The sequence below is a fragment of the Bombus terrestris genome, chromosome 13 (assembly GCF_910591885.1).
Source record: "Bombus terrestris chromosome 13, iyBomTerr1.2, whole genome shotgun sequence".
Taxonomy (NCBI): Eukaryota; Metazoa; Arthropoda; class Insecta; order Hymenoptera; family Apidae; genus Bombus; species Bombus terrestris.
This window is the reverse complement of record NC_063281.1, coordinates 6,711,402-6,955,194: the sequence shown is the minus strand read 5'-3', so window position 1 is coordinate 6,955,194 and position 243,793 is coordinate 6,711,402. Positions and strand designations below refer to the sequence as shown.

Below are 243,793 nucleotides of genomic sequence, written 5' to 3'. Positions count from 1 at the left end.
GTTTTTACACGTTATATTTTTTTACACGGAAACAGAGGTACTCATCAAGATTTTCTTTTATGATCTTTATACCAAGATTTTATTTTCTAAGTAAATTTTATTACCACGTTTAGTCGACTTTACGTTTTATCCATATATAGTAAAATATTCCTGGCAGTACATGATCTAGTCTGCGCTTGACGAGAATTAAGGGTACATATTTGAGGTGTTATTTGGTGTAGTGCGTTAAATAATCATTCGGTGTTTAGGTCAACAATATATTTATTAACAAGTGTCTTCTTTTGATCGCGTCGCGTATCGCTTTTGGTTTCGCTAGTCGATCTCGCTGCCCGATTACAACTCGATTTTATCGCTTCCTGGTTCGAACCTAACTGTCGATCGAATTCGATTCTTTTCTTTTTGACGCCCCTCAATATCTCCACTATCCACGCGTTTGTTATGCGTCTGCGATCATTACCACGCACGCCTTCTTTTCGAACATTCAACGGAAGGACCGTTGGGATATTGATGGCTCATTAGACACTTCGCTTCGGCGATATACATTGTTGCCGAGTGTCGCCACATATTAATTGGCATAAGAAAAGATAAGGGAGAATTTGTTTCCAAAAATTAAACATATCTGTAGAGTAAGTGATAAGCGTAAAGAATGAAGTGTAAGATATGAGCAGATATGAGCAAACTAAAAGAAATGTGTCAGATGCTTAGACTATGATATTCATTGAGAATTGGTATGCGTAGATCCATGTAGAGACTTAGTTGTACGTGGTAAAAACGTATTGCATATATGATTGAGGAGCTAGAGCCGCTCGTGAGTTGCCAGAGTTCCTATCGTAGGATCGTTCAGGGATCGTGCTACAGTTGCTATCAAAGAGTCATGTGAGAGTTAGGCCACAAATGTGTATGAATCATGGAAGAGTTGGAAGAGTTGAGAGTATAAAAGCAGTCAAAAAGGCGTAAAATTGTCAAACTTATCGCGAAACGTTGTAATTTTAATAATTCATGCAAGATTACAACTCATTAATTTTAACAATGGCTTGTGGAAGTACTCGAACACCTACCATAAAGTATATTATATGTGTTACACGAAACCTCCTAAAATTTCACCAGCACTCTAATGAGACAGGACTATCGTGATTGGTTTCAAATTTTACTAATGAAATTATGGTAGTCGTGTCTTGTTACAATGCTAATATTCAAAATTTCGTACGGCGTATACGATACATTGATAAAAAGTTTCTACAAGCTTTGAAATACTTCCGTCGGCCATTGTGTATAACTTACGTTCAACACGATTAGTTGTTTCACGTACGCAAACGTGATATCTCACGATATTTACGAATTTATAGAGGAAATTGCATCTAGAAGTGTCTTGTTCACGGATACGAAGGAGTTAAAAGCAGTAGCGTGAAAATTTCACGGGTCCCGAAATAGGAACAATGGCCACGTGCACGTACACTACACCATCGACACGGTTGATCCCGTATTTTTCCGGCGACAGCGTCGAAGCCGCTTCATCCTTATCAGACCTGACGCGAGAGAAGTTTACTTCGCCCCGTAATTCCCTCCACTCTGACTCTTTCTTTCGTTTCTCTCTCCACGATCTTCCCCTTCGCCCTGTGCACGTACATGGTCGGTCCATAAGGCAAAGCCGGAGTTTCCCCATCGTCCACACGGTTCCCATGTATGTCGGTCAGGTAAGGCTAGGGTAGCCCATTGCCACGATGAATAAATAAAAATCGGTCGGGGAATCTGCCGGTGTAATTTATCGACACGCTATCGGCTTTCCGATCTGAGGAATGCACTCGAGAAAATCGAGGACAGTTCGCTCGTATATCAAGAATGCACGCGTCGGAGTTGGAAAAGTGGCAGAGACGAGAGATATTTCGAGCCAATACCGCTCTGCTGTCTCTTGAATTCATCCTTTACCCTTTTTCACGCTCTTCCCTCTCTCTCTCTCTCTTTCTCTCTCTCTTTCTCTCTCTCTCTCTATCTGTCTATCTCTGTCTTACTCCAGGATTATTACTGCCTCGTCTACCACGCTCGAGAGTCGGGAAAATTATATCGTTTTCTCGTTACCAGTCGTGGTCCTATCGTTTGCAGATTTGAAGAGCGTGAATCAAGCCATTTATAAAGATTTGACGGAGCATTACGTCCACTTAGACGCGTTTCGAAATGCGGGCAGTTCGAAAGAGAAATTTGCCTCTGTAACCACGCGCCTTCTATTGATATATCGTCTAGTAACGTGCGGTCATAGGACTGCGAGGGCTTAATGTGATTTACAGGAGGGACAGAAGTTGCTCGCGATGGACCGTATGTTTCGAAAGCCCTGGAGAATTATTGGATACGTGACGTCGCGAGCTACCCTTAAGCACGCTGTACCCAGAAACTGGGTAAGAATCGATAAGGCGTTGTTCGTCGCAAGACGATGCATGCCTCACTTGTCAGCTGATGTCGTATAATCATATTTTTCGTCGACGATTGTCTATATATATATACATATTCGTGTACTCGTACGACCAACGGTTTTGAACTATGCTGCGTTCCTGCCTTATTCTGTGAAGCGTCGGTTGACATTTTTCAGTAACGCGTTTGTAAGATGAAAAACTTGTTACGTCACGAAAACAAGTGGAAAGTGTGATTTTATATTCGATGAAAAATTACGAATTTTTGTGGTTTGTAAATATCTTACGACATTAACGACACAAAACTGATTAATTTTTAGTACCACGTTCACTTTTTGAAGCGGCATAAATAATTGAGAAATCGGTAACAGATTAATACGATGAGAATGGCTGACAAATGACTGGCCCATCCTACTTACATAGAACAACATCGAGTGTGCTGGATATTTGGATGTTAATTACAGCTGTAATTGTACCCTGATTGTGTAATCATGAATAGCTAACTAAATGACGTTTCTACGAGGAGTAATAATATAGAACGTGTATAGTACTTTTCATAGTGGAATAATGTTTAATTACGATGTCATATTAAAAAAGTTACGAAACACGGAGGAACGGCTAAATAGATCGGTGTCTTGTCGTCCGTAGCAAAGTAGTTTCGGTTTCGAGTAAGTCACGCTTTAACGAACAAACTTTACAGAAGCTTAATCTTATGGAACTTTAATAAACAAGCTTATTAGAAAATGATGCTTTAATAAACTAACTTTTTAGCCCGTTCCTTCATGAGAATATTATCCAAACCTGAAAGTATGAAATATACCGCATTCGAGAGACGATACCTGTTTTATTATATGAAAAAGTTTCACAAATTTTCGATACGTCTTAACAAGCATCTTATAAGGAATCAGGATCTTCGCGAGTTTCTATTTGAAGCTCGATAATCGTTCACATTGTTATCAAAATGTTTCCAACCGCTAGCCCCATGACTAACGAATATTTTATGCAAACAAGTATCGTTATTCGCCCGTGGCAGAGACGAAGGCAGAGAAGACGAATCTCATTCACCATGAAACGTTCGAACGATTAAAATTTATAATTTATGAATTTCACCGATGGTTTATGCAAAAAGAAATTTCATCGCTCAGCGTAATGTTTCACGATTTGCAGAGTTTGAAATTCTCAAGCGGCCTGTATTTGCCCTCTCTCGTCATATTTTCCCAGGAAAAATTAACGTCACCGCAAACACGTGACATCGTTTAAGCCAGGGAAGATTCTAACAAACGCGAACGAACTGCTCGTGTCGGCCATTCTACATTTTTAATTTGTTGCATTTCTTCCGACTGAATCTACCCAATTGAATTAGATATCTCTTGAAAAATTCATTTCCCGATATTCGTCGTATACAAACAGAGAATCGTTTTTAAACGCGTTTAATTTTATTCAATTTCAGATACCGGTTTTACCTGGCAACCAAGTAATAATAAAGAGAATTCATTCGGACGTAAAACGCATCGACGAGGAGGCAATCGCTACAAGAGAAAGATTCTTTCAACCGTTCAGCAACGAAATGCCAGATGCCAGATGTCTCACAGCTGTTATTTCCGCGTCTCCTGTCCACGTGTCGCCTTGAATATTCTTTTAATAACACCCCCTCGCTGGTATCGAACCATCGAGAGATTCTACTCTGGAAACATTTCAACACGACATAGTATAACGGTGTAGAATATGTAGATGGACTAAAGAGCGTACGCACGTAATTAAGAGCGAAATCAACGTGGAAAAATTCGGTCAATTTAACGGGCTTCGGCCTTCAGAGAGGCAAAAAAAAAGAAATGTACAAAAAATTAAAAAGAAAAAAAGGCGATCAAAGCTCTTGCAGCGTCCAACAGGCAGAAAACTCCGTCGGGTTTCATCTCGTTCATTGTTTAATCCGCGAATTGATGAAGTTCTGAACGTAGCGGAATTGTTCGCCTAGTCGGTCGAAATTTTACGCGACTTTTTCACCCGGTGCGACGGGAACACGTCGCTGAACACGGAACACGATGTGCACCACTTCGGCCGGAAAAGCATTACGATATGCATGGTTCGGTTTCGATTCGACCGTCGTTGATCGAAATAGAGCCGCTATCCTAAATCGTCGACTCTTTACGAGCCACCATTTTTGTTGTACCAGCTGTCTGCCCTTTATTTCTATTTGCTCGTTTTAACGCGCACGCCATTTTTAACAGGGTTCAAGAGATCGCTCGTGCCTGATTCGAATATCGTCGCCAACGGCTGGTTATATTGAATAAAAATAAACGGGGCAATGCACGTTGTTCCCGCACCTCGATTTCGGCAACATTTCCCGCATCGATCTCGATCTTCCCCACTCCTCCATCCTATTGCCGCCCTCTGTCTATGTGTACGCTTGTAACACATTTTTTTTCGTTCGTGTAAAATCAAATCGATTACGAGATGCTTCTTCGTCGATGGGCGAGTTCGATTCTCATTTCAACGATGCAATAAAAACCCCATAAACAGCGTATCGCGATTTCTGATCCCGTGGACGCGAAAATAGATTCCCTGCATGCGGACGATATTCGATCGATAGCTCGATCTTGTAAACCATGGAATAAACGTTCGATATAACGTGGGTGATGCGGTGGTATTCATCGGCTCACGCGAGACCAGATTGTAATTGAACAATAAAAAGCTCACTCTGTTTTTCGCCTTTGCTCTCTTTCTTTGGTCTTGCATCTGGCGCGTATAACTTAATTACCAGGTCGGACAATTAATGATAAAGCCCGTACTTTAGCAGAATTGGCGCGGCAATTAAATCCAATTACAGTCTGCTGATTCGACGCGGACGAATTTGCTTCGACAAATATTTCCTTCGTGTCGAAAACATCGCGTTGTTCCCATCATGCTGTTCATGACACCGACAGTCTGTTTTTCTTAATAATCAATACGAGTCACGCATCGATTGCAAACAAATCTTTTGAAATCTCGTTTTGTTGGCCACCTTCCGGAATCTCCTGTATTCTAACGCACGACTTATTCAGGATAGCAACGAGTTTGGTTCTCAACAAACGCAACGATTTCTATGTTTGATCAGATATCGCGTAACGGATTAATACCCTCGAAATAAAAATAATTGTTTCTAAACTTATTTGTGGATTGGTAAACGCGTTACGATTTTAACACTTTCGTATATTTTATCTATTTTAATCGTATCTAAGGGGAATGATTAACAAAAAATAAATAACTTGGCTAATAATTTGATCGTAGATATCGAAATTTAGAATAAAATTGTATGTTACAGCGAGAATCGGAAGTGATCGTACGCCTTACAAAAATGACTTATCTACAAGTTTAGTTATATCTTTTGCTACTAGTTGGTATTCCATAGCGCATCATACTTTATACCTTTCCAATCAATCTTCAATCGATGCAACATACTTTTAGGAATTTTCGAATATATTTCATGCCTTCAAAGTAACTCCGTTTGACTCTCGCTGTATATGTACGTTTCAACATAAAGTGAAATTCAACTAGAGAACAGAACGTTGAGAACAGAGGTAGCCGACTTATCTCTGTATCTATTCGCGAGTTTCGCAGTTTCCATTTCCATCAAAGAAGCTTCAGGTCTAAAAGCAACTCAAGCCCAGGACGATCTAATTAAAAAACGAAAAATAACGAGGAGTAAATTCATCGAGAAGATGAGTTGCTTTGATTCGATTGCAAAAGGATGGTCGCGTGTGTCGCGATACCCGATACGTCGATAATGATTCCAATAGTGGGTTGAAGAAGAGGAAAAGAGAAGCGCATGAAAAAGAAAGAGGAAGAAATGTAGAACGTAGAATGGAGTAGAGGGCATCGGCTCGTAAATAAAAATGAATCGACGTCGCGGGTGGGAGGGCGATAGATCAAAAGGTAGCTGCGGGCCAAGCAACGGTGGGCGAGCAAGAAAATAAAAGAGAATTATTGAGGAGAGAAATAAATCAGGCCCTGGTGTGTGTTCGCGATGCTGCTGCTGTTTCTGCGACGAGTACAGGCCGTGATGGTATCAGAGGGGTCGCACTCCACGCTTCGAAATGAACGCGATAAGAGAAACACGTGTTGAGCACGCTTTCTCACCCTCTTTTCTTATGCCCTCATCTTCCGCTGTCTCGATATACAAACCCCTTTTCTCTTCGTCATCGCTTCCTCCACCACGCTTGTGTTTTTTTGATTTGTTCTTAGATCGAATATCTACTGCTCGACGAAGGCACGCCCCTGCCAACAGCAGAAGATGAAAGTATATGAAATATCTTGGTCGTTGTTTCATTGATATCGCGGATAATAATGGTTGGTATGAGTTTCGCCCGTGGATGATGGGTTTCTCGATAAAGGAAAGCCACAAAATATCGTATTATGATTTTCTGTGTCGTTACGATGACTCGGTTTAAATATTGTCTCTTCTTGGAATAGAAATTGCTGGAATTATTAACAAACACGCTTCTACGTTGAAGATCCTACAATTTAATTCTTCTCGGTTGAATGTCCTCCTTTCCTTGCCTTTCAATTGTTTGTTCTAATATTTACAATTTTGTTATTCATTATGCGATATTCCGTCGTTTCTCAACGATGGCCATTGTGAAGCACAAGATTGCTCCATTATTCCATAATACCAAAACAATCCTGCCTCTTTAGTGTACACGGTAAAATATAATGTAATACCTTCTAAGAAAATACATCACACAGATTCTCCGATATACCAACACATGCTCTTTCGTTTCGTATTTTACATAATTACGATAAAAGGGAGAACGAATGAAAACGTGACACGGTATAACATCGACACATCTTTTTATATTTAATGTCAAAAACCTGCGACGAAATATAGCTGGATAATTCGGAACGTTTACAAGAGCGAAAGAGAAGAAAAATAGAATTCCCCCGAAAGAACACGTAGGATACAGCAAGTTCGTATTAACGAGTAACATTCGGATGAAACTCGCGAGGAGTATCCCGAGCCTTTCGTTCTTATTACGTTCCTCGTCAAAAGAACGGCGAGAACTCTGTGTTTTAAAATGAACGTGATAAGAGTAACACGTGTTGAACATGATTTCTCGCCATCTCCTTTCTCCAGTCATCTTTCTACTTTCTTTGTCTTCATTTTTCTCTATGTCTCATCCCCTTTTTACTTCGTGCTCTCAATATATAAATCCTCACGCTTCTGCCTCTCCTTTGCACCCTTTCCCACTCTACCTTCTCTATTCTTTCGATATCTCAACGGTCTGTTCTGTTCTCTTTCACGAACCTTCCCCGTCAAAACGGAAAAAAAAAATACATTACTTTATTTATGTCCCCAACAACTGGGTCAAGGAGTAGGTTTTATCGAGCATTCTGATCAGAGAAATAAATCTCGTGCATGTTGAACCGTAATAATGACAATTATTCCGCAAAACGATAAGCGATACGCAACAATGGTGGTCAAATTTAACAAATGATGACAAGCGATAGCGTGGTTTCTACGTTTCGCCAATATATTATTCGACGTACGTAGTAAATTTCCATAATATATTATTGAAAGATATTTGTCATAAATTTTCAGCAAGATAGTTTTCATAAATTTTTTCAGGACGTCGAGATTTTAGATTGTTCTGGTAATTATCGTAGCGCGAAGTCGGTTCGATAAAATCTAATTCTCTTTTTCCAACATAACTCTCGAATATAGTTGAAACAGAAGCCAGTTCTGATTTCTGAATGCCGAGGATGAGCTAGATTATGATTAAAGAATTGCGTAACACGAATTGCTTAATATATGACAGAAATGCATTCACGAATCGTAGAGATTTACAAATGAACACCGAAACGGCGGAAATCGGAAAATAGCGAGATATTTGAAACGGAGGTCACGGACCTTCGGATCGTTCGCAAACTTTACCCGCGCTCGTCAAATACGTTCCGAGTCTGCGGCGTCTAACTTGACTAATTGGCTCTCCACTGGAACTGAATAATAATTGAATAATGGAATATTGAGAGAGCGCGAAGAGGCAACAGCACGAGTTTCGAAATTTTCGCATGCTCGCGTTGAATCGTCAAATGTTTCACACGACTCAGATTCGCCAGCCGCGTTATTTATCTTCCGATTTTCCAAGGTCGATTCGTTTCTTTTTCTTTGTCTCTATGAAAATACCCGCATAAAAATAGCAATCAAAGCGATTTTATACGATCTTGGTATTTGCAAGAAACGGGTCTGCGCCCATCATCGGAGATTCAAACGAGAATAATAGTCACGAACGTAACGAGAATCTAATTTTCTGCAACGAAAGAAAAATCGATGCCAGTTTTTTGCGGTTACGCGCGAATGAATCGCGTAATGTTCGATTCGATGAGCCGACATTAACACCGTGTAATCCTGAATCGGCAATCAGGGATTGAAAACCTTGAGTCGGGCAATGATTCGGCGTTTGACGGGTTAGGAAAGTTTTTGCCGTGGAAAAAGGGTGAAAGGAAAAAAGCGAACGTACGCTCCAGGGAATCGGGGTATCGGTAGAAAAATGTTCTCCCTAACATGTAAGTTTCAAAAACTTTCCCTAACTGAATTTTAACTCGGGTACGAGTCGTTCTATTAATATTTCCCTCGCGAAATGCACTTTGAAAGTCAAATGGCTGGTGTGCATCTCTTCTCTGTTTACAGTGGTACATCCTGCGAGGAAACTGACTTCCTATTAAGTCTTTCACGTCGCGTATATTTTTCGCGTAAAGCTATAGCGAGGAAAGTTTACGCTATTTATTCTTTAGAAAGTGCGGGTCTTTATGTACGAAAAAAGAACGATGCTTCGATCAATGATTATTCGGATAGTTTACCTAACGACTTTATTGAACACACCGCTCCATTATTCGAGTTCCTACAAAAACTGATGTTCCCATAACTTAAACTCAGCTCATAAACTCCAAACCGACATAAAAGAATCCAAATCGAATCATAACGTATCGCAGTTAAAGCTGAAGTTCCCGAGACACTTTTAAAATTACGCAAACATGAAATCGAAGGGAGTACTTCTTTATATCTTAAAAACACGGCTATGCAATTACTTTTCTTGGAACGCCAGAGACACATACCATTTGCGTATCCGACCACCAGACGATAATATCGGCACGTGACTGCGAATAATTTTCCTCTGTCACCTGCAAAAACGTCGTGCAACGCCGCGTCACGTTCCATCGCGTGAGATATTGCCGATCATCCTACGAGAGACCGGGCATCGTTTCAATTTCCCGTGCGTCGGCCTCTTGTTCTCCGCCGGTGAACTTGGTCGTATCATGACGAACGACCGAGGCAACGGCAGCACCATTTTTCTTCGACGTGAAATTACTACCGAGCTCTTTAACAAACGTCGAGTCATTGTTATCGCGCCGGGGAACGACGTGGTCCGTCGCTTTTTCGCGATAACCAAGAGGGCGAAGCAGAGGCGGAACCTCGCTGGATGCCACATCTATCGTCGAGTCTCGAACGTCGATCGTTCCCGTTAACACACGGGTGAACAAAATAAATAAGACGTTGGATCGAATTTATGGGAGACGAAACTGGGTGAAGTACGCCCGGTCTGACTGCAATGTCCTATTCTACTTGACACGATCTACTTGATAGTATCGTTCGAGCGAGGTCCAGACGAATTATTTTTTAACGCCACTATCCAATTAAACTAACTAAACGAACTTCTAATGACATCCGGTACACATACCTTATCGAAACACATCGATTCATTTCTTTTTTTAATACGAAATCGAATTTTCAAATTACATTTGAAGCTTAATTGACGTACAGAGAGTTAATTGACGCACAAATGACTGATTGTGATTGTATTCAATCGAGATAAATTCAGACGAGAATAATATAGCAGTAGCGTTGAAAAATTAAAGAAACTAAACGAAATATCAACCTAACAACAACCTTCGTTAATCACCGATTGCTATTGCTAACAACGTGCGCTTGATTTTAAATTTTTCCGTTGCTAATTACAATCATAAATACAGAATTCACACATACCTATCTCTGTTTAGGAGCAGCCTGGATATCCTCCAGCTCCAAAAACCCGTCGTGTGTCCCGGCCAAATCGTTTCTGCTTTTCGTTATCGATGCGAAACCAAATTGCAGGTGCTCGTCTTCGTTCGTAGAAATTTCCCTGTTTCCCGTGAAATTTTCTCTTCGAGTCTGACAGAACCAAAAATTAAGCACAAAAACACAGCACAATCGTTCTTGAGAGATAGCTGAGACCGCCTCGTGTTACCGACGATCACTGATCGACCGTCTCATACGATACGTCTCCGAAGGCGTCGCGGCGCTCACTGCGGAGACTTCGCTGCGTACCCGCCCTTATAGCATCGTGTTGCGCTCACACCGTGCCCCCTCCCCTCGCTCGGTCCCCTCCTCCAGCGTTTCTCTCGCTCTTCACCCTTCGTTTCAACCCTCTGCACCGTACCGCGAACCTCGTGCACCCCTCGCGCCATCCTGACCACCCACGCCGCCACCCTGACCACCCATACCGTCACCCTTCCATCCCCGTACTCTGCACCGTCACCATTGCCACCACCCACCTTAGAGGATAACGCAAGCGTTCTGGAATAAGCGTTCAAAAGACCAGCCGAAGCATTCTTCGTGTATGCTTCGGTACCTTGTGCGCGAAAAATCGAACGGCTTGAGAAATGAACGTGTTCGAGATGCAGTTTCGCTGATTTCAACGATCGAACGATTGGTATCAGCATATCTATTTTTGTCCTTTTTCTTTTTTTTTTTTTTTTTCTTGGTTTCGTTCGAGAATTGCCGATAGATATTTCAGATGGAACTTGGAATATCATTACGTTGATTGACATCGAGGATTATGCTTTTTGTAAACGGATGGATTGTTAGCGAAAAAAGGTTGGGTGGCACAAGGTCTAGACAGATTCTAATTTACTCGAACTCACTGGCACTCGCGTTATCCCGCTGTAAATCACTTGGACTCGCTCCAGTGCTCGTCATACCGCGCGTGAACGTCACGCTAACCTTCTTCGATTCGTTCCAACTCACGAGGACCGGTTTCAATTTGAGCGAACTTCTAGAATCCACTGGAAATCCTGCGGAATCGTTTCAATTCGTGCTAACTTTTCCCACAAGCACACCGACCTGCACGAACCTATTTGGATGTGTACTGAGAAACTCGTAGATATCTCGACTTCTGTTAACTGTTTCGCAATTCTGCTACTCGCTCTAAATCATATTAAATTTCTTAAATTCGATCTGCTTCGAATAGATCGCAGCTTCTCTGGCGCACGACCCGCATCTAATCACCGTTAGCGTAGCCAACTCGAGTTATTCACATTAACACAGGACCCAATAGCAAATTTCCCTATCAACTGTTTTGCAATTCCGCCACACGCTTTAACTCATGTTAAATTTCTCAAACAAATCGGAGCATCTCTCACGTAAAATCTAATCTTCCATGCTGTATACAATTTGAATTAGTCTTATTAATCCCGGGAGGGATCCACATAAAATTTTCTAATTTCACTTCGTGACAAATTCTCTGTCCCCTCGAATCTGTCTCAAATCACGTAGTGTTCATTTCTAATTCACATTAATCCGCTACTAACCTCCTCAAGTCCAGAACTCGCATCAACCCCCTTTCCAAAGTTCTCTAACTCGCGCAGCGCTCTCGTGTCAATAGATCTAGCGATAGCCGCGCGTATCCGCTCGAATGCGCGTCAATCCGCTTCAACTCGTTTGGATCCGCCTGCTCGTAAGTCTCTACGCTTGTCACGTACCTGCATGGTATATAACATCGCGTCTCTCTGACGCAGACGTATGTCCAACTGTCGGTGGTGAACGTCCCGCATCATTAATTTATCCATCGCCGAGACTGCTCCGGGGCAAACGGGTCGTGACATCCAAGCTCATCAGACAACCAGGAAAGCCCAGGGGATGATGGCTCGAAAAAACATCCTTTTTCCAGCATCTTTGGCCTGGAGATGATTCCATCGTCTTTTGTTCTTTGCTTTGAACGTATCTAGGAGAAGGTGATTGTTTCATACCTCTGCCAGGTGTTGCAGCTGTCGTTCCTTTCTTATTTTCTCGCGTTTCAAGAGCCGAAGAAAATTGAAGACGAAACAGAGCGTTTCGTTTAAAAACATGACGCGAGTATTGAGAGACATCGAGTAACGCGAGATCTTCCTGAGTTGTTTCTCACTATAAGGTGATTAGTGAAAAAGGTAATTTGACAAATTGTAGGCTTTTGCATATATTCTGAAAGTTGTATACGCGTCTTGGATTCGTTTTAAGGAGATCAGATTCAATTCATTTGATACGGTTTGCCTGAAGAGATTTTTTAAATGTTGGATCCCCGAGATGTTATAACTAATTAAACTGCGGAGTTTTATACATTTATGGAAAATTTGAAGTAGCAAAGATACATGTAATATAATATACAAAATATCCAAACTAAGGTATTTATTATAATATTTAGTATATGAAGCAAATTTCTATTCTAATTCCATTTCTTTAGTTATATTCATAAAAATAAAAGAAAGTGCATAAAAACCCACAATCTAATTATAACTCACGGATCTACTTGTATTACAATTTTAAGTATCAAATGCTATATTTTGTATTAAAACTATATCGTTACATTCAGATTTGCTTTCTATCCCAGTGTCGACGGCATTTCCATCAAATCGTCTCGGAAGGGATGGAAGTAAATTTAACGAGGCTGGTAACAAAGATCTCGTTTATTCGACAACCAGTAGCGCTCGTACGGCACGCGAGCGGGAGCGCAGGACGAAATCTACAAAATCGTATGTTCGTATACAACTGGCACCAAGTTGCCTCGTTAAATCCTCGGCAGCTGCTCCTTCGTGATACGCAACGGTTGGCCTGAAATATTTACCGAATACGCAACAGCAAACTGCACCCGGGATAAATTTATTACGGCTAATATTCCCTCGATGCACTCTTACCTCCCTTCCAAGTAATAAAACATCGTCAGATAGAAAAAATATGCTGAATTATTGTCTTAATGCACGCATAATATCACCGTTCGTGCGAGTTTCGCCGTTCGTGAAGTAAAGGATGCTCGAGGATTTATGAGGCACGGGGGCGATCAAATATAAAATTGTTTCAAAAGATAAAATATACATTTTGCACGGCACACGCTATCGATTAAAATGCCAGTCGCGTAGATACACAACAAACAGTATTTGGTCTTTTCAATCTTATAAATTCATCGCTTCATAATATCATAATCTTTATGAAAAGACAATTGATCGAGCATCAACGAAGACGAGATGCGCATGAGATGTAGTAATCTATAAAAAGCTTGTAACAAAGTGAACAACAGTCTTACAGCAACAATTCCACGAACATTACCATCACCACGCGTGAATGAGAAAAGAAATAGAATATGATACCTCATACAACGTTTTATCCCATCTTATAATAAGAATTATATAATAACTGCATCATATCGCGTGTTCATGTAAAATTCTCGCTTTTAACTTGAATCGGGCTACTTTCTCATGATGCAGAGTTAAACATCGATGTATTAAAGTATCAATCCACGAGGAATTGTAATATATTGATACTGTTCCACTCGATTCACCTTAAAAAGATAACTGCAATGCTAGGAAAACATCGAGATATAATTCCTGTTGGATACCGACTTACACTCACAAATGTTAACAACGATATAAACTAGGCGCATGAATTTCCAAACTCCTTGAATCGAAGCGTAATACTTAAGGCATTTGCTTGTGATTTAAAATTTCGTTTACGAAGCGTCACCGTTCCTTTTTCACGATCAAGATAATAAAAAACTTAGACTCCCGTTAATGTCGAGGAATCGTTTGAAAAATAGCTTATACACGGATCGAAGGTAAAGTCTGCGAGGTGTGAAAAACAAGAGGAAAAGTACGATTGATGGAACAGTGGCGAGTTTGCCTCATTCACCGACTGAAATTCTTCTTGCCGACCTCTCTGTGATCTTCGCTTCACGTTCGATTCCTTGTTTCCTATACCGTGGAGTAATCCTCGATCAGGTTCTCGCCGAAGTGAGTTATCACGTAATCGTGGTAATACATCATTATGCAAAGTGGTTGTCCGATAATGAGACTCGCCCACACTGTGATATTGCCCCATCTGGCGCCGCAATGCTTCTGCACCTTCTTACTTATCAGTGATAATGGTATCTGGAAAATCAATTAAAAAAGTTTCTTCATCGAGGGTGGCAGACTGCAAATTAATATTAATCCTTCGACAGTTGGATCGCTTCCGAGAAGATGATTCTTCCGCGGGAAACTTTCGAGCGACTGAGATAGCTGATATCGTGTCGGAGGATTTCTTTGGTTCTTTGTGTGACTGGATGTTTGACGAAGGAATTGGTTGATTAAAATTTCTTTCAACTCTTTCGGTACAGTACAGCTCGGATCAGGAGAGTGCCTATTGGCTGAACGTAGAAGAACGTTTCAAAGTTTTAAGCCTGCGAAGATCGCGATCCTAGAAATTCCCGCTGCGGTGTATCTGACAAATGCAGTGAGTTTAATACTATGCACTTCAGTGACAATGTTTAATGCAGTGTTGTAATGTTTCCTCTTTTATATAAAAAGAATGTGAAAAATGAACTAATAAAGTAATTAAGTTTGTAATAATCATTTAAATACAGTGACCAGAATCCTCCATTGATGCGCGTATATGTGTATAACGATCGTTATAAATAATACTAGTATCTTTGGGATATATTTTGTCATGATCTCAGAAATATGGAAATGTCGATGTCATTCTATGAAATTCGCAATATCAAAGAACAGTCTTGAGCGACAGACACGTAGAAATGTTATATGTAATATAAAAGCACTTCGTTGTTAATAAATTTGACAATGTGTCTATAGAAAAATATTTGTAGAAAGGTTTCTTATGTAAGTGACAGATTTCACGCGACTTCTGTAGAGTTAATAATAAATTCTCAAAGCTACTCGGCAGCTATTCTTCATTTTCTTAGTTAAATATATGAGGACAAAATTCTCGAAGCTAGCGAGTGCGCCAGCGATAGGTGATTATAGTCTCCCACCGTGCCGAAAAGATTGAACATCAGCTCCATAGACATAATTTAGATCGTGAGTCGAATATTATACGAGTAAATTTTACCTGTCCCATCATTCCCAGGAACGCCCACGTTTTGAACGTCTTCAGCGGCACGCTGACGAGATACTCGTGGAAGAAGGCGCTAATGAAGAACACGATGACGGACGCGGTCGTTTTCCCATAGCCGATCTCGATGATGGGAATGTACAAGTGCCTGGAACCAAAATAATCGCGCAAAAACGTTTCAAGCTTGGCCACGATTAAACGGAGGAAAATTACGCGGCCGTTTAATAGAAAGGATCGAGGCGTTCTCTGGCTCGTTTCCCTCGACGATTCTCTGTGCAGCGAAAATACCCGAGAGAGCGTCTCCTCGGCGTGTAGTCGCTCCTATTACAATGTTGTACCACAAAATAGCGCGCGCAAGCGTTAAAAAAAAGGGCGAGAGAGGCGAAAGAGAACGAGGATGTAGATAAGGAGCGTAGCGTTTAAGGATCAGCGTGGGCGGAATCGTCTCGAAAAATTAAAGCAATGGCTGTGCAAGTTTGTCGGAATAGCGACACTGTGGTGTGTGTCGGTTCACAGAATGGGGGAGGGGAACGACACGAGTCACCGAGAGACAGGAAGAGATCGTTAGCCGGCTTGGTTATCAGTAGCAGTGCATTGGAATGAAGAAAGCTGCAAGACGACGAGGGAAGAGGAAAAAAATGGCGCAAAGAAAAGAGCCGACGTACAAGAGCGAGAGAAACGGAAGGAAGGAAGGAAATTCAAAGGTGGGAAGCTGTCGTCGTGGACGGTTTCGTCGCCGCGATGAAGAGATGCCTTTCCTTAAAGGTCCACTCTCCTTGTTGCTCCACGAAATAGCGGCCCCTTTTCTTCTTTCTGTTTCGTTTTTACCATTCCTCCTTCAATCTCGGTCTTTCTCCTTCTCTCCACTTCCCTTGCTCGTGGTTCTCATCGTTCATGGAAAAGACGCTTCGAAATATCTTCCAGTTATAGAGGCATTATAAGTGCCGCGGGGAATAAACAGCCTTAAGTGCGCGCACCACGATGCGTATCGGCTTTTCCCATTACAAACCTGAAAAGACGTCGTCTTCGTCGACAGTCGTCCTTCCCCCTTTCCGCCGTCTGCGACCGTCTACGTCCTCTCCCTGTACCCATCCTCCTCCGTGCAGCTTTTCCATTTTCACCTCTCGCGCCCATTCCCCTCCCCGCCCTTCGCTCGCTTTTCTACCACTCGTTGCCGCCGCGGTCGCATGGCTGCGTGCCAGTTGCAGCTCGCAATTGCAGCTGCATATCTCGGCCCAGACAGAGAATAAAAAAAAAGAGGGAAGAAGGAAGAGAAGAACGCGGAGAAGAGTTGGGAGCACAGGTGCAGTTCGAAGAACGTCGAGGGACGGGGATGAAATTCGAGTCTTGGGAACGTCGCCGATTCCGACGTTTCTGAATAGCGAAACAGATCTTTGTGTTTGCCCGGTTAATTATATAGAATTCAGTTAATTGCAACTTGATAAGATTCTTTCTCGATTAATCTACCTCGGGCCGAGGCGTATACAAGCCTGGAACATTAACTGCGTTGCGTATCTGTCAAAACTCGGCCGTTTCATTCGATCTTCATGCACAGGCGTGTACCTCCTCTCCTCTGAGAGTTATATCTTTAGACAGTAAAGAATTATTGTTTTCTCGTGTATCGTTTCTCACGAGATCCCTTCGATCCTCGGATTTCCAACCCTTCCACGTACACGACACCGTTCGTCTCCCGCGGCCCCGCAATAACAACTTTTCCACGGCTACCTTTTTCGAGGATTTAAACTTTCCGCGGAGCTACTTTCGAAGTAAAAGCGGCCTTCGTCACCGCGGTGGCGCGAGTTGTTAGCGGCACGTGCACCGGCAAAACCGGTGGAAAAGTGGAAGGCCCTATATGGAAAGTTTCTCGCAACTTTGCTGATTGTATTGAGCGAGCGATGCATAATCCAATGAAACGATGACGGGTAAGACGTATGGGAATAAAAAGTGCCAAGCAGGGCGTAAGCTCGCGCTTATCTGACAGTGTACCCTGAACAAGATTTATCCAGAAGTTCCTGGAAAATCGCAAATACTAAGTTTGAACTTGACGATAGGCGACTGGAAAAAAAAAGATATTTAATCTTCGAACAATCGTCAGAGTACTAAAACGTGATTCCATATCGAAAACGTATGAAATCACGTACTGCAAAATTCTATATACTGGGATTTGAATATCACGCCTAATTGTTTTCGATTGAAATTAGTTTTCGACGTGTACAGATGTGAATATTTCATTTGTTACACAACGATTCAACCACCCTGCCATATTGTTACGAGTACAAGAATAGCATTGTAACACTCGTGCATGATTCGGGCCAAATGGAAATGACAAAGGTTTAAAATAGAAACTAATTAAAAGTGACATCGATGGTCGGTGTTACGCGCGTAAACGCGGCTACGAATTAATTTTCCGAAATGAACGTTAAAACAGAAGATTTCGACGTGCACGGATCTGCAGGTAGTTTCATTTTGCGGCAGAATAGTTTTCAAACAGCAGCCGCCGTCCGACACCCTTTCCAGTTACACAGACATTAAAAGTACTACTTAGAGTGGCAGCGGTTATATATATAGAAGGGCGTAGAGAAAAGGTGGGAGTGTACGGTAGAAGCTAAAACAATTAGCCGCAGAGCAGTTTCCACAGGGGTTGAAAGAGGCGGCGGTCCGAGGGATGGTGTACAGGTTACGGGGGAAAGTCTCTGATTCGCGGAAATTTCTCTTCCTATTCGGAGACCAGACAGGTCCCGGGTTCTCGCGAAAAATGTAATTAAATCTCCTTAAAGCAGGACACACTCGTTAACGAAGTTTAGCCGCTTAGGCGAAAAGAAGCTCGATCAAAAGTACGACTCGCGGCTGGATAGTGTTTTCTTTCTTTTACCTCTTCTCGCCGATATACCTTTATGTATCACGCCTCGCTCTTATCATTTACACCGTCTACTACAGAACTATTCGCCAGGAAAGCTATGTTTCATAATTTCTGCGCGCTCAAGCTCGAAATGACAATTTGCAAAGCTATTTGAAGTACTGTAACGCGTTCGATTAAACGTGACATCTTCTTCTGAATCTTAATACAAGTTTGATCATACCATCGATTTTACTAGAAATAACTCGAAGTAGCTACCTTTTAACTCGAAGCTAAATTATGTCTCTATACCATATCGTTAATCGTAAAAATCTGCAAATTACTATAGCCCGTATTTGCAACGTTACACGAACTTCAAGTTTTACCAAATCTATACTTTTCAGCGAAATAACACGATTAACTGTCACGAAACAATACAAGATTCAACATCTTAAAACCTCAAAATTGTAGGTATGCTAGCTGCCTGCTGCGAGATAGAATCAAAATGGTGTAATCTAGCCTAGGCTATCGCTTAAACGTAAACGGTGGCTCCATTTCGAATCGTAGCAATCTACGATCTAACCTTTTATACCGGTATTTTTCGATCGAACCAAATAGGGTGTGCGCAGGATCGTTTACTAGACCAAACGGTGGCTGGTCGTCGCACGATCGAAATCCAACGTATTGTGAAGCCCGGAACATCGTATCAGCGATACTTACCGCACGGCCCACCGATGTACAGGCATATTCCATGTCCTCCAGAAGGTGTCGATGTTATCCGCGTTCCACCAGTCGCAGTAGAAATTTCGATCAGCAAAATGTAACAGTTCACCCATCAGATTGAGGAGCGAATGGAACATCAAGTAGAAGAAGCACAGCCAGACCAGATGGTTCGGTATCTACAAAAACGCACGAAAACAAATATACGTTCATACGCGTAGTTAAAAAAGAGCATTTGGGATTATAACGAGAGTCGTATGTCAGAAGGGTGAACATTTATTCGGAGAACGGGTGCAAATGGAAGTCACTTTCATCTTCTCTATTACCGGGGGTGAAATGTTTTTCACACGATGTATCGTTTCGCGCGCGTTGATCTTTGTTAGATCGCAAATGTACAACATGCGAGGGCCAGATAGCCGACAGCGACGCCAGCCAATATTTTATTTCCCTTTGTTTCGTATCTTCGTCCGGGGGCGGCTCGTTAATCCAATGCAAATTCGCGTCTCTCGATATTCCATTCCCGTAGCCTTAGGCGACCGTGCAATTTCGTGTAATTCTTAACCAGTATTAGCGCACACTCGCCGAGTACAGAAACTGGCTTGGAAGAGGAACGACGCGATGGGAGGAAGAAAATATGATAGCCGCCGAGGCGTAACTACTAAAGGAACATCGATAGCTGTTTCGCGTTTCAGAATATTTAAAATAACCTGCTAATGACAAGACAAAGAATTAACTGGGGGCGGTACGAAAAAAGGAGAAGGATCGGCCGCGTTATTCACATTGGACTCGAGGGCGAGAGGTAATTCCACGCTCGAGTCAGCGCGTCTTGTTAAGTCTTCTTGTTGCCGAGTCTTTGGCAGCGAATTTCCGAAAAATTGCGACGAAATAATATCACCGGGAGAGTGCAATCGCTGCACAGAATCGCAGAGAAGAACACAGAGGAAGATAAAAGGCAATCGTGTCTGCAGCGAGATCAGACGGATTCTTCCGGCGTAACCATCTTCCTTTCCGGCTTGCCCCACTCGGTCCAACGAAGAATTTTGAAGTTATTTCGTTTCGAATGTCTTCTCTAATTCCCCCTGAAGCACCCTCGCTGCTTCCGTTGGCCCTTTACGCGCTCCAAAGGACTTAATAATGTTGCCAGGCACAAAGGTCAAGTCTCTTCTGCCGGCAGGCATTCGTGGCACTTTTATGAAAAGAGAGGGAGAGCACATCTTTCTTCGCAGAAGATAGGATCTCCTCTGTCTTTCCTCATTTCATCACTCCTTTTTACCACCATCACCATCACTACACCGCTATTGCGCCTCTCTTCCCTCATGGGCAGTTCACGTACTTCGCAAAAACTTACCTCCTCTTTTAATTTCGTTTACCTCGGGTATGACGTCGGTTAAAAGAGTAGAAAGGGGTAGAGCACGAAATCACCCACAAGAGTGGGCGGGATAAAACCTTGTTGAACCGTTTGAGACACGCCAATGATACCACAAAGGAAAAAGTGGTCGGGAGAACTTTGAGTCTCGGCTTCCTGGCCAGCGGCTATTTCAAGAACGATACGGCTTCTACCGTGGCCCCAAGTTTCCATCAAGGAGGAAAAATCTTGGCGGGTGATATGTGACGCGGCAGAGCGAGAGACCCGCGGGAATTTGAATTTTCTCGGTTCGTTTGGTCGGCTCGTGGCAACTAAGTTTTCCTATTAAGCCCGCTCTTTTCAACGAACTGCTCCCAGTTACGTTACATTGTTATACTTCACTCTTCTTCTTTTTTGTTCTCGAGAACCCACGAAAAATTATTTCCTGCTTCGGCGAAGTTGTTTTAATCTATTTAAAGATTTAAACCTTTCTTTCCTCTTGATAAACGTTGTTTTAATACATCAGGGACAAGACGACGACCATGCTGTTACAAGAGTCTAAATTTCACAGCTCGTGCCAACTTATATCGAAGATATAACAAGTGTTTAATAAAAGATCGAATCACTATTACGCGAAGCTTGCTGTGCTCAAATAGATCCAGTCCTTTAACCAAACAGAACGAACGTGCTTACGTTTCGTATCAAATGTTAGTCTACCGAAGATTGTATCGTTATTAAAGCAATATTTTTTCAAGAGATCGTCCTTGTGGCTCAAAGAGCGGAATGGAAGATCGATTCCTGATGGGAAATCGTATCGTGTTCGTCGGAGAAGAAATAATGACAAGGTTAAAAAGGATCGGGCAATTTCTCCGTCATCTCGACGAGACGTCTATAAAGTTTGCTCAATTTTTCTTCCGTTCCTGATTGTTATTCTTATATCCCGTTCTTCATACGATAACAGCTACTCCCGTTATAGTACATAACAGCGTAGACCTTGCCACTGCAGTAAATAGTACGTGACATGCTCCCACGAGGGCAATGATGAGCAGACAGAAAACGAAAAGCGAAAAGAAGAACTAAAAAAAAAAAAAAAAAAAAAAAAATGAAAGTACGAAGCTGAAACGTGACGAAGATCCCGAGGAAAATGGAAAGAGTATCGATTAACAATTCAAGAATTTTTAAAATGTACACGTTAGTAGAGTTACAAAATGTAAGACTAAGATACAACAAAAATAGTCAAAAATATTGCGAATGGTATAATGAACGACGACGATAAATCTTTCCAAAGAATTAGCAATCAGCGCAAGTCGGATACATAAACTGTTACGGCGATCGTTGATCGCACTCATCCGCCACTTTTACCCGATCAGCTAACGATACCAGCCATCACGATCGTGTGTATATTACGTTCAACCATGAGTAAGTACATATCGGAAATTCAATGGACCCTTCTCTGGTCGTAGTTCTGAATCCAATATGCCTACATTATTGATAGAAATCGATCGATCGTTCGTTCCGTATATATACATAAAGTACACATTAGAGTTTAACGCAGGAGAAACTGCAATGAGGACGGGACACGATCTGCACATGATCGACACCGAATAAAAGAGCAAAAGGAGAGTGTCTGTGTATCCTATGGTCTTCCCTTCCTCTCCTTTCACCTGGTACTTCGTCTTTTTCGTCAGAGGGGCTGTCGCGCGTCAAAGAGATTCCAAAACGAGCGACGAGTGGACGGGGCGAAGGATCGCGCTCGTATAAAGTAGATCGATCTAAGGAAACGACCTCGTTGGCAACGGACTGCAGGAAAATTGCGTTTCCCCATTACGACGAGATTAAAGTCTCGTCCTACATTGCAGTACCGAAACCACCTCCTCTTCGCGACCATCTCTATACACACCGATCCATTCCCTTGGTCGAACATTGCCACCCTCTGTTTTCCAAGTTCACCCGAGGTTCGTATATAAGAACCGCAATTAACCGACGACGATCATGGTCAGTGGTCTGTGCGAACAGCCTCGCAGTTATTTGCGGTGTAAACGAAAATAAGGATTCCCTCGATCCTGTATCAGGTTCGTGTATCCCGGAGGTGGTCTGCTCTTTCTCTCGAGGGCTTCTTTTCTTCTGCAGACCCTCCGTTGTCGCAGATTTCGCTCCTTCGATCGGCAAACAATTATTTTTCCCGCTTCAAACTTCTTCCACTCTCTCTCTCTCTCTCTCTCTCTCTCTCTCTCTTGCTTCGCTCTCAGCGTGATACGGCGAAGGTAGAAAACAAAAGGGGACAAAAGAGGCGCTTCAAGAATGAGCAATCCTTCTCGTGGCGTGACTTATGAGATTGGAAGAGGAGTTTTCGTTGCGTTCGCCCCGAGGAACCTTCGACCGAACCACTTATATCTTCCAGTTAAAGCTTGCGTCGATATCGCTCTCGGAGAAGGTTATTACTAGTCGACTCGATCCTCTGCTCTTCGATTTTTCCCAGTAATCCCCTTTTTCAAAATTATTTGATCGCGTGATCGAGCTTTTTTCCTGTAGAGAAATCGAATAATCCTCGACGGTGAAGAGAAAGAGGGGGAGAGAGAGAGAGAGAGAGAAAGGTAGAGAGAGAGGGAGATGTGGTTGATTTTTCCACAAAACGTCAGACCAGCTAGACTGTTGTTTACACGTCGAGCCGCAGACGTCGATAATTAATGACGCGATGGGTCCAATTAACTGGCACCCGGCAAAAATTTGTTAGCAAAGCTCAGCCATGCGTGACTTTTTGGCTGGCATGTTTTAATCGCAAACAACCAACAACACGACTATTATACACGCTCCAGGAGGACATTCGCGGTAGTCGCTTTGGGACCAAGTCATATAATTGAATTCGGTTCACCGAGTCCGGTTCACTGATCGAAACACTACGGCTGGCTAGTTTCGATCTGGAGCATTCGGACTAACGAGAGAATAACGAGCACGGGTAACGACGATCGAATGGAATCGGGCTGACGATCTCGATGGACGCCATGGCAGATTGCCTCCAACACAACAGCGAAGACGCGAGTAAAATATACAGGGTGATTCTTGGCAAACAGCCGATTGTCTTCGATGAGCGAAGCTATGCCATTTTGGCGAACGCTGTGTGGTAAACAATGCAGAATATTTGTTAAATGTCTGTGATAAACTGCATCGGTAGCCTTTTACAGAGACAAGCGAACTTTTATCCAGTTGAACAAACTTCTTTCTATTCGTCGACCAGGCTGGGTAGATTTAAGAAAGACCGAAGTAGTGGAAACGACGAATTTAAAAGTTCTATCGGAACCCCAAATTTTTATATCTCTTTAAATCGATGAAATTGAATGTTAAGGACACATTTTCTACAGTTTTAAAAAGCATCGATCGATATGGAAAGATTTTCATTGCGATCTGTATAATTTGAAATCCTGAAGTACGCAGTGAAAAGAAAGATTCCATCAGGAATCTCCGAGATTCGAAGGGAACAACATCAATCATTCCGTAAGAGTCATGCCGTACACATTGTACGATTTCATTCGCGAGTGCTTGTTCAAATTTCCTCGCTCTCAAACGAGAGAACATACATATTTTTCTTCGCGTGCCAATCGATCCTTTGTTTGGCGAGCGTTGGCTCGTCGTTCGATTAATATATCAACTACAAACGAATATCGCATAAAAAGGCGAATATTTCGAAATGCGCGGCTCTTTCCAACACGTTGTCCGATATTAAACATTTCAATTGTCAGGCATATTAGTTATACGTGACGAGGCTGTCACAGAAACACCGGTACGGACCATAAATTTACATTTACGGTTTTCCCGCGCTCGCGGGGCTAAAAATCCTTCGTCCATTATCGACGACAGGGGTTGCTTATTTGCACGACACTTGTTTCTAGCCGAACATGGCTTTCACGTTAATACAGGAAAATGTTGTGGACGGGGTCAACTCGAAAATCCATTTTTCTGATTACCCTTCCATTAATGTGACCCCCAATCCCCCATTTTCACCCGACATCGCCGTCGGCTTTTCGTACGCGAATAACAGCGTTCCGCGATATCACATTATACAGAATTAATCTAATGGTTTTTATCGTTGATGATGGACGCGTTGTTCCTTTGATACGCCAGTCCCGACGCGTATTTTACGCATCGTGTGACCCCTTTCAACATGCTACACGAGACTGTGTACTGTTATCGCTGTAAACCCGAAGTGAAAATTTTAATTAACGCATTGAAAGCGCGGTCCAAGGGAGGTGGGTGGGGTGGGAGGTAGAGTATCGGATCGTGGCTTTAATGGTATCCGCAAATGTTACGTGTCAAATTATGAAGCTGTGTTTTCCGAGTTTACGTCGCCGGTTATGGGATAACGCGGCTATTTCCCCTCGCCATTCGAAACTCGATAAAATCCATACACGTAGAACTACGCGGGTTAAAGCTCCCAAGCCCTTTGCAAATGAACGACGCCCAGGAGATATCACAAACTATCCGTATTTCGCGATCGCCGTTTCTGGTGTCACGCAGCAACACCGCCTCCAACGTGAAACAACCGAGTGGGGAGGAATACTCAAGTAAAATGAAGATGCGAGAGAAGCTTCATGAAATTACCTTGGTACGCGTTTTAAAGGCAACGAAAGTACTCCGAATACGAGATGGCGGACGTGGCCTCCCGCTGTTATATGTTTTCGTCGGCGACGCGCTCCGAGCTTCTCCACTGCTTTCGGAACACCGGCCAGGAAATACGAAGTTCGTAAGAGAATTATACGTATACGTGCCGCATCGGAGTTACATTGCCTTCCACTTCCGGAATCGACGAAGCAACTTCCCCCGCGGAGGAAAGCGTCGCCTCCGGCACGACAGAGGAAAGAATATCTTATTAAGAGGGGGAATAGCTCTCCCTTCGAGCGGTTGCCTCGAGTTGCTGGCTCGATTATCGATGGCAAAGGCAGCACGAGTTACAGGAAAACTCCGTTACCCGGCAGTCTCTACGACTTCTGCGAGCGTATAATTCACGCGGAGACGACGACGCGAAGGTGCACGGCCGGCTGTACATAGGACGAAAGTTGAATCATGAATTCGTACTTTCCGCCGAAAGTTTCACAAGCGAGTGCATTGAAACGGTTGTAGCCATGTTTCGCCAAATCGAAACTGAAACGTTCTCGCCGTGTCTATCCGCGCCAGAGGTTTGCAACAACGCACTGTATTAAGTGGTATACTTATCGACGACACGGTTCCCGGTCCTCGACGTTAAGAGATCGCACATCGCTTTCACTGTTCCAGCGAGGACCGACGAGTTCGCGAACAGGAAAGGAGATTGAATTCGCAAATATTGCTCCGAGGCTTTCCGCCTAAGAGCGGATGGCGACGGGATGGCAAACGATTCTAGGAGGATCTCGCGGAGAACACAGGTGCGATAATGTTTCTCACAGGCGTCGGTATAAGTTCGTACGTTGCTGAGAGAAAATACGCGTCACGAATCTGGTTAGAAACAGGAAACGTTCATTTGAGGCAGGTTTAGTAATTCCAACGAGAGAACGTGGTTTCCACGTTTACTATTTTTCGAGGAATTCTTATCGCGAACCGATGAAATACAGTCGGAGGCAAAAATAAACGGACAGTAGCGAAAATAGGTATCGATGAAGTTTCGTCAAAAACGATTTGTTTGCACAACATTAATTTCAATTATTTACTAGATAATTTATGCCTACAACTATATATAATAAATAAAACTTAAACATACAACATTAGTAATAGTTGGATTAAACTTCATTGATACATACGTATGCTTACAGTACCTGTCCACTTTTGTCTTCGATTGCATTTTAAAAAACAAATGACTTATGCTCGTTGTTGGTATTTCGTTAAAAAAAAATTTAGATTTCTCATATTAAAAGATACGAATTCTCGCTTCGAAATTTAATCACGCTTCGATGATGCAAGCGCTTAAGTGTTTCTGGTCCACAGCACGCGCCTACTTTGTTTTCAACTGAATTGGATTATACTCACGGCCAGTTTCAGCAAACGTTCGGAAGCCTTCGCCACGTCCATATTCTGGAAAATAAACGAAGTTCGATCATTAATACAAAGGAAGTCACGTGAGCGCTAAATAAGGGAAAATAAATAAACTAAAAGGCCGAAATTGGGAGCTGCAGGGATGGGGACGGGGGTGGGTGAAAGAATGGTACGGAACGAAAGTTCCTAATTGGATTCAAACCTGCGGAATATGTAGCGGAATTCGCCCAGTACGCGCAGAAATTTTTGCACAATGATCGCGATGAACAGTAGTGGCTCGTAATTAAAATTAGCTCGAAATAATTAGCTGGCGTGGAATTCTTGCAAATTCAGTGATGTAAGCACAATTGCATGGAATTTGAAAATATTTTGAGATGTTTAAAGATTCTTCGGCCATGTCGATATTTGGCCGGTAGAAAAGTATTTGCTATAGCTACAAGAAAAATTAAGTTATATCACAATATACCATATATAATGGTATTTTTTTGTTTGAAAGAATGATATTTTTTGAAAATAAATTCCGAGTATATCTTCGGCAAGTGTGCGAAATACATAGGTGCAAATACGTAGATGCAGCTATGTAACTATTAATATTTATATTTATTCATTGCGGTAGAAACAATGCAAATATATCCTCGAAATTTATCATACTTCGCGTTATATTCGTTGTATATTTTTCAATGAAAATATAATGCTACCAATGTTTCCTCCCTGCGATCCGCGTCATGTAGCAAGGTATCGTAATTATACGTGATAAAGAAAAACGTTCATGTAAAAAGCTCTGAAATACCATTCCACTTTTAAAGAATCCACTTTATATACTATACTCTACAACCCCTGAATCTCTTTTATTTAACGCGAATCGCTAACCATTTTTCTTTTTTAAAAGACAGTGGTAGTTCTTAACATCATATCGAAGTGAAAGCTAAAAATGTTGAAAATGGAGGTTCAGATACCATGTCAGAATTTACAAACTACCATTTAAAGGAATGGAGGCAACAATACTCGGTTTATAAAGGGTATGCAAATGTACGTCAATTGAAATGGCGACTGATAAACCAAATGGAGAGCACGAAGTTCCATAGATTAACAGCGTTCGGTAACTGGGCGCAATGAGTACTTGTGGTCGCTGGAAAGTATCCTCTTATTCCCCCACACTCGAAAACGTCGAAGGAGCTTTCCAGCAATGGAATTGATATTTCGTGCGGTGTACTAATTGAATACAGGGGAAGGAAACTACCCTTCCGGCGTTCTGCTTAAGTGGCGGTTTGTCGAGGTCTCTCCGAATGGCACAACACGAGAACTCACGGTGCTTATATACCCAGGCTTACAAATAAATACCTAAAGAGCCTCCTGTCGATTTCAACACGCCATTTGTATGCACATATACACTCACGCTTACGTAAATAGAGAAATACAGCGGATGTATTCGTGACTATATAATCTTTAGACTTTTACGGAGGATAAAAATCGCCGAGAAAGAAAAGGAATGGAAAATGTGGGAGTGGGAAAAAACAGAACAACGATTCGTGGAATAAAATTTCGTTCGAATAAAGAATGTGTAAAGTTTCGGGGAAATATGAAATTATGCGTGTGCAATTTGAATGTAATTCGATTCCGTTTCGGAGACGGCAATTTCGCCAACGTTTCGCAGATTAAAACGAAACTATGTATAATTATATGCATCGTGGGATTCGTAATTACAGTGCTTGATGCATGTTCGTTATAAACCCGGAATATAATATTCTAATTTGAGGGGACCCGCGCGGTCTGGCAACGCTCGAACTGGCTAACGAGATGTTCCATGAATTCGGGCTTAAATAATCGTTTTGATCGGACCGATAAAAATTTCGCAAAGAAGATAATTGACGTTTCGTGAGCGGATATTAAGATTCGTGGATGAACATAATTAACGGAAAAAGTGTGAAAGCTCTTTCGATTGTTCTATTCTACGAATATGACGAACGATAAGGAAGCGTTGAATTAAGCATCGCGTTGGAATCGTTTGATCATAAACCTGCCAAATTTTCACGGAGTTTAAATACTGTCACAAATACAGAATGAACCGACTTTTGCTCGTTAATGGAGGATTAGATTAAAAGATAATATATTTATACCAAAATGATGTAAAATATATGCCACCCTTTTATAAAATTAAAAATACTAAATAAAGAAAAGTTCAACAAACAATTGATCTATTTATGTTGGTCTTTTATAATGAGAACCGTCGTCAATGAAACACCCAATGAACATTCAATTTTATCGAAAAGAAACAAAATATTATAAATATAAATTTGTTGAAGTTTCTGAGTAGTATTCCGACAGAAGTAATTAAGTTTACAGGCGGCTAATTAGCCATATGTAGCGCGAGTAAAGTCAATGGCTAAACAAAATCTTGTTTAACAAAGTTCTTGTAACTTTGATAAGACAGCGCTGATTAAAAGTATAACAATTTTCCTCGAGATTTTGCTTTTTCATTAGTACTACATTCTAGGAAAAGTAATACCTTTGGCATTCACTTTTTAACTCACTCTGAGACTGTAACAGGGCATCGCGTTTCTCGAGAAAATTAAGTACGCGTTATAAAGCTTCATGCTAATGTCACTTTAGTTAGAAACCTTTTAACCCTAAAAGCGATCAAAGGTCCGAAAGGAACTTCCCTCTGTGTTTGTAAAAAATTGTCTCACTGTTCGATGACGCGTGGCCCGTCCAAGAAACGAAAAAGGACTTGTTGAACTTCGCCGAAAAACCGACGGTATCTTGAACGATCGCGTTTCTATTTCCAGTTGAAAGGATGCTTGGTTGGCTCGAGAGGTTTCCCGAATGAATGGTACAGCTTGAGTCGCGTTCACCGCGTGCATAGAAGGGGAAAGTGGAGAGGCGTTCGAAGAGAAAATAAAAAGAGAATGTATCGTATCTTTTCGTATCCTCCTATTTCTTCTCTTTCTTTGTCGCGTGAGATGGTGTGCCATGTGGATCGATCGTCTCTGACCGAGTCAAAGGCCAGAAACCTTGGGGTGGAAAGGGTTATAATAAGCCGTCTCGGACGGAAACGCCAACGGTCTCGAGGTACTAAAGTAGTCGTAACTCGAGACCACGAACGGTGTTGTCTACGCCACTGAAACTGAATACTAGCTTTCACTAGAATGGAACGCGACGAATACTTTTCGTCTCGCGAGGGTACCTATAAGCGCCTTCTCAGACTCGGTAGAGAAGAGACAGAGAGAAAGAGAGAGAGAGAGAAGAAGGGAGAGAAACAGAAACGAAAGAAGGGATGAGTAGCAAAAAGAAAGAATGAGAAACGGTCGGAAGAAGCCATTCCTTCCTACTCGCACTAGGACAGCTCCGCCGTGGAAGCTTGCGCGATATCGTTTCCTTCTTTCGACATCGTTTCAATTAGCGATCAGAGATTTACGACTTTGCATCCACGAACACCTTCTTGTCGCGCTACCGCGATTATTCTCGAGATACTGACAATTCACTAGCCTCGAATTGAATTCCGAGCGAATCAACAATGGCGGAGCAATCGAGGGAATCGTTGCTATACACAGGGTGTTTATGTGTGCGTTTTATCTTCCCTTCATCTCGTTCCGTCACTCGCAGCAGAAAAATTAGGAGTAATTTCGAGAGAAGGGTCGCGGCACATCCGATGTTAGCCCGAGCAAACGACGTGGAAGAACACACACACAATCTCTCTCTTTCTCTCTCTCTCTCTCTCTCTCTCTCTCTCCTTTCCATCTCTTGTTATTTTTCGTCGAATCAATTCTCCTAGCTCTTGTCATTTATTAAATGTCATAACGGACGCAACGGTACCATTCAGCGATGACGTTAGTTCTCTACAAAGCGGAGGGAAGATCGACGGTGGAGATACGTTTTTGAGCAACCGTGAAACTACGTTCCGTAATTGAATTCCCATCACAGTGTAAACGAAAGTAATAGTTCTTCCCGTTTCCCGTCTGTCAGCTGTACGCCACTGTTATCACGAACAAGCCGAAAGAATTAAGGTCTTCTCGATACGTTTCCCGTCTCGGTTGCTCTCGAGTTGACGTTTGGTTACGGTTCGATACGTATAACCTTCGATACTCGATGTCCAATGCCGAAAGGAATATTCATGGAAGTTCGTTAACGATCGAGTGAACAGAACCTCAATTTCCGGTTGAAGATATCAGGAAACAGCGTCAAGTCGACAAAATAGAATAGTCTAGTTTCTTGCCCCTGTCATGGGCGAAATTATTAAAGATACCGTTTCGTTTGCAATAATCATGGTTATCAACCGAACATGGACGATCGGCTTTTCAGCTACCACGAGCTGAGATATTTTTACCTGCCGTATTTTATCTTCCGTCATTTCCAGTCACTGTTGGTCGTTTTACCTCTTAGATGAAACCGGACAAATATCTGACAGACTGAAAATTCCTTTCAAACGACAATGTTCAGCAGGATACTCAAGCTCAAAGCCGACACGAGCAGAAAAAAGAAGAAGAGTGAGTGAATGGGTGAAAATAAAAATATTGGAAGTCATCGATGTACAGAAAAGTCGGACACGATTTTTTTTCCTTCCTCAACTGCTCGTTGACGTGCGTGCAGTCACGGCCTCCGAAGAAGATTGCATACCACGGCGAGTAAAAAAGAAGGCGAGAGAGAGAAAGAGAGAAAGGAGGCAGTTTACGAGCATTCATGATGGGAAATCGATACGATATTTCATCCGTTTTGTCGTCAACGGCCTCGAAAGTGCGAACAACCAAGCTGCAGAGCCTGTACCCACTGACTCACCATCCTTTGTGCACTCTCCAGCACCCTCGAAAATCCTTTAAACGTTCATCCCTTTAAGCAGTAGCACGTCGTCGAGCCGATAAGGTGACGTTCGATGCGACCACGCCGTCACCGTTGCTCTAGAGTGTGAAGTCATTCGTGTGCAGGGATGTGCGCCGTGAAAGATAGGCGAAACGTACAACCGGCTATTTACACGTCACAGCAGACAGAAAATATTCAATGACCTATAAGATGAATGGCCTCTTGCTGGTAGCGCTATTAACCATCAATGTTATGTATGCGCGTCAGACTGAAAAATCTTATCACCCTGCAGAATATCGTTTCACATAGTGAAACTCCTATTTACCTTTCTCCACTTTTCCGTCAGACAAACGACCTACAGTATAAATTATATGACATCGATGACTCGCGTGACCCGCAGATGATTTTAATCGCCAATGACATGAATCACCTCTATGGCGCAACACGAACCCTAATGACGTTTGAGATTGATAAGTTGGTAGCCCGGTGGCGCGAAGTTACTGAGTGAAATCCGTTAGAAAAAATTATCCTTGTCAACCTGTAAATGTTCAAATAATTAATTATCCGGCTATGTTAACCACATAGAGAACGAAACAGTGGCTATGTCTGATTAAGATTAAGTTACGACGCATGTACGTGCGATCTTTCGTCTATAACAAGCACGTGATTCCATCCAGGTGTAATTAATAATATTATTCTCAGCAGATACGGATAAATAGCCATTAATACCTGAATGAACGAGAAGTTTGTTAACAGAAGTTCGTTTGGCAGTTGTGCTCGTGTTAATTAGTAATACCAAGTTCGATGATGTTCCTGATAGTTGAGGTAGGGTGACTTTAACTTCGGTTTCGATACTGTTTTGCAATCTACGTTCAGTGGCTCGTCAACGAAGCTACTAAAGGAGAAGTAAATTAATGTACACTGTTAATTAAAAAGAACACGCTTTAATGATATTTCTTGTAATTAAAAATTGGGAAATGTAAATGCATCAATAGCGAGGTTGCATGCAAATTGTATACGTAATCATATGCAATTAACAATTGCAATTTTAATAGCAGATCATTCTATTGGAGTTTGAAACCAAAAGAGAAAACGGGCAATTTTTTATTGTAACTTATAGTTGAAGCATACATATAGATCTGGGGGAGAGTCAGAACAAAAAGATCCCAAGATGAATGGGATCAATGTAAGAAAAGTAGAAGCGTACAGACTATTTCTTAGAAAGTGTGACTCGACAGAACTGCTCGAGAAATTTCAGTTGCTACGAAAACGTGGTATATATATATATATACATATATAGTATTGAGAATATGGTACAATAAAATGTACTGGAGTGATATACATAGTAATCTTAAAAAGAAAACTCCAATTTCCTTTGAGATAAAAATATTCTCAAATATAACGACGATATGAGATCTATGTTTATAAACAATGATAAATTCGACAATATTCTCGATATAATTTCGAGTAAACTTTGAGAATATTCCAACTCTAGCGACGCATAATGTTTTCGTTTTCCTCGAATACTGAGCAAGCCTTAAACGGTAGCATGCCCTTAAACAACTAGAACCGGACACTTGGAACACAGAACTTGGTAACAACAGGAGTCGCCCTTAGGCCAAGACAGCCAGTCAAAACTTGGGTACCGCTGATTAGATAGTTCCCGCTAGTTCCTTGTCCCGCCGGTGCTTTTCGAGCGGTTCTCTTCCTGCTCAACCTATTCTCCGACGGATTATTAAACGTTTCCATAGCATCGAATCCTGTAGATCGACGTAAGCACCGACGTTCAAGAAGAGATTCCGCGTCGATCTCGAACAAACCGAGCTCCATCGGTACACGATTTTCAATCGAGGACAAATTGCTTCTGGTAAATTGTTCGAGATTCCCTGTAACTGTAAGATTTCAGATCCTACGGTAAAGAAGATGGTGCCGAAGAAATAGAAATAGAAATAGAAACGGTTAAATCTTGACGTAACAATAGAACTAACCAGAGATATTGTTCTCGGTCTCGTTTTTCCCCTAGCCTATAAAGGAATCTTGAAAATGACGACATCGATCGAACTCAAGTAATTACCGTGCAAGGTGCACGAGAGTTAATTCCGGGGTGGCAAGCTCTTTCTCTATCCATTTCCACGTCGTCCGCCTCGTCATTTTCTCTATCTTCGATCACAGCGCCGGTCCCCACCCTTTTTCAACATTTTCTCTCCCTTTCTCGTTCAGTATGGCCACCTCGACTGCCTTTCTAGCCGACAAATTGGATTCGATAATTGCGAATCACGATGGCAGAGACGACAGTCACGTCGTTGATCGTTGCCGGCCAGCTGGCAGGGGGAAATGTCTCCGTCTTTCGACCTACTTCGCGATGGTCTATCACTGTCGCGTGAAGCTTGACACCGAGGGGCATCGAGAAGAAATCGATTTCGTGGATATTGCTTTCCTCTGCGAGCGGGCGCCAATGAATCGCGGCTATCCACGGGAATTGATAACTGCGCCCGCTGCTCATCACATTGTAATTACGCCCCGTCTCTCTTCGCCTTCCGTTTTTACTTCGCGACGACACGCCCCGCGCACCCTCCAAAGCTGCCGCGAGACTGCACTGGCTACTCATTATCTGGATATTATCTTTTGTTGCGCAGACAAAGCGAATAAAAGAGTATATTAACCGGAAGTTTCAGTTTTTTACTCTCAAGAAGTGGCATATTAGATTTGCCGGAGAGTGTTTCCCTAAGTACCTTCCACTATGATAATATTTCAATTTTGGAACTCATAAAAAATGTACGACATCGTGAATACGCTTCTCTTAGCCAGTACCATTAATTATGAAAGAAAATACGAGTAGCTGGAAACTTCTTGAATAGTTTTATAACACTCTACAGAGAAGAAGGTAATAAAAGTGGAGTGTGGTGGTTGTCAATGAAGTGTTCAGTGAAAAGCGCCATTAAGCGGTACGGAGAAACATTAAGAACAACTCTGGAATAACTGTGTTCGTGACATTCTAAATTTTAACATGTCTGACCATACACGAACGTATCTACTAATTCCTGTTGTCGATTCCATTTGCGTAAAACTCTTGATCTTTCCCGCGGGAAAGAAAAATGTACATACACGTGACGAACCATTCGAAACAAAGAAATCACCAAAATTTCCAACGTTTTAGGATGGTTGCGCATGGGTAACAGCCGACTACATTATACGGTCATCTATGGATATAGCTGGTAAACCGCGGATGTCCGGCGCGGATCAGCCGTGGTTAAAACTGTCCGCGTAAAAGGATCCATTTAAATCCACGAACTGGGCGAACACGCGCGGGAAATTTCTGCCACCGATGCACACTGGCAGCGGAGCTATTCATCTCCTCGTTAACGAACAATCAAAACCGCAGCCTGGTTGAATTTTTTCAATTAATGTCACAGAATTAAACGAATAAACGTCAAATTGTTGATTACCCTCGGTACTTCACTGACCGTGAAACGAACTGGAACGTCTGCGATTTAACCGTTAACCAAAGGTAAAGAGTTACGTGGTGAAAAAGGGTAGAAAGGAATAAAAGATGAAAAGAAGGGACGAACAAATTAAAATGAAGCAAAAACGTAAAGGAGGAAAAAAATTAGTGAAAAATGGTGGCAACGTCAGTATGTTGTTTGCCGGTTCTTCGTATTGTTTCCACCGCAATTGCTACTCGCGCAACGCTAATTTCACGTGCTGGCAAAATTGCTGTCGACTCATTACGCGCACGAGATCGCCGTTGTCTTTATCGCGGTGGCTGTTTCGTGTCGGACCAATGCTAGGTGAAAAATAATTTCGCGACATTACAGCCTCTCACCCCTTTTCGAGTTAACACGCCCGCGGTTTACCGTGTTATATGAAAGCGACGTAACTCTTCCCTTTCGACTTTTTGACAACGCAACGTTGCGATTCGGCGGCTGTAAATAACAGATACGCCGAGATAGGCCGCGATTCGATAACGAATAACGAGGCAACGAGTAAATCGACCAATCGACGAGAATGAACGAGTTTAATTGCTAGCTCACGATCTCAAGTTCCGTTCTTGTTCCTGCCATCGACGAAATTTACACCGAAAATACACCACACCATTACACAGATCGACTGAATTATCAAACAGAATTGCCCATCAATGTCGTTGTTCATTTAACTTTATCATTCTCCCTGGACGGGCGTTATTTTCCTGTGCCATTGTATCGCCAATAATAAAAGATACAATCGTATTCTCCAAGTTGCATTCCGTCCAAATTGTCCAACTAGCTTATCCGCCATATTTACAGCTTCAGCCTGATTACAGTCGACCGTGGCGCGATACATTGGCGAAACACGTACAATTCTTGGTAGATTTTCGCGAGAGCCGAGCCTCACGACCATGTTTCCTAACAAATGATCCAGCCCGTCAAATATAACTGGAAAAAGAGGAGCGAAGAGGCCGCTTAACAGCCTGACGAGATAAAAACTGATGGGTCGTCAGGGCCATTATTGTGCGGTGTGCGTAGAAACATGTCATTACCAAGGGGTGCATGGGGATTTTCTGTGAGGAACGGGCGTGCGAGAAGCTGGATGGAATAGGTTGGGGTCGGTCGACCATATATTTGTGCGTATCGTAGCTAGCAGTCTGGGAATTACAAGAAAGATTGATCGTACCTATTTGCTGAAACCAAATTACACTTCTGTTCATCCACTCTCACTATCTTAGGAGCCATTTTACCTCCAATGGCTAGTGTCCTAGATCTTATTTACGACCGTTCGTATAAATAATTAGCCACCTTAATAACGTTCGCGATACACGTCGATATATCGAATCGATAGATTATTATTTATTTCGAGTAGAGAATAAAAGGGATAAACGCATGATGCATAGCGCCGCGATACTAGTCCCGCGGTATTGGTTCAACGAGCACGAAAGTAAAAGGATAAGGAAAATGGAAAATTGTTTTCTATGATGTACGAGGTTCGAGAGGGCCGTTTCTTCAGGCGTAATGAGATTTTTCCATCGCGCCGTTGTACAGAGGATTTAACGGGCTATATGAAAGACTAAATGAAACACTTACGCTGAATGGGACTAGCGAATTCTTCACACACGGGATCATCCATTGTTGGAACAGCGACATGACTACTTGCAAGCCGACCACCACCTCCAAGATTCGTTTAATTAGAAATCTGCACAGATAAGTAAAATGTGAATTACGTAATTACAGACTCGTTCAACGCGGACATAGTAAAACAAAAATATTGTCCTTTGTTTAAATATACTATTTCGCTTCGTAGAAAATGTACCGAGAGTTTCTAGTCCTGTAAAAGCATGACCCATTTCCACCGTACTTAGTCAAACAGAGTCAGCCACGTCTTTTTAGTCTACGTCACGACTTTTCTGCAAATAATACATTAGCCACGTTGGTTACATTTCTCTTATCATGCACACTCCGTGTACGTCGAAAATTCGCCACGCTCGCCGAGAAAATCCAAAAATATGACTCGACAAGAGGGAATCACGCGATATGACGTTTCTTTTCCCCGTCGCAATTCGTCCCTGGGATTTTCGTGGGCCAACAACTGCCGGTGGCAAGAAACGTCGGCTAGCCACAGACTTCTCTTTCGCCGATGCACTCCATCCGACCGAATCGGCAGCGGCGACGGCGTCGGCGGCTGTATGCATCGTCGAAATACGTCCGTACAGACGGAGGAAAGTGTTCCACGAAAATCTCCGGGATTCCGGATACAATCGGAAGTACGAACCCGGAAGCACGAAAAGGAATACATCACCTTGCCTCCGGGCGAGTCCATCCAAACGTACCCTCTCTCTATTTTCCCAACAATAGCCCACTTAAATCTAATTTCGCGAACATTTCCGCTCGCCAACTTTGCCTTCTTCCCTTTCGTTTCTCTGTTCCAAAAGGAAGTGTGCACCACCGAAATCGAGGAAGAAGGGAAACTTTTTCGGCAAGTGCCGTGCAAACCTGGCCAAGATCTACCACTCTTACGTAGAAAAATGTGTACGCTGCGGGGATTAGAACGGAAAGCAACTTCAGCTGCGCAATTTTCTCGTAAACTGCAGTTAAAAAATTTAGTGATTTTAACAACTTAACCGAACATACCTTTTTCAGAGCGATCGAAGTCGATTAGCTAAGATGGCTAAGTAAAAAGTAGTTTCTCAAAAGCGGGATACTGGAACAGGTTTTACTTATTTTAAAACTAAATCTATATTTTCAAAAATAGAATATACGAAGAGAGAAAAAAAGGCAATATTGGGCTGTTCCATGATGGATGTTTTATAGAACGTATATTCCAGGCGTAGAATATCCAATGATACCGGAGGTTCTAAAATATACGTCGAGTTTCTCTTCTCTTTATTTTAAAAATCTCTCCGACAATTTTACCGTGCGCGAACAACTAAAACGTTCGAATATTTCCTAAAATGTATTGATCAAACGGTGTATAAAAAAAAAATTCAACCTCTCACTATTTACCTTTTCCGAATCCTTTGTGTTCTGGGGAAATTCAGTTCGTAGCAGAGGGTAGGCGCCAGGATGTAGTAGTAAAGATCACGGAGATTCAAGTTGTCCGGATATTGCACCAAGACCATGCCGTCTACTTTGTGCTTCGAGTTGTGGACCAGGTCGCCGTTTTTCTTCGCGATGGAAGCTACAACAACGAATCGTATCCGCGTTAGACTAAAGGGAGAAAAAACAGATTACAGCGATGAATCACACGCCACGGCTGGCAAGCAACAGGAATTTCGCGAACCCTTGGACAGCCTCTCGTGCTTGCAACCGGGCCAAAACCGGAGAAAAGCAAAAATCGACGAAATAAAAGCAAGGAAAGAAGAGAGGAAGAGAGAAAGAAAAGGAAAAGAGAAGAAAGTGAAAGCTTCAACGGGGAATTTGATGAAAAGGTACCCGGGAAGTTAGTTGCTCCGCCGTGCAGTGCTCGAGAATCATTCCGTGCATCCCCAAGGACCGGGAAGAGCCGGTGTAGTTTAATCTTTCCAAGAAAAACCAGCGAGTATTTAAACTTCGATCCCTCGTGCGACGTAAGTTCAAATTGCTCCGCGACTGTTACGGTAGTCATCGTTATTACACGATTTCAATATGAAGGCGGTGGAACACGTTAAAGCGTGGTAGTGTATGCCACGACAAAATTTCGCTAGGATCGACGGGAAGTTTTTCCTCGTTGGTTGACTCGAAACGCGACCGATTCTCATCTATGCGCCTAATCCCCTGCCAGCACGAATAGCTAACTGATAGAATCCCCTCATTTATCCAAATCCAACGGATAATCCAATCTGGAATTCAAATAAGCTCAGTTACGCGCCGGCTGTTACCCGGAAAGGGCCGTGAAACCGGGCGATCGGTCCGATTCGAGTCGTAGCGACACGCTCAACGTCCAAAACGCTGTTTGCAACCGGGAGGAAATCGACGTAACTGCCGCGAGTACCATCGTGCCGACGAGAGACGTTCGGAACGACGCCTAGCGACGTTCCATGGGCCTCGGCCCTTGCCTCGGGTAATAAGTGCCCAAGAATTCGTCCAAATTAAATTCCTCCTGCCTCTTTTCCGTTCGTCTCACTTCTGTTTTTCTGCTCCGTTCTTGTCCCCTCTTTCTCGCTCTTATTCCACTGATCTCATAGCTGCTTCATTTATTCTTCGTCATGTTTTTTTCCCAGCACGGTGGCTGGCTGCTTGGTACTCAATACCGAACAGCACGGAATTCCCTGTTTCGTCTGGTCGTTGTTCGAGTTAATACGATGCCGCGCGATGATCAAACGATGTGCGCGATAAACCGTGAGATATCGCGAGGATTCCATGCGAGCAATGCCATTGCAGAGATACGATTGGAATTTTTAATACACGATCCTCGTGGCCGGTGCGATTGCTCCATCGTCGAAATTTGTTGATTGATTTGCAATAGGTGTTCCAATGAGTGAGAAATATATTAATCGAATTGGATTGCTATAACCGACCTCTTTGTCAAAATATCGAAGGACTGTTCGATCGCTTTGCTGACCAATATCGAATGTAATAACCAGAAGGAGTCGAAAAGTGTCGTTAAAGTCTCGGGAACTTTCGGAATTTATTACGGTCGATAACCGGTTTCTATACGATACTTTGTTCCTCTAATTACCATACGAATCAGCGTGCAATAATTCGCGGGAACAACCACGTCGAAAAGTGGCTGGCAACTGTGACCCGGGTATTTTCGAAAGAAAATGTTCTGCAAACGACGTCCATGGATTGGAAACCGTCCGTTGGCTAATGAATCACGAACGTTTCGAGGATCCGCCTGAAAACACCTTCAGTTTATCGGGCAAATAAATTTCTAGAATTAGATCTCCATGTCGTCGGGAAATTGTGGCCAACTGGTATCGAGACAGCCGGGGTCTGTTAGGCTCGGTTCGCACTGTTCCAGGAAATTTACGGGTTCGCCGGATTGCCTTGTCGAAGATTGCAGCCAATCCTATCGGTCGGAAGCTTCGTCTCTTGTACCGCTCAAGCTTAATTTGTGAGATTTCTCGTTCGCTGTGCGATCCTTCCGTTCTATCGTTCGCCTTCCTTTTCCCTTTGTCACTTTCTTCGACAACTTGCTGCTGGTTCTTGCACAGTTTCAACCGGTTCTATTTTATCACGTCATGAGTTACAATGTATCATAGATCGGCAGTACTCAAACAATGATATTATTGAGATATGTATAATTTTGAGTGCTAGATTAGATTGGCCGCGTAATAGTGACACACGTACGTGAATATGAGTATGTAGAAGTATGTGTGTGCGCGACGTTTCAAAAAACAGATGAATGTAACTCTTCCGTTGGCAGTGTGATATAGAAAATGCTGAGATAAAGAGAGTGCTGAGACGCGTGCAAATGTATGTAGTAACCTGATGGGTCTCAGAGTAAGGACAAGTAATGATGTTTTATTCGGAGTTAAGTTTTAGTTTAACAAGCAATACTCAATACAACGAACTGATTACAATATCGTCGTACATCTTATTATCATACTCGGCTCTCAACTTCCCGATTCATACTCTCCGACTCCTCTACTCACACTCTCTGCGGCTTCTGCACTCACTCTCTCTGACTTCTCAACTAAAACTTTGTACGACTTCTCAACTAACACCCTATCTGTTCTCCCATCCCTTTGTCTTTTTTTCTCGCCCCATCACGCATGTGTTCCGCAAACATTCGTGGCCAGGGTCACGTAGACCTTTTCTACGAAACTATTCCATTGAAGGACCGACGACACATTGATGGACCCGACGACGCCTCGGCTCCCGCGACATTGTTTATGGTTCGACCGATATCTTAGACCTTTCTGTCCATGATACTACATGTATATCGACGAAGATACTGGAAATCGTTTATTAACTCCTTAACCTACAACTACGGGCATAGCCCGTAGTACGATGATCAGGCCAAACGTAAATATTACGGGCATAGTACGGGTCATCGTCCTACACAAATCGTGCGAATGGCTCGAAGGCTGCGCGAGCTTGTTTACGTTTTCGGCCCAAAATTGTCGAACGTAAATTATGGGTTAAGGGGTTAAATAAATCTGAAACTATTTTAATATGAATTCTAAGTGTAACCTCAGTGTCCCTTTACTTTTATTTCGGCAATTAGGATCCATAATTCTCAATAGATATGCGTAAGCAATCGACAAGTGATTAATTCTATAAAAATTGTATCATTCAAAGAAACATTTTCAATGTAATTGTGTGTAATTGTTGTAACTCTGAATAAATATGCTAAGTAACTGACCTCTACTGAAATCTTTTAATTTTGGATGTAATCATCGAAAGCTCCGGATATAGATTTGGACATTAGAATTCTTGTTGCTTTAGGAACTTGTATCGATATACTATGCACGATACAAGTTCCTAAAATAACACAAATTCTAATCTTCCGAAGAAATTGGAAAAAAATAGAAATTGCTTCCCTGAATGAAAGCCTAGACGATCTCGTAACATCCAGCTTGCTACCCCACGATGATAAGAACAGAGGGGTGCGAACTTGTTGGGTTCGTAGTTCTTGCGAGTGCTGCGAAGCTCGTGATACCGGCACGTAAGAAGATTTTAGACGCGTAGATGCTTCCGTGAGCTCGCGGTATGAAAGGTTGGACGTCAACAGAGTAATAAATTAGAGGAAATTCGTCCGACAGTAGCATTAAACGACTCTCTTCTCCCGACACATGATATATGACGGCATATTTAACGTTGCATAAGTATTTAAAACCATAAACGATAGAAATTTTGAAAACAGTGGCCTTGAAGAGCCAGAAAACAAAAACTGTTGCAAAAATAGAGTCAATTGTACGATATTTAAAAAAAAATTACATTTTTCATATTCTGAAAATTTTTTACAAAAAAAAAATTTACATTTATTACAGAAGGATTTTAAGATACTATTGAGCGTCATTATTGGGTTATGCGTGAGAATGATATCGAGTATCAGAAAGATATCAGTATAACCACAATGGGTTTGAAATTTCATGCTACTACCATTAATACCAATAGCCGCGGTTTTAGTATGTTTTAATGAACGAATTGATCAGAATGTGAAACTATGTATAACATTGATATTATAGAACAAAATGTTCGCTACAGACGAATAATTATTTCCACATTTTCGTATTGCTCATTACGTGAAAGTAAAGGATTACCACTAACTAGCCGATTTTTGCGTCCATGAAAGACCTGAATCCACGAAAAATTTTCTATCTCTGCGAAACTTCCAAACGAGTTTTATTTTACTACATAAAATCGTTAGTGTAGATAATATAATTAAATAAATCCCCGTATTGAAAATTGAAAAATAAAATTTCATCCAACTATAGTCCATTATCATACTCCTAAATAGCACGATACTTTAAATATTTTATCACGAATTCACTTACACGAGGTTGTCCAAAAATGACTACGACGATGAACAGGATATTAATTCTAAAAACTGCCAACATTTCAAAAAGGAACGTCACGCCATAATGTTAAAACCCCTCGAAAATGAATACCTTCTGCAAATTCCCTCGCCATTCATACATTATTAATCCAGCATGCTGCAAAAATTTCCAAATTTTTCTGCAAACAACTATCACACGACAGCGCGGTCTTCCCTCGACAAAGCGATGAAAAAAAGGGGCTTCCTAAGAAAACTCCACGACGCTCACCAGGAACTCGTTGGTCGAAATGGCGACGTGGCACGCGAAAGGATAGCCACGAACCACGTTTGGCTCAAGACTGGACCGTTTCCGCTTTATTTTTACTCGACCGATCGGCAAGGTCCGTTTGTTCGTGTCTACGTTCCGAAAGGACTTTCTCGCTTTGCGCTGGCTAAGAGAGACATTAGAGAAGATTGCTTATTGAAAGTAACGCTCGGCGAGAAAGGCCATCGAACTCGTTTTAACCAATCGATTGGTACGAACATCACAGTGCGGCATGTAGTGAACTAATAATCACTGTCCGATTTTGATCTCATTATTTGACGATATCATCAGTTTGTAGGTAAGTAACGTAAGTGTAGACAATAATTCCTCGCAAAATCGATAGAGGATTAGTAGAGCTCGTTTGCACATCAAAATCTCATCACAAAAAATTAGCTTACTCATTCGTTACACATTCCTGTTTGTTAATTCTTGTTACATAGGATTTGGTACGCCTCAGATATGGAAAATTTGAGCAAAGGTACATACAGTTTTAATTTTCCAATTAAAAAATTTCTTCCTTTCTTTAAGGAGCAATCTAAAAAGTGGTTCAAAGCATCCTGTAATATTTGCAATTGATATTGTTCTGTGTCAAGAAGGTAATGTATTGCATTGCTATGTAATCCTTTTCTGCTACAAACTGCTACACTCAATGTTATTTTTTAAGTAAAATCCTATTCGCAATCGCAACTTGGTTGAACAGTAAATATTCATCACACTTATTCCAAGAAAATTTTTAAAGTTACACAGAAACTCTGTTTTTTACTAAATGTCGGTACATTATACGATGAAACGGAAGAGAGAATAAATGACTTCTGCATGCCACTTACATAAAAATGGAATGATCGTTCCCGACATGGGCACAATTTTCTATATTAAAATACGCCAACGTGTGTAGTTGTACAAAGAGATCAAGATATTTAATCTGAACCAGAGAGTAGGGAAAATCCCACAGACACTTTTACTCATATTGGATCGCTAATATCGAATATCAGGGAAATTGCACGTTATGTGCATTTTTTTTATCTTTGTCCTAAATCCTCATTTAAATGTCACAGATAAAAAGCTTCCGCGAAAGTCGCGTACGCGCGGCAACGTAACGCGCGCAAAAGTCAACACCGTCATTATGCGACGCAATAATACGGCTTGCCTTGGCGCTCGCCTGATAGAGAGCAGAAAGGGTGCAGAGGACGAAAATTACACGGCACGAGGTACAGAGGGAGGATTATACACGCGCTCGTGGCTCCGCCGTAGCTAGGGTGCATTCGTCGATCGCGCCACTTCGAATCGATCAAGAGAATCGATCGTAGAGGCCGTGATGCGTGCTCTGCTCGCCGCAACCCAGGCGTCCCATCGAATTTCGATAATTATATCAGCCCGCGGCGCTTTTCATACTTCGCTTGGTAACGTTATGTGTGATCGAACAGCGGAGCCGATCTAGCGAAGAATTAACAGTCGTCTAATTTTTCTTAGTCTAAAATCTTCATTCTTGGCCCGATGAATAATCATGGCAATTGCGCATCTATGTCTGAAAGGAAACGGCGGTCGACTATGGTCAAGCGTTTTAACAACTACATTATCCTACCGCGCGATACTTAACGTTCGACCATTTCTCAACATCTGTACCACGTGTTTCCGGGAAAGGTATCAGTACCGCGACTCACCATTCACATGCATCCACCATTATGTCTTCCTCTCACATTATCTTGGCGTTGATTAACGAGCCTAGGCCGCGAACAGGAACTCAGGAAACGAGGAGAGAACCGGCTACCAAATGGACTCGAATCGAATTTGCAAACAGCAACGTCAGAGGTATGTCTCTTTATGTAAGCGTAACGGTACATCGTACTCATAGAACTAGGCATACAGACATTATTGTGATATTCTCTTTTCCATGTTCTACTTGATTATTTGACTAACAATAAGTGGAGCAAATAATACCAACGATAAACGGTAAGAATGCAACGGTAAACATTGCCTCTATAGAAGAGGAAAGAAAAGATTTCTCTTCTTTCCGAATCTCAACTTCCAAAAGTTTTAGTAATCGCTTATTTACCGAATAAAGGTCGTTATTTGCAGAATCACGAATAAAAGGAGCACAATCTCGACAACGATAATACCAGCATAAAAGAAATACAACGCGATTATACGGGCGAGTGTAGGTGAACGCGGCTTCATGGCACATAGAGCGAGTAATTTTTTCAGATTGATTTTTTCTAAGTGACTTCTACAGCCCTCGAAGTCTCCTTAAAGCGTCTCTATGGAACCGGAAGAGTTGTGTAACAGATTTCCACTGCACGAAAGAGGGTCATAACGCGTCACAATGATACACGAGGTCTTTGCAGTACTACCAATCTCCCGTACAGGGAGAAACAGAGGGAAGGTGAAACGAAAGGAGACTGTGGCGTAGGAGGTTGGAGAAGGGTTAATATTCCATGCGGTGAGTTTATTGGGGAAAGGTCGCTCGTATAATTTGACTTTGCCGGGCTGAATAATCGATATACCACCACCTAACCGGCCAATACCCGGAAACAGAGGCGAGGCTGATCGAGAGTTTAAATTGGGTGGAAATTATTCGCCTCTTCCACTACGGCTCTCTGTGTGCGTACCAAGCTGGGATGTGCACACGCGTCGTGACCAAGCAGGACATTCTGTATGCAACTTCAGGAGCGAACAAATACCAACAACGTGGAGGACTGTATTGCGACGCTCAAAAGACGCGCGTGTAGGCTGTAATGTATGCATGTCAGAGTCTATTACGCGTCACGAATATTTGCAGTTTACATCGGCTGGCTTTCAGGATAAATTCATCGCGCACTTTGAACTCACGAATGCATCGTAAAGTAGAAAAAGAAACAGAGTCAGTCGGATATCGATCTCAAGAGAAACATATATGAACCTGATATCCAGTAATAAATCAGAATAGAGGCAACAAATTCTGCACGCTGTTCTGCTTTTTTACTCGTCGCGTTCCTTTAATTAATTTCGCTTAGAATAGAAACCAAGTCCGGCTGGTCGCGAAACGTGTATAACCGTTGCACACGGGATTTAACCAGTCGTCCAAAAACTTGTAACAAGCATTTTCGTGTGAGCCCCGTCACAGAGGCGGCCGACCAAAAATCCACGCGCACACGGTGTACACGCCCGATGGTCGACGTTTTTCGGGCGGTATTCGCGTAAAATTAGAGGGTGTTACGCGAAAGCACGAAACAATGTAAAGGGAATGCGTAATAGTTGTTATCGAAAATGCCAGGATGCGCGTACCATGCATTCCGAAATAACGTTTGCCGTTTCGTTCGACGCGATAAATTGATATCGTTGATAGAAATAAACGTCGGGCCGTCGAGTTATTATGCAACCGCAAATTGATACAAAAGTCTGGTGAATATAAAACGTCAGGAATAGGAAGGAAGTGGAAAATACGGTGTCAAACCGAAATTACGCGAGCATTGTCTACTTACACTGTAGATTATCGCACGACAAAGATTTCCGTCGCATTCTGCCCTGGCTCTTTGCCTTTCTTCGGGCGCCTAAACGACACCACATGTTCACTTGCACGTACGACCATAGCTTCAGGAACAGGATGGCGTACAGCATACATACGTACATGGCACCGACTGAAACAACCGACAAAATTAATTGTATGAATAATATCGCAAATTATCGTAGCAGCTTATCATCGATCGCAACTTTGTTTCGTATATCACGGTCTGGAAAATTCAAAAGATAATATTCGCGGCAATCTTGGTGAAATCGTTACCTCTCGACGTGGTTTCTCGTCTACATTTTGAATCAAAGAAAGAAGTTACAAGTACGTCGATCGTCTACGCTGTTAAAGTCAAATATACGAGGAGATATTAATACAATTTTTCGTTTCCTTTTAGTACACTTACTGTCGAGTAAAAGTTAATTAATTCGCCCTCTTGTCATCTGTAAAAATTGATTACTCGGAGAGCGGTTGTCGATATGTACATTCGATTCTCAAACAAAGTAAAAATGGAACAATAGCCTCGAGCTTACCGATCTTTAATCAAGAAGAACGAATAAGGAGAGACGAAGCAAAATTTACTTTTCGAAAATTTCATTAAACAAATTCTGAAAAATCCACGGCATTCGTTATCCCCGGCGCGTACTACGTTCCTTCCAAATTAGAAAAAAAAAAGAACAAGTTAGAAAGACAAAGAGACGCACCGTTACGAAAAAAAGATGAATATTGAGATGAAAAAAAAGACGAAAGAAAGAGAGAAGGGAAAACGGTGTGGTGACATGTGCAAGCTGGTGCACGACGTGCAAGTACATTTTAATCATCGCAATTTTACGCGCCTCCGGGAACGTGACAGCGGATACGTCTGCGTGAATAAAGCATACGCTGTTACACCGGATGTACGTGTCCGAATGTGGCAATTAAAGGGTTTATAAAGCACGGTATTACGCATTCACGGTCGGCAATTTCATCCAGGCTGAATTTATCCTTGTTTTTTCTGCCTACTCTTTCTTTTTTATACTTCCTCTTTTACACTGAACGTCCCAACAAAGCCTGTGGCTGAACGAACGTGTAATGATTAAAGGCTCAGAAGCATTTCTCGTGATTTTTCCTTCCGTTGACCGGAACATCGGGACGCGAACACATTTTCTTTTCCAACGCCTCGGCCGTGACTCCGTCCGACATAGTCCGCGTTTAATTATAGCCAACGGTATTTGCATCGCGATTTTAAGAATGTCAGTTATTATTATGCGGTGCCAGTAAGGGCTGCTACAGCTAATGGCGCGGAATTATAGACGATGACGAAGCCCGAAGCTCATATTTTCCGATATTTCCATCGATCCTGGCCACCTCCTTCGTCCCGGATTGTTCGTATCTTAATTAAATCGCGTTTGCTACCTGGTTATCCAGGTGTGCTGAGATTCCGTACATTAATGGGACGTGCTCTTCAAGGGGCACGAGTAAAATGTTCGTTTCTTTATTTTTTACGTTTTTCTTTTTTTTCGTTTTTAATAGTTTGCTGTTCCTATGTTTATCGTGAAACTTTTTCCCAGGCCAGATCTGACCCGTGTCCATCATCAAAAGCAAAACAGTTTTAATAAATATTTATTCGGATTAAGGTTTTATTTGCATGTAAATAACGTTGGAAAACGCATTGCGTTCACGCGGATGAAATAAGGCTGGCAGCAAAACTTCGACCTCGAATAAACGTTTAATTGCTGGATTCATAACTTTAGCCGCGGCTAGGCGGTCACTTGCTCCTTTAACTCTTCAGTACCACATCGCATCGTGACGAACGTTATTCTGTTCAACGAAGAGCACTGTACATGTAATAGAGTCAACTTTTCTCGATTACTCAACGAATTAAACGAGCGAGTCGTTGAACAGGATATCGAACTTTCGTATCGAAGATGAGAAGCAGCTGGAATAAAGTAGCCATGAAAATTTGTTAAGGCAAAACGATGAGATTTTTTTTCTCCCCCGAATCACGTCGCTAAATTTTATTAAAATTTGCAACTGGTCAGTCCAAGAACGATAATGGCGAACGAAGACACACTATGGAGTAAACGTAATATCAATCAGAATAAATGCTTCTTGTATTTCGTGTTGATCTTACTTAGCCTACGGTTTTAAAGGAAGTGGAGGTACAACAACTTGCGTGTTCCTTCGGATCATCTGTCGCTACTCGAGCGAAACTTAAAAACGTATCATCGGTATCCGGCTTGTCCCTAACGTTTACAATTTCTACTAACTCTTCCTCCTACAAAAAAATTTCTGTTTCAACAACTTTTTCATCAACCTGCTGCTTGTCTCTCGTTTCGACATAAATTTTTGTTCCAATCTGTATGACGATAAACACAGAGTATTCCCGCAGCGCATTAAACGACCCGTTGTTTAAATTATTCGAAAGAATGATAATTAATGCATCGAAATCGCCTGACTCGCGTGAGTCAGACAGCGAGATGAAGCTACGATAATGAGAAAGCGAGAAAGCTTGTAACAGGCATAATCGGCCGATACTATCGTTCGTTAATGGCCATGATATACATCGATGCCACGAAGGGTTAGACTACGTTATTTCCAGGAAATATGCACAAATGCATGGATTTGCCGCTATATTCCTTTAGAGCTGTACGCGAGCTTCCGGAATAACCACGGGAATGTCCTTTACCCGGTTAAAGCGTATACTAATATATTCAACCGTGATGTTCCCTTTGGCTCCGTGTTTTTCTCGTTCTTCGCGCGAGAAATATTTTCTTTGCCACTGTGACACCTGAAAACCCAGCTACAGTGCTAATTAGGAGGATTCTCAGATTCCTATGTGGACGCGTTTAAGTGCTCACCGTTATACCGTCGACGATGCTACGAGGCGACTTCTTTGACGAGAAAGCGGTTCTTGTCAGGCCTTGTTAATAACATCGAAGGAGTTTTACCTCGAAAGCATTAAGGGGTAAGATAGGAAGCCCTTGATTCATCTCTTCCCTCGAGCGTAATTTGCCCGATAACTGTCGTAAATGGACGAAACTTTTCAACAGATTCCGTGTTTACCCGCTTTGGGATTCAACCGTTAGTTTCTTCGTTTGACTTCGTTAAAAAGCTATCAAAACGATATAAATATTAATTTCCCGGCTCGAGTTACCATTGTCACGCCCCTGACAAATCAATCTTCGCTACGGGATAGTATGGGAAAAGGGGATCTGTCCCTACCGTATATCAAACGAAGGTTTAAAACTCACGACCCCGAGTAACTTTGAAGGATCGATCGAGCGTGAAGTGGAATCAACGAGGAAATTCCAAAAGAAACTGGAAAAGAGCACGCGTTACAGGATTGCGTGGCAGTTATCGCAAAACGAAGGAAGTACATCTGCGTCCCTGTTTGTCGCTTATACTCGCTCCGAGATTATCGCTCGCACGAAACTTCGCGCGACTAACGCCGGAATATAATACATGTACGCTGTATACCTGTACGAGGCAAGATAATTGCCAAATGCCGTGACGCGGGTACACGCTTAGTATAGTTTGACACCGAGTACGTTGAAACGAATCTATCTTGCTGAGGGGCGCGCTGCGTCACTTCCAATACATTATGCGTGTGCACGCCTCTTATGCAATTTTGACACGATCGAGTGAATTGCCTTGGATCGACGTCATGGTAAATACGAGACGACGGAATATCTTTAAAATTCCTCGGATCAAGGAAGAAACTTTGTCATTCGAATCTAACTGTCTATGTATTTTCATTTTATTTTACCTTAAACTTCTATTGTTAATACTAAAACTACCAAACCTAGGAAACTGATATATCTCTGATGTTTCAAAACTTATAATTATTACAAAAAATGATTTTGACCATATAGTTCATTTCTCTTGAAATGGAAATATTCTTTTCGTTATAGTCGTCTATATGTAGATCGGTAGGCCCAGTATTAATCCCCTTTCTTTTCGTTTCTTACATATATCTTTGAACCTTCCTCCCTCGAAAATTATTACGTGTCCAGCAATTTTTCAGCGGTCAAGCAACTTAATGCCTTAATTGTTCTATAACCATAGAAAACATATCTGGCGAGATTTAAGATATATAGTACACTCGTGTTACGTCGATTGAAATCACCGTTCTTGCACGAGACATTGCGCCGGAGACACACACCGGTACGTTTTTCGTGTCCGGTCGCAATATACGAGCACGCCGCAATTGAGTCGCGACAATTTGTCCCTATGTTGGACCGTAAGGCGCACTGTCACGGAAGATTTATACGAAACGATACGCTGTCCGGTAGACTTTTCATCGATGGTATTACGTGACGGTAAATTTTCGAGCGACGATATTACAACATTACAAAACACTGTTGGATAATCTAAATCGCCCAACAACGGAAACGGGATTCTTCCTATTACACAATATTTTTTCCAATTCGCCGATACCGAACTATCGACAGTCGTACACAATGGACAGTTATAAAGCGCCGCAACGCCAAAGACAGCGAATGAGTAAGACTATTTATATGCAAACACGTTCTTTCACGTACTCGAATACGTATCGATGATTTTATTACTCCGCTCTCGATTCAGCTGTCCGCGGGAGAGATAAACCCCCGAAGATATATCGTTCGGTGGCAAACAATTTTCCAAAATTTTTCAAGACACCGTCATATTTCATCTCCGACAATAGCGTCGACGTGTAGAAAAGAGGAACTATAAAAAAGAGATCGCAAAAAAAGAAAGGACGAAAAAAAAGAAATGAAACAAAAATCACGCCCTCGGTTAACGTATAGAATTATTCTAGTGATTTGGCTGCAACGAACACGCCGTTCAACGATGAAGAGACCAAGGGGATTGTTGCATTGTGCAGCCAGCGTGCAACAATAGCGAAAGTTCCACCACTGAAAATAGTTTCTCCATTTTCTTCGGCCGCTCGTCGAGCTGAGGAATTGCCAGTTTTCACCTCGGACCCCATTGTCGCTCGGTATACTTCAAGATCCGCAACTCCCGATCTTCGCCATCCCATTTCGACCCTCTACTTCTCCTCTCGATTTCAACCAGCCTCCCCTTCCACCTTCTCACCTTATCCCAGGCTCGTAGTACGACGATTCCTCCTTCCTCTTCTGTCAACTGACACAGTCGTTCTCGTCTATCTTTACGCCACCGTTTTCTCCCTCTTTTTTTCGATCGTACTGATGCCAGAAAAAGCAGACTGATGCATTTTGATCAGGATCCATTTCCGCGTGCCGACTCGAACGGAAGAGACTCTAGGGCTCTTTCACCCTCGCCTAGGAAACGTGTCATCGAGAACGTCCTCTCTTTGAAACACGCTCATACCATGGGTCGACTTAGTTTCTTCATCTTTTATAGGTTCGATCCCCTTTCATCATCCCCGCATCCGCAGCGATTCTGCTCTACGGAATAAACGCCACGATTGCTTCCAGCCGCTTTACAACGAAGCTCTGTGATGTATTGTGAGTCAACAGGTTTTTCTGATTATGCAAAGATTGTTTGCAGTTATTAATTGGAAAGTAAAAATGTAATAATAAAGGTAGAAACGTGATCCGATATTTCATTGGATATTTAATTTTCTCCTGAATTTCATATCAATATATTTAATTTCATTTTTCATCTCTGTTCAGATAATTCGTTAGAAAAGCGGTGCTTTGAAAGATGTAAATATAAATTCATTACGGCACCTAATGGAACCAAGAATCGTGGCGAACGCATGAGAAATTATGACAGACGTAGGATACAGTGACATTTCTCGGCTCGCTGGCAGTAGTATTGTCCTGCCATTAGACAGACAAGGGAACAACGTTTCAATATTTTCATAGATACAACGTTACCTATATATATCCGGATAAAAATCGAACGAAATTACTTCGATATTTTTATAATTGACCCTGTCTGTAATTTAGACGAAAGGAATTTACGAGGATTGTTTTTCCTTCGTTTTTTATTCCATGAAATTCGAGGACTCATGCATATGGAATTGATACGTAGTAACGAACAGTTGGCGAATAATTAATTAAAATACAAATTTCAGGCTCAATCCTAAATATTTGATCGCATAAAATGTATGCTCGAGTTGACGTTCGTTTCTCTTTGCCGTTCGACAAATTGCCATACGCACGATGCGTGAACTTGAAAAAAAAAAAAAAAAAGAAAAATATTAATGAACGCGAAATATCGGTACAATGAATCGAAAATGCTTAATTGAGCGCGATGTAGTACCTGGTCTCCCTGTCGACGATTAATCGTTTCATCGAAGCTATTACAAGGTAACTGCGAGTTCGCGGAACAATGTCGCACCTACGTCGAACGTGGTCTGCAATTTTGTTCCGCCTAGCGTGCACGTTGCATTTAGCGTGACAACGCGGATGCGTGTAGGCGACACACCTGAGCTACTCTAACATATAAATCGAGAATACTGAATCAAATAATCAAAGAAAAAAGAAGGAAGGGGAAAAGAAGAATGGAAGACCCAGAAAAGAAACATCAAAAGGGAAAAGAAAGAGAATAAAAAGCAAAAACAGAAAGCGGAATCGGAAAAGAGCAGCGGAAGGTCGACGATACAAGCCAGGACGATGGTATATTCTCGATTCGCGATCGTAATCAGAAACGGCGACTGCGCTTCCAATTCCACGTATTCGCCTACCTACTATCCCGCCAGAATTCGTGAGTAAGACGACGCTCATCGTTATCGTCGTTAAAATTTCTGCAATACGTATCCGCTGAATTTCGATGAACCACGACCGATCGAGTTTACTCCAACGACTATATTTCCCTGGATTCGTAATTGTGCAACATTATTTTAAAAGAAAAATAAAATATATATACATAATGAATGGATAATGAATGGTGTATACATAAAATAACTCAATTTAGGAAAAGTGTGGTTGATAAAAAAAAAAAACGTAAAAAAAGCGTAGCTGGAAATAGATATTTCGATTGTATTTTTATTCCCACCACTTTCTTACTCCAACCGTCGAGTCTGGAATTTATTCTTTCAACGTGTTTTACGCAGAAACTTTTATTCAAGCGTGCATACGCGACTGAATCGAATAAACCTTCGAAATTACGATTTCATAAAAATCCGTAATGTTCGGAATAAAAATGTCAAAGGTGTTTCACGGATGAAAGACGCGCGACACAGCGCCATCGTGAATATGCACGTCAGGGAGAATTGTTTCCTTTTATTTTTGCCGCGGAACAAAGAACGACAACCGAAACGTTATTTTTTAAATGGTTGCATGTCACGGTCATTCTTTCTATTAGAGCATGAAATGTGATTCGCTGTTACGATTGTCTTCACGACCGACTGGTTCGATGCCCGGTTAAACTATATTATTAAACGATCTAATAGTTCCAACTATCCCAGATGTTCCACTAATTAACACGAAAATTCAACGTTATTAATTAACAAGATCCGAGTCCCAGTTCGATTCTATGTGAATTCAGTAAAATAGGAGATACATGGGAATTATAAGCAAATTTCGGCAAACCGAGGGAATTACCAAACGATAGTTAGGAATTTAGACGAGTTCCCAAAATTCTGCTGGCTGAAACAAAACGTCCAAAGTTTTCATTAATTAGCTCGAAGAATAATTATCTGCTGGAACGATACTATATTTCGTGCAATTGTGAGGCGATGTGAGTGCTTCGTGTCAATATCACCGCTCCAATGCGCCCAGATGGAATATATGTATGTACTACGAGTAGTGTGACAATAACACGATCAGTTATACCGATTCCGCAATATCGGCGCCCTCGATCGCTGGTATCGAGTTTCCTCCAACGAAACCGCTGTCCGTATCGTAATTAGGGAACTTGTGAAATGCCCTTCCTATTTATCTTAAGAGATTATTATTTGATGCATCGATGCACACAGACAATTAAGAGATCGCGTTGTCAGCTTCGCTAATATTTCTGTCAACGAAAATATCCAAAAAGTCATGAGACATTTTCTCCAGTAATAAAATTCCTTAAATGTGCTTTTCAATTTTTAAATCGTTTTAAATATTTTTATTACCGACCTACGTTTATTCGATAAGACCTAATTAATTCTTTAGGAGACAGGATTTCGACATTTTTAATCTTTATCAATTTTTGATACAGCAGAACAGGAATTCATGAGCAGAATTCTAAACGGGGCAGGAGAACACGATTTTAACTAAAACCAATACTTTAAAACAAGCCTCGGAAAGTCTTCAGAAGTTACATCAAAGATCGAATATCCATCGAATTAATACAACATCCTTTCAAACCCGATCTTCGTCTGGTTGATACAAAGTGAACACCAATCAATCTGACGTTGATCAAACGGAATAAACCAAGAATCTCTCTGCGACCTTCCGGTATTCGCTAACAACAAAATCAATAAGAATCTTCTTCGGGCCAGGATACCTGCGAAGCAAAAACCAAGCTGTCTTTATTTTTCGACGATGTTCGTCGATAAATTCACCCGGAGACTTCGCTTCCGGAAGTCGTGTCTTTTGCACGGGTTTGCTTGGTGATCGATCGCCCGGCCATAATTCATCTGGCACGCGTAATTCCATACTTATGTCCTGACGATTCCTCTGCTCGTATCTTCGATTTCCACAGTCTGTTCCCGCCCCACTCCAGAGGAACATCTATGATCCTGGCACGATATCCAGTTGGCTCAAGCTTGTAATCACCTCGCGAAGTTACCGTGCGTGAAGCCGAAACTTGGCAAGCTGCGTGCATTCGTTTCACGCATGACTATGCTGATCGCGTGGCTCTGTGTGTACGTTTGTTTTCACGCGTTTATGGGGTGGATAGGATGATACAGTTGGAAGGACGTCGTTTCTGCTTTTTTCAATTGAATCAATAGGCGAGCAAAACGCATATCCGAAGGATTTTCCTTTCACGAAAAATAGCGTTTTCTCTTCCATTGGTGCGTTCGTAAACTGGTACAACATTTCCATATCGGTTTTTTTCTTTCACTCTTTGTCTCCTTCTCTCTCTCTCTCTCTCTCTCTCTCTGTCTCTCTCTGTCTGTCTCTCTCTCAACTACAGTGGTGGCGTGTGCAAAATCCAACACGTTTGTTTCCACGCTACAAAGATACTCCCTTTCAATAGGTGTTCTTCTAAAATAGGCAATCATTTCTCTCCCTCTCCAACTTAAAAAGGTTCCAAACTTTTCTTTCCAATTTTTGTTTCCGATAGTTGTTTTCCCTATACATCTCCCTAAGGTTCTGCTTCTTCTTACTCGTTTAAGGAACGCGTCAGCGATCGGCGCGGTATTCTCTGAAACGAAATTCGCCCGAATAGACTCGAATTAAATTTCAAGTATCTTTCCCCGCGACTTGACTAGCGCTCCTGCGCTTTCTCTTTCGCGCAATCTCCTAACGCAAAGTTCAATCGTCGTATCGCTCTCGAGAGAATCGATTTCGTCTTACATTCCACGCCGTGACTTCGCAGAGAGCTAAACATCTTAACGTGTTGTTGCAACGAAGCTGATTCCCCGAGCACCAAAGAGGCACAAAGCGACCGCTTCCTCTCAAGTTTGTTTCCAGACGCGGAACACAGCGCGCGAACTTCGTATTTCGATGAATCTTTCAGGCGTATCCTCGACCGAGGTCAGACACAGGTTAAAAATGCACCGGATTAAATCGGCGTGGAGAACGACGATCAAAGCGAGACGTGCATTCACAACGGTCTTAAACGTGACCGCATTAACGTGTGGCTCTTGCTTTGTACATCCTTCCTATGAGTTTAACCTCGATCCAGCCACTCCCTACGGAGTCGAGAAACAGCTAGAACGCGACGTTCCTGGCTAGCCGAATCCCTTTGGAAATTCAGGATATCCTCTTGCGAGACACTTGCGCTGCCATCTCTATGCGACTACCTTGAACGTTTGCGGGAAGAAAGCCTCCTGCCAGAGAATCCAACTGTATGTTTGATATTCCAAGTGTCCAACTTGCTTTGTACTATTCTTGGTTACGAATTAGTATGAGAAAGCCTTCTGGTATTATGTTGATAGACATACAAGAATGCTTTTGGCCAAAAATATTTTCTACTGCGATATACTAAAGTATTATTTTCTGAAAATCATATCAAGTAATTCAACGTTTTAAACGGTGTTGGATGGTGTCTAAAACAAGTTTAGGAGTTACTCCATGGGAAAATGCGTCGAGAACGGTAAACCAAAGCCGGCGTTGAACGCGAATCGTCACCAGACAAAGGGTGTCGCGACGACGTTAATATTTCAGTAGCTCAGACTCGTAACGTTGCAAAGTGACTCTCCGCGTATCGTTATTATATCTTTATAAGTATATTGCCGTCAGTTAGAAGCAGTCTGACCGGACCTGCCAGCTAGTTGAACCGGCCCCTCTATCTGGCATCCACAAAGGCTGGCACCCGGGTATCGAGCCAGGCGCTTGCGACGTGTAACTCGCGACATCCCCCAGCGATGCTGCTCAGAACCGTGACTTCGTTCGCATTATTCGTGCGGTAACCAATTTACCATCCTAATTTCGCGTGGATTATCCGGTGTAAACGGCACACCGACGGTTGCCTTTGTGCATTCGACTGCCACGAGCTAGTTAGCCTAACACCGGCTGGCTAGACTCCAGACGTTTCTATCTCAAACCCCTGCGCGCCTGTATCGCTGCTTGCTGGCGAGGATATGTATGGAATTCTTGCACCCTTGGATCGCCATTACGCGCGGCGTGAAAGCGAATCGAGCACGCACACGAGGATGCGTCTCGTTCTCTGCTCGAATGCTCGACCATCCGCGTCTTCTTTAGCCTGGCTCGGCCGTGTTTCACGCTACGTCGAACGCCGTGCTCGTTTGAAGTCAACGAAATTGGCTGCTTATAAGGGCTGACGGTTTCGGAGTGTGAGTGCTGAATTCATCGCTTCTTCGTCGTTCCGCTTCTCTTTTTTCTTCTTTTTCTTCGTTTTCTTCCTTCGTTTCTACTTTCCTCTTCTTTTTCTTTCCACCTGCTCTCTGACTATTTAAGTCAGTTCATCCTCGTTCCATCTTAGATCGTTTTCTCTTCCTTTTCTCCGTTCCTCGTCCAATCCTATCGACCATTTCGTACTGGCCGTGTTCTTTGGAATTACAAATTATGCAGCGAACGGTTCGACTACCGCGGCATGAGTTCCTCAGGAATTACAAATCACACGTCCAGACATCGTCCTCTCAGTCTACAAGAGAGATTCGCTTCGGAGAGCGAGAAGCGAGCTACTGTTGGTTTAGGCAGGAACGAATAGGGTAGAGGTTGGAACAAAGGAAACGCTGGATCAGATTTAGGATCTCGGCGAGTCTCGCGCCAGAACGGTCGAGGCTGCAGACGTGGTACATCGTGGAACGTAAGAGGCAATCAGTGTGTTTGTACGTTCACATGGAGAGGAAGAGAAGATGGAGATTCGTCTGTAAATAACGGCCGAAGAAACGGAACTTGGCATAATTTTCCTAACATAGCCCTGGACTCTTCTCGTTAACGAACTGTTAAATCACGCGATTCCTTAATTAACGAGTTCCAAGTTTCAATATTTATCATCAACATCTTTGGTTACTGACCGTCGTTGGCCTTCGAGATTATCCAGTTTCCAGCAATTCATATTTACCTAACAAGGCATTTACGCGCTTTGAATCATAAATGTTTCTCCATCGAGGCCAGGTTCTGCACTAAAACGTTTACAGGCTTACACCGGAGGTAGAGAAGCTTTGGGCGAAACGGAAATTACGTTCGAACGCAGCCGGATATGTGGCCAGATGGGCGCCTTTCCGCGAATTTTGAATAACAAATCGTGGACCGCCGACTAATTCGTGCAGCCGTTCAACCACTCCGTCTCTTTCGCTGTGACGAAAGGGAGAGAACCAGCTGGAATAACTACTTCGTTATCATGCTGTAATCCACTAGGATCTAGTTGAGCAAACGAGAACATCTATCGTGAATGGGGAAGCGTTTAGGTCGCGCCATTTTCCCGGAATCTGTGTCACCAGTTACCGACGCTCACGTCATAAGGTAAAACGACTCACCTCAGGACCTCGTAGAACCTAAAGATTATAAGATTCATTTAAACTTTATCGCTTCGACCAACTTGAACTTTGCCGTGTCAAGCGATTTTAATTTTCATTCGTTTTTACGGTGGCTAAACTTCGCTGATATCTGCCAGTAGGTTAAGATGTAGGTTTAAGGACGTGAGTGAAATTTGTGAGAGGTAATTTAGTTCGGACCAAAGTAGTTTGGACCAAAATGTGATTTTAATTTTGAAGCTACGTACTTAATTTTAAGGAAACTATTTCAAGTCGGCAATAACTTTATACTGGGTGAACCTTCTTTAGGATTTTCGTAAATATTAATTAGAAAATTATTTTAACGAAAGACTTATGCGATAAAAAATTCGAAACCTGTATTAGAATTTCTTCGATGTCTTTCCAAGAGAATCATTTACGTTTCCCACGCATAGAATTTTCTCTGCGCAAATATTATCTCCTGCGAAAGTTTCAAACTTACTTCGCATCAAACTATCTTTCCTATTTTTACACATCAACAAACTTTCGTTATCGTCCGTTTAATCAAATCTTCGAGTCATCGTCCACTAGTCTTCTCTTGAAATGATTTCATAAAAGTTTCCTCTAGTTCCAAAAGCACGCCTACGTTATTCGCATCCAATATCCATCCTGTTGCAGCTGCATTTTTCACCTAGAGAACGTAGATACTGATACTATAACGGCGTTGTACAGCGACAGAGAGATGAACAAAAGAGTGGCTAAGCTAAACGGGAAAAGAGAACGCCTTATTCTCGGCACGATCTTGAAATATGTCGCCTGGCGGTTTGCTTTCTCCGCCCCGTCTTTAACGCTAACGTGTCACGCACGTACACGACGTTAGATGATGACAACGACGACGACGTTAGATGACGACGACGAGGACGACGACGACGATTGAATTTTCCAGGCAGGCACAACGATATCGTCAGCTCGATTCGTAAAGGCTCGCCTCTTTGTTTCGTCCGACGCGTTATTACGTTCCCATCTGACGTTATGCGTTCGGATTTTACGGTCGGAGGGGTAGTCGCATGCTCGTTACGACTTTATGCCGGGTGTATGGCATATCGAGACGTAGGGTGCGTGCAAAGTGCATGCTTCGGTTCGGATTTATAGGTCGACGGCGAAATCAAAAGACGCCGAGAATTATTAGAACGCGGATGCAGGCACAGTATGCGCGAGTCACACGAGCTCGAGATTTCCACGCGTTCGTTCGCTGCCAGTGACAGGGTAAGAATTCGCGAATTATGAAATTCTAAGTGACGTCCGGAGTGACAGGATTCGTTATTATGCCGAGATATCGACTATTGTACGCTGCACGTATAGCACGTTGTAAAATGCATCTATAGTTGCAAGATATCAGACAGGAAATAAATAAATACGTTGTTTCGCGTAATATCATCGTTTCCACGGAAGCGAGTTTTCCACGAATTTACCACGGCAGCTGTTGTTTTTTGCCAAAGTGAAAAACTTGACGATATTTAATCGTGTAATTGATTGAATGCAAACAAACTGATGAGGAAAGAAGGCTTTTAAATGAGTATTTATATATCGGCAAACTCAAACATTTGTTGTATCCTCCAATAATTCTCCGCAATTAAATCGGACTTGCATTAAAAACGCAGCGTCCGATATTCGTTCCCGCGATAATACGATCATAAAACCAGCAAGAGCGTTTTTACAGTGACAGTGAAATATTCGACGTTACTCGCGTGTCTCGTTCGACGGACGCGTTTCTCTCGCTGCCCTAATTAATCCCGATGAAATCGCGATTAATTACGAAACATGGATGCGCATTTGTTACCTTTTCCTATTCAATCCAGCACTGTTCTTTCATTCGATACGTTTCTCCTCGCAGTCTGTCTGTTTCCCTTTTTCCTTTTATGTCAGCCATCGAACAAGAAGTCACAAAAATTCCAGCGGCCCGTCGAGTATCGTACGTCACGGGCTACGCGCGCGTCCGCGAAGACGAGAATACTTGTCCTGCCACAATATGATACCGAGTGCCACTTAACAGTGCGAGTAAACCCTCGACGCCTTTTATTGCATTTGCGGGCGGCAGCTATGCGAATGGCAGGGAGACGCCGAGAGCAACAAAGACGAGAGGTGAACATGGTGCCGCGAGAGATACCGAAAAAGGGAATAAATGGGAGGCCAAAAGCGAGGAGAGAGAAAGAAAGGAGGAAAGACAAGAGAGAAGGCAGCGAGAGAAAGAGAGGCGAAGGGCGAAGGGCGCAGGCGGAGGTCGATAGCTCCATGTTTCTACTGGGTGTCGCGTTTCGTAATGACAAAAAGGAAAGCATTATATAGGGGAATATCGAAGCTGAATGGAATTCCACGATATTTCCCTGGCCTCGTAATTACGACGGATCTCTTTCGTTTCGACTCTTCGCCAAAATCCAACGATTTTCACAGTGTTGTCTCGCGCACCTTTTACGTCTCCGTTTTATCATGTCCACACGAGGCGCGCGATTCGACAAGTACGCGAGCGCAAAAATTAAATCGTCGATCCGGACTGCCATTTCCCAACGGCTGCCGGGGCTTTCTAGCGTTCTCTGATCGCTGAAAGGAATCGCCTGTAGCAAGGGATGCGGCGTAAAAGCGGTAATTATCGAAGGAGACAAACGATTGGACAATTCGTTCATTGAAAAACTCGATACGAACGGGACCAGCGTTCAATATGCGACGCGATCGAATCTCCCTCCCCTCGACCAGTCGCACACCCTCTGTTTCTGACTTTAATGGTACGCTGCATCTCCAAAGAGCGGTACGAGAATCACGTGCCACCAGACAATTCTCTCTGGCGCATAATATCAACGTGTCCTCGAGATCCTTGGGCTTTATCGTTTATTCAATTGCTCGCTATTTGGAGGCAAATTATATTCCCAGCGTGATCGCACGCGTTAAATTCTGTTTATGATCGTACATAATGGAAGTTCAGTTAATTTCGAATAACGATGACGAAACAGAGAGTTAAGAATATTTCTATTTACTATGTTCGTACGGACGGGCGATATACGTGAAATACGATTTTCATAAAAAATAAAGTTCCATCTGTCTCGCAAGGATAGTTAACGAGATCGATTCGAACTTTCTTTTAGTCTACGATAGCGAATTGTCGCGAGTTATTCTGTCGGTGTCAGAAGAAAAATCACTTGAACCTTTATGTAATTTCAGGTCGGCACTGACGACAAATGGAAGCTTCGTTTCATTAAATTTACAACCGACTGAAAGGCTGTCCGCGCTTTTTTCCCGAGAGGCGACGCTAAGTGGCAAGCATTGGCGTCTTTAATTCCGTGGGCCGGCAAAGAGAGCTCGAATAAAACCGCTCGTCGATAATTACGCAGGCTCAGGGTTGCTTTGCGTCCTTTCATGCCGGCAATCGAAAGACAAAACTGCTTTGAAATGCGGCGCGCGCCAGACTCGCGCAAAGACCTCGAGGTTCTCGACGAGCTCGTGTCTGCGCTAGCCGGATACACGCTCCTTTTTTCTGTCTTTCTCTCTCTCTCTCTTCTTTTTCGAGTGCACACTGCACACCCTCTCACGCGTACGTGAGTCGTCTCGCGTGTCAAGCCGGTGGTCGAGGACCTCGACGAATCCGTGGAAAAGAAGCCGAGAAGGGAAAAGAACGAAGAAAAGACGAGAACGAAGGAGGTGGAACGTGGAGAAGAAGAAGAAAAGAAGGCCGGCCCTTGTTCTCCTGCACAGCCACTTCAATCGTACTACTTTTAGGCTACAGGCGCACTCGCGTCAGACTTCAGAACTTTTAAGAAGCGCTTACACAACCGGATGTACCGACTAGTTGACGTATGAATCTCTATGTGGCTCACGTGTCACGGCCCGAAGACTTTTCTTGCCAGTGTTCACGGATTTGTCCCGCTCGCTCCATCGTCGACTTATCTCTATCCTTTCTGCCATCTTTTTTCAACTTGCTCGTCGCGCCTCGAAAATGTCGGGCAGGTAGTTATAGAGAAAGATGCTGTAGCTTGGAAGTGGTATGATTCGTCTAAATGACGAATGACTCGAGAACAAGTACCTATATGTTCGTACTAGAGACTCGACAATTGCAAATTCAAAGAGTTTGTGCGTGTCCAAGATCCTTGAAAATGTGGAATAATCGAGAACAAGGGAAGTCATACAAGACTCGTGGGCAAGAATCATTTGTAAATTGACACGGTCTTAAGTTAGGAACGATACAGTGTTTCAAAGAATCGAGAGTTCTTTTAAGAATTATTATTATTGCATATTGTCGCCATTCTATACACGTTACTCTATACGGAAAGTTGTTTGCAGCTGAACATTCCTATATTGGTATATGCAATTGTACAGAATAAACGGTCTTTCAATTTCCTCTTAAAATGCAAATACTAGAACGAAAACCAATGTTATCTAAATAAAGCCACTTTATTATTACCATAGAGCTTTCTAGCAGAAGATAAAACGTTTAAATCCGGCAAATAATCAAACTTTTCTGATATATTGTTATGCAACAGCATGAAGGAAGAATTGTTACAGTTTTCTGCTCAAGATAGAAGATTCGCAATAAACTTGGATGTCTCAGTCAAGGAAGAATAACTCGGAAGACATCATAAAACCCTACAACGAACACAAATCGCTGTAACATCGTGTACAAAAGAAAGAAGAAGGAAATTCCCCAACGAAAGCATCTGCTCCGGTGGAGTAACTTTCTTATTATACGCGCCTCTTGTTAGTTTCTTTAATCCGGTATTCTTTAATCAACGCGAAACATCTGTCTCGCTTGTTTCCACCCCGTGAAACTTTAAGCGGCCGTTTATGATAATGCGTCAAGAAATTCGGGATCGAGTTTCGTTTGAAGAATCGCGAGCCGCTTGCACCGATAGCAGATGGAAATATCAGGGAACGTGTTTGTGGTTGAAGATGTTTTAACTCGAAATCCTTTAATTAGAGTGCCGTCTTTCCCGTATTCCTCGATGTGCTTACTCTTTAATTGCTTTTCTTCGATCGTTCTCAGAGCGCTTCGCGCGGTTTCCGGCGATCTCGAAAGACGTTCCAATAAAATGTCTTTTAATTGAGATTCGTAGCTGCAGCCCCCTTTGCGATCAACTAGATCGGCGAGAAACTTTTTTACCAACTCTCGTCGTTCCGACTTTAATTATTTGTTTGGGTTTCATTCACCTACAGCTGGATATACGTACACGGACCAACTGGTAAACGGTGTAAATTTGATCATTCGAGAACGAAGCAACGCGATCTACTGAGTGATTTGCACGTTTAACAAACATCGCTGAAAGTATTTCATAAATAAGAATACCTGTTTGAATGAGAAATTATTTTTAAAGAACGTTACGCAGAATTCGATGGAATATAAAATAAATACTGAAATATATGAAATATTATGATTGAACTGTATCCTACAAATAACGAAATTTTGTTTCCGTGGTAATTCAAGTTTCAAAGTCCACTGGCAGGTCGGCGTAATCGAACGATCGATCGAGTCGTAGATCAATCGGTGCATCGTGTAATTGCATTCGTGTGGACGATGACACTCGACCATCGAATCTCACGGATCACCGTGCGTATTGCATTTAAATAGAATTTTTGATACGGCGCTACAACGATGTCCGGCGTGTTCCCCGTAACGAGAATTCAAGCACCGTCACACGACGTCGAGCCGGTCAGAAACGACTAATCAAAATCGGTTGAAAATTGAAAATTTGCGCTAATGACGAGCGTAAATCAATCATATCTCATTAATCAACGCAATATTGACGATCGGCATGAGCGAAGTGGTAAACAGCGACGAGGCAACGACTCGGTTTACCTTGGTCCGGGTAATTAAAGTAAGAAAGAAGGAAATAGAGACGATTCAAAAAAAGAGCTGGCAGCGATTCGATTTTAACAATATTCTGCTTTGCAATGGCGACGTATTAAACGGCTCTGCGTAATATTGGCGTCGTGCACAACACGGTTTCGTTAATTAAACAGCTTAGCGGACACCAATATCGCGCGATAAGAGACGCGATGTTCGCAATTCACGGAATGCTATAAAGGTTTTACGGCAGCTGAAAATTTCGATTCGACATTCCTTTCTTTGTTCGTCGCCGACTTCGTAAGCTTTCGCATTTTTGAAGTCCGGCCCGATGGAATAATTCAAAATTATTCGACCGTAACCGTACGTGGTGTGCACTCGTAAATGGACTTAGAAGCTTTTCACACGTGGTTGGAAGTAAGATTCGAAGCGAAAACTCTCTTTTACGTTGAGTCGTGGATTCCGTAAAGTCATCGGTAATACCATACTTCGTTATAAAGGTTTATAAAATATGCTTGTGTGATGAAGAAAATGTAAACGTCTTTCGATCCACGCGATAAGTAAAATCGTCTTAGGAAAGGGAAATATTTTCCAACGTTCTCCTGAAGTGCTTCAGTTACTGGCACTATATACAGCAGCTCGCGAAAGCATTCGAATACTTATAGAAACGTATCATTTTACGAATATTACGAATATTATGTACGTTATACGAACGATTTTAAAACAAATCTGCGAACCAATGTGATCATGAATCATGACAATTAAGTCTTACAACAATGCAGAAATTTCGAAATGTTTTATATATAATATACACGTGGAATACATATACAAAAATTATCTACATTAAGCGTTCAAATATTCTAGCGAGCTACTGTATATGACGCGAATAATAAACTCTTTAAAATATCACGACTCTCATAATATAGTATTAAAGGTAAAATTAAAATTTATAGCTCGGCAATGAATTGCCAGCTTAAGCGGTCTCTATATCAATGTCTACAGAAGCCGAGACGTCGTTACGCCACGCAAAGACACTGCCACAACACTATTTTCCTACTTCCTATATTTCATTTCGATGGGTGGTCGTCGTAGACAAGCGGCGTCATCCGTACGAGACCGAGAATCACGTTGAACGAAATGATACGTAAAATGGCGCTTACACAGGCTGAATCCGGAATCCTTCACGTGGATGACCACCATCGGCACCAGTACCATCACGATGAGGTTTACGACGTGGAACACCATTCCTGGCTCGTGAGCTATGATATCCTGCGGCACAAAATAGAGAGGTACAAGTTACGAGCGGAAGTTGCTTGCAGAGAGCGCGTGGCACATGAAACGGTACGGAATAGAAGGAGGAGAGACAGATAGAAAGGGAAGGGGAGGGTTGAACGGGAAACGCGGCATCCTCGTTCTCAGCGTGGATAGACGCGCGAGGGTGGTGGTGACCGGAGAACGGTGAGCTTCTCAAAATACGAAGGCTGAAATGCAGTCCGTTGAACTACCGAAAGTCGTTTATTATCCATGCAGAGGCTCCGTATCCGGCCGTGTCTGTTGCGGAATCCACTGCAAAATGAAACGTTCTTGTTCCTGCTACGAGGGTTGCTTATTTAAATATAGCGCGATAGAAGTTCGAGGACCTTCTATTCGCTAGCTGAATTCAAACGTCATTCGTTCGATGCCTTTACATTCTTACATTAGTGATATATTAGATACATTGGTGTTATATTAGATACGACGAGTTCTTCGATCGATTCTACTTTTACTAGTTTAGTATCGTGGACAAAAAGCCTAAGAGATATCGGGTGAATCATAAACTGTGTCGCGAGACAGCCGAGGCGCCGTCAGACCCATCAATGTCTCGCCGGTCCTTCAATTGTATAGTTTCGTAGAAAAGACCTACGTGACCCTGGCTACGAGCAGATGCGGAACACGTGCGTGGTGGGCGTACGAAAAGACAAAAGGATGCTAAGAGAGAAAGACGAATTAATAGTCAGAGTCAGTGGATAAGCCAGAGAGTGCGAGTTTTATGTTTTATTGTCGATATAGTGTTGCTAGTGTTGTCGAGAGAATGTGGTGAGAGAGCGTTGGATCCGTGATGACGAGAATTGCAAATTAACTATTGAGTTGTCTAAATTATAGTACGTTATTGTATTTAGTTCCCGTTAAACAACCATCGTTTCCTGTTTAATCATCTGTACAATCCATTCATTGTAAATTAATCATAATAGTTTACGATACTATACTAGTTTTATTCGATTTGATCCTTTTGTATTACGTAGCAGACGAAATAGTTATACACCGATGTACGCAAAGACAGCGGAGTGAAATTACGCAGTCGAGCTAGCATTTAAATCATTGGCTACGAGATACGAGCTGTTCAACGCCTATAGCACGATGAAAAATTAAACGATATTCAGAGCAGGGTTAGTTGTTTAAAGGCGTCGTACCGCTGCTTTTAATACGGTACCTCGCCTGCGAGATTACGCGTTGAAAATACACGATACGCGGTGGTAAAGCCAAACAGCATGCTGGCGATGAAACATTTTCATCTGATATAAAATATTCCTAGGCACGTTTCCGCGTTATATTTCCCACTGTCGGCCTTACCGTGTGCGTTGCACTGTTTGTTCGCCGTTGGACCGCTCGAGAGGAAGATAAAAAAGGTACAAACGAGAAAAATAAGGACAGCCGTTCATTACACATTCCGTATTTACGAGCTACGAGACTCTTAAGGTAGACAGTGATGCGAATTTTTCACGAACGTTACAACGTTCGCGAATGAAAACACGTTACAGCACGCCGCTCCGGTTGCCTTTCTTCGAGACCAACCTTCTCGCTGCTGGCCAGGCCGATCTTTCAAGTTTTATGAACCGACCAGAGCCCGGATAATCGACGAAGCCGTACATCAGCCGGACTAAACTGAAAGGGTATTTGTCCAGTCCGCAACTAAACCGGCGGCGACCGGTACGTCAGAGCAAATATTTACGAAGCGCTTGACCCAATTACGTGGGACAAAAGAATACCATGAATTTCAAGGGAGGTCCGGCAAATTGCACAACTGAAACATTTACGCGCGTGCAGCGGACCACGGATGGAGCACACGCGGCGACCTCCGTTCGTCTTCGCGGGCACAAAGAGAGAAAACGCACGAGGGCGGAACGAACCTGGCATAATAATTCCGTTGTAACAGTGGTAGAGACCTCTTTGACTGCGACGAAACGATCACGGTGACAGGAAGGTATTAACAGGAAATGGAATTCCGCCTGATCGAATTAACAGGACATGTTAATCGAGACAAATGGATCTATCGGGATAATCAGGCAAGCTAAAAGCCACGCTAATACTCGTCCCGTAAAACCGTGACATTACTTACGACGCGTCCTCCACTCTCGACGTTAATAAAACGCGGCCATTTGCATTTTAATTAGTAGCACGCTTCAATCTTCCGCGTTTTTTTTAATCTATTCTCTTTTCCCCCTTTCCTTTCCGCCTATTCTTCTTTTTTTCCTCTTCCCATTTTTATTTTATTTCCCTTTTTAACGTCATGTCTTCTCATATATATTACGCGCGATACGTTTTACGAGCTTGATAGAGAAACTGATCCCAGGAAAATTGATAGGAGACGCGAAACAGGGTTGAAAATTGCACCGCGCGGATTCCCGTTAGTTTTCGGGATTAATTTGTCATGTATTATTCATACATAGGGTGATTATTCGTGTCGTCAAATTATTCATAGTAGGTTGTTGCCGTGCGATCGTCATTAGTCGAATTATTACTCGATTAGCGGCCGACGATTAATCAGGCTATGGTAATTATCAAGTTCAGCAGGCCGGTACTGCCATTGGTACTATTTGTTACAGACAGGAAATTAGCTCCCAGAAGAATGTAATTTCGACCGCTGACTCCGAGCGATATACTGATTATACGTTAAAATATATCGTTTGCAAGCGAATCATGTGTATACATGTGTTTGGCAAAATTAATTAAACCACACACGTTTCATATAAAACGTAAATATAATTACCCGTTTGTTAAAGGGGCGAACGTGGGAGAAACAGGTAGAACTTTCTATACGATGACTATCCCTGTGATTGTTCTGATGAGAAACAATCGTCATCCGATCAGTTTGTAATTTATCAACGTGTTACAATTAGCTAAATCTTTTTAATCGTTAATGAATCTCATCTGATTAAAAGTTGCACGCGTCGAATTACCGAAATTGAGGTATCAGATATATGTAGATATGCAAACACGTGTACGGATATTGAACTTGAACAGAAAGCACGGGAATCCATTCTAATTAGCGACGCAGGAATTCGAACGCCACTCTGCTTCAGGCGACAGCTGAATTGCGACTGATTTTAAAACAAATTTAACCCGAAAAGAAGTACGCTAGGCGACAAGGACGGTAAATATTTCGTCTCCTTTACATACCTGGAATAGGTACGGGCGATCCGAACACGTAAATATTTACGCGATACGTTTATATTTCAGAATACGTAGAAAAACCATAATGAAAACAACCCATTCATCTGGCTGAAATTTCAGTTTCTAAATATACGTAAAATTCACTTCCTAAACCTATTAATCAACGCGAATTTAACAAAATTTCTGTTCTTCCTTCTCCAAACAATGAAGCCTAACGACGAGGCAGGCTCTCCGGTCAGATTTTTAAAATTCGTGCAAAATTTAGATTTACGAGGATGGATTTCTGCTGTACATTGATCGATGTACAAGGTAGTCCCTGAGCAGAGTCAGCACGAGCAATGTTTACGCTGACACGATACTAGACGTGTATTTGCGTCATCGCCAAGGGGAATATACGATATAAGGTATATAGACGTTAGCCAGAGCATCGCTAATTCGCCTCGGCGTAGATAGAAGGGATGAGAGAGAGAGAGAGAGAGAGAGGAAGATGAGAGTCACGGTTTGCAACGTGGTCCTTACGCTAGGCCGATCATCAAAACTGCGGTGTGCATTTCATAGCCTAGTCTGACAATCTTTACTGCTTCGAGATAAGAAAATAAACTCTTTAGATTTTATGTTAAACTCGCTATTATCGCGTTTGATAAAACTGCAGCCTTCACGACATTGTTCCAACCTCCCTGCTCGATCCATGGAAATAAGTATCAAAGCTCTGGTTCGTAACTGAAACTGTCGATCGAATCGATTCGAACCAGTGAAAACTTCCACTTTTGGTTAGCTGGGTTCATAATCCGTTACATTAACAGGTTACGAATCTCCAGCGGTTTGTAAAAGACAGAAATAAATTGAAATAGATTCGGTGAAATGTTTCTTTCGCCGTTAGCTTACGTGCTTTTCCGACATAGCATGTCGACTTAATATCCCGCAAACTGCACCTGCATATCAACAAGCTTTCACTTAATAAACTTCGTTTAATCCGCGAGTTCTGTCTATGTGCAATTTATGCTGATCCAGTTGCGAGCAAGGTTTCTACGAGTTAGTTCGATTTCCAGACTGATTTGATTAGAACTGGAGCTTCTACTTGGTCAGAAGAGCCGTACGCTTTAGCCATAAAATTCTCGTGATTTTTACGGAACTGACGTGACTCGCATATCTTGAAACGTACTATAGAAGAGATTTTAGTATGAGACAAGGATTGTTTCAAATATGAAGAAATTTTTTGTACAGCGGTCTAATTGGCGAAAAATTATTTCCGACAGAAATAGAATTACCGGTGGGGTTGATAGCGGCGTGATTATGTGACACGTACAGAAAATCCGTATATTCTTTAAGAACGGTCTGCGCCGGAGTCGTAAACTCATAAAGTTTCAAAATTACTGACCAGGAAATTGCTTTCGTGCCGTTGAGGAACTATAAACGAAAAAATGTAATTTCCAAAACGTAAGTAGCCGCGTCCGTGTTGACTTTACGACTCGAGCTGGTTCGCGGTGCAATCGTTTCTGCGAACGTTTCCGCGGAAAAGAAGAGAAATTAGAAATTAGATTTCTGTTTGTGAGGTATCAGCGCGATAATTATCGATCCACCGGGTCGTTTGAAACGCGATTTCGCGCCGTATCGCGAGCAACCGAGCAGCCTCGTTCGATTATTCTCTGGAAAAATAAAAGGGAACGACGGGCGTTAACGCTTCCCGATAGATTCACGGGGATGAGAATCGACAGTTTAGCAATGCAGGCTGTAAAAGGCGTTCCCGAATCGGAAGCAACATGGTCGGCTTTAATACGAGAAAAATGCAACGATCCGCAGCAGCTCGTCCCTTCTACACGTCTGCCATTTTTGCTTCACGAACGTGTAAAGTTTCCGGCAGCGACGCCATATGCTCCAGATATTATTATTAGTTTAGTTTAGCAACGTGCTTCTTGCCAAAGGGGGCGGGGAAGGAAGGAATGGAGGAGGAAAAAAAGCAGCCGCAAAACAGGTGAAAAATATTTTTCCAACTTTCGTCTATTTCTCTCTTAACCAACCGGCACGCGTTCGTCTCTCTCTTTTTAACGGTATACTCGGCCGATTCATTTTTTGTACTGTTCTGTATGTGCCACGAAAAAATGTATAAATTTTCCTGCACGCTCACGCGTAAGAGAAAGTTTTTTAATATCACTGCGCATCCTGTGTCGTTCGTATTAGCACGAGGAATACGTTTACCGCGGTTCGTTTTAAAAAAGTGGTTAGGTTACTGGCGATATTAAAAGGGTTACTCACCACTGACAGGCCCTTTTCGATCAACAAGCAGAGGCCTATGGGTACCGTAGAATCTGCAACAGGCGAAAAAAAAGATATATTGAAACAAATAATTCAATGATGCCGGCTGACGAGTGAGAGGAAGAACGAACGAATTCCGGACAATCCATTCGCCTGGCGAGTGGCCCCCGTTCGTTCATTCGTTCGTTCGTTGTCTGCTTTTTCGAAACGACAAACTTTCAAAAGGTCAGTAACCCGGGTTCCAGTGCTCTGCAATTGACTGCAGACAGCAAGTGACGAGGGTCTGTCACACGATGTGACGTTCCAGAGGCAATCGAAAGGATAGCGAAAAGGGAGCAAAATAGAGAAAGAGAAAGGGATGACAGGAGAAACAGTAGCGCACGAGGTGAAGGCTGAGCATCGAGGATAAACGTTACTAGTGATCGAGCGCCTCGTTGGTTGGTTGGCTGCAAGGGATAACACACAGGACACACACGTATACGATCATACACGAACAGCCCTGTGAAAAAAAGGGGGAAAAACCGATATCGAGCTAACAGAGACGAAAGTAACTCACCAATAAATCAGCTAAAACAGCGCACGCTACGAAACGAAAACCTGATCAAAAGTCGTGTTCCTACAAGGTAGCAAAAACGGATCGTATCCTCTTTGGTATAAGAAACAACAGGTATGATAGTTTTGATAAATGTACCTTCAAAAACGTAAATCTTGCAATTACGGTCTTTATTTAGTAGATAATGAAATTTGTAGATCTTAAAAATATTCTCGAAATATTTAGAAAATGGGTATAAAACGTAAAAAATTCGTGCGTTAAAGTTTAAAAATCTGGAAATAGTCACACAAAATCTGTTAATTTCAAAATGATAGTTGTGGCCTGAATATTTCAAAGCGCCCACTAAACTTAGAATATCTAAAAGCGATTGATATTTATAAAAGTTTAAATACGGCCGTTTGAATTTCAAATGCTAAAAGTAAATATCTACCACTTTATAAAAAAAGAAATTTCACTTTACGCTATAAGGAGTCAGTGTAAATTTAAACCTGAGAAAAATAGGCGGGGTTTATGTAGAGTATTATGCGAGATATATTGTTCGCCACGGTTTTCTAGCCAGTAATGAGCCGTGACTACTGATTTTTTAGGCGCCTCTCGTTTCAGTTGCCGCTCAAAGCGTTACATAATTTCTAACATTTAAATTTCTTTCCTCCGCTATTTTTTGCATTTATTCAGCCTGCTTTTATACGCTTCGTTCCATCCTTCATCATGCAATCTTACTTTTATTACGTTATAAGCTTTTTATGGTAAAATGAAAGAGAGAAAGGATATGGTTATCGAAATAAGTAGAACTCTGCTTAATATTAGCAACGTATCATAATCAACTCCTTTATGGATAAAAACCAATCGGAGATCAAATAACGGAAATATTGGAAAGTTGGAAAACATTCCAAAAATATTACGAAACCACAAATGAGTTGCAATAGAAACGTTCATAAAATACGAAATTCATTCCCCGTTCCTTTCTTGTATCATTCTTTAAGCAATTTCTAGGATTTGCCGAGTCAAAACACTTCGGTAGATTATGCAGGATTCAACACAAACCAGCATCATGGCACAGGTACGTTCGTACGATTTCATTTCGAGCGGTTCGTCCTCATTCTTCGAAGTATCGTCCGTCCCAGCGGATAAAATATGACGAAACTTAAATAAGTTTAAGAGATGCAACCGTACGATAGGCACACCCGCAAAATTGAGAGCCGCAAGGTCCTTGCGGAACCAGGTCACGGATCTCAAACACTCCGACATTTGCAAATGAAAATGTTCTTTGCGTTAGGAATATTGACGTGAATTAAACGGCGACGTTTTAATTACGATAAAAAGGTATTGTGACTTTTTGTCGTACTTTACCGACGCGATTATCCATCTTAATGCTTAACCAACGACGTTGGGTCCAATAATTATATACTATACGATATTACTATAGCATAAAAGCGTAAAAGAAAAGGAAAAACTTCGATTACACGAACGTCGAATCAATTTTATTTCAACTGTTTTCGATAGAAGAGTACAGCGTATGGCACGTACGGCACTTGGGGACATAAAACGGATAATTAAAAAGGAATTAACGACAATTACAGGCTATCACTGGCAAAATGAAAACAGTTGCTGGTCGATGAATTCTTTGCTATTTTACAAACAAGTCGATATCAACGGGCTATCTCATCCGCGATCGTATTCACACCAGGGCCGGATAACAAACGTCAAAGAAGCGACGTTCGAAAATTGAAAAAGCGTATCACGAACGAGGACGAATGATGGATAATATCTCTTGCTAAACTTTCGCCAATTTCCGATTAGTCACCAACGCGTAGATCGAAATCAATCCTCCAGCTCTTCCTCTCTATTTTATTTCATTATTAACGGGGCCGGCTAGAATACATATCGATGAGCCTGTCCGGCAAATACTTCGTTAAATATTTTTTTGAACAAACAATCGCTCGATCTCGTTGTAGGCCAGCTTTTGTTTGATTAAAATATTTGCTCGTGTGGTTACCTTGATCGCACAGCGTTAATTTTTCAAATCAACTGTACGATTTCGAATTGATTCCAACGGCTGAAAGGAATTGTGAAATCCGATTTACAGAAAATCGAACAGCCAAGCTGGAAAATACAGTTGTCTGGCCTTACGCGTAATGCGTAATTCTTTTCACCGACAATATTTAATTTAATTGGTTACATTTCGAACGCACTGTGTCACCGAGATACCAACCACCGCCAACTTGATACCATCACGCGTTGAACATTTTCGTTGACAGACGCGATATCCTCGCGTTTTTCGGTTGAAAAAAGAAATTCAAGTCCAGCCTGGCTCGAACCTCACAAAAGCGGCAAATAAAAAAAGAAGAGAGTAGGAAAAGTGGCAAAGGGAGAGGCGACGATTGTTTTTTCATGACCGACACGTGTTCCCCGTCGACTAATTACGAGTTCTTTGAATTCGTACGCGTTTTACGAGTTTCCAGCATTTTTCTGACCCGTACCACAACGATTCGTGCACGCGTATTCACTGTGTGCTGAATTACGCGCACGTGCGGCCGCCTGTACCAAGGAAGACAAATAGACTTGATCGACGAATCAAATGCGTTGCATTAAGCAAGGGAGACGTGAAAAAGTCGGTTAATTATAGAAAAGACAATTAATAGAATAAATAGCGTTCGCGTGTTTCACTATATTTTATCGGACAACATGCAAAGCACACGAATACACAGTAGAGGAAATAAATTTCCTTCTGAAGTGGCGTTCAATAAATTCACTGAAATTATTACGAGTGCGCCTCGACTGGAAAAAATTTGTCATTATTTCCGAAAGAGGTACGCGAAGCTTTTGTGGTTCGTATAAAATGTAATTTTCAAAAATTCAAATCACACAAGATATTCTGTGTTTTAATTTTCCTCTTACACGGTCGGATTTTTCTATGTTCGTTCATCCGATATTCAGTTATTTAATCGCAATAATAATTTTAATCGAACTAAACTATTAACAAAGGAATTCAATGTTTCGAGTTTATTATTCGAAATGAGAAAAGATACGTCCCTTATCGCATTACCATTTAAGGAGAAGTTTCGCGAAAGCAGTTTTACGAGAACACGAATGAAAATTTCACCGATTTCAGCAAAGTGGGTGTATCGATAATTCAAGAACCGTATCGGTTCAGCGTGACACTAACATATTGCCACTTCAATCCTCCCCCGTTACTTAATGAGAACAAACGATTCCTCATATTTGAAGGTACAACCGAATCCCTTGTTCCTTCAGCTGGGACCCTCCTTACTCTCGATTCTCTTCCCTATGGAAACGACGCCGCGGGAAAGGGAGAAAGAACAAATTCAAGTGACGTTGAGTACGGCTTGCTAATAGATATTAATGGAACCCCTTTTGCCGTGGAAATACGACCGTTTTTCCATGCGAACGAACAGCCGGGCATCTTCGTTGCATCGTATCGAGTGTGAATAAAAGAAGAAACGGGAACTAAAAATACGGGTAAAGATACTAAAGAATATAAAAGGAACGCGTTCATATCGACGCTGGAGAAAAATATCCGGAAAAATTAGACGACAGGAATAACCATCGGAACGTGTTATAAAAGAACAATAGAGTATACGCACAGTATTATACACAATAGAAGCATGCGACTTGAGTTTCACGATCTCAATGCATTTACATAACATCTAGTTATCGAATTTACGTCGCGTTTCGCATAATTGAATCGTCGCACGTATACGTCCATTTCTTTGATCTCGTCGATGAATTTATTGTATCACGATGGAAAGAAACTTGAGGGGAGACAGTCTGTTTGCACGACAAACGCATCGAATATGTCGATGATACACAGCTACGGCTACGAAGCCGATTAAATGTTGCGAGACTAACAGGAAATTGGTTACATATATCCCGATACCATGTTTACGGCTACAATTTAAACGAGAACGTCCTGGTTCCTCGCGACAGTTTTGTTTTCACGGCATAACGGTCATGATAAAATCAAATTTTATGCCCCGCTAAAAATCTGCTAGCATAACAGGCCGACATGTTATTTTAATGAATAATTGTGTTCGACGATAATCACGCAGGACGACAATGAATAGCTGCGTGTATCATTTTATCCAAGGCTGATTAAACAAAATTACGCTGTACACGGAACAATAATCCACTACAGATCGATTATTAGTACTCACAAATAGAATATCATATTACTAGTTTGCATAAATTGTTCATAATTGTCGATTAGCGAATATCATTCGGAGAAAGAACTAAATAAAACGTACGGTGATGCTAAATCCTGCACGTATTAAAGTGTCCGCAATTGTGGTAAACGCCAGACGCAAACTTTCGAGTTTCTCTGGCGCCGAAATTCTTCCGCGAATTTCCTAATGAGCCACGGCAGGTTGCTCCCTAACGAGTCAGCCGTCGTATTAACGGAATCAAATTTTTCAGGGAATTCATCGGGAAGGTAGCGAGCACGAGTGAAAAAAATTTTTCTTTCTCTTGTTCCTTTTTTTTCAGCAAGAGGAAAAGACAGAGACGAGATGAGCAGTGGTATCTGGGGCCTCGAGGGTAATCGACCTCCACTCTTGAGCACCTCTCGGATCTCAGCCGCTAATTAAGACTTTTACTTTTTCCTTGGTAAGTCTCTTCTATCTTCTCGAGTGTCCGGAGGGTGGTAGAAGGAGGACACGACGACAACCGGTGTTGGTTGCGGACGTGGGTTCGTGAAAAACCGTGGAGCGAGATGGCGCGAGAGCACAGCTGTCGGGAACGGGACTAAGAGGATGGCCGACGAGATAAGATCAAATCCTAGCAGGCAAATTTTAATTATATCCCGACATCGAGTTGGCAACATTCCGTCGTTTTTAATAAAACTTTCGTAAAAAAAAAAAAAGAACGGACTTGGAGAATGGCGGAGGATGGGAGGAAAGCCGAAGGGTTTTTCATTCGTTGATCTCCTTTGCCGTGCAATTCGCCAACTGCATTTTATAATTTATGTGAAAACGATTTTGCACCGTGAATAAATGTTGAAAACGGAATGAAATAGACGTGAATAGAGAAGTTGGCAAAAAACGTTACGAGAGAAGCTGTTTGTAGCTATTTAATTTAATTAGTATCCTGGCGCAAGAAAATTTGAATCGGCCTGTCGAAATTTCCAAAATATCGTTAATAATATCTGGCGTATTTAATCACCGGTTCGAAAGGAATGAATCACGTGGAGGCGCAACGGGGACTCTATCAATTCGAACGCAATTTATCATTCCGCGGTTCGTGATAAATTACAAAAGGGCTGCAGATTTTGAAATGGGGGAATTACGTTGCTACCCTCGGCGAGGTCCCATCGTGTCGAATAATGGTAACTAGAGATTCGAGTAACCTGCTCTTCGCGTGGATCGTCAAGGGTACCTACGGTTTCGATATCGGAGTCGAGATTCTAAATTGCGCGCATAAATCTCCGACGGTGAACGATTCGCAAAAGCGAGGTCGGGAAAGCAGAGGGTTAAAGTCGCATGAGCCCGCGAAAGCCTTCGTTCGAATAGTGCGAGCTCGATTCAGGATCAAGGATATATGAAGAGGAATAGCATGGAAAAACAGGCCTGACTAAAGAGAACGAAATACTTTGAGGGTTGAAGATGAGAGAGAGAGAGAGAGAGAGCAAAAGAAAGACAAAGGGTGCGCTCGTGATATAAATACTCGCTTGGACTCGAGAGATGAGGAGTGAAAGCAATGATTTTCAGTCGGTAGTTTCTTTTTCTCTTTTTTTCATTCTCACGTCTTCTTCCTCTTTTCCTTCTTTTGGTCCGCGTTTCCCCGTCTCTCTATTTCTTTCTTTTTCTCCATTGCGAGCAGCGGCGTCATCATCAACCAGAAGAGCTTCACAAGTACCCTAAACCACGGGGTGCCGAGTGCTAATTACGAATAATTATGAGTACTAATTAAGGCTTCCCTTTGCAGCGGCGCACGAATTACGAGCAAAGCCGTACGTATAATATACCCGTGCTTTAACGGCGCTATTAAACGCATGCTAACACCATAGAAATAATCAGCTTTGAAGACACGCAATGTACCCGCAAACACGAAACTTTCGATGGGTTCTCACGTGCACCGGGGACAAACTCTGTCCCTCTCGTTTACGTGGAATTATGTAAATCGAGCGCGATTTAATCATTACTTTACACGCTGTTACTTCCATGTTTTTCAATTTTCTCTGCTACTTTTGCAATAAGCGCTGGATTAACATGTAAAAATGGTTTAATGAACGATGAGATATTGACGAAAATTTCGACAGGATGAAACAAATTGTCATTATCGAAAATATATCCGTGACAAAATTGTCCACGACGCGCTTTACCAATTTATCAAAGGCTATCGAACTTTGAAAAGATTTTAGCCTACTCTCTTTATCAATGAATATTCTGTCTTTCGGATGACCGAACGTATATAGATCGTGTTTTAAGCAAAACAGAAAAGTGTACCCATTTAACTAATGGATCGTGAAAAATATCGTCAAAGATTTTATCAGTCAAAACTCCATTGAGTTTCCACGAATCCTCCGAGTCTCTTTCTTTTAAATCAAACGTATTACCCCTTAATAAGAACATAAAGGGTCTAACGAAACACCCTTTGCTTCGAGTTCGTGGTAAAAGATTAAACATTCTTTGGGTAATTCCCTTCGCGAAACCCGTTGAATTGCAAATATGTTTCTTGCGTGGGTAATTGGAATTCGATTTCCATGCCCGGATGAATAGCCAACCGACTGCACAACGCAAAGTCGACAAATGTATCTGATAAGCACGGCATTTAACCGACTGCGTCGGCAACGATACGACAGTAAGCCGAATACGCGGATGGTGGATACGTGAAAGGCTTTTTGCAGACGCAATCTCGCATATAATTCGATTATTATAGCCTGGCCTGTGTATAGGCAGTGGATTAAGTAATTCATACGTTGATTCGTGCGCGTCTCTATCGTTTCCAAAGGCTGTGCCTCTAACGCGACTAGACTACGGTTCCCACAAATTTCCCTGATGCTACGTGAAAATCAGTTTCCACGATTTTGCCACCGCTACGAGCGCACAGGAACGATGTACACACGACGCACAGTCGAACCGACGACGCTCTATGGTCGCCGCGGAGAAATAAAATCAGTCCCAGAATGAATTAGGGTCGCCGCTATTGGCGTTGCGGTTTTTTGTTCTCTCTCTTCTCCAATGAAATTTTATTACACCCTTTCGTTCGAATTACCTCCGACCAAAGTCGAGAAATTTTTCATATCCACGTCAATTACCAGTGTTGGAGAAAGTTTAACATTCCTCGTAGTCCAAGAATAGCTAGTGATACCTGCCAGCTGTTTCTCTCCTTTATTTCTTTTCTTCTCTCTTCTCTATCCTCGTTCCTTCTGCGCAACTACATCAATGGGAAAAGTTACCGGAGCCGTAATTCGATTTGAAAGCGATTCCTCCAACCGAATCGGTACATCGCGCAAAATGGAGCCGAACTTTACCGGACCGTCGATTGTTTCATAGGCCGGCCATCGTTGAAACGACGGTTATGACCGTTAACGAGGCCATGGAAAAAAAGCGCCGAATTATTTCTTTCAATGGCCGCTTTGCAGCTACCACTTTCCACCAGCTAATAACGTTCTCGCGGTTTTCAACTTCGGGATATTTTTTCCATCGCTGTTCCTCTATCCTCGGCCGAAAATAAATTTCAATGACTGGTATTCCAGGATGCGAGTGCATCGATGCTATTAATTCCTCTCTGTTGCAGCAGAAATCTGCTTCAAGTGGCTGATATCGGTGATAATTACTTGGATTTTTCGCGCACGACTTGCTCACGATAACGCCACTCGATTTGTGTCGCTCCTATACAGGCGAGCTATGCACCAATGAATCCAAATACTGGAAGAATTATCGATTTCATATATCAATTTGTCCTTGTTCCGGTTACCGTCACTTGCAGCTTAATTTAAATCGCGCTCGGTCTTCCGAGTTTCCCTGATTTCTGTTCTTCCATTCCTTCATAATGTTTCATCCATTAGCGTGGACGGCGGAACGATCGAATGTATGCAAGAATCTTGAAACGTTTAAAGAATTGATTGGAGTTTACTCAAGACAGATTGATTTAAGGCTGTCGGCAAAAGAAGTACGAGTTTCCTTTCGCAAAGTCGAATCTGAAATGTTACTTCGAAAGATCGGGTTTCTTTAAATAAGAAGGAAAAGGTAGAGGTTTGTAAGATTTAATATTTCCACGGGCAACGGTTACTTTGATTTCAAGCAGTCTACTCTTGACTATTTTTTAAGGATATTTTTCTAGCAAAGTTAAGGAGATTTAGTTACGTCCTGCGCAACGTTACAAAGACTGCAAAGCGAGATCACAGCAAGTCTAACGCCATCTGTTTGTTGCACCCTTTCGCATTTGCTCTTCACTCGTTATGTCACTTGAGAAGCGTGCGCATTGAGTTACAGTTAACTTTAAGTTTCTCGAAACTTGCCGTCCCAAAACTTCTGCGAAACCATCAAACGGACGCTTGCTATAGGTGGTCCAGGAGAAGCATTTCCCTCGAAAGAAACGCAAGGGCTGAAAGTGCGTCTATTCTCTTCCCCTCTGGTCCACTTTTTCTTCCACCTCCAATTCCGGTGAGTCGAAGTTGTGCAGTTTCTTCAACCGGAATATGTGGATTCGAGAGAAAGGAACGTACAAATGCGGACGTTTTTATCGCGTTCGAGTTTTTTTCACGCAATTCAATTATACTCTTAATGCAAGGTCTGTGTTTCGTTTCTCTGTCGACGCCAGGATGCTTTCGAATTTCCGAAAAAGAAAAACAACGCGGGCGTGTTGTACAATGTACGATTGTTTGACGACCGGATTCTCCGGCGCGAAGAAAAGCAGATTTCGAGTATTACCGGTGAGACTTGAACAATAATGTCATAACGCATCCCTTAACCCGATGACCCTCTCGACATCAATTCCCGTGGCCGAGTGCTGTGGCGAAATTGCATCGCGCCGTCGCCACCGCGGGCGCGCGCCCCTGTAAAGTATGCAATTAACGCTTGGCGTGCGCGTATGAAAAATACATTTCCTCGTGGCCTATCAGATGGCAGTCATTCTGTCGGATCAACGAAACAATTCCGTTGAAAATGATATCAGAATGCGAGTGGCGACCAAGCGCCAACGGCACGTTAAGCAATGAAAATTCACCGGGTCTCGTAAAGCTGTCAACCTCTTTGGCCCTCTATTATTCAAACTTCGAAAAGATTAATTAAAACTGGCGAAAAAACAGCTAGCAACCTGACGGGAGAAGTGTGTCGGACGGCTAATCAACGTAGAAACCGAGAATAAATCACGGAAGTCAGCCGTTTAAACGGTATAATTCGCGCTTCATGACGTCCATGGAATAATTAATCCCCTAATCGCGAAAGAGCGAGCCGCGAACTCAGGGAGGTCCTGCCAGGGCGCCGTTTAAAAAGCAATCTCGGCAGCCAGGCCGTACAGAAGCCGTGAAAATTATTATGCGAGACCCACGGCCACCGGATAGAGGAGGCAACACGCCGGAGGGCTGTATTCGCTTCAACGAACGAGCCAGACTATAAAAAGAGGAAGAAGGAAAAAGAAGGGAAAGGATGTTAAGGCTCTGCAGTAAGGAAAGAAGGGCTGCCACGACGAAAATTCTAAAATATGAGAGCTATTAACCGTAGTTCCCTATGAGCATTACCTTCCCTCATGTGTAAATAATGCAAGCTACCTCCCCCGGATCTCCGCTTCTTCCCTCTTCCCCTTCCTCTTCCCCCGTTGTTACCTTGCAGTCTCTCTAACCCCGTACCTGTGACCCTGTACGTGTAATCTGCAGGCTTGCACGCGGCCGTACAACCCGCCGGCGCAGCTGCGGAACGAGAGTTTAAACGCATATTCACGAGGTGTTTCCGAAGCATCCAGGCCCCCTTCTCCAAAATCAGACGCCGGAGGTTCTTTGTAAAAGCGTTACACAGAGGGAAAGTTTCCCAGGGAGAAATTAATTTCGCTACCTAATCGCGAGGATAATTAGCCTTGAGAGTTGCGGAGTATCGACAAATTGATGCAACTCAAGAGGCCGGTTTTAGTAGGTCACTTCGTTGTGTTGGCTACTTGTTGTGTTAGCCCTAATATTCTAGGCGTAGCTAACTCTGTAACTGGCCGAATATTTGAAACATTGTACCCGTTAATCGAGTGAGTCGACACGCCGTGCAAATTCCACGTGACCGACTGTTGTGCGACGCGAGAATTAATGACAACGTACAGGTTGTTAATAAATTATCAAGCTGAACCCACGGGCAACATCCGACAGGGATGAAAATGTTTAAGAACAAATCACTCGGAGCATTTTGTAAATATCAGATCGTCATTTGAAACAATTACTCTTGAACGCTACGTCAGAAGAGAAATTTGTCGATATCTTACGAAAAATGTTTCTAGCGTGTTCTTAACGTCGTACGTCGTGAAAATTCGCCTCTTCGTGCGTAAATTCAGCCGGGTTAGCCGGACTCTCCACAGCTCAACCAAAGGTAGAAACCAAACATTCACGACTCCATGTACTCGCACTGGGAGCGAATGTCGTGGTTCCAGTTGAAAACGTGGATAACCGACTGCATCGCACGGTAGTAAAAGGACAATGCGCAGGCAGCAGTTGGCAATTCCAAAAGCGGGCTTGGTAGAGCATCGAAATTTACGCGTACCGCCACTTTGCCGCGCTAAATTTCGTGCCTTTTAAGTCAGGCTTTAAACGACGATATAAAGGGTCGTCCTTTCAGTGATAAATTTGAATTCAGCCAGGATCACTGCCTCGGATGGCCAGTTTGTCTACGAACCAGACCCTCGTGGCCACCTTGGCTTTCGATTGACGCGTTACGATAAACGTGGGACGCGTTGAAATATGCTTTTGAAAATTATAGTCAAGCAGATCTTTGAAATTTGCTAGGCAATTGTACGAGTTTATAGCAAACATATTATCGTACGAAACCAATTGTTTACCAGTTGTTACATCGATTCAGTTTAGTTTGAACTTTGTTTGAAGTTTGGTTTGAACTTTTGATTCTAGTTTAAGTTTAATCTTGGTACGGGTTTGATTTTGGAACAACAGAATGTAGAACCGTAATCTCAGTCGAAATTGTCCAGAATCCTTTTTACTTACAATAAATATGGTATCGTTTCAATTCTCCGTAAACGTTTCGGTCAAAATTCTTATACAACTATTATTTTTGTTATCTTCTCAACCCGCATGTCCAACGTAGATCCGCACGGACGAGTCACGCGCTAATTACTTTTACATTTAAATTAGCAGTTTTTGCTCGCGTTCCCGACACATATTATCTTTTTACACCACCTCACTTTTACGTAATACGTTTCTATTTTCGCGTTTTCGAGAAAAGTCGGGTAAAATATGACGGCAGAAATACGAGGAATTTCCCTGAGCGCGTACATTACAATTTTTGCGTGTCTGATAATTGCATATAATACGTAGTCTAATATTTCCTGTTTGATCTTTGTCTATAAAGATACAAGCATCTCGCGTGCTTCCTAATTATCTGTTTCGAGAATTTCACCGTTAAACATCATCGATCGACTTACAAATGATGAGTAGAATCGACGGATGCTCTTCGCCACCTTCGTATTTGCCGCTGAAGAACAGGAACCATTCCCACGGATCCACTCTGAGCCCATACCTACGGTAGGACAAAAGAAAAAAGTATGTAAACACTTCGGGAAAAAGAAAAATGAAGAAACGCACTGTTCGGTATTATCATCCCCCTGTCACCCTTGTAGTTTTATATACGAAGTCACGTGACGCGAGTGTCTACATCGCGATACGGGTCGAGGGGCAAAGGCGTCGTTATTAACGTCCGTTTTCGGTGCGATGCTCCTCACGGGTCCTTGAAGAAAGAAGATTCGAGACACGAAAAAGGGAAGAGCGAGGAGTAAGCGAAATAAAAAGTCACAGGCCCCTTGATCCCTTTGTTCTTCGGGCAAATAATAAACGACGCCCTGCGCTCGCTTCTAAAATTTAAAAGAGGGCGATGGACACGGAGGGAGCAGAAATGGAAAACGATCCTCTTCCTCTCTATTCCAACCCTATTCCACCCCTTGTCGTATAGCAATCTCGCGGATAAATAAATCGACGTCAGCGAGATTCGATTATGGAAAAACTAGCTGATTCCTCTCTCGATCCGTGTAAATCCTGTAAATCGTCGTTCCACTGTCTATTAAACATACTTTCATCCGAAAGAAAAACGACTCGCCAGTTCACAGTACATCGAGCTCCGCCCCGTGACCAATTTTTATAGCTCTATACCGACTAGATTTATCGTGCGCCATCGTATCAATCCGAGCCATCAGAAACGTTTGTTGCACACGACCGTCGGCGATCATGGAAGACAAACGAACTACATTCGTGGTCGGCTAGCAAAGGAGAAAAAAAAAAAAAAAATAGAGCCGAAAGGTTAACCGACACTAATGGCTTCAGGTCGAACGCGTCGGCTAACGATGATGAACGAGGCTTATAGGTGAAGTAATTAAAGTATTTGAAGTGGGCGCGGTTCGACATGGGGCCACGATATTTATTGGGACGCGATCGTTGGCCTATTTCGTTCTTTTTTTCTCCATGTACGTCCACAACCACTCCTTTTCCACACCCCTTCGTCATGCCGCTTTTTGTCAGCACAAACGCAATCAGTCACGTTGACGCAGGCAACTATAATTGAAGAGCGAGCTGGAAAAATCAAGCGTTTATAATTGATAGCTACTGTGCGTACTCCATGTACGGTGGCGAGCCGAAAGTGATTCGAAAGGGAACATCAATCCTCTTATATTACCATCCGGTAAATCACTGGTCGGATAGAATGCCGCGTGTATCTTTGTGCAGTTTCACCGATTGAATTGTTAAACACTTTGCTGGACCGCGAAAAAAATCGATACACGTCACCGTCTATCTAGGATTGACCGTGGTAATACGAGTTAATTCCTATCGGCGATGTGAATGAAACATACAAAGCCGTGAAGGCAACGAGACATCGAAAAGCGCTTTACCGATGCTGCGAGAGAAAGGATGACGCGACATGGAAACGAGGTATTTTGTTTTTCGAAACCAATGGACAACATGTAATATAAATATCTTGATTTCAATCGTAATATTTTCCCGCCGCTTTTTTGACACGATGTGGAGTCGTATGAAAATTGTATGAATTATTCAAACGTTAATCTCCGATACTTTATTGGAGACTGGTTTGCGGAAATTGTAAAATAAATTTACCGCAAGTTATAACAAAAATATCCGCTTTCATGCTATGGAAAATAGTTACGATAAAACACGAAGCTTGTCATTAGGGATACATTCACGTGCTAGGAAAAGGGCATGGTTAAAAGAGCGTTACGATAACTCTCATTTTCATCAGTCTTCATTCACCATGGTTTCTAAATTACCTATCAATTTCTTCAAGCATATTCTTTACTTGAAGAGTAGGACCAGCTTCTAATACGAGTGTTTGTTGTTACAGAAAAATGTAATTTGTATCACACTACTATTCTCGTTGCGTTGCGCCTCAATTATTTATCATATCAATATCATCAATATACGCAATAGACACTGAAAAGAAACATAGTCAGACAAAAATAAGCTCACTTTATATATAAATATGCCATTTTTATTGGGCAAGTCATGCTCGATAAAAAACAATCGATAACTCTGGCAATCAAAAGTAATACAAATTTATGAGAAAATCGTTGAACGATAGCTCTATCTGCTATCTGATAAAGGCTAGCCATCGCCGCTCGTGTTCATCCCTCGTCGTTACAACACAAACGTAAAACTGACAGTACGTACAAAAATTCCAATCGTCAGTCTCGGCTTTAGAGGCGTGGAAGTGTACGTTTCCGGCTTAAAAGTTTATTGGATTTATCAAAAATACGATGATCGGTGGTTGTTTACTCCAGATAAGCCTGATAAAGTAACCGGAACAACATGAACTCGAGGAGATATCCGAACCATCGAAATTCATCGAACTAAGGCGTGAGTAGGAACGATATTAAATTTCTTTTGCCGAACGAGAATAGCCGTTCTGATCTGGGCGCACCCGTTAAATCCGCGCCCGTTCTTTGCTCGTCGAAGTTCGTTAATACAGCGTCACGATAAAATCCCCAATTCCACGTCGATCCAGAAGAAGAACGGAGATGGATAAAGAAGGTGATCGAGAAAAGAGTCGTACACTCGTGTCGAGCTAGACAGAGGTAGGCAGGAAGAAGGGTAGAAGAGAAAGAGGATGATGGCTGGAAAAGTTTAGATTGAAAGAGTTACGACGTCAATATGAAACGTTTTGGTGTAAAAACGCAACCGCGAATGGTTCGCGTTAAATATTAATAAATGAGGTCAGGGATGAGGATGTGGTTTATCTTACACCGGCAGCCGGTGAGCACGTTTACGTTGTTACCTTTTATCGTTGGTCTAAAGAGAGTGGCCGCCTGCCACGACACGGCTCGGTGATTTGATAGTTTACGCGATCGAGCTATAAATGAGCAGAGGCGCATTGACACACATTAACCAACACGTTCGCGTCCCTATATAAACCGGGGCAAGCAATATTTTTCTCTCCTATCGAAACAGACGAGACTCCGGTGTGCGTTCCGGTGTAATGGAACGACATGTAAAAAGAGCCTTGGTTGTCTCTCTAGAGAGGCCACTAGCTAGAAAGATCAGTGACCTGTATGGTCGGCCGTGCCATCATTGATACGATTTAAAACCTCGTTTAGGGGTGTAATCCGGTGACCTGGATTTTGTCCGACAGCACATGATCATCTAATGGAATTTCAAGTTCATAGTGTAATTGGCGCGATCCGATTACGAGTACAAAGGTTTACCGTGCAATCTGTCAGATTAAATCACTTTCCGTGGGTCGTTAATCGGATTAAAGTGCTGGCGAAATGTGCATGCAACTCGGCGTAAACATCCAACAGTAGTATCCTCAATTAGACTCAAAAGCACGCTGACGACTAGCGATCGACTTGTCAACGAAATTGCGTTCACAATTATTTGAAACGCGCATAGAAATTGATATAATTAAATAAAACGACGGTCCTATTGTAATTAAATTCGACATGAAACACAGGGACAAGCACGAGGATGTAGAACCGTAATCTTTACAACGCGTAAGCGTTCATTTTTCAAGTTAGTTTGCAGGAACTCTTCGTCATACAACGCGTACTCAACTTTCACTTAAACGCGTGCTTATTCGTCCATACACATTCACACGGACATACACTAACACATAAACGTGCCCATAAACCTGAATAAATCCTCTTAAAACAGACCTAAAGCTACGGACACTTTAGGCCAAACTCTAAAGTAAACTTATTTCTGCAGGATAACGCACTTTGAGCCTTCCTAGTGAGAATGTCGTTCTAAGCTACTTGGAAATAAATCTCATGACGGCAGCGCCGCGATCTCCGTTCCCAAAGGATACAGTTGTGGAATCTCTAGGCTCCGATGATTGATTTATGGCGCGGGAATATCGATACACAGAAATTGAGAACGAAGGTAACCGAACGATACGGAAACAGTGCGAAACGGAAGCTATCGCGATGCCGGAAACGACTAATGCCATTTTTTCGCGCTCGGTAATACCGGGCAACGGTACAGTTCCGAGGATTCTCCGACTATAGCTCGAGTAATCCGGATGAACGGTGGACGAGTTTTATTTCTCGGTATGACGTGAATCCTTGCGAAAATCGCGGGCAAAATAGAACGACGGAGATGTGAGCGTGACACGATGAATCCGACTGTCTCTCCACGACGAACCCGATATCGAATCGTCGAAAATTTCCAAAGCCGGACATTGTAATCGTTCCTACGAATATGAAACTCGCCAACGAAGCTTCAAAAAATAATGGCTGAAACTTTATCGCGACTCTATATGCTTTCACGGTTGTTGTTCAAGGGTATTTGTTATCGGCCGACACATCAATGTATTTTTGCTCTTTGCGTTCGCTCTTTCTCGATTTCACGCAGTACTTTTAACAGATATGACAGAGATTTAAAAAATCACAGGGAAATAGTGCGCGTTCGACAGACGGAGAAGAAGAACTTTTGCTCGTTTATTCTTCCCTTCGGATAATTTTATAACAAGTTCCGCGGTTTTTATTTCATATTTGCTTTGATCTTTCGTGAATCCATGAATTTCCGCGAGGAATGTTAAACACAGAAGGACGTTCGTCTTATTTCGCCGTTTGATTCCATCTTCACGGTTTCACGAATCGCGTCCTCGTAAACTCGACCCATTAAGAATTGCACGAAGCTTCGTACAGTTCTAGTTTAAGTGCATAAATTATGAGCAGATCGTGGACCTTTCAAAAAGTTTCTCGAACGCCGCTACGAGAAAAGACAAGGGGAGGGATAGAAACTTCGATACCTCTGTCTTTCTATCTCCATGCCTTTCCACGGACTTTTATCGATAGAACCGGAGTCCTTCGCCGAGAGTCTCGATTAATTGAGTTTTCTTCCTACTTTTTTCACTTCGCAGAGAAACGTCCTCCCACTTTCTTACTGTCGTGTCTCTTTCAAGCTCCATCCACCTCCACCCACGTTTCTCCGCGTCGATTAATCTCGATCGCCGTGAAATCGCGTTGCTTGCTTCGCCCTATTCTAGTGACTCGACAAACGAACGCTTTTTCTTGTATCCGTTCCAGGCTTCAACAGATTTCTTACGAATTCAATTATCATGGAACAAGTGGAATTTAAGGAGGCACGGAAAATTCATCGAATATAGGCGAATGTATCTATCGGCTGAAATGTATTTGAAATAGTCTGTGACACAGGTTCGTATTAACGATAACAACTATTACTCGATATTCTTTAATTTTTTCTTTTTTTCGTGGAAGTAAATAAGAAAAATATCTTGTCTTGAGCCTATCACGATATAGAAGGCTAGCCAGAAGGCTAGCATATTTTGAATCGAATAAACTACTTCAAACTATTTCAACACTTCCTAGGCAAGTCGCTCTTCCTCGAGAAAGTTGCTCAGACTTCTAGATAGATGGTAATTCGTGGAAGAGGATCACGCAACAACTTTCTAGCTCAATTACACCCTCTTTTTACGTCTCTACATATTCAAACGCAATATTAAATGTGTCCGTTATAAGGATCTTCGCACCCACACCCTTTGTAATCGAAACCTCCCTTTAAAAAGACATCGAAAGTGTCTAGAAAGACGCTGTTGGTGATTCAAGAAATAAGACAACAGTATCAAAGCAGATCAAAACTTCCTAGAAATTCTACGATCGGAGAATAATTTGCTAAAACGTGTCGACTGTCTCGAGAACAATTGTCGCTGCTAGTCACGCGTGGAATCATTTCCTGTGTTTGTTCGGAAAGTCTTCAAGTGACCTGCAGCAGCGTTTGTTTTAGAAAACGCTTCGAGACTAGCCCGAGCAATTACGTCGCGAAAGTTTCTTTCGAAAGTTTTTCTGCGCTTAACGAGCGTGATAAATTTCTGTTACGCGCTCCCAGGAGCTAGCGGACCCGAGGCCGAGAGTTTACAACGGCGATAAAAATCTCGTTGAAATTATTCATGGGCCGGGCTTGTACTTCGCCCTTCTCCATTCAACGGCCAGAAAATTGGTAAAGGAGGAGCAGGGGGTGGTAGGTTGTGACTCTCGCGCGGCGAAATCTTTCGTTCGAGATCAGACTCGCGACACGCTGTTAATTTTAATCAACCCGGCAACGAAAGAATCTCCTTTACGCCGTTCATAAATAAAATTAATTTTTTAGACAGATCCCACTCTGTCCTTGCGTCAAATATCTACATTTCGCAAGATACATCCAGATATAGCGAGTTTAGCGAAAATCGATCCGATAATTCAATTGAGATTCAACCAACTCGTAAATACATAGATTCTGTGAAATATAGAAATGCATTTATTGGCAATGTTATTGACATATTAGCGTGGCTGAATTATATTCGCCTTCTCACGTGTTAATTAATGCGCCCATATGTGTGTCTCTAGTAATAATCTTTATAACGGCGCAAAGATTTTATCGGGACCATCGATAATGATGCAGTTATCGAAATAGGTTAAACTGTCACGATGACCTTGATTTTCGACAAGAATGACATCAATAGATCCAGCCAGAAATTCTACATTGTGTCCGAATGACAAGGGAAATCTCATTTTTCACTATTGACTTGATTGATCCCTTTTTTGTTTCTACCATACTGGACGAATTTCAGGCGAAAAAAAGCTTGGGAAAATCCTTCCAACGTATCTCAAGCTTTGCTTCATCAGTTCGCTGATTAACTAAAATTTATCCATCGTTCAAAGCTGCCATGCTGTTTAATTAAAATTTAATTTGATATTTTTTCTTTCGTAATTTATTTTTCGTCCTTGTCTCTTTCCCTGGTCTCCGTGACAGCTTGATGAAGTTGTCGTTCCCAGGGATATTTCCTCCTTTATGGTATTATTCGAGGCTCGAGCGAAACCTTTCGCATTTAGGGGCTTTCCTTCGTGTTTTTCACGTCCCATCCCTTGACCAGTGGTGTGATCGAGAGGTCTACGCTTCGATAATCCATCTCGCACGTACATTCGAAAAAATACCCCGGGGACATATCGAACGCTCAAGCTTCGGGTATCTTTACAACGGATAAAGACATCAGTGTCACGAAATGACACTGGTTTCTTTGATAAATTACGCTCGCGACTACGCGCCACGTAAATTGCTACAAATAATTGAACGTCGAGATTTTCGAGAATCTTCCGCATTTTTCTTGCTCTTTTTATCTATCGTAAATCCTATAAATTACTGCCTCTATGATATTACAGGGCAGTACTGCATCCGGTGTAGTACGAACTCTAAAATTCTCAACGAATCCGATCACGTGTCGTCCACGATACATTTGATAAGCTAGTGGTTTTATCAAGATTCTTGGTATACACTCACTTTATGAAATTTTCGAGGAGCAATCGGATTCCGCCGATGCCCAACAACAGGAAGCCCCAGTTGACGAATCCCGTGAAGTTGCCGAAGCCCGAGCTCCAGGAGAACAGACTGTCTCTGGGACGATGACATCTGTAACGAAAAAGAACGGTCCAAGTTAAAAGAAATTCTCATTTCAAATCGATATCATACTGCTCTGGTCCGCGATATAAAGAAGGAGAGGCATCATAGATACATCACTAGAATAAGAATGGAACAATAAAGCCGCTTCCATACCCGTACAGTTATATGCATTTCCATTTCAATTTACGAAGAGGTACACGATTTATGCAACGTATTGAAAACATTTGCTCAAGCTTCTCCTATTTCCTTCTATCCTTCCTATCCACTCGGTTACTCCATCTTCCTTTTTTTTCATCCTTTCCTCTCGGCAAATATATACGATTCGTGATCCATACCACCTGAAACGTACGCTGGTAGAACAGGCCATGTCAGACAAGCGTATTAAGGACAGTTCTATTTCTGCATCTTCGAAGGAATATCGCTATGGTATCTATGCTGTATAATATGGAAGAAATGCTCGGCACATTCGAGATTCTCACCTACGACATGGAACTTCTATGGCTATTAAGTGGACAATGTTAACAATACACCAGTTCTCCATCTCATGGAATTTCAATGGCATATACAACATCGCGATGAGTGGCAAATACAAAAGCCCGTCATCGCCTTAGGTATCTCTCACGCAGATAATACACAGGGTGAACCTGAGTAATCGGCTTCCACGGACTACTGATATCATCCCTTCGTGACTGCAAGCGCGACAAGGGCTGACAAGGACCATCATGTAAACTTTTCAAAAGCGTTTTGTCTCGAAGCATAAAGCGTTCAGGGAGACACTTGTTCTTCCTCCGGATAAGACGTGCTTGCCTGAGTGTGAGAATTTAGGGAGACGAAACAAAGCACGAAGAGTTCACGGCGTTGGTTAAAAGTGGAATACATAAGTCTACTCTAACCTATGCCTTAGATAGAAATCATTCGGGAATTTTTCTCTGCCATCAAAAAATAGACTGTTACTCGGTATTTAAACTTCGATCTTACTGTCCGTCTACCAAGTTCTAACTGGTTTTTACATTAGGACATGATTAAGGTTGAAACTACAACGGCTTCTAAGCCGCCATCGCAGGAAGCCACGAGTCTTAAGTATTTACAAGGGAAGATCCTACGAGCAACTCGATCGGAGAGTTCAATCCCCTTGACGTTAAGTCTACCAAATCTCAAAGGAACAATACGATACTGGATAAAACAAAATGAAAAAGTGGCACAGTGGCGTAGAAGTTGCACCGTGAACGTAATACCGCGATTAAGCCACGAAAGATTAAAGACAGCGAAAGGAAGTCTTTCCTGAAATACTGCGCCGTTTGTCCCTCGTAATTACCTGACAGAAGTCCCTTATTTCCAGCAACTATGTGCATTTAATGTGATCGTTTAACCTGGCCGCTGTCTCGAGTAAATCCTAACTATTACTCTGAATTTATGGCAGATCGTGGTAATTAATAGAGCCGCGATAAAGCCAACAGAGTCGGCCGGAGAGCCGCACAGGAAGAGCTATCTCACACTTCTGATACTGGCCACGGCCTGCATGGCAGGATGCAGACGTGTCACCGAGAACTTCCATATGCATGAGTGCTACTGTACTGGGTGTTCAAAGTGTCGCGACCAACTTGCCCTGAACAATAGGGCCAGAGCAATAAAAGCGTAAACGGTCTTTCGAGTACTTGCATATGGTTAAGGTGTACCACAGGGACCTGTACGCGTTCGCGTGAGTTGAGATCTTAAGTGGTCTAACAACTGTTACAACATCTTTTCATTCTGACCAAATAATTCAGTGTAAACACGGTGTGATTACGATCGTGTTTAATATTTATAAAGGTTGCTCGTTTCTTCGCGAGATATCTTTTAATAAACTTGGAAAGAAGTCATCTCATATCCGTTAGAGAAGAATAGTTTGCAACTCGCTGTTTCGAAAGAATTTCTTTGCTCGGAGAATTCCTTTGGAATCGAAATAATCGCAAACCTTTGTTTTATAAAATTCCACTGGCGACTAACGAGAGGAAGGGCAATGTTTCGGAGCACGGAGTCGTGATATCAGTTAGAAACAATGTATTTCCGCGAGGCTGAGGACGATCCACCCAATGACCCCTGACAAGAAGACACAAGTTACCGTCTACTTCTCAAAGTTTTCGGGTACTCGGCATACTGCTTTTGGACCGGCATCTCTGTTTCTTACTGCTAAAAGGGAGGGAACTTCTTTCGTGTAGATGCGAAAAAACGGTCGCTCCCATGGTGAGAAAGTTCGCGACACGGTAGTTTTCAACACGACTCGTCGATGGCACGTGTTATAAGCCCCTCAATTATTGATGTCGTAAAACGAGGCGGCAAACTTTTTGCCCGTAGGCATTCGATAACAAGAGACACCCCTCGTTCGCTGTAACGCAAAAACACGGTTTAATTTTCGTGAAAATAATCTTGGTAGACTCGTTTACGAGAAAACGTAACAAGAATTGTTCCCTCCCTCGCTGTATATAAATCAAGTTCATGGAACAATATCATTAAAATTCATTCGTGTCCGATTTAGTTTTTTGTTGAAAAATTGCGGATTATATTTTCTATCTTTCGATATCAAAAGAAAAAGTCAGTTACGAACGAATTGACAGCAAAGTCATATAATAAAGAAGAATTGCAAATATAAAGTCAATTATCGAAAAATACCTTGTGTGGCAGTGAATATTTTAGTGTTCACTTTTTACCTACAAATCTGAAATATTTTGTGCAGTACTAAAAATTCCTGCGCTGCTTAATGTATTAATTGAAAAGTTCACTGTATCATAAATATAATCCTACTTATTTTCACGTCACGAAACATGTAAATGGAAGCGTATAAAAATCGCGTTACCAGGCTCGGCGTTATTGTGACCGCTAATTAAAAAATGTGGCCGATCGTTGTTTCCCACATTAGACAAGTCGACGCGGGAACAATCTTCCATCCACCAGACACGCTGCATGCGAGCGTGAAAACGTGAATGGAAAGGGAAGGGAATAATCGGCGCATACCAGTAGCACGAAACGGAATAAAGAACGGTAACGTATTTTTGCATGGTGCACCGAAACGAAATAGCGAACGATGTTTTGGTATAATTACCCAACCGTGCGATCGAACCGAGTAATATGGTTTAGTCTGGAAGAGTTTTTGTAAACTGGACGATCTACGTGGACTGTCCAAAAATCCGGATCATTCCAACTACTCTCGATTTTCCATTTGTTCATTTCAGTTCGTTAATTTTCCATTTGTCCGCGGTAAACTCCCTCAAAAACACGCGAAGATCGATATTTAAAAATGCGTAAAACTCTATTAACTCTCTGGCTTGTTCGAAACTAACCGTATTTCGTCTCTAAACAGAGAAAGTCTAATTCGAAAACCTTCTGACCTATGAACGGGCGTATCGTTAGTTAATTACACGCTCATTAAAATTATCGATACTGATAACGAAGCGCGACGTGCTCCGTGGTCCCGCAGTGCCAACCTGAGTAATTGTAGTTCTATTCACGTAATTAATATTCGGAACGGCGTATACCGATAACATTTTATTGCTCGGTGAATTATGCGTACGTTTTGCACGCACCAAAATCCATATTTGACGCACGGCGAATCGTAAAGTTAATACGAACGTCTGACGCAAGTAAAGTGCCATTATACCGGGGGATACGCGTCGTCACGACCCAAGTCATGCTTATCCGGCCGCTCATAATTCGTTTCACGATAACGGACAAGGTCCAACGGCCATTATCTAAACCACACAAGAAAAGTATATTACACACTGTCAACATTCGTGGTTGTTTCTATTATACGACCGGAATTGAAAGGCTGCCAATAGATTGTCGGTCGGTTATAGGGCAATTTCGAAATTAGTAATTCGATAAGAAGATCTTTCCAAATCTCTGGAAATGATACATACTGTTTTAAAGCATCATTTTCGCTTAATCAACTAAACAAGATACAAGCTACAGATACGAACTTGAAAATAATTTTGAAATCCCAAACTTTTCATTTTTATTTTTATCGCAATTTACAAATTCTACTTATTTTATCGGGAGGCTTGAAGTTATCAGTTCGTTATAGGTATCGTCCTCAAATAGCTGTTCGGTATCCATAAAAGATGTTCCTCGAATCTATTCTTCAACTCTAGTTCAATAAGGTTTCTATATTTTTATCTCGCAAACTATGAATGAACCAGCATCGATACAGTTACTACGTCTCGCAAGAAACCGGTAGGTAACACTTGATGCGATCCCGAAAGGCGAGAGACGAGGGGAAAGACGAGCACCCACAAAAGGGAGCACGGCACTCGCGTTTCTCTTTCATCCCCTTCGCTGTTCCTCGAATCTGAAGTCAGTCTCATCGGATACGGAAGCGGGGAAGCCGTTGTACATACAAGAGCGGACACGAAGATGAGAGGAGGATGGGTAAAAAAGGACGAAGACGAAAGGGCGTAGAATGGCAGAAAGGGGCAGCAGGTTCATAGGATTCCCGTATCTGCCTTGCGAATCTTCCTGACACCGGAACCCTCGTGAATATTTAAACGATAGACGGATATACATATATTACCCGTGTAATGAGGGAGGAAAACTTGCCGCTCAGCCAGCCGCCACCGGCGAATCGGGAGCAAACGAAAGAGAACGGGCAGTAGCAGGAACAGTAGAGGGTAGAAGAATACTCTAAATGATTCATGAAGGAAAATTAAATGGCGCCTTAAACAGATCTTCTTCCTAGCCCGGTTTTCGTTCACCTCGTCTTCCTTCCGTTCGTCGTCCTGTTCTCCTTCCAAGTTTGAAGCACACCGGAATCGATTACCAGGAGCCACGGTATTCCGTCTTTCTCGCCCCCTGTCTGTCTGTCGGTTCCGTCCGCATGTCTGTCTGCCTGTTTTATTGTCCCCCATCCTTTCACCGCGACATCCCTAACTTTCGCCGTTGCATTCCTTCCGTCCACGATCTCCGAGGTTCATCAGGGTTCCCCCTCGCCTGTTGTAAGAAGACAGCCTCGTTGTTGGAAATATAAATCCTTGTTCGACAAGGGTAAAGTGGGAGTTAGGAACGTTTAGACTTTGAAGAGAATTCTCTCTCTTGGCTACTTGGATTGAATTTTTCTACACTCCACTATTTTTATTACCGTAATATCAATAAATTTTCGCTGGGAAATTTAGATACGGCTTTTAACTGGATGTATTTCAATACTACGATATTTCCTCCCTAACATTTGGAGAGCAGCGAAATACCATTTTAATTCTAGTTAAAGCGATTCGTTTATTTTAGCCGTTTTCAATAATCGATTTTGGCAAGTAGATTCCGTGAATGAATGAATTCCAGGGACGAATGAATCGCGGCCGGTGATGTGGATCGTGCGGGGCAACACCGAATCCAACCTCAAAAACCGCAATCGTCTTCGTGCCTAATCCACCAACGCTCGTTCAGTCCCTTTCTGTCGACGTAATCGCTTTCCATTGTTCTTCCGGCTGATTTCACGCGCGAGATTCGACACCAACGCCGCAATCTTCCGCGAAGAAAAGAGCCGTACGATGAAAAGGGAGGAAACAAGAGGAAACTAGAAAGCGACGGCCGGATTGACAGCACAATACCGTTAATCCTCATTCGTTTCGAAGTCGTGTCAGCCGAAACGGTGGCGCGTCGTCCAGTCCGTCCGATGACGAAGATTAAAAAGTTTTTGCCTGACTAGACGAATCTTCAAAAAGAAAAAAAAGAAGGAATCAAACATCGAAACAACTGGTAGATAACAAATAATGCATTTTCTGGAAAGGAAATAAGACAGCGAGGAAAACTTTGAAAAAACGAGATCCAAGTATCGCTAGGTACTGGTACTTTTCCAACACCCGACGCTGCGAGCTACGAAAAGGAGGTGTTAGTTCGAACACGAAGGCTTGTGATAATGATACGAAGCCTGGGGATGGTGATGATGAATGTGCATGAGCGGCAAATTAAAATCCTCGAGGAAAATCTTGCGCATTCCCTTCGCGAGCCGTTCAATACCGTAACACCGAATGATTATTTCTATGTACATACACATGCACATATTGAGGAGAGAGAACGCAAAAGAATGTCCGCGAAATGATCACCAATCTGCTCTCCTTCTGCTTCCTCGAAGTTGTTATCGATTCGAATATCGAGCCCAGGGACTGGATAAGAGCTGTCCAGCAGTTGGAAATACTGCAGAAATATTAGCAAATAATAGGTGAGAACGTACTGATAACACCCGAGAAAGGGCCGCGATATATGCGAGAAAAAGATGGGGAGGAAAATAGCTGGGATATCATTGTTATCCGCCTCTCATTCGACTATACATTAGCGAATGATTATTGCCCTTCAGCAATAGCATGTCATTTCAGGGCACAGACAGACATATTGGAAAATGTTCATACTGGACGTTAATGGCATTCCTCGCCGTCTAACTATATAACGTGTAATTACAGTCCGTGTCACTGCGAGAATAACAAACTTTTTTGCTTTGAAATGGACGTTGTTGGGTGAATATTTTACGGATAGGCACTGACTCTACCACCAGAGCGGAAGTCGTCGGGGATTAAATTCAATTTACGGGTAAACACATGCGAGCAGGATGTTCGCATCGAAGGATCGTGCAAACGGAAACTTTAAAATCAATCTGGAATTGAAAGATCGTGCAAGCCAGACATAGCTTTCCGTGTGAATTCCTTCGACCAAAGGGTTTGATCATTCGATATTCACCGCGTCCAACGAACCCAAACGCGCTCGCGCCTAATTGCAAAGTTGGCGAAAACAAGAAGTATCTGGCAAACACGGAACGGGTAAATACAGTAGGGCTCGTTTGTTTAAGAGACGGAGGAGTGGTGTGCCATCTCTGATTCTCCGGCATAATGGACGATCTCGGGCAAGAAAGCGAGAAGCGGGGGAGGAGGTAAAGGAGGAGTGCGAAGATGGGGAGAAGAAACAACTAAAGGTAGAAAGGTGTTCCTTCGCGGAGAGCAAAAGTAAGAGAGAAAAAAAGAAAGGAGACTTGTTTGCAGGTCATTATAGCTTGTCAAAGGGGCAAGAGAAGATTTCACTGTGTTTTCGGTAGTTGACCTCTCGCTAATAAAACAGAACTTGCCGGAAGGATGTGTTCTGAAATAAAGCGCCCCTGGCATCATCAACCTTCGCCAGTGTTCGTCTCGTCTCGCTAATTAACGTCCGCTTGCACGAGATCATAACTCCATCTAACGTGACTACGTTTATTTCTTTTAGTCTCCTTCCACTTCTTTTTTTTTTTAGTGGAGCCTTGTTCGCAACATTTTTCCCGCCAGTCTCATCGCGTCTCTAAAATCCAAACAGAAAGCCTCGTGAATTTTCTTTTAGTCTTAACGCTCCTCCAGATTTGATCCTGTTTTTAACGCATTAATTTTTGATTGTGCGCTCGATTAGACCGTGGACTTGATTAAATTTTTTTCCACGGCGGATAGATATTAAAGCCACACGCGCGCGCGAAACTTCATAAATCTGAACAAATGGAATTTGCCCACTGCTCTGGCTTCTCCAGCCGCCGACCATCCTCCCTTTTTGTTTACGGAGAAATATTAACGCGAGTTATAGCTTTCCCTCGGTACTTTCACCAACGCTACAGGATTCTTTGATTAGCGATTCTGATTGCAGGAACACGGCAGGTCGCGGAATCTACGTTTTGAATTGGATACGCCGTAAACCGATCATGAATTTATGATACTTCATTGCTCGCGGGAACGCGTACGAATTCACGAAAGTATTTCCGCGATATATCCCGGTTATCCTGCACTCCTCGTCTACCGCCGCCTCTTTTCCCTATCACAATATGCTTTTGCCTCGTCACTGAAATTAACATTTTAATTAAGAGCATGCTAGAGCAAACGCGCTGCCAACCATTCTATAGTAGATATTAACCTCGTCAGCTATTTTAGAAGACGTTACGAAAAAGCTTGAGAGGCAAAAGTTCAGATTAATATATACGTTACGAATCTCATTGAAACAAGATATGCCGTATCTTGATTAGCTTCATTCAAAGATTAATTCCTTCAGCCTTGAATTACAAAGCTCGCATTACATAACTAATTTGCAGTTTAAACAACTCATTGTCGCTCGTATAAATAGCATTCGATATAGAAGAAAAAGGGAATAATTAATTACGGCAGGCTTATCGCGTAAAAAAAGTGGACAGGAGATTGTTAATTACTGTGAACAGAAGTGTGCGGTTTGTTCCAAGCGCACCTATGGGAATTATTCCGTAATTCGTACAAAGAGAATTCACAGCACTCTGTTGTTCCGATTCGCATTACCCAATGTGCACAACGATACTGTGTGACCCAACCGGACGCGGTTTTTGAGCGTTTGATTTGTTAATTAATAGAAACCGTTTGCGACTGCATCCTACTACAAGCAACATAACATTCGGTATCGAACGAGGCTGCATTGCCGTTTTAATTACGTGTCAATAATCTCTTTTTGATACTTATTAAAACAATTTAGAATTTTATTTGAAAACTTGTAACATATTTTGCTACGCTCATAAAATAAGATTATAAAATGTTTTCAGCCTTGAAATTATGATATTAGAGAATTGTGTAAATTAACATACTTTATTCTGTATGTACAATTTTATTTTGTAATTTGTAATTTACACAATATGTTAAGTACATTTGTATTTAAACGTAATTTATTGTATGAATATTATCTTGATTAGTATTGATTTTTTAAGCGTATCTATTATCATAATTAATTCCAACGAATAGAACAGGAAATGTTGCAGTAAAATTTACGCGTGTATGTTAATACTGCGCTTTGCTATAAAATACCATCAAGTCCGCACACGAACAACTTTCTGTTTGTGTAACCGAAGCGAGCCACGATTAAGCCTGATATATTGCTATTTATATATCAGCAAAGTCTAATCTAATAGCGTGCAAATATATCTTAAGACAATTCAGTGCATAAACCAACAACGTTATCGGCTAAACATGATAGAATTCCGTGTACATACAATCTTCTGAGCGAAGAAAAGCAAGCATTATTTCAGGATTATTAACGACTTTAAGCCGGCATCAGAATATTCTGCGTTTTTCTTGCAATCTACGACATGTAGGATGATTTACAATCGCATATTGAAATTTCGATAATTGCCTTAATTACTTTAAATTCGTTATAAACAATCACGTGAGTATCGAATGAATTATCTTAACTTAACAGATATCGAATAATATATTCTTATCGTTCAATACTGCCGTATTAAGTCATAAAACGGAATTGAACTATCAGATGACTAAACGTCACTGCGATATTTTCTTCAATTCGTTAAAACTCGAGAAGCAAACGCTTGAAGTATTGACACGCAATTAAGATTCGTTCGGCGTAAAACGGACAAGGCTTGATTTATTACAAAATGCAAGAAACGAGGAAAAAATATGTAGTCGGATTAAAATTGGTCGATCAACACGTTCTGGAACCCGTTCATTACTTATTTCAGACGTCTAACGAGATCTTATTGATCGTAAAGTTAGGACAGTTAATTGTCATTCACTTTGCTTGAACTTTAAATGAAGCTTCAGCCGAGATTCCCATTGTTTTCGAGCATGAAGCTCGAGTATCACTGTCGGTTATCGCGAACCTGGCATCGAGATAAGTTTCCCTGTTGCAAAGGAATGGGGACTGACGCATAAGCGTGGGAAGAGCGAAACTCAATAATTATGCCATAGCTAGAGAACGAATTATCTAGCTGTGTTTTCTTGACGTGTAGTTCCATTAGAAGAGGCGAACGGCTCGTTAAGAAAGTTTTCATTTCCACGACGTGCACTCTCAAGACTGCATTCGATTGTCTGTCCTCGTGTTCGTTCTACTGAATGAACTTTAAACAGCTTATTCCCACCTCCAACTTTGTTTCTGAAATCATCCACGTCACTGCAAATATTGACTATCGCGTTATTCACTTTCCTAAAACCAGTTCCTAATTTGTCGATGTTTAAACTGGTAACATTGGAAACGAGATTTGTCTTCGATTTCTACGCTATGTAATCCAAGATATTCCATGTTTCTATGGAAACATTCTTCGATAATAATAACGTCTGTAATACGATCCAGACGTTACGACGTTGATCGCTACTTCTACTTTCTAGCGAATTAAGTACATGAATGCAATCAGACAATTAAACACCAATTACTTGCCAACGTAAGTGTATACTACGGCTAAGACGTTACGTGAACCTTAACCTTGTTCCAAATGATAAAACTTTATCTTATCATCTCTTCAATAGAAGTGAAATATAGAGTTTATATCGATAAAAATTTGTACGATTTAAGCTACAAATCTTATGTTTAAATAGCGAAACCTAATTTTCAATTGATGTAACACTTGCCTTAAAAGGATATAATATTTTTATCAATTCCAAAAAGGTATGTAATGAATCTTTTTCATCTCATTAGCCCTAATCTGAGTTCATTAGTCCATATCGGAATATCTAAAAAGTGCTCGATTCTACCATAAGCGTAAATAAATATCGCGATCAAATAGAAGAGAGGTGTTTTATCGTTAGTCTGAATCATCTCAGATTACCTATAGAACAGATTAATTAACTAAGGATGTGGAAGGTGTTATGAAACGAAATATAGGAAATTTATGCGCACTACACTACCGACTGACCTCCGCATCGATTATGATGTGCGACAGAACGGCGTGGAGGAACGTATGCTAAAACGAGAAAAGGAATGCAGCGTTCGAAGGAGGGGATCGTGAATTCACAGTTGTGCTCGATCAGAAACGAAACGCGCATGCGTGTTGTTTCGTAAAGTTGTCTGTTACGTTGGAGAAACTCGAGAGGATCAGAAAATTTTGTGTAACCGTGTTCTCGTCGACGTCGATCATCGTCTTCTCGGCGATACTTCTTTACCGACAGTTTCAAACGATCATTGGAAGAAACGACAAAGTGTTTACGTGAACCGTAGCGGAAATCGACTTCTGGTTCGTTTACACTCGAGACTGTTTACAATCGTATATAACAAAAATGTAAGACTCACGGTTTATCAGGCTGTGATTTACGTGCCAACATTTCCGCTTTTTGGATCTCCTCGGCCCGTGTCACGCTTTTCGTCCTCCTTAACCTCACCTTCGTGTCGTTTTCATGCTCTATCGTCATGTTGGCACTCTGCGACGAGGGACAAGCACCACGCGCGCTCTACGACGTGCAGGGATTCACACACAATCGTACACAAACTCACACGTGCGCAATTAACTCGGTGAGCCGACTCACACTTCACGTTTACACTAAGAGAAAAGAAAACGAAATCGGACAAAGACTGATCGAAATAAAACGTTTACTTTCACGGATGACGCGGTAGACCTGATAGGGATTTACAAATCGAATTGTAAGATCCTATAGCTCCACCTGGTCTGTTTCACCTGCAAAATGTCGATATAGCTAGACCGGTATACTTAATCTCTGGCGTTTTTATATAGTCAGACCACACACGCGATCGTGTTTACGAATAGACAGTCACGGTGATACTACCGGCTTTCATTGGCCTTCTCGGTCCGTTGTGTATTTATCTTTGTCTTCTATAGATAACAAGTAGTAGTAACTACGCTTTTTCATAGGACCATTTCTCGATCACGTTCTCTAACGTGAATGTATTTTTTAATGTAGAGGGCATGAGTGTTTTGCTTTTTTGGCGGGTTATGCAAGTTCCTTTCAATTTGTTTTTTTCTTGGCGAGTTATGCAAATTTTTCACAATTTGTATTACCTGTATTACGGAAAGATAAAAGAATATTTTGTGTAAAGAAAAAAATAAATAATATGCCGACATGTTTTTCGACCTTGGCTGATTATTATCATGTAGCTTGGTAGAGGGAAGGAATTAAATAAACAATATGATTAACTAACATGAATTTAAAGTGACTAACAGGAAAAGTAAATATACCATGAAATGACGCACTATACATTCTTTTTATATGATTAACCAGTTATAGTGTGATACTTCGTAATGTCTGTAATGTCTCCTACATAAAAGGCTGGATAACTGAGGAGCGTTCTAGTATTTAGAGCGTGTGCAACTCGAAAATTATATTCGCAAATCACTCTGCCACGATGTCGTTCTTAAAAAGTTAATGTCTGTTTTTAAAAACGGACTACACCATAAATGGACCGTGCTGAACGTATTTATATTCTAGCTGGCTTACAACAACTAGATGGTCCGGATCATCCTTCTCAAAAGCTAGACAGTTTATACAAAATGCTTTGCCAGTTTTTGCTTTATCAGATTGCCGTAGCTGCTTTGTCACGAACAATTACCTCGTTGTCAGTTGTAGCACGATTCATTAAACATACTGTGTAATTGTGTCCTGACTGCGCTATGTAATTTAACTTCTTCAAGGTTGTAACTTTAAACGCAAACGCGCTCAAGCAGCTTCACAAATGTTCCCCTTTCTCCGGTTCTCGCCGGTGAAAGAAGCTGCTCTTACCGGCTCATGACGTTTAAGACGCGAACTTGACGCGAATAATTAGGTAATTACTTATAATCTTTAGAGAAAATCTCGAGGGCTTAAACGTCAGGTGAACGCGCGCACGCTCTGGACGCGTCCATTTTTGCAGTCGTTTGGATAACAGCGAATATAGTCCGCAATTAAAATGGATAATTACCGTGTATCGTAATCCGGCTTTACGGGTTGAAACTTCGTATTTTACAGTGGTAGTTACAATTTGATGGCATTTTTGTTCCTCTGTTTCTCGTAATAAAACGTAATTCCCTCACCTGTGTTTTCACAATCGAATAAGGAAACCAATGATGTATCGTTCGTTGCTTCTTTTGAATATTCTGAAATTGAGTATTTTAAATGAGAAAAGATATATATACAATATGTACAAAGGGAATAATTGATGGAGAGGGATTTTACATTAAATATGCTCGGTCAGAAACGCGATGGCTTAATTACAATTCGATTTAGATTCGTTAATACATATACATATTTTCAAATTATCAAAGAACATTTTAATTGTTGATAAAATAACATTTATTTTTGCTCTTACTCGCACACTGCTGTCTTTCCACGAATATAATATCACCACGGAAAATCGTTAAGAATGATTTAATGAAATTCATCCGTGTTCACGCGGTAATTATCTTGACAAAATATCCATTAAAACTTGAGATATCGCAAGCTTTGCTTTTTGAGTTTGCCGATTGGGAGAAGCCCCCTCTCGCTTCGTCTGCATCTCCGTGTCGTGGAAACCCGGGAACTCCAATGAACGGTCGAAAGTTTCGGAGTAAATAAACTGGTGGCCAAACACGTGAGACAATTTCGCGTGTCAATTACGCGACTCTTCGAATCCTTGACTTAGCTGAAGGATCGTCGAACTCTGAAAAGACGAGGATAGACACCAGTTGGAAGAAAAGCTAATTAAAGTGGCGTATTCGAGGGCGGAAACCCGCAGATCCACGACAAACGCACAGGAAATCCGTCCCTTTAAACATCCCTAATGCCACGATGCATCCACTTCTGAGGATTCACAATTAAGCGCGTCTCTTGACGAGCATCGTCGTGAAACGCTATCAAGCTCGTTACTAATTATCTTCAGCCACGATGTATCAGAGCTCGCGAAGCGGAATGTTGCCAAATGTAACCACCTCACGTCGCCAACTGTAACAACACTTTCACGTTACATAATACATTCGTTTCAAACAAATTCAATAGTCTGACGTAAGGTAGTTAGAGGCAGCCGATTCATTTTTCAAACTTAATTATGAGCAGTTCAATTTTAGATTTGCAACTCAGGGAATGATAAGTATAGGAGTTGCTAAAAAGATAAGGAGGATAACATTTTTAAAGAATGAATCACGAACTTTCTCTTTTCTGTTGTTTATTTTTATACATTCTTAACCATAATAGAAACAGTAAATTAATGAACACCTATACGCAATATGAATAAATTACGAGCATAGTAGCGACGGACAAGTAATCGTTAAATACTTCCTTTCATTCTTACAATCAAGGAATAATGTGAGAGATACACCAAATTCATAGGAATTACTTATGAATGACGAGAGATTGGGACCGAAGCGGATATTTATATTGGAATATCAGGAACGAATGAGAAGCAATTCAGAGAATACACGTGGAGATTTGACATGCATAGTGTTACGTGCGCTTTTGGCAGCACGTGGTATGAACGTGTGCAGTGCAGGTGGAATTTTTAGGAACGCGATATGTTTCAGAAACGAGGGAGAGTTCTGCATAAATGATTACAGAGTAGAGGAAATTGAGAGCTATCGTTATTAATTCACCAATAAATACAATTTTCGTTATTTCATTTTATATTTTCTAATAAAAGCCTGCCAGCAATTCAACGTTCCTACAGTAACAAGCGCGTTCCGTAAAGTTAGAGCTCAATTAAATTCGGCTGCACTCTATCAAAACACATTCTCCTTGGTTTCGTTTATCACGCGAATGAAATACAACCTAGTCAATGAATACAATGAGCCGATCGTGTGTTTGCTGTACCTAACCGCAGCGAATTTAACCTGCATTTTAGGCTGAAAGGGAACAGCTTAGCCGCGAAAGCTAGCGCGAATATATTGGCACGTACGAACAGTAAGCAAAGTCTATATTCATTCTCCGTTTCGCCTCGTTTTCCACCCGTACGCTGGCATGTACATTTCGAATAGCCGTTTCCATGTAGGGAGAGCGAGATACAGGCTGGAAGGAGGAAAGCCGTACCAGTCGTTTACGAACTCCCTTTATGGCCAACCACGGATATTACTGAGCACGGTGGCAAGCACGTTACTCTACATACGTAGTTACACGTCGACAGGATCTCCACAGACATCTGCCGACCCGACGGCAGAGCGGGTTTCCAGGATTCGGCGGCAACGCTTATACTCGACAGGGCTCTTTTACTGGCCACTTTGCACCGACCGCGGTATCTAATATCCTCGGGACAGTGTCCTCGATTTTAAAAAACCCTGTCACGCAACGACCGTAATAAAAGGGACACAGGAGTGGGAAATGGGGAAATTCTGAAAATTGTGCGGAGGGCAAAAAGCGGGGAAAAAGCGTCGTTACCGGGATGTTGGTGAACGTGCAGCCTCTGTGAAACCATGGACAAGTCGATTAAACGATACCTAGCGCGGCCGTGTCCCCACGGGAGATCTTCTCTGGCGTCGCGTTTTAAAATTGCACCACGCGCTTCTCTCGTCTCGCTGAACCGCCAGAAAAAATAAGCTACGGTTTATCTTTCGCAAGAATAGCACGTTTCGCGCAGGTTCCTCGACAGAAAAGAGGTAGAAAAGAATTTACCAGTACGGAAGTGTGATTTTTATCGAATGATCGTTCGATGCTGGAAAACGTCATTGAAGCTGCTCCGAAGGGTGTAATTCTCGACGCCAACCCACAACGGTTACAAAGAAACTAGCCTTGTAACGTTTCATGTGACGTGATCCCGTTATCTGGCTACTAAGCGGTTCGTTAAACGTCTTTCACGAGCGTCTCGAGTAGATCGTCTTCGAGAACGACCGTACCTATCGTCGCGGTCGTTTACAACCGATTACGTGCCCAATGATCTCGCGTGATTAAACGTCACACGCGAAACTCTTGTAAAGAGGAATAAAAGCAGCGAATAGCAAGTTGAACAGCATTGATACGATCTGCCCGTGTTCATACATAGTTCGATCGTAATGATCGAACGATAGCGGTCAAAGTCCCGATCACGCGGAAAAATATTGCGACCAAATTATCCTCTACGTCGTAGCATCATATCATCGATCAAACAAACGTTTCGTTCATAGCGGAAAGTCGTGTAAATTTCCAGTCTATGATCGTTTAAAATTCGAATGGTAAAACAAGAAAAATTGGAAAATCGTATTAACGATTATCATCCTCGCATGTACAGGAAATTGCAGAGCTAGCCTGTACAGTCTTGCAAACATCTGTCAACGTCGAAACGTGTCTGGATTCCATCGAGCATCAAGTGGCATTCCTTCTTTCCTTTCTATTCATACGTCAGTCGCTCCAAAGAAAAGGAGGATCGGCGGAACTTCAACAGACCAACAACCCGTGTACGAAAACTTTCGCAATATTGGTCGAAACATTCCCATCCTTGTATTATTGCCTTCTTGTTCTGTAAACCAGCATCGAAATAGATTCGGTGACCGACTGTATGCGAGATTCGCGCTTTGTATTCAGAAACCGTGTCGTGCAACGTGGCATCCGGCCGCGCTCCTTACCACGTTGTCGAAATACTCTCGATACCTAAACTTGTCCCTTGATGTATCGTTATTGACCTCGTGGAATTGCAAATGATCGTACCTATTCGTCGTTCGCCTACTCTTTCGCGAATTTCACGTCCAAACTAAATGAAAGAAAAAACGAGAGAGGAAAGAGAAAAACGATTCCGGTGGAGCGTTTTGCGGTGGAGTTCACCGGCGGGTTGGAATTTATTTTTCTGGGATCGAATTCCCTCGAATAGAGCGAGACAGCGTTAGCGGACAGTTGTTTCTTCGCGAAATTAATTCGAGCCCATGGGATCGTGGTAAAGGGCCGAACAAGCCCGCAGGACGACTATATTTCAAAGCGCTGAAAAGCTGCCGATACAATGGCACAGACGACGTCCAACCACACCAGTACTTGTCTCTCCTTTGGGCTACTAAATAAATTAGACCCAGTCACGCCCAATTGGAGTTTCGTGTACGATTTTTCATGGAAGCCATGCTACCGCTTAGAGGGATTCATACACGCTACACACTCACATCGGATCCAATCGATGTGTTTTTACATGGAGCTGCACGTTTCAGTTTTCACGATTTTACATAACTACCGTTTATATAATTGTGTATATGTACGATCTTGGGATCGTATCAAATAAATGGATGTCTAGTTGGTATCTTCGTATTTCTGAGTATTCGTAATACGTATATGTACATATGTATACAGATACGTATACACGCGTATTTACCACGCGAGCGAACGATATCCGAGGAACGAAAGGAAATGGTCCTACTATCCGCGAGGGATTTGAGAAATACGCGAACGCATACAGAGCGAACTGTTACCGCAAATCCACCGATTGAGCTTTCGCTGAAAGTCTGCTTATGGGGAAGAAGCACAGACAGCCTTCCGTTGACTGAACTATAACGGGAGAAATCTCCTTCGGACTGTTTCACCTCGGGGGCGAATGTAAATTTCGCGTAAACCCTACGGTAACAGGTTCATTTGTACGAGAAACGCCGGACGAGAATAAGCGAATAACCGCGCGAATGAAAATCTTTGCTGCATCTCCGGTGAGAATTTATTACATTGAATGCGCCGCTTCTTTATACGAATGAAAATGAAAATTAGACTGCATGCCGGTTTAATCAAGCTGTGACTAATTCAGGAATCATTGGTATTTCTCGCTTTCATGCTGTTTCTTAATAAATACAAACTCTACGAATCCAATTCTTAACTTGCATTTTTATACATATGCCTCGTACGTGTATTCGAAATAAAGATTTATCGTTTTCTCTAGATAGCCACCAAGTCCGCGTAATCTACGAACAGAATCCGAGTAACAACCTAATTTAAGTCGTTTAAGACCAGGTCGTTCGGTATGTCGTTGGAAAGAAAGATAGGTAAGAATGTGGAATCCAATCAATCATTATCGTTAATCCATCGTCTACGTTCGAGAAGGAGATCGGTTGTTTGCAGGCCTGGCGTGGCTTAAGGATTGCACTAAGGGCTGAGGATGTGCGGTCTGAGTCTTAGAGCAATGGAGGGTGCGGCTGCCTGTAGCATGATCCTCCCTAAGCCGAGGCTAAGAGGCTATTAGTTAGCTCTGCGAGCAGCGACGTAACCCCAAAGACTAACACGGTACTTACACCTTCCTGCTTCGTAGAGATCGCAAGATATTCAACCAACTAGTTCCCATAGTATGTTTGCACATGGAAGGTGAAACTGGCGATATTCGGAGAATAGCGTCGCCGCGCAAGATCAACGATAAGAAATTAATATTATAACAAACTTCACGAGCATCGGTTCCAGTGTTCGGCGCCAAGCAATTAGAGATACAATCAACTGTTCCCGGATTACATGTAAATGAAGTCTCAACGGAAGTACTTGGTCGGATTAGATAAATTAATTCAAAGAGAAAGCAAAAGAAAAAGAAAGAAAATCGAAATAGTGATTCGGCGTAATTTGCTTCGCAATTTTCTTTTTCCGTATCAGGTTCTAAGAAGTCAACGGATTTTGAAGAAGAAGAGAGTAATCGGATAAAAGTTACAGGAATTATTCACACGATTTAGCAAAGAATTTCCCATTTTATTCGTGTTAGGTATAAATTGCATGAAAATGGAATGTATTTTGATAGAATGAACATTATTATTAATGGACAAATTATCGAGGAGCTACGCATTATGCACAAACCCCGTAGAAGTCCATCGTAAGCATCTAATCTTGCCCTTTGACCCTTCTCCCTGTAGCGTTTAGCCCATACACCCCTTCGTACATCAGGAAATCTCGGCAAAGCCGATTAGTAGTCAGAGCACGTCCGTTATTAGCCATTCGGCCGGATGTGGTCTAAAACTACTAAAATCTGAATCGATCTCAACGATCTAGAACGACCCTCCTTGCTAATTTATAAAGTGTCACAAGCTATGTAACAGACTGAAACTTTTTCCTCGGGCAGCTTACCAAATTTTAATGGAATTTTACAAACTAATTAAAGATTCAATTATAAATTAGAAAATTACACGTGTGGTTAAAAAAATGTCTAGTATCATTTCATCATTAAAAAATAATTATCGCATTATCTACTTATGAATCGTGAAATGGCATAATGCCACAAAGGTAAGACAAGAAAAAGAAGAGTAGAGAAAACGATGAAAATACGAACGAGGCTAGGACCTAGATTAGGTAAACAAATCTCCTATTATGCACATATTCTAGACAATCATAGTAGGTTCGGGTTTTGTAAAAAATAAAGTACAAATGGTGCAAAATAAATGCCGAAATGGCTAGCTCGCGTGCAACTGCAAATGGATCTGAATTAATTAAATTAATGTTCAACTGTAGCCGGTAGCAATGCCGGGTCATTGGAAACACGATCAAACCCATACACCGTACGAAATGGTATGGTACTCTGGGGATGCGTAGCTACCTCTTTGTTATCCAATTTTATTCTTTTAATCTTTTTCACGGTGCAATTATTTTGTGTCTACCAAAAAATACAGAAGAAAATCTCTCCAATTTTAAATATTTTATGCGTCGCTTTATCGATATTTGGGATAATGTAAAACCATAAAAACTATTCAATGAACTTCTTTGCCATTGGATGAGTTTGGTTCGTAACGAGGAACAAAAACGAACGTGAACGAAATCAATAGTTGTTGCTGATTTTCAGCACGTACGACAACAAATTTTCAAGCTTCCCCTCCTTTCGCCACCGATGTTGCGAATATTTGCAAAAGCACGTTTAGCAAGAATACCAGCGTTGCACCGAGAAATGATGATAAGGGGTGAGAACCGGAGGACGTTAAGTTTAGAAACAAGCACGATCGTAAAAGTTGCAAACTTGAAGCTGCGCTGGTCGACGAAGCGAAAAGCGGACGAGACTGGTACTAAATATGAATCATAAAAGAAGCATAAAGATAATTGTATGCTAATAGGCAAAGCGTATGCGCCACGTCGCCCAGAACAGCTCAACATCTCCCGTTATTACCTACGTAGCTGCGTTATACTACCCACACACACGAATCTTCACAGTTTCTCGCCGTACAATTTCTGTGATACGACGTTGACACGAGCTAATTTCGTGTGATCAAGTTTTGGGAAAGGATCCATGCGGAAAAAAGAACATATAACTTGTTATACCTTGTCTCTATTTCATTTAAGAACCATCCTTTCATCTTTTTATTTTATATTTGCTTTCATCTTCTTCTATAATACTTTTGATGTTGATGATCAAATTCCTTTATGATACACTATTTTTTCTTGCTACTTTCAAATGTATTAAACTTTAATAGATTTTAGGCATCCTTTTAAGCTGATTGAACGATCATTAATAGGATAATAGAGAAGGTACTAAAAATAAATCGAGCAAACTGATTTTAATTCAAATTAATTCAATTGTTCATTCAAATTATTCGAACGATCAATTTCGCTGAAAAGGTCATTCTCGAAATTGTAGAAAATTTCGATGGAACCGTGCAAACTTCCAAACGAGTTCTCGAATTAATATATCGAAAAAGAGAATCAAGAATTGAATTTATTACTCGGAACAAAATTCTCAACTACCAACGAATAATTTGCTGTCGTCTCTTAAAGTCAAGAGAACAATGAAAAAGTTGAGAATAGAAAGGAATGGATAAACGAGGCAGTGACCGGGAATGTGTGGAGTGTGGTTTTTCACGAGCTCGTGAATTGAGAACCGGAAAATCAAGAAGGATCTTCTTGACCGTGTCGCCGACTTTTACAGTCGATCGTCCCGAGAGCTTTTACGAGCCTTGACGAGAAAGTACCGTCACGATGTGTAAACCATGAGCCTTTTCGACAGCCGCTCGAGCCTTTGAAGCTCTCCTTTTCTTTCGGCGCTGAACCTAAAGGAATGGAAAATGGAGCAGCCAAGGACAGCCTTGACAATATTCCTTTCAGAGCTCGAGAGTAGCTTTTAAACAAGCTAACTCGAATATTTTCAAGCGGTTGAATGTCAGCCTCCGAGATTTATTTGATAATACTATTGTAATAAAATGAAAAAAATACTGAACGAATAAGTGATATTATTCGTTAGTCAGAATTTAACGATGCAAGTTTTAGAATGAATTTGATAGAAATACTAAGCACTTATACAGAGTACAAGAACAATAACAGTTAGATAACGAGCGACCCTTTGTCTCGCCGCAAACGATCCAGAATAAGGAAAGTACCTAATCGAATTTTGCAAAACTTGTTATGAACTGATTTGCTACGGTGCTTCCTTTGAAGGTGCACTCGCTTGCAAAATACCGAAGTGAGAACCGCACAGACAATTAAAGATGAACAATGCAACACGGTACAATCATTGATGTGCTCGAAGCTATGCCCGGGCTGAAGGTTCGGTCACCTGTACTTCCTCTCCGATTCACTGGCCGGAGAACCCTTCAAATTCCCGGGCTTAAGTTTCCGGCTGCAATTTTGTGTTCCGGCCGGAGTGGCACGAAGACAGGCACGGCCGACTATAATAAAAGTAAGGTAAAGGGAAAACTGCCACTTTGTCCTCAAAGCGTGGAGCGCGACGTCACGTGCAACCAATAGCCACAGGCAAGCTTTATAGGAACAAACGAGGCCACTTTAATTTACGAAACTTGCTCGACATGCACGTCCAGGGGACATTGATTTACTAACGTACCAGAGACTAAGCGAAGTGATTCGACAGGAAAACCGAACAGACATCGGAGGATCGTGTGCGTGAGCTACCTACAAAGGATACTAGCGGCTCTGTGATCGGAAGCTGTCAATATTTGTCTATGTCCGGTAACCGAGTAGCGAGCGATGAACCGTAACGTCATCAATTATCTCTTACATACCACTGGTCAAGCCTGATGTCAAATTTCGTCTGTTTCCTGCCCCATGCACGATGCCACGATTGCAGACCTCACGTGCCACTATCCACCCTCTTTCCCTTCCCTCATTCTCTTTCTCTCTATCCCGCCTATTCGCTCTCCATTGTCCCTCTTTCTACTTACCTAGAGAGTTGGCCAGCCAGATTTGAGTAAACCGATGGAAATTGTCTCTAGACCACCGAGAACAATAATGACCCGGTCGAAATTCCGCTTCGCTGGAAATTGCTCGGGCGGAATGTCGAGACCAGTCCTCCATCGTTGAATCGATACTTGGCCCGTATTATACGAGTGTGTTTCGTTCTCGACGCGTGGTAGCACTCGCTGACTCGCGCGAATATTCCCTCAGGGAAATCGGAGGAGGACAGGGACGTCGAGTAGAGATATCAGGTATTTCGTGGTGTACGATTTCAAATGATACGAGTATCGACGAACCACCTGGGACAACGTTTTCCAAAGATGGACCTGGATTTTCTTATTTCTTTCCGTATCGCGAGTGACCGCTACAAACTGGCTAAAACAGAGACAGCTTACGTGTTCTTATAGTCATTTACTGTTGAATTTGTTCATCATTATTATAATTGAATTTATTCATTATTGCAATAATAAATTGTAACAACGATAGGAAGCAATATAATATACCTGTTGCTTTGAAAATAGATATATATATTTCAGCTTTTATGGTCTCCAATTCAACTATCAGAGTAGACGAACTTAAGCTCTGCTTTAGATCCTGATCAATTGAAATGAATTACCTGTGCACTAAATGTTACGCGATGTATCTAGTTTGTTGCATCTTCTTATGATTTATGTTGCGCTTTATTTACTAAATTAACTACTAGTGCAATTGCACAAGCCTCACATTTATGCAAATGATTAATCACATTGATATGCTCTTTTTTAGCATAGGAAAGATATGTCGCTGATACTACGATTTAATACGACAAGATTAAGTTTGAACACGTATAAGGTTGAAGACATGTTTGAAGACACAATTGCCTTAGACAACGTTTGACATCGTTTTAAAGAATTCTGTGGGGCCAATACTCAAACAAATATAAAGCTAAAGAAATAAGCGTTTGGTGAAATGTTCAATCAGCCTCACCAACACGTACGTAAGACAATACCTGTTGTCTATAAAATACGTTACTGTTATATTTTCAATCACTTTCTCGTTAACAAGTTGCTTGCAACAGAATTTCTGCAAAAACGAATCATTTTAGTACGGAATCGTGATATTATTAGCTATCTCTTTTTTATTAACTACCGCAGCCACATCTCTTTTACTAAAGCGACTTCTGCGGAACGATTGACGGTAAAAAATCTTTCTTTTTTATTTCTATATAAATTAGTAAACTAACGTTATTTTGTACTTTCACCGATAACCTTGTTTGCAACACCTCTATTTCTTTATTCGAAAATTATGAAGTCTTTCTCTGAACTCTAAAAAATATATTATATCCATATGAAAAATCCATTTATATAATTTGATATTTATACGTTTGATAAAATAGTCTTCTAACTGATAACAGTTCAATAGATTAACTCATCAATCTTATTGACTGTACAGTTATTGGGTAGCAATATAGAAATTGTTAATTATATCCCTCCCGTGTATACTTTTGGAAATAGCACCGAAACTATAGTGAAGTGAATTGTTTCTCATCGAATCGTTTTATTTCATTTACAATCGTTCCATCGAAGATCTACATAACGTTAGTTAAAGAGATTGAAGCTAGCGTGATATATTAGCTATAACTTTGGTATCGACTGTGACGGAGGTGGCGCTGTCAAATTTTGAAACTCATCGAACGACTTCTTCGCTACGTTTTGAAAATCTTCCATGCCCTGTTTCGTAATATTCGTGATGTCATCGAATTGCCGACGCGTTTGATTGAGTAAGTCGTCTGTCGATTTCGCGGCAGTGGACGCGATATCTTTCACTTCTGATTGGAGTTTCTCGATGACCCATTCCACTGCTTGTCGTCCCTGAAACGGAATCAGGCGAAGACACATCGTTATCGTACGAAAATCAAGCAGTTTGCTCCTGTGTAACGCGACTTCAGCATAATTAGCAAACTCTTACGAAATCTTTGCACATAAAGAGACCTATAAATATCTATCGAATAAATCATTGATTCGTTCTAAATTTAAAGTGCGTAAAGATTCTATAAAGAGCTCGAACTTGTACTGTCGTTCAAACAAAATTAAATTTACATACTGCGTGAAACTTTGTTAAACAATTAAATCCAAAGGTACTAAAAGATAGAAGTATTAACCTTATTCGCGTTTTGTTCGATCGTTAGTGTCAGTAACCTTTCTAGATGGTCTATGAGCGGCACCCCTTGGATAGAAATTACTGCCTGTTGTGTTAAAAGCGTTGTCTCCGGATTCTCTGGATGTGGTGAATACGTGACTACTTCACCGACCGAAACGTGCTTCCCCAAGCTTATCTGCAAGCAAAAGAAAATAATGCAAACTGCACATAGAACAATTTCTCGCAATTCTTGTCATTAGATGCTGAAAGTCTCTTATTTCAGTTACGTGTTCTTGTATCCATCGCGTGTTGTACAACTCGCGGGGTTAGCAACCTTCAGATAGATGGTTAGCCAACATTATCGAGATAAAAGGTTTCCACGAAAGTGACGCGGTGCCATGAATAATCGATGCCACGAAATAAAGGCTGGCAACGGGTTCGTGATGGCCCTTGTGACTGAACAAAATCGATGTTCTGTTGACCATTTAACCGACGTTGCATTTCGAAGTCGTTTAAAGATTCGTTATCCCGTTCACTGATCGTTAAATAAAACATTCGTGCGCGTTTTAGAATTATTCAAAAGACATCGGATTCTCCATTCTTTCCTTTCACGTTGCAAACGTAATGGCACGTACACATGTACAAATGATAGTACAGATGTAAAATAAATGGTCACGATTTCACGGTACCCGTGTGTATCGTTTAACAGCATATATGGGGGATGTAACTATATCACGGGGTTTCTACGAAACCTATAAAGAACCAAAGTACAAACGTCTAATGATCTACTTTTACAATGGAAAAATTGTTATTACTTATGCTCTATTATGTTATTATGTATGAAAAGAGCCTGCAAAAACTTCCATACTAAATAATCATAATGTTCAAATACGAGAGTCAAAACAAGAGTACGTCTGGCAAAGAATCGTGATCAAAGACGAGCCCAATGAGATATTCGCGTGTTCTACGTTCCTCGAGTTCACGAGTACGTGCCGACAATGAACACGTCTGAACGGTAACGACAATGATACGCCCACCACTTCGAAAATTACATCATTATGAGCTCCATACGACTCGTTCGCAGCAGTGCAGCTTGAAGCACTGTGGCCGCGGAGCTGGAACAATTGAATCGCGGGGGTGCAATACGTTTCACGGGGGAATTAACGCCCGCGGCACATTGTGGATCCACGCTGATCGAGATAGAGAGACGCGGTTCTCTCTATACCCTCCGCCATATTGGCAATCAGTGAAGTCGACTGTGTTACATCGCACCCAACTATCCAACCACCGTACGCTTCGTAGTCTCTCCAGCCCCCAATCTTGCGCTGCCATCACCCCTGTACAATTGCAAGAGGTCAAAAAATTAACGCCCCGCTTCAACTAGCGTTTCATCAATTACGCGGATCGAGGTTTAGGGAAAATACGAATGGTTTAATTCATCAGCCATCGGGGAATCGTTATTGAGACGCGTTCAACGCTGTCGAATACAGTTCTTTGTTCTCGCCATCGATAGAACCTCTATTGACGTTACACGAGTGTTATACACATCTACTTCTATCTCTCTCGTTTTGCTCTCTTTTTACCCTGCTCGTTATTTACTCGAAAATACGGACGATTGTATAATAAAAGAAGTAAATATCGAGAACGATTTTTCCCTTTAATCCTGATAAAAGTTACTTGGCAGAAGCTCGGTTCACTCGAGGGAATTTTTCCAAGTCTTGCACGCGGAGCTGCGATTTTTATGCAGGTTGAGAGTAATTTTCTCGCGGAAACTACGAGAACGGTGTAAATAGAATTCTTTTCAGTGGAGATAATTAGCACTTCGCGTCTCTCTTATTATTTAAACGTTTCAAGAACATTGGTTCGGAGATTCTGCTCGGTGTATGGGAAATAAAGAAAGACGAAGAAAAAGAAGACAAGGAGACTATAATTGGAAGGACGGATGGTTTCATTGTAGCTTCCGTAACAAGCGACTCTGAACGTGATAAAGGCGTGTTTTTGAGCGCGGTAACGAGAGCATGCTTCCTACCTTTACGCGAACTGAAATCATCGTGATTAGACGTCAAATAAAAAATCTTTTGTTTCTCTTATTTGCTCGTTCGAGATCCAAGATCTCAACGTTCTTGCATAACCTAACATGCATAATAAATGTATAATCTTCATCGAAATCGTGTAATAACTTCTTCGTAATCGTACCCTTAATAAGTTCCATTTGAAATATAAATTTCTGAGAAAAATGAAAATCCACTTTGAGCTCAACCTACTCTCGGGAGTACCTTCGAAACATCGACTCTTTCTTCAACGTCACAACAAATCCCTTTTCCACGGGGAGACATCGGAAGAAGAACTTTGCCAGAGAGATATTCACCCCTCTCTTCTGCCACAACGTAATCATCTTTCGTTGTGTATCATCAGTGGCCCAACGAAAAGCATCAGAAGAGTGATGCGTTAGTATCGTCGCGAAAAAAATAGAAATAAAAATAAAGAAAAAAAGAACACGTGGAAAAGGTAAACGCCTGGCGCGCAATTTAATCCTATCAAGCGGACGATCGATCCCTCTTCCGGTCCTGGCGTCAACGACGAAGTAATTAATTTTCACTTTTTTTCGGCTAGGCTGTAGAGAGTACGAAAAGCGTACATCGTCGATCCTGTCGCCCCTACCCCGCGTCCGATCTAGTGCATCGGTTAATTGAAATTTTTTTCATCAGCCGCGCGTCGAAACCGATGTTTGCCAATCCCTCGGTCTCCGCAGCAAGCACGGCGTTTGCTTTTCATTTACCGCAGCGTTGCGGTATGGTCACGTTTAGTAGCGCAGTTAGGGTGAAAGTCGTTAACTAAAATCAAGACCGCGGTAAAAGAAAGGAATACACATCGGAGGCACGTGAAGCCGCAAAATTTAACGTAATCCTAATCACACCGAACCTTCTAGCTTCTTATTAAATAACTTTTTTAAGTCCCTTGAGATGCTTGAATCCTTTTAACCTAGAATCGAAAGAAACAGGGTAACGCCTCTCCAGGAGAAGTAAAGATTTCGCGAAAGAAGTAAACTGGTACAGGATGTTAAATGAATTGAAAAAGTTCCAAGCCTATCAATCTTTTATTCCATTTCTGATTTTCACTGAGATTACCAATCCGTACAAAGTAGCAGAATTAAACTTTCTTAATAAGGAAAATGTGTGCAAGTTTTAAGAAAAGATCTAATCGCGGTTATAGAAGAAGAGTGTAAACTATCGTGCAAACGCGTCCAATCAAGAATTCCCGTGATTCCGTTTCATCCTTCGTCGATATAACGAGGAGAGAACGAAACGGTAGACCAAGCTCTGTGAAGGGTCGTTGTGCGGGCTAAAGGACGTTCTTCAATGTGCACTCGCGAGTAATTAGCATCGCCGCATAATTGAGAGGACTTTACGGATCTAGCTGCAAGCAGCATTATTCGAGCCATGGTATGCTCCCAATTCGACCGTACCATTCGATACCTCGAGAGGGTGCCATGGCCGGAAACTCAAATCTAGCAGGACACAACGTCGGAAACTGAATCGACCTCCAATAGAGTTTGGGCCTCGGGCTTTCTCTTGCGCACGATAATCGCAGATTTCAGCGGATTTTGGGGAGATTCGGAATCGTGTGCTGACAAATCCGTATTAGATCGTGTAAACAGGAGCTTCCAGTCATCTGCTTCTGCAGTCGAATGGATACGCGTGGTTTCCTTGCACATTCGATTCAATTACTTGTTTCCACGTATATGTACATTTCTGAACAAACAGAGCCGCATTCCTAACCCAAATCGATACTCTCTGTGACCATTTTGATTCATACTCGTGAAATATTCGAAAAGGCATGAGCGCAGACACGTATGTATCTTCCAGTGAGATTTTTACGCGTGACAAACTACCCGTGAAAATGCGTACGCAATACGCAACCAAACATTTTCACCCTCAACGTTAGCGCATCTGCTGTCGCGAGATCATTAATATCCATTCTGTGAAACTTTCCCAACGAGTCTGGTGGATCAGCTCGGCGGGAAACATTTCGATGGGAGCGTCGCGTGACAACACACAGTCGACAAGGGTTCAGAGGGATCAACGGGGTTTCAACCCGAAGCATGTACACGAGCATCGTACAACGCGCGAATCCCGCTAGTCTGAAGTTACCATTTTTCATTAAACTGGCCCACCGTCTCCGTGACTCCATATTTCAATCGATTCAAAAAATGCTGCCGCTGCCTGCTGCTATGTCCGTATAAAAATACGTAAATGCCATGGCGGCGGACTGTACGCGTTCTAGAAACACGTACCCTTCACGGCGCGCATTCAGCCACGTACAATTTGTTGTTTTTATGATTTAGAGAGCCGCGAGTACAATAATTCAGTCGGTGGCACATTCAGTCAGCATCGTGCACCACCACCCAAATGCAACCCCCTCGAGATCTCCATCAGCAGAGTCCACGGGGAGTCCCCGAACACGACTAGGATACATCACCGATATACGCGTCCGTTATTAATTCTCGTCCAATGCCATCCCCTTCAGTCCCTACTACCTAGCTATATACTTCTATCTCTACCGTGTCTTGGGTTTTCGCAGTCACACGCACGGAAATTCGTGGCAGGACGAAGGAAGGATCGTTAGAGAGAATACACGAGTCGTCGCCGGTAAAATATTGTTCCGATTTACTTTGTGTCTGGCAACGTATTGCGGCAGACGCGCGAGAACGGAAATTCGATTGATCTATTGCCATTTACTTTTCTACGATTTCGAATATGTAGAATCTATCGGGTCGTTTGTAAGGCTTTCGCGAATCCACTCAAACATTTTTTCCTTCAAGAGGTATCATTATGTTTTGATCGACTTCTACCGGTTCAATTTCCCGTATATCTCTTTTGACTAGCGATTCAAGGAAATCGTGCCACATAGAAAATGCGATATATATGAATCGATAGAGTTTGTCATACCTAAACGTTCTTAAAAGTTAATCAGATACGCAGGGATAATTGGAAAAACTCTCTTTAAAAAATTACTTAGTGCAGATTTATAATGAAGCTGACGTACGAACGAGGTATGTATATACACATTTTATTATTACCACTTGTTTACTACATTATAATTATTATATATTTATTATTATTATTGTATATTTATATTACGCTTTGATTAAGATTTGCCGTGCGACACGAGTTCAATAAAAAATATTACTACCAGCATTCGCGTTGGATACATCAATGCACACAACAGCTGCAAAACATTTACGCAGACGTCATCGAGGTTGAAAGTCAGGCGCGCCATGCAACACGTTTTAAATAATAACACGATTAACTTAACGCGATCAAGCGTCATATGTTGCACGAATGCAGTGTGTCCGTTTGATAATCCGATAATATCATCCATCCACCTGCACCACCGGGAGAATGTTTCATCGTTTTTTCTGCCGATCGGTTGTATTCATTGCAACGTGATTCCCCAGACGCTAACGCAGGCATTGTTTTAGATTAACGGTACGCGACTCTACAACGTCACAATATTTACAGTTCCACTACTTCAGGATCCCCACCAGAGAGAGTATCGGAACAACAATCCCCACCAAAGTATCGGAACAACAATCCCCACCAGAGTATCGGAACAACGATCCGACATCCAGTATCTCTTCAGGAGATCCATCTCTCTGCATATATCCCTGAATCCATGATCAACTCCAAAATATGCAACGACCGACCAGTAGTCTGACCAGTACATACCAGCAACACTAGAGAGACTCAAGCCCATTATGTTCAGCTTGAACTCGATGCATATGCGCCAGATGCATTTAGGTTCAACGATACGATGCCGCATTACGTTCCAAACGGCGGCACGATACGTATGCATCTCGTGTAACGTATGCAGCACGGCCTGCTGAGAGGGGGTAAATTGCTAAAAGATATCTCCCCCTTGGGATTCGACGGGGATAGGTTATAACCTGGTCCGGACTCTGCTCGAGCTTATGTGGAATACATTGCCTCTGGTACGCTTCTCTACAATGTTCGTTTGTCCGCGTGGTGCGTACGCCCTTCAATATTAGAGAGAACGTGGCTTGGTACGCGTGCGAGGATGCGAGCGTATCAACAGCGTGCTCGCACTTATACTCACCAAACAGGCCGAGCATAGAGAAAGCGTTGACATCCCGCCGGGAATTGTTCAATTTTAGTTAAAGTTCATCTCTAGCCCTCAGCGTGCAGAAAACGCGGAAACGCGTCCCCGTAGATTACGCAAGCGTGGGACGATCAGCGAGGAAATATCACACGACGCTTCCTACTGCTGTCTCACCTTAATTAGAAAGACGACAGCGGGAAAGAGGACGTCAAGGGTTGTGAACGTGGATGCCCGTGTCCTGCGTACTGTGTACAAGACGAACGACCCGCGTGACGAGGAAATTCCACGTTTGTACCGTTACTGGCAGCGCTATTTCACTGTGCATTGATGTATCGCACTAATCCATAAGTCCGTGTGCATTTCCTTTAGTAACAGTACAGTCAAAAATTAACCAGCATGCACTCGAATGTGTCGGATCACGAATGGGTCGTTCTACTTCCTAGGATACGTCCATGTTTTTTATATACTCTTGCACGGTTTCCTGTTACACTTTTATATTCGTTTGTATGATGTTTAACAGTGACATATTTTATCCGGAATCTCTAGAATTACTTCTGGGAATTCGTTGCAGCGGTACTGCATAATATAAGCTCCATTTTTTTTTTAATTTATTACCTCCGGTCACCATACAATAACGCTTCGAAATGTGTTCTGTTTTTAAATAATTAACCATATTAAAAAAACCAAGAAACGCATAATGTATCCAAACATGCTATTTAGGCAATGAGCACGTATTGTGAGATCCGTGTTGTATCTCGTTTCACGATAGCTCCGTTTACGCTTTATACTTGATGTATAACGGCAAACAGTAGAGTTACGTATAAAACAGCTGATAAATGGGCAGCTAGTAGCTGCGCTCAGTGTTTCGCTGTTAATATTTACGTAACAAGTCAGCCGCGAATTTGCACATGCTTCAGTTCATATTTTAGCAAAATTTTCTAACGCAGATATTACCGAATTCAAAATACTTTTTGCCGCATGCGCTTCTTTCCAAAGAGAATCCCGATACTTCACGCATGTTAAATAAACACGCTTTTTTGCGTGCCAGTAAAAGCATCTCCGTGTACAAATTTGTGCACGTCTAAATACCCGATACTAAGGCTTGTTCGTGTATCAAGACTCGATAAGTAAAAACGACCGACACGACGGCAACTCCTTGTAGATGGAAAGGTTGCACTTTTTGTACAGAGCCATCTGCGGATCGTTCATCATACCTGTAATGCATCTAGCCGCCCAGTTTCTCCTTTTTTCCTTTTTTTTTGACCAAGGATCGAGCGAGGAAGCGAGCGAACGATCTTCGACGCGTAGCAAGAGAGCAATGCTTCGGTTCCCTTTCCTTCGCCGTTTTCCGCCCTGTCTTCCTAAAACCCTTCTGGCACGTCCCTCCGAAGAGACCACGAAGCTATGCAACTCCCGGTAATGCGCGCATCAATAACCTATCATATCCAACCTTCTAGATGCGATACGATGCTATACGCCCAGACTCTACGATGTGCCGATCTTTTCGTGCTTGTAACTCGAGTAAATGTATCTACTACTCGAACTAGAAGCTCTACGCGTCCATAATTTTCACCGCGGTAAATATTTCCGTGAAAAAGAACAGGAAGACCGATGGTGACACTTTTGTTTGTAGTTATTTTTCAAAATATAAAATTACTCACGTATGTCAACATGTTTTTCAATTATACCGTGTATTACAAGTATACACGATGAGCGTGGGTCGTCGAAAAAAACCGAGTGTAATGCTACAGATGAAATTCCACCAACCTATTTTCCAATTATTCTTGCTGATCTCGACTCGAATGGAATTGAGAATATATTGATTGTTCGATTACACGGGCACACGAGCAGCACGTGTGTATGCATTGCACTTCGTTCATCAAATTTATTTTCACTGCTCAAATGAATTGCTAATGCAAGTACGAAAAAGGCGTAACCATATCGATGGTGTGAAACATTAAAATGCTCGAATACCAACGTGTGCATGTTTAATATTAAAGAAGCATCCGTTCTTTCGCAGGCTTTATCGTCGAATTATTCGTTTCAATTAGATCGATACGAATATAATACGATTCAACGATCTGATACGAAGCAACATTTGCACCTTCGATATCGATTTATTCATCCTCCATTTATCTCGTTTCACGAAGATAAATTACAAATGCGGTCAGAGCACTTTGTCGAGTAATATGTGAGTAATAAAGAGCAAATGTAATGAAATCTCCGTAAAAGCATGCTTCATAGGAGTTCTCGTTCGACTGATTAAACATTATACACGATATTTCGATTAACAATGTGAATTAAGTGGAAACGAGCCGTGGAACTATTTCTGCATATCGAGGTAACTTGTTAACGGAGCGTTAATGTGAAGTATCGTCCTAATGTAATAGTGAATCTCTCAAAGCATTTCACTAATTAAAAAATTGTTTGACAATTGACATTACATTAAAGTAATCTAAATAAATAATACAGAATTATTAATCAACTTACGTTTACCGTTCGGACTACCATTTCTTTAGATTCTGGATTTACTTCGCTCCATTCGCTGGCATAGTATGGACCTTGATGACCAAAGAACTGCAACAAGAACAAGCAAAATTCTTTTTCACAAAGATTCATTCAAAGAGTACAAACTGCAAGCGATAATAATATCAATATACATGGAGCATTTGCCGATTCAATTATCTATAAAATGAGAGGAATTTCTGTCAAAGGTGCAGCATGTTCGTATAACGGCAAGATATGAATTTGTTAAATCTTTCAATGTTATATAATATATAACAAAGATACGACAAATTAGAGTAATTTAATTTTATCAACAAAAATACAACATCTATGTCACTATACATTTACATTTATATCAAAGCATATTAAATTAATTTAAAAGCAAGTTCATAAGTCTACCCGTGTTTATGACTTACTGTTCGCTTCTAATTAATTATGTTTCTCTGATTAATTATACTTTAATTGCGCGACCCAGTCAATTATTACAACGTCCGTAAAGTCATTCCCGCATCGGTTAATGTTCGAATATACAACGAAACTTGTTATTTGAGTACATCTGTTAATTAGTCAAAAATTTTCGTCGATGCAGCAGCAGGCTCGACGAATTCGTTCTCCTGGTGGAAGAGAAAGGGAAAAACTAAAAGAAAAACAGAGAGGAGGTAGCTAACTCAAGTTGAAACGAGGCTTTGCACTTTCCCTTCCGTCAAGTAATTTCAAGAGTGCCTAAACGCGAAGGCGATACCTTTCTCCCTCTTTTCTATCTTTTCGTTCCACCTACTATGCATTCGTTATATACAAAACTGTGATTCGAGGCATTCGAGCGAGAGCGCCAGCACAACAGGATGGCTTTGCGAAATGGCCAAGCTTATAGAAAATCCTACGAAAGGAAGCAATTCGCCGAGCCGAAAAGGATTCGAAGCTGGGATCTCCCGTTGGCTGAAGAAGAAACAGGGCTGAGAGGAGAGGTTCTAAGGGTGGCCAGTCTATATTCCAAAACGCAGGCGCCTAGCTGGATGATTGCCAAAGAGCGTAACATTGGTGGAAGCGCTCATTATGAAAGTTGATACGGTGTCGTTGTTTTGTAATTCCCTCTAGTCTCGAACCCGAGTCCACCCCGCATCTTCTTCTTGCTCGACGTTGTCGAAAGTTTCGAATTTCCTGCTAGCTACTGCCGCTGTTCGTATAGATTGCTTGGTCAAACGGCAGAGGACTGTTTTGTCTATAAACTGTTATCCGGCAAAGAAGGAATGCATAACACCCCGGGTAGATTGATTTCTTACGATATCCAAACTTTGTGATAAACTCCACTGTTGAGTACATGTATATGATATTTTAGACTTAGTTTAGAGTAAGACTGTAATGTATAAAAAGTACTTACTGAACAAGTGAATATAGAATAGGGGAAGAAAGACTATAATTGTCTATCTAGCATTTTGCATGCTCTATGTCTAATACATTGATATAATGTATGAATTTAATATTACGGCTTGCCAACAAGTTCATAAGCTATATAATTTCTGTAAAAAGGATTAGTCTGGCATTAACTTGGACGCTCCTGTATGTCAAGATCACCGTTACTAAGCCAATTATGTAGCAGATATATGTTATCTAATTGAGGGTTAACCGATGTCTGATTATAGAAATGCATAATCTATTTAGAAAGTAGAAACAACGTAACGACGACCTTGCACGCGCCAAATGTAAATCTATGCTACATTTAAGTAAGGAAAATTATTAATTACGTAAGTATAAACGTATCTTGCTAACTTGCACTGAGAGGCATTTTGCCAATCCTTCTGACGTATTACGAGCGTCGTATCGATGTATTCATACTATATTGTAAATGCAATTATAGATAAATCTCTTTGATATTTAAAATTTCCAAAATAAGTTAGCATAATAAGTTTTTCGCGGCTGAGACAGGAAGAGAGATGAAAAGTTGATTTCGATAAACATCAACGATGCATGAATAATTTGTATATAACATATCTATGACGACGTTCGCTGCTGAAAATCGATAAGCTAAGCCGTTTCTAAATTTTCCTCAGCCAGAAAATTAATTGAAACATGAACAATCTTAATCGACGCTAGCGCTAACGTGGTGACTGTAAGAATCAAAACTGACATAATGGAAGATTTTAGAACCTTGAATGGAATTTTGCAGAAACGATTAACTAGATATGCATCACAATTAAAGTAATTATACTTCCTGATACAAATAATTGGAACAAACAAACATTCTCTAACACATGAATTACTGTCATGCATTGCAAGATGAGAATTTAAATTTTAAACTATTCAAAAACCTCTATCTTTTTATGTGAAATAATACTCAGTATTTCAAAATAAAATGATAACAAATAAAAGTAAAAGATCTTTTCAATGGTATAATATAATATAAACTAAAGTAATTTAATAATATAACACATCGTAATACGTTGTAATAATGTGATTATCTCTAACTTGAAATATTCATGAATCTAAAGGAAGTACTTAAAGGAAGAAGAAAGCTTATAAATAACCTCTGTACTTCTATTACTAATATATAAATTGTATTATAGAGTCCATGCTATAACATTTTAGTTACACATAATCATATGATTAAACTTCAATGACGATATGTTAAAGACATATACATATTTATAAATCTGTATATTATTTATTGAATTCTGTTCAGTTACATTCATTAAATTAAATTGTATATGGTTGCAAAACATGAGTTCATTAGAGAGGTTATGTTCAATACTACATGGAATGAATAGCTTCAATAACTATCATTTACAATACTTACTGGTGATAGCCATCTAGGAAAACGCCATTGAGTGGTAACCAATCTATGAGAGTAGAGAACACCGTCCTTGACTTCTCTGTCGATGACATCTGTCCCCAAAACTGATGGATTTAAAGGATTTGGATACTTTCTGCATGCTGCTTTCACAACAGTTTCCCATGGATGTCTACAATCATAAAGCAGATTGAAATTTTCTGTCATATAATTTTTTTCTGATAAGAGCATATCATAAAGCATTTCTATATTCTACCTTTGATAGCTACAAATGAGAAAACATTTACAAAGAAAACTCACTCAAAAGTATGGTGTGACGTCCACAACTTCATGTTTATAGAATTTTTCAATATAACGTATGGTTAAAACTATAATTTAAATTGTTAATAATCGCACGAAAACATCACTCTCTAGTACTATAAGGTTCGTCTACCAATTCCAAAACCTGACGTAATATAAAAGACAGTACGAAAGGTCTCCACTTCCAATCTTTTATTGTATATCGATCCACCAAGAGTTGGTATACCTGCTTCTAGCAACCAATAACCTTGTCTCCAGTTCAATCTGATTGGTCTATCACAGCGCGCTAATTTCTATTAATTCAAAAATATTACCTAATCAAATCACGTTTAATTTAGTCATAAAAAGTTTCCTTTACTAATTTTAGTTAAACAATTGAAGTAGTTTGGAATTTTAATATTTATTTGTATTTTGTATAAATAGATCGTGTAAACATTTAACCAATCAAAGGAAGACGGTGAGTGGCATTGTTGCAGAATATAATTTGAGAAGAACAACGGTTAATATATGTACTTTCTTCAAAAGAATAACAATTGAAAAATGTAATATTACTTGCAATATTTTCACACCAATGAGGTTTTCCCTAATTCTTCCCTAATTCCCTATTCTTCTGGCAAATTTTTCAATTGAATCTGATTGGTCTATCGTTAGGCGGTACTTTCTATTAATTCGAAAACGTTCGGACGCGGAAGTCACGTTGAATTATATCCGAAAATCTTCTCGTTAAAACAGTGAATTATAACTTTTTATACTGTCGAGATTATTGCTTCTATTTACTTTTTACTTCTTTGTTACTTCAAGTCAGTAAACAATTTCAATATTTTTTTTTGTTTTAATATTTAATATTTAATATTTAATCTAATTAACTTTCTCATATAATCATTCCGTAATGTTGGCGTTGGTAGCGAGGTAAGTCGTAACTCTTCTTCATTGTTATTAATTGTTATTCAAATTTTAATAGTAATTCATGCGATTTTGTGATTTCAGTAAAATATGTTCGACTTATCAATAAATTAAACTTATATAACTTTATTTTATTTATTTCAATGTGTATGAAGTAGGACTTGTCTTGTGTAGGTAAAACAAGTTGAAAATTGTTTTTTAGAAGAAAATATATTGGGCGATACAAAGAATTTATCAACTTTCGGAGAAGAAATCAACATGCTGTAAGCTAAATGGTAGGTAAGTTTGAACGTCTTTCTCTTTATGCAATAAATTTCCTTCTTGGCAACCTATAAAGAATAATAAGAAATAATAATAAAATTTTATGTTAAATATTTAATATCTTACCAAAAATAGCGTAATGTTTTTCTTGTCCCATATTATCTCTGATATGTACTGGTACTGTAGGTTGTGGATCTTTGTGGTTTATAATTATATTTTTAACAGATTTTAAAGCATTATACACAAGTTGAGACTTTGGTGCTCTAGTTAAATATATGACACATTGTGTTAAAATCACATCACATTCTGGCATTCCAATCATTTGACATCCATGCATAGTATGAACAGCTATGCCTAGAATTTAAAATTAATCTCTTATGTTACTGTGCTATTCATTATAATATTAAGTCACTTATCAATATATTTCAATATATTTCACCCAAAAAGATCAATATGCACCTTATAAAAATGTCATTTTAATTAGAATAAAATATTACAAAGTTTTACTTCAAAGTGCATTCTGTTTCAAGACAACTACAAGCTCTTTCATTTTCCTGCGTTAATAAATAAACTGTTATTAATCATATATACCTAAAGCGTCAGGGTCTGCTAAACCAATATCTTCACTTGATATTCTTACTAATCTTCTTGCTATATCCACTGGATCTTCTTTAACTGCCATAATACGTGCTAACCAATATACAGATGCACTTTCTTTGCCAGCTTTTATTGATTTGTGTAAAGCAGAATATAAATGATGAGTATTATTATGTTTATCGGATAATGTATGTGCTTGTTTAAGACTTTCTTTAACATCGTCAAGAGTTATTGAAACAAGATGAGAAGGACTTAGTTCGTTTGACACTTTACTTTTAACTGCTAGTTCTAAACTATTTAATGCAACACGTGCATCTCCATCACATACCTCTGCTAGCCAATCAATTACCATCTGATTAATGGAGAAACATGGTTTAGAATCACAGCTTAAACTATACTTTAAATTAGTCAATAAAGTTTTCTGTGGAAAACTACATATTTCTCCGTTAATAGATGAAATGGCTTTATAAAGAATATCTACAATATTTGATACCGTTAACTTATTTAAAACAAATATACGGCATCTACTTAGCAGAGCAGAATTTAAACTATAAGATGGATTCTCTGTAGTTGTACCAATTAGAGTAAATGTGCCTGCCTCGATATGTGGTAAAAAAATATCTTGTTGCAATTTATTAAAGCGGTGTATTTCATCCATAAATACAATAGCTTGATTGCTTAATTTTGATTTAGTTTTTGTTGTGTTAACAATATTTCTGATATTACTCACACCAGAGGATGTTGCAGAAAGATTTATAATATGTACCTTTTCTCCGTGTATTTCTTTAATTAGTTTTGATATAACATTAGCTAAAGATGTCTGAAAAATATTTCAAAAACTAAATATCAATAATTAGAAAGTGATACAAATTTATAAATATCTTACCTTTCCACATCCTGGTGGACCCCAAAATATCATGCTAGGAATATGTCCTTTTATTAGCAATTGTTTTAGTATCGTGTGGGATCCAATAACTTTTTCCTGCCCTATGTAATCATCAATGCATGTAGGCCTCATTCTTTCAGAAAGAGAAATGAATTCTTTATTTGGTAATGATTTCTGTTGATTCATATTTGTTATATTAGTCACATTGGCTTTGTGTTTCTTTAGTGGATTTGTTTGATTAATATCTTCATATGAAAGATATCTCTTTGTTGTTGATAATGTTTCCATTAAAATTATATCAATTGAAGCAAAGCATTAATCAATATTATTTTCATCTATAGAGTAATCTTTCTGCATACTGGACACAACATAGTACTCAGATTTTTCTGTACATTGTTCTATACACTGCATCAGTTGTGTTGTAGTTTGGATTTATTGTTTATTTTCAAACAAAATTGAGCGTGAAAAAAATACGTTCCTTAGTTTAAACGATTTAAATTCGGTTTATGACATTAAGATGTAGCGTTGTAGCGTCATCTATCGCTTATTGTATACGTTTCAGTTATTATAGAGATACATATTATCCGTCCAACAAGACGAGGCAGTAAAGTAAACAAAATTTGATTATCGTGGCTGCAACTATTGGCTACTGACTAGTATCATTCGAGTGTCATTTGGGTGTCACTAGTCGGCAGCCAATAGTTGCAGCCACAGTAATCAAATTTTGTTTACGTTTACTGGCTTGTCTCATTGGATAGACCATACATATAAAAATAGAGTGCGTGAGCGAGTTGAAAAAGCAATAGAGTAGAAAGAGAACGATGCATGGAAGTCCCTTGTCCCCTTGATCTCTTATCTAATAATGCACGCACATTCACGCAATAAATTATAAATGTAACGTGTAACACTGATCAATGAGGGTTATCAGTGAGCATGCCTCATTTGGCAAGAACAGAAGCGACCTCTACGCAGCGTTCTCCTTCTATTCCTTTCTATTATTCACTTATACGGCAATATTTGACTTTCATACTCTGTCTATGTCTCTATAGACATTGTCATTAACTTGAAATACTGATGGACTTAAATTATTTGTAACTGCAGTTTGCATAAAATACAATATTTTGAGGTAGATATTCAGTTAATGTCTAACAAGTATGTTAGGATTTTCACAGTATTCTGTATTACCAATAAATATTGTTTCTTTACAGATTTTTTGTCAGGACAAATAATTATTCGTTGCATAAATATGTCAAATACATGGAATAGAAATATCTATCGCCAAGAACAAGAAGCATTTGTTTCTGGTCATGGTGGGACAACCTCCAGAGAGGTCATATATGCAATCATGCCAAGTATTTGTAGTATTCTTTTAACTAAAACTGCAATAGGTCTTTTAGAACAGGTTATTCATAAAAATATTAGGGTTATAATAGAATTTGCGTTAATTGTAATCCCATGTATTTTATGTTGTACTGTATTGTCTGATTATGTTATTACAGTATGTTGTGCCATGATTATAATATCTATTATTAATATTTTATTATTAGGAATTAATTTTGATGTTATATCAACGTACAGTATGAGACCGGATAATGACAAGAGGCCCTTCATTACAAATTTTAGAGCATTTACTAACTTAATAACAGCAATATGTATATTAGCCATAGATTTTCATATTTTTCCTCGTAAATTTGCCAAAACTGAATTGTTTGGGTATAGTTTAATGGATGCTGGTGTTGGGTTATTTATATTTGCTAATGCTTTAGTGGCTCCAGAAGCCAAAGACTTTGCTCATAAACCTAGAATAGGTTTTTTCCATACTATATCAAAAAATATAAAGCATTCAGCAAGAAGTTGTATTCCACTTTTAATATTAGGCTTTGGCAGATCTGTTGCCATTGAAGTTTTAGGTTATCAGAAGCATGTTACTGAATATGGCATTCATTGGAATTTTTTTATTACTCTTGCCTTTGTTAAATTATTTACTAGTTCTATAACAAGTACTATCAATTCAAAGTACTCACTTTTATCAGGAATTTGGATTTTAGGAATGCATGAATATGTTTTGAGTACTAAGGGGTTGAAGGAATGGGTTTTAAGTAGCAGACCAAGGAATGATTTTATATCTGCTAATCGGGAAGGTGTGATATCTGTACCTGGATATGTTGGGCTTTATCTAGTAAGTGTAGCAGTTGGTAGGTTAATACATTCTACTTATCAGAATTCACATGCACAAGATTTGTTACTTCATAGGCATAAAACATTTCATATTAAATTATTTGGATATGAATTTGATACGCACTATAATCAGTCTATGATTTTATGCATTAAATTGTCCATAATATCACAGCAAACGTGCGCAGCTACTTTATTTTGTGATGCATATTTTGGAGTATCTAGACGATTAGCAAATGCAGGTTATTGTATGTGGATTCTTACTTTAGGTGTTGTGGTACTTACGTTATTACTAATGATAGAAATAATATGTGATATATTAATTCATGCAACCATAGATTCAAAACTTAACCAGAAGCAGACAAAAACATGTAAAATGAATGTAAAAAGTAAGCGAGATAGTGTGCCTGATAAATGCGAGAAAAATACGAATAAAAATATAATTGAAATATTCGAAGCTGTAAATTACAATGGTCTATTTTTCTTTTTATTGTCAAACTTAATGACTGGCGCGATTAATATGTTAGTACGTACGTTATATTTAAGTCACTTAAAAGCTTTGCTAATATTGATTGCATACATGGCTGTAAATATATTATCAGTTTTATTATTGTACAGAAAACAGGTACAAATTAAATTATAAATATAAATGTACAATTCATTGTACTGATTGTAGAGTATGCACTTTCCTACATTATATAAATAAATAACGAATCAGCGTAAACAATTAGTAACTTCGAAATATTTACACTACCACTGCGTAGAGATGTCAAATTATATTCCATATTTATTGCTCTTTTTTTTTATTAAAATAAGTATATACATATATTTGTATAAAAATAAGTAAAAAGTTTAGTTGGTAACAAGTCGTTTCTTTCACTCGATATTAATACTAATAATCGTGAGCCTATTATTCAGGGGTTTCGTTGTCATCGAAACACATTACCTAAAATATTTATCATAATTCATCTTTGGATTGAATGTCAGATTTCAATTCGGTTACTTTCTTCGACTTCGGAGTTGCATTTACATCACTTGTTGTTCTAGTCTGATTTTTCGTTCCTGTTCTCTTATGTTGTAATCGTCCACTGATAAATCTTTTGAACAAATCATGATTTTTTACATAATCCGTAGCTTGTGAAACTATACGTAAAAATTCTTTGACATCAAAACTATAGTTAGTGAATTTTGCGTGTGCTCCTCCATCAGGATGTGTACCCTGTACAGAATTTCAATTAGTCTTGCAATAAATGTTGAGGAAATTTTTTTTTATTTGAGATACAATCGCTTACGGGATCTTGTTGCACTAGCATTGAGGCATTTTCCCACGTAAAGTACTTCACACCGCGTAAACGGGCGAGATCTTTATAACATCCTGGATCTTCGCAATTATATCTGCACAGTAATTATGTATGAGATACATTTCCGTGGGAAATCATGTCTGTTATACTTACATCTCAAATACTGCAGCCCAATCTGGCAAAAACATAAGATGCGTTAATCCAGCTCCATGTATTCCAATAAAAATGTCAGAGTTTCTTGTAATTTCTAATTGTTTTTTGAATGATATTTTTTTATTGTATATTACCTGAGAAGGAAAACATGTTTTAAATATATTGTAATTATATTTATTTACCACCTTAATTAATTTTTTATGCCATATTTAAAACCTCTCTACCTTTCGCACTTTATACTCCGGATTTTCCTTCAAAGCCTTTGTTAATTCATCCTCGTTCAAAATTCTTCGATATTGAGTATCTCTGCTAAGTAAAGTAACTCGTATCCTTTGGTTCTTTCTTTCGTGATGAGGTGTACGTAATCTATGTAACACGTGGTCGCCGAAAGCTTTAAACAATCCACTCTTTTCACAGCCATAAATCTAAAAGCGTATCCATTGATACAAAACTTGCTTTGACCTTATGATCATGATCTCAAGAAACAAAAAGTGAGTAATCGTACAAGAGGTGTATTATAGTAAAGACCAAAAATCATTCGTGGTAATAGGGGAAACACGAGATTCTTGAAGCAGACGGTTTCTCCACGGAACGTATGTAAATCCCAGAGCGGATTTCTCGTGAAAGCCTGGAAGGCGTCTTGGAATGCAGAACGGTAGCTGAAAGTAAAAGAGAACTCATGGTATCTAGTATCTCGTAATTTTCGTATTGCACCGGTGTCAGTTACCTGTAGCTTTCCCAGATCATTATATGATTATCAGTGCTGAATGCAGCGGGGTGCGAGAGATTTACGTGTAATGACGCGTATAAGTTGAAAAAGTCGCAAAAATGATGATACATATTTACTACTGAAACAGAATGACTTGCGTGTTTGACGAATTTTGCATCACAGTCATTAATCGGGAGAATCATTTTTTACGACTTACTAGCGTCTATTTTCATTATGTACGTTGGCTTTTCGATCACGATATCACAGTCGTGGTTGACAATTGGCGGTCGAGGTAATTTTCGGAAATTTCGCAATTCAGGTCCCCAAGATTGCAATGGGCTAATATGGTCCGCGTTTTTTTGCAATCTTTTCTCATTTAATCTGGATAACCAAGATAATATGAATACTAAGCGACATAAAAGTAATTGATTAACGCGTTGCTTTAATTACGTGCAATATCCTCCAATTTGACCCTCTTTCAAAACATCCATCTTGTATCGTATAGGTTCCTTTCTTTGAATTAAGTCCGTGAAATTGATCATTATGTTCCTTGCTCGACAAAATCTCATGTGCTCCGAACATTCTAGCGATGAGTCGTCCTATGATCGAAAGTATGAAATAAGAAATAAAAGAAAGCATATATTTCTTTTAATTTAGTGAAACTTACCACAAACAATGGTTTGCAAAATATCGACATTTCTTTCCTTTGGTCGCGTACGTAGCCAAAATCGCCTTGAGCGTAAAATGTCTCTACCTGTGCTTTTTTCGTAGTTACCCATCCTCTGTGATCGCCTGGACATTGAGGAACGGAAAATGAATTTTCGGCATTGCAATTCGGCTCGTAACCCCAACAAGCTTTGGTATCAAGGCTATCCTAAGTTTTTCCAAGAAAAATTCTTCGTTAATGTCTTTCGTAAGCTCGAATTTTACACAAATGTTTGCGCGTGTGGCCAATGTTTCCACGGCTATCGTATTACGCTTTCGTGCAAATAATGAAAATAACAATGAGAAATACACCAGGCATATAATTTCTCCTTTAATCAATAAATCCTAACAGAATCACGTTATTAACAAACCGCGTATTACCTTGTATGGACAGGCGGTATTATTACGGCACTCTTCGGCCACCGTGGGAAAAGAGTTGAAGTAATACTTGATGTGATCAGGCGGCAGATCAATTTCCGTGTAATTACTGTATGTTTGTGTGATTGCGAACACCAGTACGATCGTCACTGAGTATTTAATACTTAACGCGTTATCTGTCATCCTAGCGAGATGCACTAATGAAAATTAAATCGAGATTCCCTGAGAGATGGTGTCGTACACTCGCTTTACAGAGCGACTGCACGGCGTGAATGGAGGAGGAACCACCTGTACGAGCGAATGGGTATATGACCTCACCTACTGTGCGTAGGCTCTGTCACACAAACGCCAACGTTCATGTACACCCACATGAACGTGTATCTTCTTAAAAAAATCGGTGAAAGTCAATGTTAGAGGTAGACACGCGGTAACTTACATCATTTATGGTGCACTAACGTGACTATCACAGATAAGGTGTAGGATAGATTCAACACCTTATGGGATTTCGTGTTACATTTCCTGAAATACCGATTGTGCAAAAATCAATGGGTTTGTTTGTGCCCTCTATGGTTTCGAGTGCTGAATGTAAGAATCTAGAGATTATATACATACATACATTGAATTCAACTACCAAAGTTGGTAGAATCAACAGAAATAATAATGCCTCGTTTGCTACATTCCTATATGATTAAAATTGACAAAACTTAAATTAAAAATTATGCTGGTATTTTTTCTTAAAGCGTAAAAATATTATAATGATGGTCTTATCGAAAGAAGTTTGGGAGAACAGGCATTTGCTTTCACTTTCATGTCAATGAACTGCATCGATAATCGATGTTTAATATACATACATATATACATACATACATATTTTTATTTTTAAATTCCCGATATATACCATAAATGGATGTTATGTTTTCTATGTTAACAATACTTGTTAGTAAAATTTCTTCATAATCAAGTATCGGGAAAAGCGTATTTGCCTGTTGTAATAAATGTCACTACCAGTGTTATCGACTCAAGATAAATTCAGATTATAACACAGATGAGGTACAGAAAGGAATCGCAACATTGACTAATTCTGTACCTCGTCTTCTTTTTTTCTACTTTATTGTAATTTAATTTTAATATTGTAATTATTATTAATTAGAAAGTACAATTCTATTATAAATTTGGGAAGTATTTTATTTCATGTTTAAAGATTTGTTTTTCATGTTCTTAAACTTCTTAAATAATCAACCTTATATTTTTAAGAAGAAATTATAATATACCACGCATTGTAACAAGTAGATTTTTTACATCCTCCGTTTCCACCATAGACTTCGATGGTTCCTGTTTGATGACCATCTTCATGATAATTTTCTTCGGGCTAGTGCATCACCGATGGTAACGTTCATTGCATCTAATCGTGAGTCATATACATTTTTGTTTGTCTGGTCACTCGATCATGTCGTAACATGAAAGGTCCGGTCGGCACGGATGACTGGTTGTATTAAGTAGAATTTTTGGCGAACATAATGATCGCGAATATTTATTGTACTCGTGAATAGTAACATTACTCTTTCTGTGTTATATTTATTAGTTCAGGCTAGTCAGGCTCTTCTTGCACGTGGAGATTTTAATAATTAGTTTGAAAATATATGTTTAAAAATATGTTCATGTTAATTATTTATAAGTCCATATACTATATGATAATATAAAGTATTCAATATAAATACTTGAAAAATATCCACACAAATATGATTACATACATGAATTAATGTAATACATATAAATTTGAATAAAAATAACAGACATGGAAGTGATTTCATTTGACAATTTTGAACTTCTAGCGTAGAAGTCGAATAACCTTCGACTTCGTTGCTATAAAAGCAGTAACTCTTATGCAAGGATAATGGCGACGTAATTTCATTTCTTCCTGCATGATAATACTGAACCTTTTACATGACCGTCATATGATAAACTTTAGTACAATATGAAATATAAAGCTCAATGTTTTCCGTATGAGAACGTATTAAATTTTACGTGCAAGAAGATACTTTGCTACAGGTGGATTTTTTAATCAAAGCAATAAATTGAAACACTGCCTCAGTGCTTTTGAAAATATGCTTTGATAAAGGGTTCGCCTGATATCATTTCTACCAATATTAAAACAGAGTCAATTATTTCATTTCATCGAGTTTTACTGACGAATACTTATTACAAAGTTAATGAAGTTCTTAATATCTTTTTCGATAAATATATCTTTTATTTATTATCAATTTCTTCAGTCAATAGTTTCAACAAAAATTAGAATTTCAATAATTTATGAAATTAATAAGGTAGAGCCATTATCACCTAAAATAAAGAAAGAAAATACGGAATTAAGAAATGTGAATTCGTTAGATACAAAATGGATAAATTAACCTTTTTTCTAATTCAGGATTTTTAAATCCTACAGATATAAACATTTCCGTGTTAATAGTCAGGATCTCATTCACGTGCCAAGGTGCTACTTGGGTGGGAGAAAGGTCATAAGCACGATGACTTTATAACTCAACAATTTTTCAGCGACTGACAACGTGTTAGCGTATCATGCACGACGTATTTTTCACATTGCATATGCGTGTGGTTAGGCTGTTAAATTGCGTTGATTTTTCTCTTATTGTATTCAGAATAATTTTGAATATACATATGAGGAACATATATATATAGGATACAAGATATATTAAGAAGATATACTAAGAATACAAAATGATTCTTGCAAATAGCAATCCAATTATAAAGCACAACATTAGAAGACAAACATAATCTTCGTTTTTTTTTTTTTTCGATTAGAGAATTTTGGTCTAGAGGTAAGTTTCAACGAAGTTTCAGTAAAAGCAACGAAGCGAACAAGCCCGGCACAATTTTGTCGTGAAAAAGGGCAACTGTTAATGACTCCCCATCTTCTAGATGACTGGATCACCCAGAGTATGGAAAGTCATTCTCGTTACTACTTTGTCATTATGTTTGCCTTTAGTAGTATTTTGTTTTTTTTGCCGATGTACAGCTTGGCACATCATCATGCTTGGCAAATGGTAAGTTTTTATTAGTGTTGCGAATGATAAATGTCGGTTTGAGTATTGCGAAATAGTGCAAATTTTGAGATATAAGTCAGAATTGCGAATGAATATTCATTTCGGTTTGAGTAGCGAGAACATTCCAAATTCGGTTTGATATTGTGTTGCGATCTGTTCGCAATTGTTTTAATTACTTTCCTATTTAACGTTATATCGATGAATTATATTCCTTTGAATAATTTTTACTGAAGTTTGTATCGAATTCTTTATGAGATATATTTCATACCTCATTTTATTCTGTTTTTAAAAATAATAGATTGTTTTATATTTTGAAAATAAAAGAGTAAAATATTAATATATACGTATATACATATAAAATAGAGTTCTATACAAGTATAGAGTCACATAAATGTTACTATTGAATTTCATCTTTATGTTCCAAATCTATTATGCTACGTCGGTTTTTTGATGAAACCTGAACAATTAGTATTATTTCATATATAATTACTAATTGCATTATTATACGTATAGCTTACAATAATACAAGCTTACAATAGTAAGGCAAAAGACTCAACACAATAATAATGATGTAATAAATAAATAATAGTTAATAGATACAATTGTGAATAATACGATTAAGAATTATATAGAAAATAATATGAACTAATTGGGTATGGCTAATAATTTCATAATTCAATTTAGTTGTAATTCCAACCACTACTAATGTTGCATTCTTATTCTGTGCTAAATCGGCAAAGTTGGAAATGATATTGTAATGGTAAGCAAGCTGTATTTAGAGTCTTTGAGTATGGAATTAAAGAAGTGCAATTTGCTACTTTCATCTTATTTTACATGTACTCGCCATTGAATGTTTGGTGCACAAAGTATAATTTATTTATTTTTCTCTATTATTTTACATAGATGTTCACGTCATTCTTCTACTAGAAATCTCTTTTACCAACTAAAGCTACATTAGAGTATCGCAGAAAGTTACATAAATTAGTTCTCTTCGCAATTGGTTTTATATTTCTTAAAACGTTAATTTAAATTTTCCTAAATATTTTTTATCACATATGCCATTTAGCTGAATAATTCCCAATAGCTAAAAAATTATAGGAAATACAAGAATAATCTTCACAAGTATCGTCAACTTCCGCAAGAAATTTGAAATTATATTTTCCAGATTTTAACCTGAGAAATTTGTATTCTTCGGAATCAGTTTCACAGATATATCTACGTACATGGCGTACCTTTTTCTCATAAAAGGCATGTCTGTATAGTGGTAGGTCTAACGTTACTATTGTCCACTGCCAGTGCAGAGTGATGGGTTTCGTTATTCAGCATGTTTGCACGCAAAATAAACGCTGTATTGACTCTCGATAAGCCCACGAGACGCACCTTATGCTAATTCCTCGTGGATACGTCAAAAACCGTTTCGATGTATACGGTAGAGACAGTTCGATCTTCTCTCGAGGCGTGGCCGATGTAGATCGTATCTTCGCAGTTTATACGATTTTGTTCGTCGAAGAGAGATTTGAATCTAAGGGTCTCGATGTGTACTGCTTGAAATACACCGAGTCCCACACTCGGTTAGGCATGAATCGTTACGTAATCTGGAAGACTCGGATAGCTGCAGTTCTCGTTGCTCGCAGGTGTCTTTATCTGTTCGCCAGAAATCCTTTCTATGCAATTAAAGCCAGGTTTGGTACAGTTAGACATTGTGGTCAACAAAAGGTACGTGTACGTCGGGCTAAGAAAGTTATTTATTTGGTACAACGATTCCTTTCTAATTTCAATTTCGTATATATTCTATGCAGAGACTCGTGGCGAATTGGATAAACATTTAATGTTACGTGGGAATACAATGGACGTGAAACTACAGTGAAAACTTTGTTTCGAAACACTCATGCTACAAAAGCGTAACTCCGCTTTCTTCTGTAACCCCAACTTCTACTTTAGTAGTAGGAATAGTTCGAGATAGATACAGAATTCTAATCGGGACAACATCGATCGGTGTTGGACAGTTTCACATGGTTATACGCGATCTGTGGGAATTAACATGGATACACTTCGATTCTTCTTTGAGTTCCGTATTTATCGATAATTCACAAATCAATGCTAATCGATGCCAGAGAACCGAGATATCGGATAGGAGACACAATAGCGTACCTCTGGCGTCAACCTGCCATGGCGTGACCCGGAAACAGATCGCTTCGAACAAGCCGGTATATATGTATGTACAAATACACGTATATATCGGTGGAGACATACCGGACTAGCCGGCATGGATCGCCGCGGATAGATGGAGGAAATGATCTACATCGATCACGATCACGGCACCCTCACCCTGATCCGCAACGGGCACGGTGCGGCTACAACGGTACCTCTTCGTTGTCCATTATCGACGAAATCGCCATCATCTTTCTTTCTGATAATTTTATCAGTCTGAATCGGCTTTTGTAAGTTCGCGGTACGATCTGATCGGGTAGCGTTATTGATCGAGTCTCGGGATGAAAAATGCCGTTGCGCCGGGAATTACTGAATCGAACCAGCTCTCTCGACCCACGCTTCGAAGAATGGAATAATGGCCGGTAACGGAGCATTTGTATGATCAATTTCGCGACAGGATTGCGTAACGGTTTGATAAACGGGCTTCACGTGGAACTGTAACACGTAGAAATGTAGCGTGCAAGTTGTAAAACGAGCGCGTGGCATCGGTATAACGCGGATTGTCCCGCCACGGTGGCGCCACGCTTCGCGGGCGACACGATGCAGCCTACGCGAAATTCAGCGCTATAATGTTTTCTTCATAGAGCTCTTAGGGGTCCTCCCGTGGTAACACGGAGAAAATCGTGGGGGCGGCGCGTCACCAGTCGCGATTGCAACGGATGTCTTGCGAAACCAGAACATGAGGCACCCACGCGGAGCGTGAAAAAATTTCGCGGATACAAATTTCCCCGGATGCACGTACTTTTCGTTACATTTCTCGTGCAACGCTCTTCCAGAAAAAGTTGCCGTTTCCATGGCCGGATCCGAATAGTTGCGTCTATCAACCTGTGCGAAGCGTGCAATGCGTCGTATATTATCGTGAATCTACCTGCGTCTTTTCTCTTTGCCACCCACGCATCCCATTTGAATACGTATACAGACATAAAGTGTAACGATTGCCGGTCCTTCTGGCCACGTAGAATCGTTCGGTTATCGGTAGACAATGCTTTGTAGATCCTTGGAACAACAATCGTAAGTGTACGGGTTACTGCCTGTAAAATAATCGACGTAAATCCTGATTTTTCCGATGGAACAATTCGTGGAATGAGCGACTCGGCCCTTTGCTTTGGAGAGTCATTGCAATGACCGGAGATACTTTGTTCTAGAATTAAAGCGTATATTCAATTCGCAAGATAGATATTCGACGACGTTTGGAAATCAGAAATTACGTATTTTATCCTCGTACGATACGTTTACACCTAGTCGTTTCTTCGATTCGATAGAAAAAACTTGCTTCATTATCCCATGATAATTTCGAATGCAACAAAGAGCCCGATCTTTCGAAATATCCGATTTATGGTGTGAAGTACCATGTAACAGATCGCGCGGTAATTGAGAAACCGAGATCTAATCTATCCACATTTATAATGAACCAAATTAGAATCCGATTATCTCGATTGCATCGAACCGGCGTACGTTAGACAGAAATTGCCCGGCGGCATTAGACGCACGGCAGAGAAATTCCATCACACGCTAGCTTCTCGTTAGTGCCGGACTAATCGCTTAATTAATAGATGATAAATGTTTGTAATTCCGTTGGCGAGCCTCCCGGCCCTCTACACGTACTTCGTTACTGTGGCCAATTAATTATCTAGAGGAAACGATTAAATGGAGACCTGCATCCAACTTAGGGGACAGGAAAGTCATCTTCTCATCAACCGTAAGGGCCCCCGAATTTTCTTCACAGTCTTCACAAACGATATATCCTCTTGCGCCACCACGAGGTCACGGGGTTATGGTTCCTGATGTCGTGCGAATGAAAAAAACGCGCGAATCTTAAAATATCGCATGGGGGCTGGCGAAGTGAGTTTAAGGTTTCCTCCGTGCATGAAGTATCTTTAAATTTAAGACGCGATTCTTTCGAAAACCGTACGACTCGGCATCGAATAATTCTCGAAGCGCGACAAGCATAAAACCCTCCTCCATTGAAATTAATATCAATTGCTGTGCCGATCTTTGTTCACGAAGTTAACGGTGCAGATCAGGGCTATATAATGAACTGTATACATGTATGTATATAGCATCTATATAGAACGACGAATGAGTGAACTTTTTTCAACGCGAACGAGAAAATGTTGGCTACCCTGATGCAACAATGATGAATAATTCCTCATAATTACGTCACTAATTGAAAAGTATGGGAAACAGGGATCAAGATGATAAATAATGTTCGGTAGTTGTTGAATCGACTTTCCTTTCTATCACCCTATACTTACGGTTGACACCGATTCCACATTGTAAACAGCCATAAACATACGTTATACTCCTAATCACAGGCATAAATCGCGTATAGTAATGGAATACTCGAGCGATACGACAAACATCGTAATTTCGTATAATTCATGATGGCGCATTACGTCGTTGTAAAACGAAAATGTTAACGATAGTTGTCTTATTACAATAAATTCAAATCGAAATTTGGATGGGAATGCGATCTATCATTGACGATGACAAACTCGCAGCTCGTTATACAATATGTACTCACACTCGAGAGTCTCTGGATCGTAAATGGCAGACAGTAATTGAAATATTAATGAGATATCAGACAACACGGCAGCTATGATACGTTATTATGTTGGTATGAGAGTTGTAAACGGAAGAAGGCTTGGTCGCATTAATATGGGTTCGAACGACAATGTGTACGGCTACGAATAACACGAGGACTCTAACGAATTATTATCACTCCACAGATCGATTGCGATGGAACCATAAATCAAAGCTTTGTCACATCATCCATCTTAAATGTGTCTTAATCTTCCGAGGGACACAGCTACCACATTAACCGTTGAGCCGAAAATATTCTGCGATTCAAAAATTCTAGCACGATCGTTTAAGCGTGGCATCGTCTAACTGGCTCGTCGTTTCTACAAGGCAATTGCTCCTCTAACTGTTCATATCCGGAAAATAAATTGGCGAACGAAGACGAAACGTCTTGACGAATGTTGACCAGTATGAGTGTTTGCTTCTAAGATGGACGCGCGCCAGAGGTGAAGCAGAAATAGAGGATGTTTTTGCTAACGTGAACGACAACTTGTCCCGCGGTGTTCACGATTCGACCTGGGCTACGACCTCGGAGTCGTAAATTTTGCGTCATAGCGGTTGTCACCGGCTCACCTTTTTACGAGCGTACCACGACTCGTATTCACGGTTCGTTCTCCAGATATATCCACTGCACCGAGCCCTTGGTTCGGTCAGCAGTTGTTAAGAGGATCTCCTGGTTGGTAATCTCTGACAACGACTTTGGTGTCCCTTTCAAGATGCTTCTCTTCTTACGTTTTCAAGAGTGTGACCACGATATGAATCAAGCGGATAGTCAAAGGACACGGATTTTTTAAACCGTGAGATGTTACTTAGAAAATGTTGTGTTCTCTTTTAGCTCAGAATCTTTTCTAAAATAGTACACAGTTGGTTCGAAGATACGGACTCCTTAGTTGATAGTTTCGGAAGGTTGTTTTACGTTCTTTCTTCAACGCCCACTATGAGCAATGCGTCAAGGCACAGTCTCGTTCGATTTCTTTATGGCCATCTTTACGCGTGTCTAACGCTATACACTCCTATAATCCAGCTCGGTATCGACCTCACATGTTGGGTTTATGCATTTTGTTCATGACGCCATGATTTATAATGGAAGGAAATTATTTTAATTATCATCATGACACGTGGAACTTTCACGGGAGAAAATAATCTCGAAGCGGAAATACCGAATGTCGCGTAACCCCCCGCAGTTGGTGGCCGACAGTGCCGCAACGTTGCGCGGTTGCATTGTGCCAGGCGCAACGGCGGCAACTTCGAAATCATTAGAGAACCCATTTAAGACGCTTATAGTTTTTAAATTGAAAGTAAATGGAGATGAATTGGACGTTTATCATCTGATAAGCACGCAAGCTTTCTGCATACGATTCGTTGGTCGGTGTACGGTTCACCTAAACGTAATCAGGTGTGCACGGCTCCACAATGCAAGCGCACCTACACGAACGGAACCTAATCATGGACAGTGATATTGCATGTAAGGAATAGGAATCGTGCAGGTGCGGTCTGACTCGTGAACCGTACGAGAATTCACGTCCCCTCTCTCTTTCTTCTCGGCACCTTTCTCTCTTCGCTACTACCACGGAACCACGGGACGCGAGGAACCGATTCGCACACTTCTCGCGTTTCCATAAAGAGACGAAGAAAGTGCCATGCATTCCTGGACCGGTGTGGTCTACATGGGAGCGCGAAACAGCGTTCGATCGTGGTGGTGAATGCACGGCAAAAAGAAACGGAAGGACACACCTGCGCTCGTCCTGTCGGCGAGTGGGTGTTTCGCGATAGAAAATGTCATCGAGCCATATTCTTCGATTATCGTACTCTTTTCGCGATTTAATTCGCGTTCAGTACTAACACATATCGACTATGCAGCCAGTTTGTACTACAATTATCATCGAACCGTTCTTTGGTCCCTTTATGTGCATAATTCAGATGTCAGGAGTATTTTTATTCGAATTGTTCTGTCTGTTGGAGAACAGCTTGCGAAATTTATTTTCCATCGGAAAGTCGTTTGTCCTACAGATCACGGGGTTAAGAGCCGAAAAATCGGTGGCGCAGCGGGTTGTCCAGCGGCAGTACGCACCACATTCCGGGTCGAGGCAGATTGGCTCGACATCGAAAACTGTTCTGGCCGAAAACTGCTCCACGAATCCCTATATCAAGTGCCCCGGTTATCGGGCCAGATCGAGAGAACAAGGACAGCCACGGCTATAATCGTGGATCAACTTCTGGCTACGGACCTGTCCTCTACAAGTACGAACACTCTGTACCACCGGCTCCGCCTATTTATCCTCCATCGTAGCGTACATTCTTATATAGTACTCTAATAGTAAGACGATATTCGATTTTCACTTTACGATTCTACAAAAATAAAAGAAAAGACTCGGAAGATCCTATTCGATCGAAATGAAAGTTAATCGTATTCGAAGAACATTTAACTCATCGTTGAACGCTTTTTCATGACGAGCTAGGCTCTAAGGGAACTGGTTAAACAAGAATTACTAGTTGTAACGAAGCTCGCGAATACTAGTCCTGCAATTGCCGCTTCTCGACGTGATTGCGTTTTTCGTTGATCCTTAACTATTACTTGGGCAAATTGAATACGCGTCGGTATATGCCGCCCTGGCTGCGTATCTGTCAGTGATATGGCTCGTTTTATAGCGTGTTAAAACATAGAATTCTAAACACTGAATCGCATTACAGTCTTATTTGGTATACGAATGTCATCGATAATTAGACAGAATGATGTTACAGCCTGTTATCGTAAATATCTTCCGTTATGGATAAGCGTACATTTGATGTTGCCTTTAATGACCATCAGAATGTAGGAATTATATCGCTTAATTAGCTCTACCCTCGGCTGCTATCTCTTTTATGAAATCGTTAAGCATTCTTTGCGTGTGCTCCTTATCGGATGTTTTAAGCCACCGGGTCTCGATGTGTTCTCCCGTGTTATCTCGTGCCTACTGTTAGCTACTTAAACCGACTTCCACCAACGTGATCGTACTTTTTGTTAGTGCTATTAAAAGATCTCGACTATTAATCCGTTGAAATTTGTGATGTCTATTATATCGATTAATTCATTCGATTATACGAGAAACAGGTTTAATACGAGAACGATTGATCGAAAGTTCAGAGTATGTGGAATTTACTTTTGAACGAAAGTCAAGAAAGACGTCGACGAGCTACGATCTACGTATTTTCTAAACCAAACCTCGTCCGTTATTTCACAGTGCCAATCTTGGATTTGCGTAATCACAGCGATAAAGCGCGAATAGAACATTGTCATCGTTACGTTGACATCGCTGGTTAACATGTTGCACGTGTACACTTTCGCAGCCTTGATATTTCTGTCGATGCTTCAAGATGACCAAGCCGATTTTCGCGTCACTTCGTGCAATCCAGCGTTCCAGTACGTCTCTTTACACGTTGGGAGCGTCGTGACAAATTTCAAACTTTCGAATTCTCCTTTCGCCAAACAGCCATCTAATATCTGACAAGATATTACTCTTTAAAAGAGAGAGAGAGAGTGAATAATAACAGCAATTAACACCGAATAACAGAAGTCTTTATTACCGATTATACCCAATCGTAACGTTGAATTTCAGGTTTCGTTTAGATCGAGTTTACTAGATAATCACCATTCCTTTCGATGTAAGAATCCTACGCTCGCGCGAGCTATCACGAAGCGCAGCTTATCGAAGTAACTATTTATTTGTCTGGAACGTCGAAAAGATCGTGGATGCAAAGAGAATGGAAGTGATCGATCGCATACTAACGACGAACGCGAATAAACGTTTCGTACATCGTGAAGACCTATATTTTTCCGTTGAACGCGAACGAACCCAGCATGATCCAAGAGAAGCAGGTAGATTCTTACCGCGGTACTCAACCGAGCTGCATCTACACCCGCGTGTAGCTCCTTTCTGGCCAGTCTATGAATCACATAGGAGTAAGAAAGGGAGAGACAAAGTACAAAGGGGGTAAGCAGGAAACACATGCAGAAGGAAGGGGACGGAGAGACAGGCGGAGGTCGGTGCACCACGAAGGAAAGCAAAGGAAAGACAGCACAGGGCAACCCGAGCAAACCGGGGTGGTCTCGACTTCACCGTTGACTAACTGCGACACGACAAGCTGCCATACCCGGTTAAACTCTCCAGAGACTCGATTGCATTCGACGGGGAACAAATTAATGTTTGCTCGCCACATCTGGGTCGTTCGGAGTTTCTGGGGACACGTATTCGCGCGTCCCAAGTAACCAAGTCGCCTGTATATGCGAGTATCGGCTGAACTTATCGATGACAAGGCGATGAAACGTATCGAAATACCTGGCACGAAGACGCGTTCAATGGATATTTGATATACAAGCTTCGACCAAAGGATACTGGCATTCAAATGACGGCAGGTGAAGTCAGCACCTTCGAGCGTCGAACGATTCCACGCGTGATCCACGGTTTAATAACCTTGTCAGAGAAATCGGATACGTCTCGTGACACCAAAAAATTAGATTTATATCCGAATATTAAATCTGATAGAAGAGCGCCAGCCATTAATCCGCATAATCGTCTAAAACTATTTTGACAGAGAATTACACAAGGTGCGTATCGTAGAAGCGAGACGATTAATCGTGACAATTTGTTTCATCCATTTTAATGTATGTATGCATAATCGCTGCCATTTGTTCTTCTCTCCGAGACAGCCGCACCCGAATTCGGCTTTCTGTTCTCCTACGAGTATAGAACTCGATCTACTCGAGGATCTAAGAGCCCGGTCCAAGTTATCCAATAAACGTAGGCATTCGTTAAACCGTGGTTGCCGCAATAATTACGATCTTACGATTTCCAGGATGGTTCGATAAGATCCGGCGCATGGATCGCGCAGAGACATAATCTATAATTACATCGGCGCGCTTATACACCGATACGAAATCGCAGGTTCGATGCACGCATTTGCGCTATCCACGAACCATTGCAACGCTATTCTCCGAATGCCGTGATGCAATAAGTATCTAAACGAAGAACGAAACAGGAACGATTCGCTTTATCGCATCTGGTTAAAACCTGGTATTATTACCGGTGTTATTTTCTAGCGGTCGGAGGACGGTAGCTGCGGGATCGTCTTACTAGTTTTCGAGATGGGTACGTTTCATTTACGGAGCTGTCCGAAGGATTCTGGCCTAATCAAGTTGATCCGACGAATGGCAGCGGCTCGGATAAGCACCGGGACACGATGAACATTTGCAGGCGGCTTCTCCAAAGAGAAGCGCCCGTACTTACGTCGTTTAGATAAGAGGCACGATGGCCGATATGCATAATATGTTGGCCCATATTGGGACAACCAAGCACCGCAGGTTCGAGCTGCGAGACGCCGCAGAGCAAGAGGAACGGTGGAAGAGAAAGGGCGCCGACAACGCGTGGAACATCACGCCAGGGATCGGCCTGTTATTTGGCTGTCAGTAATTCAGTAGCCTCTCTGGAACCTCTGAAGATCCACTGATGCCGCCCCTGAGGAACCGGTAACCTGTCTACCAAATCGATCAACCTGTATCTCGTGCACTTACCCCTTCCTTCCCGCCTTGTCTTCCTTTCGCGATCGCGTTCGTGGCGGTCTACCTGCACCATGGACGAGACCACGCTTCTCAACGTATATTAATCATCGTTCGACCAGATTTACATATCCTCCTGTTTAGTCGTACGATCGTCCGCGTAATTATTAGGGAATTTATTAAGGAATGACAAGAAATTACCTTAGCAGCGTCTCCGATAATTTACGCTATACGAGACAACGTGTCCGTTCTCTCACATGCCGTACACACATCAGACGCGCATATTTCCCTTCCATGTTCTTATCTCGGCAGTAGCAAACGATACCGTGCGAGCAACCGTAAACTAACCACGATAATTATTTGCATTCAGCCGGTGTGTATCCATGGAGTAAGATGTAGCCATACATTCGCCAGGAGTTTCCATCGCCTGCAGGATTTCCCATGTAACCGCCGTAGTCCGCGGATCCTCGTATATACGTATATACATATATACATACAATATACCTCCTAACGACACCAGGAATTCGCTTCTCCTTCTTCGTTTCCTCTGGACGATGTAGCGTACGATCGTCGGCATACATTCGCGTACCGCCAGGTGCAAATTCTTCTGACATCATCGTCGATGTACGTGATGCACACGTTGCACTTGCACGGCCGGCCAGCGCTGCCGTTGAGTGCACTATACCACCGCGTGTATACGTGCAACCTTCTTTAACCGCACACGTGAGTGTGGGTGGGAGTGCGTGGCGCCACTATGGCGGCGTCCAGCGGAGTTCCACCGAGAAAGATCGTGTAAGTGAGATGGAGGAAGTGGAAGAAAGGTGGAAATAACATTCAGAAAGGACGTAGAACGGAGAGCACCGATATTGGAGACATTCTCCTCGGCGTGTATACACTGCGTCCACTTATTAAATCACTGTTAAATCGTATTACGATTCCTCCGTTCGCGGAACGCATCGTTGTAATTTCTAAGCAATAGTCCCAGCCTTCCCCGCCTCGTTCTGTCTCTCACGAAATTTTTGCGATAGACCTTACACGTCGCACTGGGTTACACTAGCTTATTCCGCGACCGTATTAGCCAGACCCACGTCGCGGTATATCACTCGGATATAAATTATTACCGAACGTGGAACTCTGTTGTTACGAGACAGTAATTACCGCGATGTTAGTACCCGCGATCGTTGCTGCCTGTCCTCGTCCAAGGATTCTAGGGAATAACGACTCGCGTGTAATTCATTCGTGAAACTGTTGCGGGTGTCACCGAGCGATAAAATCCTCAGGGCTTGTCGTTGACTCGACGAAAGTCGTTTGCTCTGAACGTGTATGCCTACTGTAAGGTATATCGCCAATTTTCTCCGTGCACGCAAAACCGCTTTTGAAACGACATTTTTCTTCGCCATCTTCGGGCGATCCGTAACGTATAACAGTCATACATTTTTGCACGGTCTCGCCCTTTGCTCACTGGCGATAATTCAGGATATCGATTTGGTCGACCAGTAACTTATATTTTGTACGACCCGGATTATTTCTTCCTCGCGAAAGCGCAGCCTATTTTTTTCATCGTTCTTTTCTTCCTCTTTTAACGCACGCAATCGAGCAAAGCGAGCATAAGAATTATGTCGACGGCTCGTCGGCTTTTACCTTCTGTCTACCGCGATATAGCTCTGTGTAAGAAAGAAGCAAGGAGATTGATATAGTGGAACGGTTTTATGGTACACGCTCTAAGCCCGTGCCATCGGTCTGGCCTTCGTACACGTCAACACCGGCAACAAGTTCAGCCTGGTCCAACGCGATGTATCGTGATTGCGAGGTCGTTCCAAATTGGAGAAACGTTTGCATCCGTCGTTGCGTACCGGTCCTGTCGGATTACCCAATTCTTTATGCAATCGCTTGTCAAGCGTTTGCGACAGCTCCGATCGAGCTGCTCTCGATTAAATTTGATCGAAGGATCCTGCGAACACCGTTACACTCCATCGCCTCGTTACAGAGGTTACACGAGATACAGCTTCCCTGAAGACGGCTTTAAATTTATCCATTCGGATTATAACAGAACTTCGTTCTATATTCGGCAGGTTCCTGTTCGATTCTACCATATTATAATTTTCTAGATTGAGTCGCGGTTTGCGAGAAACTTCACATCGAAAGATACGAATTTGATATGTCGATTCGACCGCTTGATTGGTTGATTCGCGTATCGATTAGCGTTCGAAAGGGTTTTTCCGTGACTCGATCTGCAAACAAACGGCACTCTGTCGCTAGTTTTACGAGGCTCTCATCTCGCATCACAGCATCTAAGCGACCTTATACGAGTTTGTCAATGATCCGAGCCACACCCGCTGATTTTATTGACGTACGAGCGGTCATGGCGCGTGCTCCGCATCTTGGTCGAAGGAGCTGAAATCGTTTTACCTTGCGTAGCCGCGAAAAGATTTCACTTCTGTTTTATCGCTATGTATCCACGGAATATTTTCCAACCCACGTGCCGCGTTTAATTCAAGTTCGACCCAAGTGCGTCAGGCGTTTCGTGAAAATAATGTTATCCGTTTCATCGCGCAGACCTCGCCATTCGTTGCTTAATTTCACCCGTACCGATCGTAAATTACCATCGAACGATCCTATTTCTCGCCAACGATTAAGAACGCGCCTGGGCGTAGTCTACAAGTCTATGTAAGAGGCTCGAAGAGGTTCTGTCGATATTTATCAAACACCGAAAACGAGCGAAATCCACGGGAATATCTTTATAATGCACACTGATACCAACTTACTAACCACCGTCTTACTATCTCGACCGCGACCGAGATCGCTGAACGATCGTGGCTCGAGAACAAATATCGCGTCGGTGTATTAATAGTTGCAGTGATTACCATGCCATTACTGTACAACGTCATTATGCTGAACAGTACACGAAGCAACATATTCACCGGGACGCGGCACTATATCAATCCGCGGTAATATCGTTCGTGCAACAGGTTGAAGCAGATACACCTTATCGCTAATATCTCTCCGCGAGCGCGCACCTACAATCCTCTCGACGATCGGTAGGTTTCTCGAGCATCACTAAATTACATCAGTCTACGCCGCGAGAGAATTTACATTTCTCATTTGACCGCCTGATATCGCGTGTACGTTCTACGCTTCGTGAGAGGAGAACTATTTAACGTCCGCGCTTGTCGAGAATTTGTCTTCGACCTGTCGCGATAAGACGAAACCTCTAATAATACGAGTACAGGGAAGCAGCGATCTTTCGACCGTTTTATTCCTTTATCTTTTCCTGTTCACTTCGATGCAACATATCGTGCGCGATGTCTTTAGCAAAGATAAATATCCTTTTATTAAAATTGTATTCTTCTTACTTATCACCCTGTCGATCTCATTCACAATCGCTTCTCATGAAAATTCTGCAATACACTAGTCGAAACAAGTTCGAGTAACTTTTACGTTCTTGGAACTCTCTTCTTTGAATTCGTCGATTATCAACACCTGTTGAAGATTTGTTTGCTTCAAGTCGTAACAAGAGCGTGTCTCCGACAAAAAGTCGACGCAAAGAGCAAGTACCCCGAAAGGGGTTAAGCGTTACAAGTCAACCTGGACAGGGAGTGCTGATCGAGCGAGATCGGAAGGCGGTATCGTAAATCATGTAACCCAATTCAATAAAGCACTATGCCCTTTCCCTCTAACCGGTGCCAGCAGGTACAACCTGAAGAAATCCCGAATGTGTCCATAACTCAGCGGGTCTCTCCACCGACTCTCCGGATCTACCTTCTCGATCCTCTTGCGATCGTACGTGTAAGACGTACGCGTTCGCTCCTCTTTTTTCTTTTTTTCTTTCGTTCTTTTCTTTTTCTCCTATCTTTTCCCTCTTCCGTTTCGATTGGAGCCGACGCGAACAGGAACGTGCGGCCGCGCGGCCGCACCTGAACACGTTCTACGCGTGCGTGCTGTCTGATTTGTAGAACAATATTATCCTCGAATGCACACGTGTCTACCGCGATAGCATAAATTCGAAGGAGAATCAGTGGATCGAAGGAGTCGAAACAGGATTTTCGGCGATGCTCGTGCGATGGGAAGCGTTTGTACGAAACATCGTAGGTGGAAGTATCTTTGGGACAATAAGGATCTCGACTGTTGGAACGTAGACCAATATACTCGTATAAATTATGACACAGAGTGGAGCACGCGTACGTGACTCTTGTGTCAGTGGGCATGTTTCGAAAGAGTCGTAATTCATGAACATAAGTAATGGAAAAAAGCGAAAAGAGTCGATAAGGAAGAGCAAAGGGAAGAGGGAACAGGGTGCAGTCCGCGTAGAAGTGGGAACGGCGTTGTGTTGCGGCTGACAGCAGGAGTCTCGGGTTAGGGACTTAAATCATCGTGTAACAACGACGGTATCGACGACGGTGACGATCGACGAGACCATAGTCTCGGATCTGCGCATCGATCACTCGTGAGAAGAGATCGATACACGGACGGCACGGGGATGTAGGGGAGTCGACGTTCGTTGTCGGAAAATATATGGCCATGTGGTGCAGTGACACGAGAGGAACACAACCGACGCGTTTGCGTTGCGATTTTTCACCGAGCCACGGATGAAACGTGCCGATCGATGCATGTCTTCTCTGTTTGGATGGCAAAGGATCGCGAACAAACTTGAATAAAACGAATCATAAGGAGAAGCGAGAAGGCAGGAAGAAGCGAGATTTGGCGGAGGATGGAACGGTACGGTACGCGACGACCCATGGCGATCACGATCAGCGTCAATAAATAAACGACGGGGTGGAAGGTGGGCAATTAAGGAAGACATCAGGCGACTAATGAGGTTACGCCGTGCCGCGACGAGTACTTCTCCTCGGCAACAGCGTCGGCGTGGCATGGCGTGGCATCGAACGATGAAGGAGACAGTACTCGCTTGAGGTGAATAAAGAAGAAAAGAGAGGGAGGACTCGGTCACGCGTAGAACCAGCTCGCCGGTTCGAGGCACTGGAACAACGATACCGAATCACGATATCGAGAGCGAGTGATTCGAACAGAGGTGGAAGAAGCAACGAGAAAAGAGGAAGGGATATATAAACGACGGATGGATTTGAACGGTCGAAGCTATACGACCGCTGCTGTGGGGCAGAAGACAATGCGGCATAAATCACGAACGGCAGCAGGACGCCAGCCGCCGTGCCGATCGGTCGATACACTCCGATACACGCTCGACGAACTAATTGCCCGTTGTGTCTATGGGAGGGTAGAAATCGCGGTCTGATTGCCACGAGAATTGAGGAAGGAAGTCGTGTGCCTCTAGTCTGACGATCCTCCGAGAACGGATAATCATCTGGCACGGAGGTGCGGCTACCCGCTCGTACAAGGTTCATCTTCGTAACAACCACGGGTAGGAAGCCGAGTACGTGGCCGATCGATCGAGGGATATTGCTTAATTCCATTCGTTGTCTATTGCGTTACATTTCTAACAGGATCGAATCGCTTTTCCGCGATCAATATTTTCGTATTTCTATGTTAATAGGATATTCCGATATGTGTTGTAGGATAACATTATTCGTTCATGTATTAAATGTTTGTCCAAGTTCAGGTATTAGAATTAGTTTTCAGATATAAATATCTTAAATTTTTCTACACTTCCGTCACCTTAAATCGAAGCAAGCTTTGAAAACGGCGCGGTAATGTCCAAAATTCAATATTCTCTGCTTAATGTGTTTCTCTCGTAACCATCTCGTCGATACGAGAAGAGTGCATTCCGCCTCGGAGCAAAGAAACCATAAAACCCCTATGAGTGATCGTAACCGGAAAACGAAGAGGCGACCGAAGAAGGCAGCAGCGCCTTACCCTAGGATCGAGCGCGCGAGAGCCCGATAGAAACCCGTTTCCGGGTAGAAGGATCCACCGGTGCGGTTAGCACGATGCCCCAAAGCGGGTTGACCTCGAGAGACCGTAGACTCCGTAGGTCCAGGACGGTCGGAGCTGAGACCATCGTCCCTCTAATCTCGCCCGTTCCTTTCTATGTATGCTATTACACGGACTCTCTGTGCTATGAAGAAGAACGTCTCGGCCACGGCTGTACGAAGTTCGACTGCCACAGCTCCGAGTGGTACCGGCAGAAGGAACGGGAGAAAGAAAGGAGACGGAAGAAGAAAAAGGAGAGGGGAAGAATAAAACAGGACCAAGAGGAGCGAGCATCTAGATCGCGGCGGAACGTCGCGTCCGCTTCTCTTGGACGAAGACTCGAAAAATGGCCTCGGGTCGGTTTCCGGGTCACGCGTCCGTCGAGACGCTCGAGTATCAGGTGTCATTACCATTGCCTCGAACTCCGGGTTCCCTCGATATGCTGCAGGGATGTTTCTACTCGAAGCGGGATTCGCTGCTGAGAAAACGACGAGTACCGTATGGTCTCTACGGCCACTAGGGCACGAAGCGAATCCTAGATGTGGAACGTCCAAGTGTTCCCAGTCACGCCCTCGCACGATTTTGCGTCTCTTCTGGAGCGTGCCTCCTCTCTTCGTTGAAACAAAGTATCCGTCGTGTCTGCAAACGTAGTGGGAACGTATCCGTGTCTCGGTTAACAGCCAGGATTTTCTTCCATGCTTTTTTATATCGCGGTGTATTTAAAAGACGTCTATTCGCACGAACGAAACGATTCGATTCTAGACGACTCAGAGTGTCACGGACGTGAAAGAGAACAATGACCAATCGATCGAAGAATCCTCGAGGTTAAGTCTGATCGTCCGATGACCGATCAGGGGTCACGTCATTCCGTGAAGATCGAAGAGATGTCATTGGCTGGACCGTTACTTTCGAATATACCGGCAACTGCTCCTCACGATTGAAACACCACCTGCGAAAACCCAATATCTCGCGATCTTCGATTGTTAACCTTTTAGTTTTTTGCAAGCCACGATCCTTCGATAAACCACGAGACACAAAAACACATTCTCGCTTAATGCATTCTTTTCGTTCCCGATCTATATTTGTCCGAGAAAATTGAGGCAGGTTCGTTCGATAAGATATTTCATGGGTAAGAATTTCATTTCTAATGGGACACATAAGTGGAAGCGTTACTACCGATTTGATCTCGGTCTCCCTGTCAACTCTATTGACTGATCAACATCATTAGGTGGATTCCCTTCTCTCCGTAGCAAACACGGATCAATGGGATTCTGATCGAAGGTAGAATCTCGGTAGTCGTGGACACGGTGCTTTAAATGTTAATGGGGCCTGTCTAATGATATTCGGTAGCGCGAACGAGCCAAATAACTCGTTTCTCCGAGACCTGCACCGTGTATCGTACCGTTTTATTCCTTCTTTTCTCTCTCCTTCTCTCTCCCTCTCCTCCCCATCTCTATCTTGGCACTTAATGTTGTCCTCGTGCTTACGATAAGAGTCCGCGATCGTTGACAAGAGTTAAGCTGATTTCGTGGAATAATACGGACGAGATGGAAACGACGAAATGCGACTTTCACTTCTGACATCGGCCGGAGCGAGAGTCCATTACCGCTTTGTCGTGTTCACATCACTCAAAAGCCGGCAGAGACCTCCATTCTCTGCAACTTAGTGAAAATTGTTCCCGTTTTATGCCCGTTTGCCGTTGTTCACACGACGCCTTCTTCGATCTCTCACGACCCGACTCGACGGTGACATAGAAAATTGGAAAATCCCAGCCACATTGTAGCAGCGGTTCACGTGACACTCATTCGTTGAGATCATAAAAGGTCACTTTACAAGTTCCACCCACTTTATGAAATCCTTTGTGCCAAGGAGATTTAGCCGGCACGCTCGACTGCTCGAGCACGAAAACAGGACCGGGATCCAAGATTTATAGGAAAGAGAATCTCGGGACACGGTCTCGCGCGTATAATAAAATCTACGCGCGTGATCTTTTTCCCTGATTCACCTTATTTAACCAGAAACGTTGCCTTTAGTTTCTCAACATCCCCTATCGAAAGATCTCCGATGTATTTAACTTTTTAACGATTCGACGAACGAACGGTTCATACATTTTAAAAACGTAGCTCCTCCACTCTCTGTCGCTTATGGCTGTGCCCATACAATACCCGAAAATGTACCATTAAAAATTAATGGATCCTCGAAGCTATAGCTTCGCCTTGCATGCTACATTACGTACTTGAACGATGAAAGAATGCGAGGAAGAAGAAGTCGTGAGCGCGGAGGAAAGTAGGAGGAGAAGGTGTCCAGGTAACGCGGGTTAGGTTTAAGGTATTTTTGAAATTCCATAATATAATCCGGCTTTGGCGGTGGGTCGCATACAACCTGTATTCGCAACCTGCAGCCATAAGAAGCGAATAATAGTCTCATTCATCCACCTAACGAAAATTTTTGAAGGACCGGTATCGTTTCTGATAGGAATAAGTTGGTCTATTCGTCTCTGAAAAGCACTGTGTCGATCTCAATAACCTGACATAGGAAACTGCATTCCATTCTCTATTAATCTATCACAGAACGTTGATCGCGTTGTGCGATCGGAAACCAAAAAGGAGTATCTAAATTCCTCTTTCAATTCAGATCAAATTCTTTCGATTTAGAAAGCAATCGTTCAAAAAATGCCATTTTTGGCATACCCGTTTTTATTTTACGTCTGGTTACAAAACCGAGGGGACGATCGAATCGACGACTGTTAACATCCTGCATCTCGTCCCGAGTCTCGTTTCTCGTTACCAGAACATAACTCATGAACAATGGCCACGCGAATCTCTCGAACCGAATGAATAGCATTCCGCCCGCAGGCGGACTTGGACGTTCGTATTTTGAATCCCGCTAGCCGTACGCACGTCTGCGCTCTCGCACGCCGCTCACGAACACCGCGAATTAACGAATTACGATTTATGAATGTTCACGGTATCGGTAATTGGCAGCGGGTATAGAGACGCTGCAGGCCGTGTGGGCGTCGACTTCGTCCACCGTCGTCATCGACTTCGTCCTTCGACTTGTTTCGAACCAACCGACCAACGTCGATGAGCTCGGCCAAGACTGACTCCATAAATCACTCTGGATTCCACGCATTCCCGGCATTGTGGGTCGGTACACTTGTTCCAGCCTTTCCATTCTTTCGTCCATTCATGCTCGCGCGACAATACATTGCACCTTACGTTTCCATAGAGCCTGGATGTACCCCATACATAGGTATACATCGGTCTGTACACACCGGTCGAACGTTCCATTCATTGTAAAAACGTCGGTGAATAGAAAAGAATCCTTCGTTTCGTGCTTTTTAGTTCCTCTCGATCGTGTCGTCACGGTATCGAGAATTATCTGACTCTCCTTGCGCCTCTGTTCCGCGGTCTTCGTGTTTCTTGTTGATTTTATCGTGTTTACGTTTCAGGGAACGTCTTTTTCTTCTCGGACTAGACCTGTCCGTTCGTCTTTCTCCCTTTCCATACGTATTTCTTACTCCTATTCCTACGAAAGAACGCCCCCACACTGTGCATCGACGCATCATGGATCTCTTTCATCGACGGTTCCTTCGTTTTTTTCAGCGAATCGAATAATAGACACCGCCGTCCTTTTTCTTTCGATGAACCTGCGCTTACAATTCTATGAAAAAGACAAAAAAATATCGAGTCCTCGGACGAAACTTGGCTTATCGCAACGTTACGCCTGATCGATACGATCTTCATTTTAATTCTTCCAATTTTCCAAACTTCTCGTCGAAGAGGAAACATCTTAAAGAAACCTTCACAGTAGCTACAGAAATGCTTCGTGGATATTTCACGTAGCACGAGTCGTGCGTCTCGGGATTCTTTATCCTTTCGCCGGCTAAATTTGTAAAGTAAATAGCCGGCATGTTCGCGTTTTTATCGTATTAGAGCAAATTTGTACGAGGCAACGGATGGACGCTGGCGTTCGGGGCAGAAACGTCTCGCATTCCTGGCAACGAGTTCCCCGGGAACCGGGCATTATTCAGTCGGTGGACTGGCTTTTTTACCAGCCGGGCATCGCTGCTAATCTCTCGTCTGCGACTCGAGGAGGGCATCTCTCTCTCCACCTCTTTGCTCCTTTCGTTCTTCCGTACAATGCACTTTTTCTCTCCGTCTCTCGTTGTTGACAAGTTTTTTTCTCGACCGCGTCGCGCCGAGCGCATCGCGAAATACGCGCCATGAGCGACGAAGGTTTCACCTCATCCTCTTCTTCTGTCCCTTTTACCAGCACCTTCCTTTCGAGTTGCGCTTCGCCCCCGTTTCTGCCCGCGTTAGTCCCTCTGAAGTTTTGCCGCCGCGTTGTCTATCCGACAAGAGGAGTTCGCTTTTACGCGGATTCGGGTCCTTTGTCGCTCGAGCCTGTCGTTGGCGACGCGACGACACCTATGCAGAAGACCCAAAGGGACCGACCACACCTGATTCTCGAAGCCTTCTTAAGCCCCTAGGAATTCGAAATTGCGCGGCTGTTAGACTTGAGTTAGGCGAAACGCCGCCTCCTTAATATTGCAAAACAAAAAGCTGGAAACCCGCTGAAAAAGTTGCATTATTCATTTATTTATTTACTTATGAATAGACAACCCTTCGGTATATGTATAAATAGCATCAGAAATATAATAAAATGCTTTAATTACGTTTAAAAGCGATGCAAAATTAATTTATAGAAATTATGTGACAATACAATTTATACAAATTAATTGTTACATAATATATGTAACTTTTGATATAGGTGAGAGCGATGCTTTGCAGCAGACATAGGTACGTTTAATTGAAAGTGATTGCGGATTTCATGGGATATTAGGTTCGGAAAACTTGGTAGTTTTGTTTCCATGGTAAATTTTGTCAAGTGGAAGGTTTCTTTTTTTGGAAAATCAATCTTGAAAGAAGATGATAGGACAGAGTAAAATGAAATGAGAGATCTTTTCTAATTTGGTGAATTAATCCCTTCCTCGAACAGTTCTGCGTCCCTCCATTTTGAAGCAGTCTGTGCTTGAATTTCCATTGTCCTGACGAATAATACTAGAGCACCGCAGGACACCGGTACGACGTTCATTCATTCCTTTCCCACAGAATTGCCCGAATCTTGGAAACCGTCCTCTATTCTCCGTGTTTTTTCCGCCCTTCCCCTTCCTGTAGAAGAGAACTTTCTGCATGGGAATGGAGCCCGAACCAGGCAGAAAGACGCTTTCCTCGTGTATACCTTCTTTATTCGTACAAACTCACGGAGATCATCTTTGATGCGTGGACGTTGTCAACCCGAAGGCTTCGCAATCCTTTCAGATTTTCACGTAAGATTCCACGCCTTTCTTTCACACTCCAGCTCTTTCGTGTAAAACGTTTTACAGCTGATCAAACGAATCTTGAATTTTTTTTTTTCTTTAATCTCTGATCTTTACAATCTGTTGCCATGAGAGAAGTAAGAAGCTTAGAGAGCAATCTTAGGAATGGGTTTACTTTTGAGATATTTCTTCGTTTCTATGATCGTACTTTTGTTCTTAAGTGCATTTAACAATAAATACTGCTTTGTGTGCCGATTGCTTCAGAAAAATCAAAAGACTGTTTATTCGGTTGATAACCTTTATTTGTTTGCATCACCCACTGAAATTCGTACGAATACAGAGTTAAGATGTAAATACAGATAAAAAAAGAAACATAGAAACTAGAATATGACGATCTTTCGATTCTACAAATCTTTCATTGCACGTCCTTTGCGAAAAGAAGCCAATCTTCTTAATTATACTCTGCGAACAAATTGACAAAATTATTGAATTTTCTAAGCGTTGTATAGGATTCCTTCTTGAATACCAGCAACTATGGTGGTTTCTTCGAAAAAGAAGAAGATATTCTCGAGGGTGCACTCGAGTCTGTGTTCTTAACCACTTAGTTATCTAGCACGACCCTCGAGAATGGAAGAGGACCAAAAGAGGGTGCCGAAGAGCCATATGGCACCTCCGAGTCGCGTGGCATAAAGAGAGTCGGCGCCGTTTTTAATTGCACCATGTGGCCATCCAAGGAAACTCAACGAACACGGAGGCCCGGGCGCATTTGTAGTCGCAACTGTCAGGTCTATACTCAGCCGTGTGTTCTTTATTTGATTTTTACCGACGACACGGTCACCGAATCGATATTTCAGGTAAATGTCAGCTGCTGTCGCTTCTATGTTGCGACATCACGATGATGTTGCTCCTTTATAAACTGTGAATCGACAGGTTTCTATTCTTTGATCACTTTCTTTCCACGTTTTCGTAAATTTTAAGAATTGAAGAAAAAGAAAGATACAGTCAAACGAAATTCCAACGAATTCTGACAGATACTTCCCAACAGGGATAATATTTTATCTATTTTTGTTTTCCTAATTCTTTCGGTGACGCCCACGATGAATTGTGCATGATTTTTCACATGAATTTCCGACGCACCCCTGCAATATATCATAGCAAGTTCAGCTTCCACATGGCGCGTGTCTGGTGCTATATATGGACCCAGTAGGGTCTACGAAACGAGCTATCCGCCACCTTGCCAATAATAAATCGATCCTCGTGTCGGGAAAAACGGTCGAGCTTATCCACCCCCATGGGCTCGACCACCTTGCTCGTACGTGGCCTTCTCGATCATTGACGTGGGTCCATGAAGAGGATCTTTCTTTCTGGACTTCGTGGCCCACCTGTCGCGAAGTCCAATTGGCCCAATGTTTCCGTAATAGCTGGAAAACATTCGGTCCCTTCTAATGGACGCCTAACTTCAGGCTAGACATATTATGGGTAATGTCTTTGTTTTTTAAGGAGCCTTCTAAATGATCTTTTAGATATTTAAACAAAGAACCATCGTATCGGCAAGTTAAGAATAAGTTTCCAGTCTCACAACGAATACCTGTGATAAAATTTAATTTCTTAATCAGACACGTAACGTGAAACAATAGGAGCATAATGCTAAAAGTTATGCGATAGCAATACAATTCCTATGAGATGAGACGAAATGAAGTAAGCGACATAGGCAATGCGATATTATACTGCTGCGTTATTATAATATACTTCTTGCTGGTAGAACGTTGAAGTGTGTTATTTAATTTTATGGCGCAGCAGTCACGCGTGAATATGTAGGTTTAACTGTATCTTATATAAATAAATGTGTTTGTTCGACGCATAGGAGACCAATAGCCTCGATCTACTTTCACATAACAGAAGTCACGAGTATGCAGCCACGCCTAAGAAGCATCATGTTTCGAATTCATCGTCGTTGTCTTCTCGAGATCTTGATTTCTTGGTGCAGTGTTCTCGTTGCGATGGGTTGCGTGGGATTGCGAATACGATGAATTTCGTGGAGCAGCAACGACGCGTTCACGCAGGCCACACACGTCGTTGTACAGGTTATCCTGACGAAGGATTTGCCATGAAACGAGCGAGATTGTAAGCACGGCGTACAATGAAACGCGCATGAGAGAACTCAGGGATTTACAGCCTTTTCTTCAGGGTTCTCTATGCGTACTATGGCCACGCACAATAGCACGTGTTATGCGACTGCTAGCGCTTATACCACTTGTTTCGCATTGTGGACGTGTACGGGAAACCAATGTCTCAGCAGTTCGCCTTTGATTACGCGATATGAACCACCCGGACATTGTTGCATATACTACACCGCTTCGTGAGCATTGAGCTATTGAGGCACCAGCAGTTTCACACGAGTCCGCTTTGAATTTCATGCGGTGACCAGGGTTGGAAGATACGCGGCTCTGAACATGCTATGACGCATTGTGGCCCCGTAGAAAACATTCGTTGGTTGTTTCGATAGCCTCTTTCGTCTCGTACTCCATGTAGAGTTCAGCGTTAATCAGCATCAATTATCGTTACAGACACGAGCTAAGTAACTTAACTTTGTTGCATCGCTCTATCGTCTCGCGTCCGATTGAGAATTATTCTTAGAGAGGTGAGTAACCTCCTGGCTAGCTAGAGAACATGATTCCTTTAACTGCTCGTCGTTCCATCATCATTGTGATACAGTCGTTCTGTGACTGTCAGAAGCAAGGTTAAAGTCCCGGGTAAAAGGATCCGTGGCTAAGTGATCTTTGAATGTATAACTCGAAGACAGGACGCGAGAGATACCCTTTAAAAATGATTCAAGGGAACGCGGACGAAAGAAGGAGAGATAGACGTCACCTCCGGTCGGTGTCATGTCGGAGGTGTCCGACTTTTTTGTCAGATCATAGACTTTGCCCCCGTATAGTCTTCGTCCTCCTGCACACAATGGCAGGTCCACGATGCAGTCGGACGATGCTGAATGCGAATAAATGACCTCCATTCATGGTAGATCGCCCACCATTCCATTGAAGAAACGACCCCGGCTGTGTGCCCACTCCACGTTTCGACTGTTAAGCCGAGGTGTAGGTGCATGACCAGAGAGTGACTCGTCGAGTAACGAGCGACTTCGGGCCTTTATTATTATAATGCATCGAGAAAACGGTCCTTTGTTTCCCGTCATCCGCCAGTTCGCTTGACTTTCTACATTTCTCTATCCCCCTGCGCCTTTTGTGTTCTCTGATATACAGCTTCGCGTGTACCTGCCTGTTCCAACGAACGTATTTTCGTTCGTCGAACAATAGTCGAGCTCTCCGATCAGGTAGTAAAAATTCTTCCTTTAACCAACCGAGGATAAACAATCTTCCCGTTTTAATGAACAAGTGCAGCAGCCGCTTTACCGCAAAGGATCTTTTGCTGCCGATCCGCCACGCGGTAGCCGGTGCAACGATGCATAGCGTTGCTATGGACGAAGGTTGGCCGAAGGCTGTCCTCGTCTCCTGTCTTGTACCTGACGCGCGGCGACAGCCTGAAAACTGTTAAATAGCTTGGCCGCGGATAGTTTGTGTTAGAGACGAAAGGTACCGCCGTTTCTTTGCGCTTCCAACAGTTGCTGCACCACCCCCTCTTACCTTGCATTGCTGGCCGAAGTCGAACGTTCGAACAACGTTTCGTTTCGTTTCGTTAATTAACGTTGAGCCGTGCCTCTCTGATCGGCTCTAATGTTAATTGCGGCAGGCGGTTGGCCAACCTGCGCCGCCTTGTCGGTAGGCGTGCCTCACCACGTGTCGTTAATGTCTCGTTCCGTATATTCGCTGCACGCTTTATTCTAGATCTTCAGGAGCTTTTTTGCCTCGTACACCATATTTCCTGATTACTTGACGCGTTCCGTGTCCAATCAATTTCTGCCAACAATTTCTGAGCATTACGCGCGCACCGATTTATACTTCCTCTTGCAAGGGATAGCAATAATAGAATTTCAAATATAAACTCCAACCATTGCACTGTATTCACATCAATCGTTTCGAATCTTTCCAGCTCATCCCCGGTGGATCGCGATCTTTTATTTCCTTCTTTCCTTAGTGTTCTACCAGAGAGTCACAATCGGGCAAGATATTTCCACGATAAAATCCTCGTGGCAAACGCTAATTAGGCCCGATAAAACGAAGCTCGTGATACGAGAATTTGACGAGGAAAAGGTTCGCATGGAATAAGTCAAGGGATAAGGAAAGCAAGCAAACCTTTCTGGCATAAATAGAGCATACGGGTGGTCCTCAAACGTCCCGTTATAATTGGTTACGGTTTATCCTGGAACCTTGTTAAACGAATGACTTTTCTTGACCCGGGTCCACGTGGACTCGATGAAAATCAAGGATCACGTACGTTTTTTCTCGGTGATCAGCGTCGAGCGTGTGTGCACACTCGCTTGGCTCCAGGACGAAGGGCATCGACGAGGTTGCCTTACTGTATACCAACCACGGCCGATCGGCTATCTGCGACTAATTAACACGGCCCGTTAATGAAGCCCACGTATGAGCTGCGCACGTACCTAGTCGCTCTCGCTCTCCCTCGTCTCTTCCGTCACCCTTTCTCCCGTTCTCTTTCTCACTCTCGACGTACGAGACTTCGCTTAGCCATAATCACGGCGCCCGATATATACCGACACGGTATTCGCGCGCGGCGCCTAATTAGCGGTTCTCGTCTCCCTCGCGCTCCCTTCCTTCTCCACTCTGCTCTACCCCCTTTTCTTTCTGCCTCCTTCTTCTCTTCTTTCCTTTTTCCTCTCTCTCTCTTTCTTTCTCCTTCTTTCTCGGTTTCTCCTCAGGTTTATATGAAGTTAACCGGGCGTACGCCTCACTTCGCACTCCTCGAGACGGGACACGCGGTTCCGCCCAAATTCAAACTAATTGCGCAATTAGCGGCAGCTGGTAACTCGTTAGGAACACGGGCGAAATTATGCGCGTGGAATATTCGATGAGGTTGATTCCTTATTCGCGACGGAGAAATATGAAAGTGTTTTCGATGCCGAAGAGGCGTGCACGTATATTACCCTTCATAAATTAAGGATCGTTACGTTATATCTCGTTCCATCACGAGGTACTTAGGATCCCATAAAGTGGGATCAGCTTGTACGTTGATCCTCCAGAATCTGGATCGAGTAATTCTTCGGAAGCCGGACGACTTCCCGGATGATCCTTGGCTCCGTAAAAAATCTGCTCCGTTAATCTGTAGCTTTTCACAGAAAATCGGAGCAACGATCAGGTATATGGTAGCCATAGTGAGTCGTTTGCGGCATTTGGCGAAGCCATGACGAAACTGCGGGGCCACTATGTTGCCCTCGATCTAGAATGGTCTTAATCCAATTCCAGAAGTATTCAGAACAAGCCGTTTCCTGTCCATTCGCACCGTACCGACAAAATAGAAGGTGTACATTCATACTGTTACCCACACACATGTGCACGCGTACGCGTGCACGTTGCGTCCAGGGTTTCATAAACTGGATTACGCTTACGAAGCGTCCGCCCAAGACGAGAGAGCATCCGGCTCTCCGAAAGGAGACAGGGCATTCAAAACGACTCTCTTCGCCCTTTTCCTCCCTTCGTCGACCAACTCTTCTCTATCCGCTTCCCTTCCATCTCTACCCTTCTTGTTTCTCTTCTTCCTCGTCTCCACCTCCTCCGGCATCCTCCTCACACGATCTTGTTTCTTTCGCGGAGACAGGATACGGAGACTGACGGACGGGAATCACGATCCCCTTTGTCCGTCCCGCGGGCTCCGACGTGGCCGATTTCAAGCCGGCATTCCTCTCACGTTTCGAATGTTCAGGTAAAACACCGCGTCTCTACGGAATGACGCGCTATCATCGGTATCGTTACCCCGCGCCGCGTGTAATTTCGTACCTTGATTCGTATTTTGTCGCCGTGCTTGGGTACTTTGAAAACGACAAAATTCTTTCAATTATTAAATTGCTTCTAATCATACGAGATCCACAATTGGATGAAACTTTTAGCAGACTGATACATCGGGCTTTCCAGAAAATTCATCTACGAAACCATTGAATGTTATCTCTCATGTCTCCCGTGTCAAGTAAATTATAGAACCTGCTTTCTTTTTCATAGCGCCAAGTATTTATCGTAATATATTGTAATATATCGTAATATTTTTCGGATTTTTTTGCTTCTTTTTGTTCCTTTTTAAATTAGAGAAGTAGTTGAAAAATACATCCATATGGGAATCAAGAGAAGCACGTAATTCTACTCCATGACTGTAAAATGCCAATTAGCCAGGAGTTCCTGGAAGTTCGAAATTGGGAAGGACTGGAGGCAGCAGAGAAGGCGCACGGTGAATGCGTCAAGACGACCGGTTCGATTGCTTCGTTTTGTCTCGTTAGGATACACGATGGGGGGACACGCGTCGCGACCTGTTCTCGATCGATGTGGCTGACACCTCGAGGCTGTAGGTACGCGTACAAGGTAGACGAAGGTAACGTGTTCGGTGACACTGCGCCTTAATAAATGCGATTGGTCCGCACGCGCGTACGACGTGTTCGATGGAGGGCTTCTCTTCCCGGGTGAAGAGTAAAAGGAAAAAGGAAGGAAACCAAGAGAGAAAGATTAAATAAAACGAGAGAGAAAGAGAGAGGGAGAGAGAAGAAAGGTGGTATAAAGAAGAAGGAGAGGAGAATCCTGATCGAAGAAGGATATCGTTGTTTTGACACTTCATTGAGTGACGTTCACAGATGTCACGTGACAGTTTCTCGTGTCCCCTGACTCGCATCTGGGATCTCGTTCTTGACGTTCCACGGACCGTCCCTTTGCTGTCACTCTTGCTCTTGGTTTCCTCGGCGGAGGAGGACCAGGAAAAAGAGGATGACGGCGTGGAAGAATAAGAAGAAGACGAGGAAGAAGGTGGATCCATCATTGATGCCACGTCGTACGGGCCATGGGTGGAATTTTAAGCAGCGACATCTTGTCGAGCTCGGGATATCGGCCCTTTTTTGCTCGATACGGCCCTAATTTCGCGCGTTGGGTGGCGTGTCGGCTTGTCAAAGAGTTTCCACGGTAGTAGGGAACGTTCTACGCACGGTTCCTTTCACAAAGAGTGACCGGAACCCCGAGCTCGCGCTCCGGCTATTACATTGAACCGCGGGTCGTGTCCTCGAACCGCTGCCAATCGATCTAAACGTCAAGAATGAACTTTCTTCGCGATACAAAGCCGCGAGATCTTTATCGTAGTTTAGCCGACGAAACGTTCAACGAACAAAAGAGACTTCATAAAAAGTGACATTTCTGTTATTTTCCTTTCTTCCTTTTTCGTTTCTTTCTGATTTTAGTATCACAGTGGTACAAGTTGAAAGTATATACGACGGCTGAAGCGCCTCGTTTCGTGTGCGTCGTAAGGGAGTCACCTTCCCTGGCTCTTTCATTCTCGTTCTTTCCTCCTTCTTCTTCGTCTCCTCCCTCTACTGCTTCTTTTCGGAGCGAGCAAGAAGATTCGTGAAGATAGCTCGGCACGGTAGCTCGTCAGAGGGCTGCGATGAACCTTCCGTGCGCCGTAGCACGTGCGTGTTTCAGCGATAGCATCGGTCGTAACTCGATATTGTTTCACTCAAACAAATTAGGGGAATCCTGGACCCAGGGTAGAGACCGCGGCTTTCCAGGGTTCAAGTCCACTCGGCTTTCTTCTTGGAACAGAAGGTAGCCACATTCTTGGGCCGGTTGCTCACTATAGAGAGAGAGTTACGTGGCAAGTTACAGGTACCGCGGACTCGTTTATCCTTTCTTTAAACTCTTCATCTCTACTCGGTCTTTCGCCTTCGTTGTAATTTCACCGCGCGTTCGAGCAAAGGAACTTAAACAGCAAACAGATCATCACGAATCCGTGCTGATTGCGAATTATAACCTGTCTTCGCTATCATAACACCTTGTACGAACCGTGTCTACGCATGTTTACGATAATGTTTCACGCGACAGTCAACTTGACTTTAGTTACCCGCTCGTGAACCAAGCCCTACCCTAAATTCTCTCGTCCTCTCGGACCGAAAGAATACTTCCAGGAAGCGTTTCTGTGTTTCAAGAACGACGTCGGTGTGTGGTACCTGGTGAGCCAGGTTAAAGAGACGACCGAAGGTTGCAAAGTTTCACAAACTCCCCTTGTAAATCACGCCTAGCCGGCGGCGGTATAATTGTCGGCGTTAATAAACCCGCGACGTCGACACGCTCGTGTTTATGCGCCTTTATGAACGGACTACGAGGCCAGTTCTGACGGCATTCTCGGCGGCATGTTAACGCGAAACTCTGCGTTAACTTGCCGCCATTGTAGCTGCCAGTCGTTAAGTTAATTGATCTGTAAGCCGAGACGGATTTTCAACCATACGCTGTTGTATATTGGAGCAGAGAATCGCGCGGAATGAGATATCCATATCCATGCGCTAGAAATCTTCATGGATTTGTGGATGTCTACGAGCGTCGTGAAAATTGATTGGTTTCTCCTTTGTCGACCAGCACAGTGGATCGTTCGTTAGCCAATCTTCAAATCGTCTCGGTTACGGAACGAAGAGTGGTTTCTTTTAATAGGATAGTAGACGAGTGAGCTTCGTGTGATACGTCAACCGCGTGCAGTTCATTAAACGACGTTTTGTTAAACGTACTCGTAAAAGGCTGGTACTCGCGCAACAAGCCTGTCAGTTCATCTTTTCTGATCGGTTGAGCGAAACGGGTTCAACACCCAGCATCACTAGGGTGATGAGATTCGAAACGTATCCGCCACCCAAGTTGTCGGAGCTCGGTGCCCCTATATTCGACGAACACGCCTTTTGACAAGTTTGCACTGCAAACATACGCGGCACGGTGCATTAGTCTCGCGGGATATACACATATCCTCCCGCGAGAACCGTGTATCATCGTGTTCGCAATGAGACGTCGATCAGAAAACGGTGAATATCGCTAACCTACATACGTGTAAATAGAAAATCTTGTAACCTTGTCTCAAGATTGAATGGAAAATGTGCAGACTTTCATAAAAAAAATAACGGACTTGACAAAGTTTTCACGGTTTACTCGAGAAACGAATAGATATCAGTAGGAAGGAAGTGTAGCGGCGACCAGCTACGGTCGGACGACGGCAGCGCAGTGGTTAGCGCCTTAGGTTACGAACGTTCGGGACCTGGGTTCGAATCCCGATGACCGGAGACCGATTTTTCTTCCACGCATCTAAATTAGAGGAAAAACAGTTAGTACCCCAGGAGAGTAGTAACATCTACACCAGCAACTATCCCCAGGCCTCTACACACCAGCGGAGTTACACACACAACCAGCAGTAGCGCAGTATCACAACTATACATTATCTCCACCTCAGAAGGTTTAGCGATAGAAGATGCAATTTAGTTAGTTCAGAGCGTGTAAACATTTTTAATTTGTAAGAGCTTTTGCGATGCCGCACGAGCAACGTAATCCCGTGAGTAATTATTTTACATCATCTGGGAGCATTGATTCTCGAGCGTAATAATCTCGATCGGCGAGCTTTTCATTGGCTGCATTAACATATCTGTAGGTTCCCGTTTCCCTCGCGGCGAGACGCATAAATAATCGGTGTTACTTTAGTACGATCTGGAAAATTTTACGAGGGAAATTACGAACTGCTAAATGACAAATTGCTACAGGATTCTCGCCCATTGATCGTCCGCGAATGTTACAACGACTCTAATTAGCGACGTTCGAATAACGAGGCGTTATAAGTCGAGTATTCGTTTTCTTGGTTCTAGCAGGCAAATGGACAGTGGAAGCAATCGAATCTCTTATACGTAGTCGATAAATTCATGCTCTGATTGCGAGTAAAATCTGCAATTACCAGTAGCTATCATGCGTGAAGATAGCACGTTGAATTACACCCCGTTAAGTCGATTTTCCCCGCACTGATGCGAATAGTCCTTTAGATCGACAAAAAAATCGCTTCTCCCGCGTCGTCGTGGTGTAACAGCGTTGGAGATTACGCGCGCATACCTGCTTCGAACGTAACGCCATCCCGATGATCTTATCAAGAAACGAGTTTGATCGTAGGAAAGTCACGTCGAAAGGTTAGTCGCGGACTAACGCGTATCCAGCAGAGCTCGTGTTGACTTAACGAGATTTCGTCCCGAACGCCCATAATTATGCGATACCGGTGCGCGCGTATCACATTTACAATTTTAAAATTATTCCACGAACCGCTTGTAAATTATCGACATTCCTTCGCCGATTCAATCTTATCGATCGAACGTTATTCGTGGAACGTTTTCGTTTTCGAAGCAAAAGGATAATGTATTCGTCTATCGTGTAAAGATAAGTCGGACGAATAATATAAATAGGAGGAACCGATCGATTACTTGGTTATACGTGGATGCGATTTTCAAAGAGGTCAACCACCGACACACTCCGTGAACGCCTACAGATCTCAGGGAGGCGCGAACGGAAAAGGGTGAGACGATCGACTCGAGGGGCGATCGCGATAATGGTGACGGTGATCGCCGACAGGAAGGCAGTTTGATTGGACGTGCACCGATCGCGTAATTAGACACGCCTCATATCTCGTCGATGGCATTGGGCAGTCACGGCGGAAGACGATGGTGAGGGACGACCGAGGCAAGGAGAAGCTCGATCGGAACGAGGATCCAACGAGAGTAAGGTACGATGTAACCACACGCGCGAAAGATCGCCACGTCGCGAATACGTACGTCGATATCCACCCGCGTACACGTAGGTGTTCGAACGTGTTGTCCGTGTGTGTCTTCATTACGGACAGCCGTGAGAGCATTTAGATGATATCGTAATGGCAATTACCCGGCTGATCCCTTGGCTCGGTGCTCGTTCGCCAACTCCTTTGCCGGACGGTGGCCACACCGACTAATATTGGTTCTGCTCATTATACCGATCTCTTGCCGATCGTACCTGCACCACCGTCGCCGTGGTATTCGTCGTAATAGCCCTTGTCGTTCTCCACGTCGTCGTGGGTGTGTGACCACCGGCTGAGCCCACTTCGACCAAGTCCTTCCGGCACCCCGTAAACTCCTCCTTCGTCTAACGAACGGCCATGAATTTCTGCGTTCGTCGAGGTTTTCTCGGTACATGGAATCGTATAGTAATATTCTTCTTAGCTTTAAGCTGAAAATTATACACTTGGGAGGTCTGCAGCGAAATTGGAAGTAGGGGAAAAGTACCAGGATTGAATTCGTGGAACGTGTGCATTTATTTATCTTCGTTACAAATCATTGCAGAGTCAATTACATATGTAAATTTGCATTTGAGTTTATGACGTGACCGTGGAATTTATTTCGAGGATGAATCCGCGAAGGGTGGCGCGGTGCGAAGAAAAGGTGGCGACAGAGCGCAAGGTGTCCGACGTCAGGTTGATAATCCTCCATCCTCTTCCCGTCCATAAACGCGAGTAGGGAGGTTTTATCGGTAGAACGCGATGGAAGGAGAGGAACCTAATTGAGTGTCCTCGCTCTGGGTGTCCGATGTTGTCCGGCGTTGTCGCCGCTACCTGAGGGCGTGGGCGCCCTGATATGAGTTACGAGTCTGTCGTATTACACGGGAGAGACCACGGAGCGGTCATGGTGGTCCTGCTCGTCCCGAGATTACGGACCATTTATACACAGGTATAGCATCGGTCCAAGAGAGTATACGGCGCCTGCCACCATTTTATTTACTTTATACACGTTCGATCGAGGATTATCAGCGTCCTAGAAGCAACCAGACATTTCTGGCTGCACGATACCGTCGTTTTAGTCCCGATTCGAGAATACGGTCGGTTCTGTTCAACAGATCGATGAAAATTACAGCTGTTCGCGAAGATAAAATTAAAATAACAGTTGTAAGGTGGTTAAATTACTCATGATTGCGATAGTCATTCGGTAGTCGGGCGTGTAACAGGCATAGATAGTACCAGTGTGAATCGTTCAATGTAACAAGTCCGCGCGATAAAAAGGAAGCAACGTAACGAAACGACCTCGCGATGGAAAAGTATGGTCGCGCACTTAATAACCGATAATTTATTAATACTGCGCGTTCAGCATTAGCCCGGTGAGTAAATCAAGGCATCCTTGTTTTACGGCTTGCATTCATTACCGGGCAGGTTGCATTCGCTCGTATATCTCGCGAGTTCCGGGGTAAAAGAGAGAGAGGAGGATATATCGTTGAAAAAAGTCGAAGACGGAGAGAAGTGGCCGGGGGAGAAAAGTCTCTCGACCGAGTCTCATCCAGAGACTTCTCGTTCCTGCTATACAGTATATACATTGTTAGAGGACAGTTTACGAGGCACGTTTTAAGCTCTTTACGCTCGCGTTTACGTTCCTTACGCCCTTACGTTTACGGTCGTTACGGATGCCCCTCGCAGCCTTTCTGCGACAACTCTCGACATCCTCCTCCGCTGACACCGGGATCAACAAGCTCCACGGACAGGGTTGAGAAACAGGCCCCACCACCTAACCCTTTTCCTCTCCTCTGGACCGTCCTGCTGTATCTCTAAATCCTCGTTATCCCCGGGTGGACCTCCTCGGAAATTTATCGTCCTGCGTCGACGACATCCGAGATCCGACGCAGCTTGGGAGCCTAATGACCTCTCGCGTCACGCGGGATACACCGGCCTCCTTGGTAGGAAGATCGATCTAGCTGCCTTCTCGGTAACGTGGCTTGCTTTACGCACTCCTCCTACCTAGTTCAAACACGCTCTCTCTATTTCACTCGTTAAAAGATACAACGCCGTTCGAGATACTCGAAGAATTCGCTCCACCTGTGACTGTGCGCTTGGTTGGATATCATCGAATTCCAGAAAACAGGTTGTTCGACCTGGGCTGAAAAAGCGGAACAACACCGCGGAACAAAAGGGTCGAAAGGAACGTACCTCTCTCCCGGGTTTCTTCCTGCTCCGTGTCGTTATCGTATCTGGTTGTATCGTGTGTGTAACAACCACCCCGGAAGTCGATTCTTCTCCCGTTATCGCCGATCTAGCCAGCACCTGCGAGCGAATCGAGAGCACCAGTAATCGTCTCACGCTCGTTTTCCGTGCTGGCCCGTTTCTCGTTTGCGCTTCATTGTGTCCTTTGCTCGGTTCGTTCGCGTATTATACGTACCCATGCCGGTGCTCAAGCTGGAGTAAAACGGGACGTATGAGAGATCGGACCGGTACCGCCTTTGGCGCAAGCGCGCATAATGAGAGTGATATAATAACGACGGACACCAGCGGCTGGTACTCGGCGACACAACTCATCCCGACAAAAGGATACCGCTCTCTCGTTGATGCTGGAAGAGAAGAGAATGGAAGGTCGAGGAACGGGGCTCCGACGAAGAAGAGCATCTTCAGGAATGGACGAAGGGATGCGGAGGAAGTGCACACGGAATGTCCACGAGAGAAGGAACGATGTAACCAGTCGAGTTAATTAAGAGGATCCAACCTTGACGGACGTGGCCATTGTGCACGCGCACGGCAAGCCCTCCTTCCATCTTTTCCTCCGTTCCCGCGCGTGATGCGTTCCTAAACGTATCCACATACGTACACGTCGTCGAGACACCGTCGCCCTTCGTCCTTGTCGTACGCCATTTATGGAGGGTATCTTGTAGTTCTCTTTATCGTTGCTAGTCCCATCTACCCTACCTATGCGCCGGCATCCACGGCAATTGTTTGTCTTTTGATTTGCATGAAAAATCTGAAAGGTCGTTGCATCTAATAGGCACGCTAAAGGTTGTCGGAATGGTAGCGTACCATTTCTATGCTATCGTTTAAAAGTACCTTCGAGAAGAGTAAATAGTTTCCAAGTATGCACGCCATAAAAATATACGATCGAGTTTCCTCGATCGCCTAGAATCGTTAGACTCTTTATTAGGATTTTATGGACACCGGAGAATCGCATAACTCGAGCTTAACTTGCGCATATTTCATGCGAAGAAGGAACCTTGGTGAAGACATCAGGCTTAAATTACAAACAGAAAAGTGAATTATCGGACAGAGTTGTACGGTGTCATCCACGAGTTTAGAAGCGTCCAGAGTCGTCATGCTCGTAGATAGGCGACTATAAAGCGTTCTGGTCTCGCGACGGCTCGCAGTTCATTCGGAGCCATTACGTGTTCCTTTTCCCTGCGACGAGTATACCGACGAAATAAACTTTGCAACTGATAGTGCATTACAAGCGGCGCATAAAAGGTGGCGCAACGCAGTCGTGCACGCGCGTATAAAACTGTGGGGGCGTCTTGGTGACAATTAACAGACCCGCTCGGTCACAAATCACTAGGCGGCACGGTCTAATCACAGCTCAGACAATTTTTCTCTTCTTCGCGTTATACCTCGCTGTCTTTCGCTTTAACTCGAGTTCTCTGCTTTTGCTCTCCTTCTCGTCTCTTTCGACGAAGTGCCTCCCATTTCCTCTCGTGAATGCTATATAGTTATATCGACCTTTTGAAGTTGCGTTAAAAGACACCGCCTCCGCCGCTCGAAGGTGTTGATACACGCAAAAGCAGTCAAGTCGATTCGCAGCGAACCGCACTTTTTCTAACCCACTTTCGAAACTTATTACCCCACGAAGGTGTTTCTGCGTCTGTCCCGGAGTTCACGGTTGCCGGCGTGAAACGCAGCCGGCGCACGTCCAGCTGATATAAATCCAACCGGTGGAAAATTTTCGCATCGCCTCGTAAATTATCATCGAAACGCGGAAGCGTAGTGGGGCGAGATCTAAACGGCGGTAAAGGGTTATACACAGACGACGTGAAATCGGTGTTCGATCGGGGATCGATAATCGAAACAGCTGTCGTTATCGTAGCCCCGTCCCGGCCAGATCTCGCGCGAAATCTCGTCCCCCTAATGAGAAGTAATAAACAGACGTCGACCGATTTTTGTTTAACACAATTCAGAATACATGGTCCGCTCTAGAAAATTATGGAGTCACGCATGAGTTACGGCGTGTACCAGGGTCTAGTATAGAGGGACCGCCATATTACGAGACCGATTAGTAGATCGAGAACCGATATAGTTTGGAGAAGAAACGAAAGCTATCTCGGTTACGCGCGTTCGCATTGGATGCGTCATGGTTCGGCCGAGTTTAAGCCTCGAATACTGAAGTGAAGGCTGGACACACGTATAGCTGCGTAGCCAGATTGCTATGCTAATTCCGTTAATGTCGCATGAGTTATGACCCTTACGGACGTACACGCACACGCACGTACACGTGTTGGAACTGCCTGATTCTTTTAGCCGTGGTAGCGCGCGGAAGACTCCGGCTAGTGAACGATCCTTTACGGAGGCGGAAGAGACGACGCCTCTCCTGTAAGTAGCTGCGGTCGCCGCCACTGCCACGAAGAAATGATATTCCAGCACGCCTCGGCGCTGGCCGCATATCTTAAGGCCCGATAAATTGAAACCGCGCGAGCGGAACCCGAGCGAGAGGGACATACAGATGTTGCACGATCGATGGAAGAGAACGAGAGAGTAGGTGGTACTCTCCCCTACTCTTCCAGTCATAAGCACCTTATCGTACCGTGGAGCCGTGGGTAGGCTTCGGTTGCTAGTACCGGTAGCAGGTGAAAAAAGCTTCGTAATCTTCGGTAATTGAGATTCGATACCAATTGAAATCGAACCAGACGCGGGTCAATAGCGCCGCTAAACGAACCAAGTGTTAAAATCGTCGGCGGGGAATTTCTTTCCTATCTCGTACGTGTCGTTGAATCGCCAAGATAGCCAAAATGTTCAACGAATGCGCGCGTATCGTAATTTCTTTTTTCTCTCTCGGCTCATTTCTCGATTACACCGCAATCGTTTTTGCTAAATAAATTGGCGAAAACAACGCGACGCTCGATTACTTTTTTCTCGATGGTTTTAACGATAATGCCTCGAGTCACCTTTTGCACCGTGAAATTTATATCGTGAAATTTGCATGCGACGCGAAAATTAACATTGACGCCAGCCACCTCGACGACTACTTTTTTATTCGATTTCATCGTTGACCCTGAGGTGCACCTCGCTCGTAGGCGGTCGAAGATGAAAGGATACATTGTTACAACTATCGTGCATAAATTTTAGATATATACTTCGGATCACACCACTGCTACGAAGCAGGGATTATTGCAGGCATTCGCGTTTCATTATCGTCCAAATATTATACGTCGAATTTAAGAGTCGAACAACGTGTGTGATTAAACGTCTTCGAAAATCGCAGTTACCTTAACGACTATGTTAAATTCGACACCTCGTTGAGTACATTTGGAGAAGTAAAAAACTCGTTAAAAAAGTTATATATGCATATCGTGTAATTTATTACGACAGACAATACGTATAATATTCACCGTTTCCATCGCGTTCCGCGTTATTAAACATCGTTACCGTGGCCCGTTTTCCTTTGGCCGTTTAATTCGCACCCACGCCCGATCATTAGTACCGCGGTCGGGCCTGCTCCAACACCTTGTATTATGCACTCTCAATCATGATACGTGTTCAGAGTAGTCTCGTTGCTCGAGGCGACTCGTAGCTTCTTTCCCTTTTTCCCGATACGCATCCACATATCAGTGACGTTTTTCATGAGCTATAAATAACGGTGATCATTGGTAATTGTATTAGATGAGGCCCTGTCACCTGTTTCATGCACGATCATTCTCGATGAGTTAGAAACGAGGAAGAAATAGAGGTAAAGGAAAACATCGTGGGGTAAGATGACGACGAGGCAGAGGAAACGCGGAGAAGACCAAACGGGTGATAAATCAACCGTATGGGCATCACTCGAGGGTTGATTCCACTTGGATCGCTAGCTACAAGTGGGAAACTCGAAGAAAAAGGGTGATCGAAGATGACGGAGAACGCGAGGGGTTATATCATCGATGATTGTGATGTCAGTCTTTTCCTTTTATTCGCGGAGGACCACATTTTTTATTTTCTATCTTCACCCTGGGGCATCGTTGCGTTTCTACGAGATACACGTGCGTTCCTTCTTACCTATTTCGATCCTAAAGATATAGAATTTCGTTTCGCCAGACCTCCGATGTAGACGTAAAGGTTTACGTTCCAGTTCGTTGCTGAAGGGTATCGTTCGAGGGTTTCACGCGAGACTTCTCTGATAATTGGATAAAAATACAAAATACTGGTTCGGTTCGTAGCGAAACCGATAAGGACATTATTTAGTGTCGATAGCCGATAGCGACGTATTAATTACGATTTCTCTCCTATCAGCGACCTTTCATAATCGACGATGGCTGCATTATGTCGATCGATAAATTCATTAATAAACTTGATTATATCGTTCGTAATTCGTTGTGATCGAGTCGAGAGATGTAACTTACGTAATTTTTACGTATCCTCGTACATCGTGACGAAACAAGGTCGATCGAAAAAAACAGGAGAAGGCGATCTATGGAGGAAGTCCATTTCTCCGGTCTAATCGTTCGGTCTGAAACAGACGACTGTAATTTATTTCTTCTCTCTGGTCTCGATAAGATGAATCTCGCATGCTTATGGGCTCGACCGAGTACCGCCTCGATCCACCTAGGAATCTATTTATAATAAGGCGATGCTGCGACGCTACCGATCGCCGGCACTGCTACCGACTCCGCTACTTACGACGAAGGGGACGCGACCACGTCGTCTCATCACCGTAGATCCATTAGTCAGCGGTTGACACGCTGACGGCTACCGTATGGCACTACCGTTCCCTTGACAGACCGAAGATTCTCTCTTACCGTAGTGGCTGCTAGGTCGGCTGCGATCGCCTCTTCTGTGAATGCTCTGGCAAGTCGCGCGCGAGCAACGACCAGTTAATGCTATGCCTCCTCGTGTCGGTGACACTAGCGGAGAAAAGCGTGCATTATCGTCGCGGGGGAGAAGAAGGGAGGAAGACAGAGGGCCCACTATAAACTACCGAGGTCCACGCTCGAGATCGAGCACGCAAGATGACCGTGACACACGAGCATTTATTACGAAGCGCCGCTTCAGCCCCGTGCTATACGCCTGACGCTACGTGGTCGCTTTCGTAGAGGCGATTATCGATTACACGCGTACACCATTAACGCCCGATGTAAATTACGATAATTTAAGCATATTTGGCTCGCGCCGGTATCGCTCGTAAACTTAAACCTAGGCGAGGGTAACGATTTTAACGAGCAACGTGAAACACGCTGTCCGAACCTGGCCGCCTTCGTCGATGATGTTTTAGAGACTCGGAAGATTTAATCTTCGTTCTATAGTCATGGTATAAAATGGGTTGCGGCGAGCGAAACGATGCAGTAGATCGTCTCCGAAGAACACCTTCAACACCTTCAGCTAATTCTTACGGTGGGACCGCTGGTCAACTTGGAACAAGGAGTCGAGGGACAGCTAGACGAAGACGAGGTTTTTCATGGGGTGCGTAGGTGAAGCTAAGCGCGTTAAAGCGCACACACGCGTCTTCCAGGCGCCATTACGGTGCCTCCGGGCGACCAAAGAGGCCGAGAAGTTATGTTTGCAAGCGTGCGCTGCGGTATTTATAATGGCATGCTTAATTGTTGTCCGTAGATCAAACGTGTATCGTAACTTCTCCGGAAACTCGGGGCGCCCACGTGAAACGCGCCACGTTACGTCGCATAATTTCTACGATTGCCAAGAGACGGTGAGATTTTTCGAAAATCTCTACGGAATTTCCACCTTCCTGTTCCACGTTCGCCTGTTGTATTAACGTTTGCATGGGATATTCACCCTGTACCTGCACGCTGAATTACTTCCTGTCTAACTGTACCTGGGTATAACATTCGGTTAAGTCACTATGAAATTGTGAGTCGTACGATCCAACTCCCCATAAATGGTAAATTCATGTTTTTTTTTCGGTGAATTTTCTGCATGTTCACCGAAGGAACGTGTAACTTGCTTTAACCACACTTTAACAGTCACGGGGTTAAGAAGCACGACACAATTCTACTTGGCGAGTACGCGTCGTTGCGTACATTGTAGTAATCGTGAGCGTGTGTCGAGCATTCTTAAGCAGTATTCGTTAAATAGAATTAATTAACACGCCGGTGCGGCACCGTGAATATTAAGCAGAAAGGCAAATTCCAGCAGGGCCGCGATCAGTCTAGGTGGTAAATCTGTCTGTCCCACTTGCGTTTTTCAACATTTTCCAATCTCTCGTTTACAGGTAAATCCCGATACAACGATCTACATTTCGCTGGGAAATTATTTTACACGATAAGCCGTTCATTTTTCCATCGTTCTCACACCAACTTTCCTTTGAAAATTTTATCTCTCTATAAATTCCTACGACTTTATCCTATGGTCGTCATCCATGACAGGAGGCACGTCGATAATAATCTTACAGCATCTGTCATGACTTTATTTAAACGGATTCAGCCTGCAGCACGGTAGTACATAAATCTGCCAGGTTTACGAGAAACCTCGAACATTAGTGCGTCCCTGGTTGGCGAGAGGTTATAGGTGGCTACCGCGGCTGCGTGTTGGGAGGAACCTTAACCTTCGAGCGAAGACAACCACCGAGTGGACATCGTTCTTACGTTCCGTATTCTTGCGCCTCCCGACCGGATATATATCCCCTAAGTGTGGTTCTATGTACCAGCCACCGGCTCGCTGGATGCGAACTTATGTCGCGCGTCAATTGCTTCCCCGAGTGCGAGCCAAAGAAAACGGACGCAAGGGTGAAGGAGGCTAAGGTCGATTTCAGTTTTAAGTAACGAAAAGACGCGTACCATCACCATGAATACATACACACACGTAATCTTTCTCCTTCTCTTTCTATATCTCCCTCTGTATAATCCGGCGAAGGTAGCTCTATAAATTTCATTACGTAATTCCGTTTGACCGGAGGGAGATGGAGGGGAGATTGTCCACGAAGTTTCTAACTAACTCTCTGCTGTCCCTGCACCTTGTGGTCGTAATTCCAGCGGTCCCTTTTAGCCGCCCGATGATTCGTTTTATATGGAACACAAAGGATCCGCCCCTGCGCATAAACGCGCGCCCGCAACCTGTGCACACGATGCACTTAGCGCGACGCCCGCAGCTAGCGAACGCGCACACGCGTACGCTTCGCGGCTCCGAGCCACTCTCGGACCGTGTGCTTGTTTTCGACACCCGCACGCCGCGCGTGGAATTCACTTAAGCCGAGAATGCGACCCCCTGCTCTGTATCCCCCTCGCTTTTGCTCTCCGTTCTCTTCCTCAACCTGACCGATCCCCAGTCGAATTCCGATCTCGCGCAGGTGCGATCGAGAAATCTGCAAGATAAAAGCCGCGCGACACTGGTTGCTGTCCACGCACCATCTCTCGTCTGACCGAAGGTGGTCTTCTAGTAGAAAATTTTTTTTCTCTCTGAACGATAACAGTAAATATCGATTTTTCTATTAGCGATTGGCTACGGAATTGGGGCGGAATAAATGAGTTCCTTTTGAAACGTATGTACGAGCAGATCAGATTGAGTTCTCGATGCATTTGTACGATCGTAGCGTGTGCACGGCAATGATAAGTTGATAAATATGCTAATTTTATCAGGTGTGGTTGCGAAAATATCTAAAGGTAATAATCAGTCTAATTCCTCATTCGTAAACAAATTTACCTCGCTGTCTATTGATAAACTTCTTGACATAGCTCGTGCCGACAAAGACCTTCGAAAAACGGGAAAAATCGATTCCAACGATTACGCCAGGCAAGAAAGTCACAATTAGTCGGCCACGTAGTCGCGTTGGAACTAAGCTGGTCGATTATCATTGGCTCGTGTGGAGGGAAAAAGTTAATTGTTAGCCTAACCGACCGGTCGGTCGGTAGATTTTGATCTGACATCGTGAAAGTACAATGCTCGTTCTGCGATACAGTTACACGAGTCCGTTCGGTTTCCAGCACGTGGGTTAGTTAAGTAACTTTGAAGGAGTCGAATCGAGTACCCGCTTGTGGAATATCTCCTCGTTACTCTCTCAGATTGGCTCGCTCGCTTTCTTTCCTTCTTTCGTTGTTCCTTTCTTTCATTTGGCTCGGTCAAAAGTAGCGGCACGAGTTCGCCACTGACGCTCGGGATCGATCTTGCCACCGTTGCTCGCCAACTGATATCAACGTGGAAAGTAGATAGCGGTTTCCTTATTGAGCGGCGGATTAGAGGCGAGCAAAACGACGTTTCAACGGCCGGTGTATCAACGTTGGTACACGAGTACTGCATTACTCGGTTCGGTAAGAAGCTACTGAATCACGAGATACGCTCTCGCCACGGTTCCTTTCATTTCTCCTCTCGTCGCGGTGACGGCCGACTCTCCTATCGGCTGTACACGTACGCCGATAACTAACGAGAACGAACGCGCTTCACGGCCAGCCGCGACTAATCGACCGTGGCCCCCTCTTAATTTACCTGGACGATATTGGCGTTTGCAGCGGGACGAGTTACTCGAAATCTCCGGATATTAAAGGGTGTAGTAGACGATATTGCGAGGTCTTAAATTAAAGCGTCAAACAGCGGCACCGATTGATCATGCGAAGTAGCGTGTGTAGCGATGGGTTTATAATCAACAAGGATTTCGATACTCGTATACCTTATTAAAGAATCGACTCGAACACGAAGATACCGCGGAACATTTGGCGGTAACCAGCTGCTGTTCCTGGTTAGCATCTCTTGTCGAGATTCACGACAGGTACCGTATATATTTTATGGAGCTTTGAATCAGTTCCCGAACCTTCGGCTTTTTTATGCGAACACCAAAGTATTTAAAGTTGCTGTGCATTATCTACCCTTTGGTCGAGTTTTACCGCTATCGTTTGGGTGTCGTCCATTCTGTAGGCCAAAAGTAGAATCACGTTAACGGTTGGACATCTCTTTCAAAAAATTTCTTCCTTTCCGGTTTCGACTATTTCAGCGAGAAACGTCCGTCCCAAATTAGTAAAAGGAAGAAGTTCCAGCCGCAGAAAAGTAGCACAAAGACATAAAAAAGAAGTACCAACAATAAAAAGAAATGTCATAAGGATACCAAAAAGGAAAGGAGTTGTAACAATAAAAAGAGTGACGCGATGATACTAAAAAAAGAAATCTTGTATAATAAAAGAGACAAGAATGCAACGATAAAAAATAAAATACGACAAATATTATGGAATAAAAACAGAAACAATTTGTAATAATTTTTATCAATTTGGCCATCCAAATACCTAAACTATATAAACTACTCTCGTGTTGTGTCTGTGGATTCAAGCGATTATTGATCCATCGAGTTACAAAACGAGACAAATTATCAAATTTACGATAATTCACAAAATACGTTGCAGAAGTAGAGAGACTCCATTTCACTGTATCGTCTTTTTCTTTTATTCCGAGTTTCTGGCCCGTCCTTCGTGTTCTCCACGTGTCTAGCTTCTTTTTCTTCCTTTCTGGCGTCGGTACGCGCAAACAGGATAATGGTCGAATGAAATGGCCTGCACCCACAGAGTCACTGCTGCCCCCCTCGTTCCACGCTGCACTTGTTTTCTCCGTATGGAACCGCTATCAGCCGCTGCGGGACAGAAAGTGCAATTATAAATACGGAGCGGCGGTTGCACTCCAGTCCGGATATCGCAACCTGGCGATTCGTAGACGCGTTTTCTTTTCTTTCTCTCCTCGTACACGCGAGACCCTGACACGCATGTACGACCGATGCCTGAATATAATACGCACTGCAGGCAAACGGAGCGTTTCTAACGACACGCGCTAGCAGGTGTGCGCACGTGAACAACCGGAGCAATAATATCTATCATTAATTTTTCGTGATCCCCTTATCGCGTAATTTATCATCGTATCTAATTCGTTTCTCTCGCGATTCGTGCCCTCTTTTAACAGCCAAGGAGAACCGCCGTCTACGTTCTTTCTATTTTTTCCATCCCGCGAAGGACAATCGCCTGGACCGTCAATCGTGAGCTTCAGGGATGAAGCTGAGACGGACGAAGAGAAAGGAGGGAGAAAAAGTCGAAGAAAAGCAAAGAAGTCGTAGGCGTTCCGAGCATACAGGTGCGACGGCACCGAGAACCGCGGATAACATCGCTTAATCACACGTGACTCAAGCATATGCGCTCCACCCACATCTCGTTTCGTATCTCTGGCGGATTATCTATGCAAAAATAAATAAGCTACTAAGTAACGACCGCGCTCGGTCGCGTCTACGCGTTGGAAGAGGAGGAAGAAGAGAAAGACGAAGCGGCAGAAAAAAAGGTTTAGGAGAAGTATCGTTCGCTGTTACTCCTGGCTAACGAAATGTTTGGTACAGTCTCGACGATACCTCTGGTATTTTACCTGACGGCGCTATCGGCAACGCGAGAGGAGGTGGCTCCGCGGTATGTATCGTTTATTGATTTACAGTTGCAGATATCTTGGTTCTCGATTAAAATCGCCGTTCTATATTGCACGAGGCCATGGCCACTTCTATCCCCTATTACGCCTTGTTTTGCAGCTTTCAGATGCGATCTTCCATCCCCTAGACTGATTAATCGCCGCAAATTAAATGGTACGCAGGGCTGCGCTAGCTTTTTACCAATCAAAGTGTTTCTATCGTGTGGTTGTATCTTCCATGCGTCGCGTCTTTTATACGTTTGGTTATTTATACACGCGGTTTCGTCGCCGCGCTCATCGTTTTAAGCATCGAGAGAAATGTAAGAAGGTAGCAATGTGCACCTTTTCTATTCGCTTTGATGCCAGCCCCACAGCACGTCCAATGTATTTCGCCCCGCGGAGGAATATCCCGACGTTGTCTCGTAGTTTTTGCTTATCTGTCACCGAGACTAATGATGATAGGATCGGCTGCATTGTGGGGGGTGGTGACACCCATGACGGCCATGACACAACCGGCTCGAATACACCATAGATGGGTATACCACGGCAGCGTGTGCTCTCTTGGTATTATGGAGGCTTAAATCAGCTCGAAGGAATCTCGAAAGACATGGGTGTTCAATTACCTGGTCGTAAACCTTTACTAGCCCACGTCCATAGGCGACGGACGACGAGCTGGTTCGCGCGCGGTGTGTGCGGCTCCGCGCGATCCACCTCGTACGATTCCTCATGGACAGCGTGACGATCCAATAGAGCTTTACTTTACGATCTCGTAGAATCCCTCCACCTTGTCTCGTGCGTGTTAAAGATCGTGCCGGTGAGAAAATACCGGTACATTTTATCGTATTTCATACATTTTACCATTCGGCGATAAAACGGCCGGGGAAGTTTTGCGACTTACTCCGACCACTTTCCCCGGTGGTTTCTGACCGTGTAAGTAGGCAGACTGGCGCCAGAATGTACAACGTTATAGCTGAATATGCGAGAGTGACGAGTACTCCTTAAAAGAATGTATTTATTCCGCCCAGTTCCTTGAATCGCTTTATTCAGCTTGTATTTACCCGCGTGGTATTATCCCTTTGCTTTAGAATATTTCCTGTAACTAATTAAGCAGCTGTTAGTTATTCTTCAATTCGATCTTCAAATCTTGAGAAATTAATACTAAAGTTATAGTTAAAGCTAAGCTTACTTATAAATTTTTACTTCTATCTACTTTTTTAAAATTGGAACCAGAATTCGTGAAGAGCACGAGTATCGTTTGTATAATAAGAATCGCAAGAAAGCAAAGTATTCGTTTCTATTGGCTTCTCTTGATCCAACAAGTTTCTGAATATATTACAATCTTAATTTTTGATCGGTTGATTGTCAGGAATCTTTACGAAACTTCCAAAACAATTTCACCTCGTTCCACTAGCTGCGTAGAAAGCGTTTCACCATACAAGGGTTGAACATACTAACGGCTCGTAAATTCCAATTGGCGCCTGTTAAGATCTAAACCGTGTCTAAGAAACGTGACACATTTCTTCCATAATCTTGACACGTTTATTACCTATCGTGTTACCTGTCACCGTGACGCCAGACCGAAATTTTCTCGAACGCCTCTCTCTTAATCGTTGCACGCTCCGCGTTGAAATCTACGTATTATAGCCAACTGGAGCCGTGTCGTAAAGATACATTAAGCGCAACGAGAACTCCGTATCCGCGACGAAAACCGTGTACTCTCTTCTATTTTGTACCCGAGGAACAATCGCGTAACTCGCAATCGTCGTTCTGGCAAACCACGTGAAATGAAGAAATCAAAATCTATCAGTCGCTGTATTAGCAACACGAAATTTCAAACTCGCTTCATAGGTGTAGTATACGGGCTTGCATGAATCATCTCACCAGTTCCCATTACACCTGTTTACGCGGCGAACACACGAGCCACCCACGGTCTTCGACAATCTCTGGATCCGATGAAAGCGCGAAACGGAAAAGGAAGGACGATGAAAAGAAAATGACAGATGAGGATAGAGAGGTAGGCGACAGATCGATGAAAATAGGAAGAAGAAAGACAGATAAAAAGGTAAAAAGGAAAAAGTTAAGAAGGAAAGAGAGACAGGCTCGGTCGTTTAACGGGCAAGTCGAAGCGGCAGCTTCGTGTGAGGTAACGACATAAAATCCCGAGATCTTACTTATACACGCGCGAGACCTCGCGCGGTAATCTCGAGGTCCCTCTTATTTAAGCGCCACATTTCTTTCCGGCGCTTCGGTGCGCCGGTGTTCCACGTGGGGAAAGTGGCCACCTAACTGTCGCCGGAACGAGCTCGTACGGCGTCGCCACGCCGACGTTTATTGCGTTTCCGAGCCGGCGGATTTGTTTAGCCGTGTGTATCGAACGGAAAGCAAACGACTGTTGTGACCAGGGCGAAGCGGCAGCTCGGCTGGACCCCACGTGCGCCTTCGCCGAGCTTCTACGATCGATCGAAAATTCCATAGCGCCGGTATCCGGCCACGGTGTCCGCCGTCCGCGCGCACAGCCGGATAACGAGGTAAATTTGTATGTCAAAGAGAGGGACGAAGGAAGAGGGGAGGAATATAATATAAGTCGTCGCGATGCGGCGGGTCCGCCTGGTCGGTGTAAGTCGAAATAAATTTTTTATCGCGGTATTTCCTTGCCGGTCGACTCGCCGGCCCTCCTCTCATTTGCATGTTGGGTAATAAGTGTTAATTTAATTTTGGAGCGTATCGTATATTTACTCCGCCGCTCGACAGACCAGTGCGTATGTCTTTTTTTGCATGATTTTTTCTTTTATTTTAAGGATCTCTTTTTAAACGACGATTTGTCCAGTGGATAATTAAATAACTTCGATGTTAAGGTTTAAAGAGAGAAAGCGTCTCACGGAATATATAGGTATTTTTTGTTTCTCGGTAATTTCTTGACAATATTCTTTGAAATACATCGATGATATTTCCAGAGAAGTCTCTCTTTTACGATTCCATATCGAAATGGTGTTCCTTGCACTCCGCTCGATAATATCCTCTGGAACGTTTTTTTCAACGGTGCCAATAGTTTCTCAGAGGTGGTCCAGGCTTATCGAGCCTAAGCCTGGCTGCCGTGGTGTTACCAACTGCTTCTCGAGCCGCGATTCTCGAGATCTCTTGTGGCCGGTTGGTTCACGGCGAATTATCATACGCGGCATAGTATTTGAATGGCGAGCTTACAAACGACGCTGCACTTCCCATCTCTCAGTGTGCTGGCTGGAAAGTTGAAAAGCCTTGTATACCTTAAGAACGATCGGCGAACCTTATTTGCGATCTCGATCACATCGCCAAGTCTTTCCACCTTGACGCAAAATATATGCCGAAGATACTCCAGAAATCTTATTACCGCGTGCGTCATTAATACACCGTAAATTTCTTTACGCGGCGGATCTACATCGACGTTTCGGTCAACTGACGCTGCTGGCTCTTCGAATATCTCAGCGAAACGAAGGATAGAGGAAAAAATGGATCGTAGACAATACATGGTATAACTCTCGTTTCGCCCACGTGGCCGACGTCGCTGGGAGGCGTGGGTTTCTACTTCTACCGGTGAGCTCGACCGAATTTTACGAGATGTCTCTTTTTCAACGGCCTACCAGAACTCTAACTTCCACCCTACACGGAATCGCGTTCTTTCGTTTGATAAACCACGAGTCCTACCGTTCCGATCGACACCATGAACTAAAAGAAAAAAAGAGAAAGCAAGAAAATGGTAATCGTGGTATCATGGAGTATTCAATCGGTGCTGACGAAGTGGGAGGTCAAACTTTGAATATCCGCAGGGATATCGCTTGCCCTCGACTCTCAGGGTCTGACATCGCAACGTTGCGTACGTACAAGCTTCCCTACGAGATACCGTGTTTGTTTAATCGAATAGAATACATTAGCCCACGCCACGAAAGGCGAACCGCGGAGAAAACACCGCGCAGCCCGCGTACGACACGAACAAGGAAAGCGTATTGTCCGCCAGGTAGTAACAGACAGCCGAGAAAGAGGGCAAGGAATAAAGTTGTCTCGAAAAGTAGCTCTTTCGAAATCCGTCCAAACCTTTCTCAACGTACGTCGATTCGTACACCCGGTTTCGTTGTCGTTGGTCGGCAAAATGACGCAGCACATGATCGTATACATCACGGTAACAACGATATAATATCACTTCTTGCGATTTTGGAGCGGCCTGAGAGATAATAGAGCTCTGTTGGCATAAATATATCGGAATACAAGAAGGTTCTTGTCTCTGTAATAAGGCATGACGTTCGTTGAAATTGGATCAACGATTCAGAATGTAGTGATTCAGAATGACAATCAAACTAGGCTTAAAAGACAAAAAGCATAGTCCCGCTTTGTTGCACATTGCACGACGACTTTATTAATTCAATCTTCGTTTTTGCAACGAAATTTATCGATAATTAAATATAATCGCACGATATCCTATTAATTTCGTTCCCTATTTGGTATCAGTTCAGAAATTCTAGCGAGTCAAACGGATCGCTATACCGCGATCCTAATGAGTATAACTGTTATAGTTGAATTATATTCTCACATTAGTCGGTCGCATTCCTTCGGATTGAATATGGGTTCGTGAATGTGTGCATCGACGCGAAGGTTCATCTTCCGCGTGGCAGGAGCAATTTTAATGGGAGAAATCCGTGGCCGAAGACCTTTAATCGACTTATCGAGTCGATGGCCGCCGGTTTTCACTGTTGATCGGCACTATTTCGCGGGCATTACGTCGCAAGCGGGAAGAAAGGCGTAAGAGGACGCGTCTACCATTTATCTCGTCACCGTCTCCGATCCGTTGCCGGTGACATCGATAAATCAGCGCTATCGCGGCCTTCCATCAGCATTAATCACTATAATGATCCCCTCGCGTACTCCCGACAAGGATCCAAATACCGCCGTGAGGCCTCGACTCGAGATGTTCAGAGTCGTTTGGTTATCTTCCAAGACCTTGGGTCAGCATAGTCATTATCAAGTTGTTATCTCTCTACGAAAAGTTCTGGACACACCAAAGTCCACCTTCATCTCATCGTTTTCTTCCTCGCGCGTTCCTGTTTCTACGGATACGAGAAACATGTCACTCGAGAGGTAAACGATGGTCGTTGAACGCTGGTTTCAACCTGTTGATTTCCACCTGATTCTTTTCACTGAAACCAACAATCTGTCTCTAATATTGTTTCTTTCTGTCTTAGTTTTTTTAATAATAGTCCATTCGCGTGTTTCAAATAAATTTTTTTTGGCAATAATGTCGATAGCAATATCAACTATCATGAAATAATAATAATTGAAAAATACGAACGACATAGGTAGAAGATATAGTAAGTCACATTTCTCACTTTTAGTAGATGAACAACTTTAAAATTCAATATATTTTACAAGAACAATTCCCAAGAGGTGTAAATACAGTAAACATTAGTATGATGGTAAATGAAATGAAAGAACGATTACTTTTGTTGAATCATAGAAGAACGTAAGTTACACGAAGAACTTCATCTTGGAAAAGATACTTGGAAAAGAATGAAACTTAAGTTTAAATGATCCATTGAAGGAAACTCACTCTGGCGTACCTTCCAATTACGTTCCTCCCAGCGATCTATCTTCCCCCGAATTAAGATCTTTCGAGGCAACCATTCTTGGGATCAATTCCCCATGGAAGAGGGGATCGTAGCGAAAGGGCAAATCTGCAAGCTGCCAACCCTTTATCGGCCGCGTGCTGTACACGGTCGGCGTTCGTTCCATTTACGTGAAACTTCCCTAACAGAACCAGCTAGACGAAAAGAGCGAGATAAGCAAGTTGGAGCGCGTTGCGGCGAGTATCTGCTTCCGAGCGGGATTGCCCCGTTCCAGCATCGTTCTCTCTTTCCATTCCATACATCCTCGTTTCCCCTCGGCGTCGTTTTTCTCTCTCGGTTCTTGCCCGAGTCCAGCTACAAGTCCTCGCGAGCCGAACGTGCGTCGTACGGCAATCTGTCTCTTGCCGTGTGATAAATCAATCCTCCTCGCGGACGTGCGAGACACGATCAACGGCCCTCGCGCGTTTACCGCGTGCACACACTTACCACCGTGACACACACACATACACACACACACTCGCTTATAAGCTCTCTCGCAGCCACTGTCAGCTACGCGAATACAGAGGACGAGAGGTAGAAGAGAAGGGAAAAACATACATCACGGTATCCTCGCGTGGTGATCTAATAGGATGACCCGGAAGACCGATGGCTGCTCATTGTTGCAGATAACTGGCCATTTACGGGCAATTTAATATCGATAAGCGGCGAACCGCGCCGCTGCGTCGTGTCCATGGGCGTCGCAGACGTATGGACACTTCCGGACCGTGCCACTAAGCCTTTCGTCTGCCTTCTGCTATAAAGATGTTAGGAACAAAGCCCCACCCACGCGTAAGATATCGAGACGGCAGACCCGTTTCTCCGGTAAGCGACGTGAAATTCTAGATTTTATGGACTGACCGCCACCAATCGCCGGTGACGATGGATATGCGCGTGAAATATGTCCCTGCCGGGATAATATATCGGGACATTAGACGATAGCACGGTTAATTCACGGACCTAGTTCCGTCCAGGGAAATTGGCCCTTTTCAGGTGGTACGTATCGCCAACTGTCTTTCGTAAAAGCCTGCTTCAATGGAGATATATCTTATTCTTACGCAACTAACGATCGTAGCTCGAACCGTTGCCACTTATCTCGATCCAATTTCGATGCTACCTGCTTCGTTTCTATGGTACGAGCCTCGCTAACCAGCCAACAGATAGAATACACGAGTCGAAACAAATGTACCTTCGTGTAGTATCTACGAATGATTTCGATCAATAACCACCGTTAGGGGGGCAATCAGTCAGTGCTACCGTCCGCGAAACATCAATGCCGGGTGAACGAAGCAGCGACCACACACGTTCGCAGAAGAACGAATCGTCGACGATGATCGGAGGCTCACGATCGTGGTTCTATCGTCTCAGCAACGAGCCAATGATCGCTCAATCATGCGTGTTAGGTGCCGACGATAATTCGTGCTTCGATGGATGCAATCGAGCGCGAGGTCGCGAAGGTGGTTCGAACAGGTTGCGCAAGACTACCGTTGTCGTGTACACGCTCGATTGAGGAGCCGATAAGTGGTACCGGGAGTCCGCCAGTATGGAGCATTTTGTCGGTAGTCGGAGAGACCGCGGTCGATCGTCGGTATAATCACCGCGGGATATCCCCCCCGAGTATCGATCCATCGAATGGCATCTCCGATTCTCGGTTCCACGCTCGTGTCTTTACTCGTTTTGCTTCTCATTACAGCCTTTCCATTCGTTCCATCGGAGAAACTCTCACGATAGCGAGTTTGCAATCACGTCGGAGTTTCTCGGGTTTATAGGGATGTTGGTCCGGGTATTATGTGTCGGTCGTCATAGCGCAACAGCGTGTACTCGACGCAGAAAAGAAGTCTGAAGTATCGAGTTGCTGGTCCCGGGAGCGAAAGGCGTTAACGATCGGAATCTGTGTTCGCGCGTGCACGAACAGGGACGAGCCACGGCGCGCAAAGATGAATTCATCGCGATTAAGAAGATTGCCGGCCGCGCTCGACCGGAGGACAACTTGTTCCCCTTGTACCCTTTGGTAAATTAATTTACAGCCAAGGCTCGAAGCAGTTCGAACTGTGTTCGACTCGGCTTGCTCCGTGGCAGCGCACGGTGCGTGCACGCGGTTTTGAAGCTCCGGCTAAAGCAGGTTTCGCGATATGCACCATTGATTCGGCTGCAAGGATCATTGCCTCGACGACGTCTAAAATATATCATTAGGTCGGCAGAGTTTTTTTTTTGCATGTCGGAGAATTCCGCGAGAATATAATTAATATATCGACTGAAAAAATGGGGAAAGAAAACGCGCCTCGGTAAGTATTATTTTCACTGAAATATACTCGTACGAACGACTCGATAACTCCTGTGACCTTTCAATCGCGCTGGTAGTCGCCGCCATTATCTTGCAAATTAGTTCGTACTCCCGTTTGATATAACGCGGGTCAACTCGTACTTTATGTACCGGTTCCACGTGCACCGTGTTGTTGCACGTCGCCGCCAGTTTCGAGAATCGCGATGCCAGCGCAAGAACGCGTTCTCCGCTCCTGATACCCGGCTGATATCTAACCCGAGACCAGGTCTGCGGGTTGCGCCAGGACCGTTCTCTTATCGGCACGGTGCAAATTATAGAAGCTATAAGCCGAGCTCCATATCGCGACGCACGCAACCTGGCCCTCGCGATGCATATTCAACGGACCCCCTGGGCCAGTCGCCTCGATGCGACAACAATCAGCGAAACAAACCCACTTATGATCAACAAGGGTATACGTCACCCGTTAGAGCCGCGAGCGTCTCGCGAGCAACTTGTCCGCTGAATATTCATGAGCCTCCACCATGTGCTTCGTCCGATGGCGCGAGTGAAACGGACGACCGTGTAAAGTGCAGCGAAGGGGGAGAGCGAGAGAGAAAGAAATACGTCGATTCCATTGATCTGTCCCTTGAGTCGTACGGTGCATCGATGGAAATGTGTTTTGATGTTGTTCGACTGGAATCGAGGAGCTTGTAGCTTGTACTCGTTGATGATAGAGACGACAGAGAGCTACGGATCGATAGAAATTCGCCTTTGAATGCTTACAGCGAGCCCAAATTTGTAGCTTTATTTCTTTGTCGTTACTAGACCGCGGAATGTTACGCAGACTTACATTTTTATAAACAGAACCGAAGAAATAGAAATGAAATATGAATTTGTTTTGCTTGCTAACAATTATGACAAATATTTTACTGTAGGTGTGTATATATTTATGCATATTATGTACACGCTGTACATTTTTGCATCTTCAAATTTTTCATAAATACATAAAAATTCGCAGTCTACGATGGTCAGCTAAAATGGATGGGATTTTCTACTCATTTTGGGTAGATCAGAAACCGAAACAGATATGGAGTTAATGTTCTCACTCAAGAGGAATTCCAACGAATTGGGAGGCCTATTCTAGTCAAATCCACTCATCTCACATTCACGCGGTGCTGACTGGGATCCCTGAGGTTTGCCCGCCATGCGAAAGAGTGAATGGTACAGAAACTCTACCTCGATGAAAGAATTAGTCCGAATTCAGCCTAGGCAGCAATTTTTCTTACAGCTACAAGAGTCAGGAACGAACCGGTTAAAAAGCAAACAATTTATAATTAATAGCATACGTGATAAACCTAGGTAAACAGAGAGATTCAGCTTGAACGAATGATAAATGTCTCGCATCTTGCATCCTTTAAACGATCATGTTTTCTCTTTTTTCTTTTTACTGTTTCTCGTCGGTTTAACAAGATTTACAATTTGTCAATTTGTGCAAATTAATTAGAATAGCCAGAATAGTTACAAGGTTTCGCGGAAAAATGATTAAACCTCGAGATTGGATTTCCTTTTAGACTACATCGTAAAGTGTAACCACGGTGCGTAGAAGTGCAAATAGATCATAAATCAGGGGCGAACACTTTTCTCTATCAACTAATTATGTATAGGGATATGTATAAGACTACGACTTTGATCGTATAAATATCGCGTTGATTAGTTCTTCGTTTATGTTCGCAGTTTTGAACAAGATTTCCCAGTTTCGAGAGATTTCCGTAACGCTTCTACGACATAATCACAATCAGCTAATCGAGCTGAATCTCCCGTGGATTCCCGCGGACTCGCACTGAATGCCACTGATTTATAACGTGGTAGCCGCTATCGTGCTTTGCTATAATCGAGGGTCATTGATAACGCGGTTTGTATCGGGGAACGATCGCGTAAAACCGGCACTGGAATGGTTCGCCATCTGCAGCTCGAAACTTGCCGCTAATCGCCATGGAATCGCTTCTCTTTACGGCTTCCATCGTCCAGAGATTACGGAAAATTATATTGTTATATTTCTACAACTCTGCTTGAAGAAGGAAGAGTCAGACTTATTTAAATTCCTTTTCATTGTTTTCCAAAACATCGGAAGCTAACATTTTCCAAACATTGTTCATGTAAACAGGAAGGTAGGAAGGAAAGAAAAGAAGATGCGGAAAGGAGAAAGGAAAAAAGAGAAAAAGGAATGAGAAGGTAGAAAAGATTTCGAAGATTGAAGATGAATGAGTTGGAACTGGGAAGTTACTTTATAACGTCAATCTTTTTTTATTGATATGGTCAAAAATTTCCTATAAGAATAGTGATCATTGCAAATATTGTTCGCACTTTGTCTAGATCTTTTCAGTGATTCTACAATCCGAGAAACAATCAAGAAACAAACAATATATACGATACGACATCTATTAATTATGTCTACGTTCTAATGAAGTTAAAAGAGTAAACAGCCTTGCACGCAAGGAGAACGATCTTATTATGAGAAAGGAGACAAAGAGTTTACAGTACGCGAATGAAAGTGCGACGTGTTGTGCATCTTACGAAGGCGCGGCTGAGTACATAAAATTCCGAATATAAGCAACCTGCTCGCAATGGGCGAGTTTTCTCGTATGCGTATACGCGTGCTCGCGTGATCATGAGCCTTACAATTAGTCTTGACGTAGGAATGGAGCGTATCTGGCGGCCATTCTCGCTATAGAATAAAAAATTTCTTTTATGCGCATTACTAATGAAACGAAGATTTAAACATTAAAGAATTCTAGATCTGTTTGCCTCTGTTGATTCGTAGATAGGTGCGTTTTACATTCCATTTGATTTCAGTTTTCTTGTTAAAATTAACATAGAACTTTGTTTCCAAAAACTCTATTCATAATCTCTCGTAATAGTAATTGATCTTGCGAACGTCCATTAGAAAATTTGAAATAGGTTTCGATATTACGCAAGTTCATCATGTAATCTGCAATTGCCGCATCACTCAGAAATGAAGTCGAAATTTGGTGTGTCGAATTTTTGATCTGTTACCTAGGGTCTGACAAATTGATCGAGCTAAGCGATTCGTGAATTGAAACAATCAGCAGGAACCCATGGCCCGGATCACGAACGCAGAGGCGCGATGTATGACCGCCGGTCACGCCAACCTATCACTCTTCAGTCTTCAGTACTTAATTACCCCCGGCCGATGAAGTCAGGGTGGTCCGCGATCTCTTACCATGGATACCGATCATTCGATCCGTTTCTTGATTATATTGATCTCGCTGCGTGATATCTGTCGGTTGATCGATTAAATCAACCTTCATCCACGAGCGATTCCTCGACAGATCGTGGAATACTATCTCATAGATGTTTATCGATGCTTAGAAAGATTATTTTGAAAGGTTCTCAGGACTCTGGTCTGTATGTATTTATTTTATTATTCTACAAACATTTGCCAACGTTTAAAGAAATTATCTTGCCACTCTCAGGATTCTATTCTCTTTATTTACTTTGAATTAATTCTTATTATATAACGTTTATTTGGGAAAATTGTTTCAACTCATGGTTTTTTTTTAAATCTTTCACGATTCTCGAAATTATCTGGAATATAGTCAACTACTTCTTAGTACACTCTCATTTTGGTATATCATCGTCGAAACGATTCCAGGAGGGCAGATTGCAGGCGAAGATGTGTGTCGCATGCCCTCCGTGTACTATCACGTTCGCAAACTATTTCACGGGGACGTCGTAAAGATGTTACACATGGGAGAGCTCGTGTGCGTCCACGGTGTGCAATTAAGATCCTCGTAATCTTCCTCTTTGTCGCGGAATTTACAGCCTACACGTGTCCGTGTATACCACGAATCTTTTCTGAGAAACATCTTCCAAATGTATGTCAATAGGACTTTCGTAATACACCCTCTGCGACTTCTTCGAATCTTCTGCGATCTTCTTACGAATCTTACGTTAGGAGACCAGCGGATCCCCTATACCAAAGAGTCTGAAGGAGCCATAGAGGATTAATAACCGCCGTAAACCCCATTATTCTTGCCAACATATTCTGTTGCGCATAACAGTACTCGAAACAATGCCGCGGTATATGCCCTGTTCGCGGAGCGTATCCGGTGGATCGTTTCCACGCTCGTGGTCGCCATGCATGCTCGTAGATGGCAAGAAGCGACAGCGGGTCGACCGGATCTCGCCCTTTCCGGCTCGTGTGTATACGCTTTTCGTGCCACCCTGAAGAAAAACGATGGAGCGAAGCAAGGAATCGACGACGACAACGACAACAACGACGACGACGATATGGAGAAGAAAGAAGAATCCAGCGGAAAGGAAGCGCGGCACAAACGTATGTAACCGTGACTAATCTTTCACGGTGAGGAGTCCCGCGCGTGTCCCAGTATCGTGAAGTTGTTGAATTATTGCCCTGTTATCTTGGCTGGTTGCACAGCGTGGGAGGGGCGACGGCCCCCTTCAGATCCAGTTTCATGAAAGGCACCGACCGAAGGCACCGACTCTCACGGGAAGAGACCCGGCGCGTACCCGTTTCTAGTTCTAATCTGTCGGCCATTTGTTAGATGGTTATGACGTCCACCGTGAGGGTGGATGTACGGCACCCAAAGGAACGGCGCACAGGGTGCGTGGAAGGGGTATACGATGCGAAGCACGTTGCCTGTGTCGCCCGCTTGTCCTATGCTCAGTGCTCAGCCATCGAGACCACCCTGCAAGTCGGCAGCACGCTTGCCACGGATCCGGAGCAACCTGCGCGAAACCCGCGTCATTCAAACTTTCGACAATATTTTTCCTCTTTTCTAATTATGAATTAGAGACGTTGAAATTTAAAAATCACAGTTTCGCTGGAATTTTTTGAGGAATGTTATGAGAAATATCGAATATTCAGATTGCTGTCCACTTATGGGTTGGGATTAGATTCAAAATCATTATTAGAACGTAGATACGAAAATTTGATTAAATGTCAAAAGAGTGTGCACTTTTAATTTCTGCACTTAGAGCTAGATAACCTATTGCTTTAGCTTTGAGAGCTCAGAATTATTTGGGGAATCTTTCAAAACAAATATGTCAAGAGAAGTTTCGTTATTACGCAGAACTGAGAATGAGGTTGCGAAGATGCAGTCGTTCGTCCTCCGTCATAATTTTAGCAATATAATTTTTAAATCGTCCGTCTCTTAATTTGTCTAAGTATCCGGTGACTCATGGGTGAGAGTGTACTTGATCGAGAAACACAGCTACAGTTTACTGAAGCTATGCCTAGAATATTCGTTTTATGATTTTGCGTGCATCAATCAACACCCAGGACTTCCGCGGACAAACTTCCTAGATGAGTCAGAGCGACAATCTATCTGAAATATTAAAACAGCGGGACCAGTAATCACAACATAACGGTATCAAGATCTCCGGAACGTTTCAGAAACCTTCGCCTGACAGCTAAACGATTCTGCAAACTCCCGGACTAGCTGGATCGCTCGTTCCTACCGTGGGCTCGCTAATCAGATCGATTCATCAGTGGGGGAGAACGCGTTTTAAGGAAAAGTTACATAAATTTCCGTGCCGCGTACGCATTTGTATTCAAGCATGGAACATTTGTCAAACCGGACAATGCTTTTATAAATGATACCGACGAGTTCGCGCCTCGTAGATCTCGATGCTGGTACAATGGCGAAGTATCAGTCAATCGAGGGCGCGCCAGGAAATTCGATATTCGCTCGTGCATCGTCGACGTGATGGCGATTAATGATCCCTCGTAGTCGAAGAAATTTCAGCCCCCGTACGAAGCACGCGTGTCCATACACTCGACGACTTGAATATCGAGCCGCGTCTTATAACTTGTCTATCAACCGGATATGCTACATGTTAATTAAAGATCATTAGATATCCTTCCAATCTTGAATTCAATCTGCCAGCCTGCCCTATCGTATATTTATTACACACCGATTTCCTCGATACACGAAAACTAATTGTCGTTTCTCTGTACGAACGTTTCGAGAACAATTGAGTTGTGATTGAACTTGTATGCTGTAAGAACGATTTTATTAAGCCTGATGTACACTGAATTACGAATTCAATTTGCCTGTCCTATCACGTGCAACAGAACGTCGATTAATAGAACGATATGCATTATTGGAATACAGATTAAATGGAAAGTTAATGGTTACTTGTAAGAAATAAAGAATAGAAACTGAAAGAAATTATTACATTTTTTTAATATTCATAAAATAGTTAAAGATATCTCCTCCTGCATGAAAGCAAAATTATTTGGTTAACCAAAAATTTGCATTATCCAGACGCGTGTCATAATTAGGTCAAATAAAATTCTACCCTATTCGTTGTACATTGATTGCCTGGTTACTACTAATTGACGTTCCTCTATACGATCGTTCCGGGAACAATTAGGCTGTGATTAAACTTGTACGCCGTAAGAATGATTTTATTACACCTGGTACACACCAGACACCAGCGCGTTTCTCGTTATATCCGCGATCGTACGATGCCGATGGGTCGCGGCGCTGGATGCGCCGCCATAAAATACGAATCCGAACGAAACTAATTGCTTGTACCTGTTCGACAAAAGGAAACTCGTTGGGCCCGTGCCAATAAACACGTCCCTTGTTCCCTCTTCTTGTTGCCCAGGTTCTCTCGTTCTTTCTTCAGCCTGCAGTGACGCAAGGTGGAACAGTTTGGAGCTACCTCAGAGGAGGGGTAGGGGGCTTCGGTTATTTATCCGCGGAAGGGTCTATTAATTTCGAGCCAATAATAACTCGGACTCCTCGTACTAATTAATATATGAGCGCCATCGGCCGGCAAAGAGGCGAGCAGGTTCGTCTCGCGGGACGATCTTAAAGACTCGCTTACCGTCTTCTTCCTCTTTTCTCTTTCGTACTTTCGTCTCTGTTCGGGACTCATCTCGTCCCTTTCCTTCTTTCTTGTTCTCGCACAGTCCGCTCGTATCGGCAAAACGATGATGAAGAACCGGCCCTGCCGACAAAGATGCCGCGACATGAGCCATGCCCTCTCGTTGCGCTCACCGCTTTACTCTCGATACCTTGCTCGATACCTCTCGATACCTGACGGACTGCTCCGTTTCAATCTTATAGATGTGTCATCATGGGTATAATAGAAGCGTTTCGATCATGATGCAGGCTTCTTCCGAATCTAAATTAGAAAGTGAAGCAATCGCATGAATTGTACTTTCTTTAGGAGCTTTCAATTAATATTCATATATTTTAAACGTTGTTTTTAAATTGATGGGATATAAATTAAGCATTATTTCGCTGGTTGAGGTACTAGTGTCACTATAGTAGATAATGGAGTTTCAGAATTTGTATTAATTAATTCGAGATGTTCGAAAGGTAAAATGCTGCTAAGCGACGTGAATTATAATCTTTCCTACTATCGTTCGCTTGCAAACGAACGACAGAGCCGACAGAAACGGCAGAAACGAACGGCTTGATCAAGCCACCCGTGGTTCGCCGCCTGACCTCGTGGTCAGTCGAGTTTCATGGAGGAAGCTCGCTGAATATGCAGGCAGGTATTTCCTTCGTAGGTGTGCCCCGATGTCATGGACTCGTGGCACGAGCGCGAAGTAGCGCGAAGTTAACACGATAGGTGCACCGGATGCCCTTTTTACAACGTTGCATAGGTGTTCAGAGGTCGTGAAGACACGGAACACATGTACGTCACCGCGAAATTCATGATCCGTAGTCTACGCGCAAATATAACACACATTGACATACGCAAACCGTTCACGTGACGCCAGTTAACCGACGAAACTGATTCTTAGGCGTAGTCTTGGCCATTGTCCCGTGACAGACGCTCGATTGTCCCTATTAATATGAAGGGGAGGGGGGAATCTCCGTGATATCCTCGAGTGCCCTCGTTTCCTGACTTGCCCACGTACCGTACGTGTACGTACAAGACACCTACTTACAGTATCCTCGTTCGAGCGTTGACGATCATCGTTCGTCTCTTCCTGCGGCCTCCTTCCTGCGAATAACTACACACACCGGAAAGGTGCGGAGATGTTGAAAGAAAAAATCACGGACAGACGGTGAAAATGAACGGTTCGTTTGCCACGGGCCTTAATCACGCCCACGTAACGCAGTAAACAGTTCGTGCGAGCATTATTTTAACCGCCGCGTATCTTCTTGGCGAACGTCTCGCTGCGAACGAGACGCGATTTTTCTTCGTCGGCGGAGCAAGTATGCCGTACGCTTTCGTTTCGGTTTCTTCATCGAACGACCGAATCGTCCGTTTGATAATCGATAAAACTCGAACACAGTAATTTGTCCGCTGTTTTTATTAGACCGTAAAACGCGCCTGAAGAAGATCAAGCGAGAGGAACTCTTATTTTCGAAGGCCGGCATCGACAGACTTGCTTCGAAAATCTTCTCCCGGGCCACTGAAAATCACTTTATACGCGCGATATATTATAATGCCGCGGTGTACGTTCCTGGTGTTTGGCCGACGATACGACGACGACAACGTTGCTGCACGGCGAACCTGGCTACGGCCGCCTACGTTTTGCTTCGTAACAAAGAGACGCGCGTTTCTTTCTCGTCCACCCACGTCGTGACATAAAAATACCCGGTGCAGGTGGTAGCGAACCAAACACAGCACGCGCGACGTTTTCGCAGGATTTCACCGGATTTCGCTTTCATTCTTGAAAATCATCGCTTCGATCGTAAATAAACCGGCGCGGCGTGCTATTATCAACGCTATCCTCTCTTCTGGTCGGGATTTTTGACACTAATCGTTCACTTCGATTTACGCTGCTAAATCATTCGCTTTGATTTTAACAAACTTCGCTCTGTAAAGCTATAACGTGCAACTATATATACCTATGTAGTTTTTACGAGCTATACCGTTGATGCGATTTACGAAACGACGCATGACCATCAGTGGTCTCCATGCTGCTTGTAAATTCAAATTGAACTTCGAGCTTCTTCGATTAAGGATGGTAATCCTTTATCGAGTGCCTTATCGACGACGTACTTTGGATCAACCTGGCTTTTCATCTCTTCTTTCGTTTCATGTTCCACATTGCCAAACTGGATCTTCCGCCTGCAGACTCGTGTGTATCACGACGAAAAGGATATCGACGAACGGTAGGACAAGTATATACAAAGTTACGGATAATTGCATTGCAATTTTACTAGAAAGGTCAGTGCAACATTGCTGGTCGAGTTATCGCGATGCATGAAGTCGCGAGGTATCGAGAGGAGAACGAACGAGGGAAGTCGCCCTTCTGTTTTGCATTCGCGATGATATCTGTATGGAGTTCAGAGTGGGCTTAACGGGCTGTCGCTCTATATGGGCGCGGTCGCCTCTTCGGGGTTACGACTTCGTCGTCCTCGCCGCTACAAATCGTGCTCTTCTTCTTGCCTCTCTGCCCACGTACGACAAACAGGTGCTTTTTTCGAACACCTCGTTGCTTTCAGAGGAAATTGACCCTGGACGTTCATCCACTTTTCGTTTCAACATAAGCGTCAGATGTTTATTTTGCCACATATTTTAAATATTTTTATTCCATAATAGCATCCAAAAGGGAAGCTTTAAAAATAATTTGAGCGTACCGTCACATTGAAAAAGAACTCTGGGATTGAAACGCGAGCTCCGATCTTACCATTTGTCTAAGTAGCACCCAAACGATTACTATTTCCACTTTCACGTCGTTGTTCTCGTACGTGCAAGTGGTTTCCACCCAGGAGATTAGGCCTTCACCCCGCGAGGTATCCTTTTCCCGAGATACAGTTGCTCGATAACGCGACAAAAACACAAGATTCGCGAACCCTGTTACATTTTAGAGCGAGATGCAATGTATCACGAGCACCGTTGTCATTGCAAGACTTCGCCGCAAATGTCTCAGGAATGACTCGGTCGTTTTCTTTCGCTTCGAAAACCAGCGAACACTATCGTGTTTCATACGATCCTTCGGCAAGAAGTTTAATTAAAAGAGAAACGTAGTTGCAAGTCATCGACTACAACAGCGTTGCAAGTAATGTAATCTATTCGAATGTTTTCATTTTATATTAAGAAATGCGAAAGAATATGATTTACTACATCCTCCGATTTTCATCTAACCTAGAAAGGTTTCATAATTTTACAAGATTCATCGTCGATTAAACGCGAAAACGTGAGACTCGGTAATTAATTGTCGAGATTAAACGACGCCGCGGCACCGCCATCGTGCCTTGAAGCCCGGGGCGCGTCAAGCAACGATATACTTATTCAAATTCTATTCTACCGTCACGTTCAGCCACGGCGTCCTGTATAATATCTACGATCGCCAGCAGTGAATAGCAGCTCGGTAAGAAGAGAGGTCCTCTCCGTGGCGAGGCTTACAGCCGCGTTCTATAGGATGATCGAACGAGTCAGATAAGGAGGAGGCTTTCGCGGGGGTCAATCGTTAATTTCTGCGGAATTCCACGTGCTGACAATACGGGGAATACAGGTGGACGGTAGATGTGAGATAGGAGAGCGTGGCCGGCTTGCACACGAGCTCCTGACGACGCGAACGACGACACGACTCGAAACGAGGAACAAACGAGAGCACCTTGACTGCTCTCCCGAAGCGAAGCGAAACGAAACGAGGCAACTTGGACACACGTGGTGCAACAGCGGCCATCCCCTTCTGTCTTCTCGTGGTTCGTGTTCCACGGGCAACAGTTCCATACTCCTTTCGTCCTTTCTTTTAACTCTGCTTCTCGTTCTCCTTCCATTCGGGATCCACGCCACCCCGTGGACCCTGAATCGAGTCCAGCTAGGCCGATCGTGGCATACGGGACAGGGGGACGGTCTCTACGAGTCCAGGACGTGATATCCTCGGTTCTCGGAATGAGTGGAAGAGTCGCTGCACCCGCTGAAACCGGCGCCGCTGAACTCTCTCGTGCACCTCTATCCACACGGAGAGAATGGTGGCACGCGTGTGTATGTGTGACCAGCTCGTGCTGCGCATCGTGCTGAACACGAGGAATAATTTGTGGACAGGCCACGACGACGATTGGAACATTTACTCCACACGCTATGCCCAGTGTAGCTTTATACACGATGGGATCTTGGACAGCAACGCCATACAGGCCACCGCGCGAGTGTCAGGGCCAGGTCTTCCTGACTGACGCTACTTCGTGATGGAAACATCATGCGAAACTTCACAGAAAACCTCGTTACGTTCATTCACATCCTACTGCATTTGTTTATATGCATCTTCGTTGGCCTTTCTGTACGAAGCTTTACTAATCTATCGTTAATTTATCACACTATCGCGTATAACTGGCGTGTTCTTGGAAACCACGCTTTTTCATGGTTAAAAGTCGTTGGTACGTTTCACGAATCTCAGATAGTCCTCTAACTTGTATAACCAAGCGTTTCGGTAGAGAACATCGATCGTTTAAGCTCCAAGTATTGGCGCTAATCAAAATATCAGCGTTCCTCTGAAGCAGAAATAAACATCGCCTCTAGAATTACCCTTAACAAATCTGCATGGTCAATTTGTTCAAGATTTTTCTAATTCATCGCTAATTCACTTTGCTGTAATTTGTAACATATCGTGATCATCGTGTTTTTAGAAATTATCCTGATATTCCTTTCTACAGGCAGAAGCTATTACTGGTATTTCGTGAATTCCATTAAAATTTTTTTCTGTTTATTGGGAGTCGCATAATTAAGATATTTCAGTAGAGAAAACTGATACCATACGATCGCTTATGTCTTGTACACCGGTGCTACTAAAAATATCGGCATCCCTCCGAAGCACAGGTACACGATCTCTTTTGGGATCGCTCGAACAGGTCATTATGTATCCAGATACACTTGTGTACCAGGTAGGAAGGTGAAATCCGCCAGTCCTCGGTTTTCTTTGTGGCCGACGTGTCTCATACGTCGTCCTCGCGGGACGCCTATCGACAGCCGATGGCGTCGATTTAATTTCCGCGATTTATCGGCCGTTTCCACCAACGCGAAACAACCTGTCCCATTTGCGGCTCGACCGCGGCCCACGGGGCAATAATTCCGACACCCCAAGGTAATACGTATTCCATGAGGCGAGCCGCACCACGTGCGTGTCTGCCAACCTCCTCTTCCCTCTTCTTCCGTCTGTATTCCTCCCTTCCTTTCTGTTTCTTTTGTATGTCTCTTTATTTCTCCTTCCATCCGTGTTCTCCGCCTTTCTCGCGCTATATAACGGGCGTGCATATAATCTCGTGCAACGACGTTTCTAGTACGCCCACCCTCTGCCTCTTGAGATCTTAAAAGCCGCCGCCATCGCGGTCGCGGCGGCGGTACGCGGACGTATTGTACGTCATTCTCAATTATCGCCGCCGACAAAATCGTCCCGGTTGTATCGTGTCCCTCGTCGATGTAGTTTACTGTGAAATTTCGTCCTTCTTGAATACTCATTACAGAAGAAGAGAGAAAGCGTTTAAACCGGATTCTTTCCGGGGCTGATGTTTGAAATCTTAAAGATGAAGAGATTACGAGAGGATATTTGAAGTTTCCTGAGATAAAGATATTGAAAATTTTAGAATATGGCGCTACTCAGAGATAGAAAGAAGATTAGCCCAGTGGCACGAGAACACCCCCGTTCAGTACCGAATGAATTAATAAATAATTTGTAGATTTTATCTAATAATGCGCTACAGTTTAAAATTACATTAATTGTATCAAAACTAATCGGATCAGTAGTCTTTCAGCTTGTCATTTTTCCAGTGCTATACGATGCTTTTGAGTCGTCTGAAAATGATAATTTTGTCTAAAAAATTCTATGTGCATCAAGGAATTTAGTTTTCGAAACTTTTATACCCTCAGCCGCAGTTAAAGTTAGTAAAATCGAAGTAAAGAAGGCTAAAAGTTTTCGTTTGATATCTCCGTAGCGTCTGACATAACGAATGACCGATCGCAACAAGCAGAAATTAACCCTACTTTCGAACGGGGCATTCGTTGACACTAAGGTAACGAGCAATCGCGTATTCCGTCACATGTGCCCTTTTCCTCGGTGGCACGTGCTCGATGTCAGGGGGATTCGCTGCAGGGGTGTGCCTGCTGGTGGCAAGAGGGTAGATAAGCATCGAGAGTCATCTGGTCTAGACGTGGCGCATCATTAAAACGTTACATGGCGAGCCAGGCGGCTAGGTGGGGGACTGATTCACTCATTGAATTAATTGGACATGTACGGGCGAGGGTCGTTCTGATGGAACACATTGGGCATCAGGTTTCTTCGGTTTTAATATAGTTAATGACGTGACTAACTCCTTGAACTCATTGCATCCTCTCTGAAAGTAAAAATTTTAGAATGCACAATTTTTATTTTAACATTGCCCTTTATATCTCTAATACCAATGCCATTATAAGTCGATCGTTTAACTCTGAACGACGACGCTAATTGTTAATGCCATTAAAGCTAATTAATCGTAATCAGATATAGCCAATAAAAAGATCGCAATAAAGATAAACCTCAAATGGTAGTTGCTCTTTCCGTACACCTCCCCTAATCTCGTTTCGTTAATTTTCATGGTCTGGTTCTTGTTAAGTGACTCATCTATCTGGTTTACATCATCACAAACGACGACTACTGGTGGCAAAAGCTGTCACACGCTGTTCGATATTCATTTCCACTGAACGATATACGGCAAGGTAGACAGACGGAAACACGTTCCACCGGAAGATCGGTCCAAGTGTCATCTGGCCAGACAAGGGGTCAGGTAGACGATGGCGAGAAGATAAGGTCTCGTCACGTTTACATGGAAGGAGTTGGTCCGCTGGTAGCCGATGTCTAACGCACAACACGCGTCTCTTAATGACGCCGGAGGATGGTAAAGCTGGAATTATGGTAGCCCCGGCCCCCTGTCGCGAACGATCGAGCAGGTAGACACGATGGTTCGTGGCTAGGCTGACGAGTCTCCGCACTCTTCGCTACACGCTATTCGCGCGTTGCACGAAAACGATACCATGCAACGAACCATTTTACGAACGGTATCCTGGTGGTTCTACGTGACGAAAAGTGGGTGGCCGTGGCTGGTCCTGAAGTTAATTGGCCCGTCTAAACGAAAAATATAATCTATATTTAGTTCGGCCGACCGGCTAGGACGAAGGAGACGTTAAATCGGCGTACAAAGTAACCGTTTGTAAAAACTCACCGGCGTCGATGTATCTCATAAACGCGTAAATACGGCTCGTTTTACGAGTATATAAAATCAGTGCCACGCCGGCATTCGGGGGACGACCTCGAGCTTGTTCCGCGAGGCCGTTCCATATTTTTCGAGTGATCCAGGATACGGGAACGAGGAAGATAAGCGCAAGGATCGAGAGACGGGGAACCGTTAATCCGACCAGAGGGTAATAAAAAAGTCCCCAGCGAAGTCGCTCGTCCGATATTTTACGCGCTGTAAGCCGGATTCGCATGGTGACCCAGGCCAAAATTGCATCACCGTGCAAATATTCTCCCCCTTTTCTCGCCATTCTCTGTCTCGATCGCGGGATAATCGTAACTCGCTTATACACACCCACCTCTTTGTATACCAAATAAACTGTCTTCGCTGGTAGCCTCGTACCTGTCCGTGATTCTTGCCTTCCGGTGCTTTGACAGAACGTCGAAATTTAGCAGCTAAGAGGGCGAAAGGAAAAGCTGTGTACGCAAGGTGAAAGAGACGGGAAAACACCGAGGAGTTTAGCAACAGCGTTTAAAAGGACCAGGGATTCATTCTGGGACTCTTATTGTGAACTGTATGGGCATTCTCTATGGCTCAACGCCTACAATAATCTCGTTACGATTGGAATCAGGGGGCCAGCGTGGCCCTCGGGCTTTGACAGGAACACAATGCAAGGTGCTTTGTCCAGAATCGTTGTGTGGACCAACACCAATCACAGGTATAATGTCTCTCGTGCATCTCGAACTGTGGGATTTTTCTCGCATCCCGGGGGCAACCATCGCAAGAGGAATTCTCCTTTCTCCGTTCGAGCTGTCGGTGATGCAACTTCGCGTTCTATTCTTGTCTCGTTGCTTGTTCGAAAGTGTTTCGGCGGCTGTTCGGGAAAATATGGAGATGTCTCGCAGGCTTTCCTCGGGAATTTTTCATGAAACGCCAATGGAGCTTCCACAGCTGGAATGTCAGCATCCAGTATGCTATTCTTCGTCTCGTTTCACCTCTCTTGCCCCGTGAGAGATCTCGCTTAACGTTGGATCCGCCGCGGGGCGAAATTCTAATGGAGGACTCAATCACGGAAGAAAAGAGTCCTTCGTAGAAAGGCAGATCGCGATTGATTTCTGTGAATTGTTCCTTGAGGCGAGGTTCTTCTCGCGAAGAACCTAACCTAGCGATCTACGTCGCATCGTGGAAATAGGAAATCCACGGTTACTCGGCTCGCTACGATGTTCTCTGTTTGAAATTTCAAATTAACCAGTCGCGTTGTTTCAGCATTTGTTCCACTAATTTCAATTTTAATGTTATGCGCCTACACAGACGGTCGACCCCTTTCGTAGGCGATAATTCAACTATATACAAAAGGATGACCGACGTCGGTTTCCTGCTCGACCGTGACATACGTGATCGCCCCGTTTTTAACGAACAGAAGCGTACTGTCATCACTATGCATCGCGGTTTCAGTTGCAGCATGTTGTGTTCTACCAACTGACACGAGAAACGCTCCTATGCCGTCCTCGACCCGTCTAATACGGTAATTGTAGGCCGATTAATTTGACAAAAACAAGTAGCAGCCGGTCGGCCGAGCCTACCATATTGGGCATGAAATTGATACTAATGAATCGACCCCATTCATTACCTCATCCGATGTCGTTCGTCAATGACGATGCGTGGTCAATCGATGTATCAACTGGTTCCTCTTGTACCTCGTTTGCTATAAAAATTCCTTCCGTTGACGAAGATATACTCCGTAATAGACGTCCGCGTAACAAACCTATTCTCCAAATTGATCGTTCTTTTCTAATCAACCACATGTCCGTTAAAAAATGACGGTGGCTTCCTAACGAACACGTGTAACAATTATCTAAAAATCATACGCTAACGAGCTTCAACCCCTTATCTCCCAGTTACAATAAGCTTCACCGGTGAACGACTCGATTTTCCACCGTAATCACGATAACACCCCGTCAATTGCAGGTTCTCGTTACGCGAAAATTCCCGTGGCGTTGGCCAGCGGCAGGCGATCCCGCGCGCAAGAATCCCCGCGAGTTAATATCTAACCCCCATGATTGTAGTCAATTGAAGAGGCCGACCTTATCAGATCTTGGGCGCGTGCCCATATGCCGTCTCCCACCACATGGCGGTGTTCGTCGTTGCCTTCATGGCGTACTATGGCCACCACGAGCGGAACAGAGACGAGCATGGTTCCCTCGAGGTTATGGTGTATCGTAGCGTGCCACGGTGCGGTGTGGTGTCGTGTGGTATGGCGTAGCGGCACGGTGATCGCGTCGCTTCACCGTACAGTACGCCACCGCGCCTGTATCATGGCGATCTACAAATATATTACGTGCATTATGCGTACGCTTCTATTTATGCGTTCCATGGCCATGTCCACCGGCGCAAACGTGGTAGTCCCTGGCTGGTTCTAGGTAGTCGCCAGCATATGTCGCGCGGCACGATAACCGCTATGCAAATTCCAGCGCGCAGCATCCACCACCGTTCATCGTTCGCCGCACGCTTGACGAACGCCGCGCGTTACTTTCCGCTCGGGTACAACGAAATCGCCGGTCCCGCCGATGGCACGCGTGTCATTAATTATTTCGCCGCGGTGAATCGGCCACAGTGAGACCGTGTGTCGCTGGAAACGGCCGCCTGGCTACTTTGGCATGCCCGATTATTTATCAAACGGTAACGCTTGGATTGTTGCTAGGATAGAAGGAGCGGAAGCAGTCTGGAACCTTGTTGTTCCCTCCGCTTTTGTATACCGTTTAATACCCGCCTGCGTTTTCCTGGAAAATTCCACCGCGATGTGTAACCCAGCGGGTACGTGTACGAGACCGTGGCGCAATAATTTGTGCACGACTAAATCTGGTAACTCGAAGAGTTACGAGAGTTTACGGTGGTAAAGGTAGAAACGTCTCTAGTAATGTATGGTAGAGTTGAGCGTTAGGATGCAAAAAGGATGAGGTCTCTCGGTGAAGTATCGGGAAGGAATATCGACGCTAGGAACCACACGTACCTGACACTCGAACGCGGTCGAAGAGGTCTGGGGGATAAAGGTAGCCTCCACGAAGAATTCCGCGGCTCCCACGTGAAGCTATCAAATGTCTGACGAATGGGCAAGAATGCCGTGCTATCAAAGGATCTGGCCTCGTCCTCTCTTCCTCTTCGCGTAAATACGCTTGTGCAGGGAAAAAGAAGGAAGACCTGGATAGAGGGGCAGATGTGGAAGAGGAGTGAGCGAGGAAGGGAGCAGGCGATGTCTTAAGACAGGTAGCGGACACAAAGGGAACCGGACACTCGCCTACGCCTGGCTATTTTATTCCATGCCTCGTGTACTTAAACCCCTCTCGCCTTCCATACGGATCACCTTGAGAGGATACCTCCTCACAGGTGCATCCGAATGCCTACTAAATATCCTGTAATTATATGCCCTGCACTGACAGGTTTCATCTACCTGCACCAATCTCGGATATCCAAACGATGCAACGAGTGTTTGTGGAGCGATACTTGTGAAGATGAGCCTCCAACGTGGTTTTCGTTGTGTCTTCTTCGAAAGAAATATTGGCCGTATGAGCTAGAGATACTAGGCTTCCGGCAATGAAGATTTTATCCTTAAAATATTTTATTCCTATCTGTCAAGGCATCGAGCAATCGCAACAAATAAACTACAGATATTTATGTCTCTGAGGAAAATTTGAACGTATGAAATTAGTTTTTCAATCTATCAAGACACCGAACAATTACATATCAGCAACTAGAAAAGAAATTATAAAATATATCAAAATTTGAAAAGATTTCAATTCGTAATAGAACGAGTTTATAGCACCGAGTTCGTTAATCTCCAAAAATCTGCAAAGTTTCAACGTAATATCTTTCTATAATCCAAGCAAATACTACGTGTCATTCAAAATCCACCCCTATAGCTGTCGAATATTCTTCGAAAGAGCATAACACGATCGTTGGCGCGAATCGCCAGAGGTGATCGCGAGCTGCCCTCGATCCGTTTCTCCTGCAGCATGAACGCGGCGAAACGCCTAGCGCGGACGGCACTTAGGCGAGAAAAAGGCGAGTGTAAGTGCAGCTCGTGGCCGCGGTTACGTGTCCGCTTCGGCGTTTACTACTTACCGGGCGAGTAGGCCACCCACGGCGCCATCTTATCCGGGATCTCTCTCTGGGCAGCGGCGTGGAGGAGATACGTGCGAGTGTTATGAGTCGGTACTCATCCTCTACGTCTCGCGCACCGGCCGTTTAACCGACCGTCTCCCAACCGACTTCTCAAGTTCCATATCCTGTTCGAAAAGTCCGAGAATCCCTGGCGCATTGTTTATCTTCGTTGAAGGGGTGGAGATGCGCCGGGAAGGAGGCAGTGTACGCGGGTTGATACGAGCTGGACCGTTTTAAGTGTTGCGCAATAACGTCTCATGGCATCGCGGCCGCTCCTAAGATCGTCGTTTTATGCCGGCAGTAAGGTTCCGTGATCGTCGATGCGCATGCCTTTTACCGAGGGTATCTATGGGCGCAGGTAGGTTTCACGTGCACCGAGGGAAACTTTAAACAAAGAATCGAAACCTTTGGCCCTAGATCCCAAACGAAATCGTTCGTTTCGTTATCTGGTGCTGGAGAACGTTGTCGTGAAACGAGGTTCCGGACTCCCGAGCAGTTTGTCACATGCAAATATATAGTTTATCCTGATCGAGGAACGAGGAGAAAAAAGGAACGTTTTATTACATGCATGGTAACGACGCATATAAATACGTAATCAGCGACGTGTCGAACCTGAGGAAATCGGTCGGCCGAGATCAGAATTAGTTGATAGGGGGCATAGCTTGTATTCAGCAATGTGGAAAAATGGATACGCGGCGGGGATTGTACTCGTTCTAGGCAACCTTCGGGTGAGAAGGTTGGGAATAGAAAATAATCGACCTCGATTATCGGACCGTGTGGTACGCGACACACGGTTGCTCGGCATGTGCCGTCTCCACGGTATCCTTTTATCAGCTATGGAATTTACGAGAAACCACGCCTCGTTCTCGCCGCGAAGGATCGTAATTTGGTCCGGCCGGTTGGCTGGTACCGACACGGCGGATGAGTTAGCGCAGACGAGGCGAGAGAACGAGGCGTTTCCATCCACGGGGAATTAAAATATTTCGACGCGCCGACAGAAGGGGTTATCTCTCGGTGAGGCGAGGTCTTACGGCGCACGCCGATGGCTAATGGAACGAGCCCCGTGAACGTACCGCCGCGCGTTGGTTCAGGTGGTTACAGGACCATGTACGTGCGCCGGTGGTCTCGCCGGAAAGAGATCTCTATCGCACCTGCTTCAGGCAGAGACTGCTTCTAGCTCCGTCGTAAAAATGCGTAATTACGATGAAAGTTACGAGGCGAACGGAACAACCGCTGATGATCCGCTTGGCTCGTGCGCACCGGACACGGCGGATATTGTTAATACCTTGTCGCGAGAGGTCATGCTTGTTTTATAGTAAATCATACGATAGAAACTGTGTGTTGGATGAAAGTATTTTATGGGAGATCTCGGCTTTCTACCACGATAATTTACTGCTTAATAACGTTAGTGAATTGACGGTGTTTACAGTTTTACGTCAAATAGAATAATCAAATGTCTCGTAATTTGTAAAATTTGTTCACAGTTTTATTATAAAACTTATATATCGTATATGTTCGAACGTATAAAATTTCGCTAACTGATATTGTTTTTGTACAAGAAAGTTGCTATAATCCTGGAAGGCACGCGTTCTCCAGTTTGACTGGACAATACGGTGTTTTTACATAATTCCTAATTCGTAGTTAATCTTCTAGTATTTTCCTAAGACGAGAGAAGGCCCTTCAAAACAGTCTCTAGGAGGATCATCGTAATCACATGTACAAATATTCGTGTTGTACACGTGGCTGTATATCATCTGCTGCATTTTTCTTGTAGACACGTTCTGAAATTTTGGTAATCCCTTGGAAAACACCATGTGGGCTCCGATTACCGCGCTAGACTATTTAGGCTAGACTATTAGGTAGAGAAGAACAGGCCTCGGACCATCGGCTATAGACCGAGCGTAAATTAATGGCTAATTTTTTGGTAAACCGTGAAATGCAGACCACGTGCCTCGCTTCTTTTTGGGCCGCGTAAGAGGTGCGATCGAGACCCAACAGACGGTCCACGCGCTGCAACGTGAGCGTAGAACCAATCCATTAACACCGTATCCAACGTTTAGCCAGTGTTCTCTATTCCCGAGTAACTCGTAAAAATTCGAAGTCGATCATCGTCGAAAACCATCGTCGTCTAGCCTCGTGAGAATGATTTTTAGTTCCCAAAAAATCGTTCTCACCCGAGGCTAGCAGGTAAATTTCCTTAGAGCGTTTTCACGAATAGAATCTGTTTACTTTTCAATGTTGAAATTCAGTTTCGTCTCTATGCTTCGTCTAAATTCGGCGAGAAATAAGCGGAGATTCAAACGATGTTTGTACGAGGAAAATTTCACGGGAAGTTCTCTTTCGTGGCGTATCTTCTTTCCTTCCGTAACACTGAAAGAGCTACACCTTCGACAATGTGTCGTCGATCTTGCCTCCTGACTGGGTACAACTAAACTCTATTTAGAATCTCGTTGTGCTACGTTCCTAGGACGGTACCGCCCACAGAATTGGACAATGGTCAATGGAGCATCCGGTTCGCTGGCACAGGTGGCCCTATGCACACTATTGCGCGTTGTTTCCTTTCCTGTTTGCTTTTTTCATCCTCGAGAGCTCCAATTTTCGCCAAACGTGTCGGCAGCTACCGTGCGACGCGACATTCTTCGAGTCTCGCTATTATTGTTCCTCCTCTCTCAGATGTAACACAGTACGTCGGAACGGTGCGATTGAATGAACGGAATACGTAATCGATCGTCTCGATTGTTCGTCCGACTCGCCTCTGGCTCGAGAGGCAACGATGGTTGCGTTTCGATCTTAGCGATCTCGCGGAGACGTATGGACGCGAAATGGGTGCCACGAGCGAGAGAGTTGGTAAGGCCGAGGCCACTCTCCGTGGTTGTCATGAAAGGCAGCGGTAAGTGCGCGAGAGTGTTAAACCAAGTTTTCACGCCGAGTTGATAGGCAGATCGCTCTAGGATAGTGCGTGGACGCGTGGGCGTCTGGTGGTAAAGATACCGGTTTACGATGCCACTAAAGTTGCACTCGCCGCGTAATCTGCAACCTTTTTTATCCGACACGCCTTTCTGCGTCCGAGGGGTCGACCGGCCAGCAGACGATGCTCTGAGGTCCAATCGAATCGAGGGCAACGATTTTTTTCGCCGTGCCCCTCCACCCCACGCGAGAACGTTTCCCTCTATCTCGTCGAACCCGAAGGCTGAACGTCGTAAAACGGGGCCCGATCAAGGTTCAGATACACGCGACAAATGATGTCTTTCTTCTTATTTAATCACCTGCCGTGGCTTTACAACTACCGGGGCCGACGCGATATTTACGATCCACGAGGACACCCAGTGCCTGGTTTAAGTAGTAGTTCCATCTTGCCGGGATCGAATCCAGCTTTCCGTATCTGCCTCGTGTTCGCGGTATACCACTCCTCTTCGTTCTTCCTCTTGCTCTTTCTCCTTCTCCCTCGTTAGTCGGGTTCGAAAGTTAATTGATTCGAAATCGATGCTACAGATCCATTCGTGGTTCGCGTACAAGCGAGGCGAAAAGTGCTCTCGTAATTTTTCTCGAGAATTATCTGGCCTCGTGGCTCGAGTTCCGCGTGCACGATGCACCGGTGCAACGTTACAGGTACTACAGGTACCTGGAAACGGCGGAACAAGCCAGAGCCCCGAGGTTGCCCACGTTAGAGTCGTACCTTAACCAAAGATATCTTTATCGGGACGAAGCATCCGCGTAGCCGCGTTACGGCTTGATCGCAGCTTGCTCTTCGGCCACGTTTCGCTACGTTTCGATAACCCTGCAGGCGCGTTCTAAAGCCGCTGCACGAGGATCGGCAGAAAGAGGAGCAAAGAGAAAGAGAGAGAGAGAGAGAGAGAACGAGTGTGGCTTTAACCGATAGAATACCGGGTGGAGCACTCTAGGCAAATACTCACCTGCGTGTAACGTTGGTGCTACGCGTACGTACGCACTCGTGTAAGTAAAGGATCCGATAGACGTTAAGGGAGGATAGGCAGTCCGTGGAAAGGAGAACCAGAGTGGCCAGTGATGGAGGAAAGGGGAAGGAAAGCGAGACGTACCGGGCGTGCATTACCTTCTGAAGAAGGCGCGACTCCCAACGACTCTATATAACTGCTTTAGATAAGGATTGAGTAGACACCACTACGTGGAATGCCGTTTTACATAAACCTCCTTATACTGTTGCGTTCGCGCCTTCGTGCTTTTCTTTTGCTTCGTTCTTCTTCAGCTTTCGTCTTCTTCCCCCTTGCTCGTTCCATCCGTTCCTCTTTCCGCTTCCTTTAACTCGCTGGCTTCATCCTTCGACCACCATTGAGATGTACATGCACGAGAACCTTTATCGAATCACCTACGCTTCGAAGGCACGTGCTCGTAAGTGCAGCGCGTTAAGACTCCAAGTGCTCACCGACACCACGAGCGTAACCATTCTCAGGACTATCCTCCAACAGCTCAGGGGAATATCCGTGAAATCTTAGTGGGAGGTTGGAACAATTTCGCCGAGGGAAATCGTTGAATTAGTCTAAAGTCTAAAGGTTGCTCTCGGAAGTCGTTCTCCTTGCCTGTCATCGTCGCTTCCTTTCGTTTCGACTTACACGTGTGTGAAATATGCACTTACAACGTAACACGTAGTGTACATAACACATGTGTACACACGTGACACGTAACGGATCGGTGCATCTACGAATTCTTGAAGCTACAACGCTATCGAGCTAACGTATCTATGTTGTAGACTGGTTTCGAAGATTTCGTTTACGACCAATCAATCTATCGTAAAATCCTAAGCAAGTCGTTAGATCGGCTTGCATCACTCGGTCGCTGCTTCTTGTACATGGAGGAGAGAGAGCAATTAAAAAAAATAACAGATATCTCTTCCTAGTTTCCCAAGACCCAACCGCGACGGGCGGGTCAAACGAGGGAGGAGACTTTACATTTAAGATTAAGTTTAGGATCGAGTATACACGACGATCCGATCGTAATCGTCCTTGCGATCGGGTCGGTAGATCTCTCAGGATCACGACAGCCCTCTAATTGCTGCATTATAATTACAAATGGACGGTTATATGCGGCGTGGAGCAATAATCGTGGCCACGGCCGTCGCGTAATTTATTTGCATTTCCACTTAGGTGTCTTCCGTGACCTTTCCAGCTTCCGTGCTCTAGACATTGTCAAATCAACGGAGAGGATGGGCGCGACACGTGAATCGAGCTGATACGATCTCCACGCCCAAACGACAGCCAGACTAGAAAACAATGAGGCTGTAGAGAGCTACGAGTGAAACCCCCGACGCTCCCAGGAGATCGCTCTATTTTGTACATTGATAGCTCCTCACAGTCGTCGTTTAGCTTTCAGTTTATCTCTGGCTACTGAATTCGAGAATCTACTTCCTTGCTGTTTGCTATAATAGTTACACGAAATTTTAATATGGGAAAGTGAATACGCGTTGAACTTTAAGTTGCAAAAGTCATTCAGACATTTCGTAGTTTTCGATACGAACGAGGAAACAACGAAATCTCAGTTACAACTTCCCAAAGCTTCCAAACCCAAAGTAGATCCATAATTCGAGAGTGGAAATGTTAGACAATGTAAATGCTAAAAATTTATTTTACCAGTTAAATCGTTTTCGGTCAATTTTCAACAAATGCTAAATGAAGGATTCCAACGTCTTTACTAATTTTTCCATCGCTCTTTCGATTGCACGAACCAATTTCCGGCCAAGAAAACGGATATAGTTACACGGTGACAAGGGAACCGCTACGCAGAATCGTTGGAGCTGTTCCCTTTCTTGTACTTGGAACCTTGCGTCGTGTTTTACTGCACAAGCTGTGGAATTCTCGTTCTTGGCCGATTCTGTTGTTTCATCGCCGCCGTTGTAACGGCGGAATGGTGAGATTTCGGGGCAACAATATCATTTGGCGGGTCCGGGGTGATGAAGAGGATCGGGAATTCTGGGCGTGGGCTCGCGACATGCACCAGGATTCACGTCGACCGGATGGAACATCGCGCTCATTTGTGCTGGCACGATGCTGCGTGTTCTTCTGAACCCGCGGCAGTTCCTAAAGCGACTTCAGAGAAAGGGTAACCCGGTTGACGTTGTCATTTACTTCGACCTGTCTTCGTCGTTCGAATTTGTTCCTCATCAAAGCATTTCAACTAGAAATGAATTGATAATTCTCTTGCCATTAAAATACAGGCGCATCTTAGGATACGAAAAATGGCTTGGAATAAATTAGAATACGAATAACTTTTGATATCTTTTGGAAATAAATGAAATATATATTTATTACTTTCACGTTGTAACGAAGATTTCTGTATTAAAATTCAGCAGATATGTATTTGGTTTTGAGCAACGTAGTTGAAAACTTGTGTACAATTGATTGAAGCGTAAATAGAAATGGTTGTAGCTGGTTATCGGTATTTATAGAATCCTCCGTTCGGTGCATCAGATGCAGTTTCGTCTGCTTGCTTCCTAATACATAAATCTTATTTCTCCCCACGACTTTTCGGATCCATTGCGACTACAGTGGCTGGCAAGACACGTGTCGTATCGGGAAGTGCATGTCAGGAAACGGCAGACTTCCGTATATAACGTCTAAATCCTACTCAAGAGGGTGTTTCCATGCGATAGCGCGTGCCACAGGGTGATTCCCATTGGCGTCTCTCTTTCCTTATTCTTATTCCGTACATCGACATGCAAATGAACTTCCAAAAAAATCAGAACCTTCTAATCCACCTTTGAAACGTCAACGAACTTTTCTAACTTTCGTATAATTCGCATAACATTTGTATATCATAAAAAATGCCAATATATCACACCGACATCAAACTGACAATTAGAAAGTAAGGAAAAAAGTTCGTCGATAAGTCGCGATTGCGTGCGATTTTTCCTCAAATTTCTATCGGTCGTCCCCTCTGAACGTCGGTTCGTGCTCGTCGAGTTCGAGGAAGGCGAATCTTCTTTCGAAACTCTCGATCCTCCCTCGCAACGGCTCGGCTAGTCCGTGGCGAAGCAGAAGGAACGAACTGATTTACATACTGGCTACGCCACTGCTCTCTGGCTTTGGTGCGGGGGAGAAAACACATGTGTGCGCGGCGGCGCGGTGAGCCGAACGTGTGCATGAGTGTGCACCGATGTGTAGGTGTGGGTCCCTGGTCGTACCCGGAAGGCGCGGCTCCAAAGGTTCAAGGACTCAACGCCAGGTGCCGCTGGAGGGAACTTAAACCGAAACATGTGCGAGCAGGTCCTTGTACGAGCCCGTGATCCCGAAGGAGCTCTGTTCCCTCCGATTTTCCACCGTTCGATTCGTGTCGGCGCCTTTGAATCGCCAATAGCGGCCGTTCAATAGACTGGAAACGCCTTTAGAGTTTAGGAGGCCTCTTAATTGCTTGGCCTGCGTAGCGCGGAGAGGCCGAGGCTTGATTTATCGGCCGATTCAATGAAGATCGAATTTGGATGAATCGGTTGTATTCGCGAAATGAGACGTTAATCTTGAGGCAACGCGAGATAAACGCTTAAAGCGGTTGTTTGCTCGAGGTCTGTTCTTCGTCGACGTTTCGTATTCCATGAATCCGGCGATAATCTTGTCGTAGGCGCATTAGAGTGTTGATAACAATGCAGATATCGGAGCCGTATTTGACTCGATTGTTGACTCGATTGTTGACGCGATCGTTGGAAACCGGCAGCAAGGCGAGTCCTTGCGAGATTATACGAGCTGCTTTCACGTGTATACGCTAACTTTCTCCGTAGCGCGACGTAAGAGGAGAGAACGACGAGGGTTTCGGAGGAAAAATGTGCAGTCGATCCTCCTTCGCCTGGTCGTCGCACCCACACACTTCCACGTTGAGCGCGTATCAAGCACAGATCTTGGTAATCTCCCGGCATCGACACACGGTTATATACTTATCCGGCTCCTTTTGCCGACGAGGATGATTCATCCAGAGGCGGTATAAATCACTCTCCGGGTCCCAATTCACCGCGGAACACGCCGACGGCTTATCGAAAATAAGGATTTCTCTCGTTTCGGCTCGCGCTAACGAAACCTTTTTTTCCAGAGCTTCTCAATTTTCCTTCGAGTGATGTGGAACAGTGAATTACGGCGTTTCTTTGATCTTTCGAATAAGTGAACAACACTGCCAGAATGTTAAGGGAACCTCGTTTCACTTTGTTCCAATTTTTAAACGTTTATTTGAATAAAGATATAGTAAGATGAAGTTTGAATTTTTAAGATTTCATCATTTCCGTAATTGCATTTCTCAATTTCTTCTTCCATAGCTCACAATCCGAGACTTAGAAACAATAAATCTCTCACAAGCGAACATTTTCTATTTCTTTCCTTCCGGGTACTGGAAAACCTTGATGATTTAGCTCAAGACACCCCACGATCGTCTGCATGCATCAGAATCTGCTCCAGGATGACGAACAAAAATAGTCAGACGCCTGTGCTTGGCACGCTTTCGTGCTTCGGGAAACAATCTGTCAGTGGAACAGATGCAAAGATAAGTCGTAAAGTGTGTCGAGCATGAGTCGACCCCTCTATTCTTTTTGCTTCTGGTGTCGTATGTTACTCTCAAAAACCACATAGTCCATTTTCTGAAAAAAAAGGAGACGAAGGATAAATGAAACACCTGACTTCCCTTCCGATCTATCAGAGAGACGACTGATCGACGACTAAAAGGGAAGAGGCATAGTGGCGATTTTTCATCTGTCGTCGGAGACGCGTTAAAAATGCGTCGAAAATTCCATCGGTCGCTCGTCATCGCGTCGTTTCAGGAAATCGTAATCACCATAGCCATTTGTACCTTTCGTTCGTATCGGTGGCCACGCTGTTGCAAGAACGTTTTGTAATAATCCTGGTACTGTTCGTTATCGTGTTTCTCATTTAACAATCCGTTTCAATTAGCCGTCAATTAGATACCCACCACCGGACTATCCTAGCTGATTAACGACTGGAACCGGTCAAATCGTTAAGTCGACATCGGAGCTCGGGTCTCGAAGGTTGACCTATTCGAACCCCGCATGGCAGTTTCACCTCGCGTATATTTCCCCGTGTACGTGGCACGTGCGTGTATTTTACCAGGAGACGCCTTTGCGATCGTCAAGATCCTGCTTGTAGAAGAAATTTTTCAATAGTGATTCCGGAGAGCTATTATCGCGTTCCAACGACTCAGTTCCATAACTCCCTGCTCTCTGCTTTTTCACTAGTTACCTAATTATGACGCGTTCCCACACCAAGCCGTGGCACGATCGATAAGCATGCATATCTGTCCGTTTCTCTTCGTTTCTCTTTTCGTCTTGCCGCGTGTTTTCTCTCACGGAACCGTGTGGCGGGATCACGAGCTGTACAAGGGGATCGGCTCGCGATTTAATTTAGAGCTTACCCAAGTCCGTCGGATCGCCGCCGTTACTATCTAATTACACCCTCTACCAGTTGTGAATTAAAATTCAGCATGAACCATAGCCTCCGGCTAAGGTAATCGGGACGCGTGCAGACAGCCGCGATTGAGCTATGCAACGATCGATTACAGCGTGCCATCGTTTCGCTACGATCTCGATCGGATTCGAGATACATCCGGTATCTATAGACTCGACAAAGAGGCTGCTGTTCGACGTTGCTCGTGTTTCTTACAGAGACGCAGACCTTCGGAGACGGTGGACGTTACGAAAGCAATTAGGGCAGTAAAAGGATAATTGCGTTTATGTAAAATTGCCAGGGCCGGCCGTGGCTTGGTTATTGTCTCCGGTCGGCACGCGAAACGCTTTTTCGACTGCAGAAATTATAGATTTGTTTTTATATCTGGCGCGAACGTATCGTTAAGCCTGTACGCCAATCGATATTCGGCCTTTTCGCCGTTGCCCGTTTGCAACGTTACAATCGCTAATAGCAGTAATTTCTGTTCGCATTACTGGGTAGCGACTGTCGACAACCGTTGCTCCCTTCGTGCACAGGCTAATAAAAAAGTTCTTTATGGCACGAGCGTTCTGTCTGCTCGGATAAACGTCACTCGGTTGGACGTCGTCACCTTCCTTACTTTTCGAGCCTTCATTTTTCTCATCTCTGTCATTTCCGTCATAAAATAAATCTTCCATCGAACGGTACTGTCTTTGAAAAATGTCTTATTCAAATAAAAATGAAAAGGTCTTGTCGTTAATAGTCCTGTATATTTTTCAAAATTCTTGTCCGTCGACGTGTGTACATATTTTATGAATTCTCCTTTGATGAGCTGTGGGAAACGCTGGTTTCCAATGAAATTCCGATCGACGTCTCCTGCTTCCCCGTATATTCATGCAAGGTCTGGAGGAAGCCGCAGGCAGCGGCGCGGTTTCTGTTCTAAACTTCGTTTCGTGACCGGCTTCGGTGTCCTACAAGACGTTTCACTCGAACGCCAGTACGCGTTGACAGCGAAACTATTGTCAGATTCGCGAGTTGCGACTGGATCCATGAGCCCAGACAATAATTACGCGTTGACACAACCGGTATCCTTTCACATGTGAAACGGTCTGCTCCAGATTCTGAAAGATCAGTCGCGGGAGGGGTCAGCCTGGTAATGATACACCCATGCAGTCTCCATCTGACCCAACCCCCTTTAACCTTCCACGGTCCCTTCCACCATTCCTTGTGAAATATATTCAGCACGATTTCGCGAATCTCTGTCGTCGATATCCTTGCACGCCATTGAAACTTTCGTGTCGTACACGGTAATTTAATTAATATGTAGCTAATCAGAGGTTAAACAATTTTTATATATCATTGAGAAATTCTATTTCTGGAATTTGTATCTTTTACATTTAGAGTTAAATATGAATTGTAGGTTCATTTTGCTTTTGTATATTATTTACTTTATTTAACTTGCGTTCTTTATAATTTTACAATAAGTAGAATATTCAGCGAGTCAAATGTTATATTCAATTAACATTTAATATTTTTATATTATAGCAGAGTTTTTCACGTATTCCGTGTGGTCATGGAACATAGTTACTCACTGTCAACGAATGTTATAGAAATAATAAATCATAAATATTCAAAAGAATGTTGGAAGCTAAAATCTCTTAGGTTTAGAGAACATGTGTTAGCTTCTTAGAAGATCGAACGTCACCCACGGTTCTGCGATTAGACACGACGACGATATCCGATTCTCCCGGTCATTTATCGCCGGTTTATTTTGAGAAACGTGTACGACAGGTTTCCAACGAAAAGTCGGTCCTCGCGTAAGTGGATTCCTGCTTACTTGCTGGCTGGTACAAATCGATCCCATTATGCGGCACGATCGAGTCTTATTTTAATGGCTCGATGTAAAAGCGATCGTTTCGCCACCTGTGCCTCAAACGGCCACTTTCACGCACGTTCTCAAATAGCGTTAATCTTCCGCGGTTTGTCTACCCTGATTTTCGTAACCATGTTTTATCGCCAATTCTCTTTGTCGATGTACGTCGATTTCCTGATAATTTCCATACATCTCCTCGATGAAGTCTCGCAGATTTTTGTCTCATATTTATTAATAATTTTAAAAATAGTTTTACTTTTGCCAGAGAAAAATGGTTAGTGTTTTGTTTATCGGTATTTATCGAGTTTCTCTTCTACGTTGAAACACCGTTTAATATCGGAGAATACAGAATTTTCTGAAACTTTCTAATATACAAATCCAAGTTACCAGTTTTAAACATCAATGCATGATGCAATTGAATATAACACTGAATCAATATTCGAGGAGGATAAATCAAATTGGCCATTAATATTATCGCGCAGAAGGGGGACGGGGAGAAACAGGAAAAAAGGGGAAGTCTGGATGAAGAGGTTTTAATGCGAGTAACAATATACCGGCTCGAGGTGTAGCCATGATACAAACCGTGATCCATCGATCTTCCTGAAAAAGAATATCGATGATCGGCCACGGATCGGAACACCTGCGGAGAAATCGGCGCCGGTGATCGGTGACCAGCGGTAGGACGATCGATCGAAAGATTTCTTGTGTCTCTGCGATCGAGTATAAAATAAAATTGATCCGGTAGCGTCGAAATTGAACTCACATACAACGTTTCAATTTCTTCTCTGTTCGAGAGCAAACGGATCTTTCGAATCGATCCTTAAATAGATCCTATCTGAAATCGTTGTGCAATCGTTTGCTGTAAAAGCATTTTAATTATAAACGAAATTGCGTGTTAAGTTGGTGAAAAAATTTTTTGAAAGAATGCATATGTAGATTTATATTCCAAAATTGACGTATGTGCTGTACAAAGATAATATCTACTGCAAACAGAAACGCTACGTTGCTTTTGCCTGACCGCGTTAAACTGATTCAATTATAACGGCTTGAAAGGCAGGTCGCGATCCGAGCAGCCGCATATTTGACATAGGAGCGAATAATCAATGGTAGATACCGGCTAACGCGGCAGAACACGAATCTTTGGCGCGTTTCGAATACTGATCTGTAATTACCTGGCTAAAAGGGGCCGGCCGATGCACGTAATAACAAGCACGTTAGCAGAAATCGCGGGCTAATTGCTGGAAATATTTAAAGCGAGAAACGTATAGCGGGAAGAATTATGATTAAGGTTACGATCTATCGCCTGTATATGTTAACGATCGCGAAAAATCGCAATTTTTCTCTTTCTCTCTCTCTCTCTCCTTCTTTGCTTTATTCTCGGGACGAAGAACACCACGAACGAAGGAAACGAAAGGAGATCGAGATTGTGGCAGGTTGCCAGGGGAAGGGTTTAGGCTCACCGAGACGAAACGATCGGGGCCAGTTTGTTGACGTAATCGACGAAAACGCCTCCCATAGCGAGGCAGGCGAATCGGTTGAGTGGTCGAGTGGCAGGCCGGTGGTTATCTTCAATTTTTCCATTAAGGCACAGGTTGGTCGCCTAATGGTTGCTACTTGCTCCTCCGGGTATTTCGACAGTGGATCTCACTCTTGACGAGGTAACGCCTCCGCGTTGCCAAACAACCAACACGAAAAGCCTGTTCGTAAATCCTCTCTTCTGTGTCGATGTTGGAAACTTTTTTATTCTAATTGATGAATTTCTGGTGGATGTTATGAAAGGTGGTACATAAGATGTCTATTTTGTGGGACGAACGCTGAAATCGGTCGATAGGATTTCGTGGTACGCGCGGCACCCGCGCTCACGCTGCATCTTCGCCTTCGAGACGATGGCACATAGGAAGAAACAGGTTTGACAACCTGGAGGTGGGCTCACCGGGGCCACGTGCTGCGGCGCATTACTTATAATCCCATCAGCGTCTCTCTTTCTCTCTCTGTTCCGTTCCTCTTCGTCTCCTCTTCCTACTTGGTCTGCTCTTTTTCCTTTCTTTCCTCCGCCTCCACCGCCTTCCTAACCATTTTATTTCTCCTCCTCCTCCTTCTCCTCCTCCTCCTCTTCTTCCTCCTCTTCCTCTTCTTCTTCTTCTTCATATCTGACTTCTTCTCTCCTCCCCCACATTCTGGAGTCCCTTTCTGGAGTCTCTCTGCGTGTCTTGTCCACCCTACCGGCCGTATTCGCCTCGCAATAAACGGTGAACTAAATGCTCGACATTCTTATCTTCGATTTAACCCTCGGACTGGAGTCCAGCGACTTAGGTCGTGTTCAAAAATAAAAGAGAAAAAGAGTATCACGTAATAATGCTATTTATTTCCCAGATTTAATAACCACGTTTTATTGACCATTAGAAACACCTTAAAAACAACATCCTGCATCCCTCGGTACGTTTTATCGTCGTCTAACTGAATCGATACGATTTATACAAGAGGAATTATTCGACCGTACCAACTCGGCCAGGCGTCGATATTACATTTCAAACGTGCAATTTAAGCTCGTTAAAACACAAAATACAGACATTCGCCGGCACGATCGGGATTACATTACGTACATCGCCTCTAAACAAGGTGCTAACCGATCCGCGTGAACTTCTAACGCGCGCCAGTCGTTAATTTAACGTGTCTCGTCGCTGGAAAAATCGAGTGAAAGTGCGAACCTAGTATGTCTCGGATGTGTCCTTGTGCAGCATGGAAAACGTCAAACCTGTTTGCTCTCGCGGCCCACAACGAGGCAACCGTTTCTAATTCGTTCGCCGTTTAGCATGCCGCTAATTCTTTATTGATCATCCGATCCGTGGAGACGAGCGTGTACAAATTCTTCACGCGCCCACTTATTAATCTATTTTCGTGTCAGGTGAAAAAAGAAGGGGAAAGAAAAAAGGAAAAATGAGCTGCATGTTGCGAACGGGCAAGATCATCTTGGGTCATCTTCTGGCTAGACGGCCTTGCGTGTATTGACTTTGCCGTTGACGAAAAGCGAACGTGGAACCTGTTTCACCGGCTCGCCCGTCTAACGCGATATTTTTGGACCCGTCCTCTCTTTCTTTCGATTTTCCGCCGGAAATCTTCCATCTTCTGCTCCGCCGAGAGACGAGCGCTTTAACTTTCGCAAAATTTTTAGTACTCACTTTTATTGCGAATTTGAACGGTTATTGTGTCTATAATCGATAGATTTAATGCTTTGGAGTGAAATATTCCAAGTTTGTGATACTTTTTTAGTTGTTTCGTTTCGTAGAATTTTCACTGAAAATTCTAGAGCTCTATTCTCTTAGCGATAACAGTTTTGATTTTTTTTCTTCAACAAGATGCAGTGAAAAATGTCGATTTAGTATCTTTTGTTATCGTAAGCTCATAATTTCCAGCTTGGTTCGTGCAACGTATGAGTAATTCGTTCCTCTCGTTATCGCCTCGATACTCGATGACTTAAATCGCGGCGAAGGAGGCAACGCGACGGGCAATTAAGAGAAATAAATAATCCCGCGGTCAGCAGGTAGTGGCGGAGGCCTGTGTTTACCGAGCGGCATGTAAGGAGCACCGTGCCACTGGTAATAATTAGAAGAAGAGAGGGTTACCAAGGCCGTGGCAAGAAAACGAGGAAGGTGGAATCGAGCCGCAGGATCCGGGACTTAAATAATTAAAGCGTTCACATGGCATCGCGGTTACCGTTTTCTTGCGCAATACGATCTACTCGCGCGTGTTTCCATCTAAACTGCCCTTCTTTTCCTCCTCGTTGCTCGCAATTTTTGCTTGCCATGTAATAAAATTTTCAACGTTCTATCTAATTCTTTCGTAAAGATCGAATAACAGGTGACTCGAAGAACAAAAGTTACTGGTCCAAGAAATGGATTTAAAAAATGGACAGAAGTTGTACACGTTTGTTTTGAGCAGTACGTCGTTAGCTTTCGCTCAGTTTGCACTTCTGACCGCGAGTAGGTCGATACACCGTTAACGCAGCTTCCTCCCGCCCCCCGCTTCCCCCGTGAAAAGAAATCGAACGAAATAAAACGAGACGAGAGGGCACACAAAGAGGTGGCCCGTGCTTCGTCCTCTTTCGCCATCCCTGGTGGAAGGAACAAAAGGATTTATTGCTCCCCGCTGGCAAATGTAGCGTTAATACACGTGTCCGGCTGCCGAAATTTACATAGTTGCGTTTATCTCGAAACCAGTTCCTCGGATCGCGTCTTCTTCGTTGATCAAACACGCGCTAGCCGTTTTAGTCGAAATGATCGCGCGAAGACTGACAGGGCAGCCTTCTAGACGCGAAGAAAAGAACGGAACGGAAATGATCATTCCCCCGCCCGCAATTAGCGAGATTACATAATTAACAACTTCGAAGCGAGGCGCGAGACTCGGCTAGGAATCAACTATTACTCACTTGTCTCTATTACAACGCGTCTACTTGGCAATAACTCTCGCCTAACTCGAGCCTCATGAAAGGAACGTTCATTCGCTTTTCTTGAACGTTGCTCGATACTCCTTTCTCTAACGCCGGCGGAAGTGGCGTATCGGCCTCCTCTAAAGACGAGGGAGTAGCTTCTTTTGACTGTCATGTAGCTATTCTTTCACTCCCGCCGGCCATTACAATCGCTCGGTGGACGGTAATAATATACTCTTGATAGAGGTAAACACGTTTCAACATTATACCCGTTTCCATATTAGCGTACCATCATGGTTATCCTTGGACGTATAATGCATCTTTTTCTTACTGCTTCAGCTTGTTTTCTTGCGAAAAATTGCGACAAACGATGAGTTATGCCTTTATCGTTCTACAGTACAAGTATATTGTCTCTTATCGTTTCACCGTATCCGAGAAAACTAACGGGATCCAGAGTTTTAGTAAATTTAAATCTCGTGTAACGTTCGTGTAACATAGTCAATAATATCTTTTTTTAATAACATTGAAATTATACTTCTTTTGAACATAAAATATCATGTAAAATGTCCTAGTCCTCGTCGGAAACTTGAACGCGCGCACAGGCACGCGCGGCACGCCACGGCGCCGCGCCGGTCAAAGTTCTACCCTCGCTTAGCAATAATTCAGTCGAGTTCGATTTATTCTGGCTTCTCGAGTCCTCTGCCTCCGTGCGGCTTCGTTCTCCACAATTCTTCCGTCGCTCTTCTTTTCTTCCTTTTTGCCGGCCCGTCTCTTTTCTCTTCTTTCTTGTCCCCTGTCTTCTCTCCTCATCCCCCGGAGGAGTAGTTACGTACACGTTCGTAACACAACGTGCCAATATCGATAAGTCAGTCGGAACAAAAACAAGCGAGGGATCGGTTCGACTCTGCTCCGTTGCCGCGGTACACCCGGTTACCAGTCTTCCCATACGTCTCCCGTTCGGCACGCCGCGTCGCGAACTCGTTACACGCGCGCGTACACAGCCAGATCGCAAGAGGAAAGGACGAGAAACCGCTCACGATGGGGATAGGAGGCTACCCTCCTTTCTATCATGCCCGCTGTTCAAGTTTATGCACCTCTCGCGAACCGTAAAATTGCCCACTCTTGTATGGATCGATGGAAATGGGAATTGTCGTGTTGGCTGATCGATCCGAAGATGTATTCGTTGAGTATCGAGAATTGGAGGTTCGATACAACGATAGGAGGTTTCACGCGATCAAAAATAACCAATCAACGCCGTATTCCTTTGCCTGGCCATCTTTTCACCCTAATGCATACACCGACGAAAAATAGTCGTCATTGCACACATATAGAACGATAGATGGTCGAAACAACGAGCAATTACGTACATACAAATTGTGTATGCTAAATCGAAAAGTGGAACATCCAAAAGAAAAGATAAACGAGAAGAGTGCACAGAGAGAGTTAAGGGGCGCGCTATCTTCGTCAAACGCGATCAGGGCCCCTGCATGGTTCGAAGGAACTGGCGAAAGTCGTATGACCCTGGGTGATCGTGGTACAAGATCGCCAACGAAGAAGAGAAGAAGGAGGAAACGCTACCGGCTGTTGAGTTACGTGGTCGCACGAGTGTTTGCCAATTATCTCGAACGGCTAGTCGACTCTAATTGGACTTTACGTTAGTGGGTGGGATCTGGGATACTGTCTGCTTCGAAAGAAAAAATGATGCCTGGTGTACCGAGCCTGTGTGGTTGCGCGCAGGTACAGTAGCAAGGGATACATGCGAGAAGGAGGCGGATAATTGGTCGAAAGCAGGGGAACAATTTGCTCTATTAAACCCAGCGGCTAGCTTCTCTGAAGAGGCAGAAATCCAGGTTGTTTCGAGGTGTTCACGTACGGCTACGACGATCGTATCGCTTTGTTACACACCTCCGGCACCGATCGCTATAATAGAACGATCACATCGATTCCCGAACGCCTCTTTATGGTCTTTACCTGGAAGCTATATTAGCGGTGGTCCCGTACCTTTTCACACGTGTCTCAATTTCACGAACGGAGAACATTAAATGTCTTTATCACCACGCTGATGAATATTACATTTTCAACGTTTCAATGAACCAAATAGTTGATGATTACGCGTAACATTTTAAAATTGTATGCAAGATTCACAGCAACTTAAACAACGTTACAACAATCGATATTTTTGGCATACTCAGAAAGTGGAAGAAACCTAAAATCAAATGAAAACAGAATATCGTTAAAATGGTATTGTGATTACTCTAGATTCTAAAATTGCCTTCCTGTAACGGATAAAAAACATAACTTGTTTCATATTTCCTTTATGCTGTTCATAAAGCTTTCTTTCTCAAACGAATTAAACTTTACAATCTTCAATTGGTCGGAATCGAGGACGAGACGGTGGAACAACTTTTCCGAACGTTTCAAGGAAACGAGGCGGACGACAAAAAGCAAGACGGAGTCAATAACATCCGCGTAAACACCCACACGCGCGGCAGCCCGTATGGGTTCCTCTTCACAGCGATTGAGCCACGGCCCGGTTGTATGTCTTGCACGAGCATAAACCAATCCTGAAAACAGAACGCGATGCAATGGGATATCCATTTCACGAGCGATGGAGACATCGGGGGTACCACGTTCGATTCCAACCATATGCTAATTCTCTTCTGAACCGGCGCGTTCGCCGCGTCGTGTATCGCAGCGGCCCGAACGGAAATAGGAGGAGATCCTCGAGGACACGTCCTCGAGCACCGCCACGTTAAATCTTGCGCCATTCCGTTTTCGCGATTCAAATCGCTGTTTTGTTTTCAAGCAGGACGAACTGCGACCACATATCTGTCCAAGTTTTTTAGGCTGCATTTCAATTGCTCGCTTTACGTTCGCACATCTTTTGAGGCTGACGAACTTCGAAGCTTGTCACCTGCGCCTTCGGAAGCCCGCATCTTAGACTCGTTATCTATTTAGAAACGAAACAGTTACCTATCTTGTATTCTGCGGTGCAGAGGAATAATTACTAGTTTCTTCGATAACAGTTACTTTATAAATACAATGAAATTTTATTTTCCCAACAAAGAATCGTATGATTCTGTAGATTGACTGGTAAAAGCGACTATCGATAGCCTTTCTATGTTTCGGTATCCAAACGTATTCAACGAGGATCCTGAAGATTTCTTTAAAAGGAAGCCACGTAGAATTTTCATGGATTTTCCAGCGCATCTATCAGCCATCGAAATCCACCTGGTAGTGAGTTCGCGTGGTGACTAGGTATATGTGCACCACACGCACACACAGGACCTCCCGCGGAGTACTCGAGCGACAACTGATAAAAATGTTCTTACTCGATCCTTCCTCCCCCGGTTCTAACTCTTTCTCCGTTCCTCCGTCCTCCTGTTTCCCTGTGCGTCTTTATCCTCGTCTTATTTGGAATGAACGAAGCACGAGGGACATGCGAGATTACCGCAGCGCTGCCCGTTGAGACGCGCCTGTCGAGACGAGACGAGACGAGACGAGCAGAGCCATGCGGTAGGTACCCCGCAAGTCTCCGCGGGATGATAAAACGACGGGGATGAGATCGGACCTCATGCGACGCGTAGACACTGTCTTCCTCTCGTTCGCGAAACCTGTGGCCTCTTCGCATCTCGTCCAATTGCCAACAGCTTCGATTTGGAGAAATCCAGAGAATATTTTTCGATTTCTCCTTTTTTCTCCATTAACGTCGCTGAGATTATTCAATTTTATTTAAAGCTTTGTTAAACTTTAATTATATGTAATACAATTCGACTTGGGTAGATCAGCTGTGGATACTTGTTCTCTAATTTGATGGCGAGATAAATTATCTTTGCATGAATTTTTTTGACGTTCCATGGGGCTTAAAGGTCCAACAAGACGCATAAAAATCACAGTCTGCCACCCTTTGCCAGGCGTGTCTCTCCTTCCCGGCGATTTTTTCGTCACAGTCGTCGTCGTCGTAACGCTAAGGATAATTTATGTAATTCATTCGGCTAATATCGGCGAACCGTGTCGTAAAGCGTCCGCATAACCAATTTGGCACTAAAGACCCCGCCACGAGGGCCCTTTAAAGCACCCCCCTCGCGGTGGGCAGTGCCATAACATTACGGGTTACGAGTCTCTCTCTTCAGGAACTCTCTCGTTCACCGTGGTCATCCTCCTCGTCATCTTTGCCGGAGTTTCTTCGCTTGTTCGTTTTCTTCCTTCTCGCTTTTTTCATTTTCTTCGCGCTTACCTGGCCGCCTTTTTCCAGCCTCCTCACGTCTCTTTTTCTCCACGCGTACCAGAGTCCGGCCGAGTCAGGTGGAAGAGCTGGAATGTACGTTCGAACGTGGATGATATTAACATGGTAACTGGGAGCCTCAGCGGGCGTCTTATTAAATTTGTACCATAAGCAATATCACGATGCGGACCAAGCTCGTTTCAATTTGTTAGTTTGGAAATTTAAGGCTTGTCCGGGAACCCTGCACACATCTTATCGGTGCTACTACGTCCCACCGTCGCGTTAAACCGTACTTTTGTCTACTTGGGTAATTAAAGGAAAGTCGAAATAAAATTGTGGAACTGATCGTGTTACACATTTAGATGTTTCGTTTGTAAAGTTTGGAATAGGTAGATTCAAAGATTATCTAATCATAATTAAATTCTCAGAGTGTATAACATTTTACAATGAAAATTTATCAAGCAAACTCTTCCTAAATATTTCTATACTACACAGTACATTTTCACTGATTTTTGGATTTTAATGTCACTTGATAACTAACGGGTAATACTTTAACATGAAAATAGCCTGTTAAATCCAGAAATAAAGTTGATATTTTGTAGAAGTTGAAGATATAATCGTCAAGATAAATAATATTTTGACATTATTATTTTCAAAATTCGGAAAAGGATGGAGAAGTTCATGTTTGAGTCTAAAATCGAACAAAAGGAGAAATTTGATAACTTGTGATTGATCCAAACCATATTGAATTTTAAAACAGTTTCTCGTTATGGATGAAAAATGTGACTTATGTGAATACCTTCTTCCTTTGTAGTCTTCAATTCGAGTAAACTTACTATACTAACATCCTTTAATGCGTTTTAATATTAAATCGCGACTGCCAGCAGTTAGATTCCAAACAGCGTGCATTAACAATCTTCTAAGCCCTGTAAATAGGAAGATCGCGTGAAATTCGTGGGAAAATGTAACTTCTAGTCGTTGTGTCCGCGATTCTTTTAATTACACCATGGCTAGCTATATGGAGCACGTAAATTAGAGAAATCTGAGGGGGGTCGCGATGCTAATTTCATACTCGCGCCCGTGGCCCGTGGATCCACATATTAGCGGGTTTATCGCATTCCGGGAATTAAATATCTCTCTGTAGTTACTATACTGTAAGTTACTTTACTACCGTGCGAGCTGTGCTTCTAACACGCGAGCCGTGTGGTTGCAGCATCCTCGGAATTACCGCTAACTCGGCCGCGATATTACAAGATGATCGGTGTTTTCGTGTGTTTATCCACGAACACGATAATTACAGTGCCGGTCGTGATTTCTGAAAGCAATTGCGTTAAACTGGGTTAATCGCCGCTCCATTTAACACGCTGCGCGAAACTAGAAGCGTGTCAGGATATTTATCACCGCTGTTCTATCCTTAGAATTAGGAGAAAATGAGAAATTGCGATTTAAGTGAGCTTAGATAAAATATTATCTGTGCTTGAAATCCTCTATTAGCGATTATTAAGGTTCCATTTCTCTTTACTTTAATTAGAGAATATTTATCCAGCCCTATTCTATATTTCTATATTTCAAGCTTTTTGGAATATTCATTTAATCACATTTATTATCTTTTAATCTGTTTTTCTTCTTCGATAGATATCAAAATATACATTTTAAAAATACATTTTAATTACTTGGTGTTTTAGTGTTCAATTTTAATTTGTGTATGCTTTTTACGAATAAAACATTCGAAGAAAGGGAGACATTTATCGAGATACAAATATTAAAAAGAAGTAGAAACAATAGCAGGATTAAAAATTGAGTCAAACGTCGAGGAATATCATAACGCAAAGAGTATAAGTTAGTTATATCGTCAATGAACGTTCCTTGCAGGTAGCTTCAAGGGAAGAGGTTAATTAAACGTAGGTGAAAATGCTTTGTTCGCATGATAGGATTCTCGCGCAGGTCAGGTTGATACCACCCTTGGCTACGATCTTTGAACGCTTCTTTGCGCTTAGGTTCATCATCGACAATAGCAAATATACGTGTGCCTGTACACCGCGACCAAGTCCTGGAGAGGAGAGGGAAGGAGATGGAGAAACGTGGGTAGACAGAAAGCAAACGGACGAAATGAAATGACATAATAAGATACTTGTGCCAACGGCACCATGGTGCTAATGATTACAAATGGCCGGGCCGATGTACTTGCGCCGACCAAAAGGACAAGTCGAGTGATCGATCGCTTCCCCCAATATCGCTTAATTCGATTTAGGAACCATTCGTGGCGCAGTCGAATTCTTGGGCAACTTTCGATCGGAGGAGCGTTTCGATTCGATATTTTAGAACCTAACCTACAGCGACCGAGGTAAAAATGTCGCGCGATACTTGGATGCATTTTATTAAAAGTTTCGATAGAGAATACGGTGGAAAATTGAACGATTACGCGTGATTGAAATGAAATAAAAGTATCGTTGTAATAAAATGATATTCGGATAAATAGTTGCAAGAAGATATTCGATAATCTGACGGTATTATTTTCACACACAGGCCTCAAAATGTCGAGAGATGCGGGGTTGATTACATTGAAGAAAAATTACAGAGTGCACGTTTCGAAAGACATGTGTATAGTGAAGAGTTGGTACGTACTGAGACCTTTCGTTGTCGAGCACATCGCTGGATCAGGATACGTGGCCATTCCCTACTTCCTTGATACGAAAGCCTATCAGATTGGCCATATCTTCGTGCAAGAATCTTCTAACGTAAATCTGACGAAAACACGCGTGATCGATCAAGACGAATTCGTTTAATTATTTCGTAATACGTTATAGGTGCAATGCTTCTGTGCCGCCCCGCAGTTGAAAGTGCTTGGTCCTATTCGCGACTTTCTTGTACACGAGAAAAGTAACGCTAAGTGGTTGGATAAGAATCTTCCAGTAATTAAGACTACCGACGATAACAGAGATTTTCGAGTAATTAAACCTCATTCTCTTCGAAAGAGAACAAATTGCTAGATTCTATACGTTGTGTTACGATTATCCAAGGTAAACCTGTACCATGGTAAACACAAAATGGATTTCAAAGCTATCGACTGCTATTTCTTGGACAAAGCGCCGGACTTGTTGATCGAGGGGGAGATGACCATAGATCGCTCGACTCACGAAGGTATGGATAACAGTATCCTCGTAAGAATAAGATAAACTCGGATCGAACTTTCTCCGAACTAACGAAATTATAGATAATAGCGGTATACGATCACGAGCGTCGCTAACACGGTGAAAAGGGATTTAGTTGCATTTAGATGCACGTTTCTATATTTCAGACCTCGCAACGGCGGATTGGTTCGGTCTGATTACCGGAGTGCTCGTTACCAACGAGTCCGCCATTCGCTTGAGGAGAAATTACCGCGAAAGAACGTTTTACATTGGCGAAAGGCCGCACACTATACTTTTTAAGTACGAGATTTGCAAGATGGACAAGAACGGAAGCGTATTCGAAACCGTTAGTTTAGTTGAATAACGTAGCAACGCTTGTCAACGTTGATGAAATTTACGATTCTTTCAATTCAGTCGACCGCGGAAATGGACTGGAAGTGGCTGCCGGTGGAAGAAAGGGACATGAACGCGTTACCTGTCACCGAATTCGTAAGCCAGTCGACGAGAGTTAAGTCCTGAATAAATTTTCCCTTCGAGCACGTGTTATAAAATATCGCTTCTTTCGTGCGACTTTCATCCGTTCCTTCGTGTAACATCGTTACAAATATTACAAAGAAACGTATAGAGCTGTTATCAAAATCTCTCCATGTAATCCTGAATATCTTTCACATTATTCGAATATACAACGTTCATTGTGATCATTAAGGAACATACGAATTGCATACCGCGTTCCAACTTGCTTCTTCGTACAATACATCAATTTCTCCAAATTTTTCAAATATATAGTCACCACGCATTACGCACCAAATTGCTGCTTTTCCACAAGCTTCTCGTTTCTCTCATAACGTCTGCGATCTGTGTAGACTCGAAGCAGAAGGAGATAAGCGTAAGAGGCTAAGGACGCGTCGCGACGAGCGGCAAGAAAGGGGCCATGACGCCGACGACACCGACGCGAACGCAGTCGCATGATTTATACTTATTTCCGCGGAGGGAGGGAGTCGCGAGGGAGTCGAAGTAGGCGCGCGCGTTTGTGTGTAAGAGAGCACCACGCTGCGGCACGCTTCGCCGTGGTTCACTCAAGGCAGATCGTGTGCCGCGATACGAGGCGGGTTCGAGCGGGCGCGCGCTCGCTCGCGACTCTCCACCAGCGCGTCGCGCATGAATTATTGCGATATCGGCGAACCGCGCGAAATTCAATAAAGTTATTTCTTCCATCGTGGACTCGCCAGCCTACGAAAATAGAGAAAGAAGGAGAAAGAGAGGAAGAGAAGTCGGGGGCGGCGCACAATCGCGGTTGGATTGAATTATCGGCGTTAAACTTCGCGTTTTACGCGCGCGACTGGCCAGCCTTGTCAACGACGCCCAATGGAGACATTATAAATGTTAATTGCACGAATTGCACAGTTATCGCGCTTCTCGTTTCTCTTCCACCCTCGACTGTTAGGTTCCTCCGGTTTTTTCACCCGCCTCCTTGAGCATTCCTCGTCGTTTCGTTCGCGGCGAAGCTTCCAACGGCGTAACTTCGGTCGAGCGGCTGGCTGTTCTCTTTCTCTCGTAAACTTTCTCCCTCCTTCGTAGCTCTTTCGCTCGATCACCGGTGCTGAACGAAGAAAGCCGCGAGAAAGAGAGGGACGTTGCATTTGCATCTCAATCTCGCCGTTGATTTAGCAGTCGTCCGGGGCCATCACTCTTGCCGCGGGAAAGGTCGACTTTAGTATTTTTAGATTAGCCAGCCGCGATATACAGCTCCGCGTCGGGTACTTTTTCAAGGTGGCCAACGATCCCCGAGGAGGATGGGGTCCCGAGGAGGTAGGTGAGAAGCCGGACGAAGCAAAAAGCGAACGAGCTTGGAGGAGGTGGCTGGGTTTTCTGTGAAAGAAAAGAAGGTCGTGGCTGTCGTATCGTGGTTTTCGAGTGGCTTTAAATTAAGCTGGCGCATGGGAGAGATGGCCCACCAGCATCAGGAACCAGGAAAAGACCCCGAAGGAGGTCGACTTTTGTCCTTGAAACGTACGACCAAACATACGTACTTATGTACGGGGTGGCTGCGTCTTAGGTCATCGAACCTTTTTCGTAATATAGCCACACCACGATATATACCTTTTACCGCTTGCGAGCGTTTTACGCCGCGCTGATCGAGGACGAATCTTCCGTCGTAAATACGTCCGGACCGCTGCCGAGAGGGGCAATATTGTATTGGCTTGCTGCGAGTATTCCGCTGCATCTTTACGCGCGACTTCTTCCTCTTCGTTAAGCTTTCGCGTGGCTTTTAAAATAATTGACGATGATCTTTACGATTTTTGTATATTTCAAAATACCAAATGGCTTCTGGTTATTTTTATTGGATATTTTCTTTCTTTTTTTTTAATTAAGCGTGATCAGATAGTAATCTCGATCGCAGTTGCAAAGGAGAATAGCGAGCATTTGCCTGCGATTTAGAATTCTATTACCGTTTCTACTTCATTGTAGACCACGTGTAGTAGTTTTAAAGCGATCTCGTAAATCCGTAGCATATTATGTGGGATAGGTAACGACCGAAGCCGCTCGATTTCCCGTTAATTTCTCGCGTAAACAAGAAAGAGTTAACCGATCGGTGGTCGCGACGATAAAACGACGATCATTATGGCATTGCTCCCACATTGCTGGAGCATCGATACAGCACTATATCATGTAACGAGTTAACTTTTACGTCGACCCACCTGCCATCTTGGAATACGTAAATAAGCGCTATCTTGATCTTCATGGACCCGCGTACGAGTGCACTGGGCCTGGAGAAGGCACGCCGAACGATTGTTACTATTATCGTGTCAAAAGCAAGAGAGATGCTTATTCGCAGATGGATATCTTTGATGACGCTGTAAATCTCGGGCTATGAAATATGATTCACTGAAACGTGTGATTTCCTAGGGCCTTTGAGGTGAAACATGGGAAGCCGGTGGAAGAAACTGAAAAGTCGTGGAATTATGTAAAATGTGCTGACTCGTATGTTTTTTTAATGTGTTCTTTTGTTAAATTGATTGAACATAACCAGTATCGATACGAAGGCGTCACAGAAAGCTTTTATACACGAAATGAAATGGAATTTAAGATCGAATACCATTAAGAATTGTATAATGAAATTTTTCCGGGGAGAGCAGAGAAACACGTATGTTTCTTTAATCCAAATTTTTATTACCAAAAAACAATTACTTTTTTACAAAATTAATTAACAAAGATTCGAATTTTAATAGAAACTATCGTTCCATCTACGTTATCATTAAATGTATCTCAAGTTTCAACGTTAAAATTTGTTGCTTATTTGCAGAAACGATTTTATAATGTTAAATAGTTAGAAAATTATAAGTTGGCGGTTACGCGCAAAAAGTAATGTACGAGCATATAAATGATAGTAGTTTATCATTTATACGCATACATCATATAAAGTCGATATTTACCTCGCACTTAACGTACTCGTGTAAAGGCGGGTGCATCTAGAATGCAGGTTGCAGTTGCTCGTTCCGGGCACAGTCCGACTTCCGGTACAAGGGGCGGAAATTGTCATTGCCCGACGCGTGCCAGCCACGCGACCAGTTTTGTAGCTGCGTCGCAAAGAATACTCGTTACCTGTGACAATTGACGTTAATGAAACGATCGAGTCACACCGTGTAATTGCACGATCAATGCCAACGCCTTTAGATGACAACGGTCGTCGCTTAACTAGGTCGATGACGAATAAAATTGCCTGACTAGTCATGGATAAAATTATCTTTCTGGTTCTAACAAACTTGTTTGCCTTTCGTTATAACTAATGAACATGTAACAAACTAATCAGAAATACTTGTACAAAATATCCCAAGAATCACTTATGTATTTATGCAAATCCTCTAAATGAGAAAATTTCAAAATAGAACAACTTGTAAGCTGATCGCTTTGAAGAGATATTACATCAGATATCTGAATTTCTAATCCGAACTGCTTATTACTCGTCGCAAAAGACTCGATCTTCGATCTCGAATTCCACCCTTCGATAATACTAAAAGACGAACGCTCCTGAGCAAGGTGTAAATAACAAGTTCTCGGTAACACGTTAGATAGTAGATCTGAGAGCAACGCGCAGCAGCCGATGATTTATAACATTCTGCAGCCACTGGGGTTAAAAATAACCGAAAACTGGTGGGCGTAACCCCGTTTGTATATCGCGCTGCAGACCGCACATAAAAATGCATATCTGCTTAGGGCAGGATAATTACGAGAGTCACCCGTTATCTTAGAAATCGTGCGGGTAGTGGGTTGCGGTGCAACGATGCAGCTAGAAGGCACCTGCAGGCCGCGCGTGCCGACGCATGCACGCGTCCAGCACAAGCCGATTGCCGTGACAACGCGTTGCACGCGAGCGAATGTAACGTCGTCTCAACGTGTCTGTTTCGTTGTTTTAAACGACAGTTGCCATGGCGAACAAACCGAAAGGGTGCGTTTCATTATCGCGACATCTGATTTCAATCGCCTTCCTATGGTTTCTTCCAAGAAGCCTGTGACAGCTTGAAGATCTTGTGACACTCGGAGAAACTGAACTTAGAAGCTAGAATTCGAAATTTTTATAAAAGCTTAGAAATCTGAGCTCCGGAAATTTCTGTATCTAGAGCATTTAAAAAGAGCGTTGTGCTTTCGTGGCGATTTTTATTCAGAATATTCGGAAATATAATTTCCCCATTCTTTGTGAAAGTAAAATTTTTGGAAGTTTTCTGTATGAAGTTAAAAGTAGAAAATAATTTGGCTGAAATTGGTGGATTTTTTTTTGACAAATACCAACTACGATCTATATTTGAACCAAAAATTATTTATATATCTCACGAATTTTCTGCAATTTATTAAAGTCTGTAGAGTCTACCTTGTTAATTTCCAAATTACTTGAGTCATAAATACAGTAGAAAAACGTAGTTCTGGCGGAGAGGGCCAAACGTAATTAAACGTATTATGTCACATAAGTTACGTCATGAAATTAGTATCCGTACCTGTGGGTCTCGATCACGTCCCCTTCGATCTAAACGGGCGGATGCACACGGCAAGAATTAATTTTACTGTTTGACCCGAGCCGACCCCGTTAACTTCTGTGTGCCTATCCCACGGGTTTTGTCTGTTTAAGCTTCTTCCTGTTACCTACCGGTGCATCGACGTGTCGCGTTACGTTTTCGTTTCTTTCCCCGCGTTTTTTCCATTCTTCCTTTTTTAACTTCCTGCCGATACGGGTACCCATTATCGTTCCTTCTTGAATACGTTATAGAACACTTCCGCCTGGGGTCAAAGAAACATGGCTTTATCCATAAAAATCCACATCGATTTCCATTAAACAGTCTATTAAGTCAACCCGTTCATTGAATGTCAGCCATAAAATATATTATCTATGATCTATCATGTTTTTTGTATTTATTTCGATTTCAAACTGCAGAGTTATGCTGCACTATAGTTATATTTATCTAGAACCTTGTAAGACGAAACACAATAAGAAGTAATCGTAACTATATTCGCTTATAAACCAGATTTAAATAACAACGATATAATAACAGCGATGTGGCGCATATATTTATATTTAGCGACAAAGTAAACACGTTTGAAATGTTCAAAATTTAGTTCGAGAGTATTGTACGGAGCAGTAAAATGAGAGGGTCATTTTTCATCTAGCTAGACACAAGCCTTTTATAAATCGACATATTTCATGTTCACTATGGTGGCAAGAAAACGGTTTCTGGAAACCTGCTGTGAACAAGGTGGCGGTTTAAGGTGCACCACCACCTGCGGCCGAATGTCTTCGTGGTACCTGCGGGGTGGCGAGCCAACCCATTCGAGCATGATTCCTTCACATATGTTCCACCTTCGTTATTGCAACACCAGCGTACGAAAAGCGCGTGCCAGGAGAACCCATTGAGTCGGGTTCTTCGTGGAGGACCTGCCAGAACTTGGAATCACGCAACCATGAATCCGCCAAAGGAGGTATTGCTGCACCTGCAACCCCCAAGACAGGGTGCTCCTACCCAAGGAGCAGTCGTGCGTGATTCCTTGGCACATGACGCCTTGCATTCCACCACTTTAAGCAGCCACCTTAATTTTTAATACACGCTTGGGGGCATCACGAAACGAAAATTTAGGCAAATGTTAAATCGCTTAGTCTGTTACATCCTGCCATGAAATTTTATTTTCCCATTATCGTTATTTTGTATTTTATATCTTATTAATTTCGTTATCCTTATCTCTAACTTTATTCTTACTTTCTAATTACTCCATAAAATTTTACTGTTACATTCCAAGTACCAAGCTCCGTAAATTTAATTTATGTCAAAGTTTTTATTTTTATATATAACCTACATTAGCTAAACATCGTTACCATTCGTTCACCAAATGTTACAACTACTAAATAATACCGTCTTCTTAATTGCATTATGTCTCGAAACAAATTCGATTTAATTACTGGAACCAAACGTCACGCTCTCCAGCGACGAATAAATTCTCCGCGAAACGCTTCGAATTAATATTGCCCCGGAGGGGAGCGAATAGTTTTGGTCTCCAGCAGCAGGTCTTGGCGATCAGTCGGCCATGTCTCCTCCTCGTGGAGGGTGCCCAGGGAAAGTAGCGTGCACTCACGAAACCGTAGCGGACAGGTGACACGCGACTGCCACGCGCGCACGTTACGCCACGCCAACGTGTGTCCACGAGCAGTTGTGGAAAAATGGACAAACATTGGCGAGCCACTTATCCTTTGACACTTTTTCCTGCTACTGTCAATTACGTCTATCAACGATTTCCCTTTCGAACTTACGATCTGAATTTTTTTTATTTACAACGCCACGTGAAAGGAAACGTTCATTGGAGAATAAATTGCGCACGGGATGCCAATGACTATTTATACTGCGTCTTTTCACAGCGAGAGCTCGTTGGATTATTATCGACCAGCCAGTATCGTAAAATTCTAACCCTACGATTATGAGACAATCGCGTTTTCCGCGCTGTAAAATCGCATCGAAACACGCTCGCCATTAAAAGATAAAATAATTATAAGTGGAAGCGAGAGCAAAGCGGCGTTTTTCCTTTTCGAAGAAGATCCTTTAGAGAACGAGGAAGAGAGAAAAGTGGAAGAGAGACCACTTTATAGTAATTCACGAACAGGTTTACGCACTTTTATCGTGTAATCGTAGACGAGCGAATCTCGGCGTGATCGAGGGCGGGATTACGCCCTCGAGCAAACGGAAGTATCAAGATCGAGCCCGATAACGCACGACGCTCTATATTGGTCCTCGATAGCGGTTCCAAGCTGTGGCCGGTTTATCCGGATCGCAGATAATCGACCGATACGCCGGCCCCATTGGACAGGTGACTTATCTTTCGTATTCGAAATATGCCTCGGCCCTGGCTCCCTAGTCTCTGTGTGCGATTGATGAATTGTGGCATTAAGTGCGTTTCGCGTTGTGCACGGTAACGCGATATCTGCTTTCTAAAGAAGTAACGAGCTTTCATATTTTTCTTTTTCTTTTTCTTCGACCAATGCCGATTTCAAGCCCGGTGAAAAGTCGCCGCATCGAACGCGATAACGATACCAGTTGCCGGAACGTTTAGGATGCGGTTTAATATTGTGAAGCTATACAGGGAATTTGATTTATCTAAACGATTCGCCAACTTTCACGCGTTCCATGTCACGTGGTCTGTCGATATGCGATAATTGGCAAAAATAAAGCACCCATTGTTCTATTCGAGTAAGTTATGCCATTGCGTGTTTTACACAAGTAGCAAGGAAATATTCCAACGCAATTCTAATATCGTCAAAGTGTGTGCTTTTCTCTAAGCTCCACGAGAATCGTATTCTTAAGGATGTTTACGCGAATCCAAATTTTGTACGAACAGAACCGAACAATTCTTTTCTCCTATAGAATATTATTAAAAGTTTTATGCGTTTTAGATATTTTGTATATCTTTATATATTACGAGCATCCTGTCATCTTTAAATTTTTTACGGATACCATGTATATATATTTCCTTTTTTTTTTTTTTTTTTTAACTATACGTCGAATCAGATTCATATCACGCATAGTGGACATGTTAATCGCAGTCCAGTTACAAGTATCGAAATACTCCGGTAGAGAATGAAACAGGGCTAACAATGATCGAGACTAAAGTCATTCCACCGTGAATCGTGGACTAGAAGTAGACGATAGGTATCGTTGTTCTCCAATCTCGTTCAAAGGCGGACCACCGATTCCGTCGAGTCATTCGAGTGAATAATTGACCACGATTCGTAGCTTCGAAACGGGCTGGAGGATGCGACAGTCCGCCAGAAAAGTATCGATCATCGTCGGTTCAAGGCTAAAGTGGCGGTACGATATCTCGATGACCCTACCGGGAAACTCCAATATTACCGAGGCCATTGTTCCATTCGAGTAATCTGTCTCGCGGATAGGCAAGCAACTTCTATCCACGGTGTACATAATTCAAAATACGCCAGCGTATCGTCGTGGATCTGGCCATAGAACGCGAACTTCCATGAAATAGTATCCCCAAACAATACGAAATTCCGCTTTCTCGCGCGTCCAATATTCTCCTTCTCCCCCGCGTGTTCCTCGAGAGGGTTCACACTCTGGGGGATAAACATATTCGCTTCTCGCGTATATCGGTGAGACGTGTACGGTTAACAGCGGATAAAGCACGACGTCGGACTCGCGGCCGTATAAACCTCGGTAGTAGGTACGCGGCTGGATATCCATAAATCTATTTGATAGTAGAAAGTCCTTCCATTATTCTCTCCAGTCCGTAGACTTATCCGTTTCAGAGCCGACACGCGGCCTGAGCTTGATACGTAACTCCCGCCGGGCAATAAAGGTACCTGGATCATGCTATCGCTCGTAGATTGAAGGTTCCACCTTTAATTTTTGCCTATTCCCATTCCGTGTACCGTTCTTTCGTGCTTTCATACAAAAGCGTATTATAGAAACATCGTGGCGTCGAATTTACAAGAGGCAATCGTCTAATTCTATTAGCTCGGGTGATTGTTTTACCCAGGGTTAGCGAGTTGGAGCCGGCGATAAATCTTGGACGAATATTACGGGGAACCGGAGCCGACTTCACTCGAAAACTGAAAACCAAGCACAGAGAGGAGAAAGTAACGATCCGACAATAAGCGAGGCACGTCTGTTGCGTGACAACGTGGCCGTTGCTGAACCGACATTACACGAACCAGCGAAGAAGCGAATGATCGTCCTGTGTGGTTGGCCGCGTCTCTCCTCGCTGCCAACATAAAACCACGCCATTTATGGGATTGGTACCACCATAACTCACAACATTGTCCGTCCGCGTTATTTACAACTGGCTTCGTTACGTGGCAAAAGAGGACTCGTTCTGTTCGTCCACCTCCAGTGTGTGTCTTTCTTTACCCTGTGTGTCTTCCGCTTGAGCTTCGCTTGGCCCCCTCCAGCAGCGGAGACCTTCTTTCGTCCGAAAGATCTGAAAGACGAGGGTTCACGATTTTCCGTGAAGGCTCGTGACTCTTGTAGGAACTAGGAACCCGGTGGAACTCGACGAAGGCGAAAAGGGGAAGAGGAAAGTCGGGCGTATGCCCTGGCACAGAGAGAGGCACACACAACACGATGCAGGAAATATCGAATTTCCTGCACGGCTGCTTGGCGGCACACGACGTGTTTGTTAGACGTCGAACAATGCGGAATGACACCGTTGGCGCAACGATCGTTAAGAGACCGCCGGTGATCAACGTAATTTAGGACCAGCCCGATGTAGACATTACAAACTGTGAAAGGCTTCCACTTGGACCATAAACGACCGACAGAGACCTGGCGGAGACTCGTGGTCGCGACTCGAAAAAGATGTATCGTCGGTTAACGGCGCGTGCTAGATCCAAGAACGATTTTTATCGAACGTTAAGAACGTCTCTCGTTCGCTTTGATGTCGTCATTGGATCCGGATGCCCACGCGTTGTTGTTCGAGTCCCGTAAATTGAGAGGTCGTGTCGTGGAACGACGTGAAACCAGAGTTTCTTCGGTATCGAATAATTGATTAGATATAGGGCCGAGAAGTGGAAATCTTTTACGCGTGAAAAATTAACGCGTACAAAATTAGGTTCTATTAATTACTTACAGCCTTTTTAATTTGTACTTGTCCGAGAACGAATGAATATTAATGGAAAATATGAATATCTCTAAAAAAAAATTCAAACTTTAGGAACAAAGAAATTTAGAAGACCTGTGGCGAATTAAAGAAATTCTTGTAGAAAGATTTGTAAAGACGAAGAACCTTTCGACTCTCTTAAAAAATGCTTGACGTGCTTTAGCCCATAAACGTCTCTCTAATATTACTTGGATTCCCCGGGTCGAAGGCACCTTCCATCACGACATCGAACCGTGAAATTGGACCAAGGAACGGAGCCGCAAAAGAGACGAAAACGCGGGAAAATAATGGGAAGCATAAATCGTCGGCACGGCGGTGACGTATCGCCGCGATCAGCTACTAGATTAGTAGATTCACGTCGCGCGTACACGCGAAGAGTAATTTTCGCTAAACTGCAAGAGCGATGCAGTTGGCCGGTTGCGGAAGACCCACGCAGCAAGGCGCGTGATTGGTCACATCGGCGATATCGCGGCAAACGCAGCTGCGAGAAGTCGACTGGCCGATGTAGCTGCAACCGGAGGACATTCTCGCGTGCTCTCGTTTTTTCTCCCGTTGATCTAGTCCGATCCGGTCTCGTAGGGCAGCTCGAGGGCGTCCACGAGTCATCGATGGAGACTTAATGCGAATTATGAACGGTGACAGGACTACAAGGCGAGGAACACGGGATAGAACGGTTCATCGTTGGGTAGCGTTGGATAAATAACGCGAATTACAGAAATAAATAGAGCCGTCGAACGGGCGGGTTCGACGGGCGACTCGAGGCAAGAAGAAACGGTGGCGGGAACGAAACACACGGAGAAGAGGGATGGTCAGGAAAGCTGAACAAGGAGGCTAGAGGTGGAGAAGAGAGAGCGTGGAGAGCGCACAGAGAGCAGCGGAGAGGTCTCTGGTACTCGCGTGGGCGAGGGATCGAATGTCATACAAATCGCAGGTAACCTAAGCCAAAAGCAGCTTGGTTGTGCGCGCGCGAGAGACCGCCGGCTCATCAATAACCAGCCCCTGCGTCGGTATCGGGGATCGAACGTTCTTAAACAATCGGTCCCGGCGCGCACGGCCTGTCGGCAAAAAGTCCGCGACGAGCCTTTTGCAGAGGAAAAAATTTTCGCGTTGGAACATTACACCGTGGCTGGTTCAGATGGTGCGCGACTACTTGATCGTATATCAGCCTCGTCGATACAGGCTGCATCGTTGGCCCGCCGAGCTGACTAATAATATTGTTCCGATTATTAATGCGACCGCTCCGCTTACGACTCACGCCAATCTCGACGGTCCGGTCTTTTACCCTGCGCCTTTCTTCAAATTTCCGGTTCGCGAAGAATAGTATTGACACGATGGGGCTCGAGGGGAGACGCTTTCGAGAGACTTTTTAAGTAGGGGCTAATAATAAAAGAAAGAACCGTTGGTAATATCCCCTCGAAAGTCGACATAAGCCTATATACAAATTTCTTTCAACCTTGCCATTCTAAAAGATTAGGAGTAGCAACTTTCCGTTTCGTGCGATTTAGACACCCAGTTTAATCGAGTTTATTTCATTTCCGAGCAATGTAAGACACAGAGAATTACTGGCACGCAGCTCTCGAGATCGTGAACGACAGTAATCGCGGGTTTGCTGGCGTTTAGCGGTTAAATAATTATCAACATCGGTAGCGACGTAACCCGTGATTTTCCCTCGGGATAGCCGACCTTTGCGTGTGCAGAGCGCCATGCACGTTCACACGCGACACCCACGAAGCATCGTCGTCGTTGTCGTCATCGCGAGCGAGATACAGAAGGCTCGCGGGCTGGCTTATGCAAAACAAACATGCCGGGCGTGTCTAAGATTCAACGATGATTGAACGAAACGGGCAGTGCACGGTGCACCGGTTCGGCTGACCTCGTATTTCGTATTCATAGAATTGCCTGGGAACCTAACTGCACGCGGCAACAGTTCGCATTTTATCCGTTCCTCGCTTCTCTCGTTTACCTACGCGAGAGGCATCGGAATCCGTAGAGCCCCTGGGCCTTCCGACATCGACCCTGCTACGTCTGCCTCCCTCCGTCGACCTTTGAACGGTCCATACTTTCCTGGATGATCATCTTCTCCCTTACCGATTTCTACGTACAGCGTATCATGCGAAGCGGACAGATTCTGGAAGATTAAAAGATGACTCTTGATTTCATGCGCTTACACGATATTAGTGTTATCGAAAGACACGAGGGTGATATCATTCACAAGCGAAATTATCTGTAAAGTACAGATTTAATAAACATTTGCTTGATGTGATATCTAATAGTAGCGATGGAAATTTCCGATTTTTTGTGTCTTCACAGATCTAGATGTACGATGAAATCTATTTGCTCGCGTCCTAAGGGATTTGAAAATTTGGTCGAGAATTACTGTGTGCATTCGTTGGAAGAATTATTATGGATTAACAGTGGACGGCATATTTAAAATGAAATGATAATTATTAAAAATATATCATTTCTTAATAACTTTTCCAACGTATATGCAGATTCAGTATCTATTTTTTATTACTTTGTTTCAATTACGACCTAGGTTTCGAATTGGTTCCAGACGTGAGCGCTATTGTACACGTTCATAAATAACGTGTTATATCTTTAAAGCTCTCAAATCTTGAGACTAGAAATGCAAAATCATCGAAAAAAATGTTTCGCAGTGAAAGCGGATCGACTAAGCACGTTCGATCGAAACGATCGAAAGTCACGATGAAAGAAACCAGATGGCCAAGTAGTGGGTAATCAGGTCGGAATTCGCTGCGTTTCTTCCCCATTAACCCGGACAGACGTTACGAAACGGCACGAATAACCGGGGATATTTCTCTAGAATCGCTGGCAAGAAGGTAGAGCGCGTGTGCGCGGCCAGTCAGGTGTGACGGTGCGCATACTAACGGGGGGCATAGGCTAACGACTACTGCCTCTTGTAATTGTTCGTCGAGATCG

The 243,793-nt window shown here is 43.0% G+C and overlaps 5 protein-coding genes across 6 annotated transcripts; 1 reads left to right on the top strand and 4 right to left on the bottom strand.

The window, feature by feature from the left end:
- Positions 1-13,118: 13,118 nt before the first annotated feature.
- On the bottom strand, positions 13,119-102,129 carry LOC100646196 (diacylglycerol O-acyltransferase 1). The gene is made up of 12 exons (XM_003399989.4): positions 101,019-102,129; positions 89,898-90,026; positions 82,547-82,641; positions 70,405-70,457; positions 64,881-64,989; positions 45,900-46,055; positions 37,715-37,889; positions 36,299-36,407; positions 26,442-26,486; positions 19,103-19,281; positions 15,544-15,694; positions 13,119-14,588 (listed from the first exon to the last, which is right to left on the bottom strand). The coding sequence occupies exons 1-12, from the start codon at positions 101,135-101,137 to the stop codon at positions 14,412-14,414; spliced, it is 1,497 nt and encodes a 498-aa protein (XP_003400037.3). The 5' UTR covers positions 101,138-102,129; the 3' UTR covers positions 13,119-14,411.
- A 10,077-nt stretch (positions 102,130-112,206) lies between these two features.
- LOC100646313 (protein slowmo) lies at positions 112,207-125,732 on the bottom strand. The gene is made up of 5 exons (XM_003399990.4): positions 125,529-125,732; positions 125,235-125,400; positions 122,429-122,515; positions 113,841-114,014; positions 112,207-113,550 (listed from the first exon to the last, which is right to left on the bottom strand). The coding sequence occupies exons 1-5, from the start codon at positions 125,558-125,560 to the stop codon at positions 113,314-113,316; spliced, it is 696 nt and encodes a 231-aa protein (XP_003400038.1). The 5' UTR covers positions 125,561-125,732; the 3' UTR covers positions 112,207-113,313.
- An 809-nt stretch (positions 125,733-126,541) lies between these two features.
- LOC100646433 (ATPase WRNIP1) lies at positions 126,542-128,827 on the bottom strand. Its single transcript, XM_003399991.4, has 4 exons — positions 128,176-128,827; positions 127,284-128,109; positions 126,819-127,046; positions 126,542-126,760 (listed from the first exon to the last, which is right to left on the bottom strand). The coding sequence occupies exons 1-4, from the start codon at positions 128,461-128,463 to the stop codon at positions 126,666-126,668; spliced, it is 1,437 nt and encodes a 478-aa protein (XP_003400039.2). The 5' UTR covers positions 128,464-128,827; the 3' UTR covers positions 126,542-126,665.
- A 61-nt stretch (positions 128,828-128,888) lies between these two features.
- On the top strand, positions 128,889-131,016 carry LOC100646676 (phosphatidylinositol-glycan biosynthesis class W protein). Its single transcript, XM_003399993.4, has 2 exons — positions 128,889-129,301; positions 129,384-131,016. Exon 2 carries the CDS (start codon positions 129,422-129,424, stop codon positions 130,991-130,993), a length of 1,572 nt encoding a protein of 523 aa, XP_003400041.1. The 5' UTR covers positions 128,889-129,301; positions 129,384-129,421; the 3' UTR covers positions 130,994-131,016.
- Positions 130,936-134,079, bottom strand: LOC100646555 (EGF domain-specific O-linked N-acetylglucosamine transferase). Of its 2 annotated transcripts, none has more exons than XM_012315376.3 (10): positions 133,600-134,079; positions 133,181-133,387; positions 132,964-133,112; positions 132,731-132,894; positions 132,532-132,652; positions 132,310-132,463; positions 132,029-132,229; positions 131,805-131,938; positions 131,643-131,745; positions 130,936-131,569 (listed from the first exon to the last, which is right to left on the bottom strand). In XM_012315376.3, exons 1-10 carry the CDS (start codon positions 133,777-133,779, stop codon positions 131,309-131,311), a joined length of 1,674 nt encoding a protein of 557 aa, XP_012170766.1. In that variant the 5' UTR covers positions 133,780-134,079; the 3' UTR covers positions 130,936-131,308. The 2 variants fall into 2 exon arrangements, with proteins under 2 accessions (XP_012170766.1, XP_012170767.1); XM_012315377.3 differs by having other exon boundaries at positions 132,532-132,649.
- Between the last annotated feature and the right edge of the window lie 109,714 nt (positions 134,080-243,793).

What these genes read in the sequence shown, in the direction of transcription:
- LOC100646313 (XM_003399990.4), bottom strand. Translation starts at nt 125,560, where the DNA reads ATGAAGTTGTGGACGTCACACCATACTTTTGA. An exon ending in TGGTAGTCCGAACGGTAAAC is followed by an intron (nt 114,015 to 122,428) that starts GTAAGTTGATTA and finishes TTTTGCTTGCAG; the next exon opens with ATAAGCTTGGGGAAGCACGT. An exon ending in TCGAACAAAACGCGAATAAG is followed by an intron (nt 113,551 to 113,840) that starts GTTAATACTTCT and finishes ATTCCGTTTCAG; the next exon opens with GGACGACAAGCAGTGGAATG.
- LOC100646555 (XM_012315376.3), bottom strand. Translation starts at nt 133,779, where the DNA reads ATGACAGATAACGCGTTAAGTATTAAATACTCAGTGACGATCGTACTG. An exon ending in TTTGCAAACCATTGTTTGTG is followed by an intron (nt 133,113 to 133,180) that starts GTAAGTTTCACT and finishes TTTCGATCATAG; the next exon opens with GACGACTCATCGCTAGAATG. An exon ending in TGCTAGTGCAACAAGATCCC is followed by an intron (nt 131,570 to 131,642) that starts GTAAGCGATTGT and finishes AATTCTGTACAG; the next exon opens with GGTACACATCCTGATGGAGG.
- LOC100646676 (XM_003399993.4), top strand. Translation starts at nt 129,422, where the DNA reads ATGTCAAATACATGGAATAGAAATATCTATCGCCAAGAACAAGAAGCA.
- LOC100646433 (XM_003399991.4), bottom strand. Translation starts at nt 128,463, where the DNA reads ATGGAAACATTATCAACAACAAAGAGATATCTTTCATATGAAGATATT. An exon ending in AGCAGACCCTGACGCTTTAG is followed by an intron (nt 127,047 to 127,283) that starts GTATATATGATT and finishes TTTAAATTCTAG; the next exon opens with GCATAGCTGTTCATACTATG. An exon ending in AAAACATTACGCTATTTTTG is followed by an intron (nt 126,761 to 126,818) that starts GTAAGATATTAA and finishes TATTCTTTATAG; the next exon opens with GTTGCCAAGAAGGAAATTTA.
- LOC100646196 (XM_003399989.4), bottom strand. Translation starts at nt 101,137, where the DNA reads ATGACGATAGAGCATGAAAACGACACGAAGGTGAGGTTAAGGAGGACG. An exon ending in AACGTTTGCTGAAACTGGCC is followed by an intron (nt 19,282 to 26,441) that starts GTGAGTATAATC and finishes GCGTTTTTGTAG; the next exon opens with ATACCGAACCATCTGGTCTG. An exon ending in GTACATCGGTGGGCCGTGCG is followed by an intron (nt 15,695 to 19,102) that starts GTAAGTATCGCT and finishes TTTTGGTTCCAG; the next exon opens with GCACTTGTACATTCCCATCA.